Genomic DNA, 287,395 nt, shown 5'->3' with positions numbered 1-287,395 from the left:
GCTCAGGGAGGGCAGGACAACCTCAGCACTTTCCCCAAGGACTTGGAAGGACTCAGCTCACCGCCCCAGGCAGCCTGCAGATTAACACTCACCTGCTTCCCTAATTTTATTGTCCAGTTTGGATTTAAGGCATAAAAGTTACTGCCCGCGTATTTCCAAGGTGATAAGGAGGGAGGGCCATGGTCAGGATGCCTGGTCTGGCAGAACCAGGCTCCGGAGAGCAGCGGCCGCTATCAGGAAGGGCAGTGCCGCGCCCGGTGGCATTGAAATAATAAAACTTAACGCAGAGGGCGGGACATCGACGCAGTTGTGTTTAACGGCCGGCTGTGGCAGGCAATGTACCAGCTCCACGCTGGGCAGAAACCAGGCCCCAGGGGCCGTAGGGCCCTGATACCTCAGTAGGAGCCTCACCCCCGTGGTCAGAGCCTGCGGGGACCCTGGGCCCTGGGCCTCCAAGGCCATGGGAAAAAGAAGCCAAATGTCAGCAGATGCATATAGAGTTATGGGACCAGGGGGGACAAGATGCAGCCTGAAGGAATAAGGAGACTAATATTTTCTGCTCGGAGCCTGTAAGAAATATTTATAGACCCGGTACAGTCAATAAATAGTTATTAAGCACCTGCTGTGTGCCAGGCCCCGTCTGCGTTCTCTAGACCAGCGAGAAGTAAGGACGGGGGTGTGGGGGGAGGGGTAGCGTAGAGTGCTGCAAACTGGGAGCCACGAAGTGCAAGACCCCGGCCCAGGCCTGGGCTCTGGGGAGACGGCCACAGGCGGTGGCAGCGAGGCTGGAGAGGGCGTGGCGGAGGTGCAGGAGAGCTGGGGGGGGGGGCTGGGAAACGGGGAGTTGTTCTGTGTTTGGCCGGGGCCTTGACGTCCCAGGTGGAGAGCAGGATGCGGGCAGGGGAGGGCGGGCAGCAGAGGGAGAGAGATGGGGCGGGAGAAGTGAGTGAGGGCCAGAGCCTCGGGGCCGGGGGGCCACGTTCCGGAGGTCAGCGGTCCCCTTCAGAGAACAAGGAGCCACGAGGGCGGGATGGAGACGCGAGTGAGAGGGCTGTGGGGCACAGGCCTAGGAGTCAGGGACACCCACACACAGTTTGGGGCTGCCACGGGGTCTCTGGGGGACCCCTCCGGACCCTGGGGTCCTCATCAGAATGCTCAGAGGCACAATGGATGGTCTCAAAGGTCGCTTTCAGCCCTGATGGGGTGAAAATTCACATTCCTTGCTTTCTAAAAAATCCCGGAGTCAAATACCTGCTTCTTCTGTCCCCACCAACAGTGTATGACACTCCTCCCAGCCCCTTCTGCGGCTGGGCACCTGGGGCTCAGGAGGAGCACCCCCCCAACACCCTCTGAGGAGGTCCTACTCTCTAGAAACTCTGCAGCTGCGTCAACCAGGATGCGGGGAGGGACAAGGGACACCAGCCACAGCCGTCCTGGCCTTGGTGGCAGTTCCCTTGTCCCTTTGGTCAGAAAAAGCAGACATTAGCCATACCCTTCCTGGAGCCCCAGCAAATCCATGAGATTGATTTCGCCCAAATAGTGTAGCATTTCCTGTTCTATGAAGCATGTGCACCTACTGTGGAGGATGCGGGGCTAGGGAGGAAGCAGATACTCTTCCAAATCAGTCCTCACGGGGATCATGAGACATGGGAGCAGACCCCTCCTGGAAAGCCATCTACAAGCTGGCATTCTCCTCCGACACCCCCAGACCATCGGAAGGGCGAAGCCGTAAAGACGAACGAGGTTAGCCCGGCACGATTTGTTCCGTTAAATTATGATCATACAGTGGTGTGTGCCAACCACCGCGTCTGTATCTTATCAGCCATCTGCTTAGGGACTGAGTCACATGCTCGTCTAACTCCAACACCGAATCCACAAGTTCACAGGTCACAGGCCACCTTCTTCATTTTGGTCCAGCGCCGTCTCAGACGGGCACGTCCAGCCTCTCAGGCGCGCTCTGGCCCCCACAGGTCCTCACGGGCCCCTGACGCTGGGTTAGCCATGCCAGCTTTGGGTGTTCGGGGAGCCGGGGGTGGGCGCTTGGGCAGCGCTGTCCACTTCAACCTGTGGGCGCCGAAATGCAACAGGCCTGGGTTTCAGTGTCAGCTCAGCCCCAGGAGCAAAGTTGGGGTGTTGAAGCGAGGACACTAACAGCAGCCACCTCACCATTTGCTGGTGGATTAAACAGGATGATGGTGTAGACAGCGCCTGACACAGAGCAAACATTCCTAAACGCCAGCAGCCCTCATAGGCTAGTCTGTCTCCGTCTGTGCTTAGAAGGAATCTGCAAATACCCCTTTTCTCTGAGTCTCTTGTCAGCCCTGCGCCCTCCATGGCTCTTCTATGGCTGCCAGATGCTCTGGCTGGGATGCGGCTCAGTCCCCCTGCTCTGAACCGGGAAACTTGGCCAGCCTGGGGAGGCCTAGGGAACCTTCCTCAGAACAGTATTTTTAAATGCACAAAATAAATTCAACGGATGGGTTATAGGGAAGCACAGTGATCAAAACATTTTTTAAAACTAAAATAATATAGTTACATTTTTCTCTTAACAGATGAAACAGTCATGGTGCTCATGTGGTCAATCCACAAACCCAGATTTAAAACTCTTGCCCTAGAGCCCCTGTTGCTGAGCTGAAGTTTGCAGCCAAGCTGGTTCCATTTCTCCTCCCAACAGGCATGAGCTCTGAATTCGTGGAAGACACTGCGGGGTCTTATGAACTGTCGTTAGCTCTGGAGTTGCCTTTGTCATTTAGTCTGTAGTCCAGGGAAAAAGCACAGGCTTTAGAACAAGCAGACTTGAATGTCTATCCCAGCTCTACCATCCATTAGCTGAGTGAGCTTGTCTTAGGTACTTAACCTCTAGGAAACCTGCTTCTTCCCCCATAAAATGGGGAGGGTACCACCTGCAAGTGCATCGAGGATGAAAGACCAGGTGCCTCATGCAATGTTTAGCACATGAAGTGTTCAAAAAGGAGTGGTGGTTATTCTTAAGGGAAGTCAGGAGTTGAATGGTGTTTTCGGGAAGATTCTAGAGAGTTCAAACCATAATGACATATGGTCTCTGATCTGTATCCAAGACATCATCCATTCCTTCTAGCCAGTCAAGTGACTTTTCACAAATTCTGCAAGCACTTCCCGTTGCTGGACAGCTCTTGGGGTTCTCTGCCCAGCGTGACCCTCCAAGCAAAGGTTCGGTGATAAAGGAAAGGAGTCTTTATTCAAAAGCAGTGACTCAAGCCTATCAAGTCACAGCTCTAATCACTTGAGCCCATCAATTAAAGCTAAACTCAAAACACTGAGTTCTCCTGGCTTTTCCCGTTAGTTTCTATAGGATGAGTTTACAAAGGAAAACAACATAAAACTCAAAAGCGCCACGATTCCCGGAAGAACGGCAGCCTCTGCCTCAGATGTCCCCTCTAGATCACCCAAAGAATAAACCTGCCGCCCTCACCTCAGGCTGTGCCCGGCGTTCCGTCCCACCCAAGGTACCATCCACCGGGAAACGCAGGCCACTGCAGCCCAGTCATCCAGGCGTCCTCGAGGAAGAAGAGCCTCACGGCCAAGGCCACGGCCCTGCCCAAGGCTGCAGCGAGCCCTCTTTTTACTTCCGCTGGCTCAGCGAGCCCGGCACCAGGCCGCTCACAGTGGCCCCGGCAAACTCTTCCCATGGCCCCTCGCTCCTCCTCCAGAGATTGGAGTTACTTTAATCAGATGTCCCGTATCACTCCTACGACGGCCTCTCTTCCGCGGTCCACCTGTAGCTGCTTTCCAGGTTGTTTTACCCTCCGAGCCACATGTTTACGTGCCGATGTGTATCTTCCATGCCTGTCACTTTCCACGTCCCTCTTGGGAGGCCTGGCTCCTGTGACAAAGCTCGGCCACCCGGACTCAGCCCAGAGCTCCTCCGAGCCCCAGTGATGGCACCGGCCTGTGCCCTCAGTTAACAGTAGCGGCCGTTCCTGCTTTGTCTATTCCCTCGACAGACAAACGGCATCTCCCGGTGCAGCCAGGACACTTGGCTTCTGGGCTGCCTCTGTCACTGCATGTACGACCTGGAGCAGGTCTCCTTCCCTCTCTGGGCCAATGAGCGAGCTGGGGTCAGAGGGGGCACCGTCCAGCTGGCACAGCCCTGGCTGTAGAATTTCACTGCCCACGCCGGGGTTCTTAGGCAGGAGTTTACCTGAAGGCCGCCGTGCGCCAGCTCTGCAGGAACGGGGCCCCCTCCTCCTCCCGGGCCTGTGTGCCCAGGGGCATCTGCCTGTGGAAATACTTTTTGCAGCAAGGCCTGGCCACAGTGAGTGCAGAAGGTGCTACGGGCGCTCCCTGCTCCCTCCAGGGACCGTGGGAGCCTCCCTGGGCCACCCCTTTTCCCCAGAGCTGCTGGTAGAATCAAGCTCTCTCCTTGCTCTCCCCGGCACAGAGGCTGGCGAGGGGCTGGAGGAGGTGTGCCAGGGTGGCCTACAATCCAGTGAGTCAGCCCTGGGAAGCCCAGAGCTGGGGACACTGGGCAGGGACCCGCTGGGGCCTGCCTGTGCGAGGTGTATGCACAACCTTCTTTTGACATTTAGGCTTTTATTTTTTTACCTTCCACTTATAGAAAGCAACAATAGTTTTTTATTATACCATCCACCGTAAGAATACATTGTCATTGGATGAAAGAAGGTGAGGGCTTAGCCAAAGGACATATGTACACCCCAGGGACACGACAATGAGGAGGCATTGCCTGAGGGAGGGAAGGGAGGTGGGGTGTTGGGGGCAAGGGGAGAAAAAGCAGGGGCAACTGTAATAGCATACACAATAAAATATATACAAAATAAGAGACAAAGCTTCGAAAAAAGAATACACTCTTTTTTAAGTTAGTATATTTAAGTATATTAGCAAAATATCACCAAGTAGCAGCACGTTCAAACAAAGAAGGCAAGCGTTGCACAGGAGAGACATTTGGGAACCACGGGGGAACCCCTCCGGGCCGGAGCCAGACCGTCTCCTGCTGCGTCCGCAGTTCCCATGCAAGAACCACCTGCTGCTTAGGAGCGGGTCCTGCAGCCTTCAGTGCAAGGCAGCAAAGCCCACCTTCCGAGATGGTGTGTGTGTGTGTGTGTTGCTCACACGCAGGTGAGGAAGGGGGCTGGGGAGTGGTCCGGGCGGACTGTAGCTGACCCCCTGCTCCCAGGAGCCCTCAGGGTCAGTCCGAAGCCCAAAGGAACACGGTGTCCGGGGTGCTGGGTCACTGGGACGCTGCCGCAGGCCGGCTTCCTCTGTTAATCGGACGTGGGTTAATTCAGGACCCCAAGGAACCCCACCTGTTCTACACGGCAGGTGCTGAGGTCCTGGTTTGGCTCCGGGCTCTGAGGCCCTTGAATGATAAAGCAATGCAGCAGCCTCTGCCTCCCCAGACTGGCTGGGCAGGGGATCGCTCCAGCACCGGGAGCCAGCGAGGCTGGCCGCGTGCCTGTGGACGAGGCTGAGAGGGGTGAAGGCCTGGCCAGTGGGTGCCAGCCAGCAGCGGCTGCTTCCGCTAATCCAGGGGCACCTCCTCACCGGTTATAGAGCTGGCCTTACAGTTACCAGCCTTGGACCCTCCGGGGCTTCCTGTTGTCCTTGGAACACGTCCCCATCTCCTTCACACAACCGAAGGGCCCGCACAGTCCAAGCCAGCCCTCGTCCCTCCCCCTCACGCTCTACTTCTCCTGGGTTCCCAAACACCCCTGCCCCCAGAGCGCGGGGCAGGCACATCGCGCATGCCGCTCCCTGCCCCTCCCCTTTGCCTGGCTAACTTTGTTCAATCCTCAAGTCTCCGTGTAGGCATCACTAGACATCTTCCCTGTCCTCCGGGCCCAGAGCACCCCTCCACTGTCCGAGGGCCCGCCCAGTTTCGTGCAGCCTCCTGTCCCATGTCCCCTCCCCCTCTGTCCTGGAAGCTGCTAGAAGGCAGGAGCAGGTCTGCCTCCATCACTTCTATTTCCCTGGCACCCAGCACTTTGTCTACCATCTGGCGGACTGGGGATACTCTTGGAGTGAATGAACGAAGGAACCATCATGTAAATAAAGGTATTTTCTCGTCTTTTCCCAAACTTATTCCGCTCGCTTCATCTTCCTGTCTTACTCTGTTAGTTAAAACTTCCAAAGCCATGTTGATCAATAGCGGTGTTAGGGGGTACTATATCTTGTTCCTGATTTAATAGAAATGACTTCAGCATTTTTCCAGTTAGTAAAGTATTTGATCTTGGATCTTAGTAAATAATGTTTATCATGTTTAAGTAGTTTTTATCCACAATCAACAATTTCTAAGAGGAAAAAAGTAATGTGTACTTGTCAGATGCATGATAGAACTACCAAATATCTATGAAATTGGTTACATAAATGGTGAAGCATAAATCACATTTCTATTTTCTCTGCAACAGTATGAAACTTATAAATTATTTGGGGTTAGAAAATTTAAAACAACAAAAAACTCAGGCCATTTTGCAAACACCTAATTCCACCGTCTCGCGGAGAGAACCCCACGACCATACTCTTCAAACATTTTATTTTGTTTTATTTATTACTATTGTTTAAAACTTCTTGTTTTTATTTTATCTCAGCTATTCATGCTGTGTTCCATTTCTAGAATTGCAGTAACAAATCACCACAAACGTGGCTGTTTAAAACAACAGAAATGGACTCTCGGGCAGTTCTGGAGGTCCCAAATCAAGGTATCCACAGTGTCGCAGGCCGCAGGCATTTTAGACACACCTGCATTTGCTGGCCAGAGGGCTCAGTGGCCCAAAGAGGCCCACACAGCGGGCTTCCAGTCCAGGAGGACCACAGACAGAGGTGAAGGGAAAGGGCGTGGCCAAGAGGGACGATGTAGTAGAGGGAATGTGTGGAAGCTGCTGGTGGCCCAGAGCCGGTGCTTTGAAAGGAGAGGATGAAGGAGGCCAGAGCATCACATGACAGAGGTGGGACAAAATCTGGTATCCTTGCAGCTGTCACAGCTGCGGTCCTCCCGGTGCCGGTGCTGTTGCGTCGGTCTGTGAACGCCCTTACTCCGCGGGAGGGCTGTGGGAGTCCGCCAGAATCCCACCGTGCACTGGGACCACGCGGGCCTTGCGGAAGCCCATTCCCAGCTGCTGGGAGGCCCTGCTCCCACTGAGGCCCCGGGGGAGGCTCGCTGTCCATTGTCATTCGGCCACATGGAAGAGAGGATGGCAGGCCTGTGGCTGGGGACACGCGTCCAGCCCTCCAAAGGTGACTCGGGGGCACACAAACACCTGACTCAACTGCAAGGAGGTGTCCCCAGCCCCCAGCCAGCTCAGCTCCTGCCCTTCCCCCACCTTGCTGGCTACCGCTGTCCCTCAGTCCCCAGGTGGCAGGCAGGTCCGCCTAAGCCAGTGTCTTTCCTGCTGTCCCCTCCCCCACTCCTGTCCCACCAGCTGTCCACTCCCCTCAGGGGAGGAGGTATCAAGGGAGGTATGTAGAGAGCACCCCCACCCGCCATGGGTCCTCGGAAAAATGTCCCTCTTTCCCTGCCTCCTCGCCTGCAGTTTTTCCCAGACAGGCAAGGCCTCAGCGGCTTAAAAGAACAGGACAATTCCTCCAAGATTCCTAGCGTCTGCAGGCACAGTGGGGACTGGCTGGGCAGGGAATGTCAGAGAGCCCAAGTGGCACGTGGGGGAGGGAGCCAGAGGGGAGGGAGGAAGCCGTCCTACCAACAAGGCAGAGGGTCTGGAGCCACAGACGCGGCTGCCCAGGAAGATCTGCAGGGAGCTTCCCACTTGCCGCGATCGATCCGGGTCCCCAGACTCACTGCGTGTCTCGTCAGCCCTGGCTTCTTTCTTTTCTTTTCTCCTCCTCCCCTCCCTCATACCCTCCCCCCCCCATCCTCCTCCTTTTTCCCCCTCTGTCTCATCTTTTTCCTTCTTCCTCTGTCCCTTTACCGATGGCTGTCGGGAGCGACAGCTGTTGCCTCGCCATCCGACCACCCAGCCACCTTTCTAACAAATATTTACTCGGCCTGCATTTGCTGGACTTCGCTCTGCACACAGAAGACAGAACTGTGTGGGCCCCACCCTCACTCAACAGGACTGTCCCGGGCTCAGCCGTCACTTTGGAGAAATCAGGATGTACCAGCCTTGGGAAGGAGCAAGAGGAAATTCACATGTTGCTTTTGCACAATTTTCCAGGTACTAGGCTCGTGGTGGAGCTTAGGTCACTGATTCGAGACTTGCCCTCACCCTTTCTCTGGGCGAGTTTTAACCTGTTCAGTCCTGCCCAGAGTGATGCTCTCAGGTATGGTCACTCCACATACCTGGTGCTTAAAGACTCAGCGTCTGACCCTGTCATGCCTGCTGGGTGTCTGAAGGGGAAACCCAATAGCTAATAGTCTTTATTTTTCTAACAGTCAGGAAACAATTCTCGCAGGGCATATATCTGCGCAAGAGAAGTAGGTGCTACATTGCCCTCACTAAAGGGAAAAGGCACATTGGTATGCGCTGTGCGAAACCGGAGGCTGACTTTAAGACATGATTTGCATTTTCTCCTCACAGAGCTATTTATCTGGGGATGTTCAAGTTCTCTGTCTGTGGTGAACTCTCATTTAGCGTTATATAAATGGACTCCGGCTGAATCCGTGTGGCTCAGGGAGATTTCTAGGAGTGGGCAGCCTGTTCTCTGGAATAGCTTTCCATAATTCTGTATAAAGAATTAGACTGGCTTCTGTATAAAGGAAAAGCTGAATTGAACATCAAGCCTTTCTCTCTAAGAGAACCCCAGCAGAGATGACTAAAATCTCAACCCCAGGGCTTTGGAGAAAATTCACATCTCTAGGAGGAACTGTGGAGGATACTGTCACTCAAAGGTTACCTATAAGGTAGCCCATCTCTTCCCCCAGTCGAAGTAGGGAAAAATATATGGTAAATATTTAATAAAGCGATGGACGGCAATGAGCAAGAAGACATGACCAACTCTGGCTTCAAAATCATCCAAAAAAAGAGGTTGGGGCCCAACCTGAGTCAAATCAATAAAAGGTTTCGGGGCCAGGTAGTCCTTCCCCAGGCGGCTACTGGGGAAAAGCCACTGATTTAGTTTAGGAGCTTGACTCACATGGGACCATTGGTCGCGGTCCCGTTGAGAACCCCTGGAGAAGCTCAGTCTGCAGACATCATTCTGATGTGGTCACACGGCTTAGCTCCCAAGGATTTGAGAAGAAAAGTGTGGAAGTTTGGGTGAGAGTGCGTATATTTGGTAATGGATGTTCTTGGGCCAAATGTGCCCAGAATACGCTGATCTGCACACACACTTGCTCCCATTCAGAGGCCTTCTTTTATATATATGTCTCTTTTGCCTTACAGTGAGTCTTACATCACCATCCAGACTGTACATTCCTTAAAGACTGGAAAGCATCTCTGACTTTAACATTCTCTAGTATCTAGCTCAGGGCTGGGCTCAATAAATGCTACATAAACTTGAAAGGGCCTGAGAATTACTTGTAGTATGTATTAGTCTGCGTGGCTGCTATAACAAAATGGTACACTCGGTCTTCCTCTTCTTCTAAAGCCCCTAATCCCATCATGAAAACCCCACCCTCATGACTTCATCTACTCTTAATTATCTTCTAAATGCCCCACCTCCAAATAACATCACATTGAGGGGTAGGACTTCAATATGGAATTTGGGGGGACCTGACACAATGAAGTCCATTGCATTATTGTAATTCCTATGGGCATCTTCAGAGCAGGGGAGATGCTGGGGGAGGGAGGAGCTCAAGGAAGGGGGACCACAAAGGTCTAACTGAGATGCTTCAACAGAGAAGGGGACTTTGAAGGAGGTGGAAATTGAAGAAACAGCCACAGAGTAGAGCTACTGAAGGAAATATTTAAGCTTCTTGAAATGGGGTAGGGGGGCACCCATCCACAGATAGAGTTCTCCACTGTAGACGTTCCCAAACATCCCAGAAGTTGTCTTCTGCCTCAGGGGCACATCTCTAAGGGAGCAGATTTATAGCACATCTTCTCCACTCCCTGAGGAAGATCAGCGATCTGAGGGGCCTGTCCAGTAGATCTGGTTTAGTTGTGTCTGGTGCCCCTTGTTTGGGACCAGGATGCCTAACCTCCTTCCATGCCTGACCGGGGCGGGGGGGGGGTACAGGGTGTGACATTTTAAAGATACCTTCACTGCCGAGGAGCCTATAGACCCCCTTGAGGATGAGGGGAGAGACAGACTGGCGGGGAGATCGGAAGGGGCAGGGCATGCAAATCCCCACGCCCATTTGATTCAGCTTTTTCAAAGGCAGGAGGACAGAAATGCAAAGGGGTTTCATGGGCTTCTCTCTGTGTCTCTTTCACACACACACACACACGCATGCACGCACGCACGCACACTCAGACATGCGCACACCCAGGGCTTTCTGACTCCACTCAGGGACCACGTGTTTACCTGCATTATCATCCGCCTGCTTCTCTGCTTATCACCCCCCTTCACCCTCCCTCCTCACTGACACTTTAGCTTCTCCCGGGCACTGCCCGCTCTTCGTTTAATTTCACAGCCTGTCACGGTGCTGTGAATTCAAGGAAGAGTTATTTATAAAGCCTCTCCCATCTCGCCAGCTGCACGCCCTCCTCTCCAGCCCTTCCTTGGGCAGACATGCTCCCAGTGACCCTGCCACACACGTGAGACAGGTGGATGGAGATTCTTTCCTGGTCCCCCGGGCTGTGATTGCACACCCTTCTCTAGATTAAAAACACAGCCGAGGAGAACCTCACCTGTGGCTGAGTGAGAGTCCACAGCAGGGGCGGTCCTCCTGGTCACGCCGAGCTACGGGCCTGGGGAGCGACCATGGCTGGCTGGGGGACAGCAAGGGCTGACCTTGCTGTCTTCTTGTTTGTAGTTTTTAAAGTAATTTTTTTTAATGTATTAATTTGAGAGAGAGAGATTGAGAGAGGAACCTCGCTCCATTGTTCCACTCGTTCATTGGTTGATTCTCGTTTGTGCCCTGACAAGCCCGCAACCTTGGCGTCTCAGGACGATGCTCTAATCAGCTGAGCTCCTGAGCCAGGGCTGTAGGAGTTATTTTTATGCATGGCCACTTTGAAAACAATACCATACTTTCTCTAAAATCTATCACCATCCAGACTGTGCGTTTCTTAAAGCCTGGACAGCATCTCAGGGAACTGAGATCTTGCTTGTGTTTGTGTGGTACACCCTGGTTTGGCCAACACCCTGCTCCATTTGTCTACGTTTCTATCTTCGTCTTCCTTGAGTGCAAGCAGTACATTCGTGACTTGAGCAACACCCTTTCTTTGACTTCCCGATTTCTTATTCTCAGATCCTCAAAACGCAGTGGTTGACAGGATTGTAGGTTTTAGAGTCAAGTGGAGTCAAGGCCCTGCTCTGCTACTTGTTGGCAGGTTAATTTGCCCCTCTGCTTCCGCCTCACCATTCCCTCCTTTGTAAAGCGGGCCGAACGCAGTACCCGCCACAGAGGATGGGGCAGCGAACAGACAAAGCCTAGCCAGGGGCCCTGAGGGTTAGCAATGAGCACTAGTGTAATTTCAGAAACAAGGCTCCAATGGCAGAACGAGACCTCCAGAACATCATGGGACACCTAGGACCAATGACTTTCAACACAGGGGAATCTGTGGCTAAAACTGACCCCTAGATGCTCTGGGCCGGGCCTTTGGAACCTGAGGGCTGAATGGTGAGGGAAGAGTGGGCAGGTGGTATTAGGCCAGGGAATAAATCTAGTGCTTAATGACCAGTATTTTTTTTTTAAATAGAATAGAACAGAACAGAACAGAACAGAAAATTTCAGAGTGCATTGCACATAATAAGAGGGGATACCATATTGCCTTAACTTTTGTTTCATTTCTGTGTGCTGATGTAAAATGCATATTTTGGTTGGGTCGCTGTCGCAAAAAGTTTGAGAAACACTCTATTGGATATTGAAATTGATACCGACTGCTGGCTGCTGTATTCAAAGCAAATATACTTTCTGCAACCACCCCAATTATTCTATGTTGGGGACTCAGCAGATCCCCTTCCATAGCTTCAGTCTGGTGCCACCACATGAAACAAATTCTTCCAAATCCGCTTTCACAACGAGGCAACTTCCTTCCAGCGCTGAAGTCTCTGAGGCCTTCCCACGCCTTGCGGGGTGACTCCAAACCACTTCCCGCCCCCACCCCACCCCCACCCCGGCTCCTCACCAACCAACCGCCTTTCCAGCCCTCTCTACTCCGCCTGCGCCTGCCTGACTCATTTCCCCGGGGTCCCTTCCATCTGCCTGGGAAGAGACTGCCCTCTCCGCTGCGTGTGTCCAGGCCACTGGCCCCAGGTCCCATCCGCATGTCACTGCCCCCTGAGGCTCTCCTCTCCGGCAGGCCGTGGGGAGGCCACCTTCCTGGGACAGCACAGCACTTCTTGGGCAAGGAGCCCACGGGGGCCCCTGCTCGTGTGTTGTCCTGGGCCAGTGGCTAAAGTCCCACCGTAAACACCACACTCCCTCAGCACAATGCTCCTTAAGGGTCCTCCTTGTGTCACGTGTGCCTGAAGCTTGTCCCTTGCTTGAACCGCTGAGTTCTACTCCATTGCACAGACCACAGTTTGTTTATCCCTCTGCAGAGAGTTTGCCAAGTTGCCAAGTCTGAGGGAACCGCCCCGGCAGGGCAGCCCTCCCTCCAGAGACGCTGGCTGCAAATTTGGGGGTCTCCACAGCCAGCCTTGGATGCCATGTTTTGCTAGGACAACTCACAGAGCCTAGGAAAGCGCTCTATTTAGAATGAGACTTTTAATATGACAAAGAGATACACATGAGAACTCTTCAAGGGTTCTGCCACACAGGGAAGAAGCTGGGAGGGTTTCAAACGCTGTTTGCAGGCCCCGGGGAGGTGGTGCATGCCTGGTATCCATGGGGGGCAAGATGCACAGAGACTGCGACCCAGGGAGCTCCCTCAAGCTTTCGTGTGCAGAGATTTTACGGGGGCTTGATCACAAGCCGACACGCGGCTGACCTTTAGTCTCCAGGCCTCTCCAGAGGCTGTAACTAACCCATCGCAAATCACCTTGTCAAGCCCTGGGTGGCCAAGTCCGCAGGCAAACAGAGACCGTCCTATGAGGCAGGATAATCTAGGGGCCTAGAGGTCGCCTTCCAGTAGCCAAAGCCAAGGCCAGGCCTTGTGGTTAATTCTTCATATACATTGTTCACCTGCAGCTGGACACTGGGAGGGTTTGCAGTTTGGGGCCGTTAGGGATTAGGCTGAGGATACACACAACATCGGTGAACCTCAAAAATACTAGGCCCAGCGAAAGAGGCACGGGCTTATGATTCCACTCACACAAAACTGCAGAAAAGGCAAACTTACTCTAGGGTGATGGTAGGATAGGCTATAGCTGCATAATTTGCGGGGGGGCCACTGCATTTTACTATGCGTAAATCATACCGCAGTAAAGTTGCCTTTTAAAACCCAACTGCCACTTACTTGGCCCTTGCCCTGTACCAGCATTTGGCTAAACACTTTACAATAGTAATGCGCGTGCGCACGCATTTATGTGTGTGTGTGTGTGTGTGTGTGTGTGTGTGAGAGAGAGAGAGAGAGAGAGAGAGAGAGAGAGAGACATCTTTATCCATTCAGCCATTGCTGAACACCTAGGTTCCTTCCAAAGCTTGGCTATTATAAGTACTGCTGCAATGAACATGGGGGTGCATATATATTTTCCAACTGTTTTCTTTCTTTTCTTTCTCTCTCTCCCTTCTCTCTCTCTCTCTTTCTTTTTTTCTTTTCTTTTCTTTCCTCTTCTTTTTTTCCAGATAAGTACCCAGGAGTGGAATTGCTAGATCATATGGTAACTCTATTTTTAAGTTTTTGAGGAAACCACATTCTGTCTTCCATTGTGGCTGTACCAATTCACATTTCCCCCAAAAGAATACAAGGTCCCCCTTTCTCCACATCCCCACCAACACTTGCTATTTGTTGACTTTTTGATAATAGCCATTATCAAGTGTGAGGTGAGATTGCATTGTGGTTTTTATTTGCATCTCCCTGATGGTTAGTGATGGTGAGCATTTTTTCATATATGTGTTACAGGCCATTTATTCTTTTATTATTGACAAAAGCCTGATAAGGTAGGTATTCTTCTTTCTATTTTACAGATAAGAGACTGAGGTACAGAGAGTCATCCAAGGTAACCAAGCTTGTGTAAGCAGCCAGAAGTTACACACTTCCTTCTTCATTTTCCCCCTTTGTAAATAGAAATAATAATGTTTCTTAAAGTTACAGCAAGAATTAAATCAGCTAATGCATGCATAGAGCTTAGAACAGAACGGGACCCGAGGTAAGGACTCGACAAACATTGCCTATTCATATTGTATCTTCCCACCGGCACGGCACTTGCCTCATACAAGCATAAAACATAATTACTGGCCAAAATGAGTGAATGTCACTGTTCTAATTTGCACGCTCCTTACCTTTGCTTGGGCAACAGCAGTGGCCTCCTAACTGGGCTTGTTTTCTAAAGATCACCCCTTCCTTACCCTCTTCAGACTGCAAGCTGCTATTAGGGTTACACGCCTAACACACCACAATAAATGCGTGATGTCACCCCATTGCTTAACACCCATCGCCTGGGCCCCCCGCCCCCACGGGCAGCCAGAGCAGAGCGTCTGTGGACGGCCCCCGCGATATCGCCGCGCCCCAGCACACAGCCTGCATTCCATTAACACCAAACCCGGGGCAGTTCTGTGTGTGCGGTGTAGGAAGGTAGTCGAGTTTCATTTTTCTGCACACATCTGCCTGATTTTCCCAACACCGTTTATTGAATAAACTATATTTAGCCCCTCGTCTGCACTTGCTTCCTCTGTGTGATGTTTAAAAGTACCCAGAAACCTTGGTATCTGTACTTCCCCGAACCTTGTTTTGGTTGTTACCTTTTTAAAGAAAGAGTCACTAATGCTTATGTTACAGGTTTATTGAGTTCTAATCTTTCTATTAAAATGAAGACTTCTTATATCAGTCATTCATTCACTCCTTCATTCACCAGCACATCTTTATGGGGAGTTACTTACTGATACTAGATTTGAGGCGGCGAACAGATCAGACACAGCTTCTCCTGAGGCCCAGGTCTGGAATCTCGATTTTATTCTCAGTGCACTGGGAAGCCACCAAAGGATCTATCGAGGGAGCAACACAAGCCTCTATAAAGGCTCTGTCTGCCAGCGCCTGCTAGTGCTCTGAGGGCGTGTGGGCTCCGCTGGATTTTAATGGACAAAAAGCAAGTGACAGCCCTGGGCCCTGACCAGCAAAGATACTGGTCACAAGCCCCCTCCCCGCCACACTGGAGAGAGAGAATGGAAGCTCATTTCAAAGGCCACAGGTTGAAAAGAACCTCGGCTCTCCCGGCCTTTCCCATTGAAGTTGTCAAGTCCCCAATGACCTCACCTGTCCAAAGACTGGGCCAGGTAGACAGGACCTAAGGGCCATTCCAGGTCTGACATGAGTCCCTGGAGCCAAGCCAGGTGCCACGCTGGGGAGAGCGCTTCGGAAGTCCCTGGGAGGCCAGAACACCACCTGGAAGGTTCCTCCCCTCCCTGCATATCCCCAGTGCTCCGGCTTGTTGATGTTCAAGGCCCCTGCTGGTCTTGCAGTGTTGCCTGTGAAGCAGGGTCAGGCATGGGAAGCAGGTGTCCATCAAGCTCTCCACGTGTGCTCTGTGTTCCGCTGACAAAAAAGGAACCTGGGCCTGCCCCCCACAGTGTGGTTTCGGGTCAGGCTCTGGCCACTGATGCTCCCAGCTCTCAGCCCTCCCTGGTGCCTGTAGAGTCCCTTCCCCATGGCAGCCAGCCGCACAGCAGAGCATGGGCACCCTCCGTCTCCGCAGCCCCCGCAGTGGGGAGGCAGCCTCATCCCTTCGCAAGCAGTCCTTGGAGACCTGCTTGAGGCAATTTGTCACTCACACTTCAAGCTGCCAGCCAAGGAGGCGAGCTGAGAAGGCTCCGTAATGAGATCTTCGAGCTGTAATTAAGTGCCAGGCTTTGTTTTACACGCATCTCTCCCACCTGGCCTGATCCTACCGCCAAGCTTCACTGGCCAGGGAGTGCCAGGGCCAGCTGTTCCGTGATCACACGCCGAACCCCCAGAGGCGGGTGCGTGGGGGCGGGGGGCTCAGCCACGGCAGTCTATGCCCCTACCCTGCGCTCCCCACCCCAGTCTTACTCGAGACAGTGCTATGTCTGTCTTTGAACTCGGTTTCAACCAAAGAACCACTGCACCACTTGTTCCTAAAGTCGCCTCCCTCTAACCCTTTGTTTGCTCCAGCCTCTGGGGAGCCAGCTTTCTCTCTTTCATAATGTCCCTTTTCCTGCAAACCCCAGCAGAAAGGCAGGTGGGAAAGACGAGAAGGCCTGGCGGAAGCAACACCTCGATCGGAGGACGGAAAGGGCTCCTCCTGGGCTCTGCTGCCAAACGCAGTGCTTCTTCCTCCAATCATCCCAGCTCCTACAGACACGCTGTAGCACTTACTGGCCAGAATCTGTCATTAAGGTCTTCCAAATGTCGCTTGAGGTTTGGTGCAGCTGAAGGAGCGCTGCGCTGGGCAGGGGGTTGAGTTTCTCAGGTGCCGGCTTCTGGCTGCGCCCCTGGACAGTTATCCAGGTCCTGGGGCCTGCGCACCCTCCTCTGTCTGGCGGGAACGGAGCGCAGGGCGAGGCCAGCCGGGAGGGCCTCGATGGACATGCTGGATAACGACAGTGGCTGCAGCTCTGCTCCCCACCCCCTGGCCCATTCCTCGCGCGGATCCAGGATGCCCACCAGCACACCCAGCACGCGCGTCCCAGCCTCCTGCCCCCTAAGCCCACGGGGCCTAGTCTTCTTCCTTGGAGAACGGACACTTGGCCTGGTCCCCGCAGCTGCAGGGTCTCCCGGCGCGGGCGCGTCCGAGGCGCCCCAGTTACCCCCATAACTAAGGGGTTATCTTGGGGGTCGGGGCAGGGCGGGGTGGGGAACGGGCCGGGTGGGCGGGGCCGGTCCCAGTAGGCGGGACCTGCGGCTCTACCGGTAGTAGCAGGTGTGGCCTCTGTGTGGGCGGCTTGGAGGAGCAGCGGAGGCTGGAGGCGCTGACAGCTCTGTGTGGAGGTGAGCGCCTTGCAGGGAAGGAGGGCAGGCAAAAGGGCAGGCGAGCGCCGCGCCCCCAGCAGGAGACACGGCGCAACAGCCCGAGCTGGTGGTCTGACCTCTCTCCTTTCTGGGGAGTCCCGGGCTCTTTCCAGCTCCCATTCCCACGCTGGGCGGGCGTCCTGTCCCTGAAACTTGCTCTCTGCACCCGCACCCCACGGGGGTCCCTGAGCAGGGTTGGGGAGGAGGTGGGAACAGAGTGTGGGTACCTTGTGCCTGGTAGGCGGGACCCTAGGAAACGCGGCCGTGTAGAAATCACTTGCGTTCTCTCCTTTGAGCAGTCTTCTCAGACTTGCTTGTTTTCACTTTAGGCCCTGCTGGGCGGGACCGATGACTTCACCGTCTTTCTCGGAAGAAGGAGGAGCCACCTCCAACAGGGCCCTGGAGGTCCCGGACAGCACCTGAGCTGACCAAACAAGGCCTTGAGCCCCTCCACCCCTAGCACCGGGCAGAGGCTCCCGGGGGAACAGGGCGGGCCTTCATGATTCTCTATGTGTCAGGCCCCCGGGGTGTCACACCGTTGGGGTGACATTTCCCGAGGGCTGGCGGTGGGTTTGGCCAGTTGTCTGGGGGGCGAGGAGCGCTGTCCCAGCAAGGCTGCTGAGGCCGTCATGATTGACAACGGACGGCGGGACTCTCCTTGTGGCCGGTGAGCTCTGCGGTCACCGGACGTTGGAACACACTCATCCCGCACAGCGACCCACACGCAAGTGGCTCAAGCCCAGTGTCCTTCCCGGAGACACTGTTGCTGAGCAAGAATCCGGTCGATGCCATGCCTGTTGGGCCATGGAGTGTACCTGGGGTGTCACCCTCGCGTCAGGGCCTGGAAGACGCCTGGTGACGGCGCTCTCGCGGCAGACCCCGCGCGCCCTAGCCAGACGCCTGGTCGGATCGCTGTCCCCACATATACTCAGCCAGGCTGAGCTCTGACTCGCCTGCCTAAGGTCACTGGTACTCCCGCCTTAAACGATGTCCCTTCATCCCCTTGGGCATTATAGCTCTGCGCAAAAACAGGAAGCCTTTAGAATCCCTTGTCTGAATGCGAAGCCAGCCCTTCCAGGCTTTTGGTTTTGTTTCTGAGGACAGAAGACTTCTGGGGAGCGGTGTCCAGCCTCGTGGCCACCTTTGCTGACTTCCCTGCATAGGGAAGTGGGCTTTGCTGAGCGCCGAAATCAAAATAGGCCTGTTTGTTTGTCTCTGCGTGCTCCCAGGCTTGGACGGCAAGAAAACACTGGAATGTACACTTGCTGAATCCAGCTGCATCGGTTTTGCTCTTAGTTTTGTGGGAAAGAATACAAGCGGCGGATCCAAATCCTCCGTAAGCGCTCAAGCTTCTGGGTTACCCAGCGCTGGCTTTGCAGCCTTCCCCCGGGTCCCCCCACCCTCTGTGGAGGCCTAGTGCGCTCAGCCAAATGGGACCGACTCAACTTGGAGGCGCAGAAGTCTCCGGGTTTAGGTAGGGAGTCAGAGCCGGCACCTGGGAAATGGAGTGCCAGTGAAGTGTGAAGCCACGTGGTATCATCTCTGGTTCAAAGGAGGCAGCCGGTAAGGGCTGGGGAATGCGGGTGGGGAGGGGCGGGGGCTTCTGGAGCTACTTGGTCTTAAGTGGCATTTAGAAACGGCAGGGCCAGGCAGAGGGAAGGAAGCCGGAGTCTAATATGAAGCTCAGCACGAGCAGAGAGCTCACTGCCCACCGGGTACAGCCCTGTTTCCCTGCCTCCCCTTCCACTCTATCTCCTCCTGTCACTCTCTTATGTCCCCTGCCACGGTGACAGTCATTAGGCTCTGACCAGGTCTTTTTTTGCATGCCTCTCTCTTTGCTGTTGGGGAATCCCCTACCTCTTTAAAGACACACCTTCTCCACTGCAGACATCTCTGGCGCCCCGCCTCCCAGTCTTCCAGCAGAGTTGGGAGCTCCTCCTTTGCCCTCCCCGCACCTTGCATGAACCTCTGTGGACACCGTTACGCCCTGTATTGCCCGCAGGAGTTGAGGGGTCTCTGCCCTACTCCCTGAGGCAGGGCTGTGTCTCACTCAGCTTGCAATCCTCCGAGCTGAAGCTGGAGGCTGGCACAGAGCAGTCCTTTGGTAAGTGATTCTGGACTTAAACAGAGCCATCGACAGGACACATTGAAGCGCCTCACCTGTTTGGAGCAGAAGCCTGGGTTAAGCGTTATTATTGGGAATTTAAGATTAGGTAAGTCTGGTAGAGCTAATGCAGTGACAGCACTCGAACCCTCAGCAGCCCCATGGCCCTCAGAACGGGATGCAGGGTCCTCCTCGGTCAGACCCCAGAGTATCACCCCCCTCCCGCCCCCCGCCAGCCTCAGCTTCCACGGTTCCCTCCTTGAACTCACCCTTGCCCGGCTATGGCTCCCTCCTCCTGGACCGTGCTGCTGGGCAGCTTATGCCAGCAATGCCCACGGCACCTCTAGCTTGTTCCTGATCCTTAGGACTCCGTGTCTCCGTCCCTGGATGCAGAGGTCCCTCAGCCTGGGTGGGCATCGTCTGCTCCACTGCCTGGGTGCACTACCTCTAACAGCCTCACACCCCCTTGTGGCTGCCTCCTTGTTCATGACTTAGCGCCCCGAAGGCAGCGACGGGGTGTTTCCTGCAGAAAGCCTGGTTGGCTAACATCTTTCCTGAGGGAGAGTGCCCGATAAACACACCTTTGATGGAAGATTGAATCCTGGTGGTGAAAATGTAAAAGGAAGAACAACTCTAGAGACATTTGGAAGGGAGAAAACTAGGATTCAGTGACCAGTTATGGAAGGTGGGTCTGGGTGCCCTGCGAGGCACGTGGAGGTGGTGTCACGCCGGAGGTGGGTCCCTGGCCAAGGGAGCGGTCCGCTTCTGACTGCCGTGCCAAAATGTTTCTGTTTCTAGATGATTTCCAAAATTCAAAGTATTATTAAACCACTTTGGGCCGCGTTGAATGTAAACTTGTAATAGAGCATCCTTAATCAGCGGAAATATCCATGTATTTGGAGTACGGGTGATGTCAAGGCCAGAGGGAGATTTGGGGAACATACTGGGGAGGGTCCAACTGGTGAAAGCAAATGAGTCCACTGAGGGAAGAAGTCTAAGCCAAGGTCAAGGGCGTGGGGAGAAGAGACAAGCTAGGTGGGGTGGGAGAAGGAAAGGAACTGGTGGAAAACAGAATGACTGAAAGATGGGACGAAAATCAGAGACATGGGGATTGGGGAGGGCAGAGGAGAGATGTTTCAAGAACCAGGTGGCCAACGCTGTCCCTGCTGAAAAAGAGAACAGGGAGGTTCAGAGGAGGGTACACCAGAAGGAGGTGACCTTCAAGAGGGCAGTCCCCTCAGAAAGCCAGATCTCTTGGGGTCAGAAAGAAGCTAGTTAAGGGGCAGTAGAAACATTGGGTGGAGTCTTTCAACCTCATGTCTGAGGAATTTGGCCATGAAAGGAAGGATAAATCATCTCTCAGCAAGAAGGGAGGAGTTGTCATGCCAAAAGAAGGCAACAGATCTGCCCACAGTGGAATGGAGGAGAGAAGGAGCCCATTTATGCGAAGGAATTTGGATCAATGCCCTTCTCCACATGGATTGTATTTTGTGTAAACCTTCCTCCCCTCTCTTCCCTCCCTCGCAAATATCCCAGAGAATTTTCATTTTGGGCAACCTCCAAAGTCAGGGTATTGCTAAATCCAACAATAGGAGGTTACAATACTGAAATGTTGGGTCTCACCTCTCCTGCCCCCCCATAAACTTGCCGCCAGCACCCCCAGACTTGACTTTCCTTCGTAACAGTGCTGGTGAGACAGTCCCTCCTTTGCTGTGCGCAGATTAATAACACCGTACTAACAGCAAGCCCATGCGTAGCATTTACTCTCAGCCAGACACTGTTCTGAGTACCAGGGAGGGGGCACTATTATTATTATCATTTTTCAGATCACAAAATGCAAGTTCGTGCTTTAAGGTAGATTAATGTTCGTGTTCCTGATGCTACTACAACATTCGTGGTCCTGACTGACACTGCTGGTAATGCAACCTGCCCAAGGTCACCAAAACCACTCATGTATCGGGACCCAGTTTCACTGGGGGTTAGACTGGCTTTCACAGTTACAAGTACTTTAATAGTCAACAAATAACTTACTATGTGCAAAGCATTGCAGGGGGCCCCCAAAATATGAGCTACATGTCTCGTGTCATTTAACTTTCAGAAGCCCTCCATGTTGTAGACAGGGAAATGGCCACTGCTTGAATGCAGACAGGCATAATATAGGCAGGCGCTAAAGCCGCCTTCAGACCCGCGTTTCTGTGATCTGAGCTTCCTCCGCCTTGTGGTCAGAGACCCGGCTGGCTCTAGATACACGTGGTCCCTGGCTTGTGATTTTTCAACTTTACAATGGTGCATATAACCATTCTGTTTTTCACTTTCTGTAGTCACTACATGATATCATGAGATATTCAGTACTTTATTATAAAACAAGCTTGTGTTAAGTGGTTTTTGCCCAACCGTAGGCTAATATAAGTGTTCTGAGCACATTCAAGGTGGGCTAGGCTAAGCTGCAAAGTTTGATAGGTTGGGTGTATTAAATGCACTTTTAACTTATGATGAGTGTATCCAAATGTACCCCATTGTAAGTTGAGGGGCATCTGTAGGTCCAAGGCTAATTTTATTTTCCTTCCCAATATGCAAAATGAAAGAATGGAGAGTATGAATCTCCAGCATGCTCAGATATGCACAGAATACTGCCTGTCCTTTTCTAGATATCTGTCTTATCAGCCTGGCAAGACTAGAAACCACTGCACTGTGGTATCACAACTTCCGGTATCACAACTTCCGGAGGCTGTGCATTGTCAAAACCTTAGGGCAGAGGTGGGGGTGATCCTGCTTCCCTGTCTGGCCCACATCGGTTACCAGGGAGCAGGTTCATGTCACCGCTCCCTGGTCTCTGCTGCTTTCAGACCACACAGCCACACTCGAGGTCAAACCAGAGTCCTGTACTCCAGGGACCCACAGACCTACCATCCCTTCCTATTCCTTCCAAGCCTCTCTGCTTCTTCCCGCCACCCCTGCTCCTCTCTGTGCCTCCTAGAAAAGCCTCTGAGTCCTTGACCTAAGGCCACGTTTGGAAAATCAAAGCCAGGAGAACCAACAAGCTACTTCTGGATACAGTCCTGCCACATGCCTGGCCTGGGTCAATGATGCAGGGAGGCTGCAGGAAACGTGGAGGTGAGCAGGGAAAGGTGGGTGGGAGGTAAGTTTTCTACCCTCAAAATATTATCCAGCCTCCAAAACAACCCCCGCTGAGAGTAAACCTTGGAGTGATTTGCTGCTTAAGGCCACTATCTATTTGGATCCATTTTATTTATTCATTGTATTTCACTTTATACAATTATTTTCCACTAGATATTTTCAAGACCCCCTATAACAGACTCACATCCTTGCCAAAAGGGAGGGCGGATGGTCCGCCCCCAGGAGGACTGTGGCCGTGGCCCGTGGCTGCTGTTGTGCCGCCCAGCTCGGCTCATCAGGTCATTGCAGAGCCGAGGGATAGGAAAACGCTGCCAGCTCACGCTCACCACCATCCACACACAGAAACAGGACAAGGGAACCAGACTCCTGGAGGCACCCAGATGGCGGCGGAGGAGGGCTAGGACCCAGGTGTCCCCTCGCCCAGCCCAGGGCTTTTGCAATGACCTCAGGCATGCGGGCAGTTGCCACACACAGGGTGGAGTCACGTCTCCAGCTGACTCTGCAGAAAGGAGCTCAGCCGCCCTGGGCAGCCTGCCCGGGGCAGATTCCATGAACTTTCCTGAGGGCCCAGAACTCTGGGAAGGGTGCTTCCAGCCGGGGTGTGGTCCCCAGCCCTCCCCCGCCCTGCTCACCATCCCAGCAGCACAGCCGACGGAAGGTCTTCCCTCTTGCGCACTTAGTGGAGGAGGAGACCCGGGCCCCCGCTGCTGGCCTGGCTCCTCTCTGTCCCCCTCTTTCACCGTGTCTCCATCAGCTACGGAGCAGACTTGATCTTAGCCACCAAGGCAGGTTTCTCTGGACACCTTTACAGCCTAGCACAGGCTCTGCAGGTCCCACCCAGGACAGCTCTGAAGGGCTTTACAATCTCTTCTCCCATTTCCATTCTTGTCTAACCAACAAATCACAGTTTAACAAGGTTTTTCTTCCCAGGGCCCCACCCTCCCAACTGCTTCAATTTGCATCACAATCCCAATGACTTCTGCTGCTTGTAGCAGATTGTGTCCTGTCTTTCAGGGGATGTGGCGTCAGACTCCCAGCTCCCCTTCGCCCTGGTTCCTGACCTTGCTTGCCCACCCATGTTTCAGCAGAAGCTGAACTGCATGCCTGGACTCTCTCAGAGCCGGAGTCGTTAATTCCCTAATTGGGAATTTTGGTGCTGCCTGAACTTGAAGAGAGGTGGAGATGTGCAATTCCTTGGTGAGCTACCTTCCCTCAAAGATTTTTAAATGTGTCATGCTAGTTGTTTGTTTTTAATAATTGCTCGGGTGGAATTATTTCTTTGCATCAGATGCTTTAAAACGGTGAGCTAACCACTTGGGTTTTCAACATCCTGTCTTTAGAATATCATTGCCTATGGCTACTGTTTTTGTTGTTTTGTGGTTCTGGGGGACAAACACCTGAAGATATAAGGACAATAGGGGACGCTTTTACAGACAAGAGAAGCGCCCGCTCACCCCAGTGTATTGAGAAATTCCACTTCTTTCTCTCACTTTTCCCCTTCAGTGGTTTCTAAAAGGAAGACATTTCTGGTGAGATGCAGTTGGGTAAATGGTGTGTGTCTACTTAAGCAAGCAAGGGGTAACAGGGGATTCTGCGTCAATACAAACCTGACTCTGCTTTGGGCCCCGGGGGTGTCCTTAGGTGCCCACGTTGACGCTTCCTGGGGGGAAGTAAAAACTGTTATGGTTGTTACTGGTCAGGTGATTAAACTGATTCTCCCAGGGGTGAAGCACTTGTTCAAGGTCACATAGCTATTAAATTGTGGAGCTAGAATTTGAAGCCAGCTACAATTAGTTATCATTTGGAGCCTTCACATAAAGCAAAATTGTGCCCTGGCTGAGTGGTTCAGGTGGTTTCTGTACACCAAAAATAGTGGGTTTGAGCCCTAGTGAGGGCACATGCCTAGGTTGTAGGTGTGACTCTCTGCAGGGACATGTAGAGGAGGCAAATAATTGAAGTTTCTCTCTTTCTCTCAAATCAATAAACATACTTTCAGGTGAGGATTTTAAAAAAGAAGAAAGAAAAGCACTATATGTCAAATCAACTTTCAGGGTCCTTATCCTAAATCTGAAGCCGAGCAATTACCCAATGTCTCAGCCATAATTTACCGCGCTGCTTAGAAATGCCACACCCTGATGGCAAGCTCAGCTGCTTTTCCCTAGAAATCTGCCAGTCTTGTGCACGCTGTGGACAGTGGGTTGCTCTCACCCTTGGGCTTGAGTCCCCAGTAACCGAACGACCACAAAAACGTCATGAAAGGGACTCCTAGGTCCACTGCAGACACTTCCTCACCACCACAGCGATGTAAGGAAAAGGAATGGCATCACGAAAGTGTAGCGTTTCCCTTCCTGGAACTAGAGAAGGAAGCTGCCCATCTGACCGATGGGCTTACACACCCACCTTCTGAGCCAGAGGCTGGGCCTGGGATTTCTCCAGGTCCCTTCAGCTCTGAGGTTCCACGGGCCATGAAGGACAAAATGACCTTGATCTTTACCCATTAAAATCTGCTCACAAGAGACACACCTAAGGTTTTAAATTCTTCTCCAAAGCAAATGGCTACGTGGCACAGAAAAACGCCTGCGTAGTGTTTTCTGTTTCTTCCTCTTTCTTTTCTTTAAAAAAAGATCGTATTTATTTGTAGAGAGACAGAAAGGGAGAGAGAAAAGGATGGAGAGAAACCTCAATGTGTGGTTGCCTCCCGTGCACCCCCAACAGGGGACCTTGCCCGCAACCCAGGCGCGGGCCCTAACCGGGAATCAAATCGGCGACCCTTTGGTTTGCAGGCCAGCACTCGATCCACTGAGCCACACCAGCCGGAGCTGTTTCTTTCTCTTAACTGGATTTCCTGTTCTTTCCTAGGAAAACAAAAGCCCTTTCTCCTGATTCGCTGGGGAACACTGACCAGCATTATCTCTGTTCCCATAATCTCAGGAGCTGACATCCTTAAACAACCAGGGGACCTGTACCCCTGGACCAAGAAGAATATATTAGAAGCTCCTTCTGTTAGGACCGGGAGGTAAGCACTCCTGATGAAAATTAATCTCCTTCAAAGTATTTATTAATGAGGAAAGAAGTACAAACTTCCAGTTACAAAATAAGTCACAGGGATGCAAAGTACAGCCCAAGGAATATAGTCAATAATATCCTTATAACTATGTATGACGACAGATGGTTACCGGACTTCCTGGGTTGTTCCCATCGTAAGGTATATAAATGTTGAATCACTATGTTGTACACCTGAGACTAATATACTATTGCACGTCAACTGTGAAAATAAATTTTAAAATAAATAAAATGATTACAAAGACTATGAAAGGGAAAATATTACTGGGGCACTTAAATTGCGCTGTGTACTTCAGGCTCCTTATTCTCAAGAAATTTACAATCTGGGGGCGGGGCAGGCGTGAGGCATAATGCAATGAAAATGCTATCATGGAGCTGCAAATGGAAGGAAGGGGGGTCACGGGGGGACAAGGTGTGCCCGTGAGACTGTGAGAACTGCTTCACGGAAAAGCTGGCCCTTTGGGAGGGTCAGCGGAATTGGATGAGCAGATGAGATAAATATAAGCATTGAAGCCCAGGGACCAACCTAAGCCAAAGACAGAGGCCAAGTTCTAAGAAAGTGAGCTACTCCTGGGACACAGGGCCAACCGTAGAAGCAGCCAGGAAGGTGGGCTGGCTTGGCTTTCGCCCACTGTTCAGTGAGAGGGATCGAGTGCTAAGGGCCCTCCCTGACGAACGACTCCAGCGATTATAGTCCACGGGGCGGGCCCTGCACTCACGCCTCTGGTGGGGACACCCCGGCCCAGAACTCACCCCAGCTCAGGCACACGGCGGTGGCCATGCCAGCCAGGCAATTCAGTCAAGAAAAGAGACCTGCTCCGCTAATGGCTGGGATGAAAGCTAAATGAATCCGACTCGTATGAAAGAGATGCTGCCCCTTGTCCCTCTGGTCTTATTAGCTTAATTAACAGCACTTGGCAGGAGTATTGAGGCGGCGTTGACGTGACGTTCCCGTCACCCCTCAAAGCCCCGGATACACATTGGTGCAGCCTTTGTAATAAAAACCCAACACTCAACCGCGGCCTGCGTTTCTACCAGCCTTTCCCCTAAGAGAGCGGGGGGCTCTCAGCGGGGCTGCTTTAAACCAGTGTTCCTCACGCCATGGCCCGAGAACCACTGGCTTCAAACTACATGGAGTTTGGCTATAAAATGAACTTCGCAGGCTCACCAGACGCGCAGAGCCTGAATTTCCAGGACTCGGGCTCCGATTTCAGTAGTGTTGGTTTTTCTCTCTTTAATTTTTTTTTTTGATTGTGGTAAACTATACATAGAATAAAATTCACCATTTTAACCATTTCAGTGTACAGTTTCATGGCAGTAAGTACACCTTTCCGTCTGATACCAGATCACCCCCTCCCCACATAGACCTTTGGACGCCTGCTTCCACAAGCAGCCCTGGGGTTTTTTTTCAAGGTACAGGAATATTTTTTGCAGTGTTTATGTACTTCTTAACCATGTGACATGTATAAAATGGTGCTACCATTTTTATTAAGTTTTTTGGGGTCGCTGATGAAGTTTTAGAGTTTTGTTCTCTAGCCCCTTTTTCCCCAGAAGTCTTGTGCACAGCACGGTGATATGTAAGAAGGAATCCGTATGTCACCTGATGGCAGAACTAGCAGCATGAGTGATAGTACTTGCTGCGTCTCGTCATCTGGTTAATACGGCTTCAGGAGCACACTGCCCTTGTCCCCGACTCCCTTTTCTTCCTCTACCTGCTCCTCAGAGAACCGGATTCCAGATGCCACTAGAGGGCGCACTCCTCTGATGGGGGTCCCCCGCGGCTCTGCAACCTGAGCTTTGGGAGAAGCAGGTGGCCCGGTGAGCCTTACTCCACACACTCTCACTCCTCCTGCGCCCCCTGGCTTCAACGCATTTAGGATTTGGGGCTTTAGGTCACTTGGTCTTCTCTCCTGGATGCTCCTGTGTCCATACCTGCCCCCCACCTGCTCTCTCTCGCTGTCTGGCTGGACCCCACTTTTGAATGCTCATCCTTCTGAGACGTCAGCTGGTCTGAAACAACTACACCATCTAGCTGTCATCTGTAGATGAGATGTCCCCTGTGCCCATGCTTATTTACGGTGAACCTCACCCCGTTTGGCCTCTGGCTCCGTGCCATCCAGGACACCCGTCTGGTGGTCCCTCTTCCCAGCTCTGTCTTTGTGAGCAGCCCCGACAGACTCCAGTCAGCTCCCAGCTCACCTGGCTCTTCTGTCCCCCTGTCCTGGCACATGACCCATACGGGTCTGCTTCAGAGCCAAACATGGAGCTGTATCGCGTCTTTCTGTGTTTCGTAAGACAATAGGTCTGAGTTGGATCATTGTAATACAAAAGAAGCTCAAATAATTGTCTTTAAAATCTATTTGTTCGGCTTGCCTTATCTACCTTACTGTTTAATTGTAGCATCACCATTATGGACTTGAAAATTCAATGTATTGGGACAGATGTAGTTTGGGGCTCTCGTTTACCACTTGTTACCACAAAATCAAGGGCAAGACACCTAGTTGAGTGTCTGCATTCGGGGGCCAGCACTGAGTCATCTATAAAAAGAAAGGAGTGAAACAAGACCATTTAACTGTTCTTCCAAGCCGGTATTCTTACTCCCACATCTCTGCAGGGATTTTTCTGTCTGGTCAGATGAGATGAGACTCCGTTCTGATGCTCGGATAAAACAGCAGCTGCAAAACTGGCAGCAGCGTCGGGGCCAAGGTGATTCTTCCCCGCAAATACTGGTCGTTCAGTATCAGAACACGTTTACCTGACAGCTCCTTAAAAATCCTCATTTGTGAAACCACAGTTGCTATTCTCTTTTCTTCTATAACAGAGGTCAGCAAACTATGGCAGTTGGATGGCAAAGCCTAAAATATTTATCATCTGGCCCTTTACAGAAAAAGCCTCCCAAGCCCTGTTGTGGAACATTAGACATGGCAGTTTTTATATATAAACTATGAGTTCTCGATGTGAGGGTGAAAGGGGCAGGCTTCAGGAGGTTGCTGCACCCCCTGAAACTGGAAACAAAACTCGGTTTTGAGATGCAAAAGTGCGGTTTTGAAAGGCAAGGAATCAGAGCTATCGTCAGATTCTTGACGGGGTCCATGACCTCAAACCAATTAAGAACCACCGTGCCTTGTAGAAAATGCAATAGAAGTGCTAGAAAGACAGTGAGAACTGCTCTATCTACATCAGGCAATGTTTGTCAACAGCTGTGCCCATGGGGCCGGAGGACCACAGGGTCTGTGAGAGCAGGCACATCCCATTAAAGCTCAGAGGATTCCCCAAGTTCTCAAGCCCCATGTGCCAAGCCTCAAGCTTGCGTAGCTGGGTTTTCATTCTCCCTTCTCTCCACAGGATCATGGGAGATCACCTGGAGCTTGTCTTAGGAGTGGTGCTCATGGTCAGTCCGGTGCTTGGAATTTCTCCCTGCTCCTCCGACGGTCGGATCGCCTTATATCGTTTCTGCAACCTCACCCAGGTGCCCAACGTCCCCAACACCACCGAGAACCTCCTGCTAAGCTTCAACTATATCAAGACCGTGGCAGCCTCCTCCTTTCCCTTCCTAGAACAGCTACACCTGCTGGAGCTCGGGAGTCAGTTCACCTCCCTCACTATTCACGAAGAAGCCTTCAGAAACCTGCCTAATCTTCAAGTCTTGGACTTGGGCAAGAGTCAGCTGGACTTCCTGCACCCAGATGCTTTTCAGGGGCTGCCTCATCTGTTCGAACTTAGACTCTTTGGCTGCGGTCTCTCCGATGCTGTGTTAAAAGATGGTTATTTCAGAAACTTAGAGTCTTTATCTCGCCTGGACCTATCCATGAATCGTATTCATAACCTTTCCCTTCATCCTTCGTTCCGGGAATTAAATTCCTTGAAGTCCATTGACTTTTTCCTCAATCAAGTGCCCGTTGTGTGTGAGCATGACCTCCAGCCCCTCCAGGGGAAAACTCTCAGCTCCTTGAGACTTGCTTCTAATCACCTATACAGCAGGGTGTCAGTGGACTGGGGGAGGTGTATGAACCCATTCAGAAACATGGTGCTGGAGACCTTAGATGTCTCGAACAATGGCTGGACCGTGGACATCACAGGTAACTTCAGCAATGCCATTCGTGGCAGTCAGGTTTCCAATCTGGTTCTTGCCCATCACACTATGGGGGCTGGATTTGGCTTCCATAACATCAAAGAGCCCAACCAGAACACATTCGCCGGCTTGGCCAGCAGCTCAGTGAGACGTCTGGACCTTTCGCACGGATTTATCTTCTCCCTGTACTCCCGACTCTTTGAGACCCTCACAGAGTTGAAGCTTCTGAACATTGCCCATAACAAGATAAACAAGATTGCAGAGGAGGCATTTTATGGGCTCAACAACCTCCAAGTTCTTAATATGTCATATAACCTTCTTGGGGAACTATACAATTCTAACTTCCGTGGACTACCTAATGTCACCTACATCGATCTGCAAAAGAATCACATTGGGATCATTCAGGACAATACATTCACAATCCTGAAAAGATTACAGACCTTAGACCTCCGGGATAATGCTCTGAACACGATTTATTTTATCCCAAACATATCTACTATCTTCTTGGGTGGCAATAAACTGGTGACTTTGCCAGGCATCAAACTCACAGCCAACTTTATCCAATTATCAGAGAACAAGCTGGAAAGTCTGGATGATCTCTACTTCCTTCTCCAGTTCCCTCACCTTCAGATCCTCATTTTAAATCAAAATCGTCTGTCCTCTTGTACCCAAAATCATGCCCCTGTGGAGAGTCTCAGCTTAGAACAGCTTTTCCTTGGAGAAAATATGTTGCAACTTGCCTGGGAGACGGGGTCCTGCTGGGATATTTTCAAGGGGCTTTCCCGCCTCCAGGTCCTGTACTTGAATAATAACTACCTGAATTTCCTTCCACCAGGAGTATTTAGCTCTCTGGTTGCATTAAGGGTACTCAGTCTCAACTCCAACAAGCTGACAGTTCTTTCTCCTGGCGATTTACCTCCTAATTTAGAGAGGCTGGATGTGTCTAGAAACCAGCTCCTATCTCCGGATCCTAAGATATTTGCATCACTTAGCTTCGTGGACATAACTCACAACAAGTTCATCTGCGAGTGCGAACTTAGTACCTTTATCAGGTGGCTCAACCAAACCAATGTCACCATATTTGGGTCTCATGCGGACATATATTGCATGTACCCTGACTCACTCGCTGGGACTTCCCTCTACTCTCTGTCCACAGAGGGTTGTGATGAAGAGCAAAGCTTACAGTCCCTAAAGTTCTCATTTTTCATCTTATTCACTATCATGTTGATTCTATTCCTCATGACCGTCCTCATAGTCACAAAGTGCCAGGGGGCTTGTTTCCTCTGTTACAAGACAGCCCAGAGACTGGTGTGCAAAGACCAAACCGAGACGAGAGAATCTGACACATACAAATATGATGCCTACTTGTGCTTCAGCGGCAAAGACTTTGAGTGGGTGCAGAATGCTTTGCTGAAGCCCCTGGACACTCAGTACAGCAACCAAAACAGACTGAAACTGTGCTTTGAAGAAAGAGACTTTATGCCGGGAGAAAACCGCATCTCCAACATCCACGATGCCGTGTGGAGCAGCAGGAAGACAGTCTGCCTTGTGAGCAGACACTTCCTCAGAGACGGCTGGTGCCTGGAAGCCTTCAGTTACGCCCAGAGCAGGGGCCTCGCTGCCCTCGACAGAGCGCTCATCATGGTGGTGGTCGGGTCCTTGCCCCAGTACCAGCTGATGAAACATGAGTCCATCAGAGGATTTGTACAGAAGCAGCAGTACCTCAGGTGGCCTGAGGATCTCCAGCATGTTGACTGGTTTCTTCATAAACTCTCTCAACACATACTAAAAAAAGGAAAGGAAAAGAAGAAAGACAATATTCCGTTGCAATTTATAGCAACCAGCTAACTTCCTCAAAGGGGTAGTTTTCAACTGGCCTCGAGCCACAGGTCCTCTCCACTTTGTATTTGCACATTTGGGGGTCCTTTTTGAAGTTTCATTTCCCTACTATGAGAAAAACATGAAGCTCTTGATTTTCGTAGCAACACTCCATTGATTTCTTTTCAGGCTCAATAACACCATGCTTTCCTGTTGCGTCAACTACAAAATATTTCCCAGTCATAGGAAGGACACCTTGAGAGAAGTTACAGATGGCAGACACCCCTTCTCCAGCGTCCAGCTCCCGAAGGGGCTGGCCAGTGTCTCCGAGCTCTCTGTGCTCCACAGGACAACACTAGGTAGAGAACACACAGGAAAAGAGGCACGGTTCCTACTTCCGCCATGGGAACAATGCCCTTGCTGGGCCAAGGTCACGCTCAGTCTCAGGGATAAGAGGTGAACCCCAAAGAAGCTGCAATGAGAATAACTAGATCTCCTCCTGTTCTTACCTTTGGCTCCTCCACATGGAACCCTAGTGGGCCATGAACATTCTTTTTGGCAGGTAACCTTTAATTCTGCCTTGCGTTCAAGACCTTCCATGATTTAGCACCAACTATCTCAGCTTAATTTATTTTTTTCATCATTTATCAACCACTCAGGCTCTTGTGGAAAGAACTTAGCCTTGGGACACAGATTCTGATTTGAGTTCTGACGCTGCCGCTCATTCACTTAATGACCTTGAGCATGTGACACACCACTGAGGGGCCTCAGGTTTTTCACCTGTAGGCGCGGCCATGTCTACCTCATCGAGTCACCATGAAGATTAAATTGGCCAAGGACGTCGGGCCAATTCTCAGATCTTGCCCTTAGTTGCCTCAAGGGCCACAAGAGGGTGCAAAGACTGAAGGGCTTCCTGGACAGAGTCAAACTTTCTTTGAAGTTGTATTTTTTTTTTTTTTTGTCATAAAAGAAACCTATGTATAGTTTGCATTATGTTTCATTTTTTTCATGTTCATTTTAATATAGAATGGTTTTCTGAAATTAAGTAAATGTAAAGTAAGGCAGGTTCGCCAATATTACCCATGGCTTCGCCAATAGCCTCTTCCAAGTCCAGCAGAGCTTCGGGACAGCTGCTGCTGTTTGAGGGGCCGCCTAGGCCTGGGGTTCTGCCCTCCAGAATGTCACTTCCGTCCCCTCACTGGGCCCGCCTAATCCTAACTCCTCCAACACACACAGTGGCTATTCTCAGCCTGGCTCCTTTGGGCCCCTTTGATCCATGAGACTGAGCTTGCCCTGCACTTACTGTTTTTATATTTGATCAATGGCTGAGCCCATTAGTCTTGTTCATATGCACAGCGTACACACACCCTAGTCTACCCTTCCTTCTGGAATGTTCTCCCATCTCTGCACATCCATCCTACCTGTTCTTCAAAACCCAGCCCACCAAGCCTCCTGGGGTCCCTCCAGTCCAAAGTCCTCTCTCCCTTCTGTGCAAACTCTTAGCCCTCTGGCTGTGCTTTTACAAGAGACTCTACTTCCTGCCTCCTTTGACAGTGTGAGCCTGGCTCACCGCCCACCCCTGGGGACTGTCAGTTCCCTGAGGAAAGGCCCTTTCTGCTGTGCCCCACCCCCAGCAGCTGGAATTCTCTCTGAGGCCACTTTTCCAAGTCTCACCTCACAAGAGTCGCTGCATGTATGGCAAGAGCAAAGGTTAGCAGTGCTGTGTGGGGGTGGAGGTGCCAGGCGGTTGGCTGAGAGGCCACTCGCTCAGGAACCGCTCCCGAATCCCACTTCACAGCAATTCCAAGCCAGTAAGTTGATCAGTTCCATGGAGTGTGGCCCTTCGGTGTCACTCTTCCGGTGGGGTCACCACTACCATTCAGTCTAAGAATGGCCAGCATTTGCTGTATTTGAAATTAAGATTATTCTGGAAAAGCTAGAATGTTGTTTGGGCTGCTGAAGACTTCAGAGAGAGTCCTACTCACCACCCCAAGTGCAACCAACTTTGAACATTTCTTATCAGCCCCTTGAATCTGCAGAGACTAATATTTTAGATAGTCCTGATAGAATATAAAGTAAATGTGGTTGGAAGCTTGAAATTATGAAACAACTCTATGGGGAGGATAGGAGAATATAAAGTACAGGTGTAAGGTAGATAAAAGCTCACATACCACAAGACAAAATCAAGATAAAATGTCTAGAATGTTAAGCCAAGAAATGGCATCCTGAATGTACATGGAGAAATGTGAAATGCCAGAAGAAAAAACTACATGAATGAATGGCTATTGCCAGAGGGAGTTCTGCCCAATTCCGCCATTGGGAACATCTAGAAAAGCTGGAGAAACTATTTTTTAAATCTGTTTAATGGCTTTCGCGAGCTACAAGGCAGTCGAGAGGGCTGAGATCCAAGAGAAGGACATCAAGAGAGATGTTTGCATTTAAAGTGAGACCTTCTGCCCTGGCCGGTGCGGTGCAGTTGGTTGGATGTCATCTGTCAGCCTGCAGACCAAAAGGTCGCCAGTTCAATTCCTGGTCAGGGTACATGCCTGGGTTGTGTGAAAGGCAACCAATCAATGTTTCTGTCTCACACTGATGTTTCTCTCCCTCTCTTTCTCCCTCCCTTCCCCTCTCTCTAAAGTATAAATAAAAATCTAAAGTAAGACCTTCTATTCATCAAAAAAAAAAAAAAAAAGCCCATCCCAAAATAAAAACAGACGAGAGTATTAAGAATTTCCCAAAAGGATACCCAGTGTCCAAAAGCAAATGAAAAGATATTCAGCTTCTTTTAGTCATCAGGGAAATGCAAATTAAAACCACACTGTGATACTAGCCCCCAACATACACACAGAGAATGGCTAAAATGAAAATAACTAACAGTATCAAGTATTAGCAAGGATGTGAGCAATTAAAATGCAACTATGATTAGTGAGCATGTTTTCAACTTTAAAAAGCAGGTTCTCATTATCTGCCGAAGTTGAGATCACACATGCCCTATGCCCTGCGGCTCAGCTCGTAGGTGTATACACATCAGAAATCCACGCCCACATGCACCAGAAGACGGAAATTGTTATGGCAGTATTATTTCTAGTAGCCAACATTGGAAACAAACCACGTGTCCATCAACCCTAAAATAGATAAATGAATTATGGTCATTGAAATCTGCATAGAAATGGCAATTAACCATTTATAATTACATGCAACACCATGAGTAAATCTCACAAAAAGGTTAAGTCCAAGAACAAGGCCTAACTTTTACATACTGCGTGATTTCATTTTTAGACATTTCAAAGAGGCAAAACTCGTGTGTAGTGATCGTGAAGGTAATGGTTACCTTTGGGAGGAAAGGTGGGCAGTGTTGGGGCGGAAGTGCTTCTGAAATGCTGGTCATGTTCCGTTTCTTGACCTGGACGCTGATGACGTGGGTGTGTGCACATTGTGACAATACATTTCTTCCGCACCAATGAATTTATTCACTTCCCTGTTTGGTATTAGTTTTCAATTGGAAAAAAAAAATTGAAGAGGAGACAGTTTTTTAAAAAGTTTTTTTAATTAAAGGAATAAAAGACGTGGTAGACCCATTCATGAAGCGCTAATAAGACATCCTCCCCGCAAATACCGTACCTTTGTTAGGGATGGCCTCTGGTCTAAATGTGTTTCTCTCGCAGCCCCGACCGAAGGAGAACACATCCGTGATTGTGCGGAGGGGCCCTAGAAAGAGCGAAGGAGGCCGCGTGGGACAGGAGTGGAAGCTTTTATTAGGAGTCAGTGGTACTATTTCATGTTGAACTCCATGCATGCATGTCATTAATACTTTAATAATAACAAAAATAAATAATCAATATGTGCATTCATAACATGGCGTTAACTCCTGCCCTTGGCAGAAATAGAATTAGCCACAAGTGTCCTTAAATGAAACCATCAACAAAGAAACATGACATTATTATTTCAACGGGTGATTTTATTTTCCTTAAGAGTAAAGGAATATTTCGTCTGTTTTACTTAGCAATTAAATATCTCACTTCTCCAGTGCCACAATACGTTCCATTATATGGACTTCTTGAGAAATTAAACGCTTTTATTGTACAGACAATTCCGTGGAAGTAACATGCTCAGAGTGCCCTGGTCCTCGAAGGCCCACAGTCCCAGCGTGTATGACAAGGCAGCTCTATTCTTGAATCTTGGGGACCTGGTCCAACTGTCTGGAAATCTTGTGTGTTTTTTTCCCCTGGCTCGGGTACCTTACCTCTATGAGACCTTGTTTTTCTGTCTCCGCTCACTGAAATGTGATAAAAACCAATGACATCATGTCTCATCGGGGCCTCGGCCCCTTCCAGAAGCAGGTGCCTCGGCAGAGTGGAGGCCAGGGCGTTTTCTTTGCTGTGCTGGCCTGTGTTTGCCGCTCCAGCAGCCCTCGGGGCCTGACACCTGAGGCCGCTTTCTTGGCTTTTCCAGTGACCCTGACCGTGAATTGGCTCCCCTCTTGTTCCCCCTCTGCAGCTGCGTTACGGGCCAGTGCCTTCCAGGCGTGTGGGTCGTGCCAAGCCTTGAAAGGGTTTTCAAAAATAAGTCGCCAGGGTTCCCACGTGCTGGTCCATGGGACGCAAGAGAGCCTTTTTTTGGAGAGGGACCAGGGATCACGCAGCGTTGCATCGGAGGAAGGAAGACCTTCGGGTTTAGGTGTCAAACAAAGGAGGGAAAGTTGGTGTGGGAGTCCCTGGCTGGGGAAGGTGCGCTTCTAGCCGTGCTCTGGCTGGAGTCCCCACGTGAGCCAGGGACAGGAGCGCCCAGCTTGCTCCCTCCCCGGGGACATCCATAGAAAACACTCTGGCCTTTGCATAGGAAGAGTCAAGTTGCCATCCTGGCTGCTGTCTGGCCGTGTGCTATTTAACTGCGAGGAGCTTCCGGTTGGGGGGCTCTTGGTGGCGGTGGCGGTTTCTCCCTGGAATTAAAAGGTACGTGAAACAGGAGTGTAGTTCTGACGCAAAAGAAATGCCCCTCAGCGCCTGGGGGTGCACAGAGGCGACGCTGCCTTGTGTACGTTGACCGTCTCTGTTCCCCTGAGTTCCAAGGGTCTGCCTTCAGTTCCTCTGGTCTGGACACTCTGTGCTTTGTCCCTGGGGCGCATCTGACCTTTCTGGAGATTCAGGCGATGCCTCTGGAAATCCCTGAGCTGTTTTTTTTTAAACATGCAATAAAACGGACAGATCCTAAGCGTGCACTTCAGTGCGTTTTGACCTTTATCTCCATCCATGTAATCACTACCTCAATCAAGACAGAGCATTTCCATCACTCTAGAAATTCTCCTTCTGCCCTTCTGCTGACGATACCCACCGCTGCCGCAACTCAGGCGACCACTGTCGTGATTTACATCAGTTTTGCCTGTTCTAGGGCTTCACAGAAGTTGAATCAGGCAATCTTTTTCATCTGGCTGCTTCTAGTTTGTTTGAGTTTCTTCAAGGTGTTGTTGCATCGATCTGCAGCTTGTTTCTCCTCACTGCACTGTATGGACTGGCTGCTTCTTTATCCAGTGTCCTGTGGAGGGAGTCGTTTCCAACAAATTGCGTTGCTTCCGGCTACCAGCTGCTGCAAATAAAGCTACGTGTTTTCTGTCGACATATATCGACATGTATTCATTTCTCTTGGGTAAATAATCGAAGAATAAAACTGCCAGGTCACAGGGTAAGTATATGTTTTACATCGAGAGAAACATCCCAGAAGTTTTCTGAAATGGTTGTAACATTTTACACTCCTACTAACTACGTAAGAGGTTCTCGTTGCCCCACATCCTCAGCAGTACTTGGTACAGCCGGCCTTTTGCATTTCAGCTTTGTCAGAGGGTGTGAAGTCCTATCTCCTAGTGGTTTTCATGTACATTTCCCTAACAACTAATACGTTGAATATCATTCTACATGCTTGTTATCTGTTTACATATATTCTTTTATGAAGTGTTTGTTCAAGTCTTGTGCCCTTCGAAAATGGGTCATCTTTTTACCATTAATTTCTAGGCATGTTTTATATCTTCTAGGTAGAAGTCTTTGTCAGACATATATATTACTAATATTTTCTCACAGTCTATCACTTGCCCCTTCATTTTATTAACAGCGTCATTAGTGACCAAAAATCTTTAATTTTGATAAGTCCAATTTGTCCATTTATTTTATGGTGTGTGTTCTGCCTAAGAAATGTTTGTTTATACCAAGGTCAGGGGGCTATTCTTCTATGTTTTCTTCTGGGGGCTTTCTCGTTTTAACTTTAATAGTTAAATCTACGGTCCCCACCCTGCTTCGGGGATCACTACGCATGGCCTTAACGAACTGTACCCCACAAGACCGACCCCTGGCAGAGGCGCACAAACACTCAGCACTGAGGATTTCTTTGCCGCTTTAACCCTCTTTCTATGGAAGAGCAGGGGATGGTTAGAAACTACAGCCTCAGGCCGAATGTCAAGAAAGCAGCTGGCAGCCTCCTTGTTGAGCCAATGGACCGTGTCTGCCGAAAAGGAGGAAAAGAGTCAACTGTGACCAGGCTCTTTCTATCGCCAGGCTCCAGGCTACAACCTTTACCTAAGTCAGCTCATCGGAGTCACACAACACGATCAGGCAAGGAGTGGGCACGTCCCTCCTCGTGGATCCCCGATCACTGAACGAGCCTCCACTCGCTGCAGAGAAGGAAACTCAGACACAACGCAGCAGCTAGGGAGTGACTCCACTCCGGGCTTTTCCGGCTCTTTGCGCCTCCTCACCGGGCCACTGCCTGCCCCTTGTGTCCCCGCGGTGGCTTGCTCTGGGAGGCTGCCTCTTCGCGGGCACCTGCCTGTTCTCTCTTCACCGCCAGCGCCCACCTCCCAGTCCCGCCAAACCACCGGAGGAGTCCAACTCTCGGACCCGTGAGGCCGTTTCCTCTGTTCCAGCCCTGATTCAGCTGAGAACACAGAGGCCGCACCGCGTCCTCCATCCAGGGCTTCCGAGTTTCGGTTTAGAGAATCAGGGGTTAGCAAACTACTGGAAGACCTAAGGGAGTGAAGGTCAAGGACGCCAACCCCGAAGACAGCCTGCAACGCTCAGGCAGACAGACCCCAGAGGTACCCGGTCAAGAAGTCAATTGTCGCTCTGGCCATTGTGGCTCCGTGGCTTAGGCATTGTCCCGCAAACCGAAAGGCCCCACGTGTGATTCCCAGTCAGGGCACATGGCCTGGGTTGCGGGTTCAGTCCCCAGTTGGGGCACATGCAAATGGCAACCAATTGATGTTTCTCTCTCATGTCGATATTTCTCTCCCTCCCTCCCTTCTCCTCTCTCTAAAAATAAATAAATAAAATCTTTTATTTTAATGTGAGTTATAGAGAGTTACAGGTTGAGTTGTGTCCTTCAACATTCATGCATTTAAGTCCTGACCCCCAGGTCTTTAGAATGCGCCCTTGTTTGGGAAGCAGGTCTCCGTGGAGAGCTTCGCAGGGCGGCGGTGGGTTGGGCTCTTTTAGGACACTGGGGTTTGTTTTATCCATGGCAGCAGACAGTAGGTCCATTTTCATTAGTTATGGGCTATGCAAAGCAGGCAGGCTTTAAATTGGTAAGAATTATACTCATTTGAGCTATAGTTAAAGCAACTGCATGTGTGTGCAAAATGGCCTTATGGTGCTGGGGGACTTGGAGCTAAGGGTTCCAGCCCATTATGAAGAAATCAACAAGAGCAGGCCCAGGACAGAGAAGCCGTCTTTATCCCATTTATACAACGTTCCCTAAAGAAAACCGCGGCCAGAGCGTGGGGCCTCTTTGCCTGGCCTCCCTGGGTGGTCACATTCTCCACGACAATAGGCAACGCAGGTGAGCCCTGCTGGCTGCCCCACAAAGGCCATTGCCCGAGCAGCCCCAGGGACATGGGGTAGGTTCCCACAGAGCAGATGCAAGAGCAGCAATAGCATCGAAGCATCTCCGCAAACTCGAGCTGGGAGAAACAAAAGCCAGGTGTAAAGGGGGTAAAACTCCATCTTTCCAGAGCTGGCAGCTCCCCCGGGCCAGTAAAAAACATTGAGGCTGCTTTACGCAGAGACCTCTCGTCCATCCCTTTCAGCATCCTGCACATTTATTCATAGCTGAACTGATTTCTCATTTTGTGGGCTTTTCGGAAACTTTCTTCATCAGTGTTTTCAAAAGATTGTGTGTATGTGTGTGTTTCGTCTTGTTTAAAGTTTCAGCTGGGAACATGAAGCTGCGCAGATTCGTAATGGAAAGAAATGTTCACTTCTCATAATAATCGAGCTGTGGAGGGAGCAGGCGGCGGGTCTGTCACCTGCTTTATATATGTCACCCATGGCATAATTGACATCACGGGGAACACTGAGGAATTCTTTCTCCCAACAGCTCCCCTCCTCATTAATTATACTTCATGTTCATGGAAAAGTTTTCTCCCCTGAAGGGTTCCACAATCTGAGTCAGTCTGGAGTGAATCTTTTGGGGGGAAAAGTGAAGACACACACACACACACACACACACACACACACCCCACATGTTTTCTTCTTTAAAAGAGAGGAAGGAGAACATGCTGACCTATTTTTACTCTCACACAAGTCACACACGCTGGAACCATAAACTCCAAGCCCTGCGAGGCCGGGGCTGACATCTTTGAAGAGGCAAACCCCGTGGTTCAGAGGAAAAAGGCCGCAGACATCACAGAAGTTGAACTTCCTGCCCGGGAGCCTATCAGGGGAACATGTCCTACCCAGACTTGCAGCAAACCTTGTTACCGGGCCCCCTGGAAAAGCCTCAGGGATGTTGCCAACTGCCATTCCTTTTCAAGAAACACAAGTCTGAAAATAAAAGATGAAGAAGAAAGAGCAAAAGCAAAGCCCCCTGTATCTCCCGGCAGCATGACGGGAACGTGACAAATGCCTGAGCCTGAGCTTCAAAGTCCTCGGCTCCTGCAGACGCCTTGGCGGACTCTGGAGGCCATTGCCAGGGTTTTTCTGGACTGATTTTTAAACCTGCATTTGCAGGCACAAACAGCAAAATCCCAGGCACTGAGAGGCTGAGTGCCGTACCCACGAAAGGAGTGTGGAAGCCCGCAGATTAGACTCCCCAAAGCACATCGAAAATGTCAGATATGGCGTATCTCCCATTTAAGAAGGGCTCGGCCATGTACAAGCACACATTGTGATGACAAGTTAACGAGGAAAAGTGAGACTTTACCTGGTTAATCTGTGAGGGATGCGCCAGCCTGAGGGTAGAGGGGCCCTGCCCTTACGCGCAGGGTTTGGGGTGAGCTACACCTGCAGGACAGGAGGGGCCGGGCAGTAAATCGAGGGTGATGTTTGGAGTCAGAGGACCCAAGTTCAGAGCCTGTCTCTGCCAGTTACTTGGACTCTCCAGGTCTGAGGTTTTCCCTCGGCAGGGCCGTTGGGAGGCCCAGCACATCGTCCACGTTCAATAAACAGGACCTGCGTGTAGGGCTAACGGGAGTCCAGGCTCCAGAGCCTCGTGTCTCGCCTCTGCTATCTAACTTCTTGCACTTCAAGCACTCTCCGCTTCTTCGAGCCTCAGTGTTCTCATCTGTAAAATGGGCGTGACAACAACGCCGGTACCTACTCTCTTTGAAGCACATTCATTGCTCGTCAACGTTCCTTGATGGTTCCTGGGGGAGCCCCCCTCTCCCAGCTTTAGGGATCGACTAATTAATACCCAAAAGAATCGGGAAGCTGTAAAGAATTGTAAACAATGTTCCTTTATTTTTGTTTTCATTACATGTCACATGAAAACGTACTGTGGACTTGTGCGAGGACGTCCCCACTGATGGGAATATGCCAGAACCGGTTTTCTCTCCCAGCAGGCCCATGGCGGGGCTCCCGCCTCCCGGTGTGGACGCAGGCACCTGAGAATCAGGGGGTCCTCTGAGGCCAGAGCGCCCACCCGAACCACCTCCCCAGTGCAGCGAGCAGTGACCCTCAGTTCTGATCATCGGTCTCCTGGCCACAACACTGTCCTGGGCATCGAGGGCTCTCATGACTTGATTTTCTGGAACAGCCTTGAACAGGGTCCCCACAGTTCCCACACTGCCCCTCCTGCCCTTGTAATGTCTTGACTCTAGTTCCCCTCCACATCCCTCAGCTCCCACGTGGCTCTGCTCTGTCCGCAAATTGTTACCTTCCCAGAATGTAGACAGGCATGTGTCTTCCCAGCGTGGCCACGGGAAAAACCAACCCTGCTGGTCCCTTCATCTTGGACTTCTCGCTTCCAGAACCGGGAGAGGACACGTTTCTGTTGTTAAAGGAGCCCTGGCTGTGTGCGGAAGGTGTCACTTCATCCTGCTCCTTGGAGGGGGCCGGGCATGCGTCCCTGCTACAGAAACAGCGAAAACAAAGGCCTGGAGACAGAACGCACAGGCAGGCCAGCAGGAGGGCTCTCGAGCAGGGTCAGCGACAGTGAGCCGCAGGTAACAGGTGGGCAGGCTGCAGAATTCAGATGTGAACGTAACTGCAACATTCATCCCACTTTGTAACCCAGAGATTATGTGCAGAAGCTTCTGGGTTCCACAATGCCTCGTTTCTCTCAGACCCAGGTTTTAGTCTGACTGTTTAGTCTGAATATTCTCAGTGGTACCTGTGCCCACAGCTCCCCCTTGGCGACATTCAGCTCTGTTTTATCTCGGCATGATTCTCTGGGTGGCCTTTCTCCCTTCAGAGTGAGGTCCCTCTGGTTCTGGTACCTGGCCACTCATTTTATGGTGGGGTGGGCCACATGCTGTGTGTGGGGGGGTGTTGAAAAGGGCTAGAAGCCAGGACATAGAGGACACCCCCCTCAGAGGGCCACCTGGGAGGGTAGCTGGGTTGGTCCATCCCGCGCACCCTCTGGTGGCCGTTCTCCTGGCCGCCCCCAGGTGGCGCTGCAGGACCACAGCCTTGGGCCGTCCTCAGCCCCAGCCTCCCGGGAGCCCTTCCTTGGGGAGGAGAAACCAATAGGCTGAAGCCTGAATTCAAGGCCTGGCCTTCCTGGCACTCCAACACCTTCTGGAACCTTCCAAGTCATCGACTCAGAGGCATCTAGTGTGTTCCTACCACCTGACGTCAGAAGTGACAGTGTTGGGAGCCCGGCGGCACCCAGCCCAGGCCGCGCCCCCACCTGGCCCGGCCTAACACCGAGGGGACCGCCCCCTCCCCCATTGCTACCTCTAGGAGCCCTGTGGACACCACGTCCACAGACACTCCAGACATAGGGAAGAGAACCTCCAAGAGTCTCCCACTCACAAAAACAAGCAAAAACAGAGAAAAACAAACAAAAAGCAAAATCACCAAACAGCCTTCACAGATGGAACCTTCTGGCAGAGAAACCAGCTCAGCCCTCCACCCACATGCCTTCTGCAATTCCACCAAACTCCGGGGGGACCCACACCCGCGCCCACACCCCGTCACACACCCGCCACAACTCATACATCCGCGCACACACTGCAGCAAACACACACACCACACCCATACACACATCACACACACCGCACAGCATACATACACATACACATACACCACACAGTAAGTCACCTCTCCTGCCCTAACCCGGGGCTACTCAAGGGAAAGAACTTTCTTCCGTTGTCTTGCCGGAAAAGGGCCTGTGTGACCGGGGGACCATGCTTTGCCGGACCCCGTGGCTTCCTCCCCGGAGTTCAGTACCAGGATCGTCGCTTGGCAGCCAATGAGAACAGAGGCCGGAAGATCGCTGAGGCCGGGGAGCGGGCCAGACCAGTGCCGTGTGTGGCTCAGGGTCAGGACCACCTGGCCTCCAGGCCCAGCTGGCGCTCAGCATAGCCACCGGGGTGTGTGAACCAGGCGGAACGTATGGGCAGAGGGGTGGGCCACCGGCCAGGGGCGGGAGGCCCGGGCCCAGGCCCTGTGCCTGGCGACAGTGGCGAAAGCAGACATGACGTGTAGCAGCTGCCGGGATGCCTCTTGGGGAACTCTGAGATATGTGTCCTTGTCACTGCATTTCAGCCCAAAGACCAAGCAGGAAGGACTCTATGGCTCCGCACAAAATCATTCCTTGATATGCCACTCTTACCCAATCACAATAAGGGAGAAATACTCAAAGCCACTTGGACCCTGCACGGGCAGCCAGAGCCGGCAGACGCTGGGACCAGAGCAGGGACTGGCGTTGGTGGATGGAGCCCCCAGGCCTCTGGAAGGCCGCCCACGCAGTGATCCTGTGCCCTGGCTGCCCCTCGCGGCTGTACTGCAGGATTTGCACTTCCTGGGGGAGAAACGGGTGCTCGAGAGCAGAGTGGGCATCTGACGGGCGTGGCGCTGTGCACGGCCCATCTTCTCTGGAGCAGCGACAGACATGGCCTCATCTCTCATCTCTGCATCTCCTCTCCCTTCTTGCCTGGCTCTCCCCACCCCACCCCTGCATGGAGCCAGCAAGGCAGGGAGCACTTGGAAGGGCACGGCGGGTGGCCCAGGGGTATTCATGGGAAAAAGTAGAATCTGCCCAGACCCCTCCCCAAAGCCCCAGAGTAAGAGGTCCCTTGAACCCAAGCCAGACCCTGGCTCTTGGGGTTGCTCGGTGGCCATGTGGGGCTGGGCTTGCTGTGCAGTGGCACCTCGGGCCCCAGGACACGTTGGCCACACTCTCCTGGCCCTGTGTGCTGGCCTTCATGTCTAGCTCAGCTGTGTGTCTCTGTGGTTTTTGACCCTGTGTCTAGAGCCTTCTTAGGACAAGGGCTCATTCATTTCGGGCTCTCAGAAACCCTTCTGTGGGAATGTTCTTTTATAGAACAGTTGCTCAGTCAGCAAGAAGTTAAATGAAATAAACTGATTTTGAGTTTCGTGGTGTGGGGACAATGGGGCAGGACCTTGACCTGCCCTGAGACCCAGGAAGTGGCCTCCAAGCCAAGGCCTCCCCCACACCCGGTCACGCTGTCCACACCTGTGACCAGCAGATGCAGCGTGAGTCACAAGCGCCCATGGAAGGCCACGGGGGTGCCAGGACACACGTCTCCAGCCACCCTCTGGGCATGCCACGTGCTCACGGGCTCCCCGTGGGTGCCAAGCATGCCTGCGCCGCAGGATGGAAGGGAGCCCGCCTCTTGTGCTGCCATGTGCCCACTCACTCGGCCTACTGTGGTTTTCCTTCCTTTCCCGGGGCCATTATCGGCGTGCCCCCCTCGTCCTCAAGGCTGAAAACGAGTCTCTGGAAACTGCAAGGGGAGGAAGGGATGGAGAGGAACTCCATGAGCCAATGGTCTCTGCAAGTCCCGGATCTCCAAACAGGAAGGCTGGTCTTTCCTGTTTAGACATCATGTCTGGCAAGAGGAAATCAAGACCAAAGTAACAATAATAATTACATAACCCCATGATGTGTTAACATCGCTAGTATCAAAAATGGCTCTGTTTGTGGAAGGCCTGCCAAGCCCGACGGGACAGTGTGACTGGGGGCTGTCGTGGACAGACAATGAGCAGTGGCATTTGGGAGACGGCCCAGGTGGAGGGGGTAGAATCCCTCCGGTATGCCCCTGCTCGCCCGAGGGACCCTCCAGAATGGCAGAGAATGGAACAGCGGAAGGAGTTCGAGGTTCGCTATCTGCCCAGGTTCAAATCCCACCCCAGCTCTTGCCCATGGTTGGACTTGGACTAGCTACTCAACTTCTCTCTGTTGCAGCTTCCTCAACCCCTAGATGAAGACAGTCTCTAACCCCTATGTGCATGTATCGCCCACACACTTGAATGTTTAGGATCCACCTTGGAGAAACACAGATGCTAAAGGCGCAACCTCTGTTTCATCTGGCAAAGAGCAGGGTTGGATCAAAAAGGGGCAAGGTACTCAGTTTCCAGGGGGAGGAGAGATCGCATATGGGGGTAACATGTCTTAGTCCCGATCAGCTGTCCTTGTGAGCTGCTGGGTGGCACCAGCGAGACCCTCATGCCCCTGGTCAGTGCCAATAAGGTAGCTTCTGTCCTCACACAGCCCCACAGTGGGGCTCCAGGCGACTCAACTCCACATGTGTTGGTGGGGAGCTGACCGCACACTAGACAACGTGTCTGGACATACAAAGGAAACCAGGAAAATATAATGTGAGTGGTTCCATGGAAACCAATACCCCCTGGAAAGAACAATCTCTCAGTTCTTCCCTAGCTGCTGAGAAAGAGCCTTTCAACTGACTTTAAATTAATAGGGTATTGGAGGGAGTTCCACTAAAATACTGAAGGCGCTTCCCGAGCGTAAGGATTGCATGTGGAGATTTTATTTGATCGCTTTGTCCCGACTCTTTTAGGAAGCTTCAACCCCAACCATGTTTATGGGAAGAACTGATAAAGAAGGAAACTGAGGCCCAGGAGGAGGAAGAGCATGTCACAAGCTCACACAGATAATTTGCAAAACCCGAGAGCGAATCAGTCTGCCCAGCTGAATCAAGTTCGTGTTTTCTCCTTTCTGATCACAGGAAGCAAATTGGATCTTCAGGGCTGTCTTGTGTTTTAATCCAGTACTTGTTTTGATTTAACTGTGTCCGATATTTTCACGAGAGACCATTAAGTTATCAAGAGGCACATTCACCGAACCTAACAAAGCTGGAGCAGAAAATAAATACATGTAAAGGCTCCCAGCTGAGCTGTGAGTTTTTAACACATGGCTGATGAACTAAGAGCCTTTGAATCCAGACCCGCACTTCCCATTGGCCGGCTGCTGGTGGGCGCAATGCATCCACACCCCGGCCCATGTCCACAAATACGCTGCTCTGGTGTAGACATGTCACCCGGGTCCTGCACAGCCCATGACTGCGTTGTCATTTGCTGTCTTCCCAAGACCACAGAAAGCAAACGATCTCTTTCTAAAGAAAGAAGTGACCGCCGAGGTGGGGTGTGGGCACTGGCCGCGCCTGCGGCTGAGGTCACCAGGTACTGTCCTCCCCTAGTCCTGCGGTCCTCCCTGGTCACTCAGGGTCCTCTCCACCCATCCCCACTCCCCCACACACACACCCTCCCAGACCCAGCAGACCAACAGCTTCTTTCAACACACAAGCGGCCTCTCCTAAGCCAGGAAGTTTGCTCTCTGTCCGCTTCTATTTTGGGAGTTTGGACTCAGCCCTGGAATTTTACAAGCCTGGGAGGAATTGGCTGGGCCTCTGCACTTTGCTTTGCCTCTCTGCCTCCCCCTCCTCACAACGCCCCTGCCCTCTGCATCCCCTGGACAGAAGACCCAACGTCCCGCGGGCAGCAGGCAGACAGCAAGAAAGCCAGCAGCGCAAGCAGGCAGCCAGGAGGGACACAGGGGGAAAGACCCCAGCCCGGCGGGGGAAGCCGGCCCCTCCAAAGGGCCCCCTGTGCAGGGAGAGGCTAAATACTTTGTGTAGCAAAAGCATACGGCCCGAACGAGAATATCTGAGAAGACTCCCTTAGCTGATGTTAGGGCAAAATAGACTACCTTTCTTAGAAAGAGGGCTTCTGACTGTAAAGATAAACTGCACCTTGATGATTGGTTTATTACTGGCTCCTGGCTAGCCTATGGTTTTTGTTGACGCTGGGAATTCTCTCTTATTCGCTGTTCTTTGGCCAGCACATGGGAGGGAAGGAAAGAAGGAAGAAAAGGAGGAAAATGGTATAATCCTGTGCTACTATCTCACAGCCCTATGTCCAAGGACACAGAGGACCATGGGAAAGAATGGGGTGGCTCTATACAAGCCGCCCCCCTCCACCAAAACTTTAGGGATAAAGTCTAGCTTCTACTGACTGAAAACCCAAGGGCACCACCTTCACACTCTCACCTTGGGGCTTTAGATCCTAGCGAGGGAGAAAGAACTGCTGCAACAGCAAAGGCTTAGGCTGGACAAGAAGAAGAACTTCCAGTTACTCCCCTAACGGCAGCTGTGTGGTGACACACATTTATCCCTGTCAGGTCCCTGCAGCAACTTCAAAGATGTCTAATGGTAGACGCTCCCACGTAGGAAGAGCCATGAGTCAAATGTACAGAAATCAAGTATTTCGAACAATCTCAGATTCAGGATGACTTATGCTCTGCTTGGCAAGACTCATAGAATTGTAGAGCTTAGAGCAGGGCTTCTTAACCTCGGCACTATTGGCACTTGGAGGCAGCGATGTCTTTGTTGTGGGGACATCCTGTGCCCTGCAGGGCCACTTGGGGACCGGCCAAGTATAATTCATATTCAAAGCTTTTCCACGCTCTTTCAGCTCTGGCCTGATGCCATTTCATACTCAAGAGCACATCTCCTGGCGTTGCTTCCGAGTGTAAAGGCTGTCACTTACCTCCTAATTGTCACTTGCCTCCCCAAGCAACCTTGCTCTCAGGGAGAGAACTCAGCAGACCGTTCAGTGAGTAAGGGTTCCAGTCTGGTCTATACATCAGCCTCTGTGAGTCTGGCTAATGGGAGTTTGCCTCCAGGGACAGACCCACTTGTGGTGGGCTGATAGCAAAGTTTCTGGGCATTTGAGGCTCAGATCCGGGCCACGGGATTGTCAGAATCATTGAGAGGAGGCCCCTGGGGGCCTTTCTTGAGTTCATCCCTTCTCGTCACTTGGTGCCTCCAGCAGCTGACCCCAGCTGCGTTGGGATTGTGGGACAAGGCAGAGCCGCACAGACCACTGTGGGGCAGCCTCATTAGTTTGCACAGGCAGACCCAGCGCACTCGCGATCTGACGGATTGGACCTGCTTGAAGAGGTATCATCCGGACTGTGCCCTGCGGGGGTTCAATGGGTGTTTTTTTCATGAGCAGAGCAGTGATAAGTGCCTGATTTAGAGCTTTTAGGAAACCCAGAAGTTAATTAAAAGGTGAACGTGCTTCCAAAGACTTGAAAACAGTGAGGACAAGACAATTAAGTTAATCAGCCTCACTGGTTTTGTACTCAATAGAAGTGTTTTTAATTCAGTTACTTCTAACTCTCTATTGACTCAATAAAGAGGGAGTTTTGCAAGAGTTAACTTGTTGAAAAAAAGAATTCAGCCAACACCTGAGCCAAAAAAAGGTAAATTGGGGGGGCGGGCGGTGTACAGAGAGTTGCCACGCTGGCCGTGCTTGGAGCTTGTTCATCCACACGATCAGGCACCAAGAGCCAGTGATGCTAACACAGTGACAACTGTGTCACAGTTTCTTGTTTGTCCCTCCAAGTCTGCTCAGCAATTGACTGATGTCGACTTTAGCCAGTGCTTGGGCCTTAGACCGTCTAGGTATAAATGATTTTTCAAATCATCATATATGGAATTCTAGTTCTTATATAAACCCTTCAGTGCTTCTTCCAACACTTGGCCTTGGCCCCTTCTCCATGGAACCCCATCTGCCCCAGTGACTCCCTCTCAGCCCAGGTCAAACTCACACCCACGCCCCAGGTTCTCCTCCACCAAGAGGCAAAGACACCAGACAGGACGCAGGGGGAGCGCAGTGCCTTCCGGTCACCTGCGGATGCTGTTTATTTTCATAATGGAGTATTTTACAGGGTCAGGACTGAATGGCCCTTGTCTGTGTGACAAGGGCAAGGCTGCGGGACTCTTCCACCTACAACCCGTCCCCATTCTTGTATGCCCCCTAGGAGGTGGCGTGGACCGGAGGTGCGGCCCATCCAGTGCGAGGTCGGCGCCTTGCCCCAGGACTGAGACATTCCTAGCTGGACTCCGTGCCAGACAAGCAGACGTTGCTGTTCCGGCCCCAACCGAGGTGCCGGTGCAGCAGGGCTGACCTTTGGGGTTCGCTCACCAAGTGCGGGGCCGGGGCTCTGGTGGAAGACTCAAGAGCAAACTGCGGGGGAAGTGTCAGCTCTGAGGGTTCCAGGCCGGGGCGAAGACCAGATCCAGAATGAGGGTCTGAACCTCGCCAGCCAGCTCTGACGGAAGAGGTGAAGGCAGGGTCTGCAGAGGGCGTGCGAGTGGGGAGACCCTCCAGGCGATCCAGGGGTACTTCCAGGGAAGGCAGGCAAGATGGGCGCTGCACCAGGTCCTCCTGCTTCCTTGCGCGGGTCAGGTGCAGCCTGTGGTGGCGTAGCCCAGGAGGGAGCTTTTTAGACAGCTGCCCCACTCCCTGGAAAGCTGCGATGAGTCTCTGTTTCCCTTCTGCTCGCATTCAAATTGTCAATGCCCATATTTCGTCTCCACGCATATTATGATCATCTGGACAGCAGAGAATATGTTTTATTCATCTTAATGTCGACTACTCAATAAACATTTGTTGTGCCATAATAATTACACTAATTACATTAATAAAAAAAGAAAACGATGGGCAACCTCCCAAGTGCCAGGCGCTTGGTGGGATCGCACTGCATTCTCAGAACAATCTGAGGCCATAGACGCCAACATCTCCAAAGATGAGAAAACTGAGTGTCAAAAAGGTTAAGTGGCCTGCGTCCTCCAGCTGGGAAGTGGCAGAACCCAGCTTTTAATCAAATATGTTCCACAGGAAAACCAGGGCCTACCCCACAAAGGAATGTCATAGACAGCTCTGGACACAAGGATGAAGAACCGGCCTGTCCGGAAGGTAAGGGTGGAGTTAGAGAGAATGCGGCGTCCAAGGCGGGAGTCAGAGGTGGGAACACGGACCTCCTCCTGCGTGGAGAAATATCCAGACATGGCACTGAACGTCGAGACAACGGGCCTGCTCCTGTCCCCGACCTTCCTGAACAGCCTGGGCTGGGCCACTCACGGTCCTCTTGGAAGCCACAGGTTGCCCTGCATGTCTGGGAAGACCACAGAGCACATGGCAGGCAGGGGGAACGGAGATGCCCCAGGCCTCACGCCGCCGTTCGCCCCACCCTGGCAAAAGGGCAGTCAGCCATCTCTGGGGAGCTCAAAAAAGAGGGCCCTTCAGTTCTTGGGAACCCCTTGTGAAGAATAAGAGAACGACCTATGAGCAAGGCGAGCCTCCAGCCTACTTTAAATCTGCGCAGAGTCCCCGCCGAACTCCTGGCACGTGAGCCAGGCCCAAGGCCAGGTAGCCTTACAGCTCAGGGCAGCCCCGTGGAGTTGGCAGCCAGGGCCTTCCCAGTGGTGCCCACGTCCCGCACGACAACCCTGCAGGCTCAGATCACGCGTGCGGGTTTGTATCCCCGTGTTACAGAGGAGGAAGGTCAGACGCAAAGACCTGACAAGGCGACACAGGTCCTGTCTGGACACAAGGCACAGCTCACCAGTGACCCCTGCCCTCTTCTGGGACAAAGTGTGGGAGGCTGTGGACTTGGGGCTGGCACTGCAAAGACCCTCTGAGGCTGCGGTCTGACCGGCCCCTCGCATGCAGGAGTCCTCGAGGCACCGTCTCTACCCGCCCTTCCTTAAGTGTCCTAGGCCTGCCCAGCCCTGTCCTGCAAGACAGCCACACCCCTTTGGATGGCACTGCCTGGGACAATACTGTCCTCATTCATTTGGAGCAAGGCTCTACTTGAGTCTAAGGTGACTGTCACTCAACAGATCAGGCCAGGCTGCAAAGCTCTGGGGCAACAGGGGCACAGGCCCCCAGTGACCCTGCCAAGTAGGCTGTACTGGCACCTATGAAAGACACGTGCCGCAGGCTGGCTCCGCATCGGGGGCGTTTCATCACTGCAGGGCGTTCTCCCGCACAGCACTGCCTTGGACTGGACGTTTCCCTCGGAGGTATGAAATCCTGGAGAAATACGACCTCGTGTGCCCGAAGCTACACGTTCAAGGCTGTTTCCTGCAACACACCATTTGCACGAGGAGGGAATAGAAAAACTGGAAACCAGAAATAATAATTAATAATAATAACATTTCCACTGATAAGGAGATGATTAAATCATGGCATATCTATATTAAGGACAGAATGTCGCAAATAAGAATGAGGTGATTCCATTTTACTAATATAAGATCTCTCACGTATAGTTTAAGCAACAAAAAGCCAATTACAAAATAATCGTATCACCCCGTTTGTATAAGCAATTTTATAAAATGAATTGCATATTTCTGTACGCTGTGTGTGGGCATAGGAAGAGATCTGACTGAGTGGACGTCTCTGGGAAGAAGGTAAGATTGGCGGAGGGCAAAGGGGGAATTCAGCTTCCTATGTTGTACTGGAATGTTTCCAAGCAAGAACAAAATAAAAATAATTAACAAAGAATATTGGTGACCCAGGATTGGAGGAGATGCTCGGGTCTGTGGTCAGCAGAGCATGTGACGTTCACTGTGCTCTGTCCCCGCCCCACTGCCTCCTGTGGGGGTCAGGATCCGGCCGCCCCGCACCAGGCGGTCTAAGTGTAGAAGCACCAGCGTGCACAGTGCTGGCGTCAGCGCCCTTGGCCATCACCGGAGCAGCCCGTGCTCCCCATTGGCTCCAGGCGATGCCCCCGTGCCATCCAGGTGGCCGTGGCAAAGGCCACTGTGAACCTGGGAGAATGAGTCCTCTGGGTGAGTGTCTGGGGAAGGGCAGTGAGTCAGGCAGGGAAGTGAGCAAGTGCTCAAAGCAGGAGCAGGTGTAGAGTAGTCGGGGGCCAGCAAAGAGGCCCGCGTGGTTATCGGTGTGGGAAGCCATGGTCTGGCTCGGGGCAGGTGCTCGCCTGCAGGGCCGCGTGGGCCGCGTGGGCCACGGTCAGGTGTCCTGCTCCTCTCGCTTTGGGGGCCGTGGGAGGCCACTGTGGGATCTTTTGTGTCGTCACTCACATTGGCCATGTGGAGGGGAAATGACCCCAAAGTTGGGAGGCTGGAGAGGAATTCCAGGGAGAGAGGTAGGGGCTAGTCCTTGGGTCCTGGCACTGGGAGTGGTAAGAAGCGATTACATCAAAGAGATGTCAAAAGCACAGCCGACAGACAGACGATAAGACGGACGAGTCAGGCATGTTCTCTGTTTAGTCTGGAGAGGGCAGAAGACATAAGAACAGGCTCAGTCTCTCTCAGTCCAGCTTGCGAGTGCAAAATCAAGCCCTGGGCTCATGAACGGGGCTGATGGTGATGCTTTGGAAAGACACCAGTGAGGTGATGTCTGATTTTTATTAAATCACCTAAGCCAACTATTAAATCATGGCACCAAGGCAGAGGGACTGTTATAGAACAAATGAATGCACTCCCAGGGGTCAGCCAAGGACCAACTGGAAGCCTCCTTGCTGATTTGGTGGCCAATATCGCTGTGAAGGACCCCGGCCGGAGATCAATGTCCCCGGCCTACAACTGGGGTTTAAGGGGCAGAGGAGTTCATTCGGCCCCTTAAACCCCTCCCTAGTGCTGCTGGAGGGAACGTCACCCTGAGACTCTCTGAAATGGTGAGGGTCACAGAGAACAAGACCCTTTTGATGTGGAAGTGCAGATCACTTCAGGCCCGAACTCACACACAGTCCCCACCGAGCCCCACCCATCTGGAGTCTCAGGACAGTCAGGCCTGGGGGTCTGGGGAGCGATATTTGAGTTCTGGTCCTAGCTCTGCTTTGCTGTAATGCTGTGACCCCGTTTTCCCATGTATACAGCAGTAAGAATACCTTCCCTTCCCTTGTTCGCTGGGAGACAAAGTCCCCAGCCATACCCAAGACACTAATGCAATCTTTGGCAGGACCTAACAATGCTAATTCAATTGCTGCCTCGGTACAAAAAAAGACAGGATTGTGTGGGGTCAAATGCTCTGACTTCACCTTGCACAGGAGAAGTGCTTTTATTATCGAAATATGATTGAGGAAAAAACAAGAATGCTCGCAGTCACTGCTGCTATTTAACGTTGTATTATAAGGCAAGAGAAGGGTGAAAAAAAAATCAGATTTCTAGGAACAAGCCTAACAAAAGCTGTGCAAGACTATGTATATATATGTACAACGATTTCTTTGTCCATTCATCCACCAACGGACACTCAGGTTGTTTCCGTATCTTGGCTGCTGTAAATCGTGCTGCAATGAGCACGGGACTGAAGAGTTGTTGTTTGTTTGTTTGTTTGTTTTTCAAGACACTGACTGTACCTCCTTTAGGTATAATCTCAGAAGTAGAGCTGCTAGATAGCACAGTAGTTCTACTTTTAATTTTTTGAGGACCCTCCCACCCTTTTACATTCCCACCGACACAAAGGTCCCCTTTCTCCACATCCTCACCAGCGTTTGTTATTTCTGGTCTTTTGATAACAACCATTCTCACTCATTCACACAGCCAGGTGAGAGGCGGTACCTCATTGTGGCTTTGATTTGCATTTTTCTGATGATTAATGATGTTAAGCATCATTTTATGTTCTTGTTGGCCATCTGTATGTCTTCTTTGGATAAATGTCTGTTCAGATCTTCTGCTCATTTTTTTTTTTTATTGAATTGTTTTGGGGGGAGGTTTGTTGTTGTTGTTTTTGCTATTGAGTTGTATGAATTCTTTATATGTTTTGGATATGAGCCCCTTGTCAGATATATAACTTGCAAATATTTTCTCTCATTCATAGGTTGCCTTTTTATTCTTTTGACAGTTTCCTTTGTCACACAGAAGGTTTTCAGCTTGATGTAGTCCCATATGTTTAGTTTCATTTTTGTTGCTTTTACTCTCCCATGTGAAAAATATAACAGATATAAGAGAAAGTATTTGAAGTGTGACCTTGTGCAACTCACTTCTCTCTCAAGAACTTATATTAGGTGATTTCTAAGTTCTTTTCAGTTCTGACATTCTAAGTCAGTGAATCTACAAAATGACATATTCCTTCTTTTTTTAGTTATTGATTTTAAAGAGGAAAAGAGAAAGGGAAAAAGAGAGAGAGAAACATCAATTTGTTGCTTTGCTCATTCATGCATTCATTGATAGATTCTTGTATGTGCCCTGACCGGGAGTTGAACCCTCAACCTTGGCGTATCGAGACAACATGCAAACCAACTCAGTTACCCAGCCAGGGCCTCACACTGACATATTTGAATGTCATGAGGGAGACCCGGCCTGAGTTGGCTAATGTGAAATTCCCTGCTCTCTAGGTCTCTTTCCTCTGCGGGGTCTGCCACCAAAGGAAGGTGGCACACGTTCCTCACAGCCCCTGCAGAACTTCCCAGCCACAGAGCCGAAGCCCACACCCAACAAGCGTCATACCTAGTTGACAAATTTAGAGCAGGGAACAGACGCATGTTTGTGGACACCAGCGGATGTGCCCGCTGACATGGCAGAGGCCTTCGCTTGGGAGGAAGCCAGGCACGCGGCACAGGGAGACGCGGAGGAGGCCCGGGTGCGGCGCGCTCGGGAAAACACACGAGGAGCAGTGTGCCTGGGCCCGCGGGGGCGGGGAGTGTGGGTTAGAAACGTGCAGAGAAACTAAATGGCGACTTTATGGACTGTTGGGCTTAGGGACTGTTTTTGCTTGGGCTCCAGTCATAAATTCATGCTACTGTAAGGTTCCCAAAGAGAGAGCCCAGGGAAAATACTCCAGTTTTAGGAGATGGGATAAATCTCCTTTCGGTTTTCAAGAGCCAACTGAGCCGTCCTCCCTTCTCCGGTCCCACCGCACCCACCCACCCACCCACCCTCTGCTGACACTCCCAGAGCAGGGAGACAGGGCCTCCTCCAGGGCAGGGAGGAGGCCCAGGCAGGAAGGTGGGCTTCTGTCTGACGTGGCCGTCCTCGCCCGGCCCCAGTCCCTGCCCAGATCCTCAAAGATAGATCTGCCAGGGCCGTGGAGGGGAAAGGACAAACGTAGGAAGGCACACAGGTTTAAAGAGGGGCATGAGGGAAGAGAGAGGGAGGCGACCCTTTTTCCTTCTGTTGCTCCTGGCACGAAGCCCAACAGCAAGTAACACAGGGGGGCCTTGACCAAGTGGTGCGAGGTACAAGCTAAAATGGAAGGGTTTTACGAGGGACATGGGTCCCCCACGGGTGGCTCTATCCTGTCCCCTGATTAAAACCCTCTGCAGAGACATCAGCCACTGCCCACATCACAACCACTTCCTCTTTGTGACAAATGAGACCTAGAGATCCCACCACCTTAAAACGGGGGCTCCTGCCCTGACAGCTACACATTAAAGGACCCTCTGGGCTTTCTCGGGCCAAAGCCCCTCCTGTGGGGTACAGTGGATGCGACCCACGGGGTGTCCCTGCCTGGAACACGTGACCCACGTTACAGAATCTACATCTTGCTCTGTGGACCCAGGACACCCAAATTCCTTTCCCCGTGGCCCTGGGCTGTTTCCAGGACCTGCACGGGATTCTCCCCCAGGTGTGTCTTTCCCAAGGGGTGGCGAAGAAGCAGGTATTTGTGGGAGACCTGTGTCCTGCCAGTCAGCGTGGCGGTGTCCCTTGTCTCCGAGAACAGCGCCAGTCTAATTTCCACTGTAGCCTTAGGCATCCTTCCACTGAAAGCCAGGCATCAGGGAGCTCTGACATACTCTGAATTCTTGCAGAGATACCAGGCGTGATGCCTGCCTTGGGGGTGAAATTAACCCCCTGACCTCCTCAAGCCCCATCAGACGCCAGGGCGGCTCACATCAAAGCCCAGCCACAGCCTCTGGACATGTGGCCGTGGCCGTGTGGCGTGGCCAGGGGAGCCCTCTGCACCTCACCTGGGGCCCTGCCTTCTCTCCTCCAGACCAAACACCAAGGGGTGTGAGGGGGACAGAACCTCAGCGTCCTGTGTCCCCACCTCACCTCATTAAGAGGCATCTGTTAGGAAATTGGCGAAGCAAATTTTAAAAATCTCCTGTTATCGCTGTTGGGAGATAGTTTAGCCAGCAGCATTTGGAGTTTCTGAAGGTACGGACTCCGGAGCCACCCTTCGTTCCTTCTAGTCTCGCCGCCTGCGTCCAATTCATTGGCGAGCGTCATCAGCCCTAGTCCAAGCCACCAATCTCTCTCTCCCCTTCTCCAGACGATCAGTCTCCTCCCAGGAGCCACAGGGAGCTGTAAAATGGGTGGGTCAGAGCAGCTCGCCCTCTGCGAGAAGCGCTCTGAGCCCTGCCCAGCGACCCGGAGGGGCAAACCCCAGCGGTGCCTGTGCCCCGTCTGCCCTCGCTGCCTCCCTCCCACCCTGAGCCCCGAAGCCACCGGCCCACCAGCCCTTGCCCGTGACTCTCCAGCGCCACACCAGGCCCCGCCTGTTTCTGAGCCTGTGTTGGTGTCTCAGGGCCTGGGCTTCTCTTCCAGGAATGTGACCGCTCGCCAGGTGAGCCAGGAGGAAGAGGCCTGGTCGGGTCTGTGCCGAGCGGTGGGGCGCACGGACACGCTCTGCCCTGAGGAGGGGTCGCAGGAAGTAACCATTGCGGACCTGTCCAGAGGTCCCACAGGCAGGACAGGGCCGTAAAACCAGGGCCACGACCCCACCCAAGCCCAGAGTCCGTGAACTCACCCCACCAGCGCCGTGGTGTGGACTCGCAGGGCCGTGGGCAGGGAGCGCCCGGTACTGCCCACGGGGGTGGAGACAGGTGAGTGCAGGTGGGCCCCACCCAGGGGGGAAGTCTCCTTACATCCTGTGCCTTTGCACTCACTCGCCTCACACGAATCTCGTCCTGACAGCCAGAGCCTGCCCGGCCTGAGACGCCCTCCCCAGGGGCCCTGTGAACCCCGTTTTCTACCTCCCCAGGCCAGACTCAGGCCCTCCAGGACTGCCAGGCTGGTGGGATGGCCAGACACTGGCCTGGCCTTCCTGGTCAGGTGTCCCCATGCCGCCCTCTCCAGGGGCCGATTTCACCCGACGCTGAGGCCTTGCTGTCTGGTTTCCCCTGTCCCCCTGCCTGGTGTTTACCAAGCAACCTGGACGTCACAGTCGGATGCCACCCGCTTCCCTGTGCCCTGCTGCCCAGGCCTCAGTGCTGCTCCTGGCGCCTCAGCCAATGACCGCGGGCACCAGCGAGCCCCGGGAAGGCCGCCGGCCATACAAAGGCCATTCTATGCGTGTCACGGGCAAGGCTCAGGCCGCGTCACACAGCGATGGCATTTACACGGCGGGCCGCCGCCCTCTCCTGAATCTGGACGTGGGTCTGCCTGGCTGGAGATCCCACAAACAGCCGCCCAGGGGCCGGCGGGGCCTGGGCTCAGAGGCCCCCAGATTTTGTTTGAAAGGAGAAACACCCAGTCAAAAAGCCATAGAGCAAAACCTGCACTCACTCCACACACACACACACACACACACACATGTTTCCAGTCGCAGGAGGTGAGCGAGTGGGAGCGTTGGGGAGATTCAGGTGCAGCGACCAGAAAGGCTATCAGCGGAGCTCGCAGGACAGTCCTCTGGGGTCCAGCGGACGCTGCTCTGCCCCCTGGAGTGTGGCTGCAGCTCAGCCGGGAGGGAAAGTCAGCAGGTCTAACGTCCCCAGTCTGGAAGCGATGAGGTGTGCACCCTAGAGGACAGCCCTTGAGCCTGCCTTGGGGACAGAGCTGGCCAGGCATTGGGGAGCCGACCCAGAGCCACCGTGACTGCCCTGGAGAGCCCGGGAGGTGTGGAAGCCTCTCGGTGCCCACAGTGTGACAGGTCCCGGTCACTCATACCCAAGGCAGGGGAGAGAGGAGAGAGAGGACCTCACAACCCATTTCTGCCTGACCCCCAAGGGCTGGCCCCATCACCCAAGAAACCCAGAACCCTAGGAGCTCTGACCAGGCCCTGGAACTTTCAGCCCCGGGCACCTGGATGGAGCCTGTGTGGGCAGCAGGCGCCCACGTGTGTCTCTGCCAGCCCAGAGGTCCCGGGAGGTGACTCCATGGTCTGGGACCTTAGGGGGGTGAGGGGGTAGCAGTTGTGCCTGGCAAACACCTGACTATGGGGTGTCACTGCGGGGTCCTGGCCCCGCTCCAGTGTCGGGGGCTGGCCGCAGAGGGGAATGGTCAGGCCTGACTCCCCGCCTCCGCCCACCATGGGAGAAGCCCAGGATTCCCCAGGATGAGGCTCTAGGCGCCCTTGGGTGTCTCCCCTGGGACCAGATGTGGAATGTGCAACCGCGCAGAGGTAGGGTTGTGTGCCAGCCTGTGGCCCAGAGTGGTTTCATTCATATTTCATTCGGGCTCGATGTCTCTAACCGCCCTGCCTGCTGGCTCTTCTTGGCAGAGGCTGCTATAATTTCCCGATATAGCATCTACTTTGAACGTAGACCAGCATCCTCCCTCAGAATGTTTCACTGTTACGTGTTTCTGAACAATGGAAGGGGATCTTCCCAGCTGCGTGAACGAGTTCCCCAGAGGAACAGCGGACAGACCAGAAATCAGTGCCATGAACTTGGATCCCAGAGACTCCAGTGGGGCCTGGGATGTGTTCAGCCGCACTCTACCTGGGAGGCCAGGGCACCTGTTGGGAAGTCGCAGGCAGGCTGACGTGCCAGAGGCCTGCTAGTGCGCCACGCGGCCTCAGTCCCAGGGGCACCTCTGCCTTCACTCCTGATGAACCTGAAGCATGGGTCCGGGCACGTGTCCCTGCTCCCGGACAGCCCAAAGCTCACAGCTGCGGTCCCGCTCACAGCCCCCCGAGCGCTGATCTTGACTTTCACTTTCTACAATAGAATAAGAGCATTTCCCTCCGGGAAGTCAAGTGGGGATGTGAGGTTTAAAAATATACTTTTCCTCCCCTCCCCAGGGAGGAAGAAAACCCAAGGAAGTTGCAAGAAGGAAGGCAGTCAGACTCTGCCGGTCGCTTAGATTGTGTCAACAGCTGTCCTGGACAGGGCTCGCTGATGCCCTGGAGCCACCAGGGTGGAGATGGTGCTATTCTAAGTAGCTGTCTCAGGTCGGGGCGACTTCAGTGAGGAGCAGAGAGGCCCCCCGTCCTGGCCTGAGGCCCCCCCATCCTGGCCTGAGGCCTGCACCTCTTCCTGCACTGACGAAGGAACCACTCGCTCTCAGGCGCTATCACCTTCCAGGCGTGGACGCTGGGGGCTGCGGGGAGAGCACTGCTCAGTCTGAGCCCTTCTCTGCTGCTCTGTGCCAACCAGACAGCATACCCTGGGTGTGGGAGGGAGACTTCTTGACCAGCTCTGCCCAGAGCAACGAGCCCTGTTGTCCAACCCAGGACTCCATGCTTCACCTAGTCTAGGTCAGGCCCAAGACATTCCCCCCTGGGCTGCTTCCCCTTTCCCATCCACTGACGCCTGGAAGAAGCAGCCACTGCATCCCCCTCCGCCTGCCCCTCGCTCCCCAGAGCCCAGACCCACGGCCGCGCCCCTGCTGCCCCGCCTTTGTCCATGCCCACGACCTCGCTTTAAGACCCAGTGCACGCTGGCCTCCCGCCTGGCCCCCCTCAACCCATGGAGCCCACGGCGTTGCTTTGGGGGCCTTCGCGGTTTTGTGACTTGTGCCGTGAAATCTGTCACTTGCTTCTGTTCTCTGTTTCTGGGTGTGCTGGTGTTGTCTGTGTGAGCTAGAAAGGGACTGAGGGTCCTGATCTCTCTCTGCTCTCTGAAAAGTGAGTCAAGGGTGTTGTTGGAAGCAGTACGTAAGAGTCGGTGAGTGCATGGGTGAGCTTGGCTGTCATTCCTTCCAGAAGGTTCTTCCTCCAGACCAGTTCTCTCCTTGGCTGCATGTTAGAATCACGTTGGGATCTTTGAGGCACCCCGCTGCCCAGGCTACATCCTGACCAATTAAATCAGCGTCTTGTCGGGGCTGGTGGGGCTCAGTGGATTGAGCACCTGCCTGCAAGCCAAAAGGTCTCTGGCTTGATTAGTCAGGGCACTTGTCTGGGTGGCAGGCCAGGTCTTCAGTTGGGGAGTGCAAGAGGCAACCACACAGCGGTGTTTCTCTCCCTCTCTTTCCCTCTCCCTTTCACTCTCTAAAAATAAATAAATAAAATCTTTTTTTAAAAAAATCAGCATCTGTTGAGGAGGAACCCAGGCATGAGTATGTCTCCCAGCTTCCCAGGCAAGATTGAGAATCTACGCGCCAGGTCCGCACTTAACTGTTCCAGTGTGTGTGGGTCACGTGGGGACCTCGTTAAAAGGAAGATTCTGCTTCTGCAGGGAGGAAATGGGGCCTAGGACTCTGCATCTCAGACAAGCACATCTGCAGACTTCACTTTGAATATTAAGGCCAATGCCAATTGGCAGTTACCAAACAATTACCAGGATGCAAAGTACAGCATAAAGGAATATAGTCAATAATACTGAAGTAACTTTGTATGGTGCCAGGTGGATACCAGACCAACCAGGGGATCCCTCTGGAAGTTATACAAACGTTTAACCACTATGCCATAGACCTGAAACTAATACATGCAGCGTCTGTATTTGGAACTTTCTGGAACTGCCCCAGGTTGGCCCTGCCCTGTTTTATTGTGACTATGGATGACATTCTTGCTGGGCCCTGAGGGCAAGATCACTGTCCTGCTCACCAGTGACTGTGGGTGCAAGGGAGCGTTTAATTGCTTCATGTGTGAGCGAACGGATCAAGCGACTGAGAGCAATGAAGGAGCTCAGATATGTGGTCCTTTGAATGCTCCTGCCTCAGAAGGACACACAGGTGCCTGTTGACAGCTCCAATATACTCTCCATGGGACAACCCAGAGCCCACTGTCCAGTGCCTGGACCCCCAGCCACATGGGGCCAGGAGCTTGGAGGCCACCAAGACACAGGAAGGCCCATCCTGCAGGCTGGGACACACGCCAGCTGCGGCTGCCTGGAGCTTCCTAGGCGAGGGTGGACCAGGAGTCAGGAGAGCCGGGGAGGGAAGACAGCAGGGCGGAGGGTGGAGAGCAAGAGCGGAGGGCGGAGGGCAGGCTGGGGGAGAAAGGCCTCTCAGGCCCAACATCCGATCTGCCTCTTCTTCCTGCTAATCCTCAATCACAACAGTGTGAAATCTGAGCAAGTGTGAACGCCTGGGGCTCCAGCTGCTTTTGAGATCAGGCGCCAATCCCAGCCTGTCAGCACTGGAGCCCCGCTGAGGATGCTGCTGCTCCACTGTGGCCCTAACCCCCTGCAAAACGAGGGGGAGCACGCCCCAAGCTCGGGCACTCTCGTGGGGAGTCTGGCCGGGTCTCTTTAGGTGGCTTGCCGCTGAGGCTCCGGTTGGCACCCATGGCTGGCTGGCTCTCTCCCTGTCGCCCCCAGGGACCCCCAGGTCTGCCTTCCTGCCCCGTGAGCTTCCCGGGGCCGCCAGGACGCAGACCAGGCGGGCAGGGATGGACAGGAGCAGCTGCCTCCCTGGGAACTGGAGGCCCTGGGGAGACATCCGGCCCCTCCGCTGTGAGCCCAGACACGGAGCCCAGCCGAGCCAGGCGACAGGCCTGGTCCACGGGGGGCGGCTCGGCCGCGGTGGCTGGATTAGGGAGAAGAGACAGCAAAGGCCGCGTGTGGGCGAGTCTCCAGGATGTCAGACCAAACTGCTCTCCAGGAGGACGCGCTTGGGACCGTGCCGGAACCTGGCACTGTGAGAGCTGGGCTCCCACGACCTGGGGTGCAACTTGCACCTTGAGTAGGGGCCTGGTGGGACCCAGGGAGCCGGAGGCCAGGGCAGGTGGCTGTCTGCTCCCTGTCAAGAGAGACAGGGACCTGCCACCCCACGGGGCTGTTTCTCTTCCAGCTCTGCCACGGCCTGGGCCTGTGCGCTGCCGATGTAGGTGAGCGCTCTGCGGTCTGAGAGCTCAGGGGTGCTGTTGGTCACTTCGGATGCCTCTCGGAGTTGCCTTCCCTGCCCAGGGAGAAGCCAGAGCCACATTCTCTGTGACCCTGGTCCTCTCGCTGCTGAACGTACCAGGGAGCGCCTGGCCAGCGGGGGCGGAGCCGTCCAGATGGTCGATTTTGAAAATTGTCACTGGGACTAGAACTGGGACCTGGGTGGCTTGCCTGCTAGAGCTGGAGATGAGGACCGAGGTCGGAGGGCACCTTTTTGGGAGTGGCCCTGAGAAGCCATGTGTGCACAGAACAGAGAAAATGGGTTCACAGAGAGAAAGACAGAGACAGACAAGAGGGCGCAAGAGACCATGTCACTCCAGAGAGAGAGACTCGAGACTGGGGACAACAGTTTTCTCGGCCCCGGCCCGTAGGACGCCTGTCATAGGGTACCACGAGGCCCCCTGGTTCCTCTCACAGAAATCTCGCCGCTGGATTTAAAATAGGCAGAGCTGGCGTCTGTCCTGTGAAGACCTGCCATGTGGTAAGGTCAGGCCGTGGGAGCAGCCGAGGCCGGGAAGCGGGTCAACTCTGGGCCTGGACGCTGGCCTCTCACCTCGCCCCTCGTGGGTCCTGAGAGCTGAGGGGACACAAGCATCGCAGACTGGCCGCGACTGTGGTCCTGACTTGAGCGGAGGGGCGTCTGGCTCCCATGAGGCCTGCGGGCCGCCCCTCCCCCCGGCCCCCAGGAATCCCTGCTTTCCTTGTCCCGCTGACCCCAGCGCCGCTCGCAGCCATCGGAGGGGCTCCTGGGAAAGGAGGCTTGCCACCCCCTCCCCCCACCGCCGGGCCCTCCCCAGCTTCAGGGAACGATTGTGCTCGGCCCCGCACTAGCCCGATAACCGGTATCAAGGTGGATGGCAGCACTTGAACCGGAAACACACCAGGGGTAATAAGATCAGCCTGAGAAAGTTTTCAATTTATCGGGAAGGGCCTGGCAGACACACCAGCAGCCTTCGATGGTGTCCCTGGGGCGGGAGCAGGGCCCTGTCTCACCTCCAAGTGACTCTCTCTCAGGGGGCGTGTGGGCAGGGGCAGGGCCCAGAGCCGGGGACAGATGGTTGCCACATGCGTCATGAGTCCTGTTCCTGTCACCTGGGCCCAGACCGACTCCACAAACTGCTTCTGAGATGCAGTGGCCATTTCTGGGGTCCTGGGTCTCCAGACCGCTGCCGTGGGCTCTGCAGACTCTTGTCATTGCTGCCTTTACCTCGACCTCCTCGTCAAATGCTGGAGCCCAGCGGGCCTCCCTGAAGCCTTCGGGACACATTTGAGACCCCCTGATCTACTGTGAGGGAGCACACGCTCCCCAGCCACCTAGAGGAAGCCCGAGTTAGGGCTTCTCCCGGCCCGGGACTCAGTTTACCTGCTAAGCATTCTTAAGAAAACCTCAAAAGTTCAGATTTCAACAATGTCGAGGGACAAGTAGAGGCGGTGTTTACTGTGGGCGGTGGGTCTGTGATCCCAGAGAAGGTGGGAAGTGTGGTAGTTAATTCGCAGGCCCTGGAGCTGGGCACTAACTAGTTCCCCAGACGGGAGCAGAAGAGGGCGAGGGACTGAGGGTACAGACAGGAACTCGCCATATTGGACTCCACTGTGTGCTGTGGAATCCCACCTACAGGGAGCACAGGTTATCAAACAGCCACTGTGCCCCCTAAGCCCCGTTCTCCAGGAGAGGGGCCAGTGACAAAAGACTGAGTTCCTTGGGACAGGTTACCTCCATTTATGTTCCCACCCTCACGGGCAACCCATAGCTGCTGGATGTCCAGGTGGGACAACCCTGCGCCGTGTCCTTGACAATGTCCACCGGGCGCCCAGTGTACCATGTGTGGGGTGTGCACCCCCTAGCCCGATGGCCCAAGGAGCAAGCGTTACCCTTCACCCCCAAGGCCCTGACCCAGAAGCGCAAAGGAACCAGGCTTAGCTCACACTGGAGAGGGGCTGGGCTGGCTTTGTGTCCCTTCTGCCAGGGCTCCCAGGACCTCAATTCTCCTGGGCTTCGACCTGCCACCCCGGCCCGGAGAGGGATTCGGGTCCTCTCCCCAGGCCTGGGAGTGTCCTGGCTGTGGGTTCACAAGACAAAGCCCGCAGCCCGGCCCTTCCGCTTGTGTGTCTGGAAAAGATGCTGAGTAGGGACTCTCTCCCCGATCAATGTCAGGATATCCCTTCCTTCCAGTTAAAAAGAAGTGCCTCATTCAGGAACTTGCAGCGCCGGGACAACCTCCTGTTTACTGCTCTCCACCTGCGCCCCGCGCCAGCCTGCAGCTACGGGGGAGCGGCCCACCCTCTCCCTGCCCCGAGCCCGCTTCCTGCCCGCTCCAGGCAGCCACTTCTGAGTGGACTTTTTCCCAGGGGGTGGGGGTGGGCGCCACAGGGCCTCCAGCTTGGGAGAAAGTGGGGAGCAGGGGGTAGGGATCCCAAGAGAAATATCAGCAGACAGGACGGTGGCGAGAAGCGGCCCAGGCCCGCCTGCGATGGACAGCAAACACCTGGCCAGCGCACTCAGACACACAGAAAACACTTTGCTTTCCACAGAAGACAAGGCCTTTCTCTCTGTCGTTGGCCTTCTGGACTCTTTACTTGATGGAAACCCAAACAAGAAGCTGACCAACCCCGTTGGCTGACCTGCCTGCCACTGGATGGCGCTCAGGGCTGGCCCCTCCCGGGCGCATCAGAGGCTGACCCTGCCCGGACCCCAGGCAGGCGCTGCCCAGGCTGTCTACCAACAGCCAGCCTCCTCCAGCCAGCCCAGCGCCGGTCCCCACGGCACACTGTCGTCACCAGATAGTCGCCACTCTCGGTCTGTGCTGAACGAATGTGGCACCAAGACGGGTCACACACTGTTGGCTTAAAAGACCTCCCTCACTTCTCTCCCTCCGGCCTTGTCCCCTAGAGCCTTGCCTGCTAATCGGGTTTCCTACTGAACAGTAAAACTTTCCCCCTCAACATGTAGTTGTTGGCCTCTTAGTCTTTATTTTATTTATTTTTAGCGAGAGGGGAAGGGAGGAAGAAAGAGAGGAGAGAAGCATCGATGCGAGAGAAAAACATCAATTGGTTGCCTCCTGTAGGAGCCAACCCCGCAACCCAGGCATGTGTCCTGGCCAGGAATCGAACTGGCGACCTTTTGCTTTGCAGGATGATGCCCAACTCACTGAGGCACGCCGGTCAGGACTTAGTCTGTATTTTTGTTTTAACAAAATTTTGCTCATAAGGAAAAATAATTCTGCCTCTAACTCCACAGATAACAGATCTCGAGCATCATTAACCCACAAGACTGGCTTCCCACGGACACCATGGCTTAAGCCCCACTCCGGGCCCAACACCTATCAGCCTCCCAGCAGACAGGCCCGGCCCTTCTAAACCGCCCTGGGCGGCTGTGAATCTGTCTCAGGGTTGTTTCCTGACGATCCGACTCCCCTAGAATCTCCTTTGCGTGTAGGGCCTCCGAATCTACCTCCCCTTATTAATGTGGACGAAGAGCCTAAGACCCGCCCAACAGGCTGTGCGAACTCCAGCTGTACCTCTGTCTTAAGGAGGCTGTTCCCCAGCTCTGGCATTAAAAGGTCATCTTCGCCTAAGGAAATCAAAGGACTTTAAACATGTCTGCTTGCTACCCAGCCTGGGTTCACAGTCTTCTTTTTCAAGTGGGCGGGCCTCATGGGGAAGTCGCTGGTGTGCAAGACATCGCCCTGGCTCTGCCGCACCTATCATGCATTCTGGCAGATTGCCATACCAATCGGGCATCCTAACAGTTGTTCCTACTGTTAGCATTTGCTGCAAAGTGGATGCTTCAGAGGCTGTGAGATTCAGATAGTGTTGCTAGAATATCTAGAATACTTACACATTCATAGAAGACACAGTGGTTTCTGGGTAGCATTTAAAATTCTGGGGGAAAGTTTAAACATGATTGGAATTCACTGGCCCTCAGGACGATAGGTGATAGCAGGGAGGCCAGCACACCTTACCTTCATTTCTCCTTTCCTTAAACGAAGCCGAGACCATGAGATCGCAGGAAACCTCTTGCACCGCCTTGGGCGATCCCGTGTTATGCTGTTCGGGTTCTGAGCTGCAGATGACAGAATCTGTTCTAGCTGGTTTTAGGCAGGACAGGACTTATTTAGGGATATTAGAAAACTCACTGAAATCTTACAAGGGCTGGAGGCACCTGTGCCAAGCTTCCAGGAGCAGCCCCGCACCTCACTGAAGAACGGACCTGGTGGGGAAGTGGCCGCCACCTGCAAACCAGAACCCCCTGCACTTGCAAATAAATGCCCCCATCCCGGCTTGGGTCATCACTTTCAGCCCATCTGATTGGTGGAACCTAAGTCACGTGCCTGTAGCCCTGTTGCATGGGATGCTGGGAATCAGGATGGGGGGTGGTAGAAGGCAAAAGTGAATTTCACGTCATGGGGAAGGTTTTCAAAACATAGAGAGGGCTGTTAAAATTTGGGGGTGCCCGTGAATGGCCCACGAATTCTTCACTCACCATGGGTGGGAGAGTGGTTCTAGGGTCAGATCTGCATTTTCTTGTTCTCCTTTATTTCCAGGACCTTCCAGTACCCCCACCTCAGCCTTTCATTTCAGGCCATGAGAGGAAGTCGGCCGAGAAAAAAGATTTTGATTTTGTTGTGACCTGAAGATTTCTGTCTCGCTCTTTTATAGTCTTCCTATGACTACAGGAGAAATTTTACCAATGGTCCTCAGTTGTTACAAACAGCCCCTTAACCAGGCTCCATTCTTTCAGGTCTGAACTCTCGCCTGTGTAGATGCCTCTGGTTAGAGCTGTCACCCCTGGGCACCGCTGCAACACCCGGACCAAGCGTCCGTGTGTGGGTCTGGGAGCCTGCTAGACAGTCCCGGGCTGAAGGCTAGGTCTGCCGCGGCGTAGCCTTGTGACCTAATAGATGTTTCCTGATTTTCCTTATCCTGGGTTTGCACATCTGTAAAATAGGGATAATATTGCTGACTTCCTAAAGTGGTTAGGGACCCAATGGCTAATAGGTTGGTAGTAAATGCTCACGACTCCTTCCACCCTTTCCTTGTTCTGATTCCCACGGCATCTTGTGCACACCTCGGTCACAGCACTTAGGCTAAACTGCAGCATTTGGGCATTTAACGATTTTCTTAAATGAAATATTTAATATTTAATATATAATATTAATATAAAATATCTGAAATATTTTGAAAATATTTCAAGCGAATAAAGTTAAAATCACCTATATTCCAAGCGCATGGAAAAAAGCATATAAGTAATGGGAAATCACTCCTTCATTAGTAATAAGTCCGACATTCAAGTCTATTCCCCAGAGGAAGTATCATTCTAAACATTTTATTTGCAATGCTTCCCCCCACCCCTCACTTAATAATACACCACAGGAATCTTTTCAGGTCAGCTAATAAATATCTGCAGCATTTTTTTTAAGGGTGACACAAAGTATTCCCTAGCTTTATTTAACCAGGGGCCTATTGCTCATCCAGACTGCCTCTTTCCCCACATTTCCTCCAAGGCTGGACGTTATCAATCTTTAAGATTCTGGCCAATCCGATGGGTTCAACAGGAAGCCATCTAGTAAATAGAGTGCACATTTGTATGCCTCCGTCTGCAAGGTGCCTGTTTATATCATCTGTCCACTTTTCTACTGGCTTTCCTTTTCTTTTAGCTCTGTGTAATAGAAACATTCATCCTTTGTTATAGGTGTGGTGAAATTGCTTTTTCTTCCAGGCAGTCCCTTGTTTTTTGTGATGATTTGTTTATTACTCTGGGCTCTTGGAAGGCAGGATGTCTGACTGTTTTGTTCAGTAAGCGGGTGGCTCAGGGCCGGCTCCGGGCGTTCACTGCTGCGTAAATGAGCGAATCTGCGCAGGGAGGGCCGGCACGTCCAGGGAAAGGCAGCATCTGTGTTAGTCAAAACTCTACGTTAGGGAACTTGAAAATAAAATGAGTATTCTGGAGAGTGTTGGTTGTGCCTGTTTTCTGAAATTTTCCTCTTCTGTTCAGTTCATGTTAGTCAAAACCACTATGGAGCTTGAATTCTGCATTTCAGTTCTTAGCGTTATGAGACCCTCAAAATGAATATGAAACAGATATTATGTGGCAGTATTCATATGTTTAAATTGCAAATAAAAAACTAGAAAAATACGTATCCACCTTGAATAGGAACTAAATAAGGATTAACAGGCTGATGGATTCCTGTTTCCTAAGAGTAGCCATATAGTGCCCAAGATAATATCAAGAAATCATTAATCATTTTTAAAATTAATTGATTAATTTTTAGAGAGAAGGGAAGGAAAGGAGAAAGGGAGAAAAACATGTGCGAGAGAAACAGCGATTGGTTGCCTCTCACACACCCTCGCCTCGGGACCTGGCCTGCAACACAGGCATGTGCCCTGACTGGGAATGGAACCTGCCACCTTCCAGTTCACAGACTGGAGCTCAATACACTGAGCCACACCAGCCAGGGCTCATTAGTCACTCTTTAAAATGACTTAATCATGGTAGGTTTATATCATGGAAAAGCAAAACAAAACAAAACTCTGGACTTCTAACTTGTCACATATCAATGGAATGATCAAGTGCAATCTCTTAACCTCAATTTCATCATCTGTACACAGGGAAAAGCTCCTGCACAGGCTGCTTAACCACCCACCCAGCCATCCATCCATTCTTTCATTCATTTACTCATTCATTCATTCAGAACATCCTCGCTGACATCTTACAGTGTCAGCTGATTTAATTTAAATGAGGATGAATGTAGAGGTGACTTGTGAACTATAAAAAAATACCCTACAACCATATCTACTTTTGGACCATAAGTAAATGCAGCTCACTTAAAACCCCGTGGAGTAGTTTTTATTATGTTGGAACATTTGCACAAAGGTTTACATGAAAACGTGTACGTACATGCATTTCTATACTATACAGTATACACAACGGCTGCAATAGAGGCACATGTGTAGATAGCACGCGTGCGACAGTGACCCATCTGACCAAGGGCGGCCTGTCCCGTCTCTGCAGGTGGTGCTCGGATGAACAGGGAGACAGGATGAGCGTGGCTGTGCCTGGTGCTATCTACCCTGTAGCGTCTCTGACATGTCTCATCGCATTTAACCCTTGCAACTCTGGGAGGTTGGTATCATCAACTTCAGTTTGTAGATGAGGAAACTAAGAGAGTAGAAAGGCGCTGGTCTTCCTTTTCAACCTAGGTCTTTGTTTTTTAAACTCCAAATCCCTTGATTTTTTTCTTCTTAAGGACTTGCTTCTTTACACTGAGGTGATTCTAAAATACATGAGACTATCTGAATAGTAATTTCAACACTGTTTCCTTTTTAATAAAGTCTTAGTTGTGCAATTACTTGCTTTGCAAATCCCTTTTCCTTGGAGGGCATCCGTCTTGCTCTCTCTGGGCTGGAGCTTTTCTCTGGAGCTTTTACGTCTCAGAAGCCCTCCTCCGTGCCCTGAATGCCATGGGCTTTTGGTCACATTCTGTCACCTCAGCATGGCAAGGTGCTCAAGAGCGCCGCCCTCCAGGACTTTGTCCAGTGACGGAGACGGACAATCACTTGTAACGTGGGCGGTGGGAGCGGACGGTGAACGTGCTGTCTGAACGACCCTGCTCGGCGGGGTTGTGGAGTTCGAGCGCGTGGGGTTATGTCTAGTTCCCTCCAGGACTGGCCCAAACTGCTTAGAAAGACAGATCAGACGGGCTGTCCTGAGATGGAAATATGACATCAACACACAGAGACCATAAGACCTTCCCTCGGTCTCGGAAGGGGCTCAGGATGGGCTCTCCCTGCCCCGTGTGGTTTGTACCATAACAATCAACACACAGATGCGAAAAATCACCGTCCTTGTTTTTAGAGCGGGACCTGTGCCTTTCAGTGTTCTGAAGGATTTAGAGCAGGGATTAAATTTTGTTTCAAAGTTGGCTTTTCTAACCTTTGCTTATTCTTTGATGGTAACGTGTAGATACCAAAGTGCTGGAAAATGTGCCAAGGTTGGCAGGGAAGCCAATCAGAACTCAGGGTCCTTTTCCAGGTAGGGTAAAAATTCAAGCTGGGCCCTGGCCCGTGTGGCTCAGTTGGTTGGAGCGTCATCCTGTAAACTGAAAGTTCACATGTTCGATTCCCAGTCAGGGCACATGCCTAGGTTGTGGATTTGGTCCCCAGCTGGAGCACATAGGAGAGGCAACCGATGTTTCTCTCTCACATCAATGTCTCTCCCTCTCCCTCTAAAATGAATAAGCATGTTCTTGGGTAACAATTTAAAAACAATTCTCTCTGAAAAACAAATCAAGTTGGGATCTGTGATAGAATTATTCAACCATCCAAGATGACTTAGTATGTACCTCTTCCCATCTGATAAATTCTACTGTTAACACATACACCCTTCAGGAAACTGACGGTAAAGAGATCAAACTGTAGAAAAGAACAGACACTGGGAAATATCACCCTGAGCGAGAATGTTGCCAGAGATTTGCCTGTTTCCCAAAGCCTTTTCTCAGATGTCTGCTCGGAAAGAGATTCTGCTGGAGGAAAGATAAGCCCAGGGTTTTCCTGCACATCCCGTCCTCCAGGGCTGCGCTGACTGAAACCCTTGACAGCTGCCTGAACGCGGAGCAGGGGAAGTCGCCCTGCAGACCAGAGAGCTCTCAGCGTGGACTAATGGCCCTCTTGGGAGCGAAGAGCATCCAACAAAGCGCGCATTCAAATCTGTTTAAAAATAGATGCTATTTTATTGTTCTCAGCAAGTATTTAAACATCTGGTAAAGATTTGCCTGGAGATATGCCTACTGGACTCCTTCTTTATCAGTGAGATTTGTAATGCTCACATGATGTTGCAAAAAAGAAAAAGAAAAAACCCCACTGTACTAAAGTAGTGTTTTGAACTCTAGAGGTTTGTTTTCTTAGGCAGGCAAACAGGCTTTTTGTAATCTCATTTAGATTATTGATTTACTTAGCAAATCCTTTCTCCTTTGACTAGTGGAAAGCTAAAGTCCAGTTCGCTGACCAAAAACGTCCAATTTGTGGATAGAGGTTGGGCAGATTTTCCTGTTTGTCACTTTGTCTCAAATTAAAATCAGTTCTTATAAGAATCTGACAGGGTGGAAAGAAAAGAAAGAAAAACAAACGAACAAAACACCTTCTGCTGAAAATAACCTGCCCTTCATTTTTTAGGAAGATGTAATTACATTACAGAAAGTTTTGTGAAAAAACATGATTATAAACATTGAAGTTTGGCTATTCCAGGTGATTTGAGTATATGAAGTGTAGCTTATACCACAGGGTTGGGGACACCACAGAGTCATTAGTAAGAAACACAAAGTCAAGAAGTGTATTGTATTTTAGGTGTCTAGTGAGGACGGTGGAGGTGCTGGCTGGTGTTTTAAATGTTGGCTTAAACCCCCAGCAGAAGGTGTGTGTGATCTACAGAATTCCTCTTAACAGCGTGGGCCACTGACATTTCTTCTTATTTAAAATGCAAAGTATATGGTTCTCAAGGATATCTTAAAAAAAACAACATCAAAAACCCTTGAGGAACGTCCATTCTAGGAAGAGCCCTTTGTTGTGCTGTGACTGCTGAGTGTAGAACCTCATTGCTTATTAAATGCTGCGCCCCTAAAACTTAGAACAGCACTCTCACACCCCAAGTCCCAGGCAGGTCTTACTTACGCAAGGCAACAAATACCCATCAGGCTCTGCTGAGTTAGCAAACTGACCCAGTGGGCCGTGTATGGTCAAGTTCATGCTCTAACTGATGGCTTAGGGGAATCGATGGAAACTGTGTTGATCCTGGTTACTCAATGACTTCTTGTGTGTGCTCACTGGTTTCTAAAGCTAGTCAAAAGAGAAATGAACCACTTTTCATAAAAAAGAAAATCCAGAATAGGGGCTGTTAAAACACTATTGAGAGCAAAAGGTACAAGATTCTACCTGTCAACCACAGATATCCATAACTTACCTTTTTTTTTCTATTTAATGCAAAGATATGAAAGCTCTTAAAGTACAAAATCAAACATAAATGAAAGCGGCTGTTCTAGCAAAAAAAAAAATCGTAGCTTAGTATAACAGTTGGAGATAAACAAACTAAATGCCAGCAAACATTTTGGAAAGACCCATTCTGGTATAATGGATATTTGAACATGATAGTTGCTTCTGCATTAAGGGGAAAAAAAAGTACCCTCATAATTTCAACAAATTTCTACTTTCATGGCTATGTCTGAATCTAATGGGAAACAATCCCAATTGAGCCTTTGAAATTTTTTTTAACATAGGCTTAATTTTTTCTTCTAAAATGACCCTCCTCTTTAAAGAGAAAAGACACAGCTGTTTCAAAGTCATTGTTTCCTCATATTTCATTCAGAAACGGTCCTAACTGCTGGTGGAAAGATGGTTTCCATGTGAACCGATGTGAATCAGGAACATTTCTTGATCTTCCGTAAGACTGCATTTGTAAAACTACTCTTCATATTACCCATTACAAAACTTTTACAACGTAGAATATTAAGGCTGGAGCACAGATTATTGCAATGAAATTTAATAGAATAGCAGCTCAGCATACCTTTAAAGAATATTGTTTTAGTGGGGGTATGCATTTTACAGCAATTACATGCAAGAAATGCATATGCACAGATGAAGCTCTGTAAGTTTATTTCAAACAATACAGCTCTTCTCTGTGAAAAACTTTGCGCTTCTGGCCTGTACCACTTTTCAGTGAAGGACTGGAAAAGCAACCTTCCAGGCGACTCAGGAACAATCTAGGTCTCATGGACTCAAACCTTAACGGTCTGTCCTATTGTAGAAACAGACAGTAAATCCTGTCCAGAAGCAAATACCCTCCAAACGGCAAGTATTTCTCAGTGAAAGGGCTCTTTTACCATCTAACCTTTCATCTGCTTTGCAATTCTCTAGAACAATGAATGAAATGTCTTTGTGAAACAGAAATAGAAATAGTGATATTTTGCTGCCTCAGGAATTAAGAAATTTTTTTTTCTAGTCTCAGCTAACAAATTCTTTTAGAAATTCCTGCATGAAAAACAGTAATAGTCAAAGGCCAAAGCCTAGGTGAAATCAATACGAAAAGTTTCCTGCCACATTCAAGCTGCGGGGGTAAGTAGTATTTACATTTTTTGTTTTCTAAATTAAGGTCACGTGGAAGTCTTTCCAGTTGGACCATCTATAAAGAAGCCTGCTTCTCTTATCTCTCTTAAGTTCACTCTGTGTCCATGCCAGAAAAAAAAACACCCAAAAAACTGCTTTTCAGTCACTAAGTTATCACGAGCCAACTTTACGTTCACACATTTCAGGAGAAAAACAAAGAATCTTATGGCGGGGATTTCGAGTCCAATCTTCAGGCGCCCCTTCGCCTGCCCACTTTGTCAGGCTTACCTAACGCAATCGAGTGCCAGGGTAATGGACGTATGGCTCTGAACGTCAGTGGAAAAGCTAGTGGTTGATTGAAGAGGCACCTGAGCAGCAGTACGTGTGAGACAGAGAGTGGGTTCATGTCCCTCTGAGCCGCGTGCGAGCCTCCATCTTGACGTGAACAGAGTCCCGTTTCCCTGGGGGCAGGCGTCCTTTCTGCGCTGTATGGGAGTGTGTTTTGGGCGCCACGCTTGGGCAGGTTTCCATTCATTGCACAGCCTTACCTATCCAGAGACCGTAATTGCCTAATCAGTGTTTTAACAGCTTAAAACTCAGTCATGGGAAAAAAACCAATGAGTGAACTGGGGGTGTTAGTAGGCCGTGATTACTGTTTTCAAGTATCTTTTGGGATGCCGCGTGGCAGAAAGACCAGAGATGCTCGTTTTCACTTCATCAAGCAGAATGAGGACCAAAAAGGAAGAAAAACTACAGGACAACAGATCTGGGTGCAAACAAGGGAGCCCCATGGCTTGGGGGAGGTGGCTTGGAGTCAGTGAACCACGAGACTCCTTCCAAGTCTTGAAAGCTTTTTTTCAGGCCCTGAATAACAGGCAGATCTAATTTGGAAAACTGTTCCTAGAAAATAATGGATATAGCTTTTGGAAAGAATGTGGCATTTGAAACTATTTCCACCAGGTTTCTCCGGACGACCAAGGTGGAGGCAGAATGTGGAGGGAACAGTCAGAGCGGGAATACACATTATTAGGAGATGCCGTGTAAGGCGGACTGTGTTCTGGGTGCATCCCCAGGAAAGCAGGCTGCACCGGCTCTGGTCCCGGGGAGTGACCCAGCACAGGACGCGTGGCGTCATTTAAGATGCCACCTGAAGGCTGAGCACTTCCAGGCGTTAGCTGCACCATAAAGCCAGCCTTGCACGTCTTGAGACCCTGTCTAACACAGGAGAGAGCGGCTGCCTGAACGTGTCCCCTTGAGGGCAGAGATGGAAGCCAGCCTTCAGAGGACCAGCTGCCTCGAAGGGCTAGGATTCACCTGGCCTTGGTCTATCTTTGTGAACGTGCGACTTAGCCTAAGATGTGTGTGCAGCACTATTCCGGGTGATCACATTTCTTCCGTTGTGCTCATCCTTCTGTGGCACTAAAATAACTGTCATCTGACACAAGGTGATGCTGGTGACTGCTGGGTTAACAGATGTAATAACGGAAGAACTGCACATTTTGACTCGTGGAAAAAGACATCAATTTTGCTATAAATGTGTCACTGGCTTCATGTAAAGTGCATTCATGCAGATAAGTGGGATGCACTATTAAAATGCTTAGGGAACTAATTTTTAAATGAGACCTCACCAAAAATTGTAAATCTTAACGTCGTTGAGTTCCTGGATCCCAACAGAAGTGGCTCTCTTAAAATCTGTATTTATGTTGTGCAATCAAATGTCCTAATTACTGACAATCAAATGCACCAGAATAAGGATATCAGGTAAATAGGATTGCCAGGGAGAACAGAAACTTCTAGATAATTCAAACTCTAAATCTCTGACTCACCGCTAAGGGACGATTATTTTTCAAGCTGGGTGTAAATGTAAAGCGACAACAACAACAACAATAAAAACTGTACTTTTTTGAAAATATAAAATCCAAGAATCAGCCAACACTCATTAGACATGTTTGTCCACACAGAATAGCCACGTATTCCACTTTTGTGAACAAAGTGAAACCTCTTTGTTTCTGCATTTGGGGACTCCTTTTCTAAACTTCTGGATTTTACTTCCATTTCAAAGGAACAACTGGGGCACTGGTTCTGAATTTAATACTCTATTTATTAAAGTGTTTTTATTAACAAACTTTCACCAGAAAGTTCCGAGTGTGTTAATGCAGCAGGCACATCGGCTTCCAAGAGTGGCGTCGGGCAGCCCGCAGAACCGCACCTCACTCTCACGGCTCTGCCGCAGCTTCGTGGGTTGTTTGGGCAGGACCCGTGACCAGCCTCCCCCACGAAGCGGTTCAATATAAATTTTGGTTCCTTCTGATTTAAACGTTCTGAGTTCACAAGGACGTTCTCAGCCCGCGAGGAGCTCGGCTCGGCCCCGCTCTCTGCGCCCCCGGTAGGGGGCGCTGGACTGCAGTCCTTGACCTCATCCCCTCCGCTGCCCGCTGCACTCGCGCTGCCTGCCGCACTCCCGCTGTCTCTGTTTGGGCCGGGTCCCCTGTGGTTCTTCTCAGAGTCACAGCACGCTCTCCGGACGGACCCCGTGCTTCTGCAGGCGGAGGCGGATGGCTCCGCCGCCTTCGGGGGGCGCTCTTCGCCGCTCTGTGGGCCGCGCACGCCGGGCTTGCCCGGCTGGTCCTGGGCCTGCCCATGTGGCGCGGGGGGGAGGAAGAAGCTCCGAGGGAGGGCGCCCTGTAGTACGGGCGCTTTCCCTCGGCCCTGCAGGCAGGGGCAGTGGTGGATGTGCGGGAGGGGAAGCACGAAGCCCTCGGGGGCCGCCTGGGCCACCTTCGGCGGGGCCACGCCGTTCTGGACGTGCATGAAGCTGCCGGCGCACGGGTGGCACGCGCAGTCACTCATCTGCTGGCAAGCGGGTGGGCAGTATTTCAAATGTTTGTAGCCATGCGGGCAGCTACACCTCTGGTTCACGGAGAAGAGGTGCCGCACGGTGTGCTGTTCCAGAGAGGGATGCGCCAAGGCGGAGCCCGGGTCGCTTCTGGTGCTTTTGCTGGGGTCGCTGCCGTAAGCCGGGTGCGCGGGGGCCGCTGCGAGCTTCGCCTGGCTGGTGAGGAATTCAGCGCAGGTGTGGGCCTCTTCGTAAGAGGTCTTCTCAGAGGCAGGGCAGCTGTGGGACGCCAGGGGCTCTAACTCATAAAACTCATGCTCCACGTCAGACTTCTGGCCCCTGGGATCTAAGTGATAAGCGTTTAGCGTATGTGTTTTGCTTTGTCCCTTGTCGCCAGGACTTGCGGACAAGGCATGGGAGAAGGCACTGCACTGGAGTTTTTTAGGTAGAGGGATCTGACCGCAGGTTCCCTGTGGCCCAAGGCACCGGCACATGCACTGGAAGAAGAAGGTGGCGAAGGCCCAGCTGATGCACATGATGAGCATCATGAAGGTGCCCAGCTGGGTGTAGGCCAGGACCGTGGAGGGCATCATCATGGCGCCCGCCACAAAAGTGGTCAGGGCAGCCATGGCGATGGCGGAGCCCATGCGGCTCAGGGAGAAGACCACCTTCCCTTCCCGGTCGGCGTCCGGGGCCAAGCGGTAAGCCACCCCATAGTGGACGGCGAAGTCCACGGACAGGCCGACCGCGACGGAAATGGTGACGGACTCCAAAACGTTGAGCTCCCAGCCCAGCAGGACAAGGGAACCAACCGTGACAAATATAGTGCCGGCTATGGAAAGGATGGCGTACAGGCTAATGACGATGTTCCACGTGGTGAGCAGCATCACGCTGAAGGCCACGGCCACGGACAGCCCCATGGCGATGAGGGTGCCGTCGGAGAGGCTGTCCTGGAGGTCATAGAACTCCAGGTTGCTGACGAACCAGCCGTGGCTGAGGCCCTCGGGGGCAGAACTCAGCTCGCTGGAAATCCAGGCGTCCACCTCTTTATAAAACTGGTGCATCTTCTCATAGGCCAGCGTGAAGAGGTAGGTACTTTGGAACTCTAGGACTACCGCCCTGATGGTATCATTGATGTCGAACCTCGGCCCTGGGGTCTTGCTGTCCAGGTGGTATCCCGTGCTTCTCTCCAGCTCCATGATGGCTCTCTTGATGCACAGCTCAAAAATCTCCTGCTTATAGGGGAAGCTCCAGCGGCTGCAGCACGGGTACAGGGCCGGCTCATCACAGTCCTGGTTTTCCATCCAGCGCTTGAAGGTCTCAATGAAGCAGCTGGTGAAGTCCTGCTCATCGGTCTGGTAAAAGAATGTCTGGTTTCTCAGTTTTTGGCAGAAGTGCAGAATCCAGACCTGGGAGGCCGGGCTCGCGATGTTGAAACTGCTATCTAAGGCCAGCTTCCCTTTACTCTTAGGGTTCAGGGGGTCGCCATTGTCCTCTGGGGACACCCCCCAGATCACGGTGATGGGCATGTGGAGCTCCTCTCCGTGGTGCACGCGCTCAAACATGAAGAGCTTTTTGTACTCGGCATCGTAGCGCTCGAAGGGGTGCGAGGGCCTGAAGACCTGGAACTCGGACAGCTCCAAGGAGGGCAGTTTCATCTTTGGATTGACGCACACGATGTAGGCCCCGCCCACCGTCAGGGCGAGGAACCAGAACAGCCAAAGGTAGCGGAACTTAATGACGATGCAAGGCAGCACTTTTTCGAAGAAGATCCGAGAGGCTTCTGAAATGGCGAAGAGGACTTTGTGGCACTTCTGGCAGGCCGCGGTCCAGCAGCTCTTGTTGTCGTAGATCTGCTGCTGGGGCTTCTTGAAGCAAGTGAATATGTTGAGGAGGTACCGCTCGTGCAGCACCACCACGGCCGGGAGCCACGTGACCATCAGGACGTAATTGACCAGGATGGCGGTCCCCGCGTACACGCCGAAGCACCTGATGGCCGTGATGTTGCTAACGTAGTTCGCGTAGAAGGCGGCTGCGGTGGTGAAGCTGGTGACGAACATGGACAGGGCCGCGTGCTGCAAGGTGATGCTCACCGTTTCCGAAGTCTCGGCGTGCGGCTTGTCAAACTTGGTGTAGTTCCAAACGTCGCACAGGACAAAGGCGTCGTCTGCCCCGATGCCGACCAAAATAATGAGCGCGGTGAGGTTCATAAAGGGGAAAAACTCAAAGTTAAAGACTACGCGATAGAGGAAATACGACACAATCAAGGAACTGATGATGGCGAACATTGTCATCAGCGTGATGAACATGGACTTGGTGTAGACGCACATGACGAACAGGACAATCAGAATGGCTATGGCCGGATACACGGTATCCATCAGGAGGTAGTCCTGGAACAGGCTGTGCTTGATGCCGAACTCGATGCCGGTGACGGTGGTGACGCCGTCCGATGAGTTCCAGTTCTCGAAGTTGTCCAGGTAAATGTTCATCATGCTCTCCCCCTTCTCGGTGGGCGAGAAGAGCATGCTGTACTTCAGGGAGGGCGCGGCGTAGTCGCCCGACTTTGGCGTCATGAAGTCTTTGTCCACCAGGTAATGGAGGATCTGGTACACGGCGTTGTACTTGGTACACTTCCGGGGCACGTGGGTGCACTTGAGCTGGTCTTTCCTCCTGGCCGCGGCGTCCCAGCAGTCGGGCCCCAGGGTGCCGTTCTGGTAGTGTTTGGCACAGGTTCGGAGCAGCTTCAAGGTGTGGGACACATCCCGCTCGACGATTTTCTGGCAGGATGACCGGTTGTTTAGAATGGCGATGTAGTTGCCCAGTGTCCAGCTGGGGCAGCAGGAGGCGGCCGTGGTCCTCTGGCAGAGGTCGCTGAACTGGGGGTGGGACCTGATCTGCGGAGACAGACACGCAGAAGGGCTGCCGTTTAAAACGGGGGCACCAGAGGTCGGGATTCAGGTGGCCTTGAGGGACAGGGGGTTACGGAAGTTAAGCAGCCACCCTCGGGAGTCAGCCATCAGTGTGAATACAGGGTGAGACCCCTCTCCCCCTGCCCCAAGCTCTGCTATGGCAGAGTACTTGCTGGGTGACTTGATTCTGAACAACAAAGTGAAGTCTGGGAACGACACGCCAGTGAGAAACAAAGTCAACTAGTGCTACTCGGGTTTAAAAAAGGAGACCAAATTAACACCAACGCCTCTTCCGTAAGGAAGGCTTTTGAAAGTCACTTTAAAAAGCAATCAAGTGGGTAGGCTGTGAGGCTTCCACATGTACACGTCCAGGGTTAATTAAAAGAACAATTGTCTGACTGATTTATGAAACAAATGTGTGGCTTTGCCTAAAATTTCTGGTTATCAGCGTGAAACTTTGGGCGATGAAGGTATTACAGCTGAATCAATCAGCTTCGCTGGAAGCAACATGATAGTCCCTAGAAAACTGTCAAAAAGCGACAGTGAAACCAGAATCGCTGATGTCAAAGATGCACGGAAGACCTGGAACCAAGTTGTTTCCTGAGATATATATGCAGACTGGGCAAATGTAGGTGTGCAGTTGTATAAATACGTAATACAACAATTAATAAATAATAATACAGGAATAAACCCTGTGTTTTGAGTCCTCACAACTGTAAACCTTTTGCCCACCCCAATATGTATCTGATTTTAAATAAATACATACGACTACTTTTTTTTAAAAAGCCCTTTTGGGAGAGCTTTCGCTTTTGGTAAACAGGGCTCTCTCTGCTGCATCTTAACAAGTGTGACAATTCTGAATTTCAGCTGGACAGTGTTTCATTTAGGACACTACTCCTAGAAAAGGTTTTTCTGCTGATGGCTGTTCTTGTTATAGAAAATTGAAACACTGTTCCAGTGCCACATCTAGCATTGCTAATTTATAGGAAGCCTGCACAATTCCACTGCCTTCAGAATCTGTAAATACCATGAGTGAGAATAAGAAATATTCCCCTTCTCTTGAGCCGGTACTTTAGAAGTACCAGAGCTAAAGACAACCCACTCCTATCACATCCCCTCTGTTTGTCAAAAGCTGTTCCAGAGAGTAAACTCCAAAGTGCATGAAGGGTATCAATATTTTTTTTCTAGTAGGATTAAAACCACCCTTGATCTTCATTAAAAGAGGCTTTATCAATCATGCATTGAAATACCTTCTCAAAGCGGAGAAGATGTTGGCATAAATCACCTCTTTGGAACTTAGGCCTACTGAAGAGCCAAGTTGCTTATGATCTCCTCGTGTAGTTAAGTTTGCAGGGAGTCAAAAGTTATATGTGGATTTTTGACAGCACAGGGGGTTGGCATCCCTACCTCCATGTTGTACAAGGGTCAACTGGATTTTATGGGGACTGATCCTGGGGATGAGGCATCGATAAAATAAGACTGGCCATGTCCTGGGAACTGCTGAAGTTGGAGCTCTGCCCATGAGAAATTATTCTCTTATACTACTTCTGCATCAGTTTGAAAACCTTCATAATAAAAAGTTGTTTTGAAGATACTCTCTTGGGGATAAAAAAAAAAATGAGCCCAAAGGGTTAATTATTCAAGCATACTAAATTAATTTTTATTTTAACAAACCCTTAATTTTTAAGCTCACTTCTAAAGAGCCATAATTAGTTGACTTTTCACAAAATAGGACCATTTGTATTTAGTTGTCCCCAGGTTGGAACATTCACATGTGCTAAGTCGCGGGAAACACAACCACCGAGCAAACGACAGGTATCAGGAAGAATACTTGCGGGTTTTCATGGCCGGTGAGCAGTTGTATCCCCACAAAGAAGGAACGCGCAGGCCCTCAGTCACCTGAACGCCCCTGGGGGGCAGAAAGGAAGGAAAAGCAACCCTAATGTCTGACAGTTTCCAGATGAAAGAAAATGAATTGGGTCCATTATGAAACCCGGGATCAGCTCAAAGGACCTTATTTGTAGCTGATGATATACAGGGTCCAGCATAAATAACGCCCCCACTTTTTTAATTACAAAATCTTTTATTACAAAATTATAAGCATGTGACTCTCTAACATAACAGTATCACACTCAAGCACACCCTAGGGCATTTTAGGTGAAATGTTCAGATTAAAACTATAAATTATTACACCCGTATGATTACCCTACCAACCACACTCAGGCAGGCCTTACTTCTGCCGGACCCTGTATATAAAACCAAGTGGAAAGACAAAGGAAACAGGGTTGCCAGCTAAAACTGGAAAGGAAAGCACAGGACCCTGTCCTTGAATAACCTTTACAAATAATAGCAGGGTTTCTTTTTTTTTCCACCCACGTATGTATTTGACCAAAGATTAAAAAGTTGGCCATGATGAACACAGACCAAATACTACTTTGGTGGCTGCTATCAAAAATAAGTGCTCATAAGCCTCTGGAGAGCCAACCCTCAAATTCAAAGGCAGTGCTGGCTAACGTACAACCTTTGAAAACCAGTGTTTGAGGACACTTACAGGGTAAGACCTAAGGATAAAGAAAAGACATCATGACTGGCACACTTTTTGCGGAGTTGGAAGCTAGAGCCCCGATCGCCCGAGTCAGAAGGGACAGAGTGCAAGGAAATGTCTAGATTCTCAGAGTGAGGCCACGTGTCCCCATCCATCCATCCATGCAAAAGAAGGAGTATTTATTGACATGTCTACGAGATGAATAGGTACAGCGGTTCTTGCTCTCAGGTTGCCCACAAGCGTGGCAGGGAAATCAGACGAGAAAATCAATGATTCTAATTCCATGGGAGACATACCACATTACGTGGCAGGGTCTGCGTGAACCTGCGGAGGGAGAGCTAACGCGAATGAGTGTGAGGGGACAGTGGCCCTAATTCTGCTGCCTGTGACTGAGACAGCTAAACACATAGTCGTATATTACCCTGTGGGGTTTACAGAGATTGGCAAGTGGGTGTATCCTCAGGTATGCTTCTGCCGTATTTTGGGGAAAGGAATTCACAGGAATGATTTCTAAATCTGTGACATTGCTAAAAATCAGAACACTCAGTGAGAGCGATTTCTTGTAACTCTCGTGCGCAATCTAACTCTTGATTCTAGAACTCACAAATTGGATGTTTTAGAAGGTTGTGTTGCTTATGTGGTCATAACGTGTCTCTGTACACTTCCTAGTTAGATAGTGGCAGGGGTGGAGTTGGCCTAAAATAGGGGGTAAAGGAAGAAGAGAGAAAAAGAAGAAACCAGCAGAGTTTTAAATAATACCTTAACTTTTAAAACTAGTGGCTAAGTCGGAGATATTTTAAGAGGCTGAGGAAAAAACTGAAGGGAACAAAACTAACCCCTAATACCAGGTTCCTCCCCATGTGACCACGGTGCCTCATGCATGGAAAGCTTTAAGGGATCTAAGGAGAAAAGAAAAAGGAAGGACTCCACAGTCCTCCCTAACACAAGCGTCAGGAAACACATTTCTGAGTCCTCCAAGCTTCAGGGCGGTTCCGGCTGTCCATAAAAGTTACCCTAGAAAACGGAGTCTTAGGCACCAGATTTCAAATCCCTTTTCTCAGCTGATTGCTCCAAGTTCCAACTTGGGCAATAGCCAAAGACTCCAAAACAGGACAGAGGGTTTCCAGCAGAGTCGAGATTAGAAGAACACACTTCTGAGTACTAATGACCAACTGCCAGGGTGTCCCTGAGGATGTCAAAGGACAGAAAAAAGTAATGGAGAAGGCAGGTGAGTCAACTGAGGCTCCTTTCGAAAGTCTAAGAGACAAACTTTTCTGTTAGAGGGAAACCAAAGCATCAGAACCGGAGGCGATTCACGGTGGAGAGCAAGGCCTGTCTGCACGGTGAGCGTGCGTGGCATGTCGTGGAAATGGAATCTGGAGTCAGAACTCAACGAGCTGTCAGCACAGGCAGGTGACAATGGAAACATCTGGTCTTGTTGAGATTTCACACCGATAACCAGTCCTTTTCTGGAGTAGATCTAGGACAGTCAAGCTCTGCTCTTTCTCATTCAGTATATGTCCCATTCAATGAGACAGCTGTTAATGATCAAGGGCTTAAGTACAACCCTCGGATTTGAAGTGGGGAGAAGAGAGAGACCACCAAGTGGCCCCAGGACAGTTTGTTCAAAATACCACAACAAATGAAAGTCCTAATGGGGTCCTGAGCTGGGAGACTAAAAAATGGTACAATAATAATCTGAAATGTGAACTGCTAACTAAGAGTTATGATACTATTGGATAGATTATCCCTATGAGAAAGGTTTATTACCTTGGGTTCACAGCGGAGTTTGAGGCTAGTCTACAAAGGCACTAGCGATTGGTAGAAATAGTATTCAACCAGTTAAAACGACGACCACACCCTCTGAGGTAGAACTTGGGGGCCTTAATTACATAGTTATTCCTTTATCAGTGCGGCTCTGTAACTGGCTTGACCATTCATGGAGACATCTGTCTTGGGGCTGTTCCTCAAATTTCCACACGCAGACCACAATGCTGCGGTGTTCTCACTATGGATTGTGGACCTGAACTCCTAGCTATCCAATCCTTATTAGGAGCCCAGTGGAGAAAAATACTCAAAGAAGCAGAATGCATCCATTCCTTTAGGTAGCCTACATCCTGCAAATACCTTAAAGCCCCTAGAAAGCCACATATTTCAATTTCTTTGCTTTAATCCCTTGTAGAAAAGCTCTTTTGTTATAATGTTTTCCTGCTACCAACCGACCCGAGATAGAATCTACCAATCAGCTAAGAATCGTACCTCTTGTAAGCCGGCTGTGGAGGACCTTGTACACAACACTGGGCTTTTTTGACAAAGCCTATGAGGAATCATCCTTTCCTGCCTTAGTACCAGGGGCAGCTGGGTTTCTTCTAAGACACAAATGGGTTACCCTGCTTATATGATTCCGTCACTGATCGTGAGCTCCTTTTTGCTCTGGCTGTCAGGGAGAATACAGACAAGTCTGCGGCTCATGACCAGCAAGTGTATGGGATTACGGGGTATGTGTTACTGGATGTTAAATCTCATCCTGAACTTCAAGATTTTCCTCTCATTAGTTTCCCTTCATGTAATTCATTCAACTGATTTATCACATCCATTCCGTATGCCTTTGTGTAAGCTAGCTATTGATGCTGATTTTATTAATCTGATCTGTATGAATATGAGATTACATAGGAAATAGTATATTGCTTTCACCAATGTAAGTTATAAAGGCACAGTTCTGGCTTTTGGGTCTGTGAGTTCATCAAGAATCAAGAGCTGGCTCTTTAAAAATGATACTTTTTCTAGGCCATGCAGACTCTCTGAAGTTCATTTGAGCGGGAAATGGCATATATAGTAAAACTGAACAAAAACGGGGTGTTCTCTTCTGCGTTCTGGGAGCATAAGAACAGCGAGTAAAGGCACGAGCTGTGGCACTTACCACCTGTGTGGGCAAAAATAATAGTGCTTAACGCACAACACTATCATATGGATGAATAATAATTCAATGAATAATGCGATAATTCATTCAAGGGTTTGGAACACTTCCTGACAGATATCAATAACACTCCATAAACATCACAATTAGTCAATTGTGTGAATTCAGTCACTTCAGAAGCTACAGGGGAGGGAAGGGCTACCGATCAACAGGGAAGGCAGGATAATGAGAGCTAGGAAGTCAAGGCGCTGCCCTCACCCGCGGTGTGATTCCCAGGTACCAGGACAGGGTCACAGGCTCACTGTGAGTGATGCGAAGTCCTGAGCCTACAGCCTGACACATAGTAAATACTCCACATATCTACTGCTCTCGATTTAACTTTCTACGTAAGAAGGGTGGTAGACCCTTCATGGCAAGAAGTGTGTTCATAGCTTCCAAATAATGAACTGATTGCTGTGGAAGAAAATATGACAAATAAAAACTGACCAAAACTGATGATGATGATGATGTCTATTTATAGGTGGTTTGTGCCTGTGGTCTATTTCAGTGATTTTTTCAACACATAAACTAATTACTAAAATTCTGTGGCACCCGATCTGACAGAAAAAAAATAATTTTGATTCATTCACAGTAGATGGCTATTATTGTGTTGGCTATTGTCATTTTTTAATTTGATAACTGAAGGGAAAAGAGGTGAGTGCCCCTGACTAAATAATCAAGTATTGCATGTTTTAAAAATTCTTGTGGCACGCCAGTGGAAAATCGCTGCTCTGTTTGGAGTTGGGCAGAGAAAAGATGGCGCTTGCTGAAAATCCTGATAGCCCACTCAATGGGGAGCTTATTTTCAAAATGTATAAACAGCCTCTCAGAACGCAGAATAAAACCAGGAGACCTGGGACCCACTTGCTAGCCTGGGTGGGCCACACAGTTCTCGGCAGGCGCTTCTACCAGCTTCTACCAGTCTGGGAACCCCGCAGTCCTTTCTGCTTTGGGTTCCATTAGGGAACGCTGTTCTCAGAACAGGTTACTGCACTGGATTGTCTGGGCAGCTCTTAGGCTTGCATGTGATTAGACTTTCAATTGAACAGTGATCTTGCATCTTAGAGTTCCTTTTCTGCCTGCTTACTGTGCTTGGACAGGTCCATTAGTGACACCAGACAGCAGTTTCTGCCTCTGAACACACAAAACACACACAGCTCCTCCCAGCCCAGAGGCTGCCTTTGTAGGCTCTGGGGCTGACATCTTTTTGGCCCCAGAGGAGAGGAAGACCCGAGTCTGTCTGCACCCGTCTCCTCCAGCAGCAAGGTGTTTGGAGTTCAGGACAATCTGGATTGGATTACTCTGGCCATTTACATAGATACTGTCTTTATACCCTTTGATGTCCCTCTCCCCAGCCTGTGCCCTCAATTTTCCTTTGAGGTCGCAGGCCCAAATGACCCACCGATGGCTAGAAAGGCAGGCATTTCGCTGGGTAATTAAGACGCTGACAGTTGCCTCAGGGGGAAGTGTAGTGAACAATGAAAGCAGATTAGGAAAGAAAATATGACAAAAGTAGAAAAAAAAGTCTTAACTATTATCCTGAAAGGAAATCCCCTGTGAAAGAATGCAAAAGACTATCACGGACAAAGAACAGGAGAGTGAAAGAAAAATAGTTCTTTATTAGGAAGATGGTCTGTTAAGGGCAGGGAAACAGAGACACTTTGATCCCGGGATCTAAGCGACTGCAAAGCAGGCCTGCTGGTGTTTACTCCTCAGCAGGTAAGCCCCGGAAGCACTTTCATCCAATCAGACATTGCTCAGTGGTAAGAGGAGTTGCAAAAACATCGTCTTATTTGTGCTAAACATATTTCAGTTTTCCTTTACATACCCTTGAATTATCTACATTGCACATCGATTTAATTGCTGGTAAATTCCATAATGTCTCTCCTCTGGCTGAAGTGAATACTACTCTGGAATATCGGTCACCTGGTGATAGGAAGAAAGAAAAAGGGTTATAAATCATCCATGCATTTCCTAAGACTTGGCATTTAGAAGCAATACAGACTGGGAAACCACATGGACAATTCATTAGCAGCAGGGGAGCCTTTCCTTCGACAAATTCCAGGAGAAAACATTAAAAAAAAAAAAAAAAAAAGCAATGCTATAATCTTGTTTTAGCTCAAAGCCTTTGCCTGCTCACTCCATCTTAAGAATCATAGGAGTTATGTTTAACAAATGTATTTTGGATCAGGCTCTAATTAGGAAGTACAACCCTACAGAACTTTCAGCAGGCAGTTAATTAAATGTCTATCTTCCCCTTCCTTTCACAACACATGGCCACGGTGGTATATAAAATCAAAGAATGATGCACCGGGGAATTTTGAGAATGGATTATAGGGATGTTCTCTTTGGCAGCTAACTGGAGAGGAAAGGCGACAGGTGATCAATTTAAAAGCACTAAAAGAAGTCACCTAAGTGCAGACTGCTGGCCAGGGGCACAGCCACCCCAACGTTCTGGGTGAGACTCTCTGCTACGCCAGTGCAGAAAAAATATTTTGAAAATCTTACTAAAACATGCTTCTGAATAAGGGAGGTCCTGTGGTATTCTGGAAAGGACACGGTCTTTGGAGTTAGAACTGGGTGCCACCAGGTCTTGTCATTTCCTAGCTGGGTGATCTTGGGCGAATGACAACTTTTCTGGGCTTTGGTTCCTCATTGGTAAAACGGGGGCAGCAACCCCTGTCTCAAACAGCTGTGAGAATTAAATGAGGTGACAAAAAATAGGTGCTCAATAAGTACTGTTTCTGCTGCCTCAGCCACTGCAAAAAATCTGAACCAAGTCAAACAAAGTAGATTAGTTTTACATTATATAAAATACCTAATTGTCCTGACAAAGAAAATCAACTTGCAAATTTTTGAATAAAGCTTTATTATATAAACTTTGTTCACTATTATGAATTTTTCTTTAGTAAATTCTTGCCTTCATCAAATGGCTATTATCTTATGTTGATTGATTTTACAGATCAAAATAAGTCTTGTGGCATTTTGTTTTACTAGAGTTGGAAATGATTTTTTCAGGACGGAACCTACCACTTATGAGACAGATATTCAGCATTGACTACTGAAATATAAACAAGACCATATTTCAGGAATTTGCTGTGTTCTTCCTAGTTAAGATAGTAACTACCAGGGAGATGCTGGTTAAGCAATATATAGTAACACCTTGAGAGAAATAAACTAGCCAGAACATGCAACTAACCAGACCCCAGCTTTTCTAATAAAAGACAGAAAAAGAAACTTGCGCTGCTTCCTCGGATCAATATAAAATTCTTCCTAGTCTCCTACTTGCTATGTCTCTATTTCTATATAGTGAAACAGTGTTCAAAACAAAGACCCTGAGGCTCAGCAAGATCTAGAAACCTCAAAAAGCCAATCAGGGCCTCTAGAGATCAGATAGGATAGGAATATACACATTGCAGAGAGATTTTCAAGAACAACAAAACTCTAGAATCAAGAGAGTTACACTGTCAATATTCACTGTCAGAAGGTAATTACCCACAATTCACCATTCCTCATCCAGGGCTAATCAACGACTCACAGGCCTGTATGCGTTTCTTCTGGGTCTCTACTCCTTCCTCCGGGTGGCAGGTGCAGAGTGGTTAGGCCAACTCTAGGCTACAGCAGCTTGTTAGTGAATTTGCTGCAGACATTAAACTCTGGATTCCTGACCTCAGGGAAGTTCTTACAATATCGGGGGCCCTCATTTCTTCAAGGGTACGTTCTTCTGCAAAGTAGCAACTGGTTGCTCCCCAGAGGTTTTCCTTACTGACCCCCCCCCCACTCCGCCACCCGCGCCTCATTTCTTCCAGCCGCCAGCCAGCTTCACTCATTTGCATGATGACCCAGGTCCCTCAGGCATTTCACACTTTGGACTTACTTCCTCTAGGCTGGATTTTGGTCATCTCTCTACCTCTAATGCCTAATGACAAGGCAGGCATAGAGAAGGCTATCCATCCATGCTTTTTGAATGAATCAAAATTTTAAAAATGTATTTTGGGTCATACAGTAGATTATTTCAGGAATCAATCCCAAAATTTGTACTTTTTTTTTTTTTTTAATAGCAGAAGGAATTTTACAGAGCGACTTGAAATTTGGGTCCAGGTCAAGAATTTTATTAGGTTTATATCTTCCTTAAAAACTGGATATAACTTGATCATCTCTTTCTTATTCATTTTTGTTTTAAGTAAATACATTCAGATTAGTGGTTGGCTGACCTTTAGAAGTAGAAGGACAAGTTAATTAAGCTAAAACCTCTTGAAGGAACAGTGAAGCTGTGCGATCAGCCACGCACTTCGATCGGTCCAGATTTTAATCACGTTCACTGTCAAGAAGGCGAAAGGAGCGCGAAGGAGCTCGGTCACCCACGAATGCCACTCACTTGGAACGTCGCAGAAAAAGCTGTCTCTGTGGAAGTTCCAGTCAACTTCTCTTTTTTCTCTTTCATAATGATCATCTGACCACCTATCATCCCGATGGCTGAAACAGAACAAGTTGATCTTCAGTAAAGTGCTAGCTATTTCGATTAGCATGCCCATAACAGCGCATCCTCAAAGTCATGGTCTATTGAGCACTTGGAGTTAAGCTAAAAGGATTAATAGAAACAACCAACATTCATTTTCTTGCTTCTGGGGGGAAAAAAGAGCCCCAAACCCTCATTTTTTCATCCTAATACAACAAACTCTTACTAGACAATGACAATTTAAACAAGGTTTTGAGCCACACATTTTCCATTGAACCTTTTTGGTCAGGCAGTGTTTAAAAGTGGAATTCATTAAGCAATGTTTTATCGGAACGTTAAGAAATGATTACCTTTTGGCTTGCTCATCTGCATATTTAAAGGGGTAATTGGCTAGTGTTGCTTTGTATCCGGTATTTTTCACCATGTTATTCCACGTGACCAGTCTCTGGCCTATTGTAGTCCCTCTTGGTTCAAAACCCTAAGGCAAAAAGGCACAAATTCCCGTTAGTGTCTGTCACTTCAGGCTAAGGGCAGTTACAGCAGCTTGGGGAAGCTACGTGAAGCTAGGTGAAGAAAACTTTCAACAGGAAATGCCAACATCTACACAGCTAGTCCACACGTGACTGGCAGTAACACGAGGCGAACTGACATGATAACAATCACCTATTTACTGTGACAAAACAGTCTCATTCTTCAGTATGTTCCGTGTGTCAGGAAAGGGGAAAAAAAACTTATCTGAAGCTTCTCTTTCAAATTCATATCTAAGCATTTAGTAAATACTTTTATGTTAAAAAATATTATGGTGAAATTAACTTATATTGTACATGTTACAGTGTTTTACAAAGAGCATATCATTATTCTGGCTCATCTTTTCCTCATTATTCCACTCCTGAGGAACATTTACTTAAAAGCAGACCCTGCTATCTATTAGTAATACTGAAATTCCTCTATCTTCTTTGGGGGCAAAAAAGAGACAGTTTAAAGACTGAATGAATTTCTTTTTTTTTTTTGTAATATGAAGGTGCTCCAATTTCTAGCTTTTTATTACAGCTTAAACATGGGAACCAAGAAACAAAATTTCCAGATTTTTCCTGGTGAACACGTTTCTTGACTTTTTAAGCACCTGAGAACACAGAGAAAGCATGTCTTCACTTTGTAGAGAAAGCTGTATACTTACTAATGGTTTGAGAAGGCTTTTTAAAACATGGGATCCTAAATAACATAATGCGATTTGTATTAACGTAATTTTTCTGAGATGGTTTTGGGCTAAAGAAAAGAGAGAAACTGGCCCCGCCCTCCTTACCAGCAGTGGGTCGGAGAAGTCAGGCAGCTCTGGCACCAGCACTCCGACCAAGGCGCAGACCACGATGAGCACCGTGCACATGCCCAGGACCACCACGGGCCAGTCGGCGATCAGGGCTGCGTAACTGCAGGGGAGAGAGGAGCCACGGAGGGCCTCTTAGGGCACTGGAGAGACCATCGCCATCTAAGGGAGCAATTTGTTCAATCCTCCTATTTCCGACCCAGTACAGGCATTTATCAATAAAAGATCTGACAAGGCTTTAAGTATTTACGTGTAATTGCAGCAGGAAATAACAAGATCATTGTCCTCTCGTGTCTGCGATAGGAGCAGTGGTCACATGCCACAGGCAACGGGGAGTCAGGATACTGTCTATGTTTGACAAATAATGTTTTATATCTGTGTCTGTGCCTGGGAAAAAGAAGATCTAAAATTCAGCCCCCGCTAAGTGGAAAGAACACGTATTTTAACAGAGGATCCAAATGCCTCGCCGTCTCTTCCAGAACTTTGGTTGTCTGGCTTTTCCTTTTCTTCATACTTTTACTCTCTAAGTTCTGGAAAAAGAACTCAGCCCATTAACAGGTCCATGTGGTGTAAATCTTAAGAATAACTGAACCAAACCAAAAATGTCCAATAAACTGGTCACTTTCCTGCTCGCCAGCACTATAAGGAACACATCATTTAGGCTGCGGGATGAAAGCAAGGGGCCGACAGGTGAGACAGCTTGTTCAGAGCCACAAGGCTCGCCAAGCTATAAAAGAAATGAGTCACGGGAATGCAATGCACAGCGTGGCAACTATAGTTAACCATACTGTATGGTATATTTGCTGAAATACTGGATCGTAAAAGTTCTCATCACAAGAAAAAAATGTGTGCGGTGTCAAGATGTTAATTAAATTCATTGTGGTAATAGTTTTGCAAATGTATACAATATCAAAATCATTATGTTATGTGCCTAAAACTAATATAGTGTTATCTTAATGATATCTCAGTAAATAAAGTCCCAAAGCTTAGAATCCAGGTGGTCTGGTTCTAGAGTCTGGCCTCCTAAACACTATGATAGCATCTCTTGCATCAAACACTAGAGGAATAAAACACATCAGGAATAAAAGACATCAACTTGCCATAAATGTATCTTCTCCAAGTTCAATTTTAAAATTAAATTCCTAAGCCATACTAATGTAGTTCATTTCTCTAGGCAAAACCACCTAGATCCATAGCACTTCAAGTCTGAATATTATTCACCAGACAGTACATTCTGGATTTAAAAGCTCATCAAGGAAAAATTATACTAGATAAGATGGAATAACCTTTTAACAATAATTCTGAACATAATGAAAACACGCTGTTAAAATGTAAACACCAAGTGGTCAGAGGCTTTTTGAATTTCTAGAACATACCCAATGCTTATATTCTTTATACTTTATTTCCTCCTCCACCAAATACAAACTAGGATGAAAGTAACTGGTTTTGAGGCAAGCAAGTCCTTTGTCAATAGCACACTTGAGAATTTCTCTTCATCCTTTCAGGCTTAAAAAGAGTCCTTTACATTTTAGACATTTAAAATATCAGCCCTGCGAAATGAAAATGGCCTCAGGCTTATACAATTACTCATTATGCTTTATTTTAAATGGATCAATTTTCTTTCAAATAAAACAGAAGTTACTCATTTTTCCAAACATGTTATCAATAGAGGGCAGTGGGCCCCAAATTGCTTAGTTTTCACGCTGAAGTCTAATTTACCCACATAATGACTTTTTGTTTCATGCTCTTGAAAAATCTGCACGCACATGCACAGCAACCTTAAAAACCTGCTGCAATAATTGCTTTTCTTGCCTTTGAAAACATTTGGTTTTGATTTTGCAGAGCCGCTCTACGCTCTATACGTGCATTGACTACATATGGAGACTTTATGCATTAGTGACTTTAGCACAATCCCTCCACACACGGCTAACCTCACTACTTTACAATTCCACTTCCTCCCACAGATGTTTCACATGCTAACCTCGCCTAGAGACACCTGTTCGTGCAGAAGAGATGGAACCGCCGTCCTGAGCACGTAGAGCAGCAGCGGGGGCGGGGCGGGGGAGCCCAACTGCTCCGATGCGTGTTTCTCCTACGTCCCACCACGTGGGTCTTCCTCAGATCTGCTCAAGGCTATCACATAGCTATGGGCGTCACGTGGGAAACAAAAGTTTCACGCACAATATGAAACTCAGACGATGGCTGTAATATTAAGATAAAAACCTAGTGAAGCAGGAAAATTGGGGATGTAAAGGAAATTAAAAAGGGCCAGTAAAAGTTTTTGAGCTAATTCCACTCCTGTTGAATCTGGGCCCAAGGTATATATTCTAACTAGGTTTAAAGAATGAAGTCCTTGAACATTATTTTCTTTGGAAAGTGAACCACGTGCACGTTAGAAGAATTTTCAAAAGGGACCACTCATTTTACTATAATGTGTTCTTCGGCGTGCCATACAATACTTGTCTTTCATCCGCCCGTTCTCAGTCTGGAAATTCCAAGACGACGCAACAGAACTGTAAACGCAGCTCACCTCTGCAACACCTGGGTCACAGCGGGCAGCCATTTCCCAGTGACCCGCCAGGTGACGGTGTCCCCGAGGCCCTTCTGCTGCCCCCGCTGGCCACGTTTGGGCCACAGCCCCACCCAGAGGCCTGCTGTCTAGAGGCTCGCCCAGCCTTCTCAGCAGGTTCAGTCTGCGGGGCTCTCCCCCTTCTCGAGGATGAGGACGCAGCGGGGCAACAGGTGTTCAGGGACGAGCCGTGGACCTGAGTCAGTGGACAGGCGGCCAAGCGTCCAGGTCCAGGCTGTGATGACCACGCCGGCCTTTTCACAAGCACCCAATGGGAAGCCCCCCACATACACTCATAGGTTCCCAGCCACCTTGTCATTGGGTTTACTCTGGAGCCAGATCAGAAATAACTGTTAAAATAAATAAACTAAGTGTCTTACAGGGTGAAATTATGCTCAAGTGACATCATACAGGGGCCTCTTTTAAATGGGCCATTTGTGTTACAATAAGACCCTCTAGAGTAAATTTTCCTCTCTTAGCTTAAAGGTTTTTTCTTTGCCCTTCCATGCCTTTCTGGAAACACTGTCTTCTTTCTCCCCTTCCCTCAGAGCAGACGGCCATGCTACAGGGGGCGTTAAGTGCCTTGGACACACCGCCTTCTTTTCCTGGCCAAACACGTCATCCTTAACCCCCTTCCAGCCCGGGTTTTGCTCTCCTGGCTCTTCCAAAACTGCCAAAATCAACCAACTAGTCCTGCTTTTCATCTTTCTTGACCTGAGCAATATTGAACACTTTAGCTACCCCTTTCTTCCTAAAAATCACATCTTTGGTTTCTCCTTTCCTATTTCTCTCAATAACGTGTCCTTATTTCTTGTCCTTTAAAGGTAAGCATTTCAATATGGTAGTAATCAAAAGTTTTCCAGTTATTCAACTACTCGTCATTTGTTTTAAATGGATCAATTTTTTCCCCAAATGAACCGGAAAGTATGCACTTTTACTCACACATCCAGTGGCATCAACTATCAATTTAGTGGGAGGAATGACTGAGACTTGAGAAATTTCACAAAAGAAGACAGGATACAGAACTCTTTCTCAATTGTGAAGCAATAAATTCATTCAACAATTCGATCCATATAGGGAAGAGGCAGGGAATTCAGGAGATGAAAAATTGGCTGACAGGGATCTTCTTGCCCTCAACGAACTTAGAGCCAAATACAGAAAATCAGACAGGTACTCAAATGCCTGTATAACCAGGTGAGCAGAGATGTGTTTGCAGAGGGACTGGTAAAGTGTTTTGTGAATTCAATGAAGGAAGAAATCACTTCCCGTTGGGGTGGGGAAAGGGATCCAGAACAGGTTTTGTTGAAGAAGTTGCATTTATATTTGTAAATACTGAAGAGGAATTAGGGTTTTAAAACGGCTAATCTAATAACAGAAAAAGTATGGACCAATTTTTTCAAAATGCAAAGGTTTTAGTTATTTGAAAGGCTCTATTATTTGTAAAAAAAAATAGAAATTCATTTTCTTAATATGGTATATTTACTTATATAATCTCTCCTTTTTATTTTTTCCTTTTTTCCCCTCAAAAATGAATAAACAAAATGTAGTATGTGCATACAATGGAATATCATTCAGCTTAAAGAGGAAGGACATTCTGACATGCTACAACATGGATGAAACTTGAGGATGTTATGCTGAGTGAAATGTATTATGCCGTTCATAATGAGGTATTAGCGTAAATTCATAGAGGCAGGAAGTAGAACGGTGGTTGCCAGGGGCTGGAGGGAGGGAGGAGTCAGCAGTCACTGTTTAATGGGTATGGAGTTAAAGTTTTGCAAGACGAAGGAAGTTCTGGAGGTGGATGGCCGTGAGGGCTGCATAATAATGTCAATGCACTTAATGTGACTGAGCTGCGCACTTAGCAATGGTCAAATAGTACATTTTGTGCTGTGCATATTTTACCAAAACTTGAAAATATAAATGTTTTAAATGGAAGGGGGATTTACTGATATTAAAGTTTACGTAGTAATTTTTCTCCAAAAACACGATAATTTGCCCAAGGCAGGCTTCAGAGTTATCACATCGGAGCTTTTTTAGCAAGTGAATTTCAAAGATCACTTAGAGCTTCCTAAGGTGTAATACTATTATACCTGGAACATCTGACAAGACTTTTATCCACTTTTATCCACTCAAAATGTTGCTCTTCCACTGAAAAGATAGAACTTTAAATTTCCATGTAAAAGAATGTCTCCATCTTAATATGGTAACAGAATGGGAAGAAACATATCCAACACTTTGGGAAAAAATGCTCCACGAATTCAAGCCATGGAAATTGGCAAAATATTAATTCTTCTCAACAAGTAGGGCACCAAGAAGCCAATCCCTTCCAGGAAGGAACTCAAAGAATCAGGCAAATGTAAATAATTAAACACAAACAGAATTGAAACGCTATAAAGCTGCCTGGAGATTAGAAGCACTTTTGGAGATACAGGGTTCCTCAAGCAGCCAGCGCAGGGAAAATTTATTTTTTCTTCATAAAAATATGGCGAGGAAGGTAGAAACAGCAGCAAAATGGGGAGAAAATACTAGAAGGGGAAAGGTATGCAAATACGATGGTTAGTGAATAAGATGGTCCAGGTTACCTTACCTTTTTGGTAACTTGAAAGGTCTGGATGGTCTGAAAAAGAGCAAAGGAAAAACCATCAGATAGTGCACCGTAAGATAAAAGCTTAGTATGTATGTATGTAGTCAACATTTTACTTCTCTCTCCTTTGGGAAGAATCCTGGACGGGTTAAAAAAAGACAGCAGAGGTTTTCAGCACACCTGGAGCTGACAGTGAAGGCTGGCCATCTGGTCCCCCAGGTGGGAGGGTGCCGGCACGGCTGGGCAGCACGCAGCACCTGCACGCCCTCCTAACGGGGGCAGCCACGCTGCGCAACGTTCTCCAGCTACAGCCACGGACTCACTCATCTCCCTCCTAAGAATCCACACCCGTCTCCAAGCTGAGCTGCAATCTGACTTATCAAGGATCTTCCAACACCTTTTTTTAAAAATAGGGCATTGATACTTTCCTTTTTTAAAAAACGATTTTATTTATTTTTAGAGAGAGGGGAAGGGCGGGAGAAAGAGAGGGAGAGAAACATCGATTGGTTGCCTCTCACGTGCCTCCAACTGGGGACCTAGCCCACAACCCAGGCATGTGCCCTGACTGGGAATCAAACCGGCATCCTTTCGATTCACAAGCCGGTGCTCAATCCACTGAGTCACACCACCTAGGGCAATACTTTCTTGTACCAAATATATTCCTTCTTTGAGACTGAGGAGCTGCTCCTCCATCTTTCAATTGCTTAGTATCTAACTCCAGATCCACTTTAACAAGTACTGGCACGTACTTTGCTCTTCCCACACTCTGTTTTTTCCCCTCTCAGCCTTTGTACCCCCATCCCCTCCATAGAGTGGGTCGGTCATCTAAAGAAACCCCAAATCCGATTCAGCCCCAACCTCCATATTCTTACGAGATTCCCCCCCCAACCCCCAATTTTCTGGCACATGGTAAGCACTTAGTAAATATTTGGTGAACAAACAAAATTCATTACTCATATTCCACTGTTCTCGGGTGCAGTGTTTTCATACTGTGGCCGGAAGACCCTCTCTTTTCAAACTCCACACTTGTGTAAGGCTGGATTTTCTACTTAATTTCATATATTATAGAGTTTTCTATGTCATTTCCTGTATTTTAACCAAACAGCACGTTGCAACAGACTGACTGTAGAAGCAGATATGAGAATCCTGCTGCCTTCTGTTGAGCCCCGTTATAAAAGAGAACTGCAAAAATGTGAAACTATGCTAGTCATCTCATTATATTTTTTGTTTTAGAAAATATATTATTTTTCATAAAATGTTATTTATATTAGTTAATATGTGAAGGACTTATTGTTATTTTAAGTGAGTTAACAAGTTAAAAATTTTGAATTTCTCCATTGCAATCCCAGTATACTACATATCAGACATAACCCATATAAACGAAAGCTCTTTGGATACCTAGTAAGTTTTGAGAGTGTAAAGGGATCCTAAGATCAAGAAGTTTGATAACCATTACACTAATATAGAGGATACTTAAATATTTGCTGACTAAATGAATAAATTTCCTACCTGTGTAAAATCTACTAACCTGAAATCTTCTACCAGGCTGTCCCATACTTTGAGGAAACAGCAATATGCAACAATCTGTCTTCTAGTCTTTCTTCCAAGCTATTACTCTTACAATAGTAAGAACCCCATTTTGAGATCTAAATTTTTCTTTCTTATTTTCCCTCTCCATTTACATTTCTAATATATATGTATTCATTTTTTAAAAAAATAGTTATTTAACTCCTGATATAGCCATGAGTGAGACCAACATGGTCTCAAACTTCATGGAGCTTATATCCTAGAATGTACTTTGTATTAACCTATCTCTATGAAAGAGGCATCTATTCCAAACTTTGTGTCTGATATATATGTCCTCATTAGGGACATTAGGTCCATCAAAAATACTAAAATCAAGGAGAAGGCACCACCTCAGAGATCATAAGCACCGGAAATAGAGAATCCAGAGTCCACTCCATCCCAGTCCCCTGGCTGAGATGGGCCTGTTTGCCTTTGGTCATTCGGGGTCATAGGAGGGGAGCTGAGTAAGGACTCCCACCTCTTGGTGCCTAACTTACCCTGTCTTGTGTGTTTCTGCCTGTAAAACCAAGGGGGATAGAAAACCAACAACACGGAGATAATCATAAAGCATTCACCTGTCATACGGGAAAAGAAGTATCCTTTCTTTTGGAAGATATGGAAATTAAAGTCAGGGTTTCCAGGAAGAATAGCAAAACTTGGTGCTTTAAGAATAAATAAGAGACTGACTATCCACTTCCTTACAAAAGAATACCGCAAATTGCATTCTTTTCATATACGTATAGTAAAGAGAAGTCACGTCTAAAAACTGAAAAATACATTAAAGCTGTAAAGAGGGACCATATCTTACTTGTTTTCACATTGCCAAGACCTAGGATAATGTGTGGTCCTTTGTGACTATCAGATCACAATTTGCTGGGTTAATAAATAAGCACCTTTTGTTCCTTTTTGCAGGCTCTGAAGCCAATAGTTGCTGGATAGCAAAAACATGGGAACATAAATATCTGTGTAGGTAAATTTTGTTTTCTGTTTCTCTCACTCTTTCTGTTACACACACACATTGTAACTTCATCCCATTCTCATCTGTTAATCCTAAACTCCACCACTTGACTACGTTTTGTAAGATCTTGTTTGTGCCTCTAACTTCTACTGGAAAGGCACTCTCATTCAATGCTGCAGGGACCATTAATTTGATGATGAACAAAAACGTTTATTCGAGTGAAAAAATCCTAAAAAAGTGCCATTCCTGAAATATCTAATTGTAACGTAAATGTTAGCTCAGCCGCCAGTCTTTCTCACCCGCCGCGCCAGCCTGCACGGCCTGCGGGGTCCAGTCTTCGGGAGGACCTAGGATGCTTGCCTACAACACACATCTCAGTGTTGATGAGTCCCCCCAAATCTTTTACAACTGCCTCTCTCATGCCTAATCCAGTATCGGTTTTTTCAGAGCAATTTACCTTTATCTAGTCTTTCCAAAATCTACAATTTTCTTTTCAAAAAAAATTAACTCTTTTAGAATGTATACATAAATGGATTATATTAGAATTGGAATTGCGTGGCCTGATTAGGAACGCCAGCCCGGCCAGTGCACACGAGGTTAGGAAGCACACCTGCCCAGCACCGGGAGGGGAGCGTGTGGAGGCAGAGGCTGGGGCACAGCCCTTGCCCTCGCGTGGCCGGCCACGCTGTCAATAAAAATGTTTACTGCTGAAGAAGTCGTTAAGAACATTTAATTTGGGGGATAAATCTACCAAAAACCCATAATATTTCAAAATATAATGACATATTGACTTCTAAAAATATAACAGTTTTATTGAGATATAATTCACAGACCACGTAATTAATCCATTTTAAGTATACAAGTTAAAGGTTTCCGGGACTTTCAGAACTGTGCATCTATCGCATTACCACACGTCCACTGACTTTTAAAGAATGTGCTCTCTGAATACCAACAATGAAGCAATCAATGAGTTGTGAGAGAAAATTTATTTTTACAGAGCGAGAAAGAGAGACACTGAACAAAAGCAAATCACTTGACTTGTACACAAAGCCTTAATTTTTTACTCCCCGTTCTGAGGTTAGGCAGCCTCAAAACCACCTCTTGAATTTCCATAAGTTAATAGACTTTGCTATCTTTAGGTTTAAAATTATCCTCAGCGTCACTGGGCTAGATCATACCATGCGGTTGCAAAGAAATGATATTTTACTATACACATTTTGAGTTGTAATAAATGTAAATATTCTCTTTTTTCTTACTTACCCCTGCTAACTTTCTTTTTTTTTTTTTCTTCACTGAGACATTCATGGATCTGGGACTAGTTCCCTCCTTACAGACAGAAATGACTAGATTCATCACATTCTTTCCGCTTGAGTAAAGACTTCATTTTATGTTAAACTTGAGACCGTAAGTAGAGATTGTTGACATCAATTGAAGAAGAAAAATTGAGGTTACCACAAAGATACCTCCTGGGAAAACATGAGATCCCTTTGAAGTTTTCTTGGACATGACAAGCAGATGTCTGGGACTCCAAACCACAGCTACAGGTATGACATGAAATCGCTTTGATTCACTGTGCTGTTATCTTTCATTCTTCCTTTGCACCCTCTTACCAGAAAACATCTGAGAAGGGAAGCAGGCAGGGAACCCACCCCACATTTTTAACCAACAAGAGCAGTCTTCCTCCATGTGTGAAATCTCTCCAATTTGCTACTTTTTCTATCCATCCAATAAAACCTGCGGGATGATTTTTCACACCCACTTCTGACTTACGTCAATAAATAACTAGTAAAAATAAACACATAGCTCTAACCTCTAGTATAGAGAGAAACATTTCTCCATGGTTCTTTCACATTTCAATACCATACGGTCAAAACACGCACCAAAAAGCAAACGAACGATAATCTTAGGCAGGAAGCACTGCCTGTTCTTGAGTTAGGCTTTTAGCCTTTTTCTGACGAGGAGAAGCCCCAGGGCAGATGATGTTGGCGTGTTCCAGGGCACACTCCCAGGCTTGGGCTGTGCCCAGTTCCCAGGGGATTAGGTGGAGTGTCCCTCTCTCCCACTCAAGAAAGCCTTTCTGTATGAAAGTGGTGACAGCAACATAGGGCTTGCCCTAAAAAAGTAAAATAAAATACAGCCCTGGCAAACTCGGGTACTTGTAACTGGTAATAAATGGCCCTGGCACTTCACACCCAAGGACGGGAATAGCAGTTGGGAACCTTGGCTCCAGGACCCTGGTAACCAGTGACCTGTGGTTTTTGTCCACATATCAGTCAAGGGAACGGCCAATGAGACCAGGAAATTCTCACAAGGAGGCACAAGCAGGATAATTAAGATGAGGGGAGTCAAGGCAGGTACAGAGGCCAAGGGAAAAAAAAAATTAAGGTAATAGAAAAAAAGAAGCAGTATGGGAGGGAGAAAGTGAACAAGAAACAGAAAAAAACGGAAAAGCTGCCAACAGTCTGTCCCTTGCCTTTTTCTTTTAACAATTTTTGGGGTGAGCGAGAGTGGGAGATGGAAGGGTGGGGGAGACGGGAATGCTGAAACGTGGAAACATGCCACCTGTCCAGAGAATTCTACTGTTGACAGGACCGCAGGATTCATATCACAACTTACAGAGGGACAGTATCAGCTTTCCCCAATTCCAAAGAGCTCTTCCTAGCTCTCAGAAAAAGGAAAAAAACCCCAGCTTTGTGTAGTGCTGAACAACTAAAATAATAGGAAGAAAATATGCTTTCCTCTTCATGGTAGGAACCAAATTTAAGTACAAAAGTGCTTTGGGTAGCACATTTGAGTCTCAACAGTCCCATTAGACTGCGCCATGTTGCCTTTTCACAAATATTCTACAAGCAATAACTTGAGTTCAGTGCTGGTACGTTAGGAAGAAAGTGCCTGAAATAAAGCACCCACACTTTGATGAGCATTCTTTAAAAGATGTCCAACAAAAACAACACCACTCCTCATCGTTAAGTGTTCCCATGAGTCATCGGCGGCACACTTGGGTTCTACTGTGAGGATGAAACAGAAACCGTGTAGACATGCTAAGCCTGGCCTCTAATTCATCTTTCATGCACCAGAGCTAAATGGTTATGGTCTTGTCAAGTGATTTGAAGAATAACAAACCACAACGACTTGCGCAATGCATTTCCTGATAGCTCAAGGGATGTTGCCTCAAAGTACTGGTCACGTTGATGTCTGAAACTGTGGATATGAACAGAATCCCAACTACTACGCAAACTGTAACATAACCTAGGAGGCAGGAGGAATAGGTTGGGAGCGCAAGACTAATATTTAAAGATCACCCAATAAATACCAAATGCTTTCTAAATATTTAAAAAGAAGTTTAGCATGTATTAAATAAACAGTTGAGTATGCAGAAACTGCCCTTAAGAAAATGGTGAAATTAGTGAATCGAAAGATCTGCGGAAATCTGGGCCCTGAAACAGCTGAATGATCTAGAGCAAGTCCTTTAATTTCTCAGGATTTGGGAGAAATGGATAATACCTAAAAATGAGCTGGTATGAAAAACAGGTTTCTGTAAAATACTGAATGTTATCTAAAAGAAAAAAAGCGTTGACTCCTGCTACCACTACTATTACTACTAGTTCAACTAGAAATGGCATCGAAGCCTCCATTAAGGTGTAGCACAGAAGACTAACATGAAATAAAGCGTAATGGCCCTGCAAACATAGGCACTGGGAACTTTATGATTTACTTTACAGGAATCAAATGGTGCTTGCCACTAGCTGAATATAAGAAATAAATGGCATCACGCCCATGTGCCTAACTGAATGACAGATTGAATATTAGAACCGTAAGGGACCGTAAAGGTCATCCCACCTAACGCCTTTATGTAACAAAGGAGGAAAAGGTCTACAATCCCAGAGTAAGTCCATGGAGAATGAGGTCTAGAAGGCAAATTTCCTGACTTGATCCTTGCTTATTTGGGCCACAACTTGGAAATCTGATGCAAGCTAGGAGATATTCTTGTGAACTCAAAATTGGAAGGCAGGGAGAGTAGGAAGAACTTATTCCAGAGCACATGGTACCTATTCACAAGAAGGTATAAGCAAGGATGTTCGCTGAGGTTTACAACACGGGAAATAGGTGACAGCAACCTAAATGTCCTTCTATTAATAGAAGGTGCTTAAATAAATGTTGGTTCATCCATACTATGGAATGCTATACAGAATGAATACAGAAATACACACACACACACACACACACACACACACACTGATATGGAAAGAAGGCTAAGAGAAAGTGAGAAGTTTCAAAACAATTCATCCTGAGTTTATGAGAAACACAAAATACAAAATATGTGAATGTATTTAAAAATTCAGTAGTGAATATGGCAAATTGATAGCTCTGTTTGCCACGGGAGAAGAAATCAAGAGTGAGTTTTGGTATTTTGGAATTCTTTGTGAGAACATGTTCATGAATTAGTTGTATAATTAAGAAGTGAAAAGAATTTTTAGAAAGGGACATTGCCTATGTATTCATTTATGTATTTGTGGCTGAAATATTTTATTTGAAAACATCTCCCACTGATACTGAATTTGGGGAGAATGGGGCACCCTAGCTAACTGAACTAGATGAAAAAAAGTAACATTATACACAGAGCATAAGTTTTCAAAGAACTGAAAAATTCACTTAATATGACATCCATTGTTCATTCTGTCAACTCAAATATTTACTACACAGTTAAGTGACATCAAGTAATTTGATCATCATTGGAATCACCTGGGTAGCTTATTAAAAACAGGCGTTCCAGGCCCTTCCCCAGGGTCTGGTTCAGTAGGACTTGGAGCAGAAACCACATGGTCAGAGCTTGAACCACTGCCTGGGACAATCTGCCAGGAAAATGTGACCTCCAGACAAGAAACAATTAGAGAATAATACACGCAGATAATCAGAACTTAAAGGTGCAGTACAAACATTTAAGTGCGTGGGGAATAGGGAGGCAGTCTTGGAACAGAGAAATCCAAAAAGTAGCTCCTGACCTTGACATAGAAGTAGAATTTGAGCTGGGTCTTAAAGGACAGGTAGGTTTGGGGTAGATAAAGGCCTATGCTAGACAGCGTCGCCTGGCAGGATGAGCAACGTCAATAGGCCTTGCCGCGGCAGAAGAGTGAGGAGGGCGGCCTATTGGAGTCGGGGCTGTTGGGATGAGAGCAGGAAACCCGAAAGGGTAATACAAATCGGGAGCTGCTAAAACTTCCTGAGCAAGAACGCGTACGGTGAGCACACTCTTTGGAGAGTGGCGTGGTGGCAGCGTGCAGGGTGCGGTGGGAAGGGGAGGCGCTAGGAGAAGGAGGCGGGGCTGGGGGCCCGCGCCGTGTCCCAGGTACACGGAGCCCAGGGAGAAAAACGGAAAAGACTACATCTTCCTGCAATGACTCAGAAAGCCTCTGAGGTTCTTCTAAATATATGAATCGAAACTGTGAGTATCAATTGTCTGAAATATAGATGGTGTTCCAAGAAAATATTCTGATGACATTTTGGATAAACCAAGGTTTACACGTATATATCCTATGTACATTACAACACATTTCCACACTGCTGTTTAATATTTACATATAACGATGTACCTTAAGTACAGTTAGAGATGCTTAAAACTGTACTTAATGCATTTTTATATAATGAATTAAAATAGTAGTGGGGCCTACCGTGGTGAAGTTAGTGACGTTTTGGTTTATAACACAAGGCGGTCCAAAAGATTAGTCTGGAGGTTGATGGCACAATTTTGTCAGTACCATCTTTATAAGTACATTTTGTATAAGTACTTATACAAAAGTATAAGTACATTTGTGAGGCTTACATTAAGCCAGATTCAACAAATATATTTCACTAGTTTTATTAAAATAAGACCCACACGCATTTCTCCATTTTCAAAATTTCATGAATCTCATCTATAAAATAGTAAAATGTTTGGCATTTTCATTACAAACTGTACAAATTATATAAATATTAATTATAACCTCAGTGCAAATATATGTGCATTTCTGAAAATAAGTTTGTTATCTATTTTACTAATAGGACAAAGCCTCCATCAATTAGACCAGAAATCAAAAGTATAAACAATCACAATTCATACACTTGCCAATTGTCTTCTCTTCCAATATTTGCTGGTTCTCAATTTTTAGAATAACATGTCTATATTCTGTTTAATGTAAAAGCTATTACTTGAGCTCAAAATTACAAGGAAAGATTATTAATTTTTCTTAAATTAATTTCCCACATTTTTTGGATTATTTTTCCCCTACAAAATCACTCAATATTATAGTACAAGTTGCAGTTGGGAAGGTTAAAAGTCACACCTGCTATTAAAAAAAAACCAACATGGAGGGAAGTTAAAAAAAAATAATAAAAATCCACTGTATCAAAATGAATTCCAACAGTGTAACCAATACCTTGCAGCTGTTGTGATATCTTTATTTTACTAGCCAGGAGAACAGAGTATTCCCTCAACTTCTACAGAAATTCTTTAGTTATGCTTTTAAGAACAACAATATATAGCAAATTGATTTTTCGTCCTTACCTACAGTTTCTCATATTCATCCTTTAGCTTAAAAATTAAATTTAGGTAGCTCAAATAACTGTCAAAAGCTTTAATAAAGATCAAAGCAAAACTCAACACAAATTTTATAAAAACAATACTGATAGAAAAGGGTCTTCTTTTCAGCCAAAAGTCTAAGGTTTTAAAAACAAAAACAAAAACACGCACCCACAACTAAGCTTCACGGAATGAGACTGAGCACAACCGAGAATGTTCTGAAGAAAAATGACGGCCACCCGACCCGGAGGGGAACCCCGGGTTCTCACGCTGCAGTGGAGGCCTTGTGACCCTGTGGTACCAGGACAGCTTGGCTGAAGCCTGAAACTCAGTCCACTCGTCCAGCTACAATGGCGTAGCTTCTGTTTGCAACGCCCAAACCTACGATGTATGCCAAAGATGCCCAAATGCCACACCAAACTCTAGGAACTTATTCCAAGGGGAATGTATTAAAAAGACCCCAGTGAGAAATAAGGAGACCTAGAACTACATGGGTATTTATCCTGGGCCTTAACCTCTCTGGTTTCTGTCCTTATCTGTAAAATAGAGAGTGGACTGCATTATTTCTAAGGTCTTTCCCTGTGGTGAAATGCCACTGTATCCTCCTGTGGGATTTTGGATCACTGAGGTCCCCGCGTGTTTTAATGCTCCGCCACTACAAAAGCTGAGGGCTGGGTTCCCCTAATGAAAATTCTATGCTGAAATAGTCCACGTGAATAATCAATAACAGTAGCCCTCCTATAAGGGAGGTAAGAACCAGTGTGTTAAAATGCTTTGAAAAATAATGACACTCTTTAGCTGGAGAGAGAGGCGTTGTAAACAGCCAGATGACTGGTTTAATGAAAAAGTGCTCGTTGGGAGGAGGGGGCGGGGCTCCCTGTCTGTGCACGTAGCTGAACAGGGGACCGATGAGCGGGTACGAGGGACACCTGAGCACCAGCAGGTGTCAAAGAAGGAAGAACTGCTGTAGGAAAGGGCACCAGGTTTTCGAAGACACTGTGGCGGGAAGTGGGTCAGGAACCATCTTGCTCACCAACCTGACGGGTGTTCCCAGCAGAGCAAACACAGCAGTGCTCAAGTTCAAAGACGTGTTTCCAAATTTCCAAAAGCTTCTTTCCTGAGTTTCCCATCCACTATCCAAGAAAGGCAGCGTGAAATCTTCATTTAAAAAAAAATCTTGGATAGGCTTTTTTGCTTAATGTTTTGCCCGTTCTAAAACATGAACTTTAATTTTTAAAGGAGTCGTCCAGCTTTAATGAGAAGATAAATTTTGTTTTAATGGTGGTTTTGTTTTCTGATTATAACCCACATTCATTTTTTTGTCTGAAATGCAGAACATTGTATTTTAAAAAATCACCCTTACTCTCACTACCCAGATCTAACCTCTGTAATTCTTTTTGATCTATTTCCTTTCACTATTTTACCCTTTGTGTTTAAATATGCACATTAAATATGCACAATTAGGATCATACTGAATGTCTAAACTGTTAGCCATTTGGATAACAAGCTTTTTTCATATAATTAAAATCTCTTGAAAACATGAATTTTAGTAGCTGTATAAGGTTCCATTCTATTTACCGTTATTTATATATGCTCACAACTGTACTTACTCCAATACATTTCTCTATGTCTCTTTTACTTACACACATCTATTTTCCTATTTATTTTGAGGTCTGTATGGAATCTATGAAACATCACAATTGTGGCAAATATCTTTTTTCCTAGTTTGGGAAAACACGATTTTTGGGGCATGCGCCTTACATTTGCTTTGTAATTTCTATGACTTCTTTTGTAATTCAAGAGTCATCCTTGATTCAGACATCAGTTTTTTCCATTTCACTTACTGTGACTTTGAGATGCTTCAGTTACCATCTTCTGAAAAGCCCTGCTTTAAGGAGAAAAGGAGAGCCTGAAAGTTCATTTCCATAAAAGACACGGCATCTGACACTGCGGCCGTAGTGAGCGGATCACGATGCGCCTGCGCAGCCAGGCGGCCAAATTCCCGTGGTCTGGCTGAGCCATCTAGACCTGGCCTAGTGCAGGCTATGGTTTGATGCCGCCTAGATAACAGTTGTTCCCTCGAGTTTAATTATCAACGGGGACAAGTGCGGACGCTGAGACTGTCCTTCCAGGACTACAACAGTGGGGACAGAAATCCCTCGGTAGGTCGGTGCCTGTTTTGCTAGCCAGGTTTGGGGAAACTGGGAGTAATGGAAACATCGGCAGGGAGGGATGTTGTCTGCCTTCTTATCTCCTGACTGGGGGCTGCCCCCGACTTCCTGGCTTGTCAGAAGGTAAGAACATTAGTCTGGCCGCATTGGAGATTGGGGGCCGGGCGGAAGTCAGAAGCCCCCCGAGTCAGCAAGAGGGTACGTGTTTTAGGGTTTTACACACACTGGGGTCTGTTTCATCTGTCCGAGTGAGTTCACTGATCCAATTCTTCTAACAGAATCACATTGTTTTAGTTATTTGGCTTCAAGAGAGGCAAGTCCCACGACAGAATATGTAGGAAATCCTAATTCCCTTTAGAAAACTAATGGGTTTAGAGTGCTATTCTTGCATCTGTTACTTGAAAACAATTCTGGTTAATGAAAGATCCAATGGGCCTTCAACCAAATAGGAGAGCTTTAATTCTCTGATGATGTGCACATGCGAAATTATAGTCTAGCACAAAAATCCTAAAGGAAATTTCAGAAGTCTTCTTGCTCACTCAGGACAATCTGATCATGGAACAACTCAAGGGCATGACACTCACGGGCAGCAGAATTACAACAAGACTCCTACACACTTTCCTTGTGCATAGGCTACTTCTTACAAAGCAAACTTGCATTCAGTTCCCAGTGGGCTGAGCACAGTCAATTTCCACAGAGTCTGCCTTATATTGAAATATTTTGGAGGAAGAGGCTTACCCATGTACAACCCAAGGACTCCTTCTTGTCATAAATGTTAAAAACACCTTCTCAGCTCCTTCCTGGCCCCAGATCTGGCTCTTCCGCATGGAAAACAAATGTTTTTATAAGCTTGGCTCACATCTGTGATAAACTCTTTGGCAGAGGGACGGAAAAGATGAGTTAGCGCCTTCCCTGAGGAAGGCTGCCTGAGGACACCCTTTGTTTCCTCAGCATCATTAAATCATGGCTTTGTCATCTCTTCTCCGTCGTAGAAGTTCCAATCTACCACGTGTGTGTTGGGCAGCAAGAAGTAAAGCTACGTCTTCTCAAGAACCAAACGAGGAAGACGAGAGGCTGACAGACATTAGGGGGAAGACATGACCTAGGATATGTGCACAAATGGGATCGTATCACAAAATGCTCTACTTTTTAGATTCTGAAAAGAGAAATGCAACTGAACTTTGCTATCTGCAAATCAAGAAAAGCAGATGTAAGGAAACATATAAACATCTCAGTGGCAGTTCACAGTGGAGCTGGGTTTATGGGGAATCTCTCCTAGGAGGAGGTGAGTATACTAGCTAGCCCTTAAGCCTTCCCCTTGCCTCCCATATCCCTCCCACTACGTAACCAGGAATGTAAAAATTAATAGAATATTGTCCCTGACTTCCAAGTGCATACGGACTGGCTAAGAAGGTGAAAGGATTAAGAGGGAGATTCTTATATCCCTTATGTCATTCTTTTAAAGTATTCCTATTTCACCAGCTCTTCAGTAAGAAGCACAAAGTTGAAGTGCTCAGCTTGATGTGTCTTTACATGTGTATACAATACATCCATGTAACCACCGATCAGATCAAGATGGAGGACTTTTCCCAGCATCCTGTGAGCTCCCTTGGACCCTTTCCAATCATTCATCATATCCTGCCCCCAAAGGTAAGCAACATTCGGGCTTCACAGGTTAGTTTTGCCTAAAGCCTCACCTTTTTAAGACAGCCAAAAATAAAAGTTTAAGTAGAACCTTAGATAGTTAAAATTCAAGTTAGCTCAAGTTTAGGAAAATATATAAAGATGAAGTATCAATACCTTTTTAAATGGACAACTCTTAGATGAGTCTTAATTCATCTCTTGTCTTGAAATTTTAGAAATTTCTGTGCAAATGACTTGCAGAGATCTCAGATTACTTATAAAAGGTCTTTGATGAGTGACAAAGTTGTAGATCTATATATAGCAAAACCACTCTTGGTGCTATTATCTATTACTATGTTACTTTTGAATAGATTATTTAAAATTCCATGTTGTTGGGCTTCCTTATATTTTTTAGTCTCTTCCAAAGCTCAAGATCTTGCCTGAGTCAATAATATCTGGTTATAATACGTGTCTATGCTTACTTAAGTATAATTAACAAAGGTGCATGCGCTTTCATTTATGGATTAGATGGTGCTTTCCAACACTTGGGCAGAACGTTTAAATGAAGATGTCCTACAGGCTCTTGTGAATACAGGGACGTCCAGTACAGTGAGCAATACAGGCAGGAAGCGAAGATTTAAAATGTTTAACAGTTGGGAGGGAGGTAAATTATTTCTTATTCTGCTATCTCGAGTATCTCCTTTATGTAGTTTTATGACAAAATAACCTGAGAATTTTAATACTGTTTTATCGTTACTAAAACTATTCTAAAATATTCCAAAATATGAATAGTCTCTGAGTGTAGAGATTTTTTAAAATTATGAACTGGAACTTGGTTGGGCATTATATTGTATCTTTGGTGAAGAAAATGGACTTTACTCACATAAAGTCTCAAATTTATAATACAGCACTAATGATTTCACTAAGCCCTTGCTATATACCAGGCACTGCGCTATACTTTACACCCACTCTCTAATTTAATCCTGAAAACAACCCAAGGAATTCGTCATTTTATAGATGAAGAAACTAAATTTGAAAAAATTGTAGTGTGTAAAAGGTTAACTAAATGGTTCATAATAAGCAGTGGAGCCTAGATCTGAGTCCTAGCCTGTCTGATTTGAAACCTTTCTGCTTAGGTTTCGTGCTGCTCAGACATAAAAGAGTGAATTATTATAATTTTTGGGGGGGGCTAAAACATTTTTTTAATGTTTTAGCAGTAGTTGAAGAAACAATTACCAAGTGCTTGTCACCTAGCAAGCACTGTGCAAGGTCATTACTAATCACATTATTGTGCAGATAATCACCAGATGCACAGATGGCCTGCCCGGGACGTCCCGGTCATGGTGAAGTCATGGAAATAGCATAGTCACAGGGCTGTCCTTTTCTTCTACCTACTGTAAGGCCCACTGAGGCATTCAGTGGCTCCTACTGATTAGCTAAGAAAACTCACCTCCAATTTTGTTGTTAAATAATTTGCAAAATCTAGAGACATTAAGAATACTGCAGAGATGTGATAAGAAATGCAGGGAACAATGATTTAAAAAAATGTGCATTTTGCACATACTTATAAAGTCCCACGCCAACTTAACCAAACTTGTTGGCGAAAGAAAAATCCCAGTATTCTCAGAAAAATATGTTTTGTGTATAATGTATATGAGTCTGTCTGTCCCACTCAGACTTGAGACCCCCTAAAACGCTGGAACAAATCAGACTCTCATGGAACAGCTTGAGTTCCAACTTAACTTAAGAAAAATTTTTTTCTTTTATTAGTAGAGCCTGGTCCTAAGAAGCAAGCAAAAAAAAAAAAAAAAAAAAGGAAAAAAAAGAAGAAGAAGATGATGGACAAGAAGAGAAAAAGGTGATGTTTTTTCCTTAGTTATTTTGTTAAACAAGGAAGGAATTGTGTTATTGTGTTATACACAATTGGATGAGAATGGGGAAAAGCATATCTTCCTCTTCTATTATTATTTCTCCTTAAAAAGATAGAGTTCCAAGGCCTAACAGATCACCAGTTAAAGGGCAGCTCTTCTGCTGGTCACTGAAAGGTGAGGAAAGCAGGTCATGGGAAATTCATTTTCACACACATTTTGTCTCTGCCACTTACAAGGGGGAGCGAGGCGGGGCACGAAAGGTCAGCGCCCCACACGGCCCCGGCCCCGCGCACTGCACACCCCAAAGGGGAGGCTCAGTGCCATTTTTATTTTTTAAGAAAGACTTTAAAGCAATTAGAATTCCAAAAGGACAACCAGGTAATTAAAAATATTTTAAAATGGTTGAAAAGTAGCTTGGGTTAAAAGAAAACATTCATCCTCAGCCCATGAAGTTAGCTCTGCATGGGTTGGTTGAAGGTTATAGAGCAAACAGCCCCACGTGTTACATTTTCAAGGTGCACTCAATTATAAAGCACTTGCCCTTCAACTCGAGCCTCTCCATGCCAGGCTGTTGCCCTGAGCCCTGTACAAAACATGCTAAATGAGAGTACGGATTATACTTTTCTTAATAAGATGTGAATAATAATCACTAAGAAGAGATCCAAGAAAAGCTCATAAGAAAGCCAGAAAAATCTTATTAAACTTAACTAACTTAAGAGCATGGAATGCTGGAATGAAGACTAAAATTCTCAAGCCAGGATACCAAGCACTAGACTTTGAAGGTTTGGGAGGAGGCTGGGGTAAGGAAGTAAGTTAAAAAAAAAAATCATATAATTTGAAGCTTAAAGGAGGGTGAACTCTGTGTTGAAGGCAGGGAGCATTATAGCAACCAAATAATACATTTAAATAAATCTCTCCCAGGGATAGCTTTGCAATGGAGTAGTTCAGTTTCTGGTGGCCCATGTGGTCAGCCAATCAATGGCTGACCACTAAAAACCAAAGTCTACCTAAGAAAGGCCCAGAATATTGTGTCGGCCAGGTCCCCCCAAAATGATGAGTCCAGCTGTCAATTGAATGTAAGTGGACACGAAGACACAGCCATTGATCAGATTTCTGTTTAACCTTCCCAAGCGCAGGGGTAAACGTGCGTTCCAGTAGTCTCATTCACCGGGCTCCGTGACCTTGTTCCCGTCCAGGGCTGGAAGGTCTCTCCTCCCGAACACCCTTCCTTCTCCAAACACATGCCATCCCTTAAAGGGACTTTCAGTGGCAGGTCAAGGAGTCCGGGGAGATGCGGAAGGTTTCGGAGCAGGGAGAGGAGTGGCATAATGAAGGCAGTGTTTGAGGAAGGGGCTGGGCAGGGCCCAGTGACCGCAGACACACACACAGGGTCTGAAGGGATGAATGTGTTAACTGTCCACCCGTGCCGCTTCTCACCCGACACACAGAACAGTGCTTAGAAACAGCAAATGGCTCACATTCCTAGAGAAAGCATCATGCTTGACTCTCATGATGCTATTTGGGAGCTGCTGGAGCCCTGCCCCGCTTCAATGGAGAAAACAAACTGCGTTAACCAATCCAACGACTCAGCAGATTCGCGCAGAATCAGGCATCACAGCTGGTCCGGGACCCTCTCATTTTATTCTACCTTCCAAATTCATGAAATATGTATGAACACATAGTAGAGCTTGGAGATAAGGCCAAGCTCTAATTCAGGAATTTGTTTCATCCACCAGTTTTATAATTTGCTGATTGCTTCTAAAATCACTTATACTAGATCTGCAAATACCCGGCAGGTGGCCGGGGATGAGCAAACAGGAAGGTTTCCCCCCCACTGACTCTCCCAGGCCCTCGGTCTCCTGGCCCCGCCCAGCGTTTCTCAAAGGGACTCCAGAATCAAACGTGAGAGCAGCTCAGGACCTGCGGGAGTGGAGTGGGTCTCCAGCTTTTCTTTCTTTCCTCTTCATGAGTAAGGCTGTAATTTCTTATAAAGTCAGAAACCAGTGTATAGGGGGGTGAGAAACTTAAAGGACAGGACGCGGTATGTCCAAAATAAACTCAATCAACAATAATGAAACAGCTTTTGGAAGGAAACAAAGCCTTCGAACCTTCTCCCACTGTCTGGCAAATATCTCACTACACTGGACCAATGGTGACCGGTTTTTATTATTGAATTAAAACGTCATAAAATGAAGCTCTGCAGAAGAAGGACTGGACTGATGCTCAATTATTTCTTCAGTTCATTCAGCCATTAATTTCTGAGTGTTGACTAAATGCCTGGCACCTTGCTAGGCCCCCGGAGATAAATATTCGCAACAAAGGAATTGGTTCAACAAACCTAGGGAAATATCAATGAATCAAAGGTGTTCGAACTATGCAATTACTGCATATACAGTACTTAGATATTTAATTACATACTTAATGAATAAACACATAAATGAAAACACGACATTCAGCACCTACTGTTTCCAGGGAGCAGGCTTCTTTGACTAACGACAGTGTGTTGGCCTCCCAAGGTCAAATGAAACGAACCCGGTGGGCACAATGCCCTGGGAGGCCTCCTCTGGCCCCTTCTCCAGGCTGTTCCCACTCTCAGTCCTCCGGGCCACCTGTCCCCACACTTCAGGCAGCTGGGCTCCTGGTATTTTCTGAAAGACCCTGCCATCTCCCACGATGCTTTTCTCTACGCTCTCCTGTGACTCTGTCTCCCTCTCGGGCACTCCCATGACCCTCTGGCCTTTGCTTTGGGTCCTCAGAGAGCATGGTTATCTTTGCCTTAATCATCTCTCTCCTGCTACACACTATAAGCTGCTTGCTGGCAGTGACCAATCTAACTTTGTGAAGGTTTTATGTTTTTATTTTTTAATTTAAGCTTTGTGAACTTTCCCCAGTAAAAATATTCTGAGAACTTTTTTTTCTGTAATCATTTATGCAACAAATATTTGAGTTCCAAATATGCCCCAGGCAGTAGGCTATATTTCAAACTCCAAAATACCAAGCAATTGCTTAATTATCTGGCTTGTATATTTTTTAGAAATATATAATTTTATAGAATCAATTTTGCTGAAAAGAACACAAAACAGTATAGAAATCAAAATTCTCCTGTAAATGTTAAGCTCTATAAATTCTTTTAAATTACACTTAACAATCCACTTAAGTTTGGAAAGAAGATACAAGAGATAATTGCTTTTTTCCTGGAATTAGAGATGTAGCTGATCCCTAACAATGTCTTTTAGTTGTATTGTTTGCCAAATATTTTACTTATTTAAACTTTATTTTTAACCGCAATGAAAAAGAGGACATTTGAACCATTCCTTTTTCATTCTTCACTCTCTAGTACCTGCTAAACACACCCTAGCAATAACATGGAAAGTGGGTAAAGAAATGTATTACTTCATTGCAAAATGTTATACTAATTAATTTTATAAAATAAGAAGGGCATTGTTCCTTGACATTTATTGTTAAAATAAAAGATGACCAAGGCTTATATTCTGAAATATATTATGGGCTGTGCCATGCATTCCATGGCATAGCACACTCTAAAGTCTGTTCATTTATAACATAAAAGTCTCTCAAAGAAGTCCTACCAATAAAATAGGCCTTCACTCAAAGGGACTGCCAAACTCACTTACTTTGGCAAGCAAGCTTGGAACATTTTAAATTTTACAAACATTATCCTGTTTTAAGAAGTTAATTTGGACCACTTTAAGGAAAGTAAAAATAAACCTTGGTTTCAGTGAAATCAAGATTGGATCTTACCAGACTTCTAAAATTAACTATCATAATCAGATTATATAATTAGTACAAAAGCTCTGCGTCTTTGGGGCTGGAGAGGCCCATTTATTCCCAACAGCCCCCGTTTCCTCTCGGAAGGCAAATCTGTGACCATCTTTTCCACTTGTTCTTCCCTGCAGGTTGATGGGGCGAACTATGCAAGTGAGAAAGAACCGAAAGCACTACTGGCCTGAATCAGGATTCAGGAATATCTTGGTTTCCAAAACAGTACTAACAGAATTCACGAAGGCAGCAGAGGACAACAACAGAAAAGAGGAGAAAATGAAGGAACCAAGGGAAGAAAGGAGACCGTAGCACGGTGTCTTGGATTCCAGACACCATGCGATGTGCAAAATGGCCACTGGGATGTGACTCTTACTTGTGGAGACAGGAACTGAGGCTGAGGAGCTGAGATACCTGCCCAAGACCACAAAGCTGGCAAATGGCAGGGCCAAGATTCAAAGGCATTGCATGTCTTCTAAAGCCCACGCTCTGGCTACCTGGTGTTGTGCAGACAGGAAAGCGAGAAAAATAAGAGAGATGAGGGTTGTACTGCAGCGCCCACGGCTACTTCTGCAGGCTGGCGGCGCTCACCTGCCTTGAGAACGCCTTTATTCTTACTTTGGTATTTTAGATGTACTTTCAAAAAGCCCAGGCAACTATGAACTAAGTCAACGGATACTGTGTCTTCAGAGTGATGCAAATAACGATATGGCTGTGGTTCTGTGGGATGGAATGGGGGCGTCTAGGAGATGTTCAAGGTTATCTTTACAATACGGGGGAAGGAAAGCGATTTTAGCTTTTGTCATTTCTTTGCCACATTTTAAACAAAACACAAGCAGTCAAACTGCAACTATGTGGACAAAAAATGGTGTTCCTTGTCAAATACTGCCGTTTACTCCACGCCATATGTGTTCCATTTGCTGCCACGGAGGTTGTTTTAACAGCCAAGAAAGAAGGCTCTGTCCCGAAAAACTTTCTGCAGTGACAGAAATGGCCTATATCCGTGCTGTCCGATGTGGGAGCCATGAGCCATGGTGGCTCTGGGGCGCTGACATGCGCCAGGTGTGACAGAGGAGCTGAATTCTCCACTTTATTGGACACTAGGGAACAGCACAGGTGTGCAGAATGCAGTCTGACCAGCTCTTCTTGCAAAAGGCACCTGTCACACAGTCCTGGACTGGTCACGGTTGATACCGATAAATAAAGACAAAGGATTATTTAGCTATTAGTCTGCTTTCCGTGCTCAGAGAGGAAAAGAGGAGGAAATGAATTTGTGACACTCTCATCTGGCTTTGTCTTTGTGGTAATAGATAAACTGGCTGTGCCCCTGCAAAAGCACTGGCGTTTGACCTCTGTGCTCTGTGGGACCCAGCAGCGTTTGGTCCGTATTTGCTCCTCAGAGGAGGCTACCTATGGCTGCCTGTGGGAGGCTCGTGCTGAATCCAAGTGTCTCACCCTGCCCACGTAACTGCCACATCTTTGAAGCTGGGGACCAATATGGCTGTTTTTAACTCTGTCCCCAGCACTTAACACTGAGTAAGTACTCATGAATTACTTGCTAAATAGCTGAGTAATTAACCTCAAATTTGCCCGTTCATTGCTCCAGCATCTTGGAAAGGCCATCTGGGTTGAGTCTGGTGATTTGGGCAAATGGGAGGCTCGGGGGTCGGTGTCAATGCCCAGGTTTATGCTATGTTGCCAATGGAGTGTTCAAAGCGACCTCTGGTTCAAGTCTCCTAGCTAAGTACAATAACACGATCATCAGGCGCAGGGAAGGGAAAGGGCGATCACTGAAGGCCGGGTGTAGCAAAGGAAGACACTCCGGAAAACGGCGCTCAGAGCCATAACTTTACCCCTGGACGTTCTGATCCAACATATACAAAGGAACAAGCTTTCAAGTGGCAGTTTCTACCTCTTTCAACATAAGACAAGATTTCTTATTTCTACACAGCTCCCTTCACAGGAGTAACTAGCGTCCTAAGGGGAAACAAAAAGAGAACCTCTGAGAAAAGTGAGTCAGAAATTGGAAAATTAATAAAGAGGCGCGAGAGAAAGGAAATAGAGATTACAAAAAATTATACAGTCACAATGTACAAGGGGGTGCGGTGATGATGTTTGTTTAACCTTTAAGGGGCTCAGCTAACGCTGGGGGATGTTGGGCTCCTCTGTGCCAAGTCTTCTTAACCCTGCGTGGCTGTAATTCCTCCAAGGTGCCACAGGGAACACTCAAACTGACCATCTGTCCCCAAAATCACCTTCAGGGAAATAAAAACGCATTTGGCAAGTACCCAAAACTATCACAGGTTCCCTACCATGATAATGAGTTTGTGGCATTGCCAAGTATCCCTTACGAAGTCCTCTGGTAGAGTCAGGCACATTTCTTTGCAACACCAAATTAAAGGGTAAGTACAGTTTGGATTAGAAATTTTGTATGCTATTTTTGGATGCAGAACCCCTTATTAATTGTCATAAACCATTACCCTTTCCATTTAATATGGCAATAAGAAGATCCCAAATGAATAGTTTGCTTCAACCAGCGCACATGGAACGCGACTGGGTCCTGAGAGACATTTTCCAGATCTCTGTAGGACAAAGAGCAGACCATTAGCACACAGCCTCTCCGGCAACTTGACTGTGCTCTGGATGGGGAATGGGGAAAAGCTATCATCGCTCGTGACTATCCAAATGATCCCTTCCCTCTGGCCATCCTGTTCTCTTTACGTGACTTTATGTTTGCATGTTTTCCCCTTACACTCCCCCCGCCCCATGGCCTGCCTCCTCCAGTCCTTTAATCAGGTCCTCGTCACCCTTCAAGGGTGACTCGGTTCTCTCTTCTCAGTCAGACTGTCCCCGACCTCCTCCACCTACAGGGGTCCTTCCCACCTCTGAATTCCCAGAGTCCTCTGTTGTTTCCACTGCACAAGAACCTTCTTCATAGACCCATTGTATCTTTTAGCTCCCCTAGTGACGTGGGGGCGGGCCCTCTCTCATGGTGGGCAGAGGCAACCTTCTGCCATGTTGAATTCTTTGGGTTCTAACTGGCGACGTTCACAAATGGCTGAGCGATGAGTATGATGAGGACAGGAATGCACAGATGACAAAGCCAGAAACTTTAACACAACATCTATTTAAAATACTTAATATCTGGGGATAAATGGAATTTAAACTACCTGTGACCTGAATTTTATCAATCAGAAGATTAACAGAGAACTTTAAAGAGCAAAAAAAAAAAAAAAAGAAAGAAAGAAAGAAACCCAAGAGGGGTAAAAACTCCACAGAAGTGAATGACAGCACGAATCTGTTGGACAGATTTATTACAGCCTAGAGATTCAAGAAGGGACGAAAGCGAACCTACTGTATTACAAAAGGCAGGGAGAAGAGAATGAGAGTATGTACAATGGAAAGGAAGTGGCAAATGGGCTAGGATAAAATTACATTTTCTATTTGGCTCTTTAAAACATGCACTCTGGTTAAAGTGCTTTATAAACAAATAAAAACTTAAAAAAATAAAACAAAATGCCAACTACCTGGGCTCACTTGTGGTGAAGGCACACAAAGCAACAGCAATTGAAAATGCTTTGAACCTGTGCACGATGCTAGTCTAAGGCTGTCGACCTTCAAGAGACCCTTAAAGGCAATGTGACCACCATCTACCTTTACCAAGTCACAAGTACCTCTTAAACATTAAGTGAATAATGCTTCATTAAGTATTTGAGATTATAATGAAAAGCAACACGCAATAAATCACAAAAGGACACTAAAAGGATCCTTAGTTCAAGTTCCTGGTAGACATCAGCTTCTAGAGTCTTTGTTCTAATAACTTTCCCAGAAGTGTTGGGTAGAGGAACTAGTGAAAGGCAGGGAAGCGTCAGGTAACATCCGTGTTTTCAGCATTTCTTAGCAAGGACCTCCTGTGAGGACCTGCCAAACTGGCCCGCTCTTCCTCACCCAGTAGCTAAACCCACGCCCACATTTGCTTGCGTGGATCTCTCACTGGCCTGAGGCCGAGACCCAGCAGCTGGGCCAGGGCCTTGCCCAGAGCACGGTCTTGTAAATAAGTGCACGCTGGCCTGAGCCTCAGTGCCTCAGTATTCATTCCAAGGTAACCTCCAACGCTGCCGTTATCCTCAACGCAATTGTCACCTGTCACCCAGAACCCTCACTCTTTCAAGAAAGGGCGAAGGATGCCACTCTTTCACTGTTACTGCGCCCAGGAGAGTCAGTGCCCCGCTCTGTTAGTTTGGAGCCCTTCTCTCTCTTTCTCCTGTCTCCCCCATCTTAGCAATTGGAATGACCACCTACCTACCCAGTTGCTCAAGCCAGGAAACTGAAAATCAGTTGTGTCTCTTCCCCACGCCCACAACTGTTCACAGGAGCTAGTAGATTCTCCCTTGTAAATCTCTCTCGCAAGGGATTATTTTTAAACCCTGGTTCAAGTCACCATCACCTCTCGCCCGAATTGCTGCGACAAGCCTTCTAAGGAAGGTCTTCCTCTCTTCAACAGCTTGAACCGGTCTGGTCTGCTCTCCACAATGCAGATTACGGGCCTCTCTAAAATGTGAAATTCACAGTATGTTTGATTTTTTTTTTTGGTTAAAAATCTGTAATGCCACAGCCATTAAGATAGCTGTTTTTTTTGTTTGTTTTTTTTTAAATCAAGGGTTAGCAAGGATGTGCACTGCTGGGGGGAATGTAAAATAGCACAGCAGCTGTGGAAACAGTTTGGTGAGTCCCGAAAAAGTTAAACACAGAATTACCATATGATGCAGTAACAGTACTTCTGGGTCTATATCCAAAAGAAGTGAAAGCAGAAACTCAAAGAGATACTGGTTTACCCCTGTTCACAGCAGCACTATTCACGACAGCCAAAAGGTGAGGCAGCCCAGCTGTCCCCTGACAGACCAATGGAAAAACACCACGTGGGGCACGCATACGTACAGTGGGGCGCTGTTCAGCCTTCCAAAGGGAGGAGATTCTGGCCTGCTCTATGACTTGGGTAAACCTTAAGGGAACCTTGCTTAGTGAAATCAGCCATTCACAAAAAGACACATACTATGTGATTCCAATTATACGAGGCACCTAGAATAGTCAAATTCTTGGTGACAGAAAGTAGAATGGAGGTTGGCAGGCGCTTGGGGTGGAAAGGGGAATTACTGTTTAGTGGGTGTGATGTTTCCATTTGGGAAGACGAAGAATGTTCTGGAGATGGATGGTGGTGGTGACCGCATGGTAATGTGGATGTACCTAACGCTACTGAACTGTACGCTTAAAATGGTTAAATGATACCATACACACACACACACACACACACACAATTTCCTCCACAATTTAAAAACCCGTGCACCCCCCAAAATCTGCAATGCCTCCTCACTGGCCTCGGGGCAAAGCCTAGAGCTCTCCTTAATGCGAGTGACTGTCCTCAGGACTTGGCCCCAGCACACCTCGCCTCTCCTCCCACTCTCCCTCCACGCGGAACCGGGTTGAAGCTGCGCTCACGCACAAACTTTGTAATCTTTGCACAAACTGTTCCTGCCATCTACTAGACAACCCCCTCTCACCTGTCGCTTCTATTCCCATCTTTGGCCCTGTGAGCTCTTCTTGGTAGCGCTTACCACAATACTGTAGCTGCCTGTTTGCTTTTCCGTCTCCCTTCCCGCTGCCTTATAGCTCTCGGAAGGCAAAAACAGGTCTCAGCTTACTTAGAATTACATCTTCGGTGCCTGGCACATGTAAATATTCAGTCAACTTTGGTTATATAAGTAGACAAGTGTAGAAAATTGGAAAGTACTGCTGGAAGCACACATTTTACAATAAAGTAAGTAATACCCACAACTGGACACCAAGCATTCCTTTGCAGCCATCTTTGAAAGATTCTATGTCTTGTTACAAAGAGTTGATCAAAAGGCTCAGATTCCAGAGAAAAATTCTAAATATAAAAAATTTTTCACATAATATTCCAATTTCTTCTACAAATGTTCACGATGGATAAATATGCATTTTTATTAGTTTGTTTTTTAATGCCATTCTGTTTAATTTAAAGTTGTATGTACATAGGATTCTCATTCCTTTAAAATTAGGTCTTTGGGAAATGCTAAGCCAAGTCTTGAAAATACTGACACACCCGCCACATTGAACGAACTGGTTACTTGCCCATAGTTTTAATATTTTGTGAAGTTTTTTAAAAGGAGGGATCAGCTTCAAAATATAGAACTATCTCATCCCATATTCTGCAACCATAATTTATGATTCCAAAACATCAATATTTATGACCATGGAATTTCAAAATCAACTATTTACACAAGTTAAAGTGGAAAGAGTCTAAAGCTGCTCATGCAACACAGGACTGTCAGGCCGAATCTAAGAAATGGTTTTGGTGCCTGTTCTTATCACAGTTCTGGAACTGAAACTCTCACATCTGCCACGGGAAAATGTAGGGACACACAGAAGAGGACCACCCCCCATCCTCTTCCCTCATCTTCCTCTTCCGCTCTTTTTAGAGTCAAACCAGACAATCTCAACAGCATCTAAAACCTTATAAAGGTAGAATAGATTTATTCCTTATTGCCTGTGTGCATCTGATTCTTTTTTTAAAAATTGATATGTAATTGACTCTATAACATTATGGCTATAATTGACTATATAACAATGTAACATTGTATTACATTCAGGTATCTAACATAATGAATCACTATTTGTAGTGCACATACTGTGAAACGATCGCCAGAGTAAGTCTCATTAACATCCACTACCGTACACAGTTACAGAAACTTCTTTTTCTTGTGATGAAAACTTTTAAGATCTACTCTTTTAGCAACTTTCCAATATACAACACAGTATTATCCCCTATCATCACCAGGCTGTATTTTACATCCCTGGGTGTTACTAACTTTAGGGCTGACTCATTAATTAAAAGTGAGTTTGCTACATGCATGCAATGCATTACTACTCAGCAATGAAAAGGGAAACTAACTGTGTATTAGCTGAGTCAAAATCGCCAGACACCAAAGAGCACATACTATGATTCTATTCATAAGATGTTTTAGAGTAGGCCAAGCAAATGTATGGTAATCAGAACAGTGATTGCTTCGGGGGAAGAGAGAAGTGCCCACGAAGAGAGAGGAGGAAACTTTGTGGGGTGATAGAAATGTTCTACGCTGAACCACGCACGATGGGTTAGACGGGTGTGTACACTTGCTGAAACTAATCAAACTGCCGACCTAAGATAATGAGCGTCTCCCTGCATGTAAATTATACCCTAATTTTAAAAAAGGGAATGTGCTCTCTTCTATCTCTTTTAAAACTTTTTATTACCCAAAAATGTAAAATAATACTTGGTCTCTACAGGGCACTTCGTATTTGACCAAATCTATTACCAGTGCTCACCCGCAATGCACATCACTTAACAATGAGAAAATTACGGGCTGCGCAGTGAAGGGGACCTGAAAATGATAGAGATTTTTCTAGTACTTACTCTCCAATCAACTGGATCAGCAAGTACTTTACAAAAAATATGTCTTAGGTCCTAGGCTGCGTAGGACATCTGCTATGAAAAGGCATGTTGCTTTCGTCTGATCTGAACGCCCGACATAGTTGCCCCTGCCACATGAATCGCCACTGTGGAGACAGCCACAAGGAAGCACCTGGCTTTGTACTTTCCTTTCCCACAACGGTTGATCACTACCAATCATAGAAAACCAAAGGCTCCTGTTCAGGCAGCCTCCGCATGTTTGATAACAGAAACTACTACTAATACAACATTTTACTGAACTTCGTAGCTCAAGGCCTAGCCGGGACAGCTAGCAGAGAGGGAGCAGGGAGGGACGGTTTGAAGGACTGAGGCGTCAATGGATAAAACAGATACGGCATTGTGTTATTGGCATTTCAGTAGGCTTTACGCAGTCCACAAAACATGCATTTCCATTGGTTTTCTTCCTCTGTCGCGTGTTTCTGCCCCTTTGCGGACATCAACACGAGCTGTCACGCTCACGGGGGGGGGGCTGACTACGCATGCTCGCGCGAGCGCGGCCCGGGACCACTCACCGGATGCTGGCCAGGTGCCGCGGCGCCGGCTGGTGCTGGAAGTGGTCGGGCCACGGGTGATGCAGGCAGAAGGAGGGCGAGGGCTGGAGGCAGCACGCGGCCTGATAGACAGGGGCGTGGTGGGGACAGAGCGCCACGGTGTACTCCGAGGGCTGCTGCAGGCAGCAGGCGGCCAGGGCCGCGGGCGACGCGGAGCCGGCCTCGGGGGCGCCCTCGTGGTGGCCGCTATGGCTCGTCAGCGCGTGGTGGTACGGGCAGGGCGGGCAGCCGGGGGACACCAGCGGCGTGGCTCGGGGACTGTCGGCCGGCAGGAAGGAGGACCTGACCGTGCCGTTCGCCGGCAGGCAGCCGTTGGGGCTCGCTTTCGCTCTCGGTGCCTCTTTCGGGGTGAGCTGCTGCGCTGCGGGGTCTCCGTCGCAGGCGGGGAGGTGGCCGGGGTGGGGCGGCCCGGCCGCCACGCCGCCGGGGCTCAGCGCCGCACACTCGCTGCCGCTGCCGTTGCTCAGAGCCATGCTCGCGTCCGGCGACCCTGCGGAGAAGGAGGGGACAGAGTCATCCGGGCACAGCCAGGCTGGCACGTCTGCGGGGAAGGCAGGCAGGCTCCTCCAGCACAGCCCTGTGAAAACGAGGGTTCTGGCGGGAGCCGTGACAAGGCTCCCGGGACTGGTCGGTGCAACAGAGCCTGGCGACACCCCAGTCCTCCTCGTCTTTCCTCCCGGCCACTTCATGCACCCGAGAACCCTCTCCTGTCCTGCCTACTTCCTGCCCCTCCTTTCAATGCCCTTCTTTACCTCCCCCCACCCTCCCCCCACCCCGTCCTAGAGCTGCAAGTATCAGTTAAGATTTTAGGGTGCGGAGAGGAGGAGGAAGAAGGGCGAGAATACCAATATCGTCCTTGGCTTTTCAGCACTATCCTGCTTGGGGCGGCCTGCCCCCAGGATGGGGGTGTGGGGTGGGGGAGGGGGGGCAACAGGAAGGGCCCCTCAGGGCGGTAAGCTGTGTCGGTTCAAATAATGTCACTAATCTTAAGAATGTCTTATGTCTTAGAAAAATGTCAAGAAAATAGAATTTTTCCTCGAAGTCACTCAGGTCCTAGAATAAGAATAAACAAAAGGAACTAAAAAGTAATCAGCTAAGCAAAGAATCGTGGCAAACGAGGTATCAGACACCAAAGGTTTATCCACTACTCCAATACATACAATGCTGAAAAAAATAGCGACCAAACATGCCATGTAAGTTGCCATGAACTTATTGTTTTGTATGTTATGTACTACAGGTAGCATTCGTTGCTTGCAGGTGAGAAAAATAATAGTGTGGGCAGCATTTGCTTCAAATGAGATTTCTGTTCTTAACTTTTCCCCTTCCACCAAAGGGTCCAGGTCTTCAAATTAAAAAAAAAAAAGAAGAAGAAGAAGAAAGAAGGAAGAAGAAGAAGGAAAGAAAAGAAAACCCTCAAATTACCAGTAACATATTTCTGTCCAGTCAACAAATAAAAGCAAAAACAGATGACCTCCTCCCTCCCTCCCCCCCGCCCGCCGCTCACCACCCCCTGACCAGCATACACACAAAATCTGGAAATTTGCAGTTAAAAAGATGGGTCATCAAATGCTATTATTGGTCTACTTAACCTTACATGAAAGCCAACAAGAAAAAAAAGGAATGCACACTCTGGCTTAGCCTTCTTCCACGCAGAGAAACAGCATCCGGAGAAATCTCTGCGCACTTTGCACAGACACACGGGTACCAGGCGAAATCATCTCTTTTCGGTCTGAGTACAGGCATGTTTTCACCCAATCTAAAGCTACTCAACAGGGGCATTTCTGAGCACAACAGGCCGGCACAATGCATCAAGTTTCCATCCAAATCATCATCCCTGAAGATACTCATTACGGTAGGACATAAATTTAGCATTATTCACTTATTCACCTTTTAGATAAAACTCCTTACACACACACACACACACACACACACTCCATTAGAGAAACATCAAAGCTAAGAAGACATTGAATTTTATAAATTGTTTCAATGAAAAGGCAAAACATTTATAAATATTAAAACATATATCAAAGCAGGCGGATGTTCCTTCTCTCATAGCCTTGTCACCTTTGAAAGTGGGCTGCCAACCCCAACGTCCTTCTATGAAGCTGTGGGGTTTCTGAATTGTCGTGGTAAATAGAGCTGCTCTCTCCTTCACTGAATCACTCCTGGGTACAAATATATACTATAAAACACAGTTTTACTTGTTTTGTAAAACATTCAACTACCATACCCAACACAAAGCAATGGCAGCTGACTGTGTTCTATTGCCCAGGTAGTGGGAGGGCAGGGCGGGGTCCTAGCCTGACCCCGGGGACGCCAACTCCTCTTCCGAGCCTCCCTTTCTTTTGGTGAGCCGGCTCAGCCAGACCAGCCCACTTGGGCTTCGGTCTGCAAAGAATGTTTCTTCCCTTGTGTTGTTATCAAAAGAAAAAAGCTGTATGCAAACACTCTGAAAACAATAACGCAGAAGGGCCACCTGGAAAGGCATTAGATTTCAAAAAGTCAGGTGAAGTTTAAGACATTTATTTGTATGCTTAAGTGAAAGGCAGTGTAGACAACGGAAGAGGCAAACATCAGACAAACGCTGCCATTTCCCGGAAGCAGAGCCTCTCACTGCACCAAGGCCGAAGGCACAGGCCACGCCCATCACTCGTGCTGCCACGCCCTCTCTCCAGCCACAGGCTGAGCTACCCCACGTGACGGACCTGCTGGGACCAATGGGAACATCCCGATTCCCGCTAACGCTTCCACCAGGAGGATAGAAGGAAGACTTTTTCTGGTTTGAGGGTTTGGTTCTACCACCCCAGGTTGGTTAATATCTCCGAGAGTTTTGGGTTTTTTTTAAAAGTAATTCAATCCATCCTATTGACTCTAATCACAGCTGTCAGGTGAGTTATGCTAGTGGGAAGTCTCTAACAACAAAATCCTCAAAGTTTTCAAGTGAAACTGGGCTTAAAACAGTGTCATCTATCTCTAACACCCTTCAAAGTGCCCGAAATCCCCTCTGGGCGCTTGTCAACTGCTTTTGTTCCCCTATCTTTTAGCTGAATCTGCTTCTCTTCAGGAGAAAACAATCTCTCTTTTTCGTGGTAACCAGAATTACAACTATCATTCCCTCTTATTTTCATTACAAATGAATCATTTTGTAGTTACATAAGAGTTAAATGGATTTCTGCAGGCCAGCCAAGGGACTTAATCACCATTTATAACATTTTTTCCCCCACTGTGGTAAAATGCAGTTCAAATGCCAAATAACTGACTTACAAATGAATTTTTGGAACAAAACCTGTTTCGAAACTTGGAGACTTTTTGCAGCAAAGTAGGAACTAGTGGATAGTAAAGAATAATTTGAACTCTGGCTTTGGCTTGTAGTTGAAGTAAGTCACATGAGCTTTCTATGGTTGTGTCTTTAATCATAAAATGAGAAAAACCAAATTGACTTTATAAATAAGTTATGAATTATAAGTAAAAAATAAGAAGAAGCAAAACCAGAAAGAAATTGTTCTAAGAAACGTCTATGAATTTCGTCCCAGGGATGTATTTGCACAGGAATTCAGGGGACCAGGAGAGCCAGCAAAGTTTACATCTGAGGTCAAGAGCTGACCAGAGGCCGGGAGAGATCTTATCTCTTTAGAACTGAGACAAATGAGGAAAAAATGTAACCTGAGCCTAGGATAGAACAGGAAGGCAGATGAGCTAGAGGAAGAGGCCACATCACAGAAAGGAACTATTGTGTGACAGTAAATGCAATGCCCTGTGATGATAAATGCAGTGATCATAGTATGGATGGTGGACGTTTCCAGTCAGTTTGGGGTCAAACATCAGGAACAACTTTGAGAGACGGCGACGTTGAAATCACCTGTTTTGCCCAGGGCCGTAACATGCAGGGGCTGCCAGGAGAGAGCTGGTCCTGAGGCACTGGCTCAGCAATGATAGGGCCCGTGGCCAGAGACTTCAGTGTATTTCCTGTTGTTCACGCGTGTGATGCGTCAACAAAGCCGCAAATCCCACTCTCCCTCTCCCCTTCTCCACCAGCACTTTAAAGTCCTGGGTGCTTCAGCAGTGTGCGGGCTAGAAGGCCTTTTTGGCCAAGGACCATCGTTGGATTACATTTTAACATTTAAGTATTTTTCTTCCCCTTTGAGCCTCAGTTCTTCACACGTATAAATCAGGATAATAATCCATGGTCATCTCATAGGATTACTGCAAGAATGGGAAAATGTTTTGAAAACTGTAAAGGGCTGTGTATTTATAGTGGAAGAATAAGCATTATTGCTTTGTTGAGTGATGAGAATATTTTTTTAAAAAATACAGAATGCTGCTTCCTAGTTGGAAAGCCAAAATTATGTTTTTAAATGGCAGCCGAGACAGCTGGATCATGGAAGAAATAGCCTGGGTAGGTCTGAATTTGGAAGGTAACTATACCAGGTACTGGTATCGTTTGAGGACCTGGGTCACGTTACTTACACTCTTAGGGTCTCTCAGTCTCCATTGTTCTTAGAGTTGAATCTGTTTGAAATGCGCATTGGCACAACCCTCTAAGAGACCAACATGGCACAACTAATCAAAATTTAAAATACCCTCATCTTTAACCAACAACTGTACTGGGCCTTTATCTTTGGACCTACCTGAACAAGGTGTAAAGATGAATGTATGGATACAACTGCTAACTGCAACTCTGTTTGTACCAGAGAAAACTGGAAACAATCTAAAGTCTCATTAATGGGAGAATTAATTCTGCCATATCCCTACACGGGGTATTCTGTACAACAACAAAAAAGAATGAGTTGGATCAGGATTATTGCTACAGGAGGAAGTCCAAAAGACATCTTTATGTGTAAATAAAACTAGCTGCAGACTGGCCTATATGGTAGGAGTCCATTTTGTTAAAAATGTGAGGGAGCTACACATAAGTGGTTAGAATATACAAGGTAATTTCTAGAAGAACATAAGACAATGCTAACATGGTTTCCTGCTGCAGAGGTGCACAGAGTCTTTTGGAAGGGTAGAGAAGGCTTTCACATTTTACTTGCTGTATAATTTTTACTACAAGTGTATCTTCAATCAATTATATTGGATTTTAATAAAACACAAGGTTTCTAGCACAATGACTAATAATGAACAAAAGGCAATTACTATTTAATATGCAAAAACAGACAAACTCATTTTACCTTAAAAGATAACTAGACACCTATTCACTGTATGCAGTTTAAATTGTTTATCTTCTGATGCATATCTGCTCTCTTACAGCACCATATATATCAAACAGTTGAAGAGAGCAGGAAATGAAAAAGGAGCTAATAAGCCAGAACAGATGAATACAAACTATTCAGAAAAAATATATAAATATTTAAAAAATATCTTATCTCATAGCTTCCAAATTTTAGAAACGTAATTATTACTTGTTGGACCAAAGCTATCTATGAACCAAAAGTGCCATGACTAGTTCCATAAGCGTTATGCAGACACAACAGAGAAGAAATATGACACATTTCAATCATGTTGAAATGTAGAGAGAAAAGTCATCAGAGTTCATGGGTTTAGAAGGGTCAAACAATTACATCCTACTCTGGTTTGGGACTCATGAAACTTAACACCTACAAGATATAAGGAAATGACCATGCTTGAAAGACAAAAAACAGTACCTCACTGGAAATGCTACCATATAATCATAGTAGGGTCTGTTTGAACTATGGATATTTTACTTGTTTAAAGATGCTAATGACACACAATTTACCCAAAGGATGCATAATATTTAGGTGGCTCCACATCTAACAAAGAGTGTTAGGAAAACCTCACAGTAACTACTTGAATTGGAAGTCAGAGCTGCTGGCGTGGCCAGAAAACTGTCAAGTTGAAATCTACATGTGACGTTGGAGAGGACACAAAGACCTGTTCCAATTACCCCAGTAACGGTTTAGCAAAGCCATCACTATCCCTAACAAACACAGGGCTCGTCTAGCCTGAAGGTACATCATCCTCATCCCCATCAGCAGCCGCCATAGGACACCTCTCTGGTATTTCCAAACACTCTCACGCATGATCTCCCTTGAGTTGATCCTCCTAATGGCCCTCAGAAAAACAGGGGTGGCAGGCACGGCCACTCCATTTTCCAAAAGAGAGCCCGAGACACAGACAGACAGTCTTGAATGGGAAGGCTAGAGAGCCTGATGCCGAGGTTTGGAGGGCTTCCTTCTAAACTACATTCACAAGCTCGGACAGCGTGTTCTTGAGTAACCCTTCGCTTCATCAGGTTCCTCCCACCAAACTTAACAGTAAATGGACCAACAAGGTCCCACATTGTAGCCAATCATCTTTTTCAGAAGAGTAATGCTCCCAGTAGCACGATTTCGCAAGGCAAAATACAAAACACTAAGCCAGTGCTTCTCAAACATTAAGGGCCACTTGGGAAGGTCGTTAAAATGCAGATTCTGGGACAGTCCATCTGGAGTGGGCCGCTGGAACACACTCCGTGTAGCAAGGCTGGACCTCAAACCAGGCAGGGAGGCTACAAGAGATTAAGGCCTAAGTAATGGCCACAAGATGCACAATTACAGCCAAATGGACGAAACAAGCAGGCAGAGGACAACCCTTGACAGAGAAAGGCCCGTTTTTCTGATTAAGACAGAGAAAAGTAACAAATGTTAACAATAGAGATTCTGGTTGATAGCCAAGTTTAATTCTGGCTTATTTTATGACTCAAACTGTCACGCGCATAGAAAACCAAGCAATGCAATCTTAAGTCTTTTCAGCGCAACGCCTGTGTGGATGAAGCGCCTTGCCCAGTTACCTGGGCGAGATGAGCTTTCTCTCTTGAGGGGTCCGCATGCTGGAAGGGGGTATAGAAGGACACCGGAAGTGCTTTGCACACCAGCTAGAAAGGCAGTGTGGGGACTCTCGCACCATCATATACCAAACGTGTTCTAATATAAAACAGCCCCTCCTTAATGGCTTGATGCTTTGGCTAAAATGATGGTCTCACTTCTGATCACTGGAACTAAGCTGACTTGTTAATACTTAGTGCTACAGCCAGAGAATCAATAGCTTCTCCAGCACCAGAGAAACTGACAAATTGTATTTGAGGCATCTTCCGTCAGAGGACTATTAAAAACACATGGTAAAAGGACATCGACCAGGTTTTGTCTCTAGGAATATTTTTCCCCTGAAAGGACTATTAAAAATGTTTTTGTGTGTGAGTTTTTTTAACATCTCACTATGTGAAACACTTTCTTTACCTCTATGGAGAAATTGTTAAACCATTATTGAGAAAACCGAGAGTCAAAAATATTAAAGTATAACTAATCCAAATCACATGATTGAAATTCAATCTCAGCCCAGTATTTCTCTAAAATTAAGGCTTTTCCACTACCTCAAGATGCCTCCAGGGCATTGCCAAGCCCAGCTAGCTTTTATAGGACCACTCGAGGCTACTGATAGAAAATGCAGTCTGAAGGTGCCTGTGAAAAATAGCCTCAGAATTCAGTATTTCCCAAGACAGTTTTAAAAGGTACAGTCAGCACAGACAGTGTCAGAGACACGTTCACTGAATTAAGAAGAGGTGCTGTCCACCCACATCCCATGTTAGGGAGACCCGAAAAACAAGGCAAAGCATTGATCCTCATGGTCATGTGGCATTTGGGCCATTTTGAAATAATGTCATTGTGACCTGACAGCAAAACCTTTCTCTTTAATCGAAGAATTGGGTGCTTCTAAGGAACTAAAAAGAATGGTCATAAATAAAGAAATATAATCTAATAAATACGTATAATCTAATACATAAATTAAAAAATATAACTTAATTTGTCTCCCCTCTGAGACAAATTAAATTTTCTTACTTTTCTTCGAGTTTGTGAACTTTCTACCATTAAACTCTCCTTCAATAAGAACACGAACAAATATCTTCACTTAATCACCAATAAACATTTTATATGTAACAAAGAACTGTACAAAAATAAAGTATCATGGTTATTATTCCCCTTAAACTTAGAGTGCAATGCATTAGAAGCCATTTTTTCAAAGACGCAATATTATCCGTTCGACAATCTATACTATACCACTAAATAAACATTTCATAAGAACGTCCCAGGTATTAATCTGCTTTTCAACACACCCTGAAAAAGCAAAAAAAAATCCAAAAGTAGCGATTACAATCTTTTTCAATGAAAAAAGAAAATCAAAAGAAAATTCAAATAGAAAAAAAATGTTTTTCTATTCTTTTACAATGAAAACTTAGTGTTTTCCTATTAAATTGATATTATCAAGAAGGTAGAAAGAGAGACAGACTCAGAGAAAGAGAGCAGGATGACAGCTCTGGGAGAGGGGCCTGGGAGTGTGGAGGGACCGAGCCAAGAGAAGAGGAGAAGGAACTCGCAGCAGTGTGGTGACCGTGTGGGGAGAGGGCGGCGGGGGGGGGGGGGGGGGGTGGAAGAGAGTGGGGGAGGGGGGCGGAACAAATGGTGATGGAAAAAATAAAATAACAAAATTGCCAGATACAGTCCCCTCCCCTAGATATGCAACAACAACAAAAATAAAAGGTAGAGGACCTTAGGAAGACATCACAGTGCGTGTGCCCTAGCAAATCTGAAGGCCCTGACTTCTGGAAGCGAGCCTACCGCTGGGGAGGAGTTAGGTCGTCAAAGCAACGGTGGATGCGCCTGCAGGGGTGAGCAGTAGCAGGTTCAGGGTTGAGGGAACAGGAATCTCGTTTCTCTCATTTACTTTACGTCCCATGGGCCTTTGGTAACAGATCTACGAGTATGTGGAAGGGAAACGTGGGAATAAAATAAAGTTGATCTTTCACAGTCTGGGATAAATTATAGCTAATAACACCCTCTTTTTAGCATAAACTTTATCTTCATACATGTGTATTTCAAGAGAGATCTCTTTTCCAAGTTCATCCATAAAATCATCATTCCACAGAACCTTTGCCACTTCTCCCCACACTTCCGATGAAATGCTATGTCTATAGTATTGCCCTTGATTGAGAGAGAGAGGCTTCTTAAATCTTTGAGTTCCTAGTGCAGGTGAATTGAAATTCTAATTGAAATTCGTTTGTATAATTAAGAATATACAAAATAAAACTAGAGAAGTTTTTTCCATAATCAGAAATACTTATCAAAAAATTCTAGAAAGCCCTCCGCTAGGTTGCTAACTAACCCAAGAAGCAGCCAAGACATTCAGTTACTTGGCTGCAAACCTGGAAGGAAATGCAAGAAATGTAATAAATATTCACAAAGTTGTGAGTCGGTACTGCAGCAGCCCCAGGCCTTTGCACACATTACAATCACTTCAATAATAAATAAATAAATAATTACAGCGCAGCGCCCACCCCGTAGGTTACGGTTTAATTCATATTGTAATGGGGCGTAGGCACTGGCATTTCAAAAATGCTCCCCTGATGATTCTAATGTGAGCTAGGGGTGAGAACCAAAGTTTCATACTTTGTAAAATTAATGCTGATCAATTCGTAAGAGCAAGAGACTGCCACTCAAAATCTTCAACATTCCAAAAACATGGCTTGAAATGAAGAACCTTGCTGTATATTCAAAAATTGGACCCGGTACTTCACGTTAGATATGCTTTGTATTATTTGGGTTATCTTCACTTTAATTTTTTTGTTGTTGTTGTTACAATGGAAAGAGGCTTCATCTATAGGACTTTTGAGGCTGTAAGAGTGGGGACAAGGTGCAGCAAAGAGAAACCCCTCATGAGACATTAGTTTGAAAGACAACAGTGCAGAGACGATGTGCAACAATGCTGTGGAAATATAGACAAGTTGTCACACAGCCTCAATGACTTATATGTCATTTACATAAAGGTTAGGATATAGCTAATGAGTTTGACTCTCAAGAAAAAACATATCCCCAATCCCTGTCAAACTCTAAAAAGTGAAGCCCAAGCCCCTGTAGTCAAAGAGCAAGTTTCCTAAAGTTTTATGCCAAAAAGAAGCATGTGACAGAAAAGAAAAAAATTTTTTTGGTTGCATTTTAAGCATCTTAAACGTTCCAATTCTAGGATCAGACAGCTTCCAGATACCAGGCCTGCTATATTCCACCTCACATCCCCGCCAAATAAGAATTACAAGATGCTTTGGTAATAAACAGGCCCCTCAAGATGTGATAGGTTTATCGTTGGGCCGTAATATTTCATTGCAAGCTATTTTGGCTCAACTGAAATCGCAAAACAGGCGAGTTTACAACTGAGCCCACTATGTGTATCACTACAGCTCTGTCTCAGAACCAGGATCGTATTACTGGGCCTAACTAACGTTGTTGAACGGATCACAAGTCGTCTAAAGTCACCATGAATGTTTAATACTTCACACATCTCAAGACCTCAAAACTTAGCAGCTCAAAGGAAAAAAAAAAACCCATGATTTAAGTCAATCAAATTATGAAAATTCTATTCCCACATACTGTGAGGCAAAAGAATGTGAATTTTTATGTCTTCCACACAGTCAAAAACTGAGACCAAGCACCATAAAGGCTTTGAAAGCTGTTTGACCTAGATGGTAAGGTGCTGTTTTTTAATACTGCACTTAGGATTACCTCTGCTTTTCCCACAAAGGCTAAGTATCGGAGGCCACCAGGATCCACTCCCTGCTGTTTAGGGACGTTTGAGAAGCAGCAAATCAGATTTCCTAGAACAACTCCCCAGAGGGGTTCTTCTCTGCAGAGTGCACCCCCTAACATCCCAAAGGTATCCTTCTGTCTCCTGCGCCACTTGGGAAACGGCTCTCCAAGTTTTTGGGCTTTGTAACAAACGCAGTGAGAGACATCGCTTACTTCAAGGACTTTGAGGTTTTAAGCTTAGGAAAACATCAAATTTTGACTCTCTTTCTTACTTGAATTGGGTCGTACATTAACTTAGCAAGGGCCTGGGTGTACGTTTTGGAAATTTTTTCTATTCCTTACTTAAATTATCACTATAAATACTTGTGAGTTCTGCTGTTTGTTTTCTCATATATATTAGATGAATTGAAATTATATTTACTGTTCATGTGGGATTTCCTGTTTGCTCACAAAGATAATTAAATCACACTTTCCAGTGAAACAGGTGAATGACCTTATTTAGTAAGCATATAATAAGCACCTACAGTGTTCCCTGTGAGTAGTTTTCTTGCAATCTAATATGTGAGTCTGTATAAGTGAGCCTGTTTATTAGAGATTAAAATGATAAAGGAATTGAAATTAAGGTAAACAAAGGTACCTTCTCGACCAAGTCTCGCTTTTCTAATTTATTATAGTTGCTTTGTTTTGTATTTCTCCAAAAGGCTGACAGGCTAAGCAGTTCATTTGTCTATTTCTCATGTTAGGATGTGCTCAGAAATTGCCATTCTTTCAAAACATAGGAAATGGTCACATGGTCAGTGTGCCACGGATGCCCATCGCCCGCGCTGAGTTGTAAGAGAAGACTTGTCCAGTTGGAGGGCTCACATCCAACCCCAGATATCGGAGCAGTTAGGACGAAAGGTCAAGAACGGGTGCCCAGCCAACGCTGAAAAGCAGGTTCCCCAATGGGTGCTAAAAGGAGTTGATTGGTTTGGGATTAGAGTAAAATGTTGGATGAATCAATTGCATAACACATTTCCCAGACTGAGGCAAGGTTAACGTGTATACGTGTATTCTCTCCCTACTTTATGCTGAATTTATTGGGGTGACCCTGGTTGATAAAAGCGCCATACAGCCGTCGAGGACACACTCTTGCACACACCAGCACGTGGCCTCACGCATTCCGCCCAGAGTCAAGTCTCTGTCACCGTGCACCGCCCTTGGCTCCCTTCCACTTCCCCTCACCCCGCCTTCCCTCTGGCAATCACCATGCTGTTTTCTGCGTCGGCTGGTTGGTTTGTTTTTTCTTCCTTGATCCCTTCACCTTTTTCACCCAGTAACGTGTATTTTTCTACCCTGCTTTGCAGGACAATCGCTTCAGATTCTTAAATATTACACTTTTTTTTCATAATCAATGCAAATAGCTTGTGCTCACAGTTCTATCGTCCAGGCCTAAGATGTAGTTACAGGAAGCCAGGCGAGCAGGGAGAACGCTCTGCCTCAGCGTTGCACACGGAAACAGAAAGTGACAGACGGAGGGCGAGCCAGTGAAAGATCCCACATTCAAGAGCTGGGCACCGAAAGCGTTCTAAGATTGTTTTTAGAAACGAGAAATTTTAAAGTAAATAAAATCATAAAAAAAAAGACACACTTATTTTAGCATCTTAAAAAGTAGAAATGTGTCAGCAGACATTAAAACCAGAGGAAATAGTGACCCCACTGTCTACAAGTGAAACACTAGGTCAGAGCTTAGTTAGGGAGTTTGGTGGCTTCCCAGCCACCAAAGGGAACGAGAGGTTTTTAAAATTATAGGTACTATCATCTCTAATAATCCTCTAGAGGGTAAAAAGAACATATTTCATTCTTTCTTTCAACAGGAATACCTGTCAAATTTTAGCAAATTGTGAAGTATGTTCTCTATTTCTTGCATTTTCAATGAAGAAAGTCATTATGGTCAGTCAGTGATTTGTATGAAGTATGCCAGTTTTGTGAAATTTTTACCTCATTTTTTTAAAGTTTAAATTTTACTATCAAACATGCAAATAAAACAAGTTAAACTAGTTTGAATTTTTCTACCAGTCACATTATAAAGCATGCACTCTCATTTTAAGCAAAAGTAAATATGGCAAATATATTCTGATTTCTACTTTAGCAGTAAATCCGATTATAACTACCATTGTTACAAGTAAAACGCATACAGTACATCATAAGACATTTAATCAAGTCAAACACAACTGGGAGAGGTATGCCCAGTTGTGCATTCACAATGAACACAGATAACACTTAAACGTGCTGTGGAAGCTTAGCTCTCAAGTGGTTACCTTCACGAGAGTTCTGTTTTTACAGGTGGGAAGATGCTAATATTTTATTACTTTCTTACAATATTTGATTCACAAAAGTGATCAAAGTGATTCCGATACAATTCTGCATCTAGTTTGCCACCAACAGGAAATAAGAGAAGCACATATTTTTAAACTTCTCTGATTTAGACAGTGGTTAAAGAAAAACCTCAAAGCAGGAAACAACATAAACTGCTTTAAGTCTGAGGTTTCCCTCCAACTTCATAAAGCAAGCCCATTTCAATAAACCTTCCCAAGAAACAGCTTCGCCTTAGCTTCCTATGCGAGACTACATTCAAATAAACATCGGATTGTAATGCATGGAGAAGTGGTTCCAAGTTTACACTGCATAAGAAATCGTGAGCTGGAATTCTGAATCCAGTTCTAGAAGCGCAGAACAAAATTCCGTTTTTAAAGAAAGTTCCCCCCAAACAGCAAACTCACACAGAGACGCGCAAGGATAGGCATTACCGTGACGTTCAAAGAAGCGAGTCCCCTGGCTCGGCGGAGCTGGCAAATGCTCGCAGCCGCGAAAGCCCTTAGAGGCTGCGGGAGCCCAGCCCCAGGGAAAGCGACCAGCAGTGGGCGGCGGGACAGGCTGAATGACAAGAACGTGCAGATCGCTTTGAGTTAGCCACGGTAGGGGCTGGGACTCGCAGTGTTTGCTCTCCTATAGGGCAGGAGTTTTTCTCCTACTTAACCCCTAGGGGCAAGGTCTTAGGAATGGTAACAGCTGGCGTGCAGAGGGGCTTGATCTGAGCGTGAGGTCAGCAAGCCAGGATATGAAGGTGACATGTAATTTCTAGCCTTTTCCTGCTTCCACGAAGGAATTGCACGAAGGACTGTTTTTGGTTATACGTTCCTTTGATCTTTTGGATTTAAAGTTACTTAGTAGATTAAAGCCATGGTAGCTGATATTATTTGCTTGCTTAGACTAACTTAAGTGTTGCCGATTCAGTTTTCTGACACGCGGGGCTACTACATTTAAACTAACACAAATAAACACCAACCCGTGTTTATTTCCAAGTTCCGGGGATTCTTGTGCTCTTTCACAAATGGCTTTTGAGCCCCTGCTTTTTAGGGCAGAGAGTTCATAGTTTGCAAAAGAGGAGTAGCCTTCTTTATTAAAGAGGGAAGTCTTGTTTAAAACAGTTGTAAGTGCTTCTCTTCAGTTTTCCCAAACAAAAACCGCAGTTTGTTAAATAAACTGGACACTGTCTTAACAGATGTGTGGCCTGGACGCCGCGACAGCCACAACACACAAACCTTGTAAATACCTGCAGACAAATGCTTCACATTTACATACGCCATCCATTGGCAAACAAGTGATAATTTACTGACCCCATGAAATCCAACTCTTCAGGACTTCTTTAATAAAAACGCACAAACAATTCTTTTAACAGGCTGCGCTAATTATATGAAGACAGCACTTTCAGACTTACAGAAAATAACACCAAAAGCACAAGCAATCGGAGGGGAAAAATAGATAAAATTGGAGTTTGTCAAAATAAAAAACTTGTGTACATCAGAAAGACAACCCACAGAATGGGAAAAAATATTTGCAAATCATGTATCTAAGAGGCAAGTATCCATTATATATATCAAAACCTACAGTTCGATAGCAAAAAGACAAATAATCCAAAGTAAAAGAAACCAGTTTTGAAGTAGACCTTTTTCCAAAGAAAATATACAAATGGTTAATATGCACATGAAAAGATGCTCAACATCACTAATCATTAAGGAAATGCAAATTGAAACCACAGTGAGATACCACTTCACATCCACTTAGATAGCAACAATGGAAAGAAGAAAGGAAGGAAAAGGATGTGTGTTGGCAAGGGTATGGAGGGATTGGAACCCCCATAATACCACTGGTGGGAATGTAAAATGATGTAGCCACTACGGAAAACAATCTAGAATTCCTCAAACAATTACAATAGAGTTACTGTATGAGGCAGCAATTCCACTCCTAGGTCCAGTTGATTTTCACTAGTTGTGGAGTCTGTATTTGCAAATCTGCTAACATTTATTTGAAACCCCAAAATAACGCTCCCGGGGCAGTCCTCAGCCACGCAGGTGCACAGAGGGGCGAAGGATCTGAGTCCTGCGCGCAGGTGCTCAGGTGAGGGCGAGCAGGTGCCTCTGCCTTCTTGTTTCAGCCCTTTGACCATCAACAAGTGCTCTTTTTGCAGTGTAGGTAGTGCCACTTTTTCATATTTTTGTGCTTTTTGTTGGTGATTTCACTGTTTTAAATAGCCCCAAAGTGTAATGTGCAAGGCTGTCTAGGGTCCCTAAGCTCAAGAAGATAGGCCTTATGGAGAAAATAAATGTGTTAGACAGAAACACTCACAAGACAAGGCCGTGTATTAATTGGGTGTCAAAAATGTAACCAGAAACTCGAAGTAACTGAGCTTTATGTTTCCCTGTGAGCAATGACTCAGGATTCACCAATTCAGCCGTTAGGAAACATAACTACCACAAATACAGAGGATCAACTGTAAATGCCCAAAAGAACTGAAAACACATTCAGAAAAACTGTGTACACAAACATCCATAGCAGCATTATTCACAACAGCCAAGGAAGCAAAACAAACGTCCATCAACGGAAGAAGGGATAAACCAAATGTGTCTGCCCAGACAATGGAACACTATTCAGCCATAAAAAAATGAATCACTGACACATGCTACGACATGGATGAACCTTGAAAATCTTATGCTAAATGAAAGCAGACACCAAATGTCACATATTGTATGATTCCATTTATATGAAATACCCAGAATCATCAAATCCAGAGACAAAAGGAAGATTAGTGGCTGCCAGGGACGCGGGTGTGAGGACAGAAGACAGGGATTGATTGCTCAGAAGTACGGAGTTTCTTTCTGGTGATAAAAATGTTCTGGGATTAGACAATGGTGATGGTTGTGGATACATTAAAACCCACTGAATTGTACACTTTATGATGGTGAATTGTATGGTATGTAGAGGTAGATATCTCAATTTAAAAAACTAATACAAAAGTTACAAATTTCCAGCCCTTTGACCAACAGTTCTCAAACTGGAGTGTGCGTCAGATCTCCCATAGAACCTGCGGGAAGGCCGCCGGCTGAGCCCCACCCCCAGACTTCCGGTTCGAGGGCCTGGGCGGGGCCTGAGCACGTGCTTTCCTGGAAGCCTCCAGGTGCTGCTGCAGCAGCGGGTCCCGTCCACCCACGTTCTGAGAGTCGCTGTATTAGAGACAACGTAGGAGCTCACAGAAGGCAGAAGAGGGCCATTCTCATGGCGGAAAAAGGGAGCGGGAGGGAGGGAAAAGGAGAAGCCTTTAGTCAGGCAAATATATTAAAAGATTCAGTCCCCAAATCTTAGGGTACGCCGATGTCGTGCCATGTGTATGCCAAAGGCTGTAATACTAAAATCCCCGAAAAGGAATTGGAAAAGTAAAAGGAAAGCGGGGGTATTTAACATTCTTTGATGATTCGAATACCCCTTTGGTTTAGTTTATGGAAGCAGCTAATCCGTTGCATTGTGCTTGTCCTCGCAAGAGAGGCAAACAAAGGTTCCAAGAAACTCCTCCGCTCAGGTCAGCTGTCACAGAAACCAAAGGCCTGAGCTCGCCAACTCATAAACCTGTACATTCTGATTTCCATTTTTAGATAGGCTACGGATTGGTACACTTTATTACTTTATTTAAAACTGTTGGGTTCATATAAAAATAGATCATTTAAAGCACACTTTGGGTATTGTCACAGGGAATACATTTTATCAATGATAGGATTATTTCCCATTGCTTTGGTATATTTCTCAATATATTATTTAGAGTGAAAAGGAAAATGCTGGTAACTTTATCAAAGTTCTAATGTGCTCTGAGAAAAATATCCCTTCTCTTCTTAGAGCACATAACTTAGGAATGTGTCTTTCTTCGTTATTAGAAAGAGAGAACACAGGAGACGGAAAAAGACAAGTGCTGGCAGGAGAGGCACAACACTTGGTATTTTTAAAAACTGGAAAAAAATCAACCACCTGCTGATTCACACACTCACATCTGAACTCAGTTCAAAATGTAATTCTAGATTTTATTATGTTTATTAACATTGAGAAGTCCCATCTATTAATCTGTGTGTGTGTGTGTGTGTGTGTGTGTGTGTTAAGTGTCAAAACAGTTATGAATGAGTAAACTGTGGTCTGAGGTTGACAGTGGAGTCCCTTAAAAATCAGCAAGGTTTCTCTTTCGTATGGTCACATCAATGGCTTAGCCATTTGAAAGTACAAGTTCAGGAAAAGTAATTATAGGAAGCTTTCACAGATGGTATTCTATGTTGTGGCGCGGTGTTTCTGGAATATAGATTGCTAGGTGCACACTTAAGACTTCAGCCCAGAATATTAAGCTGCTCAAGAGTCAGCGGAGTGTGGAAGTCCAGCCTCAGCTCCGCCTCTCGCTAGCTCCGTAACCTTGAACTAGTCACTTGACCCAGGGGTTATAGCCATTTATTTTACATTATATACGCCATACATTATATACGATGCCCTCACAGGTCCCTCCGAATCCAGTTTTTATGAGTTTGGATATCTCTGCAAATAGATAAAATAAATTCCAGTTTTTCCTATTCAAATTTTGATTAGGAAGAGACAATACATTCAGCATCGAGTTAGCGATTCTGGAGCAAAGACTGATCATTTGGTAAGCAAACTGGAGCAGAAACAAGGGAATTGCAGTGGTCCCAACAACTCATTTTTTTTACACGTCCTCATTTCCCAGCATCACTGGCAATACCTGTTCTCCTTGCTGTTTCTATTACTTGAAGATTCTCTGCCTCTCTAATCCTTATTCCAGTCCCCTGGCAGATCTTCTCAATTCTCTTACTCTAAACCTTAGGCAGCAATATCCACAGCTGTCGTTCTTTGTCCTTTCTGCTCCATGCTTCCTGCCTACGTCATCACTTTCAACTTCTTTTCTAAGCTCCATTTCTGCAACCTTTGCTCTGTGGGGGCCAGAAAAATAGGAATGTTTTTCCTCTTACCTTCTAAATTCTAGCTGGGCTGAGAATCAAATTAACAGAGACAGATTAACAGGAGAAAGTCCAAGTATCAATACATGCCCATGGGGACTCCACAGAGGCAGAGAAATTCCAAAGACAGTGAGTATGTAAGACATTTTGGACAAAGGAGGCGGGGGGAGGGAAATGGGGTATTAGGTTTCAGAAGTGAGAGTGGGCAATTTACAGGTAGTTGAGGAAGAGGGGAGCACAGGGCTAGGGGACTCAGAGACAATGGGACATGGGGCATCTAGCTAGCAGACACCTGCCTGAAGCCCTCCTGTTTACCCTGCTTAATTCGAATTGGGCTAAGGGGCACCCTGAGAGCTCCTTCCGGAAGCTGGTTTCTCTGTCTGAATCTCTTTGGCAGAAAACAGGGGGAGGGTCTGAGTCTTCCCAATAAACAGCTTTAATCGGCCTCCTGAAGAGGTAGCTTCAGAGGGCAAAACTTTGGTCCCTTCAGCTCTCTAAGGGCATTTCAATATATATATGTCCTGCCAGCAGCTCAAACTCAGTAACCTCAAATATCAATTATCTGGTCATCCTCGGATAACTTCTCGATTGTTCTCTGTTTACTCTTTGCCACATGAGCCCCAAAGTTTCACTTAGATATTTACTTACTGAATATCAGATCTGCGCTGCAGCGTGACCTAGGATGAGGGTCGCCATTGACCTTTATACCACCACCTTCCCTCGTTCATTTGTTCTCCAGCCCAGGCATTGTCCCCTTCACCCAGCCTTGCCTTTCCATCCCCCGTCACTTCCCATGCACTCCCTTCCCTCAGGTCTCCGCAGCCGCCTGCTGACGCGACCTGACCTGACATGCGGTCTCCTGCATTTCCAATCCAAGCGACATGGAGCTCCCAGGTTCATCATCATGACATTGTATCATCGAGCTGCTCCCCAGCCCGGAAAATACCAATGGCTCCTCCATGCCCACCAATGAAGGGCAAACATCGACGTTGGCCTGCAAGACCCTCCAATGTGGGGGCCCTTTCCCGTCCTACCCAGTGCCCTTGCCAAACAACGGGCTATACGCCAACAAGCTCGTATACACCCCTCAGCACTTCAGCTACTCCTTCTCCCTGCGACGGCCTTTGTTCACGCTTCCAACAGCCGCAATCCCATCCGTTCTTTACAACAAATGGCAAAGAATGCATCTTCCAGGAAGCCTCCCCTGATTGCCTAAACCAGAAATCTTCTCATCCACTTTTCTCTTCTGCACCCAGCATGCATTAATGTTTTTGTCACGGTCATCTGTATACTTCTTTTACCTTCTTAATCTCACCGCACAAGCTCTACGGATATATTGTCATTTTTATACCCCTCAGGAACATCCAGTACCTGCTTGAAAAAATGACGTTTTACAGTTTGTTACTATTACATACTTCCCTTATTAAACAGAATAAATGTAGTTTTGAAATGTAGTCTGCAAAATAAAATTCAGTATACAAAATCCTATTTTCCTGCTGATTTATAAGGGCCCCAGAGACCACTTCTAGCATGACTGTGGGAAAGAAACAACAGCCAAGACTCAATATACTTTAAGTATGACTGCAATTTTACACTCTTCTCTGCTTTTAAATTCTGAATATTAAACGGCTGCTGAAGAGTAAGAGATGTCAGTAATTGGCTTTTCTCGCTGTTCTCTAAACCAGTAGAGGTCGCTCCAGAAGCTAATATGCAAGCTTATTCCTGGGCAGTTTTAAAAATATCTTTTTGTTTTGTTTTGACAGTAGAATTGTCCTTGGCATTAGCAGAAATAACCAATGAAAACAAATAAAAGGGGTTTCCCCCACAGTGAGCCATTAAATTTAACAGACTTCCTGCTTAATTGCCAATTGATTTTACTGCAGCAATTATGATTTCTCTGATAAAGTGTCTTGGAAAGAGGTGCATCCGGGAAACTTAATTGTTGTTCATTACATCACGTTTGATTTCATTAAGACGATCACCACGGTTGACCCTTCCACAGTGCAGAGGTCCAGGGTGGCCGCCCCAAGTGCAGCTGAAGATCCACATAGAAGCTGACTCTCCAGAATAGCTACTGTTGGCCAGAAGCCTTACCAGTACCAGAAGGTTGATTAACACATATTTTGTCTGTTATAGGTATTATATACTGTGTTCTTATAATAAGGTAAGCTAGAGAGAAGAAAATGTTTTTAAGAAACTCGCGAGAGAGAAAAATATATAGTACTGCATGTACTATCAAAAAAAAAAAAAAAAACCACGTATAAGTGGACCCACACAGCTCAAACCTGTGTTGTTCAAGGGCCACCTGTAATCCAGACAGCACTGTGGCTATCCAGAATGAAATTTACTTATTAATATATATATATACTACAAATGTTAGTGAAGATCAAAAGCTAGAGTATATATTTTAAAGCAAGAAGCACAGAGATTAGTAACTTCCAGAGGGGCAGTTTTATTTTTTTCTGTGAAAAAAAAATCTTCCTAGGCAATACAAAAAGTAGATAATACAAAAATTTGAGCCCTCCCTAACTGAACAAAAAAAATATTAAAAAAACGCCTTTATTTAAAAAGTGAAAATAACTCAAGCAGGCTGGTTTACGGTTGGTCTCAGGCTGGAATTCTGGTGAACATTCTGTCTTGACGTGAGCAGTGTCAACAGCTTGCGTGGGAGCCTTTCTCCCACATGAGGTATAAAGAATGTGTTATGTCTTAGAGGAGAAAGGAGGCTCAGATTTGATAGTTTTATATCAAAAACAAGCTGGATCATCTCAGCCACAACAAAATAACTAGGCTGTAGATCATCTAAGAGTACGATCTTGAGATGCACAAAGATTGCAAAGCAAAGCATAATACGCCCATGGGCTCTGGAGAGTTTCCAAAATATTTTTGGTTTGCAATCTAGGATTTCAAAATAAGATGTTCTGCTTTTGTAACAGATACCCCTGGCATGATCTCCATGCCTAGAATGTAGACCACTGAGCCTTAACTTTAACCGAATCAGAAAATTATTTTAACACCTTCCGTTGTATTCTTACCAAACCTTAAATGAATCTAAATGAATGTGGTATGCCTATATTCAGAGGGATTATGAGCAATAAATTGAAATTTTCTGTAAATCAGACTTCTAATATTTATGGAGAAAGTTATGCTTACTTTCCCTATGTCGTGAAATAAAAAGACCTGTAGGTTAAATTTCCAAAAATCAGACTTTACAGGAAAATACATGTCGCTTGCATACAAACACCCATCACCATTGCTAGAGGCTGAGATTAAGTAATATCGTGACATATCACATTCTCTGATATCAAATGAAGTTGTAGGGAAGCAAAGGAACAGTCTAATCCTACCTTATTTACTTATACTTCTTGTAATATGTGGGCATATTATTTTTTGGCAGGGAAAGAACCTTAAATTACTCAGGCTCTTAGATAGAATGCGTTATTAGGGTCAGGTATTTCACAAATGTAGCGAGTGTTGTTTTAATATGTTAAAATCAGACTCATTAGTTATTCAGAAGTTCAAGCAGTTCAAAATTATAAAATTCATGCTATGTCTGGCTTTAGAAAGTTGTTTAAATGGTATAAAATTCTGTGAGCTGGCTATTAAAAGATGAGAAATAATGTAATAACAAATGGGAAAGGAGTGAGGATATTTATATCAGAATTTAAGAATGCAAGATATATATTAGAATATTGTACTTAGTCTTCTCAAAACTGTTTTAAAATATCCTAACATAGCAGTGGTTCAGACTTAAACCATAGGCATGGCTGAAAGAATATATACTTATAAATGGGGTATATTAGAAACTAGGATTATCTCTCTAAAATCAATAAAAAATAAATAAAAACTAGGATTAGGTCATGGAAGATAAAAGCTACCTTAACACCTTTAAAGACAGCATGTCCCAAAGCTCAACAAATGCCGCTTCAAAAACATGGAAACAAAAACCATCATAATGATTGACATGCTCCACGATTGGGCTTCCCAGCCCCATGGCGTCTTGGGCGCACTCACTGCCAAGACTGGTGCTGAAGGCCCGGGCATGTGCTGCTGCTCATGGCCGTCCCTGAATGGTAGGCCACCCCTAGCTGTCAGCCATGACAAGGCAGTGGTCCCAAGACCCATTCCGAGACCCACCCCCAGCCACCATGCGTGTGTGACTAGATCCTGCATCCTCTAAACACTCAGAGAAAACCTGCACCGGCCTTGGAGGCCTCCTTGGCCTTCAACATCTTTAGAGAAGAAAAACCCACAGCTTGTGTTCTCAACCTGTTCCCAGGAGCTCAAATGACTTAACATCGCCAAACTTTTGATAAAAATGTAGGTGGAAATATTTCAACTGAAGTTAAACATTTCTAGTCCTCGATAACAAAAAAAAAGCTGTATAATGAAAATTACCATGATTAATAGGCAACAAGCCTTGGTTCAAGCACTGTTTTGATGCCAAAGGCGACGGGCATTGGTTACTTTGATTACAAAGCAAAAACAACAAAGCAAGCTTCCACAATTGTTTATTAAGCAGGTCATTGTATCAGAATTCAAAGTTAGGTTAAACGACAGGATAGCATCAAGATGGCCTCTGCCTTCGAACAAAACCAAAAAGAGACACGTATCACTATGCTATTAGTAATACCCGGTATTTAGACGTTGCCAAAGTCTGTCACTGGAAGTGCCTGATACTATAGGAGAAGAAAGGATGAAAAAGCAGAGGCTGAGAAACAAAACTAGTGAGTTCCTTGTCTTGTTCCTAAGTGACAGCATCTGTTTTGCTGAGTCACCCAACAGTCTTTGTTTCCTGGACATCTCTGTCAAATGACCAGGAATTCCTGCTCCACTGAACACCCTCCAGTCGCATTCCCTCACACAGCACCCAGTCCGCACAGCCCTCGGTCACAGCAAAGGAACGTCGTGCGCTCCCCTCTGCCATCTCTATGGGGTACGAGGCAATGCAGTGTTCATTCCGTCCCCTGCCAAGTGGAAGCCTTAGTAAGCACACACGTCCATGCCCTGCTGGCTTTGCAAGGAGTCAAGTCCAGCATCAAGGAGCAAGCTCAGAACCTCTATTTAGGAACAAGCAGGACCTCACAAATCCCTCCAATAATCCCTGATCTTGCATAAAGCTAAAATGCACCTTTTCCCTAGGTCAAAGAAGCACCCTTTCGGAAATAACTGCTTTTCCTAATCCGTGATTATATTGCAACAATGGTTACTGTGGATACTGACACACGGAGACGCTGACAACTGGTACCCAAAGTCAGTGTCCGGGACTACAGCTGGGCTCAGGTTCTGTAAAGCCACGAAAGAGGCTCAGCTTTTGCTACTCTGATCCTCACTTCTTTACATAAATCTTTGGCACTGTCAAAGACTGAACTTTACAAGATCGCTCAGCCCATCTGTACAACAGGGACAATGCCTGGAGGTGTATTCTCTCAGGGGTGAACAGCTGTGTCCCTCTCGAGAGGGCAAGTGAGGGGTGGGTGAGATGACAGAGAAGAGGTAAGACCTTGGTGTCCAGATCGTCGTGTCTCTGAGGACAAAGCCCCTGGAGCTGGTCAGTAAAAAACCTTGACTCCAAATTAATAATAACGTGTGAGGTACCGACCTCACCGGGCCACAGGAAAGAATTTTGTCTGAATCCTAACTTCAAAGCATGAAACGAATATCCTATGGGTATAATATATTTTGAAAGGCAATTAAATTTGTATGTAGTGATACAATGGATTCTGGACTCTGATCCCACGCTTGGGAAGTTCAGCTGCAGAATGGCACAAATCTCCCTTAAAAAATTTTTATTTTTTAAAAGTTCCTGTTAAAAATGTAAATTCTGGTCCCTATGATCAAGACTAACTTCAAATAGAAGAGCAAGAGAGTCTATAACAGCCGAAGAGTTTAACGACTTCTTTGGATCGCCTGGCGTCGGAGTTAAGTCTATACTGGCTTAGGGAAGAGAAGCAGGTAACTATTATTTATACCAACAGAATGTACCCATTTTTTGTCTGTTGTTTGCTTTGTATGGGATGTTTTTTAAAGAAATGAGCCACTCCCACTTTCACATACAAATTTGGGAACAGGTTATCTCCACTTGGTTTGAAGTGCACCAATTATACAAAAAAGGGCGTTTAAATCTGTATTTTACAAGTTATCCCCCAAAATGAATGCCAGTAAAAAGTTCCTATTTTATTTTTCACTCATGATTTTGCTGAATGTTCAATGCTATTATCTTGTGATTTTTTTTTAAAAACACTAAAGGTTAAACAGTAAAAGCACAGAGAAAGAGGAAAAGGAAGCCTACAAAGGCAACATCTTATTGCTAAGCAAACAAAAGAATATAATTTGAGTAGTTTAATATTTTATGAACCAACTTCTTTTTCAAATAAGGTAGCTTGGAAGTTCCTATTTCAGATAATATGGCTCTAACATTAATATCCCCACTCCATATTTACACATGTAAGCTAATATTTTGATATAGGAAAGCTAATTATTTTATCCACAAAAATAAACTTAGCCCATTAATTTATTTGCTTAATTCTTTAATATTTTATAAAATAATTCCGTCTTAATTTTATATTTCATTTCTAACCATTTCCTAAGTACACCTTTTAAGAGCATACAAATGGCTACCAAGAACCAAGGAGACAGGGTGAGGGTGCTATTTTTCACAACGTGGAAATAAATCTACTTAATGTACTAAGTTCCAATCACAATTTTTCACTATATTCAAAAATGGTAAAGTACAGTTGACAGTGTCTTAAGTACTTTTTTTTTTTTAACATTCCTGCCGTAAAAATACAGTCGTTCAGGCTGAGAGTCCTGCAAATTGTCTCATACCTCAAGGCCACGTCGCTGCATATGGCATCCTTGTCCCCGCTGCCTCATACGTCAATGCGCAGACATGAAAGCACGTGCTTGTCACTCTGCTATTTTTCTAGCTCACATTCTTTAGTGAAACTTAAAATAACCCAATAAGTTCAACAAAAGGTTACTGAAGCTTATGAATATAGTGTGATTGGCTTTTATTTTTCCGCTGTCTAAGAAGCCCTCAGAATACGCTCAACTTAAAAGGAACAATTTGATTAATCATGAATCAACCCCCTATAATTAACTTTAAGAAACCCCTCATTGAAAAAGAATTCAACATATGAGGAAGTTAAGGCCAACAGGGATAAAAGAGGAGAGAAAGAGAAAAAGGAAGTAACAGGCGAATGATAAAAGGAATACGGGAAATGGAAAACAGCCATAGTATCAACATGATAAATTTAAGACATACACATCAAACAATGGGGAAGGAAAGTGGCCAGGCAGAAAGTAAAGCAATCTGGGGGGAAAATAGGAAACAGAAGGCAGAGGACAACAGTCCGACGCTGAAAATAGGTAAGGCAGAGGGGAATTTCAGCAGTTTATGCTGTAATCGAACAGAGTAGTAATCTTGGTTTCAAAACAATTTATTGGGCGGAAAATCACACCAATGGAGACAATGGCAACATTACACATACCTACAGAATTATCACAAAAGTGTGAGGAGGCATACTTGGCCACCGCAGTTCCTGAGATTCCAGCTTAGGTGTTTATTATAACCCCATAACATCCACTACAATTCTGGACAAGGGAGCCTGCTTAAAGCACATTCGCAAGCTTATGAGAAAAGTCAGCTTCCCGGGGCCTGTAAACCATTCCTTGCTACTCTTTGGAGCTGACAACCCACCATCTCACCCTCTCATTGAAATAATCTCTTTCATCTGTACGTGAGCCAAACAGGCACCAGATAAGGGCTCACCTCCTTTTAAGAGTTCCTTCAGCCTTGCCCTACAGAGTTTTATACTTGAAGCAAAGACCATCCAGTTTTCCTAGTCTCTTTGTTGCAAAGACACCTTTGCCTCCTAAACACTTCAAAGCGGACACTGCCACAGGCTTGGGTTTAGAGAGGATACTCCCTGATATTATGATACCCTTATTTTATATAAATCCTAATCAGCCTTTATTCCATCTAAAGATCAAGAGACAAAGTGAGAAACAGATTTTCACCAGAAGCTAAAATAAGACAAGAAGATGGAAACTTTCAAATTATGTAAACTAATCAACGGGGGGGGGGGGGCGGAGAGGGGCGGGGGGGGGGGGGAGGAGAAAGAGAAGACACAACCGAGAATACAGAATTTTACCAAAAAAAAAATTCCTAAGAGATGCATATTGCTCATTTATAGAAGACAAATTACAAGAGCTTGCCAACAAAAATATCCAGCTAAAAAGGATGCCACCTGTTTCTCTCAATACAGAGATACCCCATGCCTACCAGAAGATGCCAAAAGGCTCAAAACAACCTCCCCAATCACTCTTACATAAAACCTCAGGTCTGGCCACCCTTCCTTCAGAACAAGTCTTGAACTTTATTGCGTACATGTAATTTGCTCACATTGCTCCTATGCAATTGGCAGAGCGGAATCTATTTCTTCAAGGTACAGCTAAGTTTCCTTTTTTCTTTTTTAGATTACTCTGGCTCACAGAGATCACTCTCCCTTTTGTTTGCAAACTAGTTTCTATACCATGTACTGGATATTTGCAGTGTTTAAAGAGCTTGTATTTGTGTAGCTGGAGCAATTAAAATTAATGCTATTATTGAACATACCATGTTCACACATTCTCAAAGACAAGAAATGACTCGTATACCTCTCTGACATGTTTAATCCATTTCAGCATAATTTTCTAATTTCTCCCACACCTTCTGTCTGGGACAATGTCTGTTCTTGTAGAGTGCATTTTTAAAAATATTTATTCTGGGGAGGCTATGTAAATGGTAAGCGCCCTTACTTTATATATTTAAAATTTCTTAATTTTGCTCTCGTCCTGGAGTAATAGTTCAGCAGGGTATAAAATTCTATGCATTGTTATTTTTTTCTTACCACTCTGAAGTTACTTCACTGTCTTTTGGCATCTGCATTGCCAATGAGATATTCATTACAGATCTCACGCCATTCCTTTAAGTAGTCTTCTTCCCCAGTCATTTTCATATTTTCTCTTTATGTTTGATGTTGCCCTACTGCAATGTTTCTCGATATAAATATACCTTTCTTGACAGGTTGGAACCTGGAGTGCATTTTGATCTAACTCTCTCTCATCAATTCTGGACAATTTGGGATATTACCCCCTCTTTTTGAGATCCCAAGCATATTTATTTTATAATCTTTGTCAGAGAGTTGCGCAGTCGTTAATTTATGTGTTTGTTTGTTTTTGCTCTTCTTTAAAATGTACTTTGGCTCATTTTTAAGTGGGAGGTATTTTTTGTTTTGTTTTGACCTGGTTTTCTTTCTTCCCCTCTCCTGCCAATTATTTTTGTGGTCACAAGCACTTGTTCCCTCTCCCAGCATGATTTTCTGTACCTATGAACACTATAACCGTCCAGATAATAACATTTTAAAACTTTAGCTCTATGGTGATATTAGGGGTATTACAAACCCAGCAGAAAACCTGATCCAGTTTCTGGTCACTAGACTTACTTTTGTTCTACTTTCTCTACCTGGTTCACAGCTTCCAATATCCCTAGGGCCCCAACCAATTATCAGAGCAAGCAATTTTTTAGCTTCCAGTGACAACGACAGAAATCAGGCTCAGAGAAGGGCTCTTCTCACTTCCACGCCTCCCTTCAAGCCACGAACCTGGCTCCATCCGCCACCTCCTGCGAGGTAGCTGAGAAGCAGCTGAGCAAGACTCACATTCTCAGCCCTGCTCACGACTTCCTCCTTCTGATCACTTTATGCTCTCTGAGATCTTTGTCTTGACTTTGAGGCTGGCTATGTCATTTTTGCTTCTCTCTTTTGTATTGCCATCGCCATGTGGAGGATGCTGTTGAAATAAGACCTGTGCGGCTGTGCAGACCAGAATTGTGTGCATCTCCTGTCTGCCCCTGAGTGTCCAGCACGGTACCTGATACAAAATAGGTTTTTGATAAATAACTTTCCTAAGGTAAGTACAAGTAAACGTGCACATAATGAAGACATGTCAATGGTATCTTGAATCATATCGGAGAGCATTGATTCATTCCTAAGCAATCAGAGTGGCACGTATGTTTTATTTGCTGTGGGGGTGGGGGGCGTGAGGTATAAGGGGACTAAATGGTAATGGAAAAAAATACAATAAAGATTAAATAATAGATTAAAATAGCCATTATGTCATTATCAGCGACATAAATGAGTTTCCTATATAATTCATAATGAACTACATAAGTCATAAGAGAGAAAACAAAATCATTAGATTATTGATTTTCATATAAATAATGCTAAGAGTATCCAAGTCCCTTTGATTTAACCTCCTCTTTGACTTATAATTTTATCCTCTAGGAGAATAAACCCATCAAATGGAAAATAGATTGTTCTGGTTGCAGCTAGTTTTGTTCCCATCATAACAATACATTAACCTTGTACTTTATGAACAGTAAGTCTCCAGTTACCTCTGGGTAAACTCGTAAGTGTCCTTCCATCTACAGAGATGAAAGCCTGCGTTTACTCCGCTGAAGTCCACTCATCATTATTTATGTCCATTCTGTGATTAATAATTTCTGCACAGCTGTCCTCAGTCCTCAAGTCCTTAAATCATTCATTTACAGTTGAACGTGACTTTAGTGGGCACCTCTTTGGTAGAATCCCTTCTCTCCCAGACATTCCCTGATGAGCCTGTTAACACCGACACTGCTGGGTCTCCGCCTCCGCGCTCCCCAGCAGCAGGTTCTGCGGCCGCAGTGCGGGGGGCGGGGGGGCGGTGGAGGTAGCCCGGGTATTTGCGTTCCTAACACGCTCCCTGACGACGTGGAAGCTGCCAGGATGGGGAACCGCTCGGGGAGAACCACTGCTGTAGCTTCTTTCCCCTTTCACTGTATCCTGCAGAGTTAATGGGGCTAATCCTCCTCAGACCAGAAAGTCCTGTAACAACCGAGGGCTCTCGTACTGGAGCTGACACTGCTCAGTGTAATGCGTAAGCTTCGCGGTTGGATGCCTCGTCTCTCCGCCAAACCCACAAACCTCCCGGAGTCCTTGCCATCTCAGTTCTCTCCCTGCGCGAGAAGGCTCCCCTTCTCACCTGCCGGCATACGCTCTGGGTTTTATCAAGCCCTATGTGCTCACCCACGAGTTCGATGAATATTTATGAAGTACCTGTAATGTGGGAGTCCCCGTATTTAGTGCCATGAAAAAGACTGAGGTCAAAATCTTCCATAATTAGCCCTGAATCAACTCCAAACACCCATGACTCTCTATTCACCTTAGAAATGAATGGAGACAAATGTATTTGAACAAAAAAAGAAATTAAAAAAAAAAAAAGACATTAAATTCAACAAGCAAAAACTCCTAGCCACCAAAGCTCTTGGAACTGGCTTTTCCAGGAGAAATGGAAATATAGTGACTCTCTATATTCTCTTTGCTGACCCTCTTCTATAAATTAACATCCACTTAAGAGAGTTCTACAAAGAATTAAGAGTATAGTAAAGATACCACTATGTACATGTTGAATACATTTTCAGGTTTAAAAAAAGTAATTGCTAGTAATTCCACGTTGATGGCTGGTATTCTCTCTGGCCGGAAGGAAACTGAAATATTTGAGGACAGGAAATAAGCCCTCTATCTTGATATTTCTGGAGCTCAACAGAACACACAGTAGGTGCTTCACAAGTTAAACAAAAGGGCAAAACTGCTCATTGCCTGTTAAAATTTTCAGGTGAAATATTTTTTACAGATAACACTATAGCAACACATGTGTAGTGATAATAATTTATTCACTCTTTTGAATTGAATATTTTTCTTTAAATCCTGGAAGTCCTATGAGTACATTTTAAACTGTGCTTTTACTCATGCTTAGTTAATTTTTAACTAATATTTACTCATATTCTAGTACACATCTGAATGAAGTCATACAAGTTATCCAAAACTAATAACCCCATGAAATAAATGGAATTATTAATGATAAAGGAAGCTTTCACACAGACCCAATTAAGTAATTTTGTAATTTTATTAAAGCATGACAGAAGAATCCATGTAGGTGCAATAAAGTTTAATGGAAACTTAGTCTGGTACTAAGAGTAAGCATTCTATGCAATGAAAGCATAAATTATAAATAAGAAATAATCTCACAAGGAGTCTCTATTTCCTCAGAAATTAGCCAACTATACTTATGATCAAATTTATGCATTCAGTTTGCAGATAGCTATGACGATGCTATACATTGTTTATACAGTCTGCATTTGAAAAATGAAGTTATTCTTTAATTAGCTATTTCTAAGCCAAAGTTAATGGTTGTTTGAAAATGAGGCTCATTACATGATTCCGTAAATGTACTCTGTAATAACCAACATTAGCACACAGCTGTAAAAACATATTTACCATGACATAGTTTTCCACCACAGGTGTATATTTCCATTCTGAGCATTACTAATATGTATCTCAGACTAGCTCGATTTAGTATGAACGCTGAAGGGAAGAAATATTTCTGAAATGATTTAACTACTTGTAAAATAAAATGTTAACCCAACAGAACACTTAATATGTCAAAATCCATCTTATTTTTCCATTTTTATACTCCAACTTGTTCCCAAAAAGGGTTTATGGTAGCTTCTTAATTCCTTTTTACAGATGTATTAATAATAAAATATTCATCTAAAAAGCCAATAAAATCAGTCTCAAAATAAGTGATATGACTTGCATTTACCAGCAAACATCACTTGCAGCCATGACGATATTTTATGTTTTTCTAGTAACACAGTAAAATATAGCTTAGAAAGGTAAAATATTCCAATAGTATAATCAAATGATTAGAAGTCACTTTATTAGGTAAAACGCAAGTCCCCGAGTAAGCTGAAGATTAATTATCCTTTAAAATAAAGTATATTAAGAGAAAGGGCTTCAGAAATGGACTTTAAGCCTCTTTTGAACATCAAGAATAGCAATGTGTTCAATGATACTGCAACAGCCTTACGAATATGCTAGTGCATAGTTAGCACCTATGGTGCAGTTCAGGAGAAATGGCTTAGTAATGACTTAGGACAAATGCAAGGCTGATGATCACTTAATAGCAGAGGTTTAGGAAGCTCACGCAAATACATTTTCTATCTAACAAATAACCCGGGCTTCAATCTGGGAGATTACTTTTTAATTTTGGAAGAATAAAATAGATTAAAAACCTCACACTGGCAGGCAATCAAATACCGTCTATGTTTCAAGTGATTTCTAAAGATGTCTAAATCTTTACATAAAGGACACGAGAATATTTTCAGCACCTGTCAACATCTATTAGCGTCATCCTTCTTGGTCAGGGAAAGGAGGAAGCAGACTCTCTTTCTATAAAAGGGATCTAAATTGCAGGAGTACAAAGCACGTATACCAGGCTTTATTGGATCTAAATATGAATACTGAGGCACACAAGGATAATACAAAATGTATGTGAGCACAAATTCAATGTTCCTTCACTCACCTGCCTCCTTCTGAGGGACCTTCCAAACACAAGACGTTAACACACAGGAGATCCCCTCCCTAGCTTCTGAGCAAACATCTCAGAGCCTAGGAATGTCTTTGAAACCTTGTAAGTCAAAGATTTAGAGTGATAATAATGTTCAGTGGGCTTGGAAGATAATGCCAAATATCTTTGGTATCAGGATTCTGACTGGAATGTCATGTATGAGAGAGACATGGGTAGACTTGGGATGTCACCTCAAAGCTTTAAAGAAGATGGACTTTAGAAGCTGATAAAAGGCCTCTTGGAAAAACAGCCCGGTGGTACCTTGCTTACCTACGTGGTTCACGTAGTCTTTCCAGGTAAAGGACGAAGGCTGCTTTCCTGGGAGAGGGCAAAGAAAGAGCCTCAAGACATTTTGGGAATCTCAAGAACTTGAGGAATTCAACCGAACTTACAGACAGTGCAGGAAAAGCACGCCCGATGGCAACTGCGTGGCGTGGCTTCTTTGCCCTGGGAGGCAAATTAAAGCTTGGCCTGGAGATTCCTTATGAGGTTCCAGCAAACCAGATTTCAAAGAGCCTGTATGATCAGTTACTGTTCTCATTGTGTTTATGCATTGTGTTTAATGAGGCCAACTTGGAACTGGACCTAATGCAGCGAATGCATTGGTTTTTATTGGACTCTTCGATAAAAAATGAGGGAATTTTAGGGAAAAAAAATGTGTTTCAATGGACTCTAATACAGAGTTGTGGATGTTAGACTCTAGCCCAGTTAATTGTCTTCCAAGTTTTATTTTCCACCTATACACTGGATCTTGGATTTGTCATCACCAGAGATGTTACTTGTTTGTCGGGGCAAACAACATCCAAAATCTGGGCCAACCAGCACAGGGGCCTCCTGGTATCCTACGTCCCTTTCCCTTAAAGAATTCAGAGCCAAGAATCCTTGACGGGGGAGGATGTAGTAGGCAGTTAGTCAAACAAGAGCAGAGTAGGAATGATAAGCCAAGTATGGAAGGTCACTAGGGAGGAAAGCCCTGGGTGCCTCGCAAAACTGGGGGGACAAGTATTGTAGGGTAGGACCTCACCCTCTGCGTGTCACTGGCCATGGGGTTGAGACCCTCCCCTGACCTGCCTTCCCCTTGCATAATGCTAGTCACGTGGTGGACCCCCTGAGAGGAGGAACAGGGGAGTGGAGAACGACCCCCTGAGAGTCCCATACGGGCCCTTACACGCCACTCCCTTTAGCATTAAGCCCTAGAGGGGACATGTAGGCCTCAGCTGTGTTTCAGCTCCAGGCCCAGAAAAGCAAGAAGGCCAGGTGAGGCGACACCATGGCTGACATCAAGACCAGCTGCGATGACTAATGACCTCCTGCCCCGGCACCGACGCATCAGTAGAGACCGTGACCCTGAAGGAACACACCAGGAAGCTGATGCACCTGCTACTGAGATCCTCCTCTATGACCTCTCCTAAGATTCCTGCCTTTAAAAATCCATAAATCCAGGGACCCGGGTGGGGGGCGCTCTCTCTCCCTTGAGCACACCCCCTTCTCCTTCCCCTTCTGCTCCCTGAGGCACATTTTCTCTCCTTTCTCCATTTTCTCTCCTTTTCTCTGAAGCCTCAAGAGTCCTTCTTGTGCCTCTGTAGTTTGCTTCCTGAGCCCACGCAGCCGCGACTCCATTTTTTCCTACCTCTGCGACTTTCTAAATAAACTTTCTCCTTTGGAAACAAATATGCATATCTCTGTTATCTTCCACTTTTTCCTTCCAATTTTAGTATAAAGTCACACTACACTTAAAATGTCTAAATGGCGATCACAAAGGCAGCTTAAACAGCAGAGGCTCTTTAAAAACTGCTGCGAGAGCTTTTGGTTTCCTCAGTATCCTAAGTGGAAAAAACACAGTAACTTAAGCCATTTGTTATCTTGAAACATGTATTCCAAATTTTTCCCATTATATTATATTAGAAGATATATTTAAATACAAAACTTTACATTCACTTTTTACAATGAATGCTTATTTAGATACAGCAAAGTAATTTACCCATTTCTTTGTTCATATTGATTCTTGCATTCATACTTTGCACCTGGGTTCAATTTCCTTGTAGCTGAAGCACACTCTTTTGTAGTTCTTTCTGCAAAAATTTATGAACAATATACACCCTCAGTCTCCGCAGGTCCCAAAATGTCTTCTTTTCACTCTTACTCTTCAACTATCCCTTCAGATACTATTCCACGGCCTTCCGGCATGTGTTAAGAAGTGTGCTATCGGTCTTAATTTTCATTGTTGGTAGGAAACGTACTTTTGTCTCTAGTCACGGTTAGTACTTTCCCCTTTTTCTTTTAAATGACTCTTCCAGAACTTTCCCTGGCTCTTCAAACCTCTGACAAATCCTCCTCCATCCTCACGCTGGGCTAGTGGCCTGGGTGTCTGTTTCACGGAGAATACACAAGCAATTGAGCTGACTTCCACTGTGGCCGTGCCTTATCCACCCGAGGCTGTACGCAGATCGGTTTCTGCCACTGGACCCATTTCCAGAAATCAACTGTTCTCACCTCTACCTCTAGGGCTCACCCCTTTGTTTATGTCTTAAAGTCGGTTCCCTCTCACCTCCTGGAGAACACTGTCAAACTATTCATATCTTCTCATAAACTTTTCCCCCTCAGCTGGATCATGCCCATGCATTTACAAATACGCTCTTATTTTTCCCATTTTCAAAATAGAACAAAGGCAAATATAAAAGCTCTCTTGGACTTCTACCTCTCTTGAACTACTGCCCAGATTTCCAGACAAAGCACCTAATTTTAGCTCTCATGCATCACTCTGTTCATGTAATGTTAGTTGAGATCATAGTTTACAGTGAGAACACAGTTAACTTAATTGGGATCACACTACAGTCAACTGAGATCATTGTTCGCTAGTTTCTCATATTGGCTTATTCTATGTTTTCAGGTAAGTTATTATTCTGCCTTACTTTTAAGTATGTTCTGGAAGGAACCAAGATGTCTTTCAGTAGATAAGTGGATAAATAAACTGTCGTACATGCAGACAATGTAATAGAGTCAGTGCTCATAAGAAAGGAGCTATCAGGCCATGAAAAGACATGGAGGAACTTTAAATGCATATTACTAAGTGGAAGAAGCCAATCTGAGACGGCTGCACACTGTACAGTCCCAACTATATGACATTTTGGAAAAGGCAAAACTATGAAGACGTAAAAAGGTCAGTGGTTGCCAGGACTCAAGGGGGTGGAGGAGGATGAGTAGATGGAGCGCAGAGAATTTTTAGGGCAGTGAAAAACACTCTGCATGACGCTATAATGATGGACACGTGTCATTGCACATGTGTCCAAACCCACAGGATGCATGGCACCCAGAGGGCACCCTAATGAAGACTATGACTCTGGGCGATGATCAGTGTAGGCTCGTCAACCGCAACAGAAGCCCCACTGTGGTGGGGATGCTGACAAAGGAGCGGCGGTGCATGTGAGGAGTGGCAGGGTATATGGGGAAGCTCCGTACCCTCCTCTCAATTTTGCTGTGAACTTAAAACGGCTGCGCTGGAAAAATAAAGTCGTATGTTTTAAAAAAACAAAAAGATGTTCTGGGTTATTTTGGTTGTTGCTGCTTTTAACTTAAAGCATAACTTCAGCCAAGTTTCAGTCTTTCAGATGATCCGATTATATTTTATCCAGTTTGCAAATTTGTTGAGGGACATTACTTTCCATACTCTGATGAATTTATCGCTCAACAGTATCTCCAACAGAAGAAGGAAAACAGAAGCACTGGAAATCAACAAAGTAAGTGTGCAATGACATCAGAGTGTGTATAGGATGCACGAACGACAGTTTCTTTTTTATGGATCTCATCGAATGACACAGGGCACCCAAATTCACTGTACCATGTGTTTGTGTATGCACGGTATAAACAACGCTTCACACATATTACCTCACTTAATGCTCATACTTACACCAAGAGGCAAGTGCTATGATCATTGTCACTTTATCAACAACAAAATGAAGGCTTACAAAAGTTGTCCTAAGTTACACAGCAAGAAAACTGCCAAACTGGGCAGTCTCAGTTTAAGTCTAAGCAGTCTCAGTTCAGACCGCTAAACTCTTCACCGCTACATTCCAATCTCAATGCTAAGGATTATTGTCCATGCAAAAAAAGTTACATATAAGACTGCTAGGATTTTAAGAGCTAAACTACCTGAATATTACTTGCTTTAATTAATCTTACTAATTTGCCTAGTTATACAGCATATAATATACCTTTTACTAAACTTTATAATAAAGTTACCTGAACTCTTCAAGTCAGAAACCTTTGGGGGGGGATGTTAAAAACAAACAATTGTTTTCTGTAAAACTGGATTCAGTCAACAGATAGCTCTATATAGTATTACTCAACATTAAACGTCCGCTTGCTCTAGTTTAATTATCTTATTCTTTTAAACCAGATAATGTAAAATAAAATAAGAGCCTCGCCCTTTGTGATGGGGACCTCTAATTACAATAAAGATTTCATTCTGAATACTCAAGCCACATAGAAGTTGGAATTCAATGCCCGTATTATTTCATTACTCTTTACCATTTTACCACCTTCGAAACTGCAAGTGATAATTCATCCACTATGAAGACATGTTCTACCTTTCTCAGGCAGACCCTGCAAGTAAACAACTTTTAAAACTGTTGCAAACATCCTCTTAGCATTAGAATCTCAGGCTCTATTTTCTTGATTTCCCCCCTAAAATCAACGTTGAAAATTTCAGGAGATAGCACATTGACACGGAAAGACGGTATTGAACATAATTTCTGTGATCTTTGGTTTTCTCATGGCCTCATTGTAGAAATCAACTGATAAAAAGTAAAGAACCACACTCATATAAAGTGTTACTTCCTATAGAAGCTACTTAAAAAGCCATTTACAATTTATTTTCTAAGAAGGTATTTAAGTCTTTTCTCTAGAAACATTAAAGATTAAATATCACAAAAGTTAAACTAACTCAATGTTAGTTGTGTGCTTAGATAAACCAGATCAGGGGCCAAATACATTAACTAGATCATTTAATTCAAATTAGTTAAAGAGCTGAGCTCAGATATACAGGAGATGTAAGGGAATGGAAGTAATGTAATGTAACCAAACCCTGAATGCAAACCAATCACATTAGCTATTAAAAATGGAAACAATACCCCTACGCTTGAAAATGCTTTAAACCATTAGGCATTTCTTTAATTGAAATAATTTTTCTTGCTATTAAACTAAAAATTCAGTAAGAGGGCTTCAAGAAGTATGAATTATCTACAAATTTTCCATTTGTTTTTCAACAGCATCATGTTGACTCCTTTAAAGAACACTCTATGTCACGTAAAAACAAAGTTGATGCTCCAGTAATTGTAGTCCCTTCCCCACCAGCCTGCTATGACCTCAGTCTTTAAAAAAATAATTCTCCTGACCCCCTCTGAAAAAGACATTCGAATACTGGCTTAAACTTTTATACTGCATCAGCGGGTGCCGACTTCTTCCACTCCAAACAATGTTTATTCCCCTGCCGTTAAATTTCTTCCATCTACGCTAAGCTCTAATTCCTGAGAAAGGGACCAGAACTTCACAAAGAAGAGGGTTTAACCAGAAAGCTTATGTGTTTTCTCAAAGAATGTGGCTAGTGAGTCAGATGGCAACAATTCACCTGCAACACATCAAGACAGAAAGCAGACAGGAAAAATGACAGGAAAAATGCACCACTAACTGAAGATTTAGGACTTACATGGAAGGAGATAGAATCTTAGGATTCAGATGAGATGTGGAGTATACTTTGAAAGTAAATCCAAAGTGAACATACTCATGTTTTTAGGCATGTGTGGGTTGACTAAGGCACCAAGTGCTGCAGTCTCTGAAAATACAGAAAAGTAAATATAATAAAACTGGTACGTATTTTAAAAATATAAATCACTCAAATGAAAAGTGAAAGCTGTAGATGTTAAGCAATGTTTCCCTGAGGGAATGGGCCTGCCTCATTATTTTTGGATTTAACCAGACTATTAAGTGCAAAATTAAATCATTCATGACAGGTTCACTGAATTGCCTCCTATAAAGCTTAATAATGCATCCTAGAAATATAGGACAACGCCCCATAAATTTAACTGGAAAATGCTTTTTTAAAAAAATATACAAAATTAGATGCTAACAGTATTTTAATTATGTTTTTAAAAATTTCATCATGTTCTTATTTTTAAACTTTATTTAAGGATACTTTACACACATTAAAATGTACAGATTTTAAGCATACAATTTGATCAATGTCAACACATGGATGGATACATTATATATTACTTAATACACAGTAATTAAGTAATACACAATGTTCATGTTTTTAAATAATGAGTGACAATAATTATACAGAGAGTGAACAGTTTTTTCATAATAGGGTTATACTAAAAGTTTCAGAGGTTTGCTGTTTAAGATACTTAATAATAAAGGCATGGCTAGCTACTACTATCAACCAAAATACTGTGACAAAATTACATGTTACTATTTCAATAATATGCAACAATGACCTGTGCCTGCTATAGACATCTAATAATAGAAGACATTAGATGAACATTAACATACATGGACAGTAGAAATCATTTAGAAATTGAAAGATGACACCACCAATATTTGTTAGCTGAAAGTAACCAATTTTAAATGAGATTTTAAGACATACAAAATAGTCTTTCCCTTTGGTTCATGACAAATACCCTAAGACAGAAAGATTTGTTCTGTATAGATGGTATGATCCCCAAGTTGGACACTCGGGGATATTTTGCTTCATTTAAGCTCATTTCCTTTTTTACCAATAAAATTATTTGCTTACCCAATTTTGGTCTTGCTATTAAACTCAATGTGGCTTTGTTAATTCCGATTACATAGCTCAGTCTCTGACTTCATGTGGAAATATTCCACAACCGCGTTCACATCTTCCTTTGCATTTCTCCGATTAAAGTATGCACAGATAACTGTAACCTGTAGCAGATACCAAACACTGGCAACCGCCAGTGAACTTTATTAGGTAGTATTTGAATAATGTAACATTTGGATCCCCTAGTGAGGTTAAGCACATTACACAGAATCCATATCCAAATCCCCAATTTAAGAATTTATTCTGCTGTCAAAACTTGTTATTTCTTGAAACACCACTTCCTGGAATCATACAAAGTATACTATGTGAATAAGCTTATTAATACTTTCTTTTTGCAAGAATGAATCACTCTTAGGAGGAGATAGGACTAAGGAATGCATACTCAATGGCAACAGCCACCAGCAAGACTGATTGTGACCCCTTCTCCCTGACATGCTCATATCCAGGTTTCCAGAAACCTCTGTCTTAACCTGCCTTTCCGGTCAACGTTCCCGCCCTGGATTTGGACTGGGTTCCTGGATTGCTAAACTCTAATTCTCCCAGGAGAATGAACATGCTTTCCCTGTTTTCCAGAGTTTTGCCATCATTTGGGATCTGGAAAAAGGAAGCAAATCGCCACGAAAACACTTCTCCCGGTTATCTTTACCTCCCCGCCCAACCCCCTCTCCTACCCTCACTGACTTCTCTGCCAAAAAAGAGCCCAGAGGGCACAACAGCTCTCAGCTATGACTGATCTCAAAGTGATTTCGACCCAGACACAAAACTTTTCATTACTTTCTTCCTTAAGGGTTCTGCTCGGAAACAACGAAATGGAAAAGGCTTGAAGAAAGTCTCTTTCAAGGTTGTCAAAAATGAAAGTTGTCTTCTTTTGAATGTTATATATTGCTGAAGTAATGGTAGCAGCCTTAAGACATTTTTAAAAACTATTTTCATCCATTAATCTGTGTCTTTAATATGATAGGCATTTTCCTTTATTCTATGTTTCTTATAGCCTTGGCCCCAAAACATCTGTATTTCACAGAGTTGTAATAATATATGGGTATGACTATGAGGCAAACAGACACATGAGGAGAATGATGAGCCAATGAGAAGCTTACATTTGGAAACAAAACAGTATCACAAATGAGACAGTCTCCGAAGTGCTTCTGTTTGCACTTTTAAGCAGAAAATCTCTGACGGAGTTCCTTTAGGAACTGCAGAAAAGCTCTTATTTGGGGAAAACAGATTCCCTATATCATCATCAATCAGTTCAACAGACAAGACAGAAGACATACAAGGTAACTGGATACCAAACAAAACCCTGGCTTTCAAGGGATTAAACATCAATTTATTTAATACTAGCTTACTTGCACTTTAAGGGTATTTTCTTCCCTCATTCTTAACTTAAAACGTTTTGACTTCAGAAGAGATTCCAACACACTTTCCCAAAATATATCCTACTCAGAAATATAAAACCTAAACTACCCAAAGTATAAAATATATTTTTTAAAAAATTAGATTCTCAGAAAAAAGCATCTTAAATGTTTCAAGTTAAAAACTAAATATGCTAAGTAATCTCTTAAAAATTCTTTCAACTTTTAGAAAAAAAAAAGACCCACAGATAACTGATCATTACCAGTTACTCAATATAAGGTTGTCACAAAAATAATTTAAAAAAAGAAACCTTAAAGTTTTCATAGGTCTGATAGAAGTTAACACTGTTGATGTTTAGGAAGATTTAGGAACTCTCTCCCAGTTTGTGGGGGAAAATAAGGATTATTCTAACGCTTTCTGGTTTGTCTGTTCTCTCCAAAAGCCTTTATTTAGTGCGGTAGCATTTAATCTGTTATCAGAATACATTCTGACAAAAACACTGATAACTCAAAATTTAAAGAAGCCCCTCTCATTATGTTGGGCATTCAAATTTTACCCTTTTCACACTGCCTCACCCGCTGCGTTCCCTTCCTCAAGAAAAGAGATTTACTGAAAGCAGAACTTTTAAGGCTTTCCATGCAATAAAAACACCACCGAAAATTTTACTTTTAAAAATTCTTTCCTTCCTAAGAGTGGCTTGTCCAACACATGTAATAGCTTCAAGGTCTTACTTTTCTGTTTGTTAAGTATACATGGGTAGGGATTTTCTCCCTCTCATTCCGGCCCACGGAATACAGCCTCTATTTCACTTGGGATGCATTCTGTGAGCGACCAGTGGGTCTAAAGTCAAAAGTTCCTGCAGGGCGGTGGCCTCCACTGCCCACCCGTCACTTAGGAGTGAATGGTGGAAACTCAGGTAGGGCCACGTGCGGACTGTTTCGTTAACTCTGTGAGGCTAAACCACCTCTGAAGTCGTCTTCAACGAAGCAGCTGGTGTGAAATGCCAACTTGCTCCTAACGTTCAGGTAGATCCACTTTGCAAAGCCAACCAAAATGGCGAACTTATTAAAGTGTCCTAGTCCTTATTTCAGGGATATGTAGCCAAGGACCCGGGGGAGTCCCCATCTGCACCCGTGGTTAGGAACCCAGCTCAGTGACTGAAGCAATCACATGAGGATGGGTCCGCAATGCCAGCCCTCCATTCCTATGACCTCTAACCCCACTCCAGCCTGCTCAAGTAGGACAGGCTCTCTCTTTCCATTCTTAAAGATACCATTATTTTAAACATAAAAATATTAAAAGCAAAACGATTGTGGTATTTATTTTTTAAAAAGCCAAGAAAACTATCCACAAGATGAAAAGGCAACCTACTATTTGCAAATTATGTATCTGATAAGGGGCTAATAGCCAAAGTATATAAAGAAATCATACAACTCAAGAGAAAAAAAATCTCATTAAAAATGGGCAGAGCATCTGATTTTTCCAAAGAAAACATACAGACGGCCAACCGGTACATGAAATGACGCTGCACATCACTTGTCATTGGGGGAACGCAAATCAAAACCACAGCGACATCGCCTCCCACCAGCCACAATGGCTGCTGTCAACGGGGCAGGTAATAACAAGCGCTGGCGAGACGCGGAGCAAGGGGAGCCGTGGGGCTGTGGCCGGGGGTGCACATGGCGCCGCCACCGTAGGAAATAGTGCGGAGGTTCCTCAAAAAGTTAATAACTGAACCTCCACATGATCCAGAAATTGCACTTCCGGGCATTTATTCAAAGAACATGAAAATGCTCACTAAAAAAGACACATGCGGCCCCATGTTCATTGCAGCGTTATTTACAAATAGTCAGCTAGGAAACAACCTACGTGCCCATCAACGGATGAACGGATAAAGAAGTTGTGGTATGCATGTACACGACCGCCCGCGCGCACACACAGACACACACACACACACACACACACACACACACACACACACACACTCATTCGATGGAATATTATTCAGCCATGAAAAAAGAATGAGATCTTACCCTTTGGAACAACATGGATGGACCCTGAAGGCATTACACTTAAGTGAAGTGGATCAGACAAAGACAAATATGATATGGTTGCTCTTGTGTGTGAATGTAAAAAATAAATAAATTAATTAACCAAGCTATTAGATACACAGAACAGATTTGTAGTTGCCAGGGGCAGGGAGTGTGACGTGAGAGGAATTTTTTGTTCAGTTTAAATAAAGTGGATAACTAAAAAAAATAAAACAAGGTTAAATTTTAAAACAACAACGATATTTATAAATAATGTCCTATTTCAGGAAACTGCTATGCGTGACACTAACAAGCACTGTGAACTGTGAACTGAAGAGTAAGGGATAAGAAGACGCTCTGACAAGTTTCTTTAATGTCAGCTGCCTGAGAGACATCCAGATGCTCTGGCTCCGATCAGAATTAGAGCCAAGGTGAAGGATGACAAGCAGCCGGGAAAATAAGGGCTCGGAGTTCAGGTATTCAAACAAGTATTTCAGAAATGTGCCTGTCTTAACAAGCAGCGTTTTAAGGGGTCCGGGGCCAATGCACGCCAGCTTTCGGTTTCCAACTTTCCCATTAACCTGACAGTGCAGAAGAAACCTGATAACATGCTATCTCTGAAACCAATCCTTCAGCTTCTGCGACTATTTCTCCCCCGCTCCAAATCCTGTAGAGCTGGCTTTTAAAAATATCTCAACTACACACTTTGTGTTTATGGACCATTGTGTATTGAGCAATAAACTGGCTCTTCCCAGAAGCGTCTGCAGTTACACGTGCCTATGCCCGAAGAATTCAGAGAGACGCGTTCCCTCGGCCTGCAAATTCCCATCAGGAACCGTTTTGAACATCTAATCCTCTGCCTTTAGGTAAACCAGATTAACTCCAACTGATCTCCCTGGAAACTCTCTCAGCAGACGTAATGTTTCAAATCACTTGGAGCTATTTTCAAGTCCCTTTTGGCAAAGGACTTTTCTTTCCAGGCTTCTTAGGTCAGACGGTTGGCCCTGTGTAAGCGAAGGCTGCCCTGAGTCTCTGCTTCAAAGGGAAGGCAGCATAAGATGCCCTCGCAAAGCGCTTCTGACATCAAAGCACACGCCAGCCCCCCATACCTTTGGAAGTGACAGGGTTAGTCTGTGCCAGGGAGGAACTTCAAAGGGCTGGCTCCCAGCCAGCCACAACGGTGCTCCGTCGTCTCCTGTACGAAGCTAATCCCCCTGAAGGAAGAAGTGCAGGTATCATCCACCAGAGCGATCTAAACGTCTCTGAACAGTCTCCAGAGCTTTGTCTGCAAATAAGTTTGGGCGCTCTGTTGACTTTCCCAGTGTCATTTTAATGCGCCGAGCAGGCAGGGGCTCCATAAACATTTTTGAACGCATGAATACCTGCGTCTGATAGCAGACTGGCAGGTGGGGAGGCTGCTCCTGTCGCCCGGGGTGTCAGCTAACAAACCTCAGACTACGGCTCGGCCTCCCGTCCCCGGGGTCCCCTCAGCACCCCGTACTCATATTCCCCGTGGCCTCGCTCCCTTTGTCCTCCGTGTCAGGAAATCATGGTGGGGAACAGAGAAGGGATTTGCGAATCAGCCCCGCGATCTGAGTTGGGGCGGTATCCCCGAAAGGTCTTCCTCCCCAGAGCTATTGCCATCGGCCCTCGATTATTTTCCTAAAGAAAGGCATCTTTTCTGTGCCAAAGGGCGGCAGGATCGCAGCTTCTTTTGTCCGCCCTCCCGACCAAAGCCGTCCTCACCCCCAATCTGGAATATAAATTACAGAAATGTGTTCCTAGACCAAGAAACTAGGTAAATTCAAACACCCACAGATTAGAAATTACAAAAGGACACATGAAGTAAATAACGTATGAAAGTATTCTATTTACGTATTAATGGTCCAAAAATTATTTCACTAAAACTATTTTCATCATCACTATATTAATATAGTGAGAGCAATGTTGTTATACATGTTCTTTCTAAATTTTGATTTAACCCTTTGGGATAAAGAGATTTGCAAATCTGGTTCTACCTTCAGGGTACTTAAGTGGTTAGTAGCTCTACCACTGGGGAAAAACTCTCACAAATAATATGTAGATCCAAACGAACAGAGGCATCTTTAGCTGCGTTGTCCTGACACATGTTCTTTGATTTCACTCATTTAGAGGTCTGTCTTCTCGTACTAAGTGTTCATTTAAAATGCCCAAATGCTACAAAGAAGTGACATCAGCAGCTAATACCTCAAGGTACCAAATGCACACAGAGTGAAATTAGTCATTAAAAACAGGCTCATATCTAAGAAGTTGAAGAACTGGGCTTGAAAGCCAGAGAGTATGATTTCAAAGTCAGGGCAATAAACACTTGTTACTCTAACGGGGACCCACAACCAGCCGCGCCTGCTGGGAGCTCCGTAGCAATGCGGGTTCTCGGGCGGCTCCAGCCTGGCTCGGAATCTGCTTTTGAATGAGATGCCCCTCCCCCTGCAGGTGCTGTGTGTACACGTTAAAACTGAGAAACGCTGTTCTAAAATATGCGCAGATATCAGGGCGCCATTTAAATGTCTAGTACGGAAGAACACTGAGCGCCTGTCTGCCAGCCTTCACTGCTAGAGAATCCAACTGCAAACGATCTGATATCCAGTCATTTTTAAAAGCCTGAAATGACTTATATCTGAGAAAAGCAGAGACACGTAACTATCTATTTCTCTCTCTATTTTGTTGCCATGAGAGTTCACATAAGAGATTCTTACACAGTCTGCACTAGTTAGGCTTTCTAGGGAAAAGCTTCCAAAAAACCATGATTCATTATTATCCTAATCTCTTATATTGCATATCACTGTAAGAAATGGTTGTTGTATTTTCTGCAAAATGGCTAAAAGTCCCTATAATAAGAACTATGCAAAGGCACAGTTAACAGCAGCCACATGCATAAATGAAAGAATGAAAACAACCATCAATTGGGCTCCCACTTTGGGTTGCCATGGTGACAAACAGCGTGTGTATCTGCATATCCTCACAGCGACCCTTAGAAGAAGAGGCAGGAAGGCCAGAGAGAGAAAGTAACTTACCCAACAGGACATACCTGACAAGAAACTGGATTTAAATTCAGGTCTGACCTCAAAGCCCATGAGCTAGACCGGCGGCTCTGAAAAGCAGGTGAACATCAGAATCATCAGGAGAACTTCTAAAAAATGGATTCCCACTTCTCTGAGGATCCCTTTTTGTACCGGTCTGACTCTTAGAATCACATGTCACACACTCCCAATAAACAAATAACTAAAACCCCAAACTGAATAAAAACAGCAACAAAAGGTCCTGACTGAATTGTAAATGACATAAGTATATTGAAGGGGGTGGAGAAGGAGAGAACTCATCCTAATACGTGTGGAATAACAAACAGTGTTTTGACCGAATACTAGAAGGCTCAAGGGAAAAACTGTATACAAATACTATATCCGAGCTAGAAGATGTATTTGTCGTGGGGACGCAGGCTAGCAATCCTGAGATGACTTCATGTCGCGGTTTCTCAGCCTGGCCACTACTGGATTTTGGGACCGTGGAGTTCTTCCTCGCGGGGGGCTGTCCTGGGCCTGGGGGCGGCGTTCAGGGCATCCCCGGCTTCTACCCACCAGCTGCCAGGAGCCCTCCCCCACCTGAGCTGTGACAACAAAAACATCTCCAGACAGTGCAAAAAATGTCCCCCGGGAGAAACTATTGTTTTCTATGTATGCGAGGAGTGACAAATAAGGAAACATATTATAATGACAGCCAGGTTCTCTCTTTCAGGCTGGAGGAAGAAGTTACATGTAAGAAAGGGGGACACTTTCGAATCCTAGGCCTATCTTAAAAATGCAATAGTGAGATCCAAAACTCTTTTAATGCATTATAGCAGGCACTGAATTAATGTCTTCTGATGCTATTTCCTACCTAAAATGTTCCGCCTCTCTAAGAGGCCAAGAGATGCTCCAACCATTTCCACTCTTTTATGCTCCTAGAAAAGGAAAAAAAAGTCAAAATAGTTAAAATTATAATATACTCTACAGTGTAGTGTTTTTAACATGGAGAAAAAAATCAAAACATACAACTGTATACACAACTTTAATTGGGGATAATATAAAAAATTTAAATTTATGGCCCTCCATGAATGTAAGGCCCAAGCTAAAAGACCCAAAGGCCCCATATCATTATAAGCCTGAAATGCTCTTGTTGTCTATCTTCACTTTTCCCACTCCCAAAATTAGTACACGAATGATTTCCTTTCACCTGCTAATCATACAATTTTCACTTAGAGCTCTAACCATAGCAGGTGTAAGAGGTGGTCAGAATTCTTCATGAAGGGTCAACTTTAGTAGTTTCATTTGAAAGGCTCCTAGGCATATTGAGTTGCCTGTAAGTTACATCTCTCAAAATGTAGAAAAGGTCGAGGAGAAGAGGAGAAGATAAGATCCTTCTATTTTTCTTTACAGTCATTTCATCGTGTATAATTTATTTTGTTCTTTTGTAGCCTGAATCAACGGATCCTTAAACTTATCATGAGCTTTTAGGTCAGATGGCGGCGATTCCTACAAGCTTTACCAGCTTCTCAGGGAGAAAGAATTCTCTTGTTAAAACGTAATGCTTGGTTATAATTTCATGGTCTTTTAAAGATACTAATTTGGTACTACTTTAATGAAAAAAATAAAAGCTTGCCAGAAGAGCAGCTGATCACATAAAACACAAAGGCCTTAACTAAGAAAAGGGTCAGTATTTTGTTTTCTCAATCCCAAATACACTCAAATTGTTGCTGGCATTTTTCTTACGTTTTTAAAATTGACTCATTTTTATATTTTATGTGAAGAACTGCTTTGTTAGTGCTATGTGAAACCTATGATTAAGAAACTCCCAGTAAATATTTACATTCAAAAATATTTTTCTTTTATTAGTACCTGTGATTTAAAACAAACAAACAACCTCTCAGGGCCTCGGGCACCCCTAATGTTGGAAAAATACAAGGACATTTATACTTATTTGGAGCTAATGAAGGCTCAGAGCCGTAGAACTTACGAAAATTCACAAAATGCACAGAATTTATTTTGTTCCCTTTTTAAAAGAAACTGTAATTACATGAAGCAATTCATTTCTTGGCAAAGGAAGGTTTGAGTCTTAATTAAATCAAAGGCATTATGAGAATTTATTAGCCTTGGTTTCACGTGGAAACAATATTCATCTTTCATTGGCAATTATACCAGTTTAATTAATTTATTGCCAAATACAGAAGATTTCTGAAATAAAATAAGATGAAAAAATGCATAACATGATGTGAATGATGAATATGAGCATTTGAAAAGTTTGATCTTAAGGAAATCACATCAAAAAATTATCTTCAAGATGTTCCTTTCTGTATAAATATTATCACTGAAGAAATGGAAGGTATTAGAAATGACCAGAGTTGAGCCAATCAGTAGCCAGATAACCTGTATTTTTCTTCTATGAAAAATTTTATTAACTGACTTCACTGTTTTGAGTTCCTTAAAAAAAGAATCAGCCCTGGCTGATGTGGCTCAGTGGACTGAGCGCCAGCCTATGAATCAAAGGGTCGCTGGTTTGATTCCCAGTCAGGGCACATGCTTGGGTTGCAGGCCGAGTCCCCAGTAGGGGGCATGTGAGAGGCAACCGCACATTGATGTTTCTCTCCCTCTCTTTCTCCCTCCCTTCCCCTTTCTCTAAAAATAAATAAAATCTTAAAAAAAAAAAAAACAAGAATCATAAATACACAAAGCTACAGATTGACTTGAATTTTTATTTATTAGATCTCTTTAATAACAAAAATGATGCTTCCCAAAACAAATTAAACAATGTAACGATAAATGAAGAGTTACTAATTACTCTAAGTCCCACTCCATGACATAATTAAGTCTAGCAGCCCAGTTATCCCTCCATTTATATGTAGCTCACTCAGCTACATATAAACATGTCATATATAAATATAAATACACATGAGGGCTTCCTACACCTCACATGAGTTACGTTCCTGAGATGTTCTCCTCAAGGAAAGATACCATGTTATAAAACCAAAGAGAGGGCCCTAAGTGGAAATTCAAACAGAAAACAAAAACATCACTTTGACTAAAAGCACAGAGACGTTTCTGGAAATTTGGCAGTACACCCACCTGCCTCTACCAGCTAATGTTGTATGTGTGTGTGTGGAAAACCAGTAACACCAGGCTGACTGAGGGCGGGGCACTGAGACAAACTAGGCAGCAGAGGACCTGGTTCCCACCGCCCCCACACCCCGCAAAGTATCTTTACTCAACAGTTGAGGGGTTTTAGCTGCATACAACTATACTTAAAGGATAGGAAGCCATAGAACTTTGCTTTCAAAAATGTAGTCGTGGAAGATAAGGTGATTTACATCAAGTGATACTTAGTCTTTTTCTCCAAACAGGAAAGGCTTTCCAGGCCGAAGGGCTTTCAGTGCCTGATTTTTCCATTCCTTTTAAAAGATGCAGGCTCCTGGCACCCCCTTATCAGCATGGGGGAGAATTTAAGCTAAGTGTTCCCATAAAGGGTTAAAGAAGCTATGTTGAAGGAAAACGTCTTTCAAACAAAAATGAATTCCAAGCCAGTTTTGTGGAAAATCTTACTGAACTTAAGACTTTGTTTTCTGTCCAGTAAAAGACCTCGTTTCTTTGAATTCTGTATTAGAAGTTACAATGTATATGCTCTATTTCACATACGTTAGGTAAATTTAAAAAGCAAAAATATAGTAGAGTAGTTTTAAGCAAGTTGCTGCAGAAGAACTAAGAGTTCATGAGCAAGAAGCTGTTCGTTTTAATTACATCAGAGAGAAAAAGTAGATCCCATTTCCTGAGGTTTCAGGAAAAAAATCCACTTCAAGAAGTAACATCATTAATGGCTGTCCTGACTTGTAAATCTATAACCTTCGAGGGCACAGGTGAATGCAGCGCTACTGTTTTCCTCAGATTACCTACAAAGGGAATAATATAATTTGGCAATGAGCCTTCAGGTTATCAAAAATTTCTAGCCGCTGGCTCATAAGTAAGTTATCCTCAAGCTTCCTTGTTTACAGCAGCTTAATAATAAGCAGCAGTGAGCGGAGTCTCCCTTGGCCTTGGCAGCAGCAGGATAGGAAGGGAGCTCAGATGAAGAACACATTTCACTTCGCCAGAGCTGACAAACGGGAAAACTGTGCCAGACGAGCTCCGCAAGCCACGGTTTTTGTCATTAGAAATACTGAAGACTTTTCAGTGGTGCCGCCCATAGCCGAGGGGTTTGGGGACAAAACAAAGGAACTATTTTTTTCCTGTCTTGCAATTTTATTTTTATTTATAATTTTTTCTTAGTGCAGAAAAGACTGTTTGTGGTCACTGAATAATTTATCTGGATTCATGCTTTAAATAGTAAAAATAAATAAATAAATAACAAGTACTCATATGGAGTCATGTTTCCTGTGGTTCAAAAATAAAAAATAAAGATATTGGAGAGAGAAGAACCATTTGTTCCACAAAGTTTTATTCAGTATCTAACTCATGAGAGGCACTGGTCTCAGCAGTGAGGGTGTTTACGCAGATAACACCGGGGCTATTTAATTTACTCATTTATTTAAATTTGTAAGACATTTATTTATCACTTAATGCCAAGGCTTGGACAAGATACTAGGGACATAAAACAGTATCATAAAGCCATGTTTTTCGCTGTTGGAGAATGGAGTCATAAATATGGAGAAAGACTGAAATGAATTATGGGGTGCTGGATTTAAACCGGAATAATTACTACAAACCTCTTAATTTAGACACAGAACTTTAATTTAGACCTAGATATAGACATAGACACACACACGCACGCACACACATGCGCACCGCATCTCCTCGCTCAGTCTGAGATGTGAGACCTGAAAGGATCTGGAACCAATGGATGATACATTAAGAGCAATGAGCACACCCACACCCAGATCCTTGTTGTAGAGCACCATTCACCACTAAAAGGAATCGGGCACCTTAGAAAAAGGCTGAGTCCCGGGCTGGGTGAGAGAGGACCTAGAACATCTTACGACACCAGAGAGTAAGAAATTCTCAAAGAATGATGAAAACATCAAAAAAGAAACAACCAACCAAAAAAACAAACAAACAGCCCAGAGGAGTAGTTTGTAGGGAACCCAGCAGGGCAAATCTAGAATAATTCAAGAATCAAAACAATTAACGACAGAATGGAATATAACTCCTTGAATAAGAATCGATGAGTTCAAATTAACAGAAGTTAAAAATAAAGAAAAAATTTTTCTTAAAAAGAAAGCTGTTCTTAGAGCACAATGCCAACTAATAAATGTGGAGGAATGGAATAGTGGACACTACAACCATGGAGGGAAAATTTGAGGAGAGTCAAGATATTCACAGTTTCAAAGTATTTCCCCACAAATTACAGTTTAATTGCAAAGGAAAACCAGTCATTTTACAGTGGGGAAACATGGTGGACATAAATTAACCAAGTAAAAATTTAGTAACATTTGTACAAACTGGTTTCATGGCCCTACTGATGTGGTCCACATGGGCCGACTGATACGGTCCACCAAGAAGGACCCAGCTTCCCTTCCATGGCTTTCTTTCCAAAACTGCAAAACCTCAATCTAATCATCACAAACTAATAACTGGACAATCTAATATTAGACAAACCCCAACGGAGGGCTCCTCTACACAGTAACTGACCTCTACTCTTCAAAACATGTTAAGGTCAAAAAGAACAAGAAAGGCTAAAGAACTATTCCAGATTAAATGAGGCTAATTAGACATGAAAACTAAGTGGAATGTGTGATTTTGGATCAGATACTGGGCTGAGAAAAAAATAGCTACAAAAGATATTATTGAGACAATGGACACATTTGTATATGGGTTAGGAAACGGTATTATATCAAGGTTAAATTTCCAGATTTTGATAAGTGTACTGTATTTTATTATAAGAGGATGTTCTTAGGAAACAGATACTGAAGTGTTTAGGGGTAAATTGGCACAAAGTTGGCAACGGATTCTCAAATGGTTCTGAAAACCATTCTGCATATATTAAAAAATTTAAAATTTAGCAACCAATTAGTAAATCGCAGTAAACCATGTACCAATATTCCTTGTACCAATTTTGTAACTCTTAAGTTTGAAATTATATCAGTATTAAAAGTGGTAAGTAAACAAAACACTACAGTTTATCCATTCGCAAGTGGAGTCATCGAGGTAACAGTTAAGATTTGTAACTAGTTGTCAGACAGGGGACAAAGATGACGTGCGCGACACAGATTCCGACCCGTGAGGACATCCCAGTCTTGTTCTATTATTTTTATAACAAGAATCTTAATGAACACAGAAACACACTGTCCATCCACTTCGACATTCTGGCCCCAAACGGCAAGCAGCATCCATCAGTATCTTGTCGCAGGAAATAGCTGCTTTCTAGGACGCCAGCCTTACAGACTCACGGGCAAATCCCTCAAACATCCTCGTTTCTCCTTAATCCCCTATTACATGCCTGTCCGCCACTGTAGTATGTCTATCATCGAGCTCATATCTATCCTGGACCTGAAACAAAGCCTAGTGATGTCAGCGTGGAAGGGCTCCCTATCTCGGTGGCTGGAGTTTCAGGCACATTATCACTGGCTTCTCATGGGAAAAAGGCAAACACTGCCTTTAAGTTCTGAAAAAGAAAATTAAAAACAGTGAGCAGCCATACCTGGATTAGTTGTGACTGACAGCAAGGCAGCCTGGAACTATTAGTTTCACGTGGGCCGGAAGGAATCTCGGTGGAGGGGGTTTGGGCTGCGGCTCTGCTCTTTGCTGCGAATTTTGAAAATTAAACCCTGACCCACTGAAAGCAGAAGGCACCCACACAGATCACAAGAACGTGTAGTCAGTGCTGCCCAGGGCTCTACGTGAGACCTAATCAAGGACTATGCACGTCAGAATGAAGTTCTTCATTTTTCCATTTGAACACAGTAAAAAAAAAAAAAAAGAAAAGAAAGAAAAAGAAAAAGACAGTGAAGGAGCTCAAAATATTCACGTCTTGGAGCTGCCAAGCTAAATAATCTAGTATCTTTTTGAACCGAAAATTCTTTCGCCCCTAGGACATATTTTTCAAAATATTAAATGTCCTGTTAGTTTAGACCTCTTGCAAGCAGCTGCATTCTTTTTTTGAAACTGGAGAAGATGGTTTGCCTCTCCTATAATTGGAGAAAAATTCCAGTCCCATTAGGTAGGGAGCCTTCAAATCACATACCTTTATTATTGAAAAAATTAAGGAGCTCTTACCAGTATGCAAAATTTGAAATAGTCAAACTTTCTTCCAAAGGTAGGGAGAAGCATGTGTTTTGAAATAAAAGGGAGGAAGCCTTTCACACTGCAAAATCAAACCAGTCGTCTCTTTAAATGTTGCTTCAATAAGCATGGAAAGCACTTAGCCACGAAATTAACTGCAAAAATCAAAATGCCCTGGTATAATGAAGACTTATTTAGGAAGTATGGTGACAAGGGTCTATCTGCTGGTCCGTTGTAACGATTTCCATGTGCTAATCCCGTAAAGGTTAAGACTCATTATTAGCTAAAATATGTTGCTAAGTAGTTCAGTGTGTTGGTTCTTCCATATACATTCTTCTTAACGAGGATAATGTAGTTTTCCACTGGGTTAGAAGATTTAAGAACATAACTTTCAGGGCTTTGGAATACTAACTGCTTTAGCCTGCCACTGCTGACAGACCTGCCACAATCCCCTGAGAGTGGCCCTCAAGTGTCGTAGTTCTGTTCCCCACTTTCCTTTCCACACAAGAGCGCGTTTGGGGGGGAGGGCAGAGGGGGACTGGGAGACAAGGGGAGCCCAGGCGAGAAGGCCCGGGGCAGCTTCCCTGTCCGCCAGATTGGCACCCACACAGTGGCACTCTGGAATGTTCTATGACACAGTAGCAAGAATTCATCCACTGTTTTCCAGCTCTGTGTTTTGCTTTGTATCTAGCAGTAGTAGCTCCCTAGTTAAGGAAAAACCTACACCGACAGCAGCCCTGAGGGCCCCCCAAGGGACCCCTAACACTCCCTAGACAAGTGTGAAAGCAGTTTAGGTGGTTCCCCAGGGCACGAATGGAATTGCTCATGCTCTAGAGAAGCCACCCTCCCGGTCCCCCAAATCCTGTGCATCGCAAGCAGCCGGTACCCCATTCATCTCCTTAACCCTCCACTTTCAAAGCAGTATTCTGGGTAGACATAATGTTAACCACACACGATAAAATAAAATAGCAATACAATAAAAGCGAAACAGGACGCTCCTCCCATTGGCTAAAAGCAGGGCACGGAGGCCCTCCATTTCGTCACCTGAAAAATGCGAGGGTTGGCCTACGCAGGTCGTGTCCAAGCTGCGCTCCTTAGAGAGCGGAGTTCGGGGCTACCTCTGAGCCAGGGGCCCGCCCTGGGGCATCAGCTTCTCTGCCTGGGCCTTGTCGAGTCAGGGCAGCACGGGGTTACGAAAAGCAGAACCCGTCCAGCCCCGTCCGGTCCAGGCTGCAGCTCCGGCATGTTCGCCTGCCCGGGTTCACTTCCAGCGCATGGGCCACCTGCCAAGGCACGCGCATCTCGGGACGGGTAGCGAGTCTTCTTTTCAGAACAGCCGCGAGTCATGGCCTGCTGCCGACTTCACTGTTCAGGCCCAGAACACGGATTACTCAACACTAAATGGAGGGCCCTGTTTTTCCATCAAATGATTGTGGATGGCATTTTAAAGGATCATTCATTCTCCTTCAGGTCCTATCCATTTCTTTACCGCACTTACCACTATTTGCATATGAGCACACACAATACATGTGTGTATATCTGTATGCACATACGTTTATATATGTGTATATTTACATCTTTTCCTCAAGGGCAAGGACCTGAAGTGCCATGTTCACTCTTGTACACCCAGAGTCTAGCACATACTAGGTCCTCAGTTTATTTTTGATAAATGTATATACAGCACTGTGTTGGCTAAGCTCCCCACACTAAGTAAACCAGGATTGATTACCAGTATTTATTTGTTTGTCTGTTTGTTTTAGACAGAGAGAGGGAGAGAGAAACATCCGTGTGCCGTCCCACTTATCCATGCATTCACCGGTTGGTTCTTGTCCGTGCCCTGACCAGGGATCGAACCTGCAACCGTGGCCTATCGGAACGATGCTCTAACCCACTGAGCTATCTGGCCAGGGCAGATTATCAGTATTTTTTTTTTTAAGTGTGTTTGAGGAGGAAGGGGTTTGTGTTTGTTAATGTGGCTTGATTACTCCCCAGTGGAATCCAGGTCCTCGAAAATGGTGTCTTATTTTTGAGGTCAGAATTATCAGTGCTGAGATGAAAGAAGAGCTCTTTTCAAAGGAATGTTTTTCTGCTCCAGACTTTTATACACGATAAGATGTGCAAAGAATGTGTGGCCTGGGTATCTTCTTTTCCTAGAGGAGCATTAAATTTTTCAGGCTGTCATGATGATTCATGTGAATGATGATTTTAGTTAAGAACTCGGGTTCTTTGGCCAACTAGAAAAAATATATACCAAAAGTCTACATTACTGTTTTGTTATCGTTGACATGCCTGCCTTGTTCAAAGACTTAAAAGAAACCCAAAATGCTGTCAATCTGGAATTTTCTCCTAATGAATTTATAACTCATTCCAAACACATTGTTTTTTCACTAGACAATTGGTTTCTAGAATATTGAATGCTTTGTTTCCAAGTTGGCTTGGGTATATCGAACAGAAATGAAAAAGAAATTAAAATGAGAAATATCTACTTTGCTTTAAATTCAGCTGGTCATTTGTCATAAATATTTGAAACAGGGGAAATAACTATGGAATGCATAATGTTGTTTCTCTAAAACCACTAAAATTTTGAAAAACAAAGCTGTTGCACGCAAATATCAAAGCCTAGCACAGTAACGCAGCAGTTAATGAATTTCCTGGGAATCAACTCTCATGTGCTCCCTGGGTGTAGACCGCAGTGGTGAGCACCTTCCCATGCATAGGGAGGCCCCCTGATACCAACTGGTGAAGGAGCCCAACAAGTCATGAGGAGGGGGTAGACCAATGGTTCTTAACCTTGGAGAACACATGAAATCCCCTAGAACTGGGTAAAGAACTATGGAAAGTTTCCTTCAAAAAATACATCGTCATAAAACTTCGTCTGCAATTCCAGGGGCTCCGTAGGCCTCTGAGGGGCATCAAAGATCTCAGGTGAAAGGCCCTGAGGCAGAGAGACAGGCCTGTGAAGGGAGAGGAAAGTATGGTCACTGGGTCCTGCCCAACAAAATTATAGGAATCGGGGCATTTTGAAGGATAATAAAAACTCGGGGTAAAGTGGGAAAAGACAGAGTTAAAAGAGAAAGAATGAACAAGGCTGACAGTGGAAAAAAAAAATGTGGGAAGAGTAGAAAACTAAAGAGAAAAAGGGAAAAATAAGAGTAGGCAGAGGAGTTAAGAAAGACGGAGGGAAAGATCAATCATCGGCTTACATTGATGTTGACCGCCAGCATTTACTAAGTGTCGCTCCTGTGCTAAAGAACTGAGAAGCATTTTTCGTGTACTTACTTAAAGTTTCTATACCTTAAACGTATAAGACCTATCTTACACATTTCGCAGCTCAAGAAACTGAGGCACGGATAGACAAAGTCCAGGGTTCGATAGACTAGGATGTGACAGAGCTAGGACCTAACCAGATACCGGCCGTTTGACCCCAAAGCCAGCCTCTGAGTCTTTGCAGCGAAACCACCTCCACAACCTGCCTGTCTGACTCGGAGACACGGCTCGCAACCTCTCATATTTGAACTGGCCCTGAAGACCATTTTCTAACAACGAATGCAACCCCAGGATGCATTATCTTTCTTCACAGACACGGTCCCAGAGTCTAACTTCTTCTCCTCAGGATCTGAAGTGGTCATGACTACTTTTCGAGCTTCATTGAGATGTAATTGACAAACGACATCGCTTGTTATGATGGTCATTTCAACTGCAAGGGCGCTTTTCGGTATGTTTTCAATTTCTGGAAATTCCACAATTCCACATGTCAAAATACTTCATGTGCTTTCAAAGAATATCAAAAATGTGCTAGGACTAGGACCTGAAACAGTCAGTCCTCTGATGCTGGCTGGGCTCATGCATGGATAGACTTCGTTGCGTAACTTCCCGGAATGATACGCTTGTCAGACCGGCTGCCAGCTGTCTCACTTTCCCTATTTTTAACAGTACTGTTTTGTTAAAGCTGCCTTCCCAAATCACGAATAGTTTTTTAGCTACATTGATCTTGAAAGGTTTATGTTATACAGACTTGGTCTACTGCAGCTCAGTGTGGTTTTGATTTAGAGGGCATTTTTGGTATGACTACCAGGTTTACAAATAACCTCATTCTTCTCCCAGTTTCAGTAATTGGTATTTTTCACATGGTTGCTAAGCAAAAAACAGAACGTCCGCTTCAAAGCTGAGGTGCCGCCTGACAATGTGTTTCTCTTTTATAAGTGAGCGGCTGAAGTCATCTTGGCACAGGTGTGGCACATAATATATAGAACAGATGCCTGAATTTTAAAATGCATTAATTTGATCTTATAAAAATACAAATTAATGACATGATTTTAGTCACAGAACTAGAGAAAGCATCCAGAGAAAACAATATTAGTACGAGGTACTGAAAGTACCATCATTTTGTTAACACACAGTACATATGCATTCCCTATTCAGGATTAAATATGGAATACATAGAGTTAACACCTTTAAAAGCAGAAAATGTACAAAAGAAGCATTCCAAAAATGTGACCTTCTGCCTTCTTTGTGATTGGTATCATACCAGGATTTGACGGTAGCGGGCGGAGGGACAAACATGTACTCCAAAATATAGTTCATAGGAAGTTAGCATAAAAACACTATTTAAATATTCTTATCATCCCATCCATATGTTTAGGACAATGTTTCAGTGAGTGTTTGCAGTTCTGATATAAGTATTTCTGCATCAGTTGAAGGCAATTAAAATCAGTGGGGGGGTGTATATGTATATTACATTCATATACATGTAATATTCATTACAAAGCTAGGATATGCATGTATGTATATATATACACACACATATATATGAGCATTTTTCATATTATTTATATTTATTTTTTTACACATCTATTTCCCCCATTAGAAGTGCGCAAGGTAAGTGCTGTGTCTTGTTCTGGGCTCAGTACCAGACACAACGAGGTGCTCATAAGAGCTTGCTAAATGAAGCAAGACAACGTCTCTGTGTATAAAAACGCTGTAACAGAGGACACCTCTAATTCTAAATAACTGAAATTCATCTAATCTTGGTTGTTTTTCTTAATATAATTCATCTATACATAAAGAATATCAACCTATTGCCATTCTATAAACATAGTATAAAAATAGGAGGTCTAAATTTTTATGGGGGAAAAAAAGAGATGCCAGTACTTCTAACTACATTTTTTTACCCTTTTTTTTGCGATTTACTCTCTCTTGTTTTTAAAATTGCGTCCTTTTTAGCTATTTTAACAGCTGCTAATTCGAGCACGTGTTGACTACACTGGAGCCAGTGTAATCATTTCCTATGCATTTTTCATTTAATGCTCACAATCACCCCCTAAGTTTACATTACGCTGCCTCACCATCAGCCGCACAACGAAAGAAACAAACAGGTAACTAGAATATAAATGGAAACAGAACAACGTAAAACAAGAGCTAATGGAGACAGCATGTCAAATCAGCGGTGAAAAGATTAATTAGTCAACGTTAACATTGGACTAACTGGTAATCCATTTGGAAGAAGAAATTATAATTCGATCCTGAAATAACCCCATAAAAATCTCAGATGAATGAAAATTTAAAATGTCAAAAATAAGACAAGAGACAAAAAGGACTACAAAAAATATTTTTATGAACTTAGCTTGTGACATAAAAGCCAGAAACATTTTTTTTTAAAAGATATTGACAGAGTCGGCTGGTCTCAAGTTCAAAATTCTACGTGGCTCCTTCCTCCCTCCGTTTTTTAATCATCCAATGGACCAACGCGCGCTAACTGCCTTGGAGGGCCCTTCCTCCCCCCCTTCTTTCTCGCCCTCCCTTTTCCCCTGGGCTGGGCAGGGGCTGCTGGGGACAGCGCTGTCAGCACGGACTGGGGCACAAGTGTGGTCAGCTGTAGCCAGAAGGTGTGTTGTATGTAGGGGAATGGAGCAAATAAGTAAATGTATCGAGGTTAATGGGAGGCAGTTTCCTCACATGGAAAAAGAAAACTTAGAGGGGAAAAAAACCCTATGATACTGGATTACAATTAAAGGTAAAGGTATGAACTTACAGTTATTTATAAAAACAGATCTAGAAATAAACAGATATGTATGATATACAGATATAAATATATATCTATACACACATACATATATACACATACATGCATATATATCTATGCATAGCATAAATACCTAGATTTCTGCTATATCTCTATGTATCTTTATCTACATATCCTTAGGTAAAGATATAGATAAAACTATATATAGGAATAGATATATATGTGTTTATACACACACATACACACACTTATATATAATTTCCCAGCTCTGTCCACTGATAGGACCTAAAAGCAATGAGCACACCTAGTATCTAGGTCTTTGTTTCCAGATACCATTCTCCACTACAAAAAAGCAGAGCCAATCGCCTTCATGCTAAATAGCATGGGGGCTGAACCTGGGATAATTTGAGCATCAAAATATAAAAGGATAATACAGTCTTACTTACGTGAGAAGCATAATGTGAGATGTCTGCATACCTAGACAAAGAATGAAAGAATATCCTTATTAGCGGTTATGTTGTGATGAAAGCAGAAGAGAAATACAGTGGAAACCATTTTGATGGCATTGTTTATTTTTTTAAAAAGATCATTCTTCTATATAGCAAATATATAGTAGCTTCATTACAAAGCTAGGATATTGTTAAGCTGTACAAATTCCATAACAGAGGCTATATAACAACATAGAAAATTGGTTACAGCGGTTTAATTTTTTTTTTAATGTTTTCATTAAGAATCTGGCTATGCCCCAACATGGGTGCATGCGGACAAGGACCGAATGTCCCGCTGTCAACATAAGTCAACAGTGTGAACACAGAGCTCGTCTCCATTCACCACAAATCTCCTCGTCCCATAGCTCAGCGCTGGTCACAGGCCGTACTCTTTCCTGGAACCGTGAGCCTTCGCCTCCTCTTTACTCCCTATCCCATTCATGCTCTCTCCCCTCCAGTTTATTTTGTCTCTAAAACGCCGCCAAATGTATCCGCTTCCCTGCTCTCTCCACAGGGGTGGCTGCTGTCCTTCTTCAGGTCATTATCAACCCAACGCCTGTCCTTTGACTCTGCGGGGGGCAACCTCTACGCTGTCGCCAGCGGTGTCTCCCTGCTCACACACGCACACACACAAATCATACTCCATGTGCCCCAAAATGAGCTCAGAATGGATTACAGGTATAAAAGTAAAGGCTAAAAACTGTAAAATTTCTGAAAGAAAATCTAGGAGGAAATCTTTAAGACGTTAGGCTGGGCAAAGATTTCTTAGACAAGATACAAAAAGCACAGGCCGTGTAAGAATGATGGATAAACTAAACATCAAAATTAAAACGTATGCCTTCCAAAACCACCATCAAGAAAATGAACAGGATGCATTGGCCGGGTGGCTCAGCTGGTTGGAGCACATCCCAGGTTCAGTCCCCAGTCAGGGCACATACCTGGGTTGCAAGGCCGTTCCCTGGTCAGAGTGCATATGAGAGGCAAACAAACAAACAATGCATCTCTCTCACGTGGATGTTTCTCCCTCTCCCCCTCCCTTCCTCTCTCTCTAAGATCAAGGAACATATCCTTGGGTAAGAATTTAAAAAAAGAAAGAAAGAAAATGAAAAGGCAAGCCATAGTCTGGAGAAAATAGTCACAGTACATATATCCACTGAAAGACTTGTATCCAGAACATACAGAGAACTCAATAACAAGAAGATAGCCCGAATTTAAAAATGGGCAAACGATTTGAATCGGCATTTCACAAACGAGGCTGTATGTATGGAAAATAGGCACATGAAGAGACACAATTCAAACCAAATGAGATGACACCGCACATCCCCAGAGTGGCTCAACTTAACCAGACAGGGGGCGCCGAGTGCAGCTGGGGGCGGGGGCGCCGGGAACGTTCACCCACTGCTGGAGCGAATGTGGGGCTGCACAGCTCTCAGCGCTGTCTACGAGTTTCTCACGAAGTTAGACATAAACTTACCCTGTGATCCTGCATGTCTGCTCCTGCACATTAACCGAGGGGCTGTGAAGACATTGCTACACAAAGACTGGCCCACAAATGTTCATAGGCACTTTCTTCATAATAACCAAAAAAGCCAGAAGCAACCCAAATGTCCATCAAGAGAAAACGGATAAATGCGTTGTGGTCTATGCGCACAGTGGACTATAACTCAACAATCGAAAGGAACAAACTACTCGTACATGCGACCCGGATGAATCTCAGCACCGCGACGCTGAGCAAGAGAAGCCGGGCGCCAAAGAGGACACCCTGTGCAATGCCGCTGGCACTGAATTCAAGTACAGGTCAAACTAACGCACAGTCGCAGAAGCTGCTCAGCGGTTGCCTGGGGCTGCAAGGGGGAGGGGGACCACGGGGAGCGGGGCACGGGGAACTTCGAAGATAAAAGAAATGCTCTATGTTTTGACTGTGCTGGTGGTTACGTGGCTGTACAGACAGATGTGTCAGGCACCGAAAGCTGTACACTTAAAATGGGGACATTTTATTATACACAAATTACACCTCAATAAAGTTAATTTTATAAGAAAATAAAATTGAGAGATTTAAAAATGTTCCTCCATCACTGGCTACTCGGGTCTCACAATGTTTCTGTCACTTCCTCAGCCCCCTGTGCTATTCAGCGTAAAGAGGGTGTTGGGCCTTCTGCAAAATTATTCTGTCTGGCAATTCTTAGTGTAGATGCACCTCGTAGTCTCCTTGAGAAGAGCCATCCTGCCTCAACCTCCTTCCAAATTATTGTTTAATTTTTTAAAAAAGATTTGTAAATAATTTCATTGCAGCATACTTCATAAAATCAAAAATGGAAACAACTTAATTTGGACAATAAATTGTAGAATAAATATGTGCACACATCACATACAGGCTTGTATTTGCATTAAATCTCTGGAAAGCTATTTAAGAAACCAGTATCAGCTGCTGCCTCCCAGGAGCGGCACTGTGGACAAAGGGTAGAGACTAATACTCTATACATTTATACCCTTTGAATTTTATACCACATGCACACAGCATCTAGTCTAAAAAGTTATCTGGAATAGACATAAGCTATTATCCACGAAACATGGAGCCAGATATCATAATTAGAAAATGAACTTAGAGATGATGTCCTTATAGCTTTACAGATTTCTAGTTCTCCTGCACCTTGACCGGTGTCAGAAATGGACACTTAGCCCTTAAACTCTCGTATCATAATGCTTGTTACTTAAACTTCATCACCATAAAAACGATGGTTTGACTTTATTAGTCATCATATAGCACTGTTTACATCATTGCAATGCTTTCCAAACAAATCTACCCTCTTCTATCTTTCTGCAGTTCGGCTGTAAACTATTCTGACTAAAGTATGTCAAGTGACTCATACATTTCCAAACACTATACCCCAAAACATATTTCCACTCCAAAAGTAATATATCACAGAAGGGGGAAAAAGTAAAGAGTAGGCCTTCAAAATAATGTTACCATAGAATTGTCAACTATCCAGCCGAGATCCAGATAAGGCCAAAACATGCAAAATAAATCAGTTCACAATCATAATAAAAATAATTCAAAATAACCTAAACATATTGTTCAAATAATCAGAAACTCATAAAGGGCTGTGTTAAGAATTGTGTGTTGTGTTTTGCAAGTAACACTGTAAGTGCCTATATTTCAAAAACACATGTTGAAATCAGAACTAATAGGTATGTAATTTTAAAGTCTTTTATCTTATATTGAAAAATGACACAAATTAAAACAAACGTGAATAAAACATACACTGAGATTTTAAAAAATGAGAAACTTCTTGCAAGCAACAGTGTCTATGGTTAAATGTCAAACACACCCATTAAGCCATTAGGTTGCATTTACCACCAATCTAATCTCCGTCCTCCATTCCCTTCTTGCTTTAGGACGACAGATGAAGGGCGGAATCCATTTCAAATGTGCCTATAACGTCAATAATACTTAACTGCACCTTGCGTTTGCATGTACTGCGGTTTGAGTATAGTAACTCTCCTTGACAAATTCTTTTGCCCAGACAAAAAACAAGCGGCAGGGATCTTCCATAGAGATTTTACCTTTTTAATCATTAGACTGCAAAAAAAAATCATTCTTTTACCTTAATAGGTAAATGATAATGAGTTTTCCTGAATTGTCCAGTCAAAAAGCTAAAGCCTCCCATTTTGCGTTAGGTCAATTAGCTATAAACCCTGAATACTGAGTATGAATTTTTATCATCCACATGTTCCCATCCTTCTTTATATTCAAAACACCTCATTCATGCTTACAATGAAAATAAAGCAACTGCTCCACACACTGCGAGGTTATTCTAAACTCTGTTCATACTACCTTAAACTACTCACTTAGAAATGGAATTATCATTACAAATTGATACAAATGCAATTGTTTCATTCTGTTTCTTTCCTTCCTGGTACAGTGGCACATAATGGGTTTTGGGGTTTGGTTTTGTTTTGTTTTTTGGCATTCTGAAAAACCTCAATGTCTTACTTAGAAGGAGCTTTGAAAACTGGCTCATGGCCTATTTGCAATTGATACTGTAGCTTAACTACCTTTCCAGCAAAGTTACACTAACTTCAAAATATTCTGGGATCAACCATTAAAATGTTTTTGTTTCGGTTACAACACTAATGAGCACCAAATGTTAGAATTTGTTTTAACGACCTAATACATCAAGGATTTTCTTAAAAGGAAAGGCTGGATCAGCTATCCATTACATAACGAAAGGTAGATTAGGCAGTACCGATATAGATGATACTTGAAAGATTTAATATACTTAAGTGTAGAATCAAGCATTAAAAAAGTTAAATTCAGAAAGCCTGCTCAATTAGCCCTCATACTTTTCCCTATAAAAATACCACACTCCTGATTCCTAGGCTGTACTTGAAAGCTCCTTCCCTTCTTTCCTTGCATAAGACACTTAACCCGCACCTTGCTTTCGCCACTCCAATAAAACGGGCGCTACCACTATGCTTTTCGATATTTTCTTCTGTCACAAAGGAATATAAAGTATCAAAGGAAGTAAAAAGTAGAGGAAATCTCCACAGAGAACCACTGATATGACAAGATTTTAGAAAACAGATGTGCACGTGCTATTTTAAATAAACAAAAACGAAGAGAAGAATGGGCTATTCACGTTATATTCTGAGAGGAGCGGTTAGCATGGGAAACAGCAGCGCTTTGAGGACAACAGCAAGTCCGTAGGTGTCTTTCCTGGACCCAGCGACACCTCCCGAGGGTGTAACTCACCAGCACCCACGGTGGCGGCCATGGCGGTCACACCGGGGAAAGGCTTCGCTGTCGCGGCCGCCACTGACCTGTGTGTGGAGCAGCACCTGCTGTGGGACCTCCCCCATGTCTACCCATCGCGGATGCTACAGCCACCGCGAAAAATCTCGCCTTTCTCTTCCAGCACCGTTTCCTCTTCCTCTTCCTTATTTTTTGATTGCTACTGGGGTTTAACACTTCTTGGCCTTCAATCTGGATTCTTAAGAGAACTCAACAAGCATATGGCTTTCCTTTGGGTTTACCACATATCAAGCACTCTTTTTAACTGTAATAGGGAATTGCTTGTTATTTTTATCACTGCTCAAAGCGACTTTTCTCCCTTCTTCGTCATTAGAGGAAATCTCTGCTTTGCCTTTGCTTCCTTCTACTCTCAATGACAACACAGCTCACTGAATAACTAGGGCTTTAGGAAATGTACTGCACTAAGAATTTGCAATAGATTAACCTATACAGAAATGGCTTAGAAAGCAAATCACATGAATAAGATTCACAGAATAAAAGCTAAAACTTTTGAGAGAAATGATTTAAAATAATCTCAAGTATTTCTGAAATGCCTATATGTACCTGAACTAATAAGTCATTGTTGTTTATTCTTTAAAGAATTTCCACCTAGAATCTTCCATTTAGGAATATTTTGTTAGTATAATTTTTGACAAAGTATTTTCAGTGATAAAACTGCATTTCTTTTAAAAAAAATTGTTTTTTAAGGCTATCTTAGATTTGCTTAACTTTTCTGATTAGTTTGGGATTAATGAAGTTGATAATTATATCCGCATATACTAAGTAGACACATTAAATGGTTTTTTTTTTAAGCAATAGATCTATAAATGCAAGGCATTATAGTATATAATACATTCAAGGAAGAGCCATCGTACCTTAAGTTTCTAACAGTTTCTAAATGCTATTCCCTAACATCCATTTATTAACTATGAAATAATGGTTGTTTTTGATGGATCATTATTCTGAAACCTAATAAAAATAACACTGTTTTCAACCCTGTACTGTACAGCGTTATTTCCCAAGTGAATTTGCTTTCTAAGCCATTTCTGTATAGGTTAGTCTGTGGAGTACAAAGGGCAGCAACCAACCAACTGATACTAAGAGGGAAAAGCTCCAAGTTCAAATAATTGTGGGAAATGTTGAGCTAAACAGGCAGAGCTAAACCACTCTCTGTATCTACAGGACTTCTTACTGCCATTAACAACATGCAAACGCTGACCGTGCCTCCTCCAAGCACGTGTGTTGACACACGCATCCATGTGTGTGTTGGGAGGGATGGCATTTATGCAATTATTCCTCAACTGATGATCACAAGACCACATTCCAGCAGATCATGCTCCCAAACTAGTCTCGCGGAACATACTCAGGGAAATCACCAACGTTTCCAGAGAATGGTCACCAATGGTTGCTGTTTCTAATCTTCAGCATGAAGCAACTTCTGCCAGACACTGTCCTGGTAAAACTCCTCATCCTCTGGGGAACCAGTGAAGGCACACAGGTGGAAACAGAAAAGCGGCGGCAGCCCCTTCCCCAACACAGGGACCCCTGGGAACACAGGCCGAGCGCCGTCCGAGCCTCATCCTCCCGCTGCGGCTCCACCTGAGCACAACACACGCCTCCTTTAGTAAAATGACAGGTGCTGTGTAAGAAATGCCACAGTGAATGCAGACACTTCCTACTTGAGAAAGCAGGCTATCGGTGGCCTTTAAACAACCCAAGGACTAAGAAATATCCCAAAAGGCTTCAAAGAACTACGCGGACAGCCGTAACGAAATGCGAATTGAGTGCCTTGATTTGTGGAGAATCAAACTCAAACTAGACTAGAGCTTCCGTTTTCAGAACTCTTTCCTAGATCACAGAAGGCGGCAGAAAAGAGAAACACTTCAGCAAAGACCCCGTTAGCAACACCAGCAGAAGGTTAAAGTGATGCAAGGTCACATGCACACACGCCAGTGCATTGGAATTCGTGTCCACTTACTGCTCTCCTATTTTTCATCAGCGTAAATATTATCAGGCGTAATTCAAATATGCTTACGACAGACACAACTTTACTAACACGGAATACTCATTAAATACGTTGATGACAAAACGACGACTATGGCTGCTAACAATTTCTATTTTTAACAACATGTACTGCAACTAATAAGATGAGCACCCCCAGGAAGAGCAGTCTTCCAGGGACATGGAGCTGGTTTTTAGATCTGGCATTTGCTTAAATAGGAGGCTGCCCATGCAGTGGTTGGGCGCAGACTCTGCGACCCAGAGGTGGGTCCAGCCCTCTGCTGACACCCTTACTGGCTGGATAGCAGAGCACGTCACCTGACTGGTCTGTGCCTCAGTTTCCCCATGTAGGTGGGAACATAACCACCTCATAAGGCTTTATCAGGGATACCTGACTTGTAGTGCGCGCAGTTAGCACTATATAGATGTTTGCTAAATGTACTTTATTTGTATGGAAGCCTAGCACAAAAGAAAAGAAAGCTTAGTGAGCTTTTAAAAGGAAGGAGGAAAACATACAGGAAAAGCAAATGAAGAATTATATGCATAAAAGAAACATTTCTAGATGAAAATGGTGTTTATCCCAATTCACGCACTGGCCCATAGATTTAGTTCTTCGCCCATTCAAACATTTACAAAAGCTTCTTATGTGCCCAGCACTGTTCTGGGAGCTGGAGTCACACAGATAAAGAGGATCCTTAATCCCTGGCCAAGATTAGTCCGGTACTCTGCTCGCCTTCGCATGTATTAGTAATTTAAAGAAAATAAGGTATATGTCTAACTAAACAGTACAATATGCACAGAAATATGGTTTGGTTGTTGTAGTCCTCTTTTTTTTTTTTGAAGAGCTCTCCTGAACATACGGCAAACGAAAGCTGAAAGCCGGTGACACCAGTGGGCAAACACATCTCATCACATTCTCCTGCCCTCGTGTCTGGGAACGCAGGAGCTCATCTGAGACCGCGGGGAGCGATCGCCTGGCTTGGTGGCTAAACTTGAAAGAAGCAAATACCGCTTGGGGTCCTCAAAACCCTGAGGACCGCCCTGAGGACAATGGACAGGGCTGACTCGATGCCTGAGACTGGCCTCCTCTCTGAGGCAGGTTCCGGGTTGCTCTCCCAACCCCACCAGTCGCGGGGGGGCTGACACTTTCCGATCCTGGCATTGCGGCTCAGGGACAGCCTCTCACTTGGCTGCTTAGTCTCTGGATTGCCAGGATGCGCCAGGCACACAGGACCCTAATCCACACAAATCAACGGTCAACGGGATTTAAAAGAAAACTTTTCTACAGAACTTTTTGAAAGCTTTCAGTCTATAATCCTTTAAAGAGCTGACAATAATTATACCAAAATAATCCTCTCCCTTCGCACTGTCTTAGCAATTGAAATCGGCAGCGTATTTCTAAATATTTAGGTAATGAGGTAGTACATTCTTAGGAAGTCTCTCAAACTTCTGGACTTCTCCATTCCTTGCTAGATGATGCCACTGGACAAAATTAGTTGCGTGTATTTACCTTCAAATTGATTTTTAAACTTTAAATGAATACACGTATAAAATTTACCACCTTACCCACTTTTAAGCATGCAGCTCAATGTTGTTCAGAACATTCCCACTAACCAATGTGCAGAGCTTTTTCATCTTGCAAAATGCATCCAACAATTCCCCGTTTCCCCCCCTTCAGCCGGCCACTGGCAACCCCGCAGATTGGCAACAAACTGGAGCAGCTGCAACAAAGAAATATAAATGTACCCTGGCTTCAGTGCGAGAGAAGACACTTCAAAGGTGAGTAAGAGTAATCCAGGGCGGGGAAGGAGCTCTGCTCAGGGGACCCAGAGGGGCTCTCAGTCTGTCATCAGCATCCCTTGGTGTCCATCTCTGGGTCCAAGGCTGCTGCTTTCACTCTTGTCACCGCCCAGCCAAAGAGAAAAAGGGAACAAGGACATCCAGGGTGCACAGCTGAGCCTTTAAGAAGAGGACCCTAAAAGCTGCCCACGTCTCTTCCTTTCCCATCCCAAGGCCCCAAACTCGGTCGCAAGCCTCCATTGGGTGCATGTCGCTGGGAAACATGCTGTGGTTGGTGGTCCCGGGTTAGCTAACACATGGGGTGGGGCGAGGAGTTCCATGTCTCAAAAGAAGAAAGAAAAGAACAGCTGCTGGGGGAGAGTTAGCAGTTCTGTCTGCATTAGCAAAGATGGAGGGAGCGGGGAGGAGGGGCTGGGAAGGCGGCAGAGGGGTTGACGACTTGGGCAGCGTGAGTCCGACGTAACTGGTGTGTCCTATGGTCTCAGTGGCTCCATTTAGTCCGGGAAGACTACTGATTTTCTTTTCAAGGATAGAATTATTATATAACCCGAGTAGAATTAAAAAATAAGTGGCCCTGTGGGGGGAAGGCAGAGACAAATGTATTTAAAAAGTAAATAAATTAATTAAAAATAAAAAAAAAAAATAAGTGGCCCTTTCAAAATCGGAAATTGTGTTTTTGTCAATGAAGCTGCCCCCGGCAAATGATCTATGCCTTTTGAGTTCCTGCATAGAATTCAACAGAACAGGGTTTTTGCTGTCTCAGAAATCCATGAAAGAACCTAATGTACCTTTAATCTATAACTACTGAAACCCACAAAACTGACAATGTTTGGAATGATCATATTATATTAATAGACCGTATTGCCAACAATACACAAATATTTAGCCACACGTTAAACCTCAATCAAGAAATGATGCCCATCGCTAACTGAACCCCGAGTGTGCGCTGGCATCGTAGCACGTACTTCACGTATGTTATTTTCCATCCCAACAACTCTGCAAGGTACTGTTTTATTTAACATCTAATAAAAAAAAAAAAATGAACACTCAAAAGAATGTGAGTAACGTGTCCAATATCTCATAACTCATGAGCAAAAAAGCCACGAGGCAAATGCTTCACTTTCCAAAAACACTAACTGGAAGGATATATTTCTCTTACTAGAAAAGAATCACAGGGACATTGTCTTAAAATACATCAAGTCCTTAACTGTCGTCTGTCAGTATATGACAGCGGATTTACACACATAAAAAAATATCAACATGGGAGCACTTTGAAAGCGTGCAGCTGGACGTGTTACCTGGCCGGGGCGTTACCTGGCCGGGACAGAGTGTCTCACGGGGGCAAGGCCTCGGGAGCCCCACTGTCTTCCCTGGACCCAGACCAAACGCCTTCCTGGATCCCCCGCTCGGCAGCTACGCCTGAATTTCGCAGTGTCTGTCCAGCCTTTGCGCGAACATCTTTCCTTTCAGTGCCGTGCCCTCGAGTCTCCCGTCCACGGTCTTGTTCCTTCTTACGCGAGGCAGACAGAACTCAGAGAGAAGCCTGCTCTTCCGTCTCCCGCCTCTTTCCCCGGGGTCAGTCCACCGTGTGCTTCTCTGTCCAGCCGCAGGACAGCGGGCGACGCTTTGCTGTACCGTTTATTCTCAGACGGGGAAGGAAGAATCAAAGATTTCTGAGAAAGGTGGGTGAATAGACAAAAAAATGATTAAAAATGCGTAAACTCAGAAATAAAGAAAGTGAGATACGCCGCTCCATAAAGGCGCTGGGTGAACAGCGGGCCGGCAGACAGAGCTGTGCCCGCACACGGCTCGCGCCCCCGAGGCTGAGCCTTGGCCCGTGGGCGCCGCGGCCACGCCGCCACCTCTAAAGACGCACCGTCTACGCTCACACCGTCTAGACACTGACACGGCTCCCTAGAATGTTGTAAAATAATGCTCTCTCAGCGCTTCATTTGTCTCATTGCAGCACCCAACCAAAAGGAGAACTGTCCCTCCCTTTCTTAAAGAGAAAACAGATGAAGAAAAACTACATTCCTTGCTGAGTGTGACACAGAATTCCAGCCTGGGTCTTCTGGCTCCGATTCCACCACACTAAGGGTCTCTGAGGAAACACGAGTCTGGTTTCTGTCAAGTGAATTTAGAGCTCAATTCCTAACATCTGAAATGCACGCTTCATAACCCATTCATCACACTGAAGTTTCACACAGTCACGGCAAAGCGGCGGTCACGTGGGGACAGCAGTCGGCAAGAAAGGGCCATGAATTCTAATGGGCAAGGCACAGCACGCAGCAGGCCCGAGCCTTCCCTGGCCCCTGTTCCTCGGGCCACCCCGTTTCCCAGTCTCCATTCCACGGCCGCCACGCCATTGGAAGATGTGACTCAACTGTCCAGCGGAGTCAGGGGTCTGAGGGCAGTTTACGGTGAGAAGCCAGCAAGGGCCAGAGGGTGGTGCTGGGCTCTCCAAACACTGACTGCCGTCCACCCAAGATCAGAGCCCGTGAAGCGTCCTCGAACAAAAAGTAGACAGTCTGGAAGGGCACACTTAATACCCACATTCTGCCACGCTAATATGCGTTTGCTGAGGCTGACCTTGTGGCTTCCCTCCACTGTCCTTCCCACTCCATTAAAAGTCTATTCTCAGGGACAGAGACCTAGCCCACTCTCGGCCTATAACAGGCTGTGCAAGCGAATTCTGCCTACGCAGCACACTGTCCAAAGTCCGTTTTCTGATTCAGAAAACAACAGCAATGACCACACAGATGAACATCATTCCCCTCGTCTTGGTGACCACTGTCCCCAAATCTGTGTGGTACGGGCACGGCTGTCACACACAGGACCCTCGATGCCCCCACACCAGGCCCCCAGCCACGGGACGGGTCCAAGACTGTCCTGGCAAACTTGATTTCTTTGGAGTGCCTTTGGACTTTATTTTTAACTTATTTAAATTTAAAATAAAAATTTTAAATCCAACTCATTTTACTTTCATTTTACATTTGATTTAAAATGAACTCCACAGTAGCCAAGAGAAATCAAAAGCAGCTAAAACAATCCTTCATTTGAAAAGATTCACAACTGAAAAACTGATAAGTGAAGTACTAAAATTTTTGTGCATAATAATAGTTTTCCATATATTTTTTGATCTGTAACCAAAAACGAAGGTTCTTATTAAGACCTCAAACATTAGGAAATGCCATAAAAATCAGTAATTTGGTTGATCTGACAAATTTATCACTGCAGATCAATCTGGCCCTGTTAGAAGGGGCTGAGGAATTTGCACCAGCTCACTAAGCCACCGAGCAGTGACTCCAGACTTCAGCCTCAAAGCTCAGAGCCTTGGGGACCTGTGCTCTTACCCAGCGCACTCTGTCTAGTTGGCACCTGGCACGCAATTAGTATTCAGTTGGTTAACACATGAATGGATCTCACTGTTGCTCAAGATGTGGAGTCTCCTCCGGATGGCACTCAACATCCTACAAGTCCCAGCCCCAGTCTGATTTGACCCCACTCCCCAGCCTGTGTGCCACAGGCTGCAACCACACTCACTGGTCCCTCAAACCCGTCCAGCCACTTCCCACCTGCACGCTGGCTCCCTCTGCTGGGCATTTCCTCCTCTACACCTGTGCCTCCCACCTTCAAGTCCCGGCCCAGGTCATTAGGTCCATCAAGTGGTCTCTCATCTCTTCCTCATGTGACAATCTCTATCTCATCTGAACTCCTACAACACTCCACTCAGCAACTACAGGATGGAGGGTCTTGAAGGATAAGAGGTAAGAACTTATGGGTGTTTATCAATTATCTCCAGCATCAAACAGTTCCATATACATCATGGGCATGTAGCATATATGTGTTTGTTAAATTAACATAGGATACCATGATTATCCAAAATTAAACTTACTGCCTCTGAAATAATCTCCCTTTTTACATGTCATCGCCTAACTTAGATTCACAATTCCTCGTGTGTGTGCACACATACAAAAGCCAGCCTGAATGATACTTAAAATGGAGGAGCAGCTCTCGCCAGGTAAAAATGCTGGAATTCTCAACGTTGAAACCACCCAGTTCTTAAGAGGAGAATCGTCAGAGATGCAGTCCACATGCGCACAACCGAAGGTCAGGGCATTAAAGGTTCTATAGAACCGTAGGGGCACGCAGCTGGCAAAAGAAAGAAAGGACCCGGGAACAATTTTCAGAAGAAACATAAGTTGAAAACACCAAAGGCATCTAAATCCAAAAGACCCATCGGTCGTGTGGGCTCCCGTAACAGCCTTGGCAGGTTCTTTGCAAATGTACAGTCGATACCATTCCTTAGGGATTGGGCTCCTTCCCCATTAACCCTAAAACCAAAGGAAAAAGATCTAAATAAAATAGAGGCTACATCCTCAGATGCCGACTTACTGTCATCTCTGAAAGAGAGTCGCCAAACACCGCATTATTTTTTAAAAATGTAATGCCCCATTAACCTGGGCACAAAGCCAGCTGGGCCAACAAGAGGGGCCATTTGGGGAATACCAACCAAGAGTACTGTAGACATTGCTGCATTGAAACTTGCTCTCAAGAAGGCAAGAGGAAGAAAGGAAGGAAGGGGAGCGGGGAGTTCCAATATGCATACAAATTGCACAATCTTCTTTTCACTGCAGTGACCCCAAAAATAAAAAATAAAATGTACTTGCAAAGAGCCCTTTGAAACAGCTGCTTGATTTCATGGTCAAGTTATGTGGTTTTTAAGACTTGAAGATATTCAAGTCAGTGATAAACACCCAGTCACATGACCCACTTGAGGAAAAGGCAGGGGAAAATCTGTCTGGAGTTTATATTGGCTGTGCAAATGAATGTACTTAGTCATTACTCAACATCAGCACTTACAAAGCAAGCAATTGTTTCCTTTCCAATGCTCATCTTCTCTCTTAGAGCTCATGAAAACCACTGCCAAAAACCACTCAATTAAGACTGCCTGCTATAGAAATAATAACTTGATAAAACGTTAACCTTAACACATTAAAAATATATGGGTTAAGTGCCTTTTCAATTAAAATATTATTTTTAATGGTGTTTATCTAGTGAGCAAAGGAAAACACGCATCTTTACATAAGTAATCATATTACAAGATCACATGAAAGAAAGAATATACAAAACGGTGCTTTAAAGTTGTTTTCGACTTCTAGAGGTCCTCTCATATTTACTCTAAATAAGAAGAATAAGTAAAAACAGTACACATACTACTTTTCATACTGCATGATTTTCCACTTAAAAATGAAGTAAAACACAAAAACCTTGCATATCAGATTTTTTAATAAAAAAGGGAAAACTATTTTTAAGCCTAATATTTAAAGAGAACTGATGAAGTACGTTTATCATCCCTTTGAAGATTGCGGAAATCCCTGAAGAGTCGTCAGAACAAGCTTTGCAAAACTGCAATACAAGTGAGTGTCGACATGCTCCTGGTCACTCCTCCGTGACTGTATAAACTTCTGGGAGTATTTGTTCCTACCCGAGCTCTACGCATGGCAATCCATGCTCAGCTCAGGTACTCCTGGGCCCGTTTACCTAAGAATAAGACGTAAGATTTTTTAACAGTTCTTAATGTCCCATTAGAAGACTTGTTTTCAGATTTTCTTTTTCTTCCTCTAGAGGGCAGTCAACACAAGCCTCTAGTCAGGGAATGTTCAAGTTTCAGGGGGAAGTTATTCAGTACTTTCTGTACGGGGGAGAAAAACATCTTTTACCGCTACCCTTCTAAGTTCTCAGCTAGATCTCTATCTATGACAAGAGAAAAGCATACAAATTTATTTAATAGAAATTTTATGGGAGACTTCCTAAGGAAATGAAGACCAAAGAAATGGTTAAATCTGAGTGTTTTTTGGGTTGATGAAAAATAGAGAATCATCAGGAAATGCGATAGGACAAAAGGAGTATCAGCTAAGAGCAATACACTGGGGGCTCTCAGCAAAGCTGGTTTGCTCAGGGGCTTCTCGGAGCCCCGCCCCCTTGGGCGATAAGGATGCTCCTGTCTGGATATAGGGAAGGCACCTCTCACATAAGGGTCTTCCGACCTGCTTCAGGGGAAGGTCCAAAGGTCCTCCCTGCACCTTCAGCTTAAAACAGTCCACCTGCCAAGATGCCATATTTGGTGGGGGGAGCACGTCCTGACCCCTGTCGTTCCCCCACCTGAAACTTTCCCAAGAAGTTTCACAGCCCAGAAACTGAGCTGCTAGACTGTCCCATAACCCAGTGACCTCGTGGCAGTGCTGAGGCTGGGTCAGTCCATTCCAACAGCTGCGCCTCATTTCAGGAGGTGGTGGTACAGGCGGGCGTGAGTTCCCACCTGAGATAGGTCTCTGTATGCTGTGAGCAATCGGGCACTTAATTAGGGGGTATTTCCCCAGAAACAAAAGAAAAGGGTTAATGGTTAGAACAAACTCAGCTTTTGAGTCCAGAGGACGGTCAGTTAAGATTTCTGGATGCTGAGCTCCAAGCACCTTTACACGGTGGAACCGGAGAGGCTGTGGCAACCTGACTCGTTTCCCTGGTTTGTGGTTTGATGGTCTCTGCTGAGGTCGTCAGGGGCTCTGGTGACCTTTCTGAGTGAGTGGCCCACACAACAGGCTTGATGGTTTCCCACACATGACCTGCTGTGGTGATTTCTCTACAGATTAGATCAAGCTCTCCAGCCTCGGCTTGCAGGGTTTCAAACAAAGGATGGTTTTAGTTCTCAATGATTCCAAGTCATAGGGGTGGGAAAAAACTGGAAATGCTAACTTGGAGAATTGTAGCCAGATACCGGGGGCGAGGGGGGAAGGGGGGCGGGAACTAGAAGAAATCAGGATCCAGTCCAATTTACAGGTAGGTAGCAAAACCTTAAAGACAATGGAAAGGACTAGAACTTAAGACCCACAGGGGTGCACCACAGTTTCCTATGGAAACATTACTTTTCTCTACATACTAAACCCCATTTCTATCAACAATAAGAAGGGCAAGACTAATTTGTTTGCAAAATTAGTATATTCTCATTACATTTGGTCTGATTATTTACATGAATGTCCATATAGATTCTTCTTAAGTTTGCTTTGCTGGAACTTTCCATAAGAAATCTCAAATTAAGACTTTTAAAGGCCTCTTGAGGCTGGCAAGCCAAGCCAGAAACTTGACACCAAGCTTTGCCTTCAGTCCCTATAGATTTGGCTGAAATCCTCTTTTTTTAAGGTTCCTGGGTAACCCAGGAAATGACTGTCCTTCCTCACCCATAAAACTAGGAACACTGTAAGCCAAGTACCAGGCCAATTTTTTTTTTCCAAGACAGTTTCATAAGCATTAGCTCAGTAAGGACCACCTTAGCTCCTCCAAATGGTCATATCTGATTTTATACATCATTCTCAAACATAACATTCCAGTCAAAGCCTTGGTAATATGACCAATGTTTTTTATTATATCCTGTTATAAGGAAAATATTCCTTTTTAAGAAAAAAAATTTTAATCCTCAACCAAGGATGTGTTTATTGATTTTAAAGACAGAGGAAGAAGGGGAGAGAGAGAGAAACAATGATGTGAGAGAGATATATAGATCCTTTGCCTCTCATCCCAAGCAGAAATCAAATCCACAACCTTCTGGTGCACGGGACAGTACTCTAACAACCAAGCCACCTGGCTAGGGCAAGGAAAACAGATTCTTCTTGGACTTATGCAAATAACTATATTGCCATGAAAATAAAAATACTCAATAAGAGTTTCTAAATTCTGGAGGGATCAAACTGTTTTGTCTTTCTTCACAAAGGTATGCTTTACCACGTGGCTGTAATTTATAGATAGCTTAAGAGAAAAGAGAAAAGCCAAACATTAAAGAACTAGTAGTGTTTTGAACAAAAAGTCACTGAAAATTATAATCATCCTCATCAGTTCGTGTAATTAATTCTTGTTCTGTTTGATCTTGGGTGAGCAGCTGTATGAACCCATCAACTTCTTCATTAGCTTAGAAAATTACTCAATCCATTGGCAAGCTCTCAAGGGATAGTAAATCAAGCGATGGCTTCCTTGCGCACTCTCTCGTGTAGCTGATTGCAAATACTTTCCGAGGGGAATTAGGAGCAAAAAACAACTGTCCAGGAATGACAAAAGAGTGTTAAATGGTCACAGTGAAAGCACCGATGAGAGGTCATTATAGTGTAATTGACAAGAAAAATTTGTTTATTTCAGTAACATACAATATTTTAACGTAACTTGATTATGACTGATAGCATGATGCTGAATATATCAGGAATATCAAAGGTATTGACAAATTTCTATACCTGTTTGTGTGTTTCTATAACATAATATCCATATAGATATAACCTAAAGAAGGTGTATCATCCCTTCTTGTTTGACAGGCTTCCCACACAGTTTAATATATCAAAAAAACCTAATTAGTTTAACATCTCTCTTTTACAAAATCCTTTGAGATTTTCCTCTAGGAAATGTCAAAGTTAGGTTAGATTTTTAAGAAAAAGACTTTATTTAGAATTTGATTTGGGAATGCTTATCAAAAATGTCAAAAGGTTTGAGCACTTGATTAAACGGGATCACAGATCAGTATAAAATAATAATTACCTACTTAACCAAAGTGACAATGGCTGTGAACAGACCCTTAGCTTTTTTAATATGGAGAAGATTTGGTTTTCTTAAGTAATCAAAGACCTGATAAAGAAAACAAAGTACAGTAAATCACTCTGGAAAGACACAAAATCTTGTTTAAGGCAGATCACTTAAACAATAAAGAAAAACCTTTTACAATTTCTTAATAAGAGTAGGCCGATAATCCTAGAAAACTGTCATTCTAGTTTTACATCAGTATATTTTTGACATTAACGCTCATCTTTTTTTCCTAAGTTATAAATAAGTCAATTCAATCTTAGCAGCTTGATCATGCATAAAATTCCTTTTCTTCAAACCTACAAACCTTTTTAAAAAATATCTACCCCATTTTTGTCCGGCTCTTTTCCTCTTTCTCATTCTGGAATAGCCAGTCATTCCACTTTTGGACAAATTACTTTCTTTTTCCCGTAATAAAAACACATCCTTCATACCTTGTATACTTTCCTTATCACACACATTCTATTTTCCTTGTATGCTTTGTATACAGAGGTTTCTCTTTGTCCTTCTTAGTCCTACTAGTTTCATTTACATAATTGATAAGATGGTTTAATCCTTAGTAACCCTAATTTTCAGTGAAAACTAGGAAGCAAGCAATTGTGAACCGCCTGCCACAGACCAACATTCTGCAGTAGATCAGCAAATTCATGAATACACCATTTCACAATTTCTTGATGCATGTGCTTCTCCTTAGTCCAGTTTTTCAATGTGGCAAACATGTTTGCTAACAGGCCCAAATACCTTTTGTCTCTCTATGAAATTTAAGAAGCCGAAAGCAGATCAACTTAAACTTACATTTAGCAATTAATGTTTCGGTATTTGATCTTACTTAGAAATGATCTAGATATTCAATAAATAGCTATCATTTAACTTAGTATAGCTTTAAAGTTTCAAGTTACCAAAAAGATTTTGGAAAATCTCTTTAAGTAGACATATTATAAAACATAATTATTGTTGAAAATGCATTTCTAAACTTTTATCCTGCTCACATTAATTCACTTGTTCTTAACAATTGTACCAGAATTGCTGATGAAAACTTCATGAGACATTAAACAAAGCTAAGTATGATTTGAAGTTATTGTTCTCATTGACAAATCAGACAAATATGAAAAATATCACAAAAGCAAAGCACCTCAAAAGTTAAACATGGTTTCCTCCCCTTTTTTCTTTTTCTATTGTTGTGCTCAACATACATCAAACAATTCATTTTAATTGTACATTTTGTTCTTAGATTGGATTTATATTTTCATAATCTTAAACATCCAATAGAGATGATGTAAGCTGGTTTGTCTGGTAAACCTGGGTAGAAAAAAAATTGTATGTGTGCATTACATTTAATATCAACTCTGACAACTCTGAAGATATAACTTTTTTTTTTTAACCAATAATTTTACTAAAGGTTATTCCAGATCACATGAACCGAAGAAAAGTTTGGATTAGTGTTACTATTTCTGAGAGTTCTAGGGACACTTAATGTATCTAAGTGCTTGCTTATCTCTAAGCCAGTAGAATTCAGCCATCCTTGCCTCCTTGGCTTTCTGTGTAGTCCTTCCTTATTCAGGACTAAGAAGCTTCCACACAAAATTACATTACGTGTAGTACCTCAAGCTTATTGCTCCAAAAGTGCACCTCTGTATGCTAAATGCAGTCTGGAGTAAGTGCTCCTTCCATAGCAAAATGCAAAGGCCACTTGATGTAAGATTAAGAAAACGCAGCTGTCGCTCTACTAGTCAGCTGCCTATCCCTCCAACCTCAAACTTTCTGGAAGAAGGAGAAAGACTATTAATTACGTCACCTCAAAGATAAGTAACTCACCTCAGTTCATGCAAATGTGTCAAAATTAAGAATGAGCATGTAATCCCAAAATACAAATAAAATAAGATCTTGCTATGTGACGATTACTTCATGGATTTAGAAATTGTGCACCAAAAGTGTTCAGTTAAAGTTTAGAAAGTCAAATTTCCCAATAATAGTGTTATACGGTTAGCTCTACAGAGGAAAAAAGGAGGAAAACTTGTAATTCAACAAGCCACATATCCTCACCCGCCTTTTTAATTCGCCGTGGCCCATTTTACATTCTGAGTGGACTTTTTCTTCTCCGCACAGGCTGCTTCCAGGATTTCCCCATCTGCATATTTTATAAGACAAAAAATTAATTTCCACATGTGGGTAAAATAAAGTTCAAGTGACAAATCAAGTCCCCGCCAAGTGATAACAGAATCCAAAATAAAGAATGCTTTAACTGTTCATTTCTACCAGTACCAAGGTCTGACTGCCCCTACCTTCAAAGCGCACAGGCTGACGAGTCAGCAAATGGACAGTCCTTCTACCTGGAATAAAAATGCTAAAAGCCGAAAATGTTTTGCAGGAAACCAGCTGGCAACCGCTAACCCTAAAGATGAAAGTTTTATTAGAACCGAAGTGGAAAATCCTGCCTGTGTACACAGACTCGAATAGGAAACGACAGGGGGATTTTACGAGTGGAAATCTTACACAGAGCGGCACTATGTATGAAACAGAAGACATCGTCTGGGTGTACAGCGGAGGACTGAAGGGCTCGCTCAGGCCCTAAAGTCGGGTCGCCTGGATCAAACCCTAGCTCCAGCCACTGTTAACTTGGGGCCAGCTACTTAGCTTCCCTATCCCTCAGTTTCTGCACCTGTAAAGATGCCATCATGATGGCCCTGAATAGGATTACCGTGGGGATTGCATGAGATAGGACAGATGTAAAGCACTTAGCACAATAATGGGCACATCGTAAATGTTTAATAATTATCAGGCAGTCACATAATTGTGATCCTCTTTCTAAAACTGTTTTATAAGACCACAGTAGCAGAAGTGTCAAAAAGCACCTTAAGCAGCAGTAAAATAAAGTATGTTTTAGTGATTCGCTCCCTGGTAGGAATAGATAATCCTAATACCCATCACCATTCAGCCAATACAATAACCTGGGTCCGATATCAAACAAACCTAAATTAAAAATCATTAAAAAGTGTTGTAGTATAAAGGTGGCTACTAATCTGCTCACTTGAGCCCAGAGTTCTAATTACTAATAATTCAGGTTACGGCATTAAGGGACTAATGGAGTTTTTCTATAACATACTGCTGCTGAAGTAATCTTGAGATGGCAACCATAATAAAACCATAATAAAGTCAAAAAGCATCAAGAACCAGCAACTATCCTGGAAGTACAGCAATTCCGTATGTCCCACCTCACAGCCTGAGCAGCCAGGGGAGGAGGGCGTGAGAAATACGGGCGATTCAGAACAGCTTATTTCTCTCACGTTCCCGTGAGTTAAAGGATCTGCTGCAGATCATTCTAAAAGTTTGGTCTGCATTTGACCTTGACAGCCCAAGGAAACCCAGGCAGTGTCAGGGAAAGTAACACCTCAGCCTAAAAGCGGCAAGTCGGGGATGAAAAGGAAAGACTCCAAGAATGCTCGGATTCTTATACCACTCCCTGGGGAGAAAGTATTTCAGACTGAACTGTTAACTGGCGGCAGCCGCCCCCCGCCCCCGCCACTGCTCCCCCCCTGCCCCCCACTATCACCTGAGCAAGCTGCTAGAGCAAGAATTTAATAACTACTTATTTGGTAGCCACTAATTGACTCTTCATTTCAAAGCAGCCTTTTTATCTAGGTGTAAAAGGATGAAATCGTCTCAAAATTTTTTTGCAGCAGATGGAAATGCATTCATCATAACTCTCTATTATCCAGTTCAGCTGGCAATAACTTGTGGTTGTAAAGAAAAGAAAAAAAAACAGTTTGGGTGCTTTTAATCAAAGCCTGGATTCTGGCCCTGCCCTGCAGCATGCTGTAATCTGAGAAAAGTTCCTGCTTCACATTCCAAAAGAAATGAATTTTTATGTGAACAGCCCCCTACATTCACTACCACCGCCCTTTGCTGTTGTTTTGATCCATGCAGCAAATATCATAAGCACCTCCTACTTCAGAGGCAACATTAATTATGGTGCCTTGAAAAAACATTCGCTCGTGGACCTATTGCATTTCATAAAGGTTTAAAGTGGAACAAATGGATCATAAAACACTCCTAGGAGTACACAGGTACGAAAAAATAAATGGGAGAATCACCGTGCTGTTCACTCTCTAAAAAAGCATTTTAGCTATAAGCACCAAAATGTTCAAGGTGCTTCTGAAAGGTAGAGGAAAACTGGATTATCAAAAGCAAATAGGCTTCAGAAGCAGCTCCACCATTTATAAGCAGGATAAGCTTAGACAAATTATTTTATCTCTCCAAGCTTTGGTGCCCTCACCTATAAAAAGGAAATATAAATTCCTACCCTATATAAGTAAGGGTTGCTGTGGGGCCTGAATATGTATAAAAACATCCAGTGCAGTGCCTAGTACATAGATATGATCAATAAAGAGAGGCCGGTATTATTAGAGACATTTTCAACCAAAGAGACAGCTTTAGTGGTGACTTTTATTCCTTGGTGGAAAAAATTCATCATGTCAATAGAATTTATTACTGTTCTGAAAAACAAAGTAAAATCTAAAGTTTCGTGGAAGAAGATGGAATTTGACAACCTCAACTAGAATTATCTCTCTAAAGGCAAGTGGGGAGACAGGAACTTGCAACGAAGAGGTGAGTTCTATTTCATAAGAAAAGTATGTAAACAAACAAACAAACAAACAAACAATCTGTAGTGAGATTACAGAGGAAGGAGGTGGAGAAGGGGAAGTCAGGAGCAGCTCCGCCTGTCCGTCAAGTTGAAAAGGTCCTGCCTCGTCCCATTATTTTCTCCTCTTCTCGACCCCTCTAGGGAAGAAACATGTCCTCGTAGAACTGGGGAGTTCAACCAAAAAAAACGACGGAAGGAACCAGGTAAACAAGCAGGCTATATATATATTAAGCCTTGCTAATCCTTTGGGTTAACAAGACTTTCTGTGTAGTTTTACAAGTTTCACTTTACAGCACAGATAATTTATATAACGTATCTTAGAATCCCAAGGTCTACCAGTCATTCCCTGCCTTATTCGAATTCACTTCATCAAATAATTACGAGTCAGCTATCGGTCATGAGAGAAATGGAAGTTTCACTTGGGGGAGAGGTTAACGAGTAAGAGGAAGACATGGGTTCTGTGCCCCATGGGGCCCTTGGGAGAGGAGAAAGCCCCTTGTCTAGTGGCAGGACTCACAGCAGGGAAAGGAAGGGACGGCAGGGGAGTGGGTGCCAAGGACTCCGGGGCAAACACTGGAGATCGGCGCCCAATACTCTTACTTTGGCTTTTCAGCGGTGATGGCTGCCAGCGTATTATCAGTGAAATCAAAAGCTGCTGTAGATGATCAACACTCATCAACTGTGGGGTTGTGATATACGATACTGGGGTCTAACAATATGAAGTTGTTCTACCTTCTAATCAAACTGCAGGAAATTATCATCACTCAAAAATTGTCTATTTAATCATATCTTTGGAAGAGGCAGTGAGGGATAACTTAAAAAAATCATTGGCACTTCTTTCTTCTACAAGCCTCTTACGAGCTTTTCAGAACTGCTTTTGCTCGCCAAGGTAGATGCACAAAATTTAAATTTATAACCTACACACTTCGAAATCCTGTACCTTCCATTCCCTTGTCCAACCACATCTCTGTAGTTATATTCTAAAGGGAACAAACACATACAAAAACCACACACGCACAACAGGAGTAATAAAATTAACTGGAAATACTGCCGTAGTAAGCACATCCTCTCAATTCGATGAAATAGAATTGGCGATTTAAATACAGTCCCCCTAAAGTGCATAGTTTATTTTAAAAAAAACAGACCGGCGGACCGCAGAGGTAGAGAAGTACTAGGTAGAGTCCGAGGTCCGCACCTGCAGGGAAGTAACTAACCTGAAGGCTAAAGGACCCTGTACGCTATGGAGCTGTGGGGGCGACAAGAAGCAGCTACAGGAAGGGACCGGGAAGCCGGGAATGAGCCTGGTGACAGCTTTACTGAGGCCCTCGGCAGCTGCCGTGATGGAGTATAATCAATGCTATCGGTTATGAGCCTCCAGATCTGTGTCCTGCGTGCCCGCAGGGACGCCTGGGCTCCGACGCTCCCCGTCTGTGTATTGTCACCCTCCCCAGGAAAGCCAGCTCAGCCAGCCCCTGGCTGTGGTCCCTGCGTTCTCTGCGCCGAAGGTCCTTCGGCGCATCTGCTCCGAGTCATCCACCAGCCAGCGTGTTCTCACGTGCCAAGTCTCCAGCCCCACGGGTACCACATGTCACCCTGAGCCCCGAGAGGAGACGCTGTCCACCGGGGTGTGCCTACGACACACCCGCTTCTCGCTCCCCGCCCTCCCCGCAGGGTCCCCGAATGGCCTGAGTATCACCCACTTCTTTGAACTCTCAGTTCCTGCTCAGTCCCTTCAGTAGAAACTGAAAAGCAGCCCCTCTTCAGAAAACCTGCCCCGGACGGGCTTCGCTGCCTGCAGTTGCCCTCGCAGAGGAAAGGGCACCGCATGGGAGACCCGGGCTGGCCTCGGGTCCCGGTTCTTCTGCTCGGTCACTCCAGCAAATCACTCGCCTCCCTGAGGCCAGTGTCTCCGCCAGGAATGGTGTGAATTAGACTCAATGAGCTCAAAACTAATCCCCAGCTCTAAGGATTTCTTACGCAAAAAGACTATCCAGAGTATTAACTAATAAAAACCAAAATTACTATGAAATTTTACAGTTACGTTAAAGCACCCTAGGTTTAAAAAATACACAATATATAAAAAGCACAAAAAAGAGAACAACTTTTAACTTTCAAAGGGTGACAAGGTTAATTAAATTGTCCATTTTCTGTTTTTTATTTGGCACCTGAAAGCAAGCCCAGGGGAGCCCTTAAAGGCTCCTAATAGAGACACGCTCCTATTTACTAATCTCTGTGCAATATTCTATATACATGGTTGTTTAATATACCAAATGTGTTTTAAATACTAACTGTGATAGTCTTATGTGTCAACTGGGCTAGGTTGTAACACCCAGTTACTTAATCAAATATTCGTCTAGCAGTTGAGTAAAGATACTTTGTAGACGTGGTTAATAAGCGCAGTGAGTTAACTTTAAGTAAAGGAGGTTACCCTCGACTGTGTGTGTGCAACTCCTCAGATGAGTTGTAACCGTAAGAACAAAAACCAAGGTTCCCCAGAGAAGGAATTCTGCCTCAAGGCTGCGCCATGAACTCCTGCCCGACCTCCCAGCCTGCTGACCCGCCTTACAAATGTGGGGCCTGCCAAGCCCCACAATTTCATGGGCCGATTGAGTAAAATGAATCTCTTTTTGAACACGCCCGAATGATAATGGTTCTTTTTCTCTGGAGAACCCCAACATTCATACTCTACCACACTGAAAGACTCAAACTGGGATGATTTTCTTTTTTAAGTAAGGATTAACAGATATCTCTTTCTTATAACCTCTTTAAAATATTAAGGTATTTTAAAATAAGTGTTCAGAAGGTTAATTTTGTTATTTCCTACACCATGCCAACAAATTAGCAATGTCATTATCTCACGTCTCTTTATTAAAATACACAGGAGGAAAGAGAACAGTGACATTTCCTCCGTGGAATGTTTCAGCTCCAAAACTGATTCCAGAAGAGTCTGAGATTCAATGCTTCTCATTTTCATGGCTTCCAAAGTATTTCGTATCTACCAGTTAGTACAATATCACTATGAGGGTGCTCCACTACCAGCCTAAATTGAAAGAATGAGGAATGATACATACACAACAGATGCAGACGTTGCACTACTTACTGACATCAGCAGAATCAACCTGAGGATCCTCCAGCTCAAAGTGTTAATGATGGTCTATCCATAGGTTAGTCCTCAGTGCTACAAGATTTTAGAATCCCTGCGTACACAGAAAACTACTAAGTTATGTAAGAATCACACGCTTAGTAACATCTGTTCGCACTCTGGTTCCATCCAGAAAGTACCACGGACACCAGGTAGCTGCACGCTGCTTCTGCAAAGGGCCTGCGGTATCTAGGCTTTGTAGGCAAAGGGTTACTGCACTGGGTAGCAGAGCTCTAGAGCATCCAGAGCTGAAACTGGTCCCAGGGGCCATCGTTTAGCCATTCTTAGCCCAGGAGAAAGGCTGCCCACAGCTGGGAACTGTGAAGCAGCCGCCGAGAGGTACTCCCGCGGTCACTATGGGGAAAGCAAGAGCTTCGATGGGATCCAGTCCCCTTATCACAGGAAGCGGCATCCAATCGCACAGCCCATTAGCAGCATAGCTGCGTCTAGAACCCAGGTATCCTGACGCTCAGGTTAGGGCTCTTTCTATTCCTCTACCAGCACATTGTTAACTGACTGAAAACCCAATCATTGCAGGTCTAACCTTCCCATTCACTACCTAACAAATATAAGCATTAATCTCACCAACTAATGGACTCTCCTAAGCTAGGCTTAGCTATAGACAGTTTTAAATTTAAATGTATGGCGATGAAGAACTAAGATTTGTCTATGTAAGAGATTATTAGTTTGGGATTTAAAGGTTGACCTTGGCTAAAAATGTAAGTAATCACTACATACAATCTCTATCTACATAATCTATGTATAATTACACATCTATCCAATAATAACAAAGGATGAAGGCCATTGGCAAGCCTAGTTTCCAGGAACATTAATTATAGTTTCCCTCTACAGGTTTTTTCTTTTTTTTTTTTTTTCCAAAAACCCTTTTTACAGTTCTTGGCAGCTTTTACAAGTCTTTAGAGTTATGATAAGAGTTCATATATAGTTCAAAGACTAAACTCCAAAACAAAATCATAAATATAAGAAATGGCAGGTCCCAGATACTTTCTTTAAACCAAGCTTTTAACTCTTCTAGACTTAAACGGTGGCATTTCATTTCAAGGGCCAGCGAGAGGCAGGCACGACAGAACACAATTCCAATGATTTGCTTTCTCTGTTCTTCAGACACATACATGTAAGGGAGAGGTAGGGCGCAGAGAGCCCACTACAGGCTTTGGAAAGGCCTGTAAGTAATTCCTGGATCTCCCAGGGAGTAAGGGCACCAGGTCCAGAGAACTATCACTTGTCCCATTTTCTGCAGAAAACTCTGTATAAAAGAATTGGTAGGCGATCTGCCTCTAAGCCATAGGAGGAACATAGCTACTTAAGCTACAATTACTCCAAAGCCAGTGCTGACTCTAGACGAGTTTTGGGAGATAAGGATTAAAAGTGGAGAAGACGAAGCCTAAAAAGACCGCTAATAAGCCGGTAGGAAATTGAGACCGAGGTATCCCGACAGGCCGAGCGCTGGGCTGCTGAAGCACAGGCAGGACACAGTTCAACAGGAAGAAATGAAAAGTCCTGGATTTCTGTTTAAAAATCCGCTCTAAGAGAAAAGGACCAGGCTAACAGGGAGGGGCAGTCGGTATGAATGGGAGTCAAATCAAAGTCTATCCCCAGGTATTTTCTGGATGTGGCACTCATCAAATTGGAGCTGACACATAACTGTTTATTAGGAAAAGAAATAAAGTTAGCAGTTCATCTTCAGAATATAGATTATATGAGCGTTCTACTCAAAAGTGTTCTTGTTCTTCAGTGACGAAGCAAACGGGGCAGAATCTTAACAATAGGTGAACCTAAATAAAGATACGTGGGTGGTGCCTTGTACAATTTTTGTTTCTGCAACTCTATTCGATTACTATGCAGCAGTCCGCACTTGGGCTTGAACATGAGGAGCTGACTCTGACGCTTCTTACCGGCGTGGTCCTTAGCTCTGCGGGAGAGTCTGGGGTTGGGCCCCGCTCCTCCACTGTAACGGGGCCAAGCTCACCCATCTCTAATGCTGGGCCCTCTCCTATCGGCAATGTTCCCATCAGCCTCCACGCCTCTGCCCTCTCAACCCTGAAAATAAATGCCAGTGCTAAAATAAACCTCCATGCTTGTTTCGTTTCTAATTCACACTGCACCCCTTGCCTCAAACCAATCCATGACCCCAATTACCATGTCAACTTTAACTTTGTGATCCCAATTAACTTTAACTTCCACTCTAACCGTATTAACTTGAACTTTAAGAGCCTCTGCCAGGCCATTCTCATGGAGGTGGAAGGGAACGGTGGGAGGGATGGTAAGGGCGCGTGCTGACTGCCGGGTATTTTAGAACAAGAATAATAACACCGCTACACGTCTTTCTGCTTTTTACTGTTACCAAGCGCTGGCAATTCTAAAAACCTGAGCGCTAAGGTATGCCTTCCAACCATATGGGCAGCTCCTACTGCCACTCCTTAATACGCGGCCAGGACTGGTCAGCCTCCCTCAGCTCTGCCCAAGGCTTTTATCCAACAGCTTTTCTTTCCCTTAAAATGCTAAATTTAGAAACCCTAATAACGACAAAGGCTAAGGGCAACCCCTAGTATTTGCAATTGCGAGGTATATTATATCACTTTAATAGAACAGTTCATGTGCAATTTCATGGGATGCCTAACTCGAAGCAAAACTAAGTAGAATCCATGTATATAATCCGACGAGTACAATTTAGTTTTAAAACTATTTTTCAAACTACAATAATGTCAACACGCGCCGCACAGCCATAAACTCGCACACGGAGGCTGGGCAATGTGCGGGGACTGATGGGGCCGGACTCAGCGGGACGGACAGGCTGTAGTGGCAGGGCCGCAGGTCTTCCGTCTGCTCTGGCTCTAACATCCTCGAGTCCCTCCGCGGCCCGGAGAGAAAAGCCTAGCTCGGCAGAGGGCAGAGGGCAGAGGACAGAGAGCGACGCTAACAGGAGGGGTCCACCACGCCTCAGCCCGTCTTGCTGAGGGCCATACTCGCAGCAAACGCAATGCAGCCACCGGGTGGTAAGTCAGCAGCCCAACACTCTGCTCGGCGTCTCGCTGTCCAAAAGCTGGACTCCTCAGCGGGTGACCAGTTCTCCTAATTCTACCAAATGACAGGGAGCGGCTTTCTAACTAGGGTAAGCAGAGAACGAAGAATGGACTGTATGCGCTAACGCTGATCATCAGAGAGCACAGAACCAAGAAAAACGTTCAAATTCCATTATACATTACAGGCTGGTGATTAAGGAAAACAAAGTGTATAAGTATGCATATATGAAGACAGAGTTTAGGTTATCACTGTTTTAATAGCTCTCCCAATGCACAGACAGGTCTTTCACTGCAGCAAAAAGAAAAAGAAAGAAAAATAAATCCATAATAAATGGACCCTAATAAAAAAATCGCCATGATTGGTTAAACTGTAAAATACATCTGAATCCTACAGAATAACATATAGACTTTATCTAGAGAAAGCTAAGGAATTTACACTACAATTAGAACATAGAATAAAAATTCCAAAGTTTATCCAGAACACAAGGCACTCAAATTTCAAACATACCATCCAGATATATAACTAGAAACTTGCTGCAGGAGGCAGGGCCCTTGGGTTTCAGGGAGGACCACTTCTTTCTCTAAGATCTCGTTGGAAGACCTGAGTATTGCCTCAAGCACTCTATCTCCCAAAACCAAGGGAAAGGGCAGACAATAGCTTTTTAAAACCAAGATTGTATGGAAAATACCGAATAAGCCTTATTGAAAAAAACAATAACAATACTGCCTAATTGAAAGAATGAAGGTTAAATTATATAAATTAACAGCAGTTAATTCAATAACTATAAAGATCAGCATCATCTTTTTATTTCCTAATTTGAAAAGTATTCAACACTCATTCACATGTTAAATCACTGTTTATGTTTAGGCACCGCTTTCTACTGGTAAATATCAGCTGTGCCACCAAACAGGAGAAAATTGCAACTATTTGACTCAAGCACAGATTTTCTTTCAAGAGCTTATAAAACTATAGTTAGTAACATCGTACATTTTAAGTCTAGAAGAGAGTAGATCAAAAGTGTTCTCACCACACAAAAAAATAAATAAGATGGTACAATGTGAGGTTGTGATCTGTTAATTAGCTTGATTGTGGTAATCGGCTCACAATTCATATGTATATCAAATCGTTACATGCTACACCTATACAATTTCTATTTGTCAATTATACCTCAAAAGGCAAAAAAGAATGTATAAGCTAGCAACACCTCAAGGCACCAATAAATATCAAATGTTCTAGTTTATGTGAATCAGTGCAAGTCAGAGAGCACTAAATCAGATTTTAAAGTCACCTGTTTCAATACAGTAATTTTTTAAAAATAAAAACGTTCAACACTTGAAATATGAAACACCAGAAACAAGCAGCACAATCATCGGGTGTCACCTTCCATCAATGACAACATTATGGCTCTGCCCAGCTACCGTGCCCAGTTGGTGACAAACAAAACAATTCGCTTACCATCTCTTTGAAGCTGGGACAGTCTCTGTAACCACACTGAAGTGAAACACTATACAGTGTAGATTAGGCAGCACATATTAATTGCAGCCAATAAAATATAAATACAATGCAGACAATAACTAATTATAATTATCTCCAGTAATGATAAAAACGAGCCCACATATTATAGCTGCTCATCAAGGAAAACTGTGTTAATGTGTATTTAACAACAAATCTTGGGTTACCAATATTTTTTTTAAAATACTGCTAATGGCAGATATATTTATTTCCTTGTAGCAGAAATCCTTAGTAATTTAGTAATTGACTGCACCCTAATCTACAATTGCCCTTACTGGTTAAACTGAAAAACTAAACAGAACAGCATAACTTTTGGTTTTTTGTGTTAGAAAGGCAGAAAAACAAAGAATTGTAACTGCAAAGGTTGACAGCGGGCTTCCCATGTAATTATCACCATAAGTCCAAAGGCACTCAGAAGTTCATCCCATGACAAAGGAAACAAGACAGCCTAGATCCTGCAGGGCAGAGAAGCCCCCAAAGGAAAACTTGGGTTGGCTTGCTGGTATGAAACAACTTTAAAGAACAAATTCGGTTTCACAAAGAGATGGAGCCCAAGTTGGAACCTGAATGAAGAAGAGTTCAAGCTTCCCGAGGAATGTGAAATATTTTCCTGAAATCCACATGGGGTGCGCGCGCGCGCGCGCGCGCGCACACACACACACACACACACACACACACACACACACACAGCCCCAGTATTGACTAAAAATGAAGCAATAGGCATTCAGCATCCAGTGGGGGGCTGATCACCTTTCTGATCCGTTAGGTCAAGACGTCCTTCCGATCAAGGACCCTCAAGGAAGGGCTGATCCCCTCCTCTCCAACCTTCCCCAGGAAGCCAACCTATGCCATCTCGTGCCACCCTCTCTATCAATCAGCCAACTCCTGGGACACTCCCCCACACGGGCGACTCTCCTCCGAGATGCATCCCTGCCCAGTGTCACCCGCAGATCCCTGTCTCCGGCCTCTCCGGCCTCAGGGTCCCCGGTGCCTCCCTCCCCAGCCCCTTGCTGCAGCCCTTCGGGCTCTCCCCTGTGGTCCCCGATCATGATCCCCCTCCTTCAAATCAAGGATTCCCGACTCTCCCTCCACCCTCACGGGGGGTCCTGACTCTCCAGTCCCTACCGGGTCTCCCGGTCCCGCGGCGCGGGGGTGGCAGCGGGCCGATCAGCACCCACCGAGGACACAAGTGCCTGGAGCGCTCTGGCTGGGTTCAGACCAGAGCCGGGCTTCCGCCTCGCGCCGGAACGCCTTCATGAATGGGGCCGGAAGTCCCACCCCTCTGCGCCCCGCCCCCCCGGCTGCTTGGGAGCCCCGAGGTGTGTTTTCTCGGGCGCTCCTCTGCTCAGGGGATCCGTCACCCACTGTGCAATCGTTGGACCGGGAGACTTCCCAGCTCACGCCCTGTGAAGAGCGAGATGACTCAGACACTGACCCCTGTCTTCACAGTCTAGTTGAAAGTTGACATAAATAATCACATCAGTAGGCAGGTCATGTGTGACACAAGTATCACAATACAAGGTAGTATTGCTGCTTTCTTTAATTCAAGCCTTTGTCACCTACCACACTGTCAGTTGTCTAACAACCGAAACAGAGCCGCTGTGTTGTGGAGAAGAGGGAGGCACTCAGGATAGTGACATGGTGACACAGACTAAGTCAAACACTGGCCTGTCCCTCAGGAACCGTAGTGTAGTGTAGGGACAGGTACAAGAGCGCACAGACAAGGGCGCCGAAAACATCAAGCATTGAAGGAACTATGGCTTCGCTGGAGGGAATGGCGGGGTGTTGGGAACTGGGCAGAGAAAGACTCAAGAGATAATGCTCCTCAGTTGAAACTAAAGTGATGAACAAGAGTTAAAGGTCAGACAAGGTGGGGGAGGCCATGCGGCAGAGGGTGAGGGCTTAGCTTCATCTGGGGCTGAAGGGGCTTTCAGTTAATTTAGCAAGGTCCAAGGTCATAGAGGCGGCCCAGGGGGGTGGGGGGTGGGGGGGGACGCAGTGAGGGGAGGCGGGGCCAGATCACGAAGACTGCTGTGCATCAGACCAGGGAATCTGGACTTCTGACTCCAGGTAACAGGAAAAGGGAGGGGGTCCTCTAGGGAAATAGGCAAAATAGTGAGCTATGAGGTTGATGAGGGTGGCTGACCTAGCCATCAACAAAAAAGTAAGAACCTGAAAGATCATGGGTTGGTTAGAGCATCATCCTGCTACATTAAGGTTGCAGATATGATCCTGGGTCAAGGCACAAACAGGAATCAACCAATGAATGCATAAATAAGTGGAACAACAAATTGATATCTCTCTCTCTCTCAAAATCAATAAATAAAAATAAAAATAAGAATCTGGAAGATCATGGATCATTTTACCCTTGAGGGTGCATTCCCAAACTGCCATACCCGCATGTAAAAGCAACAGATGGCTATTACAACCCTATAAAAGTAGGACCATAAGGCTTATACCCCTTAAATTGCTCCATTGGACAAATCGTCCCAATCAACTGAGATGCCAGCTGAAGCCACAGAGAACCATGAAAGGGGCCGAGGAAGAAACTTCCTTACCAGCTACAGTAACATTGACTATTGCTTCTATTACTATTTTCTTGCCTGCTTCTGGTTTTTATTATATACCTTCTTGCACACCAAGCTCTCTTTTTCCTTTTTAAAGAGAAAAACATACTGTCATAACATTTTTTTCATCATTTTCTTTTCCTTTTGCCAGCAACAGAATATGCTGACATATATGGTGATAAGATTACTGTAGAAGAAAAGGAAGAATGACATTGTGTAGAAAGCCTGTCCTTAGAGGTCACAATGTCACCTCCGGATGGAGCAGAAGAGCAAAGCTTTGGGTTTTCTCCCACTGGGAAGATTAGCAGTCTATTCGTGGTCGTAGGTGAAATAACTGAATCATGTAGCGGAGAGGGGAGTCTTTGAAAGAATGGGAAGAAGAGAGCGTGCATGTGTGGTGTATGTATGTAGTGCATTTTTTGCATGTTAGCATGTCTGTGTGTGTATGCGGAGCCACCAGGAAATAGAATGTAATAGACACTCCATGAGGTGTCTCCCTAAAGCTCACCACAAGCCTTCGTTTCATAGGAATGGCCCAATACACAGGGAAACCCCTTAAAGAGCCATATATGCAAGCTCAAGTGAGCATGTTCTAGGGTGACCAGCGATCCCGGTTTGCCCAGGATGGAAAAGGAATCCCAGGACATTGGATTTTTGGTGCTTAAACTGGGAAAACTTGGACAAGTTGGTCTAACTGTCATATCCCATGTATAATAGATTAATCCAGAGATGGGCACATCTTAAACCTGTCTACTTAGATCACCTTCCCCCAGCCCAGGGATTTTAAATACAGCACAGGGAAACACGGAGAGAAGATGCCCATTAGCGCTGAGTCACATAAATGGCAGAGCCCTAAAGATGTATTGACACCCTTTGCCAAGGACCCAGGACCTGCCCTGTTGCCCTTGATTGCAGGAGATAGCCCTGTGCCCTTCCCAAACAATTTTTTGTTTGACTAGCCAAAGAAGGCTTCTGCTTCTTGCAAACAAAATAATCCTAAGGAGTATGCCTACATCACAGCCTTGTTTAAGATAATCTTCTCCCAGAGTCCCTGCTCAATGGGCACTGAGCCAAGTGATCCATACTCGTTGCCACAGCAAACTGGAGTAGACGGAGACATCACCCAAACAAGCCAAGCGAGCCTCTCATGCATGGATTTCAGAGTTCACATGAAGATCCAATTGGTCTCTCTTTCATGCAGACAAAGAAATCTCCTGTAAACCTAGGATTGGATTAGGCATGAGCAAGATGCCCAAAGCTGATGGAGAAAAGAGGGGAGTAAGTTGAGGGAAGGAGAGGAAGAAGGAATGAGCAGGACAGAAAGAAGGGAAAAGAGAAGACAATTATCTGAGAGGCGGCCATCTTAGTTTCCACTTTTTCAGGTTTTGATTTCTAGTCCCCTGTGAGATCCAGCTAAACTTCCTGTCCTGCATTTCTGTGAAAATTCTGTGTGCTTCCAGCAAACTTCCCATTTTATTTGGGTTATCTTTGGTAGGTTTCTATCCTGAGCGATGCAGCACCGTGATATCAATTCCCAAGACGTAAGATTGCCAGCTCACTCTACAGCATCGCTCTCTCCAGGGCTCCGGAGCCTGCTTCTCTTCTCTGACCCGGTCCCTTCAGAACAACTGTCACAGTCACCATGGGGTTTGATGGCTGGAACAGATCATGCAATCAACATGTGCAGAAGTCTGGAGGCAGGCTTTGGAAACCATGCACTGCAAATTCTTCATTATACAGAGGAGGGAACTAAAGTCAACCGGACACAGTGGTTTTCCTAAGGTCAAACATTTCAGTCCCAGAGACAGAACCAGATCAAAATTTCCTCTCTCCCTGTCCAGTCACCTGATTTTCTGGTGTGGAGAATGCAATAGCCCTGCAGGCTACAGTGAGAACCCTTTAAAAGTGACCCAGCCTCCTCCTACTTATCCCCGCTCTTTGGAACTTATCCTTACCCATATAATGGCATCAGCCTGCCTGCAGAACCGTGACACTTGTTCAGGAGACACTTCTGAGTGACTGCAGGTAATAGACATATGACTCTGAGCCAGGAGAGAACATTTTAAGGAAAATGTTCTTACTTCTTTTTCCCCCAGTATCAACCAGCTGTGAGCCAATGAGGCGAGTTGTTCAAAAAGTGTATTTACACCTTCTACATTCTCTTTCATTCATACAGGGGTGTTTTTCTTACCCTTATTTATTTTTTCACCACCAACATAAACGTCAACATCATTAACAGTTTTATATCTAAAACTCTCTCTCTTCCCTTTTCACATGCTGTAATTTAGTAATTTGCGGCAAAACAAACTAGTCTCTAGTTGCAGGCAATCACAACAGCATGTTCCCTGGAATACTAACAGTTTTTGGAAAGTTAGATTAATTAAAGATTGTGGACTGAGTGATAATTAAGGTCAACTAGCTGAGAATTAATCATTCCCAACCCTACTGCAGAGTATGAAAGGCAAGGAATTTTTTTTATGAGGACCGCAACCTTCTGTAATGCAATACTCACCCTTACACTGAAGTGAGAGTAGACCCCTACTACAATGGGGTGGTGTTTCCTTCCTACAAGGGAAGCTTCCTCCAGAAATGTTTCAATGAAATTAAAACAACTAAAAACATGACCTCAGACATTTTGGTCTAATTTTTTATTGTGGTCAAATATATACAATGTAGAATTGACCATTTTAGCCATGTTTAAGGGCGCCCTTCGGTAGCATTAAGTATGTGCATGATGTTGCGTAACCATTACCACCATGAACCTCGAGAACTTTTCATCTTCCCAAAATGAAACCCTGTACCCATTAAACAATAATTTCCCATTCCCCTCCCCTCCCCTAAGTCTAACTTGGGTCTAATTTTACGTGTTTGTATATCCCGTAAAAATACTGTCAACATGGATTCAAACTCTCTCGAAATAAACATATTTATAAATAGAGCTAAAATAGGGCCTTATTCACTTCTTTTCTCCTGTGGAATTCCAATGAAACGTGATTTCCACAGGGACACATTGTTCAACCGTCAGCTATTTCTACTTGAGACCCACTTTGAAACCTACACTAGTGGAAATCCCATATGTAAATGAGAAACACAGCAGGGAAACTTGGCGTGACACTCATTAACTGGAAATGTGGGTGCGTGTGTTCCCAAAGACTTGTACACAAGTTAATAACTGTAAACTCCAATCTGTGTTTGTCCTTCTGCAAAAACAATGGGCATTCCACGCGCCTGACTGATGCGAAAGCCTCACCTTGTTTGATCCCCAACAAACTCAAAACTAAGCAGAAATGCTCCTCCCAGCGAAAGCTTCACCAGCTAAATTCCAACATGACTAGTAAAACAAGATTTTCTCTTCAATAAAAATGTCACTCCACAGTTTGAAAACTGAAATGGACCCATAGCTCCTAACTTGAAAGTCTCACCACTAGGTGAGTAATGGAATGGAGTTTCAGCTCTGAGCCTCAATGACACAAACTTATTTCCCAAGAAGGAATGAGCTGCAGGCTGGGAAGGTTGAGACACAACTTTCCCTATAAAAGCAGTGGATGCACAACTTAAAGAGAGACATGTCTTCCCTACAAAAGATCCTGATTAGTAAGAGTCTCTTCCTTTCTTTATAGCATTCTCTTAAAATCTTTTATAATCAAACAGTACAGTACAGACTGGTTAAACTGCGTTGAGCAGACAGGACACAATCATCATGACTTCTGATTGCTCTATAGTTTTGTCCTGAGATAGGCCTTCTCCACATTGCACATACTCACTGCCCAGAAGAACACCCTGCACAGAGTTGTCAGATAAAATGCAGGCGGCCCAGTTAAATCTGAATTTCAGATTATTTTTTAGTATAAGTATGTCCCAAATATTGCATGGGACATACTTAATAATAGGAAATTATTGATTATCTAAAATAATTTAACTCAGCATTCTGTATTTTAATTTGCTAAATCTGGCAACCCTATTATGTATAAGCGAGATTGCTTAAATATTTCTAAAGGGAAGATTTCTTAAATATATAAATGCAAGTTTTCCCCCACAAAAATATGAATAGAACATTGGACTGTCGATATGCTATATAAAATCTATCCACTTTGGATACTTTTCTTAACATTTTATAACAAAAATCTGAAGATCAAAGATCTATGATGGGTACCATTAAGAATGAAATGAAAAGTATGTAAGACTGAATCAGAGGAACTGATCTAATTTCCATATGGTAAATTTCTAACAAGCACAGAATGGGAACAAATGTTATTGAACCAGGCCGATCTCTTCACTGGAGTTACTTTTGAAGTACTTCTCATAGTTTTCCTTTTTTTTTTTTTTTTTTTTGAGTCCTGTTCTATATTTTTTCATTCTTTTTTTAATTTTTTTTCTTAGGGCAGTCAAGTAGAATGTTGGCATGAGGGTACAGACCAAATAATGTTGGAGGAATTTATGTGACATTTCTGGAAAATGAAACATCAAGACTGCATTCACAAATAAATATGGATCCTGCTGACCTCTCTCTCCACACTCTCTTTAATGTTCACCCCAACAGAGACAAACTCATGGAGCTTCTAGACATCACCCCTGCCCTGGCCCAGAAACCTGTCTACACGTGTCATCTAAGCTTCCAACCCTTGAGACCTCAATGTGCAGGTGCTTGCGTATGTCCTGCCCCCACCCACCCCATGTCTTGCTTTATCGCCTGGGCACAAAGGGGCACCGTGGAAACCCATCTTGCAAGGCTTGTCTATGAACTGCCTTTCTTTTCTTCCTGCATCTCCTTTCACCACAAGGAAGAAAGATCAATAATATCTGAGACAGGCACCAAACTGTCCTTATTGGGCTTATCAGTCTTTTGCCCCAAACAACTTTCTTTTTTCTCCTCAACTAAGCCTCCCTTTATTCATCTGTTCACTCAACAAATATCCAGAGAGCCGTGACTGTTCCAAATCCACTGGCAAACAAAACAGGCAGCAATTCCTACCCCTGCGGAGTTTGTTTTCTAACGGCCAGGAAGGGGAACGGAAAACAAACTATAAAACAATAAACAAATACGTGAAATGTGCTATGATTAAACATGTTTATTTAACATGAGAAATGTTTATTTATAATTTCACATGTTTATTTAGCTGATGATAAATACTTTAGAAGGAAATAGGGCATGACTGAAGGGCATGGGGCCGGGGTAGGGGTTGTAATTACAACGGTCAGAAAGCGACATGGGGCAGGAGCTTGACAAAAAGTGGAAAAGGGCGTTTCTGGGGAAAAGTGTTCTGAGACGGGAGGAGTAGCCAGGGAAAAGGCCCTGGGGCAGGGGCAAGCAAATCAAACTCTAGATATCCAGCTCTCACGCTTGCAACACGCTCAGGCATGTCTCAATTCCAGTCTAGGCTCAGACCGGACACCCAGCTAGGATGGCCTGTTTGCTTTTCTGTCTTCCATGTCAATCTTGCAGACGTTTCTCCTTTGCCAGTTGCTCCCTGTCAGGCATCCCCAGCAGAGGGTATTAGAGGCAGGTTGGCGGCCCGGAGGCAGAGAAGGGACTTGCTCCTTCCTGTCTGCTTCCTGTTTCCTGTCAGCATCTCCTACAGACAGTCCCTCATCCCGGAAATGGCTGCTAGGACCAGTTACTGGCTTTCACTCCTAAAACCAACCACATCAGGCCCCTCAGAGTTTCTGCTGCAGAGATGCAGCCTCACCCCGGAGTCCCAGGTCCCATTTCTGCAGACCCTGGGCTTCCTTCACTTCCACAGCAGGCACGCCCTGAGCTGCTTCCTGCAGCTACTCCCTGCCTTTGACCTCGGCCATTTCACCTGTCCGTTACCTGTTTCGCCAATTCCCCAAATTAAATCCGCTTTACTAAGATAATGAGTGTGGTTTCTTTTTTTCTGCAGGGAACTTGACTAATAAAGGAGCCAGAATGTAACTCTTTATTCAAATCTGACTCCAAGCACTTTAACACTAACCCCGGCACTTAATAGTGCTCAGTCAGGGTTTGCCGAATGAAGCACAAACAAATGTCATACCTACTTACTGGCAAAGTAAATTGACACAAATGCCTGGACGTGTGACACCCAAGCCCAACTTCCTTACTGAGTGTTCAGAACAGGCCTTGACGTGCCTGGTCCCGATAGATCACATGTAGCAGGGTCTTCATGGGACCGGCAGCTGCCACCCTTGGCAGTGCCCTACGCAGAGGGTGTCTGTGCGGAAAGAAGACGGTGCCCATAGAGAGCCCTGCCATGAAGCCATAGAGGTTTTGAAACAAGAACGGAGTGTTCGGGTCAAAACTATCTACAAAAATCATTAACGTTTGGCTCACTGCCCGTCTAAACTCTGCCAAACATGGGCCACTTATGACAGGGAGTCACTGCAAGACACTAAGCAGCTTATTTTCATTTGGGCAGAAAATGTAAAAGAACATCTCTCCGGGAATACTCAGGCCCGAAGGAAATACCTCGCCACATTTTAAAAACGGCTACGTTCCTTCAAGAAATTTAGTTGCAATAAAAAATGAAGCAAGTGACCCTGAAGGGAAAGCAGCTCAGCACAGGGCCCGCGCGGAGTGGGTGTGTGGTGAGTTGGTGTCCAGCTCTCTGCTGACCTCTTTAACAGAGTTCACCCTTCATCATTATAAAATCGTCCCAGAGAGCTCAGACCGCTCAGGGTCCCCTAGCAAGCGTAGGAGAGATGGGATTTTGACACAATATACTTTTGATATGCTTTTATATCCCAGCCGCCATCTCAGCATAAACTCTCTTTTCGGATTATTATCATAGCTTCCAGGCTGCACTTCTTACCATCGTCTCTGAACCACACTTCACATTGTCTTCAGTTACTTTTCCAAAGCTCTTTCCGTTCAAATCCCAGCTTTGTCCTTGAGTAACTTCATTAATTTTTCTGTGCTTCTGTTTCATCATTTTAAAATGTGGATAACAACAGTAGCTACCTCATAGGACTGGTATAAGGTCTAAGTAAGTCAGTGTATCTGTAGTGCTTAGGCTATTGCTGAGCATGTTTACACTGCAATGTAAGTGACAGCTATCACTGTTATTACTTCGCTTGAAAACACTAGTTGGCTTCATGTGGCTTAAAGTCCAATTCCTGAGCAGACATGGGTTTTCCTCCTCAGAACCTCCAGGCTCCCCCTGCCCCTTCCCCCTCTCCACGTCTCCCCATAATTGCCTTGTTCCTAATCGTAGACAGAAAGCTTTGGGTTTCTCACCGGTAAGTATGACGTTAGTTGTAGGGTCTTTTTAATGAAGCCTCCTCTCCTCCTCTGACAAATCTACTTTCATGCTAGAAGCTTCCATGAGGAGGACCTCTAACAGCCCCTGTCACTACTGCCACAGCCACTCTCCTTCCGGTCTGTTCTTGAGTGTCTTTGCGAGTGTTTTTCTGTGAGCCTGAAAGGTCCTCCTCCTGCCTCTTCTTCAACTGAAATCTCCTGGCTCAACCTACAAACCGTCCCAGGTGTGGCTCTCTGAGCTCCCCTAGACCCTCCAAGAAGAGGCCAGGATGGGTCCTCTAGAACAAACAAATACTCCACCCCCCTGAAGTGTCAGTGTCCACACTACACGCTGTTTTATACCTTAACCTACTTGTCTCTCTTCACAGGAATGTAAATTTCCTGGAGGGCAGAAAATATATCAAAAAAGAGGACGACCTCTTTCATGCAGTGCCTTATACAGTGGCGGACTTAGTATGTGTTCAACAAATAATAAATCAGTGAACAAATAAGTGAAGCAATGAAATAAAATCAACTCAAACCAGACAAAAGGAGACGGCCATTCTTTGAGGGCGACCACCTGTCACCATGGCTTTAACGAGGAGTAGGTGACAGTTTGGACCAGGTAACCTAAATTCTCTACGATGGCAGGAGAAATCCAGAAAAAGTCTACATGTTAATGTATTTTACTTAACGTAAAGAAGCTCAAATTGGTTTTCAATGTTATCCTTTCATCTTCCCCCTGCAATTTTTAAACTAAAAAAAATATATATATATATATGGGTATGTACATATGACAACGCAGAACTTGATTGTCAGGCTAGTGAAGTTTGCGAAAGGTCACGGAGGAAGAGCTCAGATGTCCTTGTATTGCACACAAGGGGTCATTCTCCCAACTGGAAGATCTGAAAAATGCAAATGTAATCTATTCCTATTACTAAAGAGAGTCAGATACAGAGAAAGAAGAGTGATAAATGGCAGGTGCCATAAGGAGAGAGGTAAGGAACTGCCAGAGGGACCAGGGACGAGAAAGCCAATCAACGGTGAGGCGAACAGGGAGTGAGTCTAGTCGACCCCGAAAAGCCACCTGTCCAAGGAGTCCCAGGTCTAAAATTAATGTGCTTGTTTAAATAATACACAAAATGAAAACAGTCAAGTAGTAAAAACCCTGGCAGTGTTTCCTTGACCAACATACAGCATCCATAGCTTGAAAACGACCTCTTTTCATTTAAGAAGGTTTTTCCTTTCTCGGACTTCGTCCTTTACATACAAGTGTGACATGCACCCTTCTGTAGAAGCAGATGTGAAAGAAAAAGCCTGAAAATAAAATCACTCTGAGTTACCTTTAATAACTAGGTATTTCAAATATCTTAATATTCTTAAAAGCTAGTTATTTAAAATATTAAATACTATTTTAACATCATTTAAAATGTTAAATGATAATGAAGTCATTGAAAATTAAAATGATTAAGTAAAAAATCATTAAAATAAATTGAGCTTAGAGTATTGACAATAGTGATTTTTTAATATTAAAATATTAAATGCATTCATTCAGGATGTGAAATATCACATTTTAAGTAACAAAAATAACTGTTTTGGCCAAATCAGCCTGAAATACTTAAAATATTGGGCTACCTAGCTAACTTGGTTTTTATCTTTCTCTTCCTGTTTACTCATAAACTACAGAAAAAGATAAACTTCCTTGCTTCCATTTTTAAGGTGCCAAAGAAGTCCCAGTTGCAGAGGTAGATAACATCCTTTCTATACCTTAGAAAGCATCCACCTCTCCAAAAAGCTGGTCCCCACTCAGGGCTCTCCCAGAATGCCAGGCCCTCACTACCCTTCAAAACGCCAAGAGCCGTCTGCTGGGAGCTTTCCCCAGAGCTCACCCCTAGTGGCTCAGATGAATGTATCACGGCTGATGATAACTTCTTCCTGAAATTTATACATGTGTGAAAATAAAATACAAAGTTAGTTTAAAAAGGAAAATCTCTTAAACAAGGAAAAAGTATAACAATACCTTCATGTTTAAAGCCATGATTTTTCTACAGTCTTCAAGGGGAAGAAACAGTCTGGGCTTACATTTCACGTGGCATCCAGCCAGCAGATCTAATTGCAGCCGGGAAGGGTGTAACCCCCGTAAACCAAATGGGAGTCAGCCACCTTCGGCTAAAGTTCACTATCATCTCAAATAGCTTACTTATGCCATTATCCATGTAAGAACACTTAGGCTTGTCAGATCACTTAAGGACATTTTTTATTAAAAAATATGGTCACTGAACTTTTGACATTTAGGCCACTAATAAATTTTAATGCTACTGGAACAAGACTTCCAAGAGAGACGGATTCCTCAGGAGAAATTATGCAACAGAACCGTCAGCCCTACCTAAGTGCCTCCCTGTTCCCGCCCTTTGTTATGGTATTAACTAATAATGGAGGTGAAGCTAAGAGGCCTTAAAGCATTGATCCTCAAGGGTGGTTTATTCCCAGGAAAATATTCCTTTAAAAAAAAAAAAGAGAGATCCTCAACATTGAACTACATGAAGCATGTGGACTGTGTACTGGAAAAGGAGGTCAGTTACCCGGGCTGGAACTAGAGCCCCAGCGGCAGAGGGGGAAGCTTGGTCTGGAGCCCAAGACCCTGCGATACCCCTCTGGCCATTTCCCCTTCCCGCTCTGTCCTCTCCTCCCTCCCCAGCTCCTCCAGGTTCCCCCAGTTGCTCCAATGTCCCCAGACTGGGTGCATAAGAATGCATGTGCTGCTTTGCAAAGGATGTGCTCTGGCCAAATCATAAACCGAAAAGACCTGAACTGATGCATTGAAACAATGAGCCGCTCGTCCCACCCTTAGTGAAGGTCTAAGCTCATCCATTCCACCAGGCCCCTTCCCTCATCAGCCTTCAGCTGTTTGCTACAGTGTGTACCTGCCTAAGGACCCCACCAAGTGTTTTCCTTTCTCCAAAGGCCTTGGGTGGAAAGTCTTGACCTGAATGATTTGCAAGAGCCTGACCAAAAAAAAAAAATCAATTCTGGCAAATTGAGCTTCGAGTATTGACAATAAATAAACCCCGTCTTTGAGGACGGCTGCCTCTCTCGGCTGCTACTTGAATGTCCCAGCACGGTTACTACGCAGTCCCCCACCCAGCCCTTGGGCTGCCTTTGGAGAAGCATCAGGTTTTGCTCTTCAGCTCCTTGAATTTTTCTGGACTTCACCCAGAGGTCAGGGGTTCTTAGCTTTAGCTCAGCCACGGCCCCTTCGGAGAACACAATGAAAAAGTAGACTTATTCCCCCAAGAAAAAGCAGGCGCACGAGCACCTACCCCCGGCCCCCCAACACACACATTCTCAGTACCCTTATGGACAGTCCTGTGGTTTGGCTCCATGAATCCGCTTTTAGGAAACTTTAACTAGATAGACAAAGTTAACCCAACATATCAGAGACAAGGATAGAGGTTGTACCCCCTTATCCGTGGTTTCACTTTCTGCAATTTTGGTCAACCATGGTCCAAAAATACTAAGTGGAAAACTCCTAAGTTTTAAATGGCAGGCTAAACATTCTGAGCAGCACGATGACGTCTCTCTGTCCCGCTCCATATCCCCTGGGACGTGAATCACACCGGGGCCCAGTGTCGCCACTCTGTACGACGCTCCGCGTTGGTCCCTTACGCGTCGGCTCGGTCATCCAGTGGGCTGCCGAGACCACCGCTGGGGTCCACACCACCCTTATTTTACTAACTAATGGCCACACAGCTCCAGAGAAGTGATGCTGACAATTTGAACGTGCCAAAGAGAAGCTGTGAAGAGCTTCCTTTAAGTGAAAAGGTATAAGCACTTGACTGAAGGGGAAAAAAAATCTGAGATTGCCAAGATCTCCAGTAAGAATGAACCTTCAACCTCTGAGACTGTGAAGAAATAAAAAGAAATCCGTGCTAGTTCTGCTGTTGCACCTCAAACTACAAAAGCTACAGCCACGGCACGTGGGAAGTACTCAGTTAAGATGGAAAAGACATGAAATTTGTGGGTAGAAGATGTGTCTCAAATGACGGTGACAGGTTGCTCCAAAAAACATTGAGCCTCTAGGAAGACGTAGTGAGGGGTCTCTTGAGACAAGTGACACCAGGCCATTTACTGCAATGAGAGATGGTCACACAGACCCGAGAGCAGGTTTGGCATTTTTTCATCTCACATACTCATGAGAAGAACGGTGAATACAGTACAGTAAGGTACATTGAGAGAGAGAAACCACATTCATGTAACTTTTATTACAGTCTATTGTTATCATTGTTCCATTCTGTCATTAGTTATTGAAGGTAACTTCTGCCTGTGGTTAACTTACTTATGTATATTATATAGGGTTCGGTACTATCTGTGGTTTCAGGCATCAACTGAGGGTGTTAGAACGCAGCCCCCGTGGATAAGGGAAGACTACTCTATACCCTGTGTTGGTAAAGTCTTTGTAGTGTACGGTTCAGTACAAATCAGTTCATTAAGGGGCCAAGTTTGTGAGACTAGTCTTTAAAAACCCAACGCTACCCAGGCCAACCCACAATGTCTCGTCACCTTAGGCTACTTGCAAGGTCTGTGGAGTGAAAGTGAGGCCTTGCTTAATTTAGCTACAGGAAGGCCAACCCGGTTTTTTCCAAGGCTCCACTTTGCTGTTACCAAAACATCCTTTGAATTAGTCCTTTCTTTTGAAAAAATGTAATGCATAGCTTACTGCCCACATGCCCATACCTTCACCACATCTCACTTTTTTTTTTTTTTAAGAGATGAGGAAGAAGGAAACTTGATCAGGATAAGAAACTCAAATTGGATTTGTTAAGTGTCTATGGTGTCCCGAGTTTCAGAGTGCAATTATGTAATGACCCAGGCTGTTGAAGTACGATCAGGTTACAACCATTCTCAAGTAGAACAAATCTTGGGAAGAAACTTAATGGTGGTGCTATAATTACTGTGCAGTATAATCCCTTTTGGATGATGAGCGTCCATTAATTTGACAATGACAGCTTAAGTGCAGCAAGCACTCTATGGAGATATTTTTACATTTATATATTGAAATATAAGTATGAGCAATATACTACTTGAAAAGGCACTTTCAAAGCCTGCTTGATAATATCTATTATAAACCCCCAAACCACTATTTCAGTTGCTTGGAATCTAAAAATTCCTGAGTAAAAGGAGAGTAGGTGGAAAAGGAAGAACAATTTGTAGAAAGAAAGGATCTGACTTTTTTTTAATGCTATTTTTTGTTATTCAACACTTGGGAGCATGCACATGTTCTCACGAGGGACCCGTGAAGAGACTCAGGCATTTCACAGCGTATTTGTGGTCTCAGTGTATAGCCAGGCTGGATACGATGGAGCAGACCGCTGTGGGACACAGCGGATGCAGGGCTGCAGTCCTCTCTGTCACATTCCTTCACAGAGCATCTCAGGCAGGGTGAGCCAGTGGGCTGATGCCTCAGGGAGCGAGGGGCCAAGGACGCAGGAGGCAGGGGCTGCGCCAGATCCCACAGGGAGGAGGGGTGTGCTGGCTGTGATCTGATTTCCGGAAGCTATTTCCAGAGCCAAACCTGTAGGGGGTTTTTTTCCCATAAACTATACAAAGTACTGCTCTACCCTGGTTGGGTGGCTCTGTTGGTTGGAGCATTGTCCTAATACGCCAAGGTGGAGGGTTCAATCCCTGGTCAGGACACATACAAGAATCAACCAACAAATGCACAAGTAGAACAACAAGTCTCTCTCTTTCTCTTCTCCCTCACTCACTCCTTCTCGCCCCCTCTCAAAAAAAGCAATAAATAAAAATTAAAAAAATAAAAAGTGCTGGCCTTGGTGGTACTTATTTGGGGTAGCTTGAGGAAGGCTGAGAGAGGTAGAGTACGGTATGTCTCCCACCTCGGTCCCTCTCTGGAGCTTCTACTACACCTGCTTTCCTGCTCCTCACACCCTCCCATTCTCTTCCCATAAATAACGTCCTAGACTTGCCCATCACCACCCTCACGGGAGCCAGGCAGTGATTCCCATGGGACACCCCCCGCCCCCTGCATCCCGCCCTCCCGGGAGCCTCTTATCACTGCCAGAGTCACCGCTTGCCTGCGTCCTGGTGCTCCGCTCCACTTCTCTGAACGTTACCTGAGTGGAGACTCATTGTCATTCTTTCCTCGGGGCACCTTCAGGCTCTTCATTAAGACCCATTAATGAGTACAATTTATTTCAGGGAGGGTTAAGGAACTGTCCCCTATCATAAGAAAGGTGGCTCACATTTATTGATTAGTTTCAATTAAGCTACTCTTCCAAGGGCTTTGCATGCATCTACTCATTTAATTCTCACAATAACCAGAAATTGGTTTTGTCTATTTTTGAACTTTGCAATAATGCAATAATACAGTATGTACTTTTTCTGAGTGGCTTTTTTTAAACTCATCATCATGTCTGTGGGATTCATCTGAGCTGGTGAAGTTGACTGCAGCTGATTGTTTTTTATTGTAGCATCAAATTCCATTGAGTTCATGAGAACGGCCTTTTGTACCTTAGCTTTATGTGACCACTATTGTATTAACAATACAACCTGCAAAACAGTTTTTTTTCCTATTTAATTCTAGGATTACTCAGCCTGGAGTCCATACTAAAAAGTTCTTTAGGGATATTTTAATTACACTGTTAAAATTCAGGTTTAACTAAAAGGCAGAAAAGAAGAGGAGACCACTTAGGGTTGGGATTATTTGTATGTGACTGGGAGTCTGGAGTTGTTCTCCAGAAGACCTGAAATTTTAATGGGGAGCCTAAATCTTCAGAAAGTTTAGCAAGGGATAGAAAAACTGATCTTCAGAAACAGACTAGAAGTCCAAGACCCAGGTGTTGGTGACTCTGAGTTCTCCTAACATCTCTGTCCTTGGCCTGAAGACAGCAGCCACCTGGCTATGTCCTCACATGGCCTTTCCTCTGTGTCAATTCCTTTCTGGTGTGACTCCCTCTTCTTAATAAGGACACCAGTCAGATTAGAGTAGGGCCCACCTACATGACCTCATTTAACCTTAATTGTCTCTTTAAAAGCAAATATATCACCTCCTGAGGTACCAGGGTTAGGGCTTCAACATAGGAAGAGGGTCATAATTGAGTTCATAACACTTAATTTAATAACCTTCTGCTTCTCACGAGAAAAGGGTCTGGTTGAGTTCCTGTCTCTGCTCCCCATGCCTTCAATCAATGCCCGACATGTAAATATTTCTTGACCCACTTTTTGTTAATGCAGAGGGAGAGTGCAGATTAGTGAGGTTGGAGCAAATGTTGAAAAGATGCTAAAGAGAGATTTAACCATTTTAAAATAAAGAATGGAGCTGGGGTTATATGATAAAAAGTGTTCTTCAAGAAAATCACTTGGTTAACGTGTGGAGGACTTGTTGAAGGTAAGCAGAAAAGGAGTCAGGAAAGCCAGTTAGGAGGCCACCGTGGCCCAGGCAAAAAACTTGAATGTTATTGATGGCCTTAGGGAAGAAGACAGAGGGGGAGAAGATTTGTCCCAAAGCTTGGATGTGACAATTGGCTGGGAGTGGAAAGAAAGAATGAGTGATGGTTCTGTTCACGCCAAGAGATGGTTCTCAAGATGAATAAGGTGAGTCTGAGAGGCGGGAGCTAAAGGGATGCTACCTCGGGAGATGTGCAATGTGGGAAACAGAAAGACTAGTGAGTTTGCTTCGCTCACCTTCCCACAGAAAGTTGGTCGTGTGGGTCTGCTGTCCAAGAAAGAGCAATCAGAGGAAGCTGTATAATGGATGATCCTTTGCCTGCATTATTCGCTCTTGTATCTGCAGCTCTTAATCCAACGCCTGGCCTGTCTATAACGCTCAATGATTACCTGTCGAAAAAATGGAATAGAGATCGAGGAGCGAGCTGCACTGCAGACACGGCAGGAAGACAGATGATGTTAAAACCAAGGGCATGGAGGGAGGAAAAAGAAATGTAAAATCTAAGGACATTCTGTCTCCCTTACTTGATTTTGAACTGCCTCATTGCAAATTATGGGCAACACAACAGATAATTCTTAAAATCAAATAGAGAGAAAAACAATCTCAGTGCCTCTACCAAAATACTGGAAGCATTTCAGAGCCTGCAGAAAGGTTAATAACATGTTACCTGGACAAAGAGCTACACCTAGTGACCAGTTCCAAAAACAACATGGGACCTTTTCAATGAGTTTCTTGGTGAGGATTTTCCCAGCAGTCAGCTATGGGAGGAAGGAAAGTGATAGGAATGGACCAGTTCTGCCGGCTGGAGTGACAAGGAAAAGTAACATTTGCGTGGTACTTGGAATGTATGGAACACTCTCCTATACCTTCTCTTCTTCGGTAGCTGAGACGTTGTTGAGTAACATTGGGGCTGATGCGGAGAGGAGAGTCTGGGCCACTGGCACCGTTGGGTGCCCTTTGCTCTCTGTCGCAGAAACGGTATGCGAAGAGCAGCAGCTCTCTCTGCCTCACCTTCTTCAAGTCCACTGAATTCATGCCTTGGGGACGTTCCTCCTGACTCACTGTGACCAGAGAGGCTGTGTCTGCATGTTCAGGTTGTGTCCCCTCCGTGCATCTGGCCAGGGGCAAGCGGGAGCGTAAGTGCAGCCTCCACACACCAGGGCATGCACCGTGGTGGCCTCCCTCACTAAAGGGGATCTTTTTCTCCTTCACACAAAGGCGCTGAAGGTGTGGCGGTCCTATCCGCGACCACTCGATCTTACGAAGTCTCAGCCCTTGATGGCCGGTGGTTCCTAAAGTTCAGTCATGGTCCAGCACCTTAGAATCTCGTGGGTCAGTTACATGGAGAGACCATTGGACCTCCCTGGTTAAAACCTCAGAGTGTAGAGACCAAGGATCTGTGTTCTGAGCGAGTCTCCCTGGGTGGTCCTGACGCACCCTCAGATCTGGAATGCCCCGTGTCAGCCATGTCTCACCAGGTTCCCTTGGCCTGCTGTGGCCCTCTGTGCATGTTAGACTTGCTGCCCTACCTAGAGCATAGCTCCCCGTGGATGTGGATCCATCCTATAATACTCATTACCCACTGAACACCCCCTGGGAAACAGAGCGTGAAGAAATGCAGGAACTACAGGGGACCCAATTCCTGAACAAGGAGCGTTCACCCAACATGCAAGAAATCCATCTCATAAACCTGCCTGAGTGCTTCCCATGGGCTGGCGCTGTGCATGGGACGGAGGCGACGCCGTGTGCTGACAGTGGGGGGCGGGCCATACAGATAAACAGCTGCTTACATCAGGGGGCGGCAGAAAGGAGACGCGAGGGCCTGGGGGAGCACAGAGCAGGATTGGAAGCCGGGGGCGCTCCGGGCGACTCGAGGGGAAAAGGGAGAAATCGTGTTCTGGGCACGAGAAACACGTGCAACAGCTTAGAGGTCAGAGGGGACTTCACTTGGTTGGGAGGGATGCTGGTGAGGAGGTTATGACGAGGGGCGGGAGATGAGGTTGGATGAACAGAAGCCAGTTCACGAGGGGCCTTGCATGCCACAGGAGGGAGGGTAGACTTGGCCTTGGCTTAGGCGTCAACGCCCCCTGAACGTGTCAGATCTTTAATGTAGGGACTGGTTTGGAAAGAAAATCCCACACCTCAGAGCTCTCTGGCTCATCCTCTCGGGGCTAAAGGAAGAGCACTGGCCCCTCAGGAGGCCCTCCAGCCCAGCAGTAACCCCTGTCCAGTGTGCCGGTCACGTTCCTTCCAGCCTTCCGTGCTGGGAGGAGGTTGGGGTGTGGAATGTTCATGTATAGTCCTGGCCCTGGGGTCTGATCCCTCACACGGGGTAAGGAAGGTGCACTGTGGCTTCAAGTGAAACGTTTATGCTGGGAATTGCAAGTGCTGAGGAATAGAATCTTGGCACAGGATTGAGAATACCAGATGCTGGAAAAACTGGGAAATTTTAGATTAGGCTTTGTATTAGGGAGAGATTACTGATTCCATGTTAAATATTACAATTATATAGGAGAATATCCTTAATCTTAGGAGACAGTTGCTGCCGTATTTAGGGGCAAATCGCCCTGATGTCTACAACTTAATTAGTAGATAAAGAGATATAGATATATAAAGATATATATAGGTATATATAGATATATCTATATATTTATATAAAATACATATATATGAAAGCAACTATATAGCAACACATTAACAGTTGGTTAACCAAGATAGATGAAGCTATATAGAAGTTTATTGTGCTATCCTTTCCATTTTTCTGTAGGTTTGATATATTTTGAAATTAAAAGTTGGAAGTAGAGAAAAAAGGCTATCGGTTACCTGGTACCAGTCAGTTCTCAGACCTCAGGTTCCCATTTGTCTGCGCTGGTGGCAGTATGGGACCTTCCACTCTCTACACTGCTGCCTCTTTGCTCCGGGACCCGTGAGATGTTGAAAACCAGCTTTTAAGTCACAGAAGTATCATTCTTCAAAATCACAAGGCATGTGCCCAAAGACCAAGAAGTTGTTTTTGCACACTCTGCAAGATTCTGTTGCTTTCCTGCGTTGGAAAATGATTTATACTCAACCTAGTCAGCATTATATTTGAAAATACACATACAGGAATTGTATCATTCTTTATGTTGCACCTTTCTTGGGATTTTGATTCCAAACTGCCATTCAAAAAATTGAATTCTCATCTCAGGACTCATGATGTATGCTGCCTTAAATAATTCATGACACAACTCCATCAACTGTTACCACTGCCTTCCTCACTCCGGAGACTCGTAAAATGTGTTTGCAGATGATTGCATGTGGGCTTAAGAAATATAGAGAGGGTGTCTTTTGAGAGAAGAGGAAGGAAATGATTGATACCTGGTGAATGTAATACACGACAGGAGGATGGGCGTAATTAGTGAAGGAAAGCTCCAGGCTTGAATGAAGTTTACTCAGAGGTTCAACAACTGCCATGTGATAGGCACCTTTCAGGGGAGTGATTATTCAGGAAAACTCTGATCACAGGCTTGTCAGTCTGCGTACCCTCTGCCATCTACTTGTCCTATGAGCATGTTTGACAATGTCCCTGAAGAAACGCCGCAAGTGATCCCTTCTGTTAACAAGAGTTTATCACACATAATTCATTTATGATATTTCCAGGGGATAGAGACCACTGTACATTTCAGTGCAATGAAATAGATATGCTGCTCTGACTGGTGTGGCTCAGTGGATTGAGTGCTGGCCTGCAAACCAAAAGCTCATCATCAGTTTGATTCCCAGTCAAGGCACATGCCTGGGTTGTGGCCAGGTCCCCAGTTGGGGGCACACGAGAGACAACTGATGGAATGTATCTCTCACACATCGATGTTTCTCTCCCTTGCTTTCTCCATCCCTTCCCCGCTCTCTAAAAATAAATACATTTTTAAAAATTAGAGAAGTGTTCTCCAAACTTTTTAATCTTGACCCAGAGAAAGAAAAACATGTACTGTGCAGATCTAGTGTATACAGTTACCAATGAAACGGAAACAAAGATTTCATGGAACTACCTATCTTTACTACCTGCCCTATGGTATTTTCTTCCTTGCTCCACTTCATTTTTTAAAAAATTGATGTCTGAGACTCATTTAATCAATTTCAGAACTTAAAGGGGCCTGGCCCTGATGCTGAGAAGCTCTGAAATCAATGCCTGGCTTTTCAGGCGCGTCTCCTAATGGAGGAATAAGACACTGAAATGGAAAGAAACAGGACACTTGTATACGTGTTGTCGGTGCCACGGAGGCCAGGACAAAGGGTTATGGTGTGACAGCGCTGTGATTCGACAGGGAAAGGTCCTGGCACGGGGCCATTCTGTCTGCACACAGTAGGCGCTTCACAAAAGCCGGTTTATCAGTCAGTGTTTCTTAGCCTCTCCTCTCAATTGTCATTGTTCGGGGCCCCCTTAGGCCCCAGTTTTGTTCTAGTTCTAGCTCTTTCTCTTCATACAATCAAGGATCATTGAACTGAGGTTTTGAGAAAGGTTTTATTTATTTATTTTTAGAAAGGGGAAAGAAAGGGAGAAAGAGAGGGAGAGATACATCAGTCAGTTGCCTCTCGCACGCCCCCAACCAGGGACCTGGCCCGCAACCCAGGTGCATGCCCTGACTGGGAATCGAACTAGCGACCCTTTGGTTCGCAGGCCAGTGCTCAATTCAGAGCCACACCAGCCAGGGGAGAGATTTAGAATATTGTTTTAAAAAAATCTGTTGGTTTATAAACCAAGAGACAAAGTCTTTCTTTGCTTTTCAAGAGAAGAAAGGAATCGTCATCCTCTCGTCCTAATTTAATTCTCCATAGATCTGGAAATCAGCATCTAGCCAGTAACATTCAAATGCATGCCATGCAGCCTCCTCCCCCTTTGTTCTGGAGACTTCTGGAGAACTGCTGCCCTAGAACAGAGTTCGCTGGTTGTGGCCGTTAGATGTTTCAACCTTCTATCCCTGGCACTCTGGGAAGACAGGAGATGTGAATTGTCAAAATGACATCAAAGACTCATGCCAATCCCTGCCCTGTCCAGACACCACGCCTGCCTGGGGTGACAAATTCGATCTCTTTGCATTTTAGCAACTTACCCTGGCGAAAGCCCAGCGTGCTCAGTCCTCTCTGCCGGCTTTCCTGAGGGCCCAAGCTTTCTCCACCTCCCCCTGTCCTCCCACACCGAGCCCCCAAGAGGAAGAGAACGCTGTGGCTGGAGGCTCCTGTCCCATCTCGTTGCTGCCAACCCCAAACCGCTGTCACTCCCCGCTCTTTGGGGACATCAGGTATCCTTTCTACCTTCCAAATTTTATTATTAAAGACAGCCAGGTTGAAAGATGACGGAGAATACTCTGAAGACCACTATCTAGGTTGTACCATTAATATTTTAATAGACTTCTTTTATATCTACCTAGTTATCCTTCTGTTCATTAATTAATCCATTTTACTTTCGATGCATTTAAAAGTAAATTGCAGACATCAACATACTTCTTTCGAAATACTTCAGTATGCAGATCATTAACTGGAATTCAATATTTGTGTTAACATGTGGGGTAATATTAAATGAAATATACAAAACTTAAGTACGCATTGTGTAATCTAATGGATATACCTGTGTAATCTAAATGGGTGGTAAGGTACAGAACACAGCTGTGACCCCAAAAGTTCCTTCATGCCCCTTCCCAATCAATATTCTCCCAGAGGCAACCACCATTCTGACTTTTTCCCCACCATAGATCAGTTTTTCCTGTCCTCGATCTTGATAATTACGGCATTGTATGCTATGTACTCTTGTTCAGGCTTCTTTCGTGCATCATATTTTTGAGATTTATTTTGTTGTGTGTTTCATAGTTCATTATTTTTTATTGCTGGGTTGTATTCCACTGTATGAATATACCAGTTTGTTTTTACACTTTTCTGTTGCTGTAACATCAAGTATTCTTGAGTAAGCAATCATTGGTGTCAGACTGTATCTCTGAGAGACATCGCTACCCTATGCTGGGACCTGTTTTGTGAATATACCGCACATGATTGCCCTTCGCTGGGATGTGAGGTGTATTGATGGGGAGTGAAATATGGAACACAAACTCGAGAGACAATCAACAAGATGAGGGAGACAGAATACTTTTAAGAGTCCTTGGAGATGGATTGTTTTGTTTTGTTTTTTAAAATACTTCTCTCCCTTGTGCATTCTATTCCAATGGTTCTATCATACATTTTATTGTAATTAACTTCTTAGGTATTTGCCACTCCAGTTAAATGGAAGCTCTTTGATGGCAGAGACTATCCCTTTGGTATCACCAGCGCACAGCACAGAACCTAACACGTTGTAGGTGTTTAGTAAGTGCCTCATGAATGAATGACTGAATAAATGAAGACAGCATTTGTTGAATGACTTCCTCACTCAGCCACAATACTTCCCTACATAATTGACAGTATTTCCTTATATCTGCCTTTATGTCCAATTAGGCTAAAACCTGGAGGCCAATGGCAGGGCTGTGTCTTGGGTAGCCTTCACTAGAGGTGGGCTAGAGCCTGAGAATCAGAGATGCTATCACCTGCAGGTTGGTTGAATGGAAGCTTATGTTGGGGATGATGGAGCTGTAAGTCCTGGAAGGCACCAAGAGGGTGAAGTCCTACCTCCTGGTTCTTCCAAATGACCTGGAGCATCCAGAGGGCAGGGAGTATTTTTGTGTCTCCAGGACCCAGCCGATAGCCTAGCAGCACTTGTCACTCAATAAATATTCGGTAGAAGGAGATAGGGAAGGGAGGGAGGGAGATAGGAGGAGGCAGGGAAATAAGATTAAGAGTTGTAAAGTGATTTTGCCAAAGCTGACATCAGAACCCAGTTCTCTTCTTTCCCAGTCCAGCTCTGTTTCTACTGGATTGTTCTCATTTTTAACATTACTGATGCTGTCCAAAATGCCATCCCTTTTCCTGATGCCGATGGCAATTTAATATGAAAGCAGTTGCTTTGCCTCATTGCAGCTGTTGCTTCCCCGTACCTGAAATGCCAGCGCTCCAGCTGTCTTGATTGAGAGACCCGGTTTGGGAGAAAACAAGACAAACTACTTTGCTGCCTTAATTCTAGTGGGAATTTAATTTAATTAGCATCTGATTTACACAATGCACTTCTGACAGCTGTGTTTGTGGAGCATGGTGGAAGCTAGAAATTACCATCCATTGAAACCAGCATCAAAGCTTATTTATCTTCCTGCTGCATCTCTCCAGCCTACAGCTTTAGGGACTTCTGTATGTTTACCGCACACGTCACGGAGGTTACAGTAAATAATACTCCAGTAAGTGCCTGAGGATTTGTGGAGTGTCTCGTGCAGGCTTGTTCCGGAGACTTCATAGGTTGAATCTGAAAAGGAGAGGCTTTGGAGGTTCGATCAAAGGACAGGTGTTTTTTTAATGGGTTTTAAGGAACATTAAGGATCTCAAATGAGAGGATTTTACCACCTGGGCCAAAGGAGCCATCACAGCAGCCACATCTGGAGCCTACACAGCTTCCTGTGCTCATCGCTGCTCGCCGCTCGGGAAGGATGCGAGAGTCTCTGATGGACTGTTCACCGGGGCCTGTCCTTAAGCACCTGGGGCCGTACTGGGGGAGCCAAGGAGTTGGTTGTAGTATCTTATCCATGTTCTATACTTATGTTCTAGTGTCTGGAAAATGAGTGTCGAATGAGCAAACAAATGAATGGGATCAGGTATGATTGAACTAGAGGCTGAGCTTCTAAGCCTAGTGCACTCATTCACTGTAACTTCTGTTCAATCAATCCATTGTCCAAAGAATGACTGGCATGAGTTTAAATGTCACTCTAATAGCCCTGACTGACGTGGCTCACTTAGTTGAGCATCCAAAGTGGGTCGCTTGGTTGAGCATCGTCCCGCAAAGAGAGAGGTCGACAGTTTGATTCCCAGTCAGGGCACAACCTGGGCTGCTGGCCGGTCCCCAGCTGGGGGTGTGTCAGAGGCAGCTGATCAATGTTTCTCTCCCTGTCTTTCTTTCTCCCTAAAAACAAATAAATAAAATTTAAAAATCACTGTAACACCAGCAGTGAGGCATATGAGATAAGGGAGGTCCTAACCAAGTATAGGAAGGAGCCACACAACTAAATGAGAGTCCTAGGGGTTTTCAAAGAAGGGGGTTGGTTGAGAGCTGGGTCTTGAATAATACAAATATTTTATTGGAGATACATGTTTTAATAACAAGACATAAGAGGTGGGAAACTTAAAGAGAAAAAAAATACACTCACAGCAATGAAAAAGCATGAAAGAAGATGTTTTTAAGGAGCTTGGCTCCTAGAGATAACAGAGATAGAATAAATGAGGGTTAGGCCAGAGGGGATGTTGAAGAATTTCACATTTTATTCCATAACAGTGGGGGAGCTTTGAAGATTTTTGAGAAGGGGAGTGACCCGATTAGATGCATGGTTTAAAGAAAAGACTCTGGCATTAAGGTCAAGAATAGACCAGCAGAGAGAGGGAGCCTTTTCCTGCCCTCGCCCGTTAGAGAGATTTTCAGTGTTTCCACCAGCAAAGCAATAATCAAGAAGGCGTCTGTCCCCAGGAGAGCCAGGAGGCAGGCTGGCTGGCATGGAAATGAGCTTCAGAGATAATACAAAGGATGAATTGTCAGGATTAAGCAATGGATAGATTGACTGCTGAGAGTCAAGGTTGCCCCAAAAGTGCTGCCCTTTCCAGCTTAGCTGACAGCGGGGATGGAGAGACCATCAAAAAGAGAGAGGAAAGTCTACAGCACATGCGGGTACAAACTAGGGACGTTTCCCACATGCACATGTCATTCATCTGTGCCACGTGGCATGTTCTTAGGGCTATTCCAGCTTGATAGAATGAGGGTATTAGAATTAAAAGGCACTTGAAGGTGAGCTGGTTTAGTGTTTCTCTAAGCAACTCTTCGGATTGCCACTTATTGAAATGCTCCACGCACAAGTGATTTTATAAGCAAATGCTTAACAATGCACATTAGCATATTAAACACCTTGAAAAGCCCTGCAGTCAAGAAACTTTTCCCCTTTTGTATAGCTGAACTCCTTCAAAAAATCAAATTTCTCAGACCGTTTTTAAATATAAAAGTTAATAATATTCAGAAGGACACACTTCGGGAAAATCTAATTCAGTCCAAACTCCTCATTTCGTAGATTAGAAAAGCAAGCCCAGAGATAGTGAATGATTTTCCAAAGTCATGTGACTTTCCGGTGGCAGAGCCAGGCCCCGGATCGGACGTTCACAGCTCCTCATTCAGTGCTCTTCCTCCTTCCCCAGGTTTCTAGTTAATATAAAGGTGATTTGTGGGTCCTTCTTATACGAGAATCAGTCAGAGGGTTTGAGACTCCATTTGCCCTCTGTAGGAAGTCCTCACTTAACATCGCGGATAGGTTCTTGGAATGTGCAATGTTAAGTGAAACAACGCACAAGAAAACCAATGTTATCACAGGCTAGTTGGTATAAGCAAGCGTTGAGTTCCCGCAACACATTTCTGGCCACAGAAACGTCACCAGATTCCTAAATAAAACCCAAAACACTTTAATATGAAACACTGAGCTTTACCTACATTTCAGAAAGATGCATAAAAACAAGTAAGGTCATTCTTTTGCAACCTGCTTTTGCCAGTTCAGGGTCTCCGGTGGCCGGAGCCCGTCCCAGCAACCCAGGGCCCAAGGCGGGACCCACCCTGGACGGGACATCCTTCCATTGCGGGGCCACACACGCCCACACTCACTCAGGCGGTGACAACGCGGACGTGCCAGTCCACCTCAGTCCCTTCCCTTCCTGCCTTTCCAGAGAAAGACAACACTAGTTGCTTCGCGCTGGGGGGCCAGTTGAGAGGAAGCCTCTTGGTTTCACTCTGACTCAGAACAGAGTTCCCCACCCGCCCCTTTGGGAACCGATTCCTTTCAAAATTAAGAAACTGTCCCTCATCCATCCCGTTGGCCTCGCTGCTCTCGGGGCAAATCCTCTCTTGTTGTTAGTACTGTCTCCTCCTTCACGTGGAGTCTGACCCAGGAGCTGAGGGTCTCTGACGGGAGTGACTGGAAACACCCTCCCGCGCCAGCCCCCCAGGGTTACTGCCCTTGATATGAAACTGTGTCTCAGGAACCTTCCTCTCCCCTCAGGTCAGCCACTGGGGCCCCTCATATACCTGTTCTTCACACAATGACACATCTCAGTAGATAGTAGGTAAATTGAAGCATCCACAGCTGCATTTCAATGTGTGTGTGAAGCAGGGAGTAGGGACTGCATTTAAATATTCCATTCTCCATAGAATCATAACTCTATAGAGAGCCAAGCAGAGGGAAGAGCCAAGAGACAGGAACAATCTTTAGTGCACACTCGCGCTGTGGAGTGTTCTGCTGCTCGGTCATCCCGCAAGGGCTGACGGGACCAGATGCAATAAGGCGATACTCGCGGGGCCACGCAAACAGAGTTGTCAGAACGCTTTCCCATATAGGATCTCGATGAGTTCCCACCCTTCCTGGGGAGGCTGGTTGGGCGTTATCCCCATTGGGAGGACAAGCCTGATGTCTGGCCTGTCCATGGCTGCCCTGCTAGAGGCTGGAGAAACTGGAATTAATACCTAGGTCCCCTTGCTCTGGGGTACTCTCTCTGCTTGCCCTTTAACCTCCAACACATGTTCCCTCTCAGATGCCATGCATTCACTTTGAGCCTCTGCTGGGACAGTTGGGCCCGTCCCACAGCCACTGAAGGAAGATTTCTACTTCTCAGTTCCAGGGGATCACAGTTAGCCTGCGAGAAGAGGGAACACAAGGCCGCGGACTTCTTCATAAATGCGAGGATGCTGGACTTCCTCGGGTAAGCCGTGGGGCGCGAACACAAAAGGTTTTTTGCATAAGGATTTAAGAGATCAAGCGTATTTAAATCAAAACTATGCAAGCACAAGAGGCAGAGAAGAGAGCTGTCGTACACATTGCAAAATGGTAACATTGGCCAAGTTGGTTAGCGTAATAGTGAGCTAAACATGGCATTGGTAACTTCCTAAATGCGTGGTGGATACCAGCTGCAGCAGTCAGGAGTCTCCGGAGAAACAGAATCAAAGTGATTTATTTCAAGGGATTGGCTCATGCAATTGTGGCGGTCGGCAGGCCAGCAGACTGGAAACTCGGGCAGGATTTGACGCTACCATCTTGAGGCAGAATTTCTTTCATTCTGGGAAACCTCAGTTTTTCCCTTAAGGTCTTTCCACCGATTGGAGGAGGCCCATCCACATTACTAAGAGTAATCTCCGCTATTAAAGTCAACTGACTGTTCACGTTAACCGTGTCCACAGAATCTCTCCGCAGCGACACCCAGATGAATGTTTGATTAAGTAACTGGGTACTAGATCCTAGCTAAGTTGACTTATAAAACCAACCATCACATCAGCCAAGGAGGAAAATTGGGGACTTCAATCAATTGCCTAAAATGAGCATGAATAAGGTATATAAATTTTCAAGAGCTATCTTCGTTACAATTTGATGATGAGCAAGTAGTTTCTCCACCATCAGTTCTTGGGGCCAAGACAACTAAAGACTATTGTGAATTACTTATCTTAGGACATGTTCCCTACAGAAATTCACTCAGTTCTGATGGGACTTTTGTTTCTACCGCTTTGCCCTGACTTATCCAATGGAAGGTAGCAACGAAGATGACAAAGTCAATGTGCCAGCGAAATAAATCCCACTTCCTTGCAAGGGGTGTCTTGGGGGCCCTTCACCTTCTTTTTCTCACTATAAATACTGCCCACCCCAATTAAATTCAGAGTGACAGAGGCCAGCCACTTCCCCTGCCTGTGTCCAACATAAATGGAACCATACAAGAGAGGTTTTCTGGAGCTTTCACCATTGTTTCCCTCTTTCACCTGAAAATGTGACTACTCTGTTCGCTAGCTCTTGGCAAACCTGCCTACAAAGGGCCTGAGAATAAAAATGGTTAAAGATGGGGTGAGTTTCATTTTGCTGTAGGTATAAAAAATAATTATATCTTGTGGTTGGAGGTGGTGCAATTTGGCAGAGGACAGAAACTTCTACCGGAGTAATTGAAGGGCGTCATCCCCAACAAGCCTGCAAAGATGAAAAGACCCAAACGATTCTCAACAGGCTGCTTCTTCAGGGAGAGACATTCAAGTGATTTATAAGTGGAGACAAAGCGTGGGTGCCTGTGTGCGTTTGCCAAACGGCCTCTCTGATCACGTCGGACTTTTTGAATTTCTACTGGAAAGGTTAAGGTTTAGGCGACTTCACCATTAGAAAGAAAAATAATGGAATTAGCTTTAATTTACTCGCATGACACGTAGTGAAACATGGCAATAGCCTAAAACCTCAAGAACCAGGAAATCATTTAAAGTTAGTTTCTTGATTCAAAAGACTTTTTCCTACGTAATTTGCTTACTTGGCGATATCTGGGGCTTGGCGAGAATTTAGGGCTTAAATGTCACTGAGGGAGAGGAAGTTCGTTTCCCCTTTCCCAGCATTATCATTGGATCTTAGAAGCTTCCAGATAGAGCTGGGCAATACTTTTTCTCCACCTATTACTTTGCCTCCATAAATATACAAAAGGCAGCGCTACACTACCTTCTCCAAGTTCAAAGATATAAAAATGAGGTAGGATGGACAGGGATGGTAATGACTAAGGCTAGGTGGCATGAAAGAACAATTATGGCCCAAGAGGGAACCCACCGCAAAAGAGGGGGCGTCTGGATTGGGGATAAGATCAATACCAGTATCTAGATTGTTACTGGTGAGTCTGGGTTCTGGTGTGACAATGGCGAACGGTGGAATCCCTCCCTAGGGAGTCACCCTGGTAACACGGTGGTGCTTGAGGAAGAACGGCTGTGGTCTGTGCATAGAACAGTTGTAACACTAAAGAGTTGCATATCCTCGAAGGCTCATTTTTTGGGGGGCGATGCTCATGACTAATACTACAGGGAAGTGTTTCGCCGGTCCGTTTGAAGACCCACCTGGATGAATCAGCACGTGGAAAGTGCGGGAACTGGCCATGGGGGTGAGCAAAATAGACACTAAACCCCAAGCAGGTGGTTCAGCCCCGACCCAACACAGCGAAGTAAGGGGCACGGCCACTGCCGAGCTCAAAGCGTTGGTCTTGCCTTGAACTGTAAGGCAAAACCCCGGTGCTCCGAGAGCCTTATGATTCTTGGTTGAGTACCTGAGTCCGTAGGAATAGTTAGGAATAAAAATGTATGTTAGGCATCCATGGCTGAGTCAAAAATCACCCCACTAGTTAGCAACCTTGAAACAACAAACATTCATTGTATCGCGGGTCCTGTGAGTCGGGAACCCAGGAGGGGCTCGCCTGGGCGGTGCGGGTGGCAGGCGGCTGCTGTGGTCGCCGGAGCTGCGATCCTACGCAGGCCGGAGGAAGAGCGTTGTCTGCAAAGGCTGGCAATGTCCAAACCCGCTCCTGACACAGGCTCCCCCTAACCCTGAAGCCGTATCTATATCCCGGGCACGCGGAGGCCGGGAAGGCAGCAGCACGGCTCCCAGAAATGAGAGACAACCGGCAGCCCCGGTTCCTGGAGAGGCCCGGGGCCCCATCAGCCGCGGGACTGACTAGGGAATGACGGCTGCCATGTTGCAGCCTTGGGATCAGGTGGCGCTGGGAATGGAATCAGCCCACCTGGGCATCAGAGGCATGGAGGGCCCGGCTGCCCAAGGCCTCCGGACCCGGTGCACACTGCCCTTGCGCTTGCGGTGCGGGTCGGAGTCGCCGGGAACCTGCAACAGTTCAAGGGTCTTGGCAGGCCTGCGCACCGCTGCATCGTTCCGAGACGCAATCTAACCAAAGGTGCCTACTGCCCATGAAGGCAGACCCGGGGGCACCGCGAGAGCGTGCCCGGGGCGGGGCCAGGCAAGGCCGGATGCTGAGGGACGCCTCTGCTCCCAAAAGGCCTCTGCTTCCACGAGCCTGCTGCAGAGGAGCAAACTGTGCATGCGGGTTCAGCAGCAATTTGGCGCTGGGGGTGGGGGTGGCGTGGCGGTTGGGTGGGGTCAGGGGGAAGCGGGGACGAGGTAGGGTGCAGACTCGACAGGCTGTGACCCTGTTCTGGGCCAGGACCCCATTCTGAAGAGGCAGAGTCCCTGTCACCGACTCCTGGCAGAAACCAGGCATCCGCCAACGCACAGGCCCGCAGTGCACAAAGCCTCCAGTTCTCCCCGAAGCTGGATATCAAGGAAACGGGGAAGTCTTGCTCAGGGACCTAGCAGTCCTGGAAGGAAAAGACACCTGGGAGCCCTGGCTTCCGGATAAGCCTGGGTCACCATCAGCAGCCTTTCCCAATTGGCAGTGACTTTCATCACCTTTGTTTGCAGCCTCAGTGTCAAATCATGGTGTGGGGGGTGAGGGTGTCGCCGCCACCCAGGAAAATATCCGGGTAACTAAAAATCTTAAATTTCAGAAGTTTGTGAAAAAGTCCTAGCAGCCCCTTTATAGTCAGATTACTCCGCTCAAGACCATCTGCCAATACAAACATTTCCAAACCGAATGAAGCCCTGGATACCAGACACCTGGCTCCCGCAATTATTTTACAGACTAATGATAGCTGTTGGGTCTCTAGAAAACACTAGTTTCTGTTCTACATGATAATAGCATTGTGCATGAAAGAGACATATATACATCTTTTAATTCCAAAGGGCTTTTTTAATCAAAGGGAGGGGAGGGAGAGAACCTGACTCACCTGCAGTTTATTTAGTGGACGTTTTCTGCCACCTAGTGAACAATTTTGGATGTGCTACAGAAAGTCGTCTTGGTAATCACAGTGCCCCTGGTGTGTAGAGGGGACTCAGTAGTGAAGAGTGTGGGATCTCCTTATTTTTATTTACAAAAGCCTTGGGAGTATTGCCACCTTCACACCAAGTACCTACATATGGATGCTTTTAAGCGACCTTTTTCAGAGGACCAACTATTTCCTACAACGTGCCTTAATATGAGTGCCTCTATTCTTATTTCCTAAACACCCTAAATCTAGTTTATCGAGAATTGTTCCTAAGTATATAACGCGATTAACAGACTGTAACGTCTCCCTGACCTTTCGGTGTTAAGAGTGCCTTGGGGCTCAGTGATTGGATCTCTTGTGTTGTTGTTGTTGTTGTTTTTAAATCTACTGCCTCGAAGATCTTATGTGTGGCTTTAAGTGCCACCTACACACACATTTTAATCTCCAGGTCAGACTTCCTCTTGCATCTCAGATTCATAGACTCTACTGTCCACTCAGGACTCTTCCTGGGTGTCTGATGAACACATCAATCCCAGCCTGTCTAAGTCTGGGCTCAACTTTCAGCTGCCCTCCTCTTCCTGAAATACCTGCCTTCCCCCACCCGCATACACACTCGCATCTACTCTGGCTGTCTGCTTATTTCAATAAACTGCAACCTATTCTTCCCATTGCTCAGACCGAAAACATTGGGAGTCATTCTTGATTCCCCTCCTCTCACCGCACCTCACATGAAACCCGTCAAGAAGTCCTTTGGGCTGTTGTGCTGTTTTGGGGATGCTCAGCCCCTCACTGTGCGGCAGCCAGGCTGGTCTACACCACCGTCTCTCACCGACAGGAGTGCAGCCTTCTCATCAGGCCCCCTACAGCCTCTGCTCAAAAAGCTCTCCCCTGCTTCAAGCTCTCTAGGGGGTCCCACCTCACCCAGAGGAAAAGCCCAGTTCCTGCCGTGGCCTCCAAGGCCATCCATCTGGCCCCTACCACTCTGCTGACCTCCTCTAGGACCACCGTCCCCTCATCCATCACTCCAACCACAGGCTCCGTCTGGGTAGCCAGGGGCCTGGGCTGTGGGCTCTTCTCCAGGCTAGTCTTTCTCTCCACTCCCTTCAGGTCTTTAACTCAGAGCATCTGGTTAGAGCTCCTCTTCCAGGGCACCTTCCCATTCCCTTGACCACCACCACCACCACTGAACATCTTACCTCCTCCGCTTCTTTTGTCTCCTCGGTGCCCATCACCATGAAACACATGCTCTATTTCACTGTTCTGGTTTGCCTCCCCCCTCCCTTCCCTTCCCTCCCCTGCCCCGCCCTCCCACCTGAGTGGGAGGGGTTTTACCTGTGTGCTCTTTGCTGTATTTCCTGTCCCTACAATACCTGACACCTAGCTGGAATTCAATGTTTAATAAATGAATCATACATGTAGCTCATCTTCATGTTCATAGATTAGAATAAGAACAGATATGTAATTTTATTTCCTGATGTTAAAATGGCTACCTTTTAATATACTTCCCATTACATTTACACACTAATCATTTCAATTGACCCCTTCACTGAAACACGGCATTGTAATCTGTATCAATAAAATAACCTACTAGTTCTAGATCTTAGCATTCAACTTTGGGATGATTATACAGATTTCCTCGAGTTTCCAGTCATCAAAAATTGTTTCCACTCAACCAGGTTAAAATGCAGTGAAGAATCGACCTAAGAGCCCGTCAGCGCTGCTCCCCTGGGCCACTGCGGGGCGGTCTGACCTCCCTGCTTCCACCTTTGGAGCTTCCCCAGGCGGCCTAAATATCAAGCCTCTGGTGGCAGCGATGGGACATACGAGACCCCACAGAGCAGTGTTCACTAACGGTGACGATGCAGTTCTCCTTTATGCACACACTAAAGGAGATAAGAGATGTAGCATTCTAAAGCACGATTACTCTGGAGAGTAAGGGACTATTTCTGGATATGGTTTCATTTCTGAGTATATTTATATAGCATTGAAAATGCCACCTCATTTCCAAAGTACAAAGTTTTCTGGAGTTCGGCACTGTGATAAGCTCTCTAGCCAGCTTACTTCAGCACACAGCCCTGGATCATGTGGATAAATAGTAGGACAAGGTGTACAGGCCAACTGAAGCCCTACTTTGAGATTAAGAGGTGGCAAGTACCAACAAACATACACAGAGGCCAAACAGGCCGAGGCATGTTGGTTATTTAATGAACTCATGTAGCATAAAACAACAGACACAAATGTATGTGATTATTGTTACTGTGAAAAATTACAGATTTCACATGGTATTAAATGCTACCAGCTTAATAAATGCAAAAATATTTATAGAGAAGCAAATAAAAATGCAAAGAAACTGTTAGTAAAATTACTTTTATTTTCATAAATAAAGATAATCCATTATACAAACACCACTTTTAGCACGTTAGCTGTCCTTCCCCACTTTGCATGAAGTGTGAAGTGTATGCAACAGTCACCTGGAAGTTACACCTCTCCGCACCCTTCATGCAACTTCTATTTCTCAACTTCCCTAAATTCCCAACACTATTTCAAAGACTATGATAATGGGATTTTTCAGTCACAAAGTCTCACTTTTGCTGAGTCAACAGAATATTTATCTGCTTATGTCAAAGTTGCCAATTACGGATTAAAAAGCTGTACCACTGCCATTTTACCGAAGCTTTGAGCACATGCCACATTTTCATTCCATATATGGTAGCAGGATCCAGTGATGTTAATGTGAAAACTTAGTAACTCGGTAACAAGCACTAGTATCCGAGATAAACAGATCCTTTGGCTGTGAGTGAGACGCTGGCATCAGATGCTATTGAACATTTTGTCAGTTAACGGCATATAGCAAACAAAGGATTTCGTAATAAAATGCAGTGAAATTTAACTAAAACATTTTTACTACAGACAGCAAAATAAACTTAAATGTCTGTTATTACTCCACTTCTTCTAGAAACTGCAGGTTCAGCTACAAAATGTTTTACAGCAAGGGGTATTCCCACGTATTATTTTTGGTTGCATTTCCATGTTATTTTTTGAAAAACACTGATTCTATGTGTAAGTTATGATTTATCATTTGAATACGTTGATTCAGATAGGCATAATTATTTATTCTTCATAATGAAATGTTTATTCCTATGTCAACACTTGATGTAGATTGTGCTTATTTCTGCAAGTTGCTATGTGGATGCAAGGGTTTATCTGCGTAAGTGCTCAGCGCGGTGCCTCGCACGTGGTAAGCTCTCAGTACGCACTGCTCTTACGGTTTTTATTAAGTGAGCCAATCCATTTATAATAGGAAAATTAGCTAACGCTCCAGGAGAATAATTAAAAGATGATAAATCTACAGATGTATGATTTTTGTTAACATATTATGCACTCACTATATCCCAAGTCTGTATGTACACTAAATTGTTTCAATAAATACTATTTTTAAGATCATACTGTACCTGTATGCTTCATTAAGGTTTTGCTATGGCCTTTGGCCTAAAATAATGTAATTCTGACAGAAGGTGTGTATTAGAAAACTGTATAAAAACAAGGTACACTGAAATCAGGCAATGAAAGCATTTTACTGTAACCTCTTAAACAAAACAGAGTTACCAGTGTAATTCAGAACAACCCTCCTCCTTTAGGCCTGAAGTTTTCTTTTACATCATGCAACATTCCACTTCTCCAAAGCCCTTTTCAATTTTACCTCCCCTCACAGAGACACATTAGGAGCTGTCACACAGTTCTGTCCTGAGTGAGACGCCCATTAGAAGGAACTCGCAAGAGCCACTGTGGGTGTCACTGAGGCCGAAATGAAGCGCAGGGCTCCCAGGAGAGAAATTCTGCAACAGCCCTCATGTTCCTATCAACACTGACTTTTGAGTAAACTACAGATGTGATCGCATGTTAAGGGTTTGGGTATAAAATTTTCCTGATCTTCAATTATAACGACTTCTTTCCCCACCGGGAAAGATAACTAGCTCCGAACACAGGCCTGAGCTACAATGAACAAAATGGTGAAGGGGGAAATAAATGCCTGTCGAAAACAGATGCCATTCTTCTGCTATCTAATAAGAGGAAGGAAAATAAAGTTTTTTGTGAAGATAGAAAAACCTATCCCAAAACACATGATTCTGGCTTATGTTAACCTATAACATTACTACCAAAAGTTTGCGGGGCGGGGGGGGGGACGGGACCCAACCCTCAAGGACACTCTTCAGAGGCAGAAGAACATCTTTCACACGTTGTCGTGGTTAGCAAGGAGTGTGGAAACAAACAGGAACCCTCGCGGCATATTAAAAGTCTAGACCTAAATAGAAGGCAGGTGCCCTCTGAGTGCGCTACATTATTCTACAGGCTTCAGACAAATCGCTTCCAGAGGCGTGAACGGAAGGCCCACGGTCTATCTCATCTACCAGTAGAGAGACCCCAAGCACACATCTTAGGAGACGGAACACCCCGTGTCCTTTTGAGGTTTGACGTCTGGTTCTTTCACGGGTTTCACTGCTTCCTCTGGTTTGGGTTTGGTCTAGGCAGAAAGAAAAAAGCGGTGTAAGAACATACACTAAGATCTGGAAAAGAGACACTAGATCTTTCCACGTCCAACGTGGAAGAGCCGCTACATGAACTTACACAACACTGAGATGAACAGCGCTGTTCCAAAGCTACGTATCACCTGAATTTCAGACGTAATGGGAAAGCAGCCCATCAATGAGGATGCAAACCTATGGGTGGGCACAAACCCGGCTCGAGCTGCTCTTCCTCTTTCGGAGGAGACCGAGGGCCGGCTTTATGCGTGAGGAGCCTTTCATGTTTGGGAATCGCTCAGGACAGCGACAGGCTGCCTCTCAGGGCGTCACTCTGGAGGCTGAGCAGGACAGAAAGGTACTTACTTTAAGGAATAATGGTTTTCGTATGCATAGGAGGTCAAGCCTCAACATCTCCACTTACTCTGTCATCTGACCTAGGACAGCAAGGTACTAGATATAAATGAATGAAAGCAATCTTATTTTTACCCCTGGATGATTTCATGGAATGTTGAAGTTCGGTCAAATGTTCAGTTACCCTGCGCTACGCTAAATCAAAAACAGAGTATTGCTATAGCAATATAAACACAGACAAGGCACCCTGCTTAGACCTGTTCTCCCACACTCTTCTTAAAGGAGGCTTTGACAAATGGGAACAGAGGCAGGACAATGTGCTGAAAACAAGGCCAGTCAATTTGGCAGAAAGACAGAAGGCGATGAAGGCCTAGAGCTCCGATTCTGAGACAGTCCTACAAGAGTCCACCAAGCACTGCCGTTAGCTCAGTTAATATTTGGAGGAACATACATATCTGCTTATACAGAGAAAAATATCAAAACGCCAGCTCTGAATTCCTAACGTTTGTGAGTGCATGGGAAAACCCCATCTTACGCTGTCATCCTTGGGTCTTTTGGTGAGGTCAAACGCAGCCAGCGTCTCCGGGGTCCACTGTGCACTCGTGGGAGGAAATTCAAAAGGCACAGGCTCGACGAGACCGTAATTTGCTTTGAGTTCCAGTTGTGGGGCTTCTGTTGGAATTTTTTGAAAGTAACTGCAAAAAGCCATTTAAACAGCAATTAGTTCATTGATTCATTAACCATCTGACTGCCTATTACACTCAAGGCCCTGTGCAAGAAAAAGACAAGTCAACGATGAACGAAACAGAGGAAAACATTGTTATCTACCAGCGGACTTTGGTGGTGATCTACAGTCTGAGCAATGCTAATTCAGTAACAAAACTGGCTGACAGAAAATTAATTTCCCTGCTTTACAGACGCCTGAAAGCAGAGTGAGATGACTATGCAAAGGGAGTTGTGAGGGTATGTATAACATTTGGAGAAAGAATGGCAGGGAAACAAAGAGAAAATTAGGACAGTATAAGGGGACTCTGTTACCAATGCATGTTGAAATTTTAAAATCTGCTTTTATATATCATCATCAGAAGCAGAATAAAAGTCTAACACAAGTGAACGCTATTACAAATTTAAAGAAAAGATTAATGCAGATCTTAACTGCAATCTGACATAAAATCTTTGGAAATAGATCAATGCAGAGTCCACCCTCCTCTCCATGGACTGACTACCAACCATGGATTGAAAAGTTACAGATATTTACCAAAAATAAAAACCACAAACCCGGCATATAAGTGGACCCAAGCAGATCAAACGTATGTTTTCCAAGAGTCAACTGTATACTACTGCATTATTAATATTACTAAAATAATACTATGCTGTACTCACATAAACCCATTTTCTCTTTGACATTTTTCCAGGGTATTCTGCACAAGATTTCCAAGTTTCGTGAAGAACAAGTGTCCCGAAGGCTTGACTGTTGGTCCGGGCCCTTTGGTTTCTCCATACTCTTTGCATAACGCTTCTGCTTTTGCATAAACTGCATGCGAAAGGGATAAATGGGTTCCAACTCATAACTGATTATTTACACTAAAAAAGCTTTAAACCAGAGAAGGTAGGGGATTTTACTGCTCTCTGCCTGGTACAACAGCAGTACCAACGACAGTGCAAGGACACGCTGGGTCGGTGCCCTCTACAGAGTCCAGGCTTCTGAAACATTTTTTTCTTTTCTCCAGTTACCTCACTCATTCCCACCCCCTTTCACGAACTCAGCCAAAATCTCTTTTAACTGCCTCTTCCCTTTGTGATAAAACATTTGCTTTTAAAAAGGGAGTTGATACTCTGGCAGGAAAACTTACGTTTCTCTGCTTCTTGGAGAGACCGGATTGCTTCACCGCATTTGTCGCTGGCCAACAAAGTCCGACCATGGTAACAGTAAGCCTGATAAAAAACACAGGTTCCTATTCATTCTCTCCCAGATGATGCTCTCTGCTCCCGCTGTTCTACACATGCATCAGATGAACCAGTGCCTTTGTCCGTTGTCTGACGTCTCAGTATAATCCCTCACGTTTATTTACTTGAACAGGCTTTCCCTCATCTCTGTTAGTATCAGAAGTGGAATTACATCAAGTCTTTGAGCCAAACTGGCCTTTTAACCGTGGGCTGCTGAAACCTGCTTCTAAACTTAGGTGCCGTGGATAAAGGAGGGATGTCACTGTGCTAATGCAGAGGGAGAGGAAAGGCGGGCAGAAGCCAGGAGTAAGCAGGCTGTAGGAGAAATGCATCGGCCTGAAGTCTTTGAATGGCTACGTCAATAGAAGGTTAGCACACACCTGGTCTAACGCAGTGTGCTTGGAACAGATTATAAGGTGAAAGGAATGAAAATATCTACCTAGATTTGAAAAAGGTTTTCGATGATCTCTCACATGATATCCTAACCAACAAAACGAATATTGATAAATTTGTTTGGTGGGTAGAAGAGCCCAAAAAGTAACTTCCCAGAGATGCCTATTAATGGTTCTTCACCAGCGCAGGTGATGTATTGCATGGCATCCCTTAGGATTAGCAGTAGTAAACGTCTTTGTCAGCGCGCAGAATGAAGTGAGAGAATTCTCACGAAGTGTGCAGGAGGTTCCGGCCTCAGAGTGGGTTTCCAGGAAACAGTAACCCCATTGCTAGCGTCCAGCTCTCAACTCTCCGCCACCCCCTCCCACCCGTGTAGGCTCACAATGGCGGCCACACGGCCCGCCCGGCCCTCAGGGACCGCCCGGCCCTCAGGGGCTGGCCAGGCAGCCATTCGTAGTGCCGCAGGGTTATAAACACTTACGTAAGCTGTGTAGAAGCACGTTTTCAAGAGGAGATATTTTCTCCATTTGGCAGAGTACGCAGGCTCCAAACTGGACAAAGTATGATCTAAAGTTACATTTTAAAAAGCAAAATATCATTTCACCCTGATTCGCTAGAAGGTTTTTCAGTTCACGTGTTCAGATGCTAAAAGCAGAACGCCATTCAAGTCTAAAACTCAAGCATTTACACGTTTTTTATAAACCTCACTTTACTTAAAGTGATTTATTTTCCCGATAACTATGGTTTGATTACATAATAGGATTGGTTAAATATCAGGGTCCCTCTTTGATGGTTAATGTACCTTAGGTTTAACGTAACGATAAAAACAGATATGACCAAGAACTTCAAGGTAAATATGAATTATGTTACTATCTATTTTTAAAAAACTTTATATAACCATGCAGAGTAGTTCAGTCACTCAAGTCAGAAACATGAGGGACGCCCTCCTAACTCCCCCATCACTGAATCTCATATGAAACACCCCCCTAACCTGCCACATGGCTCTCAAATCTGTTCCTTCCCCTCTGTTTCCTATTCGCTGTGCTCAGCCTAAGAGCTCAGGGGAGTGAGCCCATTCCTCATCTTACAACCAGAGGGACCTTTTAAAATTCAAATCCAGTGAGTCAGATTTACTTTCTAGCTTTTCGTGAATCCCAGACATCTACCGAGTAAAGGCTGGCCTTCTCAGATAGGCTTGTAACGGGTCCATGATCTCACATGTGCACACTTTCCTAACCTTTCCTCCTAACACTCTTTCTGTATTTTAGTCAAGAGGATCTGTCCAAAGATCCCACAAGGAGCTAAGTTCCTTTTTATCTCTGTACAGACTACAGATTGTTCTCTTCCCATATGCTGATGCTTCCTAGTAAACTTAGAGCTTCTATTTATATTTGAAAATAAGGCTAAAACACCACCTTCCTGTAGGATGCCCTCGCTAGCACGCCTAGATGCTTTAAGCAACCTCTTATTTCAGGCTACAATAACGTGTTTGTCTCCTTCCCTAGACCGTGAATCTGTTCTACTGATCTTCATATACCCAGCAACTAAAATGATAACCATTCCATAAACAGAAACATGTATGTGTTTTCTACAAAAGTGAAGGGAGAGAAAAACAGGCTAATGAGAAATGGTCCAGCGTTCTAGACCCAGCTTCCCACCTGCTAGCAGTTAAATTACGGATCAGTTATATTAACTCTCTGGATTTCAGTTTCTTGTCTCACTAAGGACAGTAACTATAAGGTTGTTATAAAAACAAAAAAAAATTTCAAAAGCAAAACAACTGATTATTAGACATAACTGGTTAAAAAGTACAGTGTCGCCCTTTCCATGCAAAGCTATGCAGCGATATTAACTATGAACAGTTCTTTTATTTTCTTTTAAACAAAAGTCATAAAAATAATGCAGATGTTATTCTGAGAATCTTTTTGATGTGCTTGTTCTCTATTTAGCCAAGAGGTTAATCTGAAAATCTAAAGACTAAAAGTATAACAACTGAGTTATACACTTACCAGCTTTTTGATAGAAATTGGCCGTTTCATAGGCGAGAGCAGCAATTAGTCCAGGAGCATGTTTCAGTTCGATTGCTCGAGCAATTGTTACTGCAACCAAAATACAATAAAATGAATATATAATTAAGTTCACTTGCAGTCACTCTAAGTTCCATTAATAATAGCAAATAACAGTCCAACAAACTATTTGGGATTTTAATTGCTAAAAGTTTTAACATGAAAAGGTACAGAAAACGCAAACATAAACAGAAAACAATGAGCTTGTTGGTTCTTTATATAAATCGCTAGCCATTAACAGCCAGTCAGAAAAATTACTACTATAAAATAGCATGATGTAAGAGGAAATACATATTTTCAGGGCACTGGAATCTGAAAAAAAGCAGAACAAAAGCCTACAAAGTTTCTTTATTGCTTCCACCTAAGTCTTCATTTATTTCCTGTCATTCAAAGGTGACGATTTCAAGGCAAGACAAATAGTGGAAGAAGAAAAGAACCGAGCAAGGCAGAGGGGACGAGATGAGCTGCAGATTTAGTTTTGTGCTGTCGGAAATAGCACGGAACCAAAATCCTCTTAAAGGAGCCGTCAAATGAGGAGGCCTTTTCCTGCTCACTCAAAATGAAGGCAAATGCTAAAGATAAAACCATTTCTCACCCTACATTTTCTAAAACCTGAAACTCAGTTCTAGCTAATTCTGATTAAACAGTATGTTTTTTTAAATGCCAATACAGGCTTTCTTCAAAAATAAAAAAAATCTTCCACCATGTAGGATACCTTCCTGAGCCTCAGCCTGACACTGGACGATGTAAGCTTCGATGAGTCGCGCTTCTAAATCTCTCCCCTTTTCCGCAGGAGTGATGAGCTTTGGGATGTGACTTTCCTGAAAGAGAAAGAAAACAAAGAATTTTCTTATTTATCTTAACTGAGTTGTGAGAGTTGAGGAAAATGGAAGCTGAGGCATTCAGTTTGGGGATTTATCAGAAATTCAGGATACTAACCAAAAAATGTGTTAGGAAGAAACACTAAGCTTACAGAGAACAAAAGCTCCTGCATAGTAAAATTTTTAAAGCTTTTTATAAGCGTTTGTAAAGATAAGAGATTCAAGAGCAAAATCTGGGTCACGCGGGCCTGGTTAGATACGCGAGTCACACTTCCACCTTAGAACGCGGTTCACTAACAGGAGCTGAGCTCCCTCCCGCACCGCAGCCGGCGCTGTCCCCTCCCATTAGCAACAGCAGCCAACTCAGGAGCTCGGCTTTGGCATCACTGCAAAAGCGTCCCATTTGATCCTACGAAAACCCAGCACTGGTCCCCAGGAAATGGTGGTTTAATCAGAATGAGGTGGGGGTATTTCTGGTTGGAAATACCTTACTCTTTCCCCTCATTCCCACATCTCAGGCAATCGAATATAACTAGTGTGTACTGATCGCCCCTCTCGGGTCCTCGCTGGGATACAGAGAACACACTCAGAGGCCCCGTCCTGCAGACCTGGGGCTGCTCCGGGCCACGGCTGCGGCGGCCACCAGCGGCGGGAGGGGACTGCCACCTCTGTGCTGTGTTTTCTACCTTTGCAGAAGAGACAGAATAAGCAGAGACTTACAACTTCAATTTTCTAATTGTGAAATTCACTGATGATTTTCTACAATGGAGATATTTGCTATTCTACAGTTGGCTGCACTCATCAACAAGGTCCTTACCATAAGGAAACCAGAACACATACTAGTATTTTTTATACAATGAAACAATGTCCCTGCCCCCCAAGCATCATAAATATATGTTATTATTATTTTACCTTTAAATGTTTAAAAATTCCAGCTGCAATTTTTAGGCTTCGATGGACCTCTTTCGCTTCCTCTTCTGTTATGCTTAAAGACAGTGGTCATGTTACTTAGAGGATAAATCCCGTTTCTGTAGCAAAACCAGCAACTACTACGTCATCATATGACCAAATTAGTGATTTATGTCTCTCACTAGTTTTCCTCCTTTTAGAAAATCTAATTTGACATATAACAAATGCACATGAAAAATATCCAAAGAGAAGAGACTAGAAATGAGACAAGAGACCTTGTCTAGAGGCCTGAAACCAAGGCTTCTTGTTTTTCCTTCCAGATAATCTTCTGTGCATAAACAGGCACGAAACATGCACACACTTAAGAAACAGAAATACACGATATTCACTACTCTGTTCTTCTCATCACTAAAATTACTTTAGAGATAATTTTATTATTTTTTAGAGACAATTTTAAAACAACACATACAGTCCAACTTCCTTTTTAGTTTTTACTTGTATTACATTTATTGGGGTGGCACTGGCTAATACAATCACATAGGTTTCAGGGGCCCAGTTCTAGAAGAAGTCCTCCGTGTAATTGTACTGTGTTGCTCACCATCCCAGGTCAAGCCTCCCTCCGTCAGCTTCACTTTTAAATGACTGCATATTATCCCCATGTTCAGATGCACTGGAGTTGGCCGGGGATTTCGTACTATTAATACCTTCTTCTACTACTATGAAATCTGTATCTCATTTTATTTCACAGTCCTCTAATCCTTCAAAACATGCTTTCCATACTTATAAGCCTTTGTATTTCTTTTTTGGTGAACTGCCTGATTGTCTCTTGTTTACTTTCACTTGATTTCTTGGTCTTTTCGTTGTTGATTTATAAGAGTATACGTTATAAAAAAAAATTTGTAATATATGTACTCCACTTTTTTTTGACCCATATGACATTTTAAAAATTCTGCTTATGTACTTTTACATAATCAGACATTCAATCTTTTCCTTTTCTTGGTACAGGGTTTTATTTAGAAAGACCTTCCCCATGACAAGATTATTTTCTTCCCCTTTTGACAATGGGCTCCGTAATTCTGATACTTAGAACACTAACATTATGAGACACGCTTTCACTTACTGCAGTGCCACTTTTTATCAGTAGCCTACACTTTTTAATAACAAAGCTCCACGTATTGGAATGTAAACTGTCCCCTTTTAACTTACTTTTCTTTTCCAGCCAGTCTTGAAGCATATTTAGTGTACCACAGAGCGACATTAAATCCCATGGAAATTAATTCAAAAACAGCATCCTGCTGGGCACTAGAATTATAAACACGATTGTTAACTTCTCTCAATTATTAACACATCTGTACATGAGGCCCACTGAACACCCAACTGACAATACAGAGCTCTACACACTCACTCAAAAGTGAAAACAGTCCTTGTGTGTAACACAGATGGGGAGATAAGACACACACACAATGAGCGAGGAACGGCTACATACAACAGCCCAGTATGCACTCCATAATAATAAATGTGAGACTAGCAGTTGTTCCCAGAGGTTGCTCTATATCGAGTGGCTTCAAAAACGCAGCTTCTGGGACCTGGCCCCCGAGAGTAAGAAAGCCTGGGAGGGGCCCAGGGTGCACATTTCTAACAAGTACCCAGCTGACTCTGGAGCGGGTGGTTCTTACACATTGCAAGAAAGCGGAATCGAGAGGAGAGATCGTTTCAGGCCAGACTACTTAAAACAGGCTGAATGATATTAGCAGAACTGAACTGTGCCCTGAAAGATGGCTTTGAGGGCAGCGGCAGGTGTCCCAGGTGGGGAAATGGCACTATTAAAGCATAAAAAAGTGTAAAGATTTTTCTGGAAACAAAAGACCCAACTATCTTGATTGCAGCAGAGGGTTTGTAAAAAGAAATCGAGGAACAGAGGGCAAGAAGCCAAGCTGAAAAGAAACTGAAGAGGATTTTGAATGCTAAGCCCATCAGCATACTACAAAGGTCTTTGTATCTTGTTTCCTCCAGATTCTGTTACTAAATATGAGACAAAGACGGCAAAAGCTTATTAAGCAAATAAGAGAATACTAATTTTAATCACTGTACTTCTGCTGAGAGACCCCGAAAATGCCTTATACATTATCTCATTTATCTCAAAGGGCAAAGAAAACAGAATACCTTCATTGTATACACACACTATTAAGAAAAAGAAAAATTACCCAAAAAGAAGAATCATGATTCTATTTTGTTGCCCACATCTTAAAAGGGAACGGAGATGTGAAAACTTTTTAGATTAAAAGCAAATTAAAAAAAAGTTATTTTAAAACATATGCTATTCAAAAATAACTTATGAAATACCCTGTTTAATATGTTATAATATACAAAAATAGGACAGTAATGAATGAACTTAAAACAGTTTTACCCTGCTGAAAAAAACTGAATGCGTAGTCTAACAGCTTATTCTTTTCAGCACTGAGACCTCTCAAATGTATCACCTCTGGTGACCTAGTGGGCACCTCCAATTTATAACTTTACTTTTAAATAATACGATAGTTTTGCTAAGTGATGGTCTCCTGAATAACTCCTCCCTTTTCCCCTTCATTTATTATAATCTGCCTCACTCCCAAATACCCCACTTTTATTGTATCACACCTATGGAGCAGTTGGAGTACATAGAGTTAAAAAACATTTTTCAGAAAAGATATGCTCATTCTACACTCAAAAGTGCATTTTTTTTTTAAATGGCAGGTAAGTAGCAATCAAGGATAAAGTAACTTAAAAACCTTGGATGTACTGAACACTCAGTAATACTCCTGGAGGCCTCGATCACATAACGGCGCTGCCCCGTGAGGCTGCCGAGCGCCGCCACAGGAGCCACCGCCTGGCACGGCGGCGGAGGGCGTGCAGCGCACACCGCCCGGGCATCGGCCGAAGGTTTCTAGCGTAGTAACGATAGAGGTTTTTGATTCCGTGACAAAGAAAAAGAAAACTTTCTAATGAAAAATATTCCTGAATTTTGGATAAAGTATAAAGGAGTCACAGAAAACAAAACAGAAAATGAGGTCTTGGAAAACCTTAGTGTCCCAGAATATTGAATGTGGAAAGGATCCACAGTCCCCAACTTCCTACCCAACGTATGAATTCCACACACAATATTCCCAAAGAAGGAAGGAAGCTAACGTCTACTGCATGGCTATGAAGTGCCTGGCATCGTGTCGGTCCTTTCACGTAACTTCTCCTATCCCGTTCCTCACAAATGCCGTGACCCTGGAACCCCATGCACGTGCAAGCAGCTGGCGCTCACGCTCCAGCCGCGCTGGGACCCCGGCCAGCTCTGCTCGACCCCAGGGCCACACCGCCGGCCCCGCGGCACCTGCCCGGTCTTCCAGCGGCCTGCGTTCCCTCCCTTCTCATTCTAGGGAACGGGAGTTCCAAAGCAAACGGAGATGAAGATGCACAGCCATTGAAGAAGCCCAGGGGTGTTTTAAAAAAAAAGTAGTTACATTAAAATTTAGCACCATGATGATCTGCTTCCTGTTATAAATAGATCTTTTGTAATTATTTTCAACTGAATGACCAGAAAGTTCTGAGGGGAAGTTTTTAAAAAGAGCCAAAACGGTGAAAAAAATAAGGAAGAAAACCAATACTGTGAGCAAAAGGGTAGGGAGCTGGCATAGAATTGGGGAGAAAGAGAGGAAGAAAGAGAATGACCGAAGACATCTGCATTCTCCATCAGAGAAGAAGAGTGGGGGGAAAACCCAAAGTCTGCCCTGCTTGTCTACCAAGAATGAAAGCTAGCTCTGGTTCCAACTTCCCAAACCACTCTGTGTGTTACTAAAAGTCAAGGCTATTCAATTCTAGTTAACATTTGTATTGATTATCCGAAAAACAGATCTGGCCCAGAAGTATTATGTTTTTATTCAACACAATATATTAGGAGTTTACGTGGAATTTTTCAAATTAATTTCCTGATAACAGAAAATGCTGATGAGAACTGTATTTTATTTCTTCCAATACAGGGATTATGAGTTAACCACTGGCTAAATAATACAAAACTGGCTTCAGTTTAGTGCTGTTAGCGCTGCTTACCTTGGAACCTGTCCTTGTAGTGTATCGGTCCACTTGAAATTTTGAATATAACGTAACTTACTTTCTTGGCTAGTATCCAATGAATTTATGAAACCTATAAAAAGGTACAAAACATTTCAGATTTAGAAGCATATCAAATATTCTATTTAGATCAATTTTCCAGACTTTTCCAGGTACCTGAATGAAACTCCTAACCCCTCTCTCCCTGCCTGCATCTCACGCCTTCTCCTAAGGTAACATAACATGAAAAAGGTACAGATTTAATTTTTAAAACGTTAGAAAGACCACGTACGACCCTTACATTCTCACATTTCTGACCCCCAAGCACACGAAAGAACCGAGCGTAAAAGGCTGTATTGAGATTTGAAAAGTCTAGGAATTAAGTGTGAACTTCTGCATAGTTGCCTGTTAAAAACTCCAAAGTTCGTATAAATAACCAACCTTGCAGAAGTGAGAAATAGGAGTCGGCCGCGTTCTTCATCATTTCTGGGCTGCAGCTCAGATCGGTGAACAGCTCCAGCAGCCTCGCCCTGGAGGACCGCAGGTCGCTTGCACGAGACAGAGAGAGGCGAGGTGAGCAAGCCAAGTATCCACGCGGGCGTGGCCTCGGCACTTCACTTGCAAGTTTTAAAACAATATGCACACACACACACCCCCTCCTCTAAGGTATTACTAAGTACAAAGAAATAAATTTAATCAGGACTAATACTGGAAGTAACCGAAATTCCTAGTAACAGTTGTTTTAAAAGTTAGGCTGAAATGGCCTCTATCCAATTAAAGGGGCAAATCATGGGTATAACGTATAATAAAAATACACAGCAAGTTTTAATTTAAAAAATTAAGCAAATATAGCACTTACGATGGAAGGAAGGAATTAAGAATGAGTAAACTAAACCGGCTAGCTCACAATAAAATTTCAAAACATGGAAGTTGAACATGTTTGTGCATGATTTTAGTTACCTTCTTGAAATTTCAAAATTTGACGTTGTATCAAAATATTTTGTTAAGTAAAATAGCCATATATTAAAAATGAAATCATATTCTATAGTGCAATATACACATAAAGAATATGTAAAAAAAATGTGGCCGTTAGACATTTTAAAACATCTCCCTTCTTTTACTTCTGTGTAGCAATAAATGTTGCATATCCACTGTTTCCTTTGAAATTCTTTTCTCCTTTGATTCCAGTAACTCCAGGTTTTCCAGGTTCTCTTCGTATCTCTAAACGTCCCTTCTCCATTTTTTCCTATGTCCCCTTCTTATTCCCATCTCCAAAAATATTCATTCTCTGGCTTTCCACTCTTCTCTCTTCTGAGGTCTCATTCTATCGGTACAACTTTATATCCAATCTTAGATCTACATCATCAGCCCTAACTTGGTCTGGTTCTAGTTCTACATCTAATTTCAGCAGGCGACTCACTGAGTGAGAGTTCCAGAAATTGTATTACACTGACGGTGACTGAGACACTGTGCGTAAATGACAACAGAAAGACTGAATTTAAATTGTAAGCACCAAGAGAGCAGGGATATATGTATACCTAGAACTTAGTAGGTGCCTAGGACAAGGTACATACTCTTTGTTGGGTAAAAGAATTCTAATGTTTCAACTGCTTTCCGATGTAGAAGGGCCATAAGGCAGCACCACTGTTTAGGAGAGAGCACAGCTTAATCTTGCATGGTCGACATGGAGAGTGTACTCACTGGTAACAGCTCTAAGGAGGCTTATTCCAAGAAACTATAGCCCAACAATTACAGCTGACCAAACATGGGATGGGTGACTTTATGGATGTGCCATTTAGCTAGAAGCTGGAAAGAAGTAATTCCTGAACTAGGAGAAAATTTTAATTCTTAAGACCTAGTTGAGACTCAAATAGTTTGCTATCAATTTCCAGTAAGTACTCAGTCATTTGCAACCCAACTCATATCAAGCTATGGTCATCTTAAAACGACACAATCTGAGGAAAATGTATCTTAGAAATATCTGATGGAGGCTGTTCGTTTTATAGATGAGCAGTTAGACCCACAGAAGTTAAGAGGCTCGCCCAATGCTACAGATAAAACAGTTACACTGGGACCACCTTGAGGAGCCTAAGGTCCTGGCTGGGAGCTGCATCCTGTTCCTGGTCTTTGTGCAGCCCACAGCGTATTTTTTGTAACAATGAACACGGAAGAACAGGCAGCAGTGACTGCAGGTAGCCCACAAGGCCTAAAATATTTATTATTTAGCCCTTTAAAGAAAAAATTTGTCAACCTCTTGTCTAGATTAGTTAAGCCAGTGTTCCTACCTTTTGCTCCAATTACTTCTTTCCACAAAAAAGCAGAACTATCTTGATTCTCCTTTGCTGATACCATCAATATCTTGATGACCTAGGTTCTAGATCCCACACAGAATGAATCTCGATTTCAACTTCCCAGAGGAAATCAGCCAATCTGTCCAGTTGACTCCTCCTTTGAAATATCTCTTGCATCTCTCTCTTGTTCCAAACTGCTCTAGGACAACGGTTTTCCTGGTAGAAATGACTTGTCTTCTACGTTTTTACTATCTAAATCAGCAATCAGCAAACTCTTCCTGTAAAGGGTCTGAAAGTAAGGACTTTAAGGTTTCTGGGTCATAAGTCTCTATTGGAACAGCTCAACTCTGCTGCTGTAGAAGAAAGAAGGCAAAGGAAGCCTTAAAGGTATGTAAATAAATGTGGGTGAAGTGGCTGTGTTCCACTATTTATAAAAACAAGCACTGGGCCCTAGCTGGTGTGGCTCCGTGGATTGAGTGCCGACCTGCAAAGCAAAGGGTCACCAGTTCAATTCCCGATCCGGGCACCTGCCTGGGTCGCAGGCCAGGTCCCCAGTTCAGGGTGCGCGAGAGGCAACCACACACTCGTGTTTCTCTCCCTTTTTCTTCCTCCCTTCCCCCACTCTAAAAATAAATAAATAAAATCTTTAAAAACAAAACAAAACAAACAAAAAGCACCAGGCCAATCCTGCTGAACATAGTTGGCCAACCCCTGATCTAAGCTATACAATATTTTTAAACTCCTTTCTCCTATACAAACACCCTGAGGTCTAGTCAGGTCCTAGGGTAATGAACTTCCTATCTAGCCAATTAATAATGCCCATAGGTAACTTCGTGGAGTCTCTTGTACCACTTTAATATATGCAATAGCTTACCTCGTTCACTGTGATTGCTTTAACCTCCCTGACACTCACTGACCTAAAATTCAGGACACTGGCCTGATGCCTGCCAATGTTTAAGTCATCTATAATTTAACTCTTCATGTCATTTTTAAGTTTGTAAGGAGTCTGAGGTTAGGGACAGTGTGTTACATCCTTCTGTACTGCCCATGAGGCCTAAATCAGTACCTTGTCTCCAAGGGTGGCTCAGACAATACCTGTTCTAAAACTTACCTGCAAATTTTTGAAGCAGCAGGACCAGTGACTACCTCATAGTAGTTAAAAGAAACAGGAGCAGTGGCTTTTAAGGGGTTCCTGTGAAACCAATGTGTCATTTTTCTCTAGACGTTTCCTAGCAACAAAAAAAAAAATGTATAAAAGTTAAACAAACAACATAAACAGTATAAAAATAATCACTTTTAAAATAAAATTTTACTACAGGATATATACATTTTTACTATATAACACATATGTATATAAATAAAATGCTTCATTGCTCTAAGTCAATCTTGTTTCATCTATTTAATAGTAGTATTTGTATAGATCAGGCCTACTTATAGGACATTTGCCCACAATAACTGCAATGTTAAATATACCGAAGCCACAGTGTTTCAACCTTAACGTACATAAAAATCACCAGCCATGGGGTGTCTTGTTAAAATGTAGGTTCTAATTAACAGCCTAGGGTGCGGACCTAAACTGCTGATGCTGCTGGTCCCCAAACTACACTTTCGAGTAGCAAAATACCACATTTTGGTTGGACTGCTGCAAGCAAGAAGGGCGCAGGCTGGGTAAAAGTAATCTCCAAAACAGGTTCAAGTGGTGTCCTTATTTAGACTGCTAAGGTTATTTGAGAGAAATAGGCTTTAAATTAAGTATATTTCCCACATGATACTGACTGGTTATAACATGTATTCTATAATAAATATACTTTCCAACAATAACTAATAAGAATCAATATTTTCATAATTAAAAAAAGATACTTGGTCAATAACTTCTATCCCTAAAACTAAAAAATGTGAAAAACTACATAAGTAAAATGCCAACCAAAAAAAAAAAATTAAGTTCCATACTTTTTAGGTTAAAAAAAAAAAAGGGTGTATGTCATTTGCCTAAAAGTCCTTGAAGGCAGATAGTGCAGATTTTACAGGAAGGTCTAGCTGAAGACTTATATATGGCAATTAGATTCCAGGAAGTAATATACAAGAAATTCTGATAAGATTTATTAATCTGAAGGCATTGCACAAAGCTGTCGATCAATTTTTCATAATTGGGGGAAAAAACCGTGGGCTGCACAGGGTATGAAATATCTACTTTTAGCACCTCCCTTCCGCTATTTAATTATTCATGACAATACCGGTTTTGGAGAGCACCAGATACGTAATGAAGAGAAAAACGCATTGTGCTCTCAGTAAGACACTTGACAAGTTCATTTAACAAGTCTTTTAAAAAATACACATACACTCTTCTAAACATCCACCATGCAAACCACCTTTAATAACCTCAGTAAACTAACACAGCACCTAAGTACATATAAATCAAGCCTTCTGGAGAAAAGTGGCACTCAATGCACTGAATTTCGTGGCTGCAAATTTTCTTCAAATACTCTTTTAAAGCGGCCTCCCACGTCCTGGATGAAATTGTCCGAAGTCGTGTGTCTCTTTGTACTGTATTCCCTGCCCTAACTTTACCTTTCTGAGACCCGCCACTCCAGTTTCCAGGAATTCGCAAGGCAAGGTAGAGGGACGCCACACCCACCCGCAGGTGCGAAGGGACCTTTAGAGATCGAGGCTGCCACCTAACCGCCTCCAAAGGAGGACTCGATTACTGATCAAGGACCCCCACTCCGAAGCCCCTGGATCCGCGGGGGGAGCCCACCTGAGCGGCGCCCCGCGCTTGGAGTGTCCACTTCCTGTTTACCACCAGGCTCTTCCTCCGGTGCCCATCCCGTTCCAGGCAGCGGGTGGCTACCTGCGCAGGCGCCAGCCCTAGCGCGCCCTCTTTCCCAACATGCATTTTTCTGGAAAGCCGACACTATCCACCCGGGAGGGACCGACCGATGACTGCCAAACAAACCCGTTTAGCTGGAAGCCCCCCAAAGCTGGTGGAGACGAGGGCAAAGGGATTCCGCGAATCTAACTGTTAATACTATTGATTCGCGAGGTCAAAATGGATTTCCTCTCTTTATTTGGTTTCAAGGTATTTAAAAGAGACTTTTGGGGATCACTATCCGGGAGTCTACGGAGACTGTGTAAAAGGTGCATAATAGGGGGTGACCCCGTGGCCTGGGACTCCAGGGAAGGGACAAGAGTAGGGATATTACTGGGAAACGACCATCCTCTTGACATACTCACCCGATTTCTCGTAGTCTGGACTCAGTCTTCCTAAGGGAAGAAAGGCTGTGCCCAAGTCGGCAGGCGAGAAAGGGAGGGAGGCGGGGAACCGGCTACTGAGCCAGACCGACGCGGAACCGGGCCTGCGCCGAGCCGGGGTCACGTGACCCGGCGGCCATGACAGCTACCGAGGCGGCAGCGCTGGCCGCTGGGGGGCGGAGGCTGCCGCGTTGTCGCAGCCCCTTCCGATCGCGCTGTTCCCGGGCCCTTTCCTAGCTGCTCCGCCCTAGTCTTTCCTCTGGAGCTGCAGTCTCTGGTCCCGAGAGGAAGAGCGGAGGTGGTCCGGTCACCCCAGCCGAGAAAGATGCTGCAGTAGCACCACCGCCGCTGGGGGACCGGGGCGGCCTCAACCTAACGCGGGGCGGGGCCTCGGGGGCGGGGCCGCGGCGGGGCGGCCGCCTCCGAGCCGCAAAGTTTGGCTGTGGCGGCAAATGGGCTTGGGCGGCTCCTCGGCGGGTGGCGGTGGTGGCCGTAGCGGTTTCTCCTGGCCCTGTTAATGTCGGGGCCAGGCCCGGGGAGGATGGCGCCCTAGAGCCCGGCCTCGCTGGGGTAGGGGCGGGAGGGGACGGGGCGGGGACCGGCCATGTCGGAGGTGACCCGGAGTCTGCTGCAGCGCTGGGGCGCCAGTTTTAGGAGAGGCGCCGACTTCGACTCTTGGGGCCAGCTGGTGGAAGCGATAGACGAGTATCAGATGTGAGTGACTAACGGCCGGCGCGGGCCGGACGGGCTCCAGTGGGCCGCCTCCCCTTCGTTTCTGTCGGTATCGCTCATCCATGTCTCCGCAGCCAAGGCTTCTCAGGGTGGGGCCCCGTGGGCACTCGGGCTGAGATCGCCCCGGCCCCGGAGAGGCTGCCCCAGAGACCCGAGCTCCGGGCTCCCTCGCCCTCCTTCCCCCTCCGCCTCCAGCGGGCCAGTTCCATTCAACAGGTAGCCCTTCTTTCCCGGGGCGCCAGCCCCATCAGGCTACCTACTGAGTTCTTGCCACCGTTTTAGGGGTTCCCCGCTCTGCGGTCAGTTTCCTTTCCTCCTTTCCTCCGCCTCCCAGGTTGCCGCCCCTCAACTTCTCTTTTAGGATCTCGGGGGAAAGACTTGAGTGTTCTCCGCCCACGTTCCAGGGATGGGTGGCTCTGTGCCTGGTGCCATCCTCCCATGTGTAGGACAGGAGGCACCTAACCGGTGGCGATCGCGGGGAGGGGGTGCTCGCGGGAAAGAGCGAGGCCAGAGGTGCCCCGCCAGCCCAAAGAAGGGTCCCCCCCGTGCCCCTTCTCCACCCCTCTTTCTGGTGAGCCGTGTTTTTTCCCAATCCACTTCGGGTCTGTTTCGGTTTCTGGGGCTGTTATTTGCTAGGCAGTGTGGGTCCCACCCACCCCCTCGCTCGGCTGCCTTGGGTGGAGTCCGCGCAGGATGTGAGCAGAAGAGAGCAAAATGTGAATTAATAGACCACGCACGGGAGCCACCACTCCCTCCTCGGATCCCTCCTCCTTTTCCTGTGTATAATGTATAGCCGCTGGGTGCGTGTGAGGACCAGTTTCTTTGATCAGCCCAAGTCCGATTTTTTCGCCTCTCTGATTCCCACCCCCCACCCTCCAAAAAAACTTAAGGGATTTTTTTTTAAATTAAAAGACAACATTTATGTACACATAAGACCTCACTTAGATTCTTGCACATTTTTCTGGAAGTAACTACCTACTAAAATGCTATTGTTTGCAAAATGTTGTCATTAATTACTTGTGGGTTAAAGCAAGTTATTGTTTGAGGCTTTAACGAATATGAAACCATGTGTGAGTAAATTGTTCTCCCCCTCAATGTCTTCTGGGAAGAATACAACGATTGGTACTTAGAGGATCTAAATTCTTTGTCCTTTCTCAACAGTAGTTATTTGTTTTTATCAGACCATTAAGATCATTGAAATGTGTAGATGTTCTGTATCCCATCTTACTGACTTTGAGTTGCCTGTAGTTCCAAAAGGCCCTGAAAACAGCCCTGCTTTGGGCCATTTTGCCATGTGTAAAAATTACTATCATTTGATTTGCACTTTGACTAGCTATCACTTGCTCTTGCAACTACTCAGTGAGCATACTCTTCTCATTTTACAAGTTGAGGAAGCAGAAGCTCAGGTTAAACAGATTACCTCGGGTCACACAACTATACCACTGAAATCTGAGGGTTGGTTTTTTTTTTAATTCCATATCCTATTTGCTCTACTACATAGTGCTTAAGACACTTTATTTAAGGTACGCCGTGTATGTGAATTGGACAGATTAGATTTCCTTCATTACCAAAGAGCATGTCTTTCCATACCGAAGCCAGTTAGACAGTGAGCACCTACATGTACTCGTTCTGTGTTAACGAAAATTGCATACCCTGAAATATAAAGCCTCTCACTTGTGATGTGGTGGGACTTAGCAGCTGTTGGCATTTAGCAGCAGACCTCACAATGGAAAGTGAAGAATACCGTGTCCGATTGAAATTGCAAAGGAAAAAGGAGCATGCAAGCTGTTTAGCTAGAACTGAGTAATAGGCACATACAAATCTATTGTTGGACCTCAGTACTAATTTTTGAACTTCATCATGTAGAGTACTCAAATTTTAAAAACCATCAGTGTCAAATCTGAATAGAAATGTGTAATTATTGGCTTAAGTTTTGTAAACATGCAGGTTACATATAAAATGAGGTTGAATTTAAAATTCATATATTCAAAAATGAAGGCAGGGTGTCTTTTTCATTCGAATTATCTGGGAGGAAAGACTGCAGAAAAGACCATTTGGGAGCTATGAAGTGATGTAAAAAAGAACTAACAAGATGTAGTCACTGGATACTGGGAGTGAAGAAGGAGGAAGAGTCTAGGATGACTAGCATTTCTAGTGGAGTAGGCAGCAATGTCTTTATGGTCATGGGACGTATAGGATCCAGTTTCTGGCAGGGGAGACTTGTGGCAGAAATGAGCATGTTTAACATTATCATAATGTAAGATACTGTAGCTTAAGCAATTTCATCATGCAACAAGTGAGAGCTAGGGATATAAACACCATTAAGATTTGATGTCCCCCATCAAAGCACTAATTGCCTAATTGGAGGATTTTAGTGTTAATTGGGTGTTGCTCTTCCAGAAGTGTGAACAGTAGTGCTACCACATTGCTTGCTGTTTTTCTGGAACCCTCTTCCCCCATTATCTGCCTGGGTCACTTGGCCACCTCCTTCAGGTCTTTGTTCAAACAGTATCTTCTCAAGGAGGCACTCCTTGGCAACGCTATTGGGAACTGCAAAGCCTGCCTCCCGCCCCGCCCCCTCTGCTCAGTCTTGCATATCCTACCGCACTGGTCCTGCTTATTTTTTTCCCATTGTATTGATCACCATCTAAAATACAATAGGTTTTTTTTATATTCATTTAGTGCATTGTCTCTCTCCCCACTTGAATGTAAGCTCTTTGAGGGCAGGGTATCTGAAGTGTGCTTAGTGTGCAGAGTAGTCTAGGCTAGCGCTAAATAATTACTTATTTAGATATTATATGCTCACTGTATTCTGTTGAATGGATGGATTCAGTAGTGTGCTGTGGGAACATTAAGGAGTTGATGCCAACATACTGTTGGCAGATTTAAACAAATGATGGCAAAAACAAAACTGCTACCCAAAATAAACATGGTCAATAAAAACAGCTCCATTTGGCAAACCACCTCTTTCAGCCGCCTGGGGATGCACGGCCCATAACATATGGTAGAGTGGTGTGGAGTCTTGCTCACAGTCACGTGTTTTACAGCTCAGTCCTGCAGTATTAATCCTGCACGTGGATGCTCGATAAACAGTTCAGTGAATGGCGGCGTCCGAAGCCTGACTGATACGTGCTGTTGATGGTCCTTACGGTGCTTCTGTCAGTGCTCCTCTCAGTGCCGTCCACAGGCCTGCGCTCGTCTGCAACGGGGAAAGTCGAGGAGTTGAGACTTAAGACTTAGAAACCACAGAGCAACTTGACATGCGCACAACAGTTTTTATTGTATTTTATTAAAATATGAGTCTGGAACAGATTGGGGGGTGGGTAGAGCTAGTCTGTCACTGTAGATACTCGAGAAGTGCTGATTTTTTGTCACGATTGCTGTCAGTCAACGACTTGTTTATGTGTTTCAAGTATACTTAAAATTCCGCCTTGAGAATAGTCCTGTTTTATCTATAGGTAGCCTTGTAAGGGGAGGTGATTCTCTAGAGGAGAATACTTGATAGGTTTTCCACCTCTGCTAATAGAATGGCGACTGGGTGTGGATTTGCCCTCAGTGGACATAGTCATGTCTCACTTTGCCTTCCAGTGGTACAGTCATTTATGGATTTAGAAATCTTTTTTTGCCTAGGTTTTTAAGACAGTTTTTAAAAATTATTGAGGTATAATTTATATACCATGAATTCACCCATTTTACATATACAATTGAATGAATTTTTAGTAAGTTTACCAAGTTGAGTAACCATCACTACAATTAAATTTTTGTACATTTCCATCACCATGAAGAGACCCTTTGTGCCCATCTGTAGTCACTTTATGTTCCCATTCAAGCCCCAGGCAATCGCTAATCTATATTCTCTTTCTAAAGATTTGTCCTTTCTGAACAGTTCATGTGAATTGAATCATATAATATGTGATCTTGGTGGCTTCTTTGATTGAATATAATATTTTTGAGATTCATCCTATATCACTACTTCATTCTTCTTTATGGCCAAATAATATTCCCCTGAATGGATAGACGCCTTTGTGTGTACCCATTCATCAATGGGCAGATATTTTGGGTGTTCTTACTTTGGAGCTGTTAGGCATAATGCAGATGGCTGTAAACATTACTGAACAGATTCTTTTTTGGGCGTGTGAACATGTGATTAATTGCTTTGGGAATATACCTAGGATTTTGACATTGCTGGGTTATATAGCAACTTTATGTTTAACTTTTTAAGGAATTGCCAAACTGATTGCCACAGTGACTGTACCATTTTACATTCCTACCAGTAATAGGCGAGGGTTCCAATCTTTCCACATCCTTGCTTACACCTGTTATTTTTTCTCCTTTTAAAAATTATACCCCTCTAGTGGGTGTGATATGGTATCTCATTATGGTTCTGATCTGTATTTCCCTGATGACTAATGATATGATATGCATGTGCATATTGGCCATTTTTAAAACTTCTTTGGAGAAATGTCTGTTAGTCCTTTGCCCATTTTTACATGGAATTGTTTGTCTTTTTATTGCTTAGTTAAAAGCCAGTCGTTTGGTCTTTGCTGTCTCAGGAATCGCATTGGACTATTCCTGCTGAGTTGTACCAGTAATGCCGCTCTGTCCTTGAAAATTCACCCGAGACCTTGTTGCTGTTTTTAATTTTGATGATGATCGGGCACATGATGATTCTCATGTCTGATTGATGAGGTTTTCTTTCTTCTCCATGAAAAATGTTTTCAAAAGTTTAATATGATTGCGTATTACCACTTTGGCGTGGCTGTGATTTGGAGTAATCTTATCAGCAAATTAATGAGAGACTGGTAAAGTTGGTGCTGGTGTTGGTGGTCCCTGGAGGTGTTTACGCAGAATCTGGACAACTGCTTGCTGGCCGGTTTCGGAAGAAATGTATGCTCGCTAACGAAAGTTGGATTAGGGGCCATTTGAGATTCTTTCCAGCTCTCAGTTTTTGTTTTTACTGCCGAGAGCTGAAATTTGTTCCAGGGAAATGGTATGGAAAGTGTATTTTATTTTCATTGTCATTGGATAAAGATTTTGATTCAAACGACCTATACTTTGAAAATAGGACATAGTAGTATTGTACTTCACTGTCTGATTTTTTTTAAAGATTGAAATTGTTTCACCTTGTTGCATCGAGATAGTTTGCCTTCCTTCAATTCTAAAGAACGTTTCTTTTTCTTGTTACAGATTAGCAAGACATCTACAAAAAGAGGCCCAAGCTCAACACAACAATTCTGAATTCACAGAAGAACAAAAGGTACCATGAGAGATAATTGCCAGATACGTCAAATTCCAGATGAAAAGAGTTCTGTCTTTCGATTGCATTAAGCCAAAACAACAAAAACTGTTACTCTTAAGTAGGAAGAATGATACTGATTATGCTTTGCCAAACAGTTAAGTGATCTGGTAGAGACACCACATGATTTACCACTTAATGAATTTCTCACTTCATGAATTTCCTTACTTAGCCATTCAGACTTGAACTTTAGTGAAGACGGTCCACACTTTGGTTGGAGGGTGGGGAAGTCCAGAGACTGGAGTTTGATTATGAGTCGTTGCACCTACCTCAATTCTTATTTTTAACTCAGCTTAACTTCTTCTCTACCTCTTCTCAAAATAACATAACCCCCCCCCCCCAAAAAAAAAGCCACCAGTAGAAAAAATAAGTTCAAGAATTTGGCGTAAGACTCCCGTCAGCAAAGCAAATGCATAAGATTGCAGAATGTTTCAGTGGTGCCCTTTCTCCTTGAATTAAAATTTTGTGTCAGGTTATTCCTTATACTGTTGGAGATGATGAAAAGTGCGATACTTTAAGAAGCTTTACTTTAAAGAGCGAGAAGAAACAATTCCCATTGTTTCCTGGCTCAGAGTAGCTAATGTAAAATCAAATTTTAGTCTTGTAGATAATGGAAAAAAAAATTGTATCAGTTTTTCCCACATCTCTTAAGAAAACACATTGTGAAAACTCTGGTGACTCAATTTGCTTTAATTCTTTTTTTACCCAAGGAGTGGGAGTGAATTTCTTTGCAGACTTTTTAAGTAAGCTGAAACAAATATATTTTGGTCCTTGGGCCTGTGTTCATTTGACTGTTATTCATAGGAGTTTGGAAAGAAAAAAAAACCCAAAGATTTGGGTTAGCCATATTTCTTACACAGTTAGTATATTTGCATTTTTAAAATATTTAAGATCTACATGATCTAATGTACTTTTTTGTGTTGAAAAAGAAAATGACGCATTGCTACAATTTAAAAGTCTATTGTTTTCTTTTCCTTAATAATTACTAATACCTACAATAGGTTTAGGATATTTAGGATTTGAGCCCTGGAAAATAATTACCATAGAGGAAGTGATTGCTTTGCTTAAGGAAAGGAACAAAGACTATGTGTTCTGTCACCTCTATGAAGTGTGTTATGAATATGGAAACAAAATGAAAGCTTAGGGAATTAGAAAAGTTTAATGACCCCCATATTTTAATGACTTATTTGCCTTTAGTTACTAATATTTTTTGGTCTCCAACATCTGTTTCTTAGGTATAAATCTATGAGCAATGTGACCTCAAATAGAGAGTGATTTGACTGAAAACTTTAAATTTTAAAATATGCCATCAAGAAATGATCTTTGTCATATGATGATGATTAGACTACTGAGAAAAAGTTAACTTTTTCTTAATTCTTAAAAACTAAGGTAGAAGCTGGTGTTTGATCCTCCTGTTTGTTTATTCCTTGTTTATGGCTGTCCTAGGAGCCGCCTGTTTTTCTTCAGCTAACAGACCCGCAGATCTTACACTTGATGAGGCACAGGGGGCCCCGCGACCAGAGCGAGGAGCCCCGAGCTGGAGTCAGACGACATGGTCTTACACACCAGCTCTCTCCTCTGGGCCTTGATTTCCCTGTGTATAAAAGAAGGAATTAAAAATAGAAAACAGAAAAAGAAATGAGGGATTAGATTATCCTAAATGACCCTAAAATCCCTGAACCCTCTAATGCCCTCTACCTTTGAAGTATTCCGTACCTCCTCCTTTCCTGGAGGCCTAATTTCTGAGGTATTTCTTACTTATAAGACCTACCTAGGGGCATTTGTGGCTGCCAGTTGTGACTGCAGAGAAGGCTTGTGCCTGCCTGCCTAGTCCTTGGGCTTGGGGAAGGACCCCCGAGTCACTCCGTATGACATTATTAATATAAGGCACGTTGTTTCCATTACAAACTCAAACCTCCTTACAAATACAGGTGAAACATTCACAACAGGTCAGAAAACTCATGACACAGAGGCCTTATTTGGATGTCACATACGGGAAAGTTCCTAAGTGATTAGAAAACTACAGGTTTCCAGGTGTGCTCTGGAGAACACTGGCTTGAAAAATGGGCAGACGCTCTGTGAACAGAGAGTTCGGGACTTACCAGAGCTTGTAATATGCTAATATGTGTACATTGGGGTTTTTTTCTCCTTTTTATAATTTTTTGTTTTATTTTTTATTTTAATTTTTGTATGTTGAGTTTGAAAGAGTTTGGGTAATGGAGTATTTCTCACATTTGTTTGCTTTTGGAAGTCCCCCTCCCTTTGTTGAATATTTCGTTGGGCCTAGTGTTCTGAAGGACACTGTTATGGGAAATTTTGAAACCAACTGTTAGGTCTGCAAAATTAATCGAATGCTAGACCTGGCACATAAGCCAAAGTAGGAGATTGTGTTTTCCTCAAAAGAGGAATATGGAGAATGTTCCTGATATTATTCTAAACAACATTGTTCTTTGGTTTTTATTTTGAATTATATTTTTATGCTTTTACTATTTTCACTGTTTTTGTAGCAGTGAGAAATTTGATAATTATGGCAATCTTTCAGTAGTTCGTGGGACTTTAAAAGAAGGTTTTTTAAAACCAACCATATTTCTAAAATACTTTCTTTATGAAGCTCTTTGCTGTATAGCTCACAAGTGAACTTTCAAAAATAGTTGATGAATAAGTGCTTTGTCATTAATCTTAGGCTATTGACGTTTCTTCATATACAATATGATTATTCTTTTAAGGTAAGAGAAATCGTAATTTTTGAGAGAATAGCTTATATACATCTTCATGATATTTATATTAAGTTTAAAGGACTCTAAAGCAAAACAACTGATCTCTCCCAGGGGTGTATAACCCGTGGCCCGCAGGCCACATGCGGCCCAGGATGGCTGTGAGTGCGGCCCATCAGAAAATCCTAAACTTACTTAAAACCTTCTTTTTGCTCATCAGCTTTCATTAGTGTTTGTATATCTAATTTGTGGCCCAAGACAACTCTTCTTCCAATTTGGCCCAGAGACTCCAGGAGATTGAACACCCCTGCCAGAACTTGACTAATTGGTGCTAAAAAATAGGCATAGGTTCTTTTCTTTTTTTTTTTTTTTAATTTTTTTTTAAAGATTTCATTTATTTATTTTTAGAGAGAGAGGAAGAGAGAGAAACATCAATGTGTCGTTGCTTCTTGTGCGTCCCGTACTGGGGACCTGGCCCACAACCCAGGCATGTGCCCTGACTGGGAATTAAACCGGTGACTCTTTGGTTCACAGGCTGGTGCTCAATCCACTGAGCCATGCAGGGCAGGGCTGTTTTTTATTTTTTTTCAACCTGATTTAGAAAGTTTCAGAGGCAAAAGAAGGACCCTTGGAGGCTAGGGGAGGGAGGCACAGGTACCGTGCCTGAGGGAAGAAGGGGGAGGGAAAGGGGCTGGCTGCTCCCCGCCCAGGGGGAGCCCAGCTGGGTCCTGCGTCTCGATAGGGGGATTTTCTATTCATAATATTCTCAGGTTTCTTGTGGAAAGTTAAAAAAAATTATGATTTTTATTTGAGCCTCCCTCATGATTAGTTTACTTAACTTCCAATTCTCAATAGTTTTGTCATAACAATGACTGGATTTAGTAGCCAAAGAGTAGCTGCCAAAAGCTTTCATTCCATTAAATTCCCTACTTTGCTCCAGTAGATTTGCTCGTGTAAGTTTCTGGGCAGAATAGAAGAATATTTTGCCTAATGATGCTTAGAAAGTCTTTCCCGGTTTTGAGTCGAATGTGTTGATAATGATAACTCGAGGGCTATATGCTTGTTTTCCACTTTTTGGGTCTCCCCTTTCTGCTGCCTCCCCGCCCTTCCTCCCTTCCCTGTCCCCACCCCGCACTAGGGAGGAGGAGACTGGTTATTTTAAGGCTAAAAAACTGAATCTGGATTGAGACTATACTACTTGAACTATGTGTATTTTTAAAACCTATGTAAACTGATAGGTTTTAGTCACATTAATTTAGCTCATTAATTGTCTAATTCTTATTCCATCTTTTTATTTAACTGCTCTTTTTGAGTTGTCAATTTCCCTAGCAATGATTAAGTAAAATAGCCAGGATTCCGAAAATGAGAACATTTTCCATTTCTGTACCATATTAGGCAGGAACAATTAATTTGAATGAAGCGCCGATAGTTTAAATCTTTCTAAAATTAAACTTCTGTTACCTTCAGTGCTGAGTCTTAATGTGCACTAGTTGATAGTACTTATGTTGTACTCTGGCCTAAGTGACCTTGTGCTTCTCAGTCGTTTTGTTTCTAAGAAAGGTAAAACAATTACAGTAGCAAATGCTTAATTTTGACATCAATAAATGCTACATGTTTTAAAAGTCATTGCGACATCTGAAAATGATAGCTTTTCCCTCCTTTTTTAATACTGATGTTGGGTGTGGTCCCTTAAAATAGTTATGAATAATGCCTGTTGGTCTGTTGCCATGGTTCAGTAGATTGCGTATAAAAAGCTGTTGCTTCTGCTTAACTTGAAGTAATGTTTAATTTTAAAATAGGTTTTTAGTGGAGTCATAGTTGTAAAACTACATTTTATCCTAAAAGTTAAAATCATCAAATCAAATGGATTTTATAGTAAAGGAAAAGAAGTTAACTAATATCCTCAAAGACTTAACTGATTGATAGATCTCAATACAGACAAAATCCTTTTTAAAAATTACTTTTGAAAGAATATAAAAATGTATGGCCCAATGATATTAAAGTAAATGTATTGCTTTGTTATATATTGCTTCTGTATAGAAAGAATTGACGTCTAGGGCAAGTTACTTAACCTCTCTTCAATTTTCACATCTATAAAAAGGTTGCATTTAATTGATAGAATTCTAGTGAGGATCAAATGGATTGATGTTTGTAAATCCCTAAGGAGAGCCCGTCATTCAGTAAGTGCTCTGTAGTTGTTAGCCATTACTCTTATTACATTATTATATTTAGGTTTAAAATTATTTATTTTTTCCAGAGTTGAGTGATATACTTGAATAACAATGATTTGGGGGATATTAGATTTTATGTAGAAAAGATTCAGTGTTTCCCATGCAACAGCTATTTGAGAGGGTAAAGAAACCTGAGTATCCTGAGTCCTTTTGCACTTAATATACTTATTAATTTTTATTTTTAAAAAGATTTTATTTACTTTTAGAGAGAGGGGAAGGGAGGGAGAAAGAAAGGGAGAGAAACATCAGTGTGTGAGAGGTATAGTGATCGGTTGCCTCTCACATGGCTCCAACTGGGGACCTGGCCTGCAGCCCTGTGCCCTGACTAGGAGCTGAACCAGCGACCTTTCAGATCGCAGGCCGGTGCTCCGTCCACCAAGCCACACCAGACAGGATTTTTACTTAATATATTTAAGTGGAATCTTGAAATGTCAACTTCAGAATAAAATAGGGTGTTTTCTAAACTTTTCTATGGGGATGAAAAAGCATTTTTAGATTGTGGAGATAATTACATATTGTTTCTCATGCCTTAGCCAAGAGTCGTCCTACTTTGCTCGGTAGTGGTTTCTTTTGTGAGTGGCTCTGCTGGCCTTTCACTGCAACAAGGCCCACTAGCCTGAGTGCTGGGGCCAGGATGATGCTTTCTACTGCTCTTTGCTCCTCATTTATCTTGCAAAGAAAATTGATAAAGAGAAAACCACCAACTCCAACTTACTGAGTCATCTGTACATGTAGAAAAACATGTCATTTGTTTTCAGAATATTTGATTGTGAAGGCCTTGCAAATGTTGTACAAAGACACTTTTACGGCCTGGATTGATTCCTAATAAAAACTTAAGAAATGTCTTAGGGAGAACTTGAAAGTCTGGGTGGGCATAATTCAGCTGCCTGCCCTCACAGGTATTTCTTCTGTGGGTCCCCTCCTTTTCGTATCCAGCCCAGTCATTCATGTTCTTGTTCCTCACCATTCCTGGACAGTGGAAATAACCTAATTGATCTTACCTTTGATCTTTTACCTTTTCTTCTCCAACCTATGAATACTGTTGTCACAACAATCTTCTTAAGCAAACCTGATATTCATTCTGTGTTCAAAACTCTTCTGTGTAATTTACTGCCAAAGTAATACCAGATTCCTCAGTTAGTCCTTGAAGGTCCTCTATAGAATGACCCCTGTCCCCAACATACACACATTTTGTATTTCCAACCTATATTCAGTATGGGACAACTGAAACATGACAATTTTCTAAACTTTTTAGTTTTCAAAATCCTTCCAGTCGCTGGAAATTGATTCCCAGCACATAGCCTGGTCCCATTTCTTCAGAACATACAATGGCTTACTTGGCTGAATCTTATGGAATCAAGTGTCTCTTCTTTATATGACAGTGATTCTGTCCACGTCTTATCTTTCATAACAGAACCTGAGCTTATTAAAGGCAAGGACTATGCCTTATTACTTATGTCCATTTTATAGCTCATATTATGTAACACAGATCTGACTGTAAAACTTGCCACTGTTACCACAAGTATTAATTTCGCTTAGTATTGCCTGTGTTTTTAATTAAATAAGTCACAATTGGACTTACTCAAAGTTAAATGTTACCATTATGTTAACTTTCAGATATTTTTAAAACTTTTGGTGAATTTCATGCTTTATGGAAAAGAAAAGGCAGAACTTGTGAGGGAAGATGTTGGAAGTCTTTTCCGTTGCCCTTTAAATCATATCATAAAGCTATTGTCGAAGTAAACTTGATTTCAAACTGGTGTGGCACATTAGGTCAGAAGGGAATATATAGCCACCTTCTCTCCCTTATCCAGCCATTAGCTTCCTGTTTCTCTTCTTTAAAATCTGCAAGATGCTAAAAAGAAATATAATTTATTTGAAAAAATATACATCCTGTATCAATAAAAATTAACTTGATGATTTTGACAACTAACAGTTATATTTAGTATTTATAGCTTTTTCTTTTTTTCTGCAGAGAACAATAGGCAAAATTGCAACATGCTTGGAATTACGAAGTGCTGCTTTACAGGTAAATAGGCTTTTTCCCTTCCTTCTGATATAAGGAAACCACCAACTATTAGGTCTGCAGAATTAAGGAAAAGGAATTATTGTGAACTATTCTGATAAAACATTAGGCATGCCTGCTAAAAGCAGTGTTGTCTCAGAAGGCTTTTATAACCATCGGAATCCATGAGTTAGGCTCACATTAGAAGATTTAGTTCACAGTTTATAAACTAGAAATAAAAGATATAACTTTAATTTTTTTCTGTTATTAGCAGTCTGAATGTCCCCAAAATACAACAACAAACAAAAATCAGTTTCACATTTTTCATTGTCTCCTTTGAAAGCAAGAAATAGATTCATTTATTTTGGCTACTTTTTTGACTGTTGAGTTCTCGCCACTTAAAGGATGTAGGGTAGAGTGAAATCTTCCTAATAAACAGATGTAATATGCATATTTTAAATTTAGTCCACACAGTCGCAAGAAGAATTTAAACTGGAGGACCTGAAGAAGCTAGAGCCAAGTAAGTTTTATTATATATTTTTGGGGGATAGTCCTTTCAAAAAGTATTTATTATAGCTCTTAAGATTCGTTAGCCGAAGTGCTTATTTGATTAAGCTCTGTCACTGTCTGGTCCTGGGTGACTTTTTTATGCTTTTATAAAAAGAGACCCTGTGCCCATTGTCACTTGCCCATTGCCCCCCAGTCCCCAGCTCCCAGCCCAAAGCAAGCCACTCACCTACGGCCTGTCTCTGGACTTCCCTGTGGGGACACCGCGCGGCAGTGGCCTCTGGCAATAGGTGGTCTTTCGTGACAGCCTGTTATTTTAAGAAAAGTACATGGGGGGCTTTTATGGTTATATAATGTTTCATATGAAAATTACAATGTTCAGTTTTTTAATGATATGCATAATTAGGATTTTGGCTCTTTATTTGGTCACTTTTTCCATTAGTTTTGTTTGTTTTTTTTTTCAATTTGTCTCCAAATACAATTTTAAAATTGAATAGATATGTTGTAGGGTGACTATAAACCACTTATCCTTAGTTATTTACTACCTCTTCCTATAAACATGTCCATTCATTTCTCCTCTTGCCTCAAAGGATCGTTCATGGGTGATAGTGTTTGCCATCTTTTAGAGCAGCAGCCACCTGCAAAAAGCACACAGATAAACCCACTCAATGGCAATTTGTTAACTGACACTTGCCCATGACCTTACAGCTTCTAAATGCCAGACCTGGGTTTTGACCAGGGTTCTAAGTGACCCCTACAGCCCTGTTTCTTCCACCACACCCGGGCCGGTGCAAGGCTGGCGTCAGTCCTGAACGTCACAGTTCTCCCGTTCGAGCTCCGAGAGGCTCTGGGTGCCGAGTGGAAGACTGAGCTTCTCTTTCTCGTGTTTTTGTTTGTTTTTATGTTTTTTAAGATTAGGAGTGAGAATGGAAAGGAAAGATAGATTATTGGGATTCATTCTGTTATGTTTTGAATTTATATAGTGCTTTTCATATAGACTTCTCCCATCTCTGTCTTTACATTTACTGTCTTGGTAGATGATTTTTATTTGCTGTTTGCTGTTGCCTCCATCAGTGGGTATCGCAGTCGGATATATGCTCTGTAATTTTTGTTTTATTAAAGTTAGGCACTTAGGACAATTATTTTACCAGAACTAATCATTTTCTACAAATTGGTATTTGCTATATGACAAGTTAAGGGCACTTAGACTCACCTCGGCCTCTGTTAAGACTGACTGTAACAAAAGGAAAACTAATGACTGCCTTTCAACATGTGGGACTTGGTTGTTTGCTTTTGCTAATGTATTTTCCCTTCATGGTTTTTTAAATCTCTTAATAATCCTGTCCGAAATACACAAAAACTAAGATCTTGAAAGTACTAGCCATTTCATTTTCTTACGTCAGTCCTGAGTAATATCACTATATCAGATTTCAAGTCTCTGCCACCCCCCTGCCTTATCAACTTGAGCTATGCAGCCTGTTCTAGTCCTCGAACAAGCCAGACCCGCTCCGGCCACAAAGCCTTTGTTGTCGCTCCCTCCTGTCCCCTCCTCTGTGGAAAGACCTTGCCCCAGAGTGACGTGGAGACAGCTCCTCTCACCCCAGGCCGTGGCTCACATGTCTTCTAACGTTTTAGTTTTGAAAGGCCCACGCTGTCCACCTGGGCTGAAGCTCTGCCCGCCTCCAGTCACACAGCCTCCCTGTGTGCGACCTTTAGCGCAGACGCGCAGTCTCAGTTGCCCGGGCAGTCTGTCGGCTCATTTGTTTTCTGCCTTTCCTTGCTGGGGTCTGAGATCCGCCTGGGAGGTCAAGAACCCTCTGTCTTGATCACTGCCGTGTTTTTAGCACCTAAAGCATTATGGGACGTGATGGGCACTCAAGGCACATTTGTTGAGAAGAGCGTGAGAGGAAGGATGGGGGTAAGAGCTGGAGGGAGAGAGGGGGGAGGGTAAGAATAAGTGAGAATCTAGACATGAGTCGCAGACTTCTCTCCCCCTGAGGGACTTAGTAGGCGTGCCTATCTGACAAGAAGTCTGTTCAACAAATCTGACTCCTGTTGAAGTCCTATAATTCCAACCCATGCACTGGGACGTCCTCCTTTAGGATGACATGCCATACTTATTCTAGCTTTAAGCTGCAGGACTCCAAAATTAAGCTGAATAAGACGAATATAAAATCCTGGGAACTTTTGGGATTGCCCAGTTAATGTCATTACTTCACCTTCATATAAGCGCAGGTAGTTACTGGAAATCTGTAAGGCTGGATATGAAACACGTACTTAAAGGACCTCTCCAAACGTGGGCAGGGGCGTAGAACATCCCTCTTTAAGGTTATGTGCCAGAGCGTCATCATTGTCCGCAACTGCAAGACAGGAGCCAGGGCCGGGTTGTGTTGTTTGAAGACTTCTCTGGAGGAGAAATCTCTCTTTACATGTGTGTGCATGCATGTGTGTGTATGTACATGTGTTTATGTAATCTTTATCATAGATGATAGTAAACATTTATATGTCTGTATATAATATATGTGTGCATGATATGTGAGAACTATTAATCAGATTAACCAGGCTTTACCAGTTTTGTGGAGTTCAGGGGAAATCTAATCAGGGCATAGAAAAAGACATACTCAAGTACTTCTGATTGGTCAACTTCGATGTCAGTCTTTTAACTGACGTACTCCAGGAAGGAGGCATTATTTGTCTCTGGTTCCCGTGTCTCACCTGGGACGTTGTACATAGAAAATCTGTTTTGGAGCTTGCTTTCCATGAGCGCTTTGCGACTCTGGAACTCATACTCCCTTAGAGATCTGACAGTACTCTGAAGTTATCGGTACCTGGAGCATACTATGGGTATTTTCATTTTGCTAAGACCTGTGTGAGTCAATGGACAAATGCATGACAAGGTTGGCAATTTTTAAAAATTATTAATATGCATAGAGAATTGATTAAAAACAGTCATTTGTGGTTAAATTTTGATTCATTGAATTCATGTCTTTTTCTCTCTTTATTCTAGTCCTAAAGAATATTCTTACATATAATAAAGAATTCCCATTTGACGTTCAGCCTGTCCCCTTAAGGTAAAGTAAATACCATTGTTTGCTTTCTTATTTTACACCTATTTTGTCAGTGCTGTTGATATCAGTATCTCACCAGGGAACTGAGGAGCTGTGAGGCCTCACTGGTATACTTAGTTTTGTGGCTCACTATTTTTCCTGTCGTTTGGCATGTAGAAGAATTTTAGCCCCTGGTGAAGAAGAGAATTTGGAATTTGAAGAAGATGAAGAAGAGGGTGGTGCTGGAGCAGGGTCTCCTGACTCCTTTCCTGCTAGAGTTCCCGGTGGGTATCACTTGTTTAAAAATGTGCATCATGACCTTATCCCAGGTCAGGTGTTCAGACTTTATTTTCCCACGGGGCAGCGGGACGTGGAGCCTCCGCAGAGTCCAGGCCAGCCTGAAGCATGCGTTGCTGGCCCTGTTCCTGGCAGTCGCTGTTCAGAACAGCCTGAAAGTATCTTACTGAGCCAGGGGTCCCAAGACCATGGTCAGGTTTGGTGATTTGCTAGGAGGACTCGGCCTATAGTTGTACTCTCAGCTCTAATTTATTACAGAGAGAAAAATACCAGAACAAAACCAGCCAAGAGAAAAGGCACACAAGTAAGGAAGCCGGCGCGTGCTCCCAGGAATCCTCCCGGTAGCCTCATGTGGTGCTTAGTTCCCCCAGCACCAGGTTGTAATAACACCCGGGAAATGTCTTCCCGTGGGGAAGCGCATCAGAGACTCAGTGCGCAGCGCTGGGACTGGGGGCCGAGCACGTGGCCACCCTCTGCCCGGCAGTGGCCAAAATCCCCGACTCCGGGAGGAAAGCAGACACTCGGCTGACACCTTGCCGTTTGCGCAGACTCGCAGCCACAGCGGCCGTCGGGACCAGGGGCTGGTGGGAACCCGCGTGGAACCCACGCTCCAGACGCGGGCCTGGCCTGGCCGCGGGCGGCCTTGCGGGGCCGGGAGGACTGGCGTGGGGGAGGTGCGGCCCCAGTAGCTCTTCCCCGTTTCAAATTAAAAACGACTTTTTAGCCAACCTTTCTCAGAAAGACAAAAAGGATACTGAGGCTTAGCTGTCTTAATATTAATCTCTTTCTTTCCTTTTTAAATTTTTAAAAACTCATAAGGCAAACATAATAAATTTCTGTTAGATAACAGCCTTACGCCAAAAATGGGGTGTAATTTTTCTTGGCTTTGTAGATTTTATTTAAGTAAAGGCTATAAATTTATAATTTGTTATTTATGACCTGAAAACTTATTGACAGTGTGAAATAATAAATCAATTAAAGTCATAAACCAAAGCAGTATGAGTTAAAAAAATAGCCCAAGACACAGTTTTCAGGATTTAAAAAAATATTTTCTTCCTGATTCACATGATCTCTTGATTTCTTAAAATATGCATAAACATATACTTAAGATGATATCATTGGGGGGAACACTGTGTAAATTATATATTATAATTGTCTAACCACTATCCTCTACACCTGAAAGTAATATAAAATAATACTGAATGTCAACCCTAATTGAAATATTAAAAATTTTTTAAAAAGAATAAGGAACAAAAAGATAATGTTCACTGCTATACCTCAAAATGTGTTCTGAATTTCCGTGAAAGAAGAAGGTCCTGATAGTCATAGGAAGAAGTTTCAACTTCTTACCTGTGTGGTCATAAAAAGGTACCGCCTCTGCCCGGGCTGGTGTGGCTCAGTGGATTGAGCGCCTGCCTGGGAACCGAGGAGTCACCTGGTCGAACCCAGTCAGGGCACATGCCTGGGTTGCGGGCCAGGTCTTTAGTTGGGGACGTGCGAGAAGCAACCAGCTGATAATTTGTCTCACACATCAGTGTTTCCCTCTCTTTCTCTTTCCCTTCCCCTCTCACTAAAAAATAAATAAAATCTTAAAAAAAAAAAAAAGGCATTGCCTCATTTTAGCTGCAGATTAAGTCCACATTTACTTGTCTCTCAAGTTAACTCAACTGAGTATTTGTACAGCAACAACAAAGCAAAGGTTTCACATTAAAGAGGTGAAGTTATCCTTTCTGTTTGGTTTTTAAAAGCTGGCTGCTTACTAAGCCAGTAAAGAGGAAGGCCCTGTCTTCCCTGTGTTGTTAAAATATTTACTCTGAAGGTATTGGTGGAGCTCCTTTTTACCGCTGTTGCTCTCTCTGTTGCCAGGTACTTTATTGCCACGGCTGCCGTCAGAACCAGGAATGACGCTGCTCACTATCAGAATTGAGAAAATCGGCCTGAAAGATGCCGGGCAGTGCATTGATCCCTATATCACAGTTAGTGTAAAGGGTAAATGACTCGCCTCCGAATTTTCCCTCTGCTGACTTTTGTAATGTTGCTTCTCATTGGGATGGGGGCAGGGAGCAGTCGGGCAGGGCCGTGTCTATGACAGCTCATTTCCATTCATTATGCAAAGCGGCAGAATCTGAGAGGAGGTTATCAGTTCGCCTCTGAACCTTTCTGAGAGATTGACTAAACACATTTCCCTGGGGAAACTTACTCTCACGTTTGCTGTTGAGTTTTTCTTTGTCTGTGTCTTTTTATTCTTCACATTCCTTCATGGGTGCTGCCGAAGACATACACCTTGTCTCTACAGCAGGGACATTCTTTAGGAAACAGGGTGAAAGTGTCCCCGCCCCCCAAGGCCGTGTGGTTTTCTTTGCAAAGCCTGTCGCCTGTTTCCCTGGGTCCCCGTGCGAGGCCCTCTCGCTCCTGCCCAGGAGAGGCCCTCACCTGGGAGAGCCCTGCCCGAGGGGGCGGCAGTCAGGACCGCAGTGAGTCATCGGCAGTCGGGAAACAAGCACGTCCATAAAGGCCCTCGCCCAGGACCCAGTCCTGGGGGGCATTAAAAAGCGGTGTTTTTCTTATCAAGAACTATGTTACCGAAGTTAGTAAGCACGATTATCCTTAGGATTTGTCTTATTCTGCTGTCCAATGTGGCCAACCATATATTCCTAGAAAACAACTTTCTCTGTCTTTGATTTAAGAGGGAAACCGCAGTGGTTGAATTCTTTTGCTCCCATCACCAAATATTTTATACAGAGCTTGACTGTAAAGCACTCAGTGGTCTTTGAAGAATAATTATTGGAAAAAAACAATTAGTGGGTGATTGAGGGCAACGTTGTCATACAGTTATTCAGAGAGAGCTGCACAGTTAATCTAGTCCGCTGTGAGTCTGCGGTTGGAGGCAAATCAGAGAAACAGATATGGACTGAAAGTAAATGGAGGGAACTTTCACCAATGACAGAAATCCTTTCCAACCCCTGTGGGTTCGTTAGTACCAAGTAAAAGAAAAAGGAATTTGTCCACTGAAGACTTTTAACATGGAGAGACGATGACCCACGACACTAGTGCTGTGCTCCTCTACCTTCTGGTGTGACCCGCTATCAAATCCAGGTTGCAGGAAAGGATTTGTACCCTACATTGTTTTACAGGCCATTTACAGAGCTGCATATCTCATTCGAGAATATACGCTGTAACACAAAAAACGTCATGAGAACGTGATAGGTATTTTGTTATCTAGCTTGTTAAAATATTTACTCTGAAATCGTTGGTGGAGCTAATTGCGTACGTGTTGAACTGAAATATGTTTTTGTGTAAATATCTTTGGGGACTGAAATAATTAAATGCACTAAATCGTTTTAAGTTCTCTCGGACGGGTCTGCTGAGTAGTGCATAAACAGTGAGGGGTGATTAAGTGAGTCCCTATTGAATTTGATTAAATTAGAAGATTCCCGGCTCCAGGAAATTAAAACCACACACCACCCATACTGTACCATCTGGTTGTTGTAAATCAGACTGTTATAGCAAATATAACCAGAATTTAGGTTATACACATAAAAAGGCATTCACGTATGGGAAGGTTTCTCTGGCAGCTCTGCTGGCCGTTGTTTGGGCCTCTGGCTTGGGTGCAGCAGGGGAATTCTGATCGTGGCAAATGGAAAGGCCTACCCGCGCCATGCCCTCGGCCAGGAGTGGAAAAGCGGGGTGGGAGCCCCACTGTGGCATATTATTCACATTCCAAATGTTTATCGCCCGCAAAAATATGGTGAGGCCTCCTCTCTGAGGAAGATACAAAGTTCTCTTCACCTCTTAACCATAAGGATCGAACGTTGTGACCTCCAAACTTTCTTTTGTACCCAGTCATGGCAAGGATTCCTCCTCCGGCCCGTGAGGTCCCCCTCCTTCTCTCTCCTCAGCCCCCTCCACATCCCTGTGGGAACCACTGGGTCTTCAGGTGCCTGCCCACGCCAGGCTGGAGTTCCTGTTAGCTGGGAGCCCGCTCTCAGCTTGCGCCCAGCCTCCTTACAAAACCTAGTCCGCCATGGTTCATTTGCCGTTTTTGAATCTGTGCATTTGAATGCTGCTAAGCAGAAACTTTTCTCTTCTCTAGACCTGAACGGCATAGATTTAACTCCTGTGCAAGATACTCCTGTGGCTTCAAGAAAAGAAGATACGTATGTTCATTTTAATGTGGACATTGAACTCCAGAAGCATGTTGAAAAATTAACCAAAGGTTTGTACTTCTAAATAATTGGCTGCTTGTGGTCTGAGTACTCACATTTTTCACGCTTGTGTGCCTCATGGGCCTAGCAGCACTGGAAAAAGTAAAAGTCACGTAGTGTTTATTGATTTGAATGAAATGTGTATTTATTTAAATGTGGGAATTAAGAATAGTATTACCTAGTTGTATAATAACTTATACAATAAGACATTCTTTGATTGTAAGATATTATCATCCTTAACAACAAAATGGAATGAAAGCTCTCGTACTAAAGAGCTGGGGGCCTGAAGATTAGGTCTCTAGTAGTTGAAAGAAACATTTTTTTCCAGCTGGACGTATAGAAATATCCTATAATTTGCAGTTAGTTGTCAGGAGGAGGGGAAGGGTACATTTCCAAGTCACATGTTCTTAGGATGAGATGTTTCTCTGTGTCTTTTGCCCACTGGAAATGTCAGCGTTCTCTGAAAATGAGGCTTTAGAGCCCCTTTATCACATGAGATTTGGTTGCAGCTTTTAAAGTGTCTAAGCCCCGTGAGAGGATTGTACATGATACACAAGGGCCTTTCGAACAATCGCCACATCCTCTGCAATACCTGCCATTTTCCTTCTCAAACCTGGTGCCGCGGTGCCTCTGTTCTAATGCGCTGGTCCTGCGGTGCTTCTGTCGGAGGCTGCCCCGCCGAGCACCTCCCTGGTTAGAGGCAAATGCCTGGGCCCAGCGCCCCCCGAAGTTTGAGAATCTCTGTGTTAGAAGAATATAAAGATAGGATGTGCTTATGAAATAACGTTCAAGAAATTTCAGTCTGACGTATGCCTTCTGGGTAAAAATCTTAACAAAAAATGTTTTCCCCACTAAACTCCATTGCTTTGAGAACTGCTTCTCATGGGGGCAGGGGGGTGGTGGGGGGTGTTTCACGGGCTCATTTGTTGTGTTTCTCCTTTATTGAGCTGTGTTCTTGATGGCTTGACTTGCAGGGTGTTAAAAGTAGAACTATATTTGTACCTTGACTGCACTCATTTTCTCCAGCTTGGAGTTCATCGTGTGTAGTTGCACTGCAGTTTGAGGTGATATTAATGCTAATGAGGCACTTCCTTCATGTTTACAAGCATTTCAGCTCATCATCTTAAGCTATTCTCATTTGGCATTTTGTTCTTCAGTCAGTCTGGCTCAAGAAGTTGTGCGTACTTTGTAGAAATGTCACTCCATTGAGATATAGGAGTCTGGAGTGACAAGCACAGTCATAACGTCAGATTGTCTGACAAAGGTCCCTCTGAGAAATGACACCAGTTGTTGCTTGTGTGTTTGCTTCTGTGGATCCAAGACAATGTACTGACGGGAACGGTGCTCCCTGCGGCTGATGTGGTGTGTTGTAACCCCTTAGGTGCAGCTATCTTCTTTGAATTCAAACACTACAAGCCTAAAAAGAGATTTACCAGCACCAAGTGTTTCGCTTTCATGGAGATGGATGAAATCAAACCGGGGCCCATAGTAATAGAACTGTAAGTGACGCACGGAGGGGACTGGTACTGACTGAATGGGGACTAGTATTCCTTCTTAGTGTGGAATAGTCTGGGAGAGATCATTGGGATAAATCAATTATCCAAGTATTTTAAGCAGCGGCTTTTCTGTTGTGGTTACAGATACAAGAAACCCACTGACTTTAAAAGAAAGAAATTGCAATTATTGACCAAGAAACCACTTTATCTTCATCTACACCAGACGTTGCACAAGGAATGCCCCTGACGGGAGCCGCCCGGAACTGCTGTGAGTTTCCCACGCCCTAGAAACCGTCCCAGCTCCGTGTAGCACAGCCACCCGTCAGCAGGCAGGAAGCAAGCCGCGCCCACGGCAGCAGGCCAGAGCGCCCCCGCAGCGCCGCCGCTCGGGGTTCCGCGGCCCGCGCGGCCCTGGCGTGGGAGGCTCCTTTGGACGCAGGCTTATTGTAGGTTTGGGAACATGTTTTTACTTTCCTATTGATCGTGCAGTTGATAGTCTCTTTCCTGACTGACCGCTGCACCTGCCCTGCTTCCTGGAACACTACGGTCGTGGGTGGGATGTGCTCGTCTTCAGACTTAACTACAGCAATAAGAATGTACTAGAGTTTACACATCGGATCACTTCTGCTCCACTGTGCTCTTTGGTTTTGTGAGTTCATGTCAAACTTTGGGCCGATGTAGGGTATTATGAAACTGCTCTGAGAGTGTGTGGACCAATTCATTATGCTGTCCAAGAAGGAAATTTCCAGGCTGCTCCTCAGAGATGGCCCAATTTCACCCCGATTTCATCCTTTTCCTGCTTCGAGCGTGCCTTGGCCAGATCAGTACCCACATGGGAGCGTTCCCAGGTTGTAGCTGTGATTTTTCCAGTTGACCAGATTGTGTTTATGAGAGTGAGCTTATTTTTAGTTGTGTTGATTCACTGTTCTTCTACATCACATTGCTATTCTTTCCAGTAGTGATTCTACTGTTAACGTGGAACCATCTCAGAATAATTACACTTTTTTTTTAGATGGGTTATGTCTTTTAAATCATGTAATGTAAAAGTAATTTGAGTCAGATGCTAATGAGATACTGCAGGAATAACTGCTGTTTTTCGGACAACTGATTATGAACCCTGAAAACCGGCCTGCCTGTTCTCTGAGCGATGAGTGTGCAACGTCGGGAGATCCTCTATTTTTTTTTACATAGGTAGATAGGACCACCATTTATTTCCTATTTAGATATGTCAACATGCATCCATATGGAAATGTGCAGGTCATTAGCTTATTATAATTTGACTATTTACATTACTTTTGACTTAATGATGGGGCATAAGGAAAACTTTCACAGGACACACGAGGCGGCCCTTCGATACACAGAACATGAAGCCCTGGGTGGGCTGTCTGTGGGTCAGGTGCAGACCCCACGTTCTTACCGGTCACTGCTTTCAATGACCGGTGCTAGCGTGAGGGGAATGCGGTGCCAGGACTCAGCCTGCCTTTAAACCGGTGTAATAACCCGTCATACTGCCCACTGTTTTTGCTTTTTAAACTCGGTGACCACAGTTAAGGCCCTCGCATTTCAAGAGATCTAGTCTTCCCTTTCACTTGTCTGTTAGGTCCATCCTCTCGACTAAGATGGATGTCAAGAACTCCATGAGCCCGAAAGAATTCTCAACCTGAGTTAGGCTTGAGTAGATTAATTCCAAAGCAATCCGTAGCGGGAGGGGATGAGGAACTGCCTTAAATCACTTCGTCGTTCACTTAGCTCAGGCTGTGAGTTGTCACCCAACTGGAAGCTCTTCGAGGGGCGAGGACCACATTTCCTCTGTGTCACGTAAAGTCTCCGAGGTACCTGGCTACACTCTGTACCCTGTGGAGTACTCAGTACCTTTTGTTTGATGTTGCTGACAAGACCTAAAAAGTTTTATTCCTCAAAAAACCTACCATTAAAATGTAGCAAAACTGATACATTGTTCTTTCTCTTTTCTCTTGGACCAAGACATGTATATTAAAGTGGTAATTTATCTGAAGCATCCGCTGTTGTTCACATAAGTATGGTTTATATGAACTACACATGCCTTTCACCAGTATTAAAGCTTAAACTGAACAACACTGTGTGAGTAGCTCAGCTTTAATTCAGACCTGAATGAAATGACAAAGCGAGCGGTTGTCGCGAAGCAGTAGGCAGAGTCCCACATCCCACAGATGATTTAAATTCACTTTCAAAGGAACAAGAAAATCAGCCATTGAACAATAACCCCAACTTTTAGGAGAAATGCGTTCAGGCTGAAACACTGTCACTTCATTAATGAAATGATTTTAGCACTAAGCCCCAGAACACAGTTAGCTGGGGATGGCGTTTGAACGTAGATTTAACTTCGGAGGCGGCTGAGTGTGATGTAATGAGGGATGGTCCCCTGCCCGCTCCCCGGGTTTCGGGGGGTGCCCAGGCTCTGCTTCAGAAGGGATGCCCTCAGGGGGCCGAGAGGCGGCCCTGGCAGGTTCGGACCTGCTTGGTTTAGTGATTGGTGCTCGAGTCTACAACTTACTGGTTCTTCAGTAGTATAGGATACAGAATACCCAACAAGGTTAAGGGGCAAAGACTCCACGCTCTGGCTGATTTCAAGATAGATTTAATTTACCTTTCCTACTTGATCATCTTCCTAGCTGGTATAATCTGTATTTAAATGCTATTCACAA

General features: G+C 44.9%; 4 protein-coding genes across 7 annotated transcripts; 2 read left to right on the top strand and 2 right to left on the bottom strand.

The window, feature by feature from the left end:
- The first annotated feature begins 28,780 nt into the window (after positions 1–28,780).
- TLR5 (toll like receptor 5) lies at positions 28,781–31,366 on the top strand. Its single transcript, XM_054576456.1, has one exon. The coding sequence runs from the start codon at positions 28,781–28,783 to the stop codon at positions 31,349–31,351; it is 2,571 nt and encodes an 856-aa protein (XP_054432431.1). The 3' UTR covers positions 31,352–31,366.
- Positions 31,367–74,941: 43,575 nt separating this feature from the next.
- Positions 74,942–210,804, bottom strand: DISP1 (dispatched RND transporter family member 1). Of its 2 annotated transcripts, XM_054576631.1 has the most exons (12): positions 210,692–210,804; positions 199,269–199,353; positions 179,972–180,002; positions 167,139–167,202; positions 166,294–166,356; positions 121,583–122,111; positions 95,024–95,053; positions 89,847–89,970; positions 88,894–89,021; positions 88,463–88,560; positions 85,913–86,010; positions 74,942–78,568 (listed from the first exon to the last, which is right to left on the bottom strand). In XM_054576631.1, the coding sequence occupies exons 5-12, from the start codon at positions 166,337–166,339 to the stop codon at positions 74,942–74,944; spliced, it is 4,680 nt and encodes a 1,559-aa protein (XP_054432606.1). In that variant the 5' UTR covers positions 166,340–166,356; positions 167,139–167,202; positions 179,972–180,002; positions 199,269–199,353; positions 210,692–210,804. The 2 variants fall into 2 exon arrangements, with proteins under 2 accessions (XP_054432606.1, XP_054432607.1); XM_054576632.1 differs by lacking the exons at positions 166,294–166,356; positions 167,139–167,202; positions 179,972–180,002; positions 199,269–199,353; positions 210,692–210,804 and adding an exon at positions 134,955–134,966.
- A 33,153-nt stretch (positions 210,805–243,957) lies between these two features.
- BROX (BRO1 domain and CAAX motif containing) lies at positions 243,958–262,555 on the bottom strand. 3 transcript variants are annotated; one of them, XM_054576626.1, is made up of 13 exons: positions 262,164–262,555; positions 260,044–260,161; positions 257,083–257,189; positions 256,642–256,735; positions 253,774–253,869; positions 252,571–252,643; positions 251,553–251,658; positions 250,781–250,870; positions 249,253–249,338; positions 248,285–248,366; positions 247,815–247,965; positions 246,967–247,126; positions 243,958–246,079 (listed from the first exon to the last, which is right to left on the bottom strand). In XM_054576626.1, exons 2-13 carry the CDS (start codon positions 260,142–260,144, stop codon positions 245,993–245,995), a joined length of 1,233 nt encoding a protein of 410 aa, XP_054432601.1. In that variant the 5' UTR covers positions 260,145–260,161; positions 262,164–262,555; the 3' UTR covers positions 243,958–245,992. The 3 variants fall into 3 exon arrangements, with proteins under 3 accessions (XP_054432601.1, XP_054432602.1, XP_054432603.1); XM_054576627.1 differs by lacking the exon at positions 262,164–262,555 and adding an exon at positions 261,688–261,815; XM_054576628.1 differs by lacking the exons at positions 260,044–260,161; positions 262,164–262,555 and adding an exon at positions 258,927–260,036.
- A 225-nt stretch (positions 262,556–262,780) lies between these two features.
- Positions 262,781–286,854, top strand: AIDA (axin interactor, dorsalization associated). Its single transcript, XM_054576630.1, has 10 exons — positions 262,781–262,895; positions 268,101–268,170; positions 275,130–275,183; positions 275,625–275,679; positions 278,674–278,737; positions 278,891–278,997; positions 280,877–280,999; positions 283,104–283,226; positions 284,597–284,714; positions 284,856–286,854. The coding sequence occupies exons 1-10, from the start codon at positions 262,786–262,788 to the stop codon at positions 284,956–284,958; spliced, it is 927 nt and encodes a 308-aa protein (XP_054432605.1). The 5' UTR covers positions 262,781–262,785; the 3' UTR covers positions 284,959–286,854.
- Positions 286,855–287,395: the final 541 nt, after the last annotated feature.

The sequence above is a fragment of the Pteronotus mesoamericanus genome, unplaced genomic scaffold (genome assembly GCF_021234165.1).
Source record: "Pteronotus mesoamericanus isolate MK-2021 breed Mesoamerican mustached bat unplaced genomic scaffold, CSHL_Meso_final contig_347, whole genome shotgun sequence".
NCBI classification, from domain to species: domain Eukaryota; kingdom Metazoa; phylum Chordata; class Mammalia; order Chiroptera; family Mormoopidae; genus Pteronotus; species Pteronotus mesoamericanus.
The sequence above is the reverse complement of the archived record's forward strand: the minus strand, read 5'-3'. Positions and strand labels throughout refer to the sequence as shown.

Bases quoted from the DNA above. Each gene is read 5' to 3' on its own strand.
- TLR5 (XM_054576456.1), top strand. From the start codon at position 28,781: ATGGGAGATCACCTGGAGCTTGTCTTAGGAGTGGTGCTCATGGTCAGT.
- BROX (XM_054576626.1), bottom strand. From the start codon at position 260,144: ATGACACATTGGTTTCACAGGAACCCCTTAAAAGCCACTGCTCCTGTT. The intron at 251,659-252,570 runs GTAAAATAATAA...TTTCTCTTTCAG, and splicing joins GAATTTTTAAACATTTAAAG to GAAAGTCACATCCCAAAGCT. The intron at 248,367-249,252 runs GTAAGTGTTTAT...GTTTTTTATCAG, and splicing joins CGTGCTTCTACACAGCTTAC to GCTTACTGTTACCATGGTCG.
- DISP1 (XM_054576631.1), bottom strand. From the start codon at position 166,339: ATGGGCTTTGAGGTCAGACCTGAATTTAAATCCAGTTTCTTGTCAG. The intron at 88,561-88,893 runs GTAATCATTTCT...GTTCTGTTTCAG, and splicing joins GCAGATGAGCAAGCCAAAAG to CCATCGGGATGATAGGTGGT. The intron at 86,011-88,462 runs GTGAGTGGCATT...TCCTATCACCAG, and splicing joins CTTTTTCTGCGACGTTCCAA to GTGACCGATATTCCAGAGTA.
- AIDA (XM_054576630.1), top strand. From the start codon at position 262,786: ATGTCGGAGGTGACCCGGAGTCTGCTGCAGCGCTGGGGCGCCAGTTTT. The intron at 275,680-278,673 runs GTAAGTTTTATT...TCTTTATTCTAG, and splicing joins CCTGAAGAAGCTAGAGCCAA to TCCTAAAGAATATTCTTACA. The intron at 281,000-283,103 runs GTAAATGACTCG...TCTCTTCTCTAG, and splicing joins TATCACAGTTAGTGTAAAGG to ACCTGAACGGCATAGATTTA.